Source organism: Sabethes cyaneus, chromosome 1, assembly GCF_943734655.1.
Source record: "Sabethes cyaneus chromosome 1, idSabCyanKW18_F2, whole genome shotgun sequence".
Taxonomy (NCBI): Eukaryota; Metazoa; Arthropoda; class Insecta; order Diptera; family Culicidae; genus Sabethes; species Sabethes cyaneus.
The window spans coordinates 146,312,944-146,570,523 of record NC_071353.1 but is presented as its reverse complement, the minus strand read 5'-3'; the positions used below and the strand labels follow the sequence as shown (position 1 = coordinate 146,570,523).

The 257,580-nt window shown below is 40.3% G+C and overlaps 4 protein-coding genes and 2 pseudogenes across 4 annotated transcripts; 4 read left to right on the top strand and 2 right to left on the bottom strand.

The window, feature by feature from the left end:
* Positions 1-30,201: 30,201 nt before the first annotated feature.
* On the bottom strand, positions 30,202-53,239 carry LOC128746383 (zinc finger protein 226-like). The gene is made up of 4 exons (XM_053843435.1): positions 52,786-53,239; positions 32,889-33,572; positions 32,267-32,413; positions 30,202-30,412 (listed from the first exon to the last, which is right to left on the bottom strand). The coding sequence occupies exons 1-4, from the start codon at positions 53,076-53,078 to the stop codon at positions 30,202-30,204; spliced, it is 1,335 nt and encodes a 444-aa protein (XP_053699410.1). The 5' UTR covers positions 53,079-53,239.
* A 1,439-nt stretch (positions 53,240-54,678) lies between these two features.
* LOC128746382 (probable ATP-dependent RNA helicase DHX35) lies at positions 54,679-56,120 on the top strand (annotated as a pseudogene).
* Positions 56,121-56,271: 151 nt separating this feature from the next.
* LOC128746381 (cytosolic Fe-S cluster assembly factor NUBP2 homolog) lies at positions 56,272-58,079 on the bottom strand (annotated as a pseudogene).
* A 196-nt stretch (positions 58,080-58,275) lies between these two features.
* On the top strand, positions 58,276-234,609 carry LOC128746380 (zinc finger protein 728-like). Its single transcript, XM_053843434.1, has 6 exons — positions 58,276-58,815; positions 221,897-223,186; positions 227,547-227,727; positions 231,567-231,844; positions 232,934-234,015; positions 234,482-234,609. Exons 1-6 carry the CDS (start codon positions 58,472-58,474, stop codon positions 234,607-234,609), a joined length of 3,303 nt encoding a protein of 1,100 aa, XP_053699409.1. The 5' UTR covers positions 58,276-58,471.
* A 5,277-nt stretch (positions 234,610-239,886) lies between these two features.
* LOC128746379 (gastrula zinc finger protein XlCGF57.1-like) lies at positions 239,887-244,310 on the top strand. The gene is made up of 2 exons (XM_053843433.1): positions 239,887-240,318; positions 242,472-244,310. The coding sequence occupies exons 1-2, from the start codon at positions 240,062-240,064 to the stop codon at positions 244,141-244,143; spliced, it is 1,929 nt and encodes a 642-aa protein (XP_053699408.1). The 5' UTR covers positions 239,887-240,061; the 3' UTR covers positions 244,144-244,310.
* Positions 244,311-248,376: 4,066 nt separating this feature from the next.
* Positions 248,377-252,721, top strand: LOC128746378 (zinc finger protein 728-like). The gene is made up of 2 exons (XM_053843432.1): positions 248,377-248,633; positions 251,638-252,721. Exons 1-2 carry the CDS (start codon positions 248,377-248,379, stop codon positions 252,719-252,721), a joined length of 1,341 nt encoding a protein of 446 aa, XP_053699407.1.
* Positions 252,722-257,580: the final 4,859 nt, after the last annotated feature.

Below are 257,580 nucleotides of genomic sequence, written 5' to 3'. Positions count from 1 at the left end.
AAAAATAACAGAAAAGGTAGAATTAAATAACTTTTCATGAAATATAATTCTAGCCATTCTTTGAATCTGAATTCTTGTAGTTTGAGGTCCATCTTCATTAGTTTTTAAATATCCATCCTTAGATATATCAAACGCTTTATTTTGGATTTCGACAAATTTTACCCAGTTCGAACTTTCGGATGCCACTGGATTTCAATTTTGAAATTGGATTCGAAGTCGGACTTTAAATAGGACATTAAACCAGGCTTGAATTTGGACTAATTTGGGCTTGAAGTTTTACCTTAAATTGAACTGGAAATTAGCTTCGAGGTACGATGCTGGTCTAACAAATTGCACTAGCCCCGTAATTGTCCTGTACTCTAACAGCCGGCCGCGAAGACGTGTCGATAAAGAAGGGTCAAGTCTTAGAAAGACGTTTAAGTCCAAGGCTTTGCCGTGTTTTAAACCCAATTTCAAGTCTAGTTAGTCAAATTCTATTGAAACCAATTAATTTCCATTTTTAAGTCCGATTTCAAGTTAAACTATGACGGAAAACTCCAAAGAAAAGATGCCAAATTGCCAATTCAAAAATTCATTTCTCATGAATCAAACAACCAACGTAGAGCAAACCATTTCTTATGAAAATATTAGTAAATTTACTCAGCATATTCACAGCAAACAAATGAATCACCAGCAGATCTAGAGGAAGTCCGTCTTCTGCTGCTCTTCAGAAATAGGTACAAGAAAGGAAAAATGCGATAGAAGAAGGAAAAGCGGAAAAGAGCACAGCGGAAAAACGTGTTTTCTGTATCATTGTTTCGGTTTTCTTCAATTGCTGTTCCATTTTTACTTACTTTCAGCCTTGTTGTTCCTCATGCTTTTCACTCGTTTTTTCTTGTCTGTTTTACCCTTATTTTCGTTTCCAGTATTCGGATTTTTCTGTATTTTTATTCTGTTTTTGGCTCCCTTTTACTCTTTCTCCTCTGGGTTTTCCTTTTTCTTCTGTTTTTCGTCTTTTTCTTTTCCGTTTTACCTTTTCCTTTCGTTTTTACTGTTATTCATTTCTTCTTTTTCTTTTCCATTTTCCCGTTTATTTTCCAAAATTCTTTTCTGTTCCTTTTTCTCCGTTTTTCTCGTTTCCTCTATCGGTTTTCTTTTTTCTCTCTCGTTATTCTTGTTTCCTGTTTCGTATCTTCCCTGGATAACGACACAATTCCTCTTTTTCACCCTCATTTTTTGTTCTTCCCGTTATTTCCTCCTTCACTGTTCATTTTCTCTCCTTTTGCTGTTCCGTTTTTCGCCCTTTTCCTCAGTGCGTAATTTCCTCTGTTCCATTTTCCACCTTTCTTCTTCCGTTTTCAGGCCGTTGTCCCGTTTCAACTGTTTTATTTTTTTAGTCTCGTTTTTCGTCTTTCTTAGCTTTTGAACTGCTTTTCTATCACGTTTTTCGTTCATCTGTTTCGTTTTTCTTTTTATTATGCCCAGCGTTTCTCCTTTTCTGTCGCGTGCTGATTTTATCATCCATTTTATTTTTTTGTCTTCCGTCTCAATTTTTCTCCGCTTTTTATTCTCTTGTCTACCCCGCTTTTCCTCTTTTTCTGTTCTCATTTAAAGCGTTGAGTTCTGTTTGAAGTGTTGAGTTGTTGTCTTTCAAACTTTAATTGTTGCCTTTTATTCGGTTCTTCGGCCGGTTTTCGTTAGCTTTGTCGTCATTCTGCTATTTTTCATCGTTCTTTCGTCGTCGTCTTTTTCTCTCCCTCGCTCTCGTATTTGCGCCGTGTTTTCATCGTCTTTCCGTCACTTTTTGCCACTTTTTAGTTACCGTGTTTTGGTGACATTTTCGTAGGTTTTTCGTTGTGGTCTGGTCCTGTCCTGTTTATTCGTTGTCTTTCAGTCGCTTTTCGGCGTCAGCTTTTGGTCTCTTTTTGTTGTTCTTTCACGGCCTCTCCGTCGTATTTTCGTCGCATTTTCATCGTTTTTCAGTCATTTTTTTTTTGGAGATAAATTTCGCCATGTTTGTCGCTGTTTTTGGCCTTTCTGCAACCTATTTTCGTTTACAGTTTTGTATTTTTTCCATCGTCTGCTAACATTTTTATTGGTTGTTACCATTTTTCACCTGTTTTTAATTGCATTTATATCGTTTATCAAATAACGCTAGAAAAGGCAGCAATTTTCTAGCGTTATTGGCTGCTTTTGGTGGCGTTTTTTGTCACCTTTTCTTGGCATTTCTTCTTGCTACTTTTTTATCGTTGTTCGTCATTTTTTGTTTTTGTTTTAGCTTGTTTTGGCGTTTTTTCGTCATTTTCCTGTTGTCTTTGTATCATCGTTACGTAGTATTTTTTAACTTTTTGTCATCTTTTCGTTATTTTTCGCTGTCCTACCGTCGTCTGTTTGCGCTGCCGTCATCGTTTTTTGTCTTCTTTTTGTATCTTTTCGACTCCTTTTGCCGTTTTTTATAATTTCTGCGCCGTATTTTCGGTGTATTTTCAACATACTTTTGTCTGCTTTTTGCTATTTTTTGGCAACTTTTTTGTTATTACCTTTTTCGCAGTCTTTTTTTCGCTTTTTGTCACAATTCAGTTACCGTTTCGCCGTATTTTTGGTGGTTTCTTAATTTTTGTTATCTTTTTGCTGTCCTTTCGTCGTCACCACAGACAAACAGACATTACACTCGCTGTCCCATTCTTCGAACGCTGTAATAGTCATTTCAAACTTAGTGTTGGTTGGGAATGTGTCCATATTTGTCAAAGTGGTGCTTTTCGACGAAAGAAGGGCAAAGTCCCATATAAAAGTTCGCTAGTTCGAGGGATAAACTCGTAATCGTAAAACTCGTGTCGTAATTTGATATCAGGCAATGTCGATCATAGATGATGCTAGTGATAGTGCCCACGCAAAATATCTGTGACGATAGTTTTTGTTTTTGTGCTACCGTAATTTGTCCGATTGTTTTTCCCCTTTTCTATTCCGTTTTTTTCTTTTCAAAGGTTCTTTTGTCTCATTTTTCTTCTATTATCTTCCGTTCTTTATCTTTTTCTGTCAAATCTTCTGATTTTCTCTCTTTTCCTCTTCCGTTTTCTTCTTTTCCAATTTTTTTCTTTTGTCCCAGTTTCCCTCCCAGAATGTCACGTTTTGCCTCTTTTTCTAACTTTTTGTCCAGCTTTTGTAACGTTTTCCTTCGTATTCTTTGCAGTTTTTTCTCCGTTTGTCCCATTTTTTCTTTTTTACTTATTTTTCTGGAGCGAGGGCAATAGGAAACGGATTACTTCTAGATTCATTGGTAATTCATCTGGGAATATGCTAAGAAAATTTGCTAACAATGAATTTGAATTTGATGTATTCAGGAAACCCAGCTTTGATAGGACTTTTCGGTCAGAAACAACAAAAAATATCATGAAAATTTTGTTATTAAAAGATTAGAAATTGACCAATACGAAAAAAATACTTAAAAACAATTGTATGTGACAGAAGTCGTACGAGAAAGCCAGCGCTAACAAAGACGTGTGAGCTATCTCGAAAAGAACCGGAACTACTCTCTCGGCTGTTGACTGGAAAACAACAGAATCAGCCGTCAGAAAATAAGCAGCGGTCATCGCAGAACAAGCAACCGTCGGCATGGAAGCGTAATACGTTGAATCCAAGAATTCAAGAATCTACCCATCCTCAAGGGTGAACCAAAGTTGTGGCCCATTTTCATCGGTAGCTATGAGTATTCTACACCTAGGCGTCTGGTTTCTCAAATTCAGACCATCTGAAACGGCTACAAAACAGTCACATCGTTCTAAACTGTGTCATGACGAGCCCGCCGTTGGAAGTGTTTCGGACACGGCACATGCTTCAAGGGGACAAGCAACAAAGTGGTGGACCAAATACGCAACCTAAAAAAAGGCATGTGCAGAACCCCTGACGACATCGACTCGAATGAAGTGGAACTGCTACCTCATAGCTTCACCCAACATGGGTGGCGTCTGGGAGAGACTCGTCCGTTTCATGAAGGATGTTCTGGAATCCATAGACGATGGAAAGCGACTACTTTCTCTGTGGAATCATCCCTAATGAACCGAGGCTCAACGCACCGCCCTTCGAGCCGACAAGTTTGAAACAAAAACACCTTCGTTAACATAAAATCTAATATTTTTAATTTCGTCATGATAAAGTTTGCACATTTTTTCCCCTACATAAAATCATTCAACATTCAGGCACAATCGTTTGCAAGTGGGTTCGCTTATGGCGATAGAAATTAGATCTATGCGAAAATCTTGCCTCGCATAGGTCACACTTGAAAGGTTTTGACTCAACAGATGTATGGATTACCCTATGCTTTGTAAGACTGTCATAACACTTGTACGACGAACCACAGATGTCACATTCGAACGGACGCTTATCGCTGTGACTTCCCATATGCCTGTGCATATTGGACTTTTGAGTAAATCCTCTATCGCAGATTGGACACTCGTATGGACGATCCGTGCCGTGTGTTTTTTGATGTCTGTTTAATGTTGCTTGTGTGTAAAAAGCTTTGCCACACACTTCGCAATGGTATTTCCTCCTCCGATCCGTGCTGTGTATTTTCTTGTGGGTCTTTAATGTATCTTTGATGTAAAAACCTTTGCCACACACTTCGCATTTATAATTCTTTATCCAATCCGTGTTGTGTGTTTTTTGATGACGTTTTAAATTTGAGCTAAAGCTAAACCGCCGATCACATAGTTCACATTTGTAAGGTTTTTCACATGTATGTCCCTTAAGATGTGCGCTAGAGCTTGCAGTTTTACCGCACTTCTCGCAAGAGTACTTCCGTTGGTAGTCTTCAGCACGGTTTACCTCAAATACGTCGCCGGCTCTGGAACAGGAGAAAGGCCATTGATAAAATGCGACAATGAATCGGAGTACTACTACTTTTAGTTTGGTAGTTTGGTTACCAGTCACCGAGACATGCAATAGTAAGGTGACATCACAAGGCACAAGGAAAAGTGCGTTCATCGTCTTCAAACCCATTGAAATCGTATTGTGAAAACACACCACAGAACAGAAGTGGAAGTACATGCGACACTTGTACAGATACTAGCAGTAAAGAGAGAGGATATTTTCCACGAAAACACAGGAAAAATAACAGAAAAGGTAGAATTAAATAACTTTTCATGAAATATAATTCTAGCCATTCTTTGAATCTGAATTCTTGTAGTTTGAGGTCCATCTTCATTAGTTTTTTAAATATCCATCCTTAGATATATCAAACGCTTTATTTGGGGGTTCGACAAATTTTACCCAGTCCGAACTTTCGGATGCCACTGGATTTCAATTTTGAAATTGGATTCGAAGTCGGACTTGAAATAGGGCATTAAATTAGGCTTGAAGGGTCAAGTTTTAGAAAGACGTTTAAGTCCAAAGCTTTGCCGTTTTTTAAACCCAATTTCAAGTTTAGTTAGTCAAATCCTATTGAAACCTGTTAGGTTTATGACTTACTTTATTACTTTGTTTACCCTATATTTTATAATTTGAAAATTGCGATTGCAGAAGTAGAATCCAACTCTGAACGTGGAGTGTGAATTTACCCTAATTATTGCGATAGGATCGCACTTTTTGCTACCTTCCGTTGTAGCCTATTATCAGCTAAAAGAAACGAATTACAGTTCTCTTCCAATCCAACCTTCGACCAGATCGGTCATAATTTCGGTTTGTTAATAAAAATTAAAGTAGTGAAATACAAAGTTTTTGGTTAAGCTAATCCCTACACAACGCAAGTGGTTTAATTCGGAAAATATTACATCCCATCACTTCATCACCTAAGATTTACCCCGTCGTGAAACAAAACCGATTCATTTCCATTTTTAAGTCCAATTTCAAGTTAAGTTATGATGGAAAACTCCAAAGAAAAGTCGCCAAATTGCCAATTCAAAAATTCATTTCTCATGAATCAAACAGCCACCGTAGAGCAAACAATTTCTTATGAAAATATTACTGGATTACCAGCAGATTTAGAGGTAGTCCGATTTCTGTTAGTCTTTAGAAAAAGAAACAAGACAGGAAAAATGCGATAGAAGAAGAAAAAACGAAAAAGAGCACAGAGGAAAAACGTGTTTTCTGTATCATTGTTTCGGGTTTCTTCGATCGCTGTTCCGTTTTTACTTATATTCATCCTTGTTGTTCCTCATGCTTTTCACTCGTTTTTTCTTGTCTCTTTTACCCTTATTTTCGTTTGCAGTATTCGGATTTTTCTGTGTTTTTATTCTGTTTTTGGCTCCCTTTTACTCTTTCTCCTCCGGGTTTCCTTTTTATCTCCTGATTTTCGTCTTTTTCTTTCGTTTTTACTGTTATTCATCTCTTCTTTTCCGTTCCGTTTCCGTTTTTCTCGTTTCCTCTATCGATTTTCTTTTTTCTCTCTCGTTATTCTTATTTTCTATTCTATAACGAGACGATCCCTCTTTTTCATCCTCATTTTTCGTTGTTCTTGCCGTTATTTCCTCCTTCTATGTTTATTTTCTCTTCTCTTGCTGTTCCGTTTTTCGCCCTTTTCCTTTCCTTTTTGTGCTTTGAACTCCTTTTCTGATTTTTTCCCCAATTTTATCTTGTTTGCGTTCCGTTTAATTTTTTCTTTTTTTAATTTTATTTTCTTTTTTGTTTCATGTTTTTCCTCGTTTTCTGTTCTTGTTTTTTCCATTTTCCTTCTTTTCTGTCCCGTTTGTGTCTCTTTTTTTCATTTTTTCTCTTTTTCTGTCCAGATTAACCACACTTTTATTTTCGTTTGCTTCGTTGGCTTTAGGGTTCTTCCGTCTTTTTTGTAATTTTTTTTCTTTTTACTTCATTTCTTCTTTATTTACAACCCTTCTGGTTTTCTCTTATTTACCCTCCCGCTTTGTTTTTTTTTCCATTTTTTCATGATAGTTTTTTTGCGTTCTTTTTTACTAATCGACTGGAAATGAAATCTAATTTAGGGATAAAATATGAATATTAACAAACTTCCATGACAGAAAAAGATACAAGCGACTAAACAAATCGATTTTCGACAACTCCCAGACAAACTGCAAAATCTCCGGTATCCGCTGACAATTACGAATCTTGAAATATTTTAGAAAAACTAGAAAAAAATTCCCCATCGAATGCAACTGGTTTCATCTATAAAAATGTCCAATTTTGTAGAAGTTATGCCAAATTTGTCTAGCCCCTGTATTTGCCTTCAGATTGACTAATCACATGAAAATACTGTTCGGAACGATAAGTTTAAAGAGACAAGAATACTAAAATGTAAGTGTGTAGTATTTTAAGATCGCAGAAAATTTCTAATTCAATATAATTCTAGCTTTGAAGCTAACTCCTATTCCGAACCGTTACCTAAAGGAGGAACTCGAGTTCAAATCCCCGATGGCGTGTGTGGCAAGTTGAAGAATAAATTCTGACGATCTTTCATTAAAATAATTATTATTGGTTATCAACCGGAATAAATACTTAATGTCAATACTAAATACAATACAATACAAGTGGAAATTTTCCCCAATCTTTTTAATTTTTTTAGCAGTGAACATGTGATAAACTGGAATAGTGCTAAACTTTTAAAATAAATGTACAAAAATCATCACATTTGAATGCGTGGGAGTCATTACACATACTCACAGCTGAGCGGCCACTGATGAACGAGGATGATGCTCCAATAGTATCGCCGCTCTTCGGCTTAACAAAGTTAAGTCTTTAGCTGCTCTCATGGGTAACTACTTACCCGAAACCGGTCGGTAAGAAGGTAATTTTTACACTTTGTAAGAACAAAAAGTAAAGTGTCCAAAGGTATTTAAGAGTTTTTTGAAGTTTATTGAAGTTTTTTTTTGAACTGAACAGTGTATAATCATAAGCGAACTTGAAAGTACGGCAAGTTACTTAAAAACTAAGCTGAGTAGAATTCGATTCATAATCATTTCGTTGGCTGATCATGCCAAACAATCTAAAACGGCTAACCGCCCAGTTAGCTTCGGGGTACGATGCTGGTCTAACAAGCTAGTCGTCGTATGTTTGAATCTCGGCTAGGCGGTGCTTGCTAGTTAGAGTCAATAGGATCGTTGCACTGGCCCCGTAATTTTCCTGTACTCTAACAGCCGGCTGCGAAGTCTGTCGATAAAGAAGGGTAATGTCTAAAGACGGTATAAACCCATGGCTTTGCTTCTTTTTTTTTAAACGGCTACAAAACAGTTTACAAGGAAGCGCATCCGAGGCGGTCTCTTCGCAAAACTCGAAAAGCTTCTGAAGATGCTGGCCCCCGAGAGCCAATCGCCTCTAATCCTTTATTGAGTTTGGAATCACGCTGAAGCAACTTTCTAACAATCATAAAAGGATCGTTCTAAATTGTGTCATTCATATCGGTGTTCGGTTCGCAGGGCTTACTTTCTCCATTTACCCTTTTCTGCCGCTTACTGGCGCAAGATTTGTGGAAGACCGGCTGCAATTGAGACCAGAACAACGCCGATAATGGAGTGGAGCCGGCATAGCTTTTGTGGTATTAGATGGTTATGGGCCTTCGTATTGGTGGAATACTTACTAGTACAAACCTGCCTGAGTGGTGCTGGATTCCAGCGAGTAAGAAGAGTTGATGCGGACGGCCTAGGCGGAGGCGTTTAGCGATGAACTCAAGATCCTAAGGAGGAACTCGAAGTTGCCTGTTTTCTCTTGCATACGGTGCAAGGTTGTCAAGGATCGTCCACGATGTCCACGGATGAATGCAGGAAGTCACCCCGTACCTGTGACCGTTTTGCTGTTTTTAGAACTTCAATCAGCCAATTTCACCCAACATGGGTGGAGTTTGGGAGAGACTCGTCCGTTCCACGAAGAATGTGCTAGAGTCAATAGACGATGAAAAGCGACTGACGGATGAAAGCCTAGCTACAGCGATAGCTGAAGCTGCGGAAACTGTAAATAGCCGTCCGCTAACAAACGCAGCACATGAATCGGATCATTCAGAAGCCCTCACTCTCAACTACTTTTTTGGAATCGGAATCGCCCCAAATGAACCGAGGCTCAACGCACCGCCCGTCGATCCGACAAGTTTGAAACAAAAACACCATTGTCAACATAAAATCCAATATTTTTATTTTCGTCATGACAAAGTTTGCACATTTTTTCCAAGTGGGTTCGCTTACGGCGAGTGAGATTACGCACCGCCCGAGGGATGTATGGATTACCCTATGCTTTGCTAGACTGGGATAAAACTTGTACGACAAACCACAGATGTCACAGAGGTCGTTCATCACTGTGTCTTCGCATATGCAAGCGCATATTGAATCTTCGAAGAAATCTTCTACCGCAGATTGGACACTCGTGTGGACGATCCGTGCTGTGTATTTTTTGATGACCCTTTAACGTTGATTCTGAGTAAAATTTTTTGCCACACACTTCGCAATGGTAATCCCTTTTACGATCCGTACTGTGTATTTCTTTGTGGTACTTTAATTGTGCTCTGATGTAAAAGCCTTTGCCACAAACTTTGCATTTGTAATTTTTCTGTTTGCTGTGTGTTTGTTGGTGGCACGTTAACGTTTTTTGTGCGTAAAAATTTTTGCCACACGCTTCGCACTGGTAGTCCCTTCTCCGATCCGTACTGTGAATTGCTTGGTGAGTTTTTAGTCGTGACTTAAAGGTGAACCGTCGATCGCACTCTACACATTTGTGAGGTTTCCCACATGTATGTCTTTTAAGATGTGCGCTAGAACTTGCAGTTTTACCACATTTCTCGCAAGTGTGCTTCTGCTGGTAGTCTTCAGCACGGTTTATCTCAAATACGTCGCCGGCCCTGTAACAGGAGAAAGGCCATTGGTAGATTGTGGCAATGACTGTTTGGTTACCAATTACCGAGACATGCGACAGTAAGTAGGAAGTCTTCACAAGGCACAAGGAAAAGTGTTTTTAACCTTTTCCCAAATTCCAACCCATTATAGTCGTATTGTGAAAACATACAGAACAGAAGTTAAAATCCAAACACATAACATACATGTTATACTTCCACAGATGCTAACGACCCTGGCAGTGGAAAGACTTTTTTCACGAAGACACATTAGAGCGCAGGAAAAACTAATAGAATATTTATACATATCATATTATCTAGTTGATTTGTGGTAGCCGTACCGAAACGAACGGATCTGATCCGCCATGATCTAATCTAATCTAATCTAATCTCACACTAACGCAGCCAATTCTTGAAGGCATCCTGGAAAATGACGATTACTTGAATCAATCATTTTTCTTGTCAACGGCCAGGCCAACTGCGCAGCATGTACCGCAGAGAGAATTCCAAGGAATCAAGTGGAACCAGAAAAAATTACTAATTCCATTTAACTCCTTGAAATCAAGGGGAAGGAAGAAAGCGTGGACCTCCCGTACCAAACGCTTCCCGTACACATAGATAATGATTTATTTACAATCGTTGGGAGTATCTTTGCGAATAATGGTTAAGTGATACTCCGGACCCTCAGGGATGAACTAATGGTATTTAGACCAGAAGCCAGGCTGCAATTGGCCAAGGATATAGCGCCTTATTTCGCTCTCTGAAAATAGATTAGTTTGCCAAAGATATTAGTTTAAATCATATAATACTTGAAAATAAAGTCGTGTGGTTTAATGGTTGCCTAAAACTACATTTGTAAGGTTAGGAACTGAAAACCGCACGACCCCGCACCTCCTAGCTTGGCTACTCAATTATACAAATTGAAGTATTTCCAGGTATGGCCACGTGGAGGCGCTAGGTAGGGGCTTGAACGGATCTGATCCGCCATGAGATCTGAAACTAAATTCGCAACTTGCGGTTGACATCTCCGGACTTGCGGATGCAACTGGATTTAAAATCAAAGTGAGTGAAATTAGACTAGAAATTATACTTCGGAACTGGACTGCAAATTAAAGCTGAAATTGGATTTGAAATCGGACTTGAAATAGGGCATTTAGTTAAGCTTAAATTTGGACTAATTTGGGCTTGAAGCTTTACTTTAAATTGAATTGAAAATTGAAGTTAAAATTGGTTTAAAATTAGACCTAAAATTGAGGTTGAAATTAAAATTGACGTTTTTCCATTCGTTTTACCACCCATCTGTTCCGCTTCTTTTTGTTTCCAATCCCGCTGTTCCACTGTTTGTTCCGTTTTTTCTCTTTTACTTAATTTACTTAGATTTTGCTCTCACTTTCCATCCGTTTTTTTTTTCTCTTGTTTTTTCTTTTTTTCTGTCCCGTGTTTCCTGTTACATTATTTCGTTTTTCTTCGATTCCTGTGCTATTTTCACTTATTTTCAGTCCTCGTTTTACTCATGCTTTTCACTCGCTTTTTATTATTGTTTCCCCTGTTTTCAATCTTTCCTCTTCTCTTTTTTCCTGTTTTTCGTTTCCAGTATTCAGATGTTTCGAACTTGTTTTTTAACTTCATGTGTTCGAAATCTTTTCCGTTCCGTTTTCCTCTTTTTGATGCCCCTTTTTTCGTTTTTTCTGTATTTTTGTTCCGATTTTAGTTTCTTTCATCTTTCTCTGTTCATTTTCGCCCTCTTCGCTAATTTTGAATTTTTTCTGTGCCATTTTTCGTCTTTCTTCTTCCGTTTTTCCCGTTTGCATGCCCGTTACTCTTTTTTTTTTGCTTTCTCGTTTTTTGTCATGTCCTGTTTCCACTGTTTTCTTCTGTTCTTCGGACCCGGTTTTCGTCTTTTTTCGCTTTTGAACTCCTTTTCTATCCCGTTTTTCGTTGTTGTTTTTTTTGCTCGTCTCTTACGTTCTTCTTTTCCTTCTTTTCTGTCACGTTCTGAATTGCTTTTCCATTTTATCCCATTTGATGGCTCCCGGTCCCCGGTCAAGTGGAAACTTTTCGACACTTTTATAATTGCTATTACGATTTATTACAATTTGTTACGACAATTAAGACTATTTTCTAGCAGGGATTTAAACCTACGTGTCAGGCGAAAAAGAGAAAAAGAAAAATTCCTAATCTAATATCTAACCTAGCTTGACCTAACTTATGATCTATAAAGAGACCTATTCTGAATCATCTGAAGCCTCTTCTTTCTTATAATACAATAATCGGAACGGCATATAACATTGTCGGTCGTAAAATTTTTCAGACGAGGTCTAGAATTTCTGCACGCAATCTGCATCTCATATATTTATTACATTTAGCTTGTATACTTTCAGTGTAGTCTTCAAAAGTAAGTTTTTTGTCATAAATTAGTTCCAAATATTTAAGTTGTTCAGACCAACTCAAAGCAACTCCATTCATCCTGATAATGCGATTATTCGTTGGCTTGAGGGACGAAGTTCTTGGCATATGAGGAAAAATAATTACATTTCGAGTACCCATCCCATCTTTCTACCGAAACCCCACTACGCAACGTTATTAATTGTTTACTGCTATCACCGTCGTTTTCTTCACTGAAATAATCAAACCATATATAAATAAGCTGTTCACATACACAGGGATTGACTATGGCGGACCAATCCTGGTCAAACAAGGGCGCAGCACGATAAACCGCTGGATAGTCTTATTCACTTGCCTGTCTTATTTACTTGCATTTGGAAGTTGCCTATAGTTTGTCGCCATCATCAGGAGATGCGTTGCTCGTCGAAATGTTCCTCAGTCATTCATGTCCGACTAACTTCGCCGGGGCGAGCAACGTTTTAGAAGCGCAGTTAAGGAAAGTTAGCGAAGAGTGTGCGGTGACGTTTACTAACTAACGCTCAAACTTCATGGCATTTCAACCCACCGTCTGCACCGCACATGGGCGGTTCGTGGGAGCGTCTAGTGCGGACAGCTGTTCTTCCAGCTAGACACAACAACAGTGCTCCGATGGATCAGGTGAGATCACCGCAGGTACAAGGTGTTTCGTGGGCCTTCCTATTGGTGGAATACTTACTAGTACAAACCTGTCTGAGTGGTGCTGGATTCCAGCGAGTAAGAAGAGGCGAAAATCTGATTGATGCGGACGGTCTAGGCGGAGGCGTTTAGCGATGAACTCAAGAACCTAAGGACGAACTCGAAGTTGCCTGTTTTCTCTTGCATACGGTGCAAGGTTGTCAAGTATCATCCACGATGTCCACGGATGGCTGCACTTTCGGTACAGGGAGTCACCCCGTTCCTGCGACCGTTTTGCTGTTTTTAGAACTTCAATCACCCAGTTTCACCCAACATGGGAGGAGTTTGGGAGAGACTCGTCCGTTCCACGAAGAATGTGCGCGTGTCAATAGACGATCGAAAGCAACTGATGGATGAAAGCCTAGCTACAGCGATAGCTGAAGCTGCGGAAACTGTCAATAGCCGTCCGCTAACAAACGCTGCACAGGAATCGGATCATTCAGAAGCCCTCACTCCCAACTACATTTTTTGTGGAATCACCCCAAATGAACCGACCGTCGATCCGACAAGTTTGAAACAAAAACATCATCGGTAACATAAAATCCAATATTTTTTATTTTCATCATAACAAAGTTTACACATTTTTTCCTCTACATAAAATCATTCAACATTCAGTCACAATCATTTGCAAGTTGCAAGTTCGTATAAATCGTAACCCACACAGGACTTGAAAGGTTTTGACTCAACGGATGTACGGATTACCCTATGCTGTGCTAGACTGGTATAGAACTTGTACATACGACAAAGCACAGATGTCAGAGTCGAACGGTCATTCATCGCTGTGACTTCGCATATGCCTGCGCATATGGAACCTTCGACGAAATCTTCTACCGCAGGTTGGACACTCGTATGGACGATCCGTGCTGTGTATTTTTTGATGTCCCTTTAACGTTGATTTTGAGTGAAAATTTTTGCCACACACTTCACAATGGTAATCTCTGCTACGATCCGTGAAGTGTATTTCTTTGTGGCGCTTTAATTGTGCACTGATGTAAAAGTCTTTGCCACACACTTCACAATGGTAATCCTTTTTACGGTTCATGCTGTGTATTTCTTTGTGCTGATTTAAATTTGATTTGTAGTAAAAGTCTTTGCCGCATACATCGCATTTGTAATTTTCTCTCCGATCCGTGCTGTGAGTTTTTTGGTGACGTTTTAGTCGGGAGCGGAAGACAAACCGCCGATCACACTCTGCACATTTGTGAGGTTTTCCACATGTATGTCTTTTAAGATGTGCGCTAGAGCTTGCAGTTTTACCGCATTTCTCGCAAGTGTGCTTTTGCTGGTAGTCTTCAGCACGGTTTATCTCAAATACGTCGCCGGCGCTGGAACAGGAGAAAGGCCATTGATAGAGTGCGGCAATTAATCGGAGCACTACTACTTTTAGTAGTTTGGTTACCAGTTACCAAAGCATGCGAAAGTAAAGTGACATCACAGGGCACAAGGAAAATTGCCTTCACCGTCTTTGCAACCCATTGAAAGTCGTAGTATGAAAACATACCACAGAACAGAAGTTAAAATTCAAACACATAACATACATGTTATACTTCCACAGATGCAAACGACCCTGGCAATGGAAAGACTTTTTTTTACGAAAACACATGAGAGCACAGGAAAAAACAAAAGAATATTTATACACAGAAATAAACGAAATTTTCTCCTAACTTTCTCGTTATATAATATCATAGTATCTCATAATATCATATAATCTAGTTGTTTGCTTTGGTTACTATGTGAATTTGGCAGTTCTATCTAATAAGGAAACGTAAATAATAACAAAAATATGTTTTCTATGAATAACCTGTAACTTTTTGCTTCGCTTCACTAACACTTTTTAACACTGCTCCGGCCATATTAATGGCTGGTAAATGTTATAATTCGATTAATTGTGCTTTGAGCTACAAAATTCTGATAAAACATTAGAAGTTTTGATATTTAAATCTTTTGTTTTTATCAGGAACATTATTTGTGTAAGTTCGGGGCAAAATGCACCCTCAGCAAACATGCTTTATTAACTTTGCTTCTTTGTAAAAATGACACGCACTTACGTCCGAATGTCTAATATGCTGTCAGATACTGTTAAACAACTGCAGTCAGCACTGGAGGCTGTTAAATACTGTGTTTCAAAAATTATGCTTCTCGGGTACTCGGAATTCCAAAGAAAACACACCTCCAATAATTCATCTTCCTTCCCTCGCTTAGGAACTGAAATCACAGCATTTGGTAAAAACTAGAAAAGACATTGTCATATTGACATATTACAATTATTGAATTCATTGCATATATTCCCATTAATTGATAAAAAAACATGCATGGGTGCATTTTGCCCTGGCTAGTTGTGTTTTCAGACTTTTGCTTCAGTATCAGCATGATAGCACAGACAAACAGACGAGACGCTCGCGTTAATTCCATCGTCCAATCAAAAACTGCTCATTTTTCGAAAAAGTATGTTTCACAACATGACCACACCGCGGCGCGCGAGTGTTGCGCGTCAAGTTTTCAATATAAAACCATACAATTGTTAAAAACCTTACAGCATAAAGTGAATTGGAAATTAAATTGGTTTTAAAATTAGAGCTAAAATTGAAGTAATTTGAACAGGAAGTTTTATTTGGAACTAGTCATGAAATCGGACTTTTAAAGCTTTTATTTAAAATTGCAATAGAATTAGACTTGGAATTGCACGTGAAATCAGAGTTCAAATTGAACTTTAAATTGATCCTAAAATTGGAATTAAATTAGACTTGAAATTAAACTTCAAATTTTACTTCAAACCGAGCATGGACACGAAATTGGACAGGAAATTTTGCTTGAAAATAGAATTGACATTTTTCGATTCTTTCACAAGTTTTACCACCTATCTGTTCCGCTTCTTTTTGTTTCCAGTCCCGCTGTTCCACTATTTGTTCCGTTTATTTCCCCTTTACTTAATTTACTTGGACTTTTCATCCGTTTTTTTTCTTTTTCTCTCGTTTTTTTCTGTCCCGTGTTTCCTGTTTCATTATTTCGTTTTTCTTTGATTCCTGTGCCATTTTTACTTATTTTCAGTGCCCGTTTTCCTCATGCTTTTCACTCGTTTTTTATTATTTTTTCCTTCCGTTTTTAGTCTTTTCTCTTCTCTTTTTTCCTGTTTTTCGTTTTCACTATTCGGATGTTTCGAGCTTGTTTTTTATCTTCATCTGTTCGAAATCTTGCAGTTTTCCTCTTTTTGATTCTCATTTTTTTCGTATTTTTGTTCTGATTTTGGCACTGTTCATTTTTGGTTCTTTTTCTGTTCCATTTTTCGTCCTCCTCATTAATGCTGAATATTTTTTGTCGTGTTCCGTTTCCCCTGTTTTTCTCAATAACGGTTTTCTTCTTTTTTCTCTTTCAAACTCCTTTGCTATCCCGTTTTTCGTGTTTTTTTTTTACTCGTCTGTTACGTTTTTCTTTTGATTATGTCCTGGCAATTGGCCCAATGCTTGGTGGATCTTTTTTGGAAAAGATGGATTGAGGAGTATATTCCTACGATAACTAGGCGTTCAAAGTGGTTCCTGTCGCTTATCCCAGCATCAGAATCTATATACTATATACCATCTCGGCAGCGTTACACTTCAAACAGTGCAGCCAGTCAAAGAATTTTGTTTTTTCTTTCTTTCTCGTGTTTGTATCGCGCTGTTCCCCCTGTAATGGAGAGGGACTGCGTTGCAGTTGTCGTCACATTGCTGCATAATACGGCTGGAGTTGTGAGGTAAACTTTTAATGAATTTATTTTCTTTCTGAACTAGGTGTTGAATAGTATGATGAACACTGACGAACTGACATGACACATAGAAGAAAATCCTTTAAAAACCATTGTCCTACCCATTTTGCTTGCACACTAGCACCCTCTGTTATGCATGTTGCGGAGCAGCTTGCATTTGCAGGGTTTTATGCTGTCGGATTTTGTACATTTCAATGCTTTTTTGAAAAATGAGTGGTTTTTGATTGGACGATGGAATTATCGCGAGTGTCTCGTCTGTTTTTCTGTGGTATGAATGAATGAATGTATATATGAATAATGCTATTTTGCGTTTCGCGGTGTGGTTACGCCGAGTAACTTGACATCGAATGGATTGATTCTACTAAGATTTTATCACTAAATATTAAATACTTACAAGGAAACATCACTATCGGTCACAGGCGTACAGCTCAACCAAATACACCATGGTGTAGTCCTGTCGATCCAGAACATCACTGCACTGGTCGTATAGGTGTAGCCTATGGAACTTTTTTGAGAAAACTTAACTTGAAATTTGTATGATAATTTGGCTTAATGGAGGCGCATGGTACGTTGTGAATATTCAGAACATTAGAGTAACAAAACAAAAAGAAACGTTATTTTATGAAAAAGAATGATTTGATTACGCAACAATTATTTCTAAAATATCTTTTTAATCCACCTGAACGTGTTATTAAACTTTTCTCCTACCTATGATACGTTAATTGCGGTGTAAGTTATTCATTAACGATACAGGACGGAAATTTCTCTCTATTTGACTATATACGGTGGCATCATTAAGCAAACCTTCAGCAATATTTCGAATACTTTTGCTGATAGATAACCAAATGAAGCTTTCTTTTTTACCCTTTCTTTGTTATGTGTGTATGTTTTCCAACAAACAAAGTTTATGATAATTTTTATGCGCCAAACTTTGTTTACTGTGTTGCCTTAATCATTATTATTATACATGATGACAAGGAATATGCAACACAATTATAAACTACTCAAAGTTTATCAAAGGTGTGGTCTTGCACATATAATTAAATATCGTAAATACCAAGTTTCTCCTTTAAGCGGCCATGCATCAAAAGACTTTGTGTACGCAGGACACTATTAGTTACGCAGCCATACAATATATCAAGATATAAGGATTGCTGATGTGCGACTGTATAGGTGTTGTTGCCATCGCGAAACGATTTCACTACGAGAAAAAAATCCAAATAAAAAGTATCTTGCAATGTTGTACGAGAAACTGAAAGAGTTAAAAATGAGTACGAAGGTTCCTAACGATATAACCGTTTTTGGCAAAGTAGAAAGTAAGTATATCTTCCGAATAAAACCAAAACTGTGCGTAGATTGATGGATGGAAACTTAAAATGATATGTGAAATTCCTAATCATTAGTAACTTAACAGAAATCAGTGCCACGAAAGATGTTTTATTATATTTTGAGTCGTATGTATAGCTTTAATTCCGAAACTATCCAATATAAACGGAATCTCACTTCAGTCAAATTAAAAGTGCACCGATATTTTAAATAAACATGATTCAGTTTTACAGATTTGTTGCGAAAAGAAGTGGACAAGGTACAAATGAGTCAATTCATTGGCGTTGAATGTGATTCTGACGAAGAGTTTCAAGAGGATGACTCGGATGTAGAATATTACAGTGATGATGGTTATACGCGTAGAATGGTTGATTACGACCTCGATAAAATGTTTGAAATCATTCAATGCCGCGATTTCAAAAAATGGAGCATGTCACATATTCATAACCGATTCAAATTGATTCATACAGGCGAAGCTGGTCGAAAACAGCTCTCTCGGTAAATAATGATATTATAAATTTGATTTCACGAAAATTTTCCTTATTTTTTATTCGATATGCGTCCAGTATGCGTGACTATGTTAAAAGAGGTTTAGTTAGCAATCGTGTTGAATATGATAAATTAAGAAACGAAGTATGGAATGAGGTATATTCTTTAGATAAGGAGGGGGTTGTCCTGCACGATAATGATATTCAACAAATTGCAATGGTTAAAGCAAGGAATAGAGGATTATATAACTTCAAGGTGTGTGAGCATAAAGTTTAATCTCCCTTCTTCAAAATATACCTATTCTTTGATTTTACGTGCGTAGGCGAGTGCAGGTTGGATCTATTATTTTAAGAAAAAGCACAACATTGTTGATCGTCATGTTGACAAAGTTTCCGTATCCACGCCATACGAAGATGAATTAAAATAGAGAAATTTGATAGAAAAATTCAAAGCAGATGCGTTACCGTTGATAAAAACTTACGAACTGAAAAAGGTATTACAGTACAAACAATTATAATTTATGTTTTCAGAATTACCCAATAAATTCTACATTCCGTCAGGTCTGGAACGCAGATCAAATGGGATTGTAGTTAGAAATACCACCAGGTCGCACGTTGACCATTCGTGGTACAAAAAAAAATTGTCAGAAAAGTTCAGCGTATAAATGCCACTACCCATAGCTACACCGTTCATATTCAAATAAATGCAGCTGGTAAATTAGCTCCCAAACTACCTGTCGTTTTATATGAGCCAGCAGGTTTGCCGAAAAGAGCCAGAGAGTCGATTGAAAACTATCCAAATTTGCAAATATACTCCAGCAAATCAGGTTTGATGGGTAGCAAAATAGCCAAGCAATGGATGAAGGAGGTATTTTTGGACATAGTTGAAGACGACAGCGTTTTAATAATTGATTCCTCGTCCGGTTATAAACAAATGATGGAGTTACCGCAAATCGCTCAGAAAAAATTGAAAATTATTCTACTACCGCCTGGCTCAACCTCGGTTTTGCAACCGGCAGATGTTTATTTTAATCGGCCATTTAAGGATCTCATACGAAAAGTATGCAATAAAATTCGATGGCAGCACAATGATTTTGTCTTGGGAAAGCGGGAAAACATCTTGGCAATTCTGGACATGCTTTGGTACCAATGTAATGCTTCAAGGTTTGACAGTTTTTTGAAATATTCATGGTACCGAGCCGGCTTCATCGATGAGCATCCACGTGAATTCGAAACACCAGCGCAATTTTGTCTTGGCTTCCCAGGATACGCAACATGTGAAAAAGAAACTTGTACAAATTATGCCTTTTTAAGATGTTCTCATTGTGAGTTACACTACTGCTTCATTGATGCGCTCAAACATCGGGATGTGAGTTTCCTAGTGTAATTTGCGGTGACAGCAGTATAACATAAACTCCGAATTATTAGAAATACTACAAGTTACAAATGCTTTAAGTCAGAGATAATTAAAATTAATAAAATAACACGAATTCGTATTGCATAAAATAATTGTTAAATCAATTGGTTTCCCCCTGTTTAGCATCAAAATTTTATTTGTAGTTTCAATTCAGAACATCAAACATGTGTACCGCAAATAACGAGAAGAAAAGCTTAATAACACTTCCAGATGGATTAAGAAGATATTTTAGAAATATTTGTTGCGTAATCAAATCATTCTTTTTCATACAATAACGTTTCTTTTTGTTTTGTTACTCTAATGTTCTGAATATTCACAACGTACCATGCGCCTCCATTAAGCCAAATTATCATACAAATTTCAAGTTAAGTTTTCTCAAAAAAGTTCCATAGGCTACACCTATACGACCAGTGCAGTGATGTTCTGGATCGACAGGACTATACCATGGTGTATTTGGTTGAGCTCTACGCCTGTGACCGATAGTGATGTTTCCTTGTTAGTTTAGAATCCCTTCAAAGGAACTAATGTTCCATTGGGATTTCTCTTTGTCTTTCTTGTTGTAGTTTTTTACTCCGCGTTGCGTTAATTTTTGTAAGTGTCCACTACCAGAGAGCTCTCTATATGAGCTCTTTGGTGTGGGGGTCAGTGGAGGGTTACAAAAAAACGATTCGAACCCACGACCACTCGCTTGTCAAAGCAGACTCGGTAACCTTGTGGCTACGGAGCCCCGTCTGTTCCGTTTTATCTACTTTTCTTTTTTTCGATCTCGTTTTTCGTCTTTCTTCGCTTTTGAACTCCTTTTCTATCCCGCTTTTAGTTCGTTCGTCTGTTTCGTTTTTCCTTTCACTATGTCCTGCTTCCTTCCTTTTCTGTCACGTCGTAATTTTCTTTTCCGTTTTACCTTTTTAGTCTTCCGTTTTCATTTTTTTCCGAATTTTATTCCCTTTTCCCTTTTTTTCGTCTCCATTTATTGTTTTCTTTTTATCTTCGTATGTTTGATGCCCCATTTATTAGTCTTTCCTGTCTTTGTATTTTGTTTTTGGTTCCCTTTTTTCCTTCCACTTCGATTTTCCTTTTTATCTCCCGCTTTTCCTCTTTTACTGTTTTCATTTAAAGCGCTGGATTCTGTATAAAGCGTCGAGCTATTGTCTTTATGTTTTCTTATTATCGCCTTATCTTATTATTATTATTATTTTAGCAATTTCTTAGTCCAGTTTTCGTTAGCTTTGATTTGCTATTTGTCATCGTTCTTTCATCGTCGTCTTTTTCTCTCTGTCGCTCACGTATTTTCTTCGTATTTTCATTTCAATTCATTATTTTCAACGTCTTTTCGTCACTTTTAGTTATCGTGTTTTGGTGATATTTTCGGTGGTTTTTCGTCAATTTTTTGTCATCTTTTTTGTGGACTGGTTTGTTCTGTTTTCGTTCTCTTTCGATCGCTTTTCGGTTGTCTTTTTGTCTCTTTTTGTAGCTCGTTCGCAGCCCCCTCCGTCGTACTTTCGTCAAAAATATTTTCATCGTCTTTCAGTCTTCGTTATTTTTTGAAGATAAATTTCGTCATGTTTGTCGCTGTTTTTTTTTTTGTTGTCTGCAGCCTATTTTCGTTTTTTTTTGTCTGTTAACATTTTATTGATTTTTACCCCTTTTTAGTTGTACATATTTCCATTGTTTTTTTGCTGCCTTTTTTAGTGTTATTGATTGCTTTTGGTGGCTTATCTTGTTGCTGTTTTTTTCTCAGTGTTTGTCATTTTAAATTGTTTTGGCGTTCTTTCATCATCTTCCTGATGTCTTTGTGTCTTCATTTCGTAGTATTTTTTACTTTTTTGACAAAAGTTTGCGTTTTTTGTCATCTTTTCGCTATCTTTCCTGCCGTCGCTGTCCTGCCGTCGTCTGTTTGCGATGCCGTCATCTTTTGATGACCTTTTTATCTTTTTTTGCCGTTTTTTATAATTTCTGCGCCGTATTTTCGGTGTATTTTCAACATATTTTTGTCCGTTTTTTCGCCATCTTTTCTGTTATAGCTTCTTTCACGGTCTACTTATCGTCTTTTTGTCACCCTTCAGTTACCGTTTCGTGGTACTTTTGATAGTTTTCCATCTTTTTGCTGTCCTGTCGTCATCACCACAGACAAATAAGGCATTACACTCACTGTTCATTTCAAACTTAGTGCTGGTTGGCAATGGCAATGTGTTCATATACGTCAAAGTGGCGCTTTTCAGCGAAAGGGGGCGGACGTGTCCCATATAAAATACTTGCTGGTTCGAGGAATAAACCCCTCGTAAAACTGTCGTATTTTGATATTTGGGAATTTCGATCACAGATGGTGCTAGTGACCAGGCGAAATATCTGTCACGACAATTTTTGCTTTTGTGCTCCCGTATTTTGTCCTGTTTTTTTCCTCCTGTTCTATCCCGTTTCGTTTCGTTTTTTTTCTTTTTTGTCTCGTTTTTTCAGTTTTTCTGTTCAAATTATCATCATTTTCCTCTCGTTTTCACCATTTTCTTGAAGGTTTTTCCTGATTTTCTCTCGTTTTTCTTCTATTACATTCCGTTCTTTATCTTTTTCTGTAAAATCTTCTGGTTTTCCCTCTTTTCCTCTTCAGTTTTCTTCTTCTTTTGTTATGTCCCAGTTTTCCTCCCATAATGTCACGTTTTTTTATTCGTTTTTCTTTTTTTATACCAATTTTCATACTTTTCTCTCTCTCGCGTTTTTCCTAAACACACCCGGTGGTGCTTTTCATCCCGAGACTTGCCGTGCGATCGCCAACAACATTAGGTATTGGACTACATAATATGACGGGCGGCGCTAGCTTAGTGAGTAAAACATTTGGGTTCCAACCGGAAGAGGTTGGCTGTGAGCTCCAACTGACTTTGCATAGCCCGATATATTTTTGGTCTACATATGTCGAAATTTGCCAGTTCATCCAATTATTCGTTCTTCGCATCAGACATTTCCTCCCTTTCCTAAATGATATTTGTTTTAATTTATGTTTTGGTTTTCATTTTCTTATGAAGCTTCCTGAAGTTAAAACGTTTTGTTCCCATTCTTGTTGCTGATTTCCTTTTTTGTAATTACTGTTTTTTGGTTGTCTGAATTTTTTCCTTTCCGTTTTTTTGTTTCTATTTCCTCTTTACTCTTGTTTCTATTTAAGATAGTTTAAGATGATTTTATCTTTAACAGTAAGGTTTGGTTGCTTTATTTTTTACAGCACTCTCATTTTTGGTTTTCTATTTTCTGAATTTCGAACTTGGAGAATTATGTTTCAAATAAAGATCTTCTGAATGTCGTATTTTGTAATTTTGTGTTTAAACTATCTGAGTTTTTATCGTGAACTTTTTCGTGCATTCCTATAAGACACGAAGCATTTTTTAAAAATACAATCATTTGTACAGAATAAACTTTGTTTATATGTACGAAACATTCAGGACTGATTTCGTATCTACTTCGTGGTAAAACAACAATAGACTTCGTAGAACAAACGTTCATTTAATTTTTAGTTTTTAATTAGAGCATGATTTTTTTTGCGTTTTGTTTCTGTTTTCTGTTTGTTTTACGTATTCTGTCTTCTATTTTTGATTTCAGTCTTCTGTTTCCTGTTTTGGGCTTTTTGTTTTTTATTTTTTCTGTTATTGTTCGGTTGGACTCTAATATCTGGATTCTGAACTCTAGTCAGTCTCTGATGTCTGATTTCTAATCTGTAGTCTCTGGTGCCTTATCTTTGCTTTGGTCTCTGATATCTGGTCAATAATTGTCCCTGGTCTTTAATTTCCAGCCTCTGGTTGTAGGGAGTTAGGCGAATCATGTACGACAGTCTAATTCAAAAAAATAATAAACTTCGAAGGAACACTGATTTAAGAAACGATGGAGCGCCGAATCGGGTCTTTGCCAAGGTCGCCAGAATATCACGCCACTTTGTGCTCTGGCATCAGGTCTGGAATCTGATCTAAAACCAGATTAAAAATATGGTCCAAAACAAGGTCCCCAATCTAGTCCAAATCTGTTCCAAAATCTGAAACAAAATTTGATAAAAATGTGATCCTCGATATAGTCCAGGTCCAAAATATGGTACAGGTTCAGAATCTGATCAAAGATATGATACAAAATCCAATTTGAGATTCTGATCTAAAATTTGACCCCAAATCTGATTAAAAATGTGCTTCAGAAGCTGGTCCAGGCTTAATATCTGGTTTTGGTGCAGTACGTGGTTCAAAATTTGGTCTCACATTTGAGCCAAAATCATGACCAATGTTCCAATCTATTTTCCAAAACCTGGACCAAATTTGATGAAAATGTGGTTCAAAATCTGGCCCAGAATCCAATGGAGGTCAAACATTTCGTTCATGTCCAGCATCTGGTCCAAAATTTGATCCAAAATCTAATTGAAAATCTGGTTCAGATCCTAGTTCAAATTTGTTACAAAATCTGCAAGTGAATTTGGTAAAAATGTAGTCAATCTAGTCCAGGTCCAAAATTCAGTCCAGAATCTAGTTCAAAATTTGATCCATAATCTAGCTGGTGGTTTAAAAACTTATCAAAAAACTGTGCCCGAAATCTGCTCCAGATCCAAAATCTGATCAAAAATGTGGTCCAAAATTTGGTCCAACTCTATTCCAAAATCTGACATAAAGTTTAATTTAAAAAAAGTGATCCACGATATAGTCCGGGTCCAAAATATGGTCCAGGCTCAGATTCTGGTTTAGAATCTGATCGAATAAGTGATGCAAAATCTGACAAAAAATGTGCCTCAGAACCTGGTCCTGGCTCAAAATCTGATCCCAGCTAGCATTTTCATATGTATAAAAAAGGTAATAATCAGCATTACGTACAGATATACATGCTAAATAAATCGTATTTCATGTGCAAAATTGGCATATCCGTACTATTTTGGAGGCGATATACGTGATTACGAATAATTTTGAGCGTTACGACTATATAAGTATTTATATACGATAATATCCGACTAAGCGCGAGTCGCTCCGTACTACTCTACGATTTTGAGCTGAAAATCGTATGTATGTCAGTCATTATCATTATATACGACAAAAAATCAACTTGATCCTACTTTATCCAGCTTTAGTTACGATTTCGAGTTAGTTAGGAGATATTTACGATAGTTTTCGTACATTGATATACGAGTTGGTGCTAGCTGGGATCCCACATCTGATCCAAAATCAGAACAAAAATGGTCTAATATACTATCCGAAATCTGGACCGAATTTGATAAAAATATGGTCCAAAATCTGGGCCAGAATCTGCTCCGAAATCTGACTAAAATCTAATTAAAAGTGTAGTGCTAAATCTAGTTCAAATTTGTTTAAAGATTTGTTGCAAAATTTGTAAGAAAATGTGATAAAAATGTAGTCAATCTAGTCCCGGTCCAAAATGCGGTAACGAATCTGGTTCAATACCTGCTCCAAAATTTGGTTGGCGTTCCAAAATGTGATAAAAAATGTGATTCAGATTCGAGGTAAGGCCCACAATCTGGTCCAGGTCTAGAATCTCGTCCAAAATTTGATAAAAAATGTGGTCCAAAATATTATCCCAAATCTGATAAAAATGTGGTTCAAAATGTGCAGCTCCAAGATCTTGCTCAGATCCCGAATCTGATGCAGGTCCATAATGTAGTCCATAGCAGGCCTAGAATCTGATTCCAAAATCTAATCCAAAGTCTAATTCAAAACCTGGTCAAAAGTTTGATAAAAAATGTGGTTCAAAATTTAGTCCAAAATCTAGCGCCTCCACGTGGCCATACCTGGAAATTCTTCCGTTTGTATAATTGAGTAGCCTAGCTAGGAGGTGCAGGGTCGTGCGGTTTTCAGTTCCCAACCTTACAAATGTAGTTTTAGGCAACTATTAAACCACATGACTTCATTTTCAAGTATTATACGATTTAAACTAATATTTTCGGCAAACTAATCTATTTTCAGAGAGCGAAATAAGGCGCTATATCCTCGGCCAATTGCAGCCTGGCTTCTGGTCCAAATGCCATTAGTTCATCCCTGAGGGTCCGGAGTATCACTTAACCTTTATTAGCAAATATACTCCCAACGACTGTGAATAAATCATTATCTATGTATATGGGAAGCGTTTGGTACGGGAGGTCCACGCTTTCTTCCTTCCCCTTGATTTCAAGGAGTTTAATGGAATTCTGGTTCCACTTGATTACTTGGAATTCTCTCTGCGGTACATGCTGCGCAGTTGACCTGACCGTTGTGATATGACGATATCACTATTCTTTTCTATTTCCTTTCGTAGCTTTCTTTTAGCAGATTATTAGTCAACGGTTTTTTTTGTCGTTCTAAAGCTAGCAGATGTTTCATTCTGAACATCTGTCCTTTTTAAGCGTAACGCGCTATTTGAGTAGGGGTTAACGAAGCGCACGCGCTGTTCCATTTAGGGATATAAAGCCATAAATTAAACCCATGCGCAAAAGCATAGGGGTTTAATTATAGTAACAGTAGGGGAATAATGTATATTCACCCCAATAGAATGTTTAGGCAACTAGGGTGGAACCCTAGTAGAAAACCGTTAGACCGTTAGATTAGAAATGTTACTAGGGGAGAACCCCTACAAAGAGGGCTACGAAAGGGACGCACAGTGGAAAATCAAATAAATAGACTGTCTTCCCGTCGGGACAGTGTTCAGTAATTCAAAAGTAGTCGAATTCACTACATCGTTGTAGAATATCACACGCCACACCGTTGACAAGAAAAATGATTGATTCAAGTAATCGTCAAAAACTTTTTGGCAACCCTGCGCTTGTGCTTGTTTACTGTCGCATCGTCGCTCCGTTTTTAAGTGATTTTTTAGTATAGCAACACCACATAAAACCGCTCATTCGCTCTGAAATCCAACACTAGAAGCATCTGCACCGATTAAAGCTGAATAACAAGTTCTGGATCCCAGGTAGGTCGAGCAAATACGGAAGAAAAATTACAATCGGCTAGAGTTGTGGTAGATAAAAGGCGTATAACTCCTCCGCCACCATCCCACCTCGCCGATCATTTGCATCCCAGCTAAATCAGCTTTCAATCGGAATTTGTCATCCTGCATCAGTCGCCGCTAATCGTCAAAACAATTTAATTCGAATTACTGCATATTGTTTGTAGTTTGTACCGGCTTTCGGCAATTGGTTTCAATAAAGAAGGATCCTCTGCTGCTGTTTTTATTTACACCGAACAAACCTGATCGGCTACCGGCGCATCTGTAGTTATCGTCCACGTATTGTATTCATCGCATCTCTTATTTCTCCGTTCGTCATCACACTGCCGTTCATTCATACGCACATTGTTCACCGCTACGTACGACATCCGATCACTAGCACATACTCAACGTCCGCGGCTCTACATCCAGACGGCTGATCATTTGCTGCAAGGAACAATAAGGTATCATTTAAGCTTCCCTTCAGTAATAATCTGCAAGCGTCCAGTGTTAGAGTAGTAGACAGAGCCCACTCGCATTCTTTCATTTTGCATCAGTAACGCCATCTGTATCTAAGCACCGTAAGTTGACTTACAGTAACCCTTTGCTTCCCACGTCGCATTTTTTAAACTAATCATGCCTAGTGTTTGCGAGAGTTGCGCGAATAATATTGAAGCGGGCAAAAATTCCATGAAATGCGGGGGTTTTTGTTCGGCCTTATTTTGCGCTAAATGCTGTGGACTGAATGACGAAATTTACGCTGCTGTTGTTAACAAGTCGAATCTTTTCTGGATGTGCAACACATGCAAAAATTTGATGGATAAAGCCCGCTTCCGCAATACATTGGTCTCAGTAGAAAAAGCCAATTCAGAGTTGATTGCTGCGCTAAAGGATCAAATACGCAATGATATTTTGCAAGACATCAAAGAGGAAATTCGTACAAACTTCAAAACTCTCATTGATTCCGCCCCAAAAACTCCGCTCGTGTTATCTCCGAGTCCGTTTCCTTTAAACTCCGCAAAAATAAAAAGGGATAGAGATGACAGTGAAAACTCGACCGCCAGACCAACGAAACTCCTACGTGGCACAGGTATTTGCACTTCTTCAACGTTATCGGAGCCGGCTAGTCAGGCAGATGAAAAGTTTTGGCTGTATTTATCGGGTATTTCACCTGAAGCTCCAGACGCTAGTGTAACTAACCTGGTGATTGAAAAACTCGGTACGAACGATGTAGCAGTAGTCAAATTGATTCCTCGCGGCAAAGATCCTAGGACGCTTAACCTTGTATCTTATAAGATTGGATTACCATTGGCTTTGAAAGATAAAGCCATGGATTCTGGCACATGGCCTATTGGCATTGTTTATCGCGAGTTTGAGGACAAGACTGTTAATAGGAGGGTTTTTTGGAAACCAACAAAAGCGTCCGCCGACTTGATGATAACAGATGCGATTCCTCCGGTGAACCCTTAAGCCAATACTTCGAACAGTTTTACAATCCTGATACCCTACCGCTACGTGACACCTCACCAAAAACAATGAAGACTTCGTTCAGCACAGATCAGACACGCCCTCTCACTATTTACTATCAAAACGTGCGAGGACTACGAACAAAGACGAATGCTCTTTTTCTCGCTCTCTCATCGTCGGACTATGACGTCATAGCCTTCACTGAAACATGGCTCCGTAGCGACGTATCGTCTTCCGAGCTGTCTTCAGAATACAATTTCTACAGATGCGATCGAAACAGCTCGTCTAGTAACTCGTCTCGTGGAGGTGGCGTTCTAATTGCAGTTAAGAAAAATTTCAAAAGCAGCCTCGTTTCCCTCCCTGGTGATAACCGATTGGAACAAGTCGCAGTTTGCCTAGAACTACCGATACAGTCTATTTATATTTGCTGCGTTTATATCAAGCCGGACTCCGACCCATCTATCTACGATGAACATTGCGCTTGCGTTAGAAGGCTTACTGACCTCTCCAAAATCGCTGACTCTGTAATCTTGCTTGGTGACTTCAACCTGCCGAGTCTTACCTGAAATTTTGACTCTGATATAAAAAGCTATCTACCGACAAACGTATCTTCAGAACAGGAAGCTATACTAACAGAATCACTACTGGAAAACGGACTTATGCAGATCTTCAATTTACCCAACCAAAATGGCAGATTGCTTGACTTAGCTTTTGTAAACAACGTGGATTGCTGTGAAATCATCGAGCCGCCATCATTTATTTTGAAAATTGATGTACACCATGTTCCATTTATCTTAATACTCGACGTTCGGAATACCGATAGTGAAAAATCTCCTGACATGTGGCAATATGATTTCTCTCGTTGCGACTACAATGTTATTAACGATGCCATAGCAAATATTAACTGGTACAATCCTCTCGAGCATTGCCCTACTGACGAAGCAGTCCTTCGCTTTTATAATACAATTAATCTTCTGATCAACGAGCATCAAAAGTTTTCGAGAAAATCGTGCACCATTGGTTATACTCAGCTGTTCGTAATGTAATTACTGAGTATCAACATGGTTTCGTTAGAAACAGATCGACTGTCTCAAATCTGATGAGTTTCGTAACGAATATTTCAAATCGCTTGGAAAAACGCCTACAAATAGATGCAATATATATTGATTTTTCCAAGGCTTTTGACAAGGTTCCGCACCTGCCAGCAATCGAGAAGATGAAGCGCATCGGCCTACCTGACTGGATAACAAATTGGCTACTATCATATTTGACAGGTCGTACTGCCTTTGTAAATCTTAACGGAATTGAATCGGACTATTTTGATATACCTTCTGGAGTACCTCAAGGCAGCATTCTAGGGCCACTAATTTTCGTACTTTTTGTTAATGATATTTGTGATAGCCTTGAATCAGAAAAATTACTTTACGCCGACGATCTCAAAATTTTTCGAACCATCACTAGTTCTCTTGATCGCGATACTCTTCAGCGAGATGTGAATAACCTTTTGTACTGGTGCGTTACAAACGGCATGGAGGTAAATGTATCAAAATGCAGCGTAATCACTTTCTCCCGCCTCCGTAACCCTCAGCATTTCACATATCAAATGAACGGAAATGAAAGGAAACGTTGCAGCTCTATCAAAGATCTGGGTGTTACACTTGATACCAAGTTGAAATTTGACGAGCATATCAGTATAGTGACATCGAAAGCTTATGCTGTACTTGGTTTCGTACGACGGAATGCTTCGGATTTCATAGACGTCTATGCTCTAAAAACGTTGTACTGTTCATTAGTTCGCAGTATCTTGGAATACGCAGCACCAGTGTGGGCACCGTACCAAACAGGACATATTAAAAAAAATGAAAGTATTCAACGCTCTTTCATTCGATTTGCTTTGCGTCATTTACCATGGCAGGACCCTTTGCGTCTTCCTGCCTACGAAAATCGTTGCCGACTTATCAACCTATGCACGCTTGCTGAAAGAAGACGAACTTCTCAGAGACTAATAATCTTTGACCTGTTGATGGGAATAATTGACTGCAGTAACCTGTTGGAAGAAATTAACTTGAATGTACCCCGTCGGATTCTCCGAAATCGAGTTCTCCTCTGGACCCCGGCTCATCGCACTCAATACGGCCAGAATAATCCTTTGCATTTGTGTTGTCGGCTGTTCAATGAAGTGAACCACGTGTTTGATTTCAACATTTGTAAAACTAGATTTAAGAATGAAATTTTAAAATTAAGATAAGATACGTCTGTATTGCCTTGGCCGAAGACTTATAGTAAATAAATAAATAAATAGATTAGATTTTCTCTCGCGCGTTTTTCTTCTTTTTCTAACCAGTTGTCCAGTTTTTGTAACGTTTTCCCTCGTGCTGTTTGTTTTTTCTCCGGTTTTTCTTTCTTATTTATTTTTGTAGAGGGCAGTAGGGGACGGATTACCTCTAGATTTATCGGTAATTCATCTGGGATTTAAAGCATATTCCCAGCATATTACTAACATTTTCATAAAAAACTTTTTGCTCTGCGTTGTTAGGTTCATGAGATATGAATGTATGGAATTAGTATAAATATTCAGGAAAACCGACTCTGGTAGGACTTTGCCGTCAGGCACACTCGAAAAGGATCGTACGAAACTGTGTCATGTAGAAATTCGATCCGCAGGGCTTAGCTTCTCCGTTAACCCTTTTCGGTCGCATGTTGGTGCAATATTCGTAGAAGACTGGCTACGTTTGAGACCAGGACATCGCCGGACAGGAGCTGGGATAGCTTCTGCGGTATAAGATGGCCATTTGTTGGAGATTGACCAGCTGTTCTTCCAGATGGACTCAACGATTGTGCTCCGTTGGATCAGGTCAGATCAACGCAGCTACCTTTGTATTGGTGGAATACTTACTAGTCCAAACCTGCCTGAGTGGTGCTGAATTCCAGCGAGCAAGAAGAGGCGGAAATCTGGTTGATGCGGACGGCTCAGGCGGAGGCGTTTAGTGATGAACTCAAGACCCTAAGGAGGAATTCGAAGCTGCCTGTTTTCTCTTGCATACGGTGCAAGGTTGTCAAGTATCGTCCACGGTGCCCACGGATGAATGCAGGAAGTCACCCCGTACCTGCGACCGTTTTGCTGTTTTTAGAACTTCAATCACCCAATTTCACCCAACATGGGTGGAGTTTGGGAGAGACTCGTCCGTTCCACGAAGAATGTGTTAGAGTCAATAGACGATGGAAAGCGACTGATGGATGAAAGCCTAGGTACAGCGATAGCTGAAGCTGCGGAAACTGTAAATAGCCGTCCGCTAACAAACGCAGCACCGGGATCGGATCATTCAGAAGCCCTCACTCTCAACTACTTTTTTGTGTGGAATCGCCCCAAATGAACCGACCGTCGATCCAACAGGTTTGAAACAAAAACACCATCGTTAACATAAAATCCAATATTTTTTATTTTCGTCATGACAAAGTTTGCACATTTTTTCCTCTACATAAAATCATTCAACATTCAGTCACAATCATTTGCAAGTTGCAAGTTCGTGTAAATCGTAACCCACACAGGTCACACTTGAAAGGTTTTGACTCAACGGATGTACGGATTACCCTATGCTGTGCTAGACTGGTATACAACTTGTACATACGACAAAGCACAGATGTCAGATTCGAACGGTGATTCATCTCTGTGACTTCGCATATGCGTGCGCATATTGGATCTTTGAAGAAATCTTCTACCGCAGATTGGACACTCGTGTGGACGATCCGTGCTGTGTATTTTTTGATGACCCTTTAACGTTGATTTTGAGTAAAAATCTTTGCCACACACTTCACAATGGTAATCTCTGCTACGATCCGTGAAGTGTATTTCTTTGTGGCGCTTTAATTGTGCACTGATGTAAAAGCCTTTGCCACACACTTCACAATGGTAATCCTTTTTACGGTCCATGCTGTGTATTTCTTTGTGCTGATTTAAAGTTGATTTGGAGTAAAAGTCTTTGCCGCATACATCGCATTTGTAATTTTTTCTCCGATCCGTGCTGTGAGTTTCTTGGTGAAGTTTTAGAGTTGAGCGGAAGGCAAACCGCCGATCGCACTCTACACATTTGTGAGGTTTTCCACATGTATGTCTTTTAAGATGTGCGCTAGAGCTTGCAGTTTTACCGCATTTCTCGCAAGTGTGCTTCTGCTGGTAGTCTTCAGCACGGTTTATCTCAAATACGTCGCCGGCGCTGGAACAGGAGAAAGACCATTGATAGAGTGTGGCAATGAATCGTAGCACTATTACTTTTAGTAGTTAGGTTACCAGTTACCGAGACATGCGATAGTAAGGTGACATCACAAGGGACAAGGAAAACTGTCTTCACCGTCTTTGCAACTCATTGAAGTCATATTGTGAAAAGTGAAATCATACCATAGAACACTGACATGCTACACTTCTACAGATACTAGCTATTAGGTGGAAAGACGTTTTGCACGAAAACACTGGAAAAACAAAGGAAAACATATACAAAGAATTAAATAAAATTATCTCCAAACTTTCTCGTAAAATAATTCTCTAATTTGTAAGACATTTTCTGAATCTAGATTTTTTGGTTTGCTTTATTTAACGTCGACAAAGTTTAACCGATCGCACTACATTAGGTAATTGCCGTCTAGTGTTTCTGTTTCTTCCTGTGGCGGTTCAGGCTGCTGTTTTGCACGAACCGTGCCCCACACCGGTCGCACCGGAACGGGCTCGATTCGACCGACGTGTGCAGCTTCATGTGCGTTCGCAGATTGCCGACCGACTTGTACGCCAGAACGCAGATGTCGCACTTGTACGGTCGCTCGTTGCTGTGAAAGTTCATATGGCGCACCAGGCGACACCGGAACAGGAAACCTTGGCCGCAAATCTCGCACCGGTACGGGCGATCCTTGCCGTGTACTATCGATTTATGGGCGTTAAGATTGCTGGTTGAGCTAATGGTTAAGCCGCATATGTCACATTTGAACCGCCGTTCACCGGTGTGCTTTCGCTCGTGCCTGATGAGGGAAAGTTTCAGCGTGAATCGCCTGTCGCAGACAGCACAGGCGTGCTTCCGCTCCTCCTGACCAGCAGCAGGACCGTTAGTTTCCAAAACGGACGTAAGAATATGTCTGTGATCGTCTTCTTCCAGCTCGAAGACATCTTCCAGCTTGTGGATTGTTACTTTATGCACCCGTAGGGTGCTACTTCTGGCAAAATTCCTACCGCATATATCACACACAAAGGGACGTTCACCGGTGTGCATTCTCATGTGAGCCACGAGTAAATGTTTTTTGGTGAGTTTTTTGTCGCAAATGCCGCACGCGTGCTTTCGCCGCTGATCAGTGGCATGGTTTCTGTCCAATAGGCCGGGGTCTACGCCGCTGGAACAGAAGAAAGGCGACCATTAGATTGTGGCAATAAGAGTCGATCCACTGATTCTATAATGTGAACTATGAAGTGTGAAGAATACAGCATTTTTCACACTTCACTTGGGCTTATTTTAATTTGGACAACATCGTCACTCTGTTTAAATGCACTCTGGGTTTGTTTATTTGTTTGTGACAAGCAAATATGTGGCCTTTTCCGGCTCATTAAAAAGCTGCTTCAGTTTCAGATCATATTTCATCATCGTCCTTCGAGTGAAACAATTAAAAAAAAACAAAGGTCCTTGTAAAATTTCATTTTATAGTCCATTTTGAGGTCCCATGTTGAAGGCCTCGAGTTCCATTCTTTTGGGACCATTTTTATGGTATAGTTTAAAGTTCATTAGGATCTGTTTTAAGGCCCACATTGAGACCCATTTTGAGGTCACTATAAAGATCTGTCATAGTGCTTATCTCGAGGCACGCTTAGCAGCCCATTTTGAGGTACACTATTTTGAGACCCTTTTTAAAGCCCATTTGGAGGGTCATTTTGGGAACCATTTTGATGTTCGTTATGAGATAAATTTTGGACTCCATTAACAGTTCTGTTTTGAAATCCGATTTGAGGCTCATTTAGAGGTCCATTTTAAGAGCTTTTTTGATGACTGTCTACTGTTTTGTGGTCCATTTTAGGGTCCATTTTGAACTGCGGTTTGAGACTCATTTCGTGTTGCATTATGAATCCAGTATCCAATTTAAGTTCAGTTTACATGTACACTGTTTTGAAACCAATTCCAAGGTTCATTTTTAGCTCCAAAGCTTCGAGGACGTTCATGATATGTTAAGATAATGTCCACAGTGTGACGAGTAGCACAAAGTAGTCAAATTGTTTAAAAGAGAAGTGGAGACGGAATTGCTATGTTTTGTTTCATTTATAGTGGGTATCGATCCTAGCTGCGAGCAGTGAGCACTTGACCAGCTGAAATTTCTTTAAGGCTGTGAACCATTTCGCGAAATTTTTAACTTTTTAGTTAAAATTTGACAGTTCGATGGTTATTTCTCCTCGAGTGGTTATTTTCGAACAACCATCGAACTGTCAAATTTTAACCAAAAAGTTAAAAATTTCGCGAAATGGTTCACAGCTTAAGTATACGTATAACTTCGGTGGCAACACTCCATGTCGGTAGTTTTTGTGACGGATTTCTCGCAAAATTTTCGCTATTTTATTCGGGACTACAAAGTTGCTGATATTTGTTTGGTTTTTGGGTGAGAAAAAAAGAGAAGGAAATATTTTTGCTTTTGTTTACATGCAAGTTCTAACAGTTCGCAATGGTTTTTCGTGTAAGAGCAAACAGGCCAGAGATGCCATATTTTCTAAAAAAAATGTCTGGAACTGCTCGAAAACCGAAAAAATCGAGCAGTTTTCCGGCTACTCGAGTTTTCTGGTTTGAAAATTGTTGGGAGGATTTTTCGGAGATTCCGCGAAGCAAACTCTTATTTGGATCAAGTTAACTCGAAGCTGAAATTAGTTTTACTTTAGTATTTAACAATTTTTCTTCACCTTGCATCTTACAATTTGTCTCCTATTAAGAATTTTTTCCCCTTCCAAACAAATTTTAGTTTAATTAGTATAACTGCCTGTAAACATTTTAGACTTAAGTTAGAATCTAGTTATTGGATATCAAAAAAATTTTACTGCACTTTAATTTTAATTTTGCTATACTGTCACCTTCTTTATCACTTCAGTAAATGTGCTAATTTATAAAGTTTTATTTTTTGCGAGATATTTATATTAGTGATAAGAATTTTATCTGACACTGAAATTTCATGCCTTGTCATTTGGCTCAAACCCAGGTGTCTGTCCCGGCTCCTTTTTCTGCTACATTCTTCCCCCGATGTCGCTAGAAGAGTCTTCAGCGTCATCCTCTACAGCAACATCCAATAAAGCGATTTTGACCACAGGACGTCGAACAATACCGGTCATGGTTTGTACATCTGCTTGACGCACTGCGCCATCCTTTCCTGGAAACGTACGCACGACTCTACCACGCAACCATCTGTTTCTCACGTTTTCATCAACCAACAATACTGAATCTCCCACTGTTATTGGTCGTACGTTCTCAAACCATTTTGTTCGTCTCGTGATTGTGGGCAAATATTCAGTTACCCAGCGACGCCAGATTTGATCCAAGAATTGTTCTTGTTCCAGAATGTTGAATCTTGTTCCAGCTATGTTTTAGCGCTGTACCCGTAGTTACTGCATCTTTAATCGGCTGCTTTACTCCGCTAGAGCTGAGCATGAGGAAGTCGTTCGGGGTCAAGGACCCGGCGCTAGCGGTTTCAAGTGGCACAAATGTGAGCGATCGTGAGTTAACCATGTGTTCTGTTTCAGCCAGCAATGTGGTCAAACATTCCTCATCTAACTTGCCTCCGAGTGGTATGGCATTCAGTGCAGTTTTGACAGATCGCACCATTCTCTCCCAGCAACCACCCATGTGTGATGCTGAGGGAGGATTGAATCACCAACGCGTATGGGTGTCAGTGAAGGTAATGCTCAAATTTTAGTGTATCATCCGCTTTTCGGCTTCTAACTCTTTACTAGCACCGATAAAGTTAGTTCCATTGTCGCTGTATATTTCTTGGGGAGCTCCTCTACGCGCAATCGACGAATAGCCTTTTTGCACGAGTCAGTGGATAGATTAGCAACAAGCTCGAGATGTAAGGCTCGCACAGTGAGGCACGTGAAGAGTGCCACCCAACGCTTCACTTCTTCCTACCTGCACATAGTAGGGTCCAAAATAATCTAAGCCAACAAATGTAAACGGACGCATGAACGGGGTTACGCGTGCTCGAGGCAGAACTTCTATTTTTGGTGCAACAGGAACGGCAGTAGATACACGACATTGCATACAATTCAGTTTTATTTGACGTAGAAGTGCTGTACGTGCGTGCGTAATGCGGGATATATGAAACTTCTGCTTAACTTCATTGATAATTGTCTCGTTGTTCGCATGTCTGAATCTGCGATGGTAATAATCCAATAATGGGTTAGTTATTTGAAATCCTCTGGGCAGAATAATAGGGAACTTGGTGTCATAAGCAAGATACTCTGCTGCTGCCAAACGACCATCCACTCTCAACACACCGAACTCGTCGATTAGCGGTGGCAGTTTGACTAATTGACTAGTTTTATCCAGACGTTTTAGTTTCGTTTTCTCCGCATTCGCATTGTTTTTCAGCACAGCTACATCATCTGGAAATGCATCCTCCTGAACCATTTTCCATAGGATTCGTTCTGCTGCCAGCACTGATAAGGTCACCTTTCGCAACGGTCATTTTCTTTATTTTGCACTTAAGATTTTCTGTAAACCGGACGATATATGCCACACTGCGCAGCATTCTCTCCCACTTGGAGAATCTATTGGGATTTATCAATTTTTCAACAACGTGGTGGTTACCAATAAACGCAGGTCTCAACTCATCTTTTGTTTCGTCAGCAGACAGCCTGCAATCTTTCGGCCATTCACTTTCATTGTCGTACAAAAACTCTGGCCCGTTGAACCACCTGCAATCTTTTGGAAACGACGGACCCTTACCCCACTTTGTTGCCTCGTCTGCAATATTTAATCGGGTGGGAACCCATCTCCATTCGTCCTTTGAGGATAAGCTGAGAATCTCGCTTACTCGAAAGGCTACGAACTGCTGATACCGATGAGTATCCAATTTAATCCAGCTCATGGCGGTAGTGGAATCACTCCAGAAATACGTTCGCTTAATTTCTAGAGAATGATCCTGCTCTATCGTTTTCCGCAAATGCGAACCAATCACCGCTGCCATTAGTTCCAATCTAGGGATGGAAACTGGCTCGAGTGGTGCCACTTTTGTTTTTGCTGATACCAATACACATCGTGCCACTCCATGGTCAATTATACGAAAGTACGCGGCAGCTGCATACGCTTGCTCGCTCGCGTCTACGAAAATGTGCAGTTCGAGACTTTTGTAACTTTCAGGATTATAACCGGGAAAATAACAACGCTGAATTTGAACAGATTCAAGCTTCCTCAGCATTCCCAGCCACAACTTCCATCGACCAAATATATCGACAGGTATAGGATCATCCCATCCAATTTTAGACCTCCACACTTCCTGGATTAAAATCTTTCCTTGTATAACGAAGGCGGCAACGAGGCCCAGTGGGTCGTATAAACTCATCGCTACCTTTAGTAGATCACGCTTAGTAGGAACAACATAGCCTAGAATAAGCGTTTGGACGTCATCCCGGAATTTAAGAGAATACGAAAACACATCAAGCATAGGTATCCAAACCATCCCCAACAAACGTTCGTAGCCGCTTTCCTTATTCGTCGCAAAGCCTTTCACCGTCGCTGGATTTGTTTCGCCAATCCGTTCAAGTACCACTGGATGATTTGACAACCAGTTGCGTATATGAAAACCTGCTTTCGCGTGAATCATAGCAACGTCCGACGCCCTTGTCACAGCTTCATCGACCGTATCGACGCTATCTAAATAGTCATCGATATAGTATTTCCTTTTAATAGCTGCCGCCGCTTCCGGAAATTGTCCTTCCCATTCCGTAGCATTCAAATTTTTCACGTATTGTGAATGAGTTGGGGAGCAGGTGGCACCAAATATAGCAACATCTGTAACCATTGTCTCTACTGGCGAATCAGTGGAATTCCTCCACAGGAAAAGTTGTGCGCTGCGATCTTCTGTGCGAATTCCAACTTGGTGAAACATTTCCTTAATGTCCGCTGAAATGGCCACCTCTCTTTCGCGGTATTGGAACAAAACAGCCATTAAAGGAGTTAGCAAGTCAGGTCCTTTCGTCAGCGCACTATTGAGCGACACACCCTGTACCTCAGCTGCAGCATCCCAGATGACCCTGACACGATCTGCCGTCGCACGGTGAGCATATCCCTTCGACTGAAATTCGGTTATCTGTTGTCGTACATTTTCATATAACACTGGGTTTTTCTTCAGCCGTTTCTCAAGGGACGTTAATCGCTTTTCTGCCATCTTCCTACTATTCGGAAAGCGTATTTGATCTTCCCTCCATAAAAGGCCGGTTTCAAATCGCCCACTTGCTGTACGCTTTGTTGATCGCTGTAAAATTTCACGAGCTCGTTTGTCGTCCGCACTTTCCACTATTGGTCCTGCAGCAACACCGACGTTTTCAAACGAAAAGAACTGACGTACATAATCGTGCAAATCACAGTCTGCATCTGACTTATATATATGAAACTGTCGGTGCTTAAACTGCGCAATATTATTTCGGAAGTTACCATAAACCGCCCAACCGATACGCGTTTTAGCAGCGATCGGTTCATGAGGTAATCCTTCTCGTAGCTTCAGCGTTGCTTATAGATGTACATTGCTGAGACTCGTTACCGGTAAATTTCTTAGATGGGCAAATTCTTTTGCCATTGCATCGAACTCGATCGTCTGTTCAGGTAGACCAAGGTTGTCTACAGTATACTCATTTGTAGCCTTATGTCGTCTAAGGCCATTAACTCCCGATATCTCCAACTCTACTCGTTGAGTATCCGGAATTTTTTTATCAATACCACCTGTCCACTGTATGCACAGAGATTCCGTGACTCCATGTACTCCTAGTAAATCTGCAATCGACTTTTCTACCAGGGTAACTGATGATCCGTCATCCAGAAAAGCGTCCGTTTCCACTCTACCTTTCTTGCCATAAAGTACTACTGGAAGTACGCAAAACAATGTGGAGGATGTTATTTGACGATGAATTGTTACCGTAGCATGTACGTTAGCGGTATCTTCTCTAGTAACAGCGTCTTGCGGAATTTGACATTTGTCGGAATATAACAAACGATGGTGTCGCTTTTGGCAGCCGTTTATACTGCATACCTCTCCCTTACATGGTCAACGAGCATGTTAGACATCTACGACAAAGTTTCTTTTCTTTTCTTAAAAAAAACAGTTTCGAACTGAATGCCCGCAATTATTACATACAGGACACTGCTGCTGGGGGCCTACCCCTTCGTTTGAAACCCCCGACCGCCGAATCGTGCCTGACAGCTCTTGGAAATTTTTTCTTATAATCGATTCCGCTTGCTCTGACTTTGCGTGGGCGTTGACGTAAATCTGCACACTTTTTTAGGAAGTCTGTGAAAGTTTAAAGAGCTTCGAATAAAAATCTGCACCAAAACAATAAAAATCATAAAAACTGCAAATATCTGCAAATTTATAATGATCTGCAAGACCGTTCCAAAAATCTGGAATTTGCAGACAAATCTGCAAGTCTGGTATCCCTGGAACAGGCTTAAAAATCTCTTTTACTTTCGTAGTCGCGAATACATGTTTGTTTATCGATACTCGCGCACGCAGCCAGGGATACTAAAGGCATACCTACTGGTGTACACTTAACGCGATTTAATTGTAACTTTTAAATGACCGACCGCACTGCTTGCGATCGATGCGCGAAAACGATAAAGAAGGAGGAGGACCTCTTAAAATGCATGGGTTTTTGTGACCAAGTTTGTTACACTGAGTGCGCTGGTTTGAACGCTCCTTTTGACACATTCCAGCCAGCATTACGGGACATTATGCCCACCACGTAAATCAGTTCCTTTTGAAGTTTTGAACCAAATCCCTGGCCAACAACTGAAAGTAAAGGTCCCTTTAGTCACTAGTGAAGCGACCCTCATTTCCTTCTGTAACAACGCATTTTCTTCTGGCCGAACCCGGATGAATCAACCCCGGTCGGCTCAGAACATAAATTCCACATTTTTATTCGATTACCCGCGCCGGTCAGTGACTCGATCGAGCGACGGCGCCGGTAGGGCAAAATACTTAAATGAAAACAATTGTCGCGTTGCACCATTCTAGGTTAACGAACGCGCAAGTTTCTTAACCTGCGGCAACGAACAGTTCCCAAAACAAATGCGCCGTTGCATTTTGCCGACTAAGGTAAACAACGAAGCGCAGAACTGTTCGAGTTGACAAAAACAAAGTTCCCGCGCGAAGGGCTAAAATGTATGCGCGAGAAGGAAGCTCAACGGACAGCGTGAGGTCTGCCGCTAGGCAGAATAGGACGGAACTACCTCGAGAAGGAGGAGTTTCCTTAGGGCAGAGTTTTTAGCAAGTAAGAATTAACTTTGTGGAAAAGGTTTAGGAAAATAAAAATTGATTCCGATTTGACACGCCGACCCGTCCGGTCGGTAGTGGACAAAAAATACGTTTTTACTTTTAATTATACCCTTCATCGTGGTGACAGCGGTGGGATCCAGAGGTGGTGGTGTTAGATACTCACGATTCCACGACTACGTACTTCCCCATCGTTACTCTGGTTCATGCGCGGGTTCATTTGGTCTCTCCCCTGACTATTCTACACATACATCTACATCTCTGCCGCATTTCTACACCTTGTCTTTGACCAATACTTCAAGTCTGTTAGGTTCAAGTTTATCATCTGGCCCAGGACACCCACCAACCACAACGCGATATGGAAACCCCTGACGCGCCTAGCTCAGTCGAGCCCGCCGTAGACACCGAATTGACTCGTTCCTACCGTCCGAGTAGTCTCGACTCTGAGTCGTCTAGTGCTGGTGAAGGGGTTTTCTACACACTTAATCGGTTAGGTAAAATTTTATTTAAACAGGAGAACGTTCGGTAAAATTTTTTATTGCACCAAACATTAATAATGATCTGTAAACGTCGATTGGCACCATCGAAATTTTTACCGAACGTTCAGCTGTTTAGATTTCGGTAAAATTTTACCGTATTCGGTGATTTTTGTAAAGTGTGTAAGCCGCCCTCCATGGTAAGTATCCTATCAGCAACGGTATCCATCGCTCTGACGAATTATCAATTCCCAAGACGTCAGCCATGGCAAGTATCACCGCATCCGCTACCTCGAATGTCTTGGTATACTCAAAACGTTGTGGAGGAATGAATAGCTCTCTCAGCGAGTATCAGTTAGCCTTCAACGATTGCTGTTATGACGTATACACCCTCACCGAAAACTGGTTGAATCAAAATACGACGACGAGCTAGCTGTCTAACGACTCTTACTCCCTTTACCGACAGGATCGGTCGCGTTCAAATAGTTGTAAAAGTACTGGAGGTAGTGTTTTGTTAACTGTTCGCTCAGAATTCAAAACCCCCACTCTGTTAATCCTCCAGAGTTCGGCAGTTGAACAATTATGGGTCGCGATTACCACTGTTGACGCAATACTCTATCTCTGAGTAGCTTACATCCCTCCCGATCGAGATAACGACGAAAACCTTATGGACAACCATCTTGAAGCTATCGCAATTAAAGCCTAGAGATAAAATTGTTTTTTTGGTGATTTCAACTTAAGCGCGATCCCTTGACAGCGCAATTCCCGCGCAATTCACTATTCTCGATCGCCGCTCGATCGTCCATCGGCATAGCCCCGCGAAAACTGCTTGATACATATAACACCGCTGAACTTAGACAGATGAATGGTATTGAAAACGAGAACCATCGGACCCTTGATCTGTGCTTCCTTACGGTGCGGTTACAGAAGCTCCGGTACCACTCGTAAAGATCTGCAGGCAGCATCCTCCTTTACTAACGCAATTAAAAATCAGGCCACAGCAACGCTTCCGGGATACTTCCGGTAGCCTCTCATATGACCAGAAAAACCAAATTCGCTCGCCAGAACAATCCGCAATGCCGTCTCAAGGCAAACCCAAAAAGTGTTTGGCGCAACGTGAATGAGCAACATAGACAATCTGGATTGGACACTCTACGATGTCTAATGGTCTGTTCGACAGCCGACTCCACAGCTCACGTTGCCGACTGGTTCTGTTCTCATTTCAGTAACGTTTTCACCAATGAGTATCTTGAACCAGCAGGATGTAGCCGTCGTCGCAGATATCAAGATGGCTTGACAATATAATTTTTTTTAAACTTTTATCACCAATATTTAGTGGTTAATTTGTGGCTTCGAAATTCAATTTGTGGTAATTTGTGGTTACGCACTTTCCGAGATTTTTCCAAAAAACTAAGTCAAGGCAAGTTTTCCAAAGAAAAATTAAGTCAAGCTAGCTTTGACAATATTTTTTTTTGTAAAACTTTTTCACCAATATGAACTGCTTGTTGTTGCGTTTAGAGTGTTCTATAAACTCCATCACTTCTCTAGGAGGGGCTTCTTCTGATTCTCCTGGAAAGTATGCTGAGGCCACCATTATTTCGGTTTTTCCTCGCGTCGTTGGCAGTTCTATTTGTACAGCTACTGTATCTCTTCTGATGAACTCTGTAATTGGCGTAAAGTTGATGTTAGTTCTAACCAAAATAGCAGCTCTAGGTGCTGGCTCGGAGTCATCATAAAGTAGCTTACCAGATTTTGTTGAAAGTCCTAGAACTTTAGTTTTATTTACCCATGGCTCTTGCAGCAAGGCCACGTGTATATTTTCATTGGTGAACCTGCGGCAATGGATTCCACTTGCCCCTTTGGCGTGGTACAGGTTCACTTGAATGAATTTAATTATTTTGCTCATTGTTGCTAGTTTTACTTGCAGGGGGCTTCTTTCGCTCCCCCTGATCTCGATCATTTCCACGGGTTTTGTTCGAGTCCGAATTTTTCCGAGTTTGCTGCAGTACTCGTTCGTCTCTTGGCATCTCTCGTTTCTCGCGCTCAGTACACTCAGTATTGAGCTCTCGATTCCAGGGATTTCCTGCCCTTATCTTCCGTGGATATATTTGACCAAATTTATAATTTAGTTCGTATTTCCAATCGGCGATTTTTCTAGCAGAAGCTTCGTCCACCGAAAGGATTAGATGAACGTGATTCCTGATGGGCTTTCTCTTTAAGACCCTCCAAGCGTCCGTGACAATATCGTTCTGGCTCTCTACTAGAGCCAGAATGGTTGAGTTGTCATTTGTGCTACATTTTGGAAAGAAAGCAGCCATGATTTCTGGTTTAGGGATGGATTTGCTGTCTACGACTATTAGCTCAACGGTTTCCCATGGCCTGAGGTCCGGCACAACTTTTTTCAACCACTCCGCAGTATCCTGGTCTAGGCAGTCTATTACCATGAACCCGAATTTATATCTACAGTTGGTGAATTTGGGTTTAAATACCTCTTTCCTCTGCTCTACCACCTTGGCTAAGATGGTCTCTTCAATTAGCTCCATCTTTGCCGTCGATAGCTCAGACTCAGGGTAGTTTTTGGGCAGCAGTCCGACCTTGAATTGGCTTAGGACATTGGAGTAGGTTGGAGGCGTTTTAGTTTTACTCGTCGGGCCGTTTTTGGACCCTGCAGAGCTTCTAATCACCGCCATCCTACTATTCACTGATTTCTTCTGAGGTGTAGCGGTTTTAAGGCATTCTCTCTTCCATTTTGGATTAGGTTTAGCATTGGGCGATACTGTATCTGTATCGAAAAAATCGATACTTTTGAGCCGATACATCGATATTTTGGATCGATACTGAACGTCCCGATACCGGCCAGTATCGATGCTAAAGCGACGATATTTATATCGATATGCTAGAGAAACTAAAATACTTTACTTATCCTAATGCGATGTCCATTACCCAGGTAAGCAATAAGCATTTCCAATGCAATTTAAAAGCAAGCCGATAAGCATTTAAGTTGCCTTAAATGCTACTTAAATGCTATTTTGGCAAAATATGCGGCTACTTTACGGCTAGCCCTCTTATAGTGCTGACAATGCTTATTTGCAACTAGTTACCAACAAGAAGAATTTAAATAGAATTTTGGATGCCAATTTACAACAGTTATGCAGTCAAAAAGCTGATAAACAACAACCTGCAGTATAAAACGCCAGGGATGCTAATAAACAACTGATTTACTGCTTGTTTTAATGCTTATTGGTTACCTGGGTAGGATTTCACCTGCATAACAATGTTCCGCCAACAAACTCGATCCATGGCTATCCGCCTCCAATTTCTCGAATGTCCCACACTTTCCAGGACTTGCTCCATATGGTCTAACCGTCAAGCAAGCTGCGTTCCTCTGCGCCTGGTACCAACCGAATTCGAGGCAAACATCATTTTTACGGGATTGTTTTCCAGCATTCTCACAACATGTCCCGGCCATTGTACTCTTCCAGCCTCAGCAACTTTCTGAATACTGGGTTGGCCGAAAAGCTGCGCCAGCTGGTGGTTCATGTTTTTCCTCCATAGACCGTACTCACATACACCACCAAAGATGATCCTAAGCACACGACGTCCAAAAGTGATCAGTCTCCGTCGAGCATTGTCCACGTTTCGTGCCCGTAGACTATCGGTCTTATTTGCGCTTTGTACATGGTACATTTGGTACAGGGATGAAGCTTGCCAGATTTTAGGGTCTTGTAGAATCCGTAGTAAGCACGACTTCCGGCAAGAATACCTCTGCGTATTTCTCTGCTGCAGATGTTATCCGACCACCTCGAACTCGTAGAAATTAAAATAAGAGGTGTACCTAATTAATGCGGCAGCTAATTTTTTCTCGATAAATAAACTCTGCAAAAATAGATGCATTCCCAATTCCAGTCTTAAATCAAATTTTAAGTAAAACTTCAATTTCAATTTGAAATCTAATTTAAAGTCGGATTTCTTGGGTGATGTAAAAAAATCAAATTCAATTTCAAATCCTATTTCAAGTCCAATTATAAGTCCGATTTAACTCCAATTTCTGGCAAAGTTGTAAGTATAATTTCTAGTCAATTTTTACATCCAATTCACTATTAGTTACTAGTAAAATTTTAAGTTCTTTATTATGTCCTATTTCAAGTTCAATTTCATGTCTCATTATAAGTCCTATTTCATGTGTAATTTCGAGTCCAATTTATATATTCTAGTCTGAATTGGTCCAAACTTGAGTTTAACTTCGCGTCCAATTTTAAGTGTGATTTGAAGTCCAAATTCAAGTTCCACTTCAAGTTTAATTTTAAGTTAAATTTAAAGTCTTACTTCCAGCTCAATTTAAAGTAAAGATTCAAGTTGAAATTGATTCAAACTGAAGTCCAATATCATTTGATCATCAATATCAATTTGAAGTTCAATTTTAAGTATAATGCCATGCTCAATTCTAAGTTAAATTTCAGTTCCCATTTCAAGTTCAATATCAAGTTTAATTTCAGGTTCAATTTTAAGTAAAATTTTAAGTGCAATTCCAGCTCCGATTTTAAAATTAATTTCAAATGCGATCAATTAGACAACTCACAAGTTGCTGAGTGAAGCTCTGCTTTCCTCAATGGAGGTAGCTGTCTTGGCACTCGAAGATGGATGTGGTTGGATACGCTAGACCGTCAATGAAGCCGCAACTGCGTTGTTAAGTGAAGAAACCCTGAGTGCACGAAATAACTTTTGACGGAGATGAACTGGAAGGGGTTGATGAATTCATAAATTAGGGATCTCTGGCAACCGCCGTCAATCATACGAGTAAGCAGATTCAACGACGCATTCTAGCTAAGTCAGGTCTACTTTTCCCTTGGTAAGTCATTTCGATCAAGGAGCATAAACCGTACGCAAAATATAAAAGCATTTGCTAGCGCTTGGCTGAGTGGTCGATTTCTGGTCGGCCCGGCCGGTTTTTCACTTGCAAAGCCGGTGATCGATCAATCTGGCAAAAAGTCGGTTTACCAACTTAAAAAAACGGATTTATACTTTTTGTCCGATTTTTAAAATTTATTTTTCATTTCCATCATTCCACTAGATTTTCTAATAAATTTTATAGCAATCCTGAGCAATTCGTTGTAGTTTCCGGTCAAAAGAGTTTAAAACCGCAGGCCTGACCAGTCCGACATCAGCTATTATTTCGTTCCTAACGAGATTTCGTATGAGAACGAAAGAGAATCAACAGTACTAAAAGCACACGCATATAATTTTCTTAAAAATTAAGCTAAATAATAAACAAAAGTGTGGTTTTCGTTGCACCCTGTCAGTGTATCGATACCGATATCGATACCACTGGTGGAAATCTAACCCAGTCTAACCCAGTCATTTCACTCGCTATTTCGAGAATGTCTGTCCTGGTTTCAAGATTTACAGTTCTCAATGCCGGTGCACTTTGGTCTCCGCATGTATTAATGATTGAACAGGGAAAATGTGTTCTCATCATTAACTCTAATGTTTCCTTAGTTGAGTTAGTAAAAGAGCCATCCTCTTTTTTCAAAGTACCTAACCCATTAGAATGATCTTTAGCGAGGATTTTCTGCAATCTAGCAGTTGCTGGAGTATTTTCAATGTTTTCACATGTGTGCCTCCAGTGAATCCTCGTTGATCTTCGTATTTCCCTATTATAGGCAGTGAGAGTTTGTTTATACTCCTCCCACTGTTGTGTTCTTTTTGCCCGGTTAAATAATTTCCGAGTTTTCTTTCTAAATTTCTCCAAAGTTTTGTTCCACCAAGGTACATCTCTATTCGTAGAGCGTTCCTTTGCAGGACAGCTTTCGTGATAAGCTTGTTGGATCAGGTTTGAAAGTTGTTTTGAGTTGTCCTCAAGTTCTTTACATGTCCTTGAGCAGCCTTTCAAGTTCTTGACTCCAACCTTCAGTTTCAAATTATACTGATCCCAGTTTGTTTTCCTGGGATCTCTTATAATTTCCTTAAGTTGCTGATTAGCTTCGTAATCAAACATGATTTGCTTGTGATCAGACAAAGATTCTTCATCCGATACGTGCCAATTTTTTATTTTATCAGTCATCGTTGGACTGCATAGTGTTAAGTCAAGTACTTCTTGCCTTATTGCGTTTACAAAAGTTGGCTCTTCCCCTTTATTGCATATTGTAACGTAGTGCCGAAAAAAATAAGTTTTTTTTTGTTTGATAATTAAGTTATTTAAAATATGAGATCGATAGTATTTAGCTATAAACCTAACGGTTCATGTCTTGGCTGAGCATGAGAATGCCACCCAAATGGTTTGAGTCCCGGCTACTCCTAGAGGCGGAAAATATATTCCTAGGAGTACTAAAAAATACGTTAAAATCTCGCGATTTAGATCGGTAGATTTAAGTAGCCATATTTAAATTAAAACCCGAAATTCAATTGAGAACAATTGAACGGAAAGTCGTTTAAAAGAAAGGGAGCGAGATGGAAGCGGACATTTTCGCAACGGATCTAACTGCGCAGAGACGCACATTTAAGTTCAATTTTATAGTGAATAGATTCAAAGGAATCGAACTAGTGCTATTCAAATTATTTTAAAAGTTTGGTGGTGCGTAAGCAGAATTTCGACTGGCGTCCGTATTCTTAATACGGTTTATAGCAGAATAAGCGCTCGTCCAACGGGCGTTTTATTCTGGGTTTCTACGTTCGGCCATTTCTTCGTTTGAGTTCGTGTGCTAATAAAAGGTCCGCCCTGAGGGGTAGCCAAACGGAGGCGTTGGAAAGTTCGCTCAATCCGTTGCGAAATTTTCACGGCGGTCGTCAATTGCCGCTCGTGGTTTCCGACCCAACCATTTACGTTACAACCTTTCGTGGGTCGAAGTCCGAGAGTCGGTCCTCGTTTCGTGCGTCGCCAATTGCGCACCGAGGTACCGAGTCCGAAGCAAGGGTTCATTTCATTCGCGGCGGTCGGCAGCGGAATCTTAGTACGCGAGGGCCGTCAGCGAGTACGTTCAGCCCTTGCGGAAGACTGCCCGGGAATCACGCGACAATTGCGTCGTCGTGAACACTCTCGTTGATACAAGTCGATAGCTATCTGTCCAACCACGCCACCCTCCGCAACTTTAGTTCGACCATTTAGCACACGAACAGACCACACGCCCACCGTCTCGAGCAGCGCCGACTGGCAACGTCAAACGCCACTGAAGGTTCGGTGGTCTACCCGGATCGCACCAGGCCGCCGTCGTCGACTACTACAAAACCCTGCGCGCAGGTAGGTGGAAACCCTCCCTGAATAGTGTTGCCTGTACAAGAGTAATGTGCAATTCGAACGAACAATAAAGCTAGGTTAAAGTTAACTTGAGTTGAAAGTTGTGCACACGAAAATTTGTCTTTTGCTGGTATACCGCCATAATTCCGTTTAGCGGCCATACGAACTATAAATCGCATTCGATAAGTTAACTCTAAACGATAGAATAAACTCACACACCGAAGCTACGTTTTTTAAATTCAAATATCGGTAAATCCCCTTTGTGCGTTTCCGTTCAGAAAGTCGTCCGTTGAGTCTGCAGTTGAGCCGTGCGAGTCGTCCCTGGAGAGTTCTCAAAATAACAGTCGGGCAAACACACGACCGGTGGTCTCCCCTATTCGGGAGTGGCGCAAAAGCCACCGAGTTAACCATAAAACTTTCTCCCGATCTCGTCACGGTTACAATATATCTATATCATTTGATGATATATAGTCTAAAAGGAGTTCACCTCTGTTATTGGTATCTGTGCTGGCCCAAACAGTGTGATGGGCGTTTGCATCACATCCAATTACAAGTGCTTTGTTTTGTTTCTTGCAGTAAGAAACCAAATTTACCACTTCTGGTGGAGGTACTTCACCCAAATCTCCTGGAAAATATGCAGATGCTACGCAAATTTCAGTCGTGCCATGGGTCGTTGGAACCTCCATCATTATTGCTGTGAGATCTTTTTTAATCAATTCTGTAATTGGAAAACTTTTTATGTTTTCACTTACTAAAATGGCAGCTCTTGGCGTGAGCTAACCTTCGGCGTAAATCAATTTACACGACTTTGTAGGAATTCCTTGTATCCTACCTTTATAGGTCCAGGGCTCCTGGATCAGTGCTACATCCAGGTTGCTTTCTGTGAATTTTCTACAAAGTACAGCAGTTGCTCCCTTTGCATGGTGAAGATTCACCTGGACAAATTTAACATTTTTTCTTTGTAATTTTATATGATTTGTGGTACGACCGGGCTGTTTTGGGTTTAGGCCTGCACCGTTGATACAACTGGGTCCTGGGATTTGGCTGATTATATCAGCATCGCCAGTTTCCTCTTGGGTCTTATCGATGTCAGGGTCCCTCCTGAGTGCTGATCCCCCACTTGATTTGTTATTTATATTTATATTAAAAGTTTTATTAATTGTTTCCATCTTAATGGTCTTAATTTGCTGGGAGAAAGAATCAGCTGTCCGTTACCAGCTTAGAACAGAGGGAGCAAATTACTGCACGGGGTGCCCTGGTACCATGCAGGCTCCGTTCGACCTTGGGAGACTTAATTAGACCCCCCCAAGCATTCATCCTTAGGCACGGGTCGCGTTACACCGAGGATTGGGGTCCTCCTCCTACTCAGAATGCAGCATGCTCCAATGTTGCTTGCTAGATTGGGAGCAAACGTTTTTTTACAAGATTTGCCGCGGAAGACTCGGTGCAGATCTAGATGGATCCATCACGTGTTTGTCATGGAGCCATCCAGCGCTGCACACCAAAAGACAAATCTCAACACTCCTCCTTTATCCTGGCTTGTGACAGACAGTTTGGGTCCCGATCCAATTTCCCCATCACTTGTTCACTCTTTTTATGGAGTCACACGTGCTAGTTCATCAGCGTGGTCCCTCACTGGCGGAGTTTACACCAGTTTAAAGCTTAGGAAGTGTTGCCAATCGAATCGAATTTTGAAACGATGGTTCTACAATTGATGAAGGGACGGTAGGGGAAAGAAATGAAAATTTTTTGGTGAAGGAGGGGAAGAGCGGAAAGGAAGGGGGGGGGGGGGTATTGGCCTATGCAAGCATATACCTATACAGACTGCGAGGACAGCGAGACGCTATAAATACTGTGCACTAGCTGTTTGGTCTCGTGGGTTGGAAGACGGGTGCGACTCTATGCTTTAAAGCTTCTGTCGACTACCGCGAATATCCATAATCATATTTAAAATATGACATGCCGGCCTGATTATGTTTAATGTCACTGAAATTGCCTCAAGTTCAGCAAAATGGCTTTGAATTTAGGCCACGCGTAGTAGCTACCATCAAATTTTGGCATCGGAACTTTCAACGGCTGGAACTGTACAATCATTCGATTGAGCATGTGAATTAGCGGATTAGCGAATAAAATACGATCTTCGACAATCGTAGACACACAAAGTCGTACAGTTTCTTCAAATTGTTCGGAAACTTCTTCTTCCTCTGACACTTCACCATTTTGGTTCACAATTTTGTTCACTAACTTGCTGCCTTGAACTCAGCAAACGTTTTAAAGGCACTTTTGCTTTTCTTTATGCACACGCGAACGCGAATACTTTTGAGAACAACTTTCACTTTCACGTTATTAACTTTTCGCGAACGCTGCGGTAAAACAGCAAGACACTACATTTTAAGCTACTTCGAAAAGGTCGGGTGCATTTTCCCCGTAGGTAAATGTGAATAGAAGAACGAACAATTTAGAAAAAACAGTTTTTTATTTCACATCTCACTACTGATAGACGTTTCCGCTTATTTTGATACTAATTTCGTTACAAAACATCTGTTGAAAAGGAATTTACTGATAAATTTAAGATTTTCAAGAAAACCGCTAAACACAGTGCTTTGCTAACAGTCATTTACAGTTAGGAACTCTCAGGTTGCAGTTCATCCTCTCTTAAGTGGAGGAGATTTCAGGTACACTTCGTTTATGGCAATATCACTTTGTAACAACTTCCGCTAAATTGGCGACTTTTCCTCGCATTCCGCGATTGCTTGGTCACCCTGCTCATCCAGCACCATTCGCTCGAAGTTCTCGGCAATTTGCGGGTTACCTAGCTGCCAAACATTCAACCGAGGAGGATGGATTTGACGTTTCCGGTATTCGGTTGACAGTTTTGAGCGCACATGTACCGCCACTAGGTAATGGTCTGAACCAATATCCGCACTCCGTAGGGAACGTACGTTCATGATGTCAGTCAAAAAGCGACCCTCAATGAGAACGTGGTCAATCTGGCTCGTTGTACGTTGATCAGCTGATCTCCACGTGGCTTTGTGGATATTTTTGTGTGGGAAAAAGGTGCTTCGGATCACCAAGCCTCGCCAAACTGCGAAGTTTATACACCGTAAGCCGTTATCGTTCGTGTCAGTGTGCAGACTGCAGGGTCCTATCACCGGTCTATACATCTCTTCCCTACCGATCTGGGCGTTCATATCCCCGATGACGATCTTGATGTCCCGCCACGAGCAGTTATCGTACGTGAACGCCAGCTTCGCGTAGAACGCTTCCTTCTCGTCGTCGGGTCTATCTTCGTCCGGGCAGTGCACGTTGATGATGCAGTAATGGAAGAACCGGCCTTTTATCCTCAACATGCACATCCGCTCGTCGATCGCCTTCCAATTTATCACCCGATACTGCATCGTTCTGCCCAACACTACAAAGCCCGTTCCCAGTCGGTCGGTAGTGCCACCGCTCTGGTAAAACTTGGCATTTCCGTCCGGGGACTTCCAAACCTTCACTCCGGGGCGACAGATTTCCTGCAGAGCTACGATGTCCAGGTGCCGGGGTTCCAGCTGCTCGAGCAGCACCCGGTCGGCATCTGCGAAATTTAGCGATCTGCAGTTCCAAGTGCCGAGCTTCCAGTCGTGATCCTTGTTTCGTCGCCTAAGTCGATGCCGAAAATTCCGAAAAAAACGATGCTTTAAAATTGCGTTGTATTTTGTAGCTTTTTACATAATAACTATAGACTAATGGACGGGCATTCATGCACTACATGCTTGTGGTTCTGCAAACCGCTGAATCTACGGAAGGTTCTGCTACATATTCCACATTTCAACTGTCTACAACAGCATCTGATTGATCACGATTAATGACTGTTCCCACAGAAAACTTTAACTTTTTCACTAAATTATTCGGAGAACTTGATTAATTCCGCTCGCATACTGTTTCCCTCAACCCGGAGAATTTATGAATCCCTTAAACAAATATCATAAATATTGCCCTCATTAAGTTACACGGTAAGGATATTTTACCCCTTTGCCGGCCGGTTGCCGGTAAGTTATTGTTGTGACCCATCCAATGTACGAGGCCGTGTCCGACACGAAGGGAAAAAAACCAAACGTAGATTGCTCTATTTGCTTAAGATTTGTCCCAGACTCCGTGAGAAATACGGATTTTTAATGGAGATTTTGGAAAATAATTTTAATTGGTAAATCACCAGTTTTCAAGGTTCCTCGCACAGGAATTGCGTGGAACATTTTGCAGAACAGAAGATATGCACAGTATTTTGTTTTATACCTTACAAGTTCGGAAAACAATGTGTAGAATGATATTTTACAAGAACCTATCGGCAAAATAACAATCGATAGTTTCTTGAACTGTATAGCCATATTATCAAAGTAAGAAAACTAACCTCGAACTGGAGGCTGCATGCTGTTCTCCATCGTCCGTAGGAATCTCCACACCGCAGGCACCGGTATCACCGTCACTGGTATCCAGTTCCGAAGTAGGTTCTGGCTTTATGTCACCGGCACCGGGTGGCAAAGCGGCGGCCATGTCGCTCAGCTCATCGAAGCACTCTTCGGTTTCACCGGTCGCTAAATCAGCTTCCCCTTCATGGCTTCCGGAGAATGAAGCTTCTTCCACTTTGATTTCCGCTGATTCTTCCGTTTTTATCGAATTCACTTCGGGGCCAGGGGCATCCATCACTATTGTATTGTGACACTTTTACGATAGGCAGGTAGGTAGCTAGAACACAACTCACTTAAAACAAAAGAAACTTTTGTTTTACACGGATTGGCTTTTTTCGTTTCAATTAAAGAACTATAATTATATTCACAGAAATGCTTTTCCTTTTCGATGTGGCATAACCTTTTATTCAGGCACAAAAAATACCGTCTTCAAACGTTTAAAACTTATAATTTTTTAGAAAAATCAGACAAACAGAAACAACCGAAACAACAGACTGCGGTGCGAAGCGAAAGCGAAGCGTCAAGCGTATGATGAGAATATGAGTCGTATTGACATGATTGCGAGAAGTGAAGTGAGACAAGGACGATACACGCTTCTCACTTTTCACTCAAAATAGAGCGAAAATTACTCATACCGCCAATTGTCTCAGTACCCAAAGGAAAGCGAATGAATGAATGAATGAAATCTTGCTCTACTTAGAGTGACTATATACAGAGTGGCGCCAAGTCATCCCAAATGTATGCAATGCGGTTTATCCTAGGTTTTTCTTTCTCTTTCCTGCATACGCGTTGGATAGGTTGTCTGCTCGATTGGAATGACACTGACAGATAATTATGATTCCAATTTTGACATTGTCGCCACTCTGTATATAGTCACTCTAGCTCTACTAAAGAAATTGAAGTACAGTGGACCCCCGTTCGTTTGAACGATTCCTCATGCAAACTAACGGGGTTACTTTTTAATTTGAACAACTGGTAACCCGAAATATGCTGAAACCTGTGTGAACTGGCCGCCTTGATCTTTGTTATTGTTTTGGTGGTTTGTTTTAGTTGGCAGTTACAAGTGCGAATATTGCATTTTCCGATCGGATTTCTCTCTTAATCGTTAGGAAAACGAAATGTGAAACCGATTAAACACGCTAGGTTAGTACAAACGAATCGAACAAATGATGTCATGTTGAGAATGACATTTGAACCATTTTTAATTTGCACGTCGTGCAAACCAACGGGGTTCAAATTAAAAAGTGTTCAGATTAAAAATGGTCAAACGAACGGGGGTCCACGGTACACATGTTTTAAAATCCTGCTTTGTCTGTTTCTCTAGAAACATAAGTTATCTTATCTTCGATGCCTGATTTTACATTCTCAGTTTCGTAAATGTAGCATACTTTCAACTGTTTAAACTGCTGTAGACCCGACGACGAGACGTTCGACAGTTGATCTCGATGGGGCATTAAGATCGTCATCGGGGTTATGAAGGCTTTTATTGTCTGCACACCGACGCGAACGAACACTTTGCAGCTTTGAATGATTATCGGAAGCACTTTTTTCCAAGCAAAGGTAATCACAAGCCATCCTTGGGAACAGCTGACCAACGGGTATTGAGCCTAATCCGTCTAACTCTCATCGATGGCCGATTTTTCTCAAATATCATCAATCCAGCTTTCCACGAGCGATAATGGCGGATATTGAGCACAAGTGGGCACAATCTTTTGACATTCATTGGAGGAGCGTCGTGTTCGCCCTGACGGAGTTACTATGGAAACATCCATGATTGTTTGTTGTTCGAGTGTAACAATGTAAACATTGTTTAATTTTGCAGATCGCAAGGTCGCATGCATCTCTACGAGGTGTTTTATTTGCAAGGTAAGGTTTTGTTCGTCAGGCTCAAAAAGATATAATAATTTGGACTACACTTTCAGACTACGTGAAGGGAACAGTGGAAACGGTAATGAAAATCCATCGTAGTGAGAAACCGGGAGACATTCTTGCGTTCCTGTTCCTGACGGGGCAGGAAGAAGTGTTAAAAGCACTCGATCTTTTGCGTGAGCATATAAGGAGGCTAGTGGGAAGGATGACTTGACAATATTTCCCATGTACGGGACGCTATCCAACACGGATCAGTTGAAAGTTTTTTTCAACGCCCCTAAGGGAGTTCGGAAAGTTATTTTAGCTACAAACATAGCGGAGACATCAGTGACAATTCCAGGAATTGTTTATGGTAAGCCGGCTTGTAACTTAACTGCTTGCTTGAAACTGTAAAGAAATTCTAATGTCAACTACTTTCAGTTATTGATAGCGGATTTGTAAAGTTGAACTGGTATTCAGCCGAGAGCACCACTAACAGTTTGGTAATAGTACCGACTAGCAAAGCAGCCGCAGAACAGCGAGCAGGCCGAGCCGGAAGGATTCGCAGCGGAAAAGTCTACCGTCTCTATACCGAAGAAGAGTGGGACAAACTACCCGATTATACTCCACCGGAAATGCGCCGAACCAATCTCTGCAGCACGGTTTTATTTCTAAAAGCATTGGGAATTGATAACATCTTGCGGTTCACGTTTCGTTCACCATCACCGGCTAAGAATCTGCTGGCTTCACTGGAGACTTTGTTCGCTCTGGATGCACTCGACTCCGATGGAAACATAACGTCCCCGGTTGGTTATTTCCTAGCAGAAATGCCTATAAATCCGATGTTGGCTAAAATGCTGTACAACGCCGGCGAGATGGGATGCTCAGAGGAAATTCTTATTATAATAGCCATGCTGCAAGCTCAATCAGTTTTCTCAAAACCAGTGAGCGGCCAGGCGTCCATACGAGCCCGTATTGCGAAGCGTAATTTTGAAGTTTCTGAGGGAGATCTGATCACACTTTTGAATGTGTACACAGCCTTTGTTGAAAATGATCGCACGAAAGAATTCTGTGGACGAAATTTTTTGATTTATCGTAATTTGAAACGCGCACATGAAATCAAAACACAGCTTTGCAGCATGCTGGAACGAGAATTAAACATACCACTGCTTTCTTGTGGTGACAATGTGAAAACTATATGCCGCTGCATTGTGTCGGGATTTTTTCCATACGCTGCTTATTTGCATCATTCTGGGGTTTACAAAACGGTACGAGGTGACACAGAGCTTTCGATTCATCCACTTTCGGCATTGTATACCGTAGAACAGCTACAATGGGTTGTATTTTGTGAACTTTTGCATACTACCAAATTGTTCAAAAAGGTACCGTTATTAAACAAGAGTGGCTCACAGAACTGGCAACTCACTAGTACCATAAAGTTACGGTCGTAAGAGATATTTTCTAAGCCTTAATATACTTGGAGTTTTAAAGCCAAATAATTTCTTGTATTTTAATTTGATGACCAGTTTGGATCGTGGAAGTTTCGAACGTAAAAATTTATTTCAAATTAAGCTTAAGTTTTATTGCTTTTCCACTGTTAAAACCTTAACAATATCTCTCAGCACTTGTGACGTGGTACAATCTGGTAGTTCATTCACACATGCCTTTCCCGTACACCCCAATCCACCAACACGTGGATCGATCGGTAACGTCCCCAAGTGGGGCACTTTTGCCAGTTTTGCCAACGCTAATCCACCTCCCGAAGAGAATATATTCGTACATTCGGCACAATTGGGACACACAAAGCCGCTCATATTCTCTACAATCCCAATGATCGGTATCCCAGTTTCTTACAGAAAGTTACCTCCTTTCGGACGTCTTCCAAGGCCATTTCCTGAGGCGTTGTCACAATCTGCGTTTACTCCGTTTACTCCCTTTAAGTTTTCCATGACGGTGATGTGTTCGTCCGAAGTGCCCGGAGGAGTATCGATAATGAGATAATCCAACTCATCCCAAGCGACGTCCTCTAAAAACTATTTCATCATTGCAGTCTTCTTGGGTCCTCGCCAAATAACAGCTTCGGTTCGGCTCTTCAACAGAAAACCAATCGACATAACGGCCAGTTTCTTTTCGGCACTGGTATAAACCGGTACCCATCCTTCTTCGCATTGGTGAACATCGTGATCCTCTAGTCCTAGCAAGATGGGACGCTGGGACCGCACAGATCAATGTCTAATAAGCCAACCTAAACGAAAGTGTTGATTAAAAAACATGATTATATTGTGCTTTGCAAGAAATCTTTTCATTCTCGGAAAGTTCATAGCAAGCTGTCAAAATAATTCTGTATTGAGCGAAGCTGACGAATTATCGTTAATTGAATATCGATATTTTTCACATATCGATACGTATACTCAGCTGAAAGCATAATCAGCAAAATTGCTCGCATCACGTGACGATCTGCATTTTACATTTATTTTATAACACTCCGTATAACGTGTTAACATTTACAGAGCGGTTGTATTTATTTATGCATGCCGAAATTAACTATTTCCAAAAAATCTCTATCGAGATTTCGTCCACGAATATCGATACCAGTTATATCGATACATTATCGCCCAATGCTGAGCTCGCCAAATATTGAAGGATGTGCTTTTGTCCAGAGCTGCCATACAAATAGATTAATTTCTATTGTTTAGATATTTGCATCACTTCTTAAATTTTGTTACTATTTACACCAATTTTTATACTTATGATATTCAATGAATTTATATAAAACCGATTTTTGAATGTAAGAGGCTAAAAGAAGTTTTTTTTATGGTAGTTTTAGTTGCTAAAGCATCAGTAACAATTGCACATATAAACCAAAAAATATTTGGCCACCTTTTCTTGTTCTCGTTGCGGTGATTGACGATGCGGACTACCGCCGCAACAGGATGAAAATTTATGTAAATAACCGCAATATTTTGCCAATTCAAATGACTCACCTTATAACCGGATTCCGATAAGGTTAACGCGATCTGCAAAATTGAACAATGTTTACATTTTTACATTCGAACAACAAACAATCATGAATGTATCCATAGTAACTCCGTCAGGGCGAACTCGACGCTCCTCCAATGAATGTCAAAAGATTGTGCCCACTTGTGCTCAATATCCGCCATTATCGCTCGTGGAAAGCTGGATACTTCATAAGTTTGATGGTTGAGTTATCTTTTCTGACTATAAGTTTTATTGTTTTTACTGTATTTTGTATCCTTCTGTTACCATAATTTTTATCTTCATGCTATGATTATTTTTTTCCGGGCGAAAACAATCCCCAGCAGGCTCCTCTCTCTCAGCTCTGAACTCAAAGGCAAAACCAAGGCAAAACCCTTGAAGGGTTTAACATTCCGGAGAGTGTTGTTCACAGTTGATTATGACTGTGTCAATTTTACCCCGTGAAATAACGAACATCTTTAGACGTGTACAACATGACAAGAAAGGAAAGTGAAAAACTTTTTTTATCTGGCGCCGAGTGAGCGAGCAGCGAGTGAGTGATCAGTGATGGCTTTGCTGTTTCTCTGCCTGCGTAAAATCGTTGAAAAATTCTTGCCTGCGGATAGTGACGCTCCGAAGTGAATGAAAAATTTGATGCTAGTTTTTACGTCGACACAAGTAACAAAATAGTGTTACGTGAAAATTGAAAGCTTTTTTCAGTTCCTGTGGCCTTCGGCAGTGTTTTGCTGTGTTTTTGGAAAGTATCTCAAGCCAGCAATAGTTGCTAGTTCCTGCATTACGAAAATGGAAGAACTACTCGCTTCAGTGAAAAAAGAAGAGTGCGATGATATGATGAAAGTGGAAGAGCCTGCTCGGCCTGCTGCGATAAAAGTGGAAGAGGTTATGATATCGGATGTTCTGGAGCCGGAAAGTGTAAATGATAGCCATTCCGATGATACGGCGGCGGGCACGGCCCAACCTGCTACACTTGCCGTTGCCGTTGGTCCAAGTAGTGATATTAAGCTAGAAGCTACCTCATCAGAAGCCACCATCGGCGATCAAGCGAAGACGGCTACCAGCGGGGAGAATGCGGCGCAGCCGGCGGCGGCAGCGACTAATGACGAAGTTCCAGCTGCTTCCAGTTCAAGGTAATGGTTTACTCTATTTTATCCTATAATGACAGTGAATTATTAGAATATATATAAACCTGGTTAACTTGCTAAAAACGGCAGATGCCCGATAGATAGACAAATGAATGCATTTGCATACTATACCTATGAATTCCGTCGAACGACGCATTGATTTGACAAAGTGATATTCAACCAAACATCACTTCAAACTTTTACGCCGTTGAATAGCATGATGGTACAATAATTGTCAAACTTCTAGCAATCAGACGTCTTTGGTTGGACAAATACAATCGTGGCCGTTTTTCACTAACGTTATATTGAATTTAGTGAAATAAATGTTACCTAAAATAAGGGTTAAGCAACCATTCAAATTAATTACTAACTCAGATCTGCTGGGTTTGAGAGCTGTTTTATTTCGTCTTCTGTGCTCGGTGGTTAGTACATGAAGTTTCGGAAAGAACGTCCACATCTTCGTGTTTCTCGTCGAATAGGAATCGGTACGGGATCTTGGAATGCTGCTACCTACATATTGACCAGTTGAACCAAAGTTTGATGTGCTGAAAGATGGGCATTCAAAAATCAGAAACAGGAACAAGTACACAAAATGTGGACAAAATCGGATCACTTTTTTCGTGAAGTTCCCAAATTTTTGGTTAATGTTTAAGCGCTGCTTCAAGAAAAGTTTACAAAAACGCTCTTAAATGATGGAATTTGGATAACACTAAGTCCACTTGCTGTATCCTAAATTCTTTCAGTGCCTTTTCTTCTGTTGCAGCGCTGCAGTGAATTTGGACGGTGCGATCTCGGTCAGCAGTGGTTCAGCAGCGGACACCCGCTGTGACATCTGCGGAAAGCAGTTCAATAGCCGGGGCTCACTGATCCGACATGTTTACCTGCACAAGAAGACCACCGTTTATCGGTGTGAGGTTTGCCAGAAAGAATTCATCTATAAAGGGTCGCTGAATCGACATGTACTGTGCCATAAAGGCGGTCCAAGGAAGCAATGCAATCTCTGCGAAAAATCCTATACCACGAGCTACTATCTGGCTGTACATATTGCCTCGCATAACAAACACATTTGCAAGGTTTGCGATATAGGTTTCAGCTCGAAAAGAGCATATCTTACTCACGTGGAAACGCACTCCGAGGAAAGCGGAGTCAAATGCCAAATTTGTGACAACATCTTCAGTTGAAGAGAAATTTACGGAGACACCTCCGGACGCACACCGCGGAGCGAGCGCACAAGTGTTCGACCTGCCAGAGAGGGTTCGTGTTTCGTCGACAGCTTGAAGATCACGTATCACGCAGTCACAGCGAAGAGCAACCGTTCGTGTGCGACACTTGCGGCTTGTCATTCACGACTGCGGGTGGTATGAACATTCACAAGAAACGGCACAGCTTGGAGTACAAGTGCCCGAAGTGTGGGGAAGTATTTCGATGGCGTAAGCAACTTGTGAATCACGAATGTGCCAAAAAATAGTAGAAATATAAAGTTAATTCGAAAAGACGTTGAGCCAAAGTTCAATGAAAATTAACTTGAACAACTAGTGGACGGGAGGATTACGACTAGGGCTAGTCGGATGTACCACTTAGATGTACTTAGATGTAGAATCTAAGATGATTTTAGGGCTAACCACCAAACAAAAGAAGACGAAATAAAATAGTTCTTAACCTCTATCCCTTTTTTAAAGCAAACCTGAATGAATTTCCTCTTTGCCTTGGCGTAGATTTCTACCCATCGTAAGTTTCTCGTGAAAAAGTACTATATCTGCTGCAATCATGTGCTTGTCCATACATCTGTAGGGAAAGGGCGATAACCGCGGACGCCTTGAGGTTAACATTCAATCTTAAAGTCTCTGTCACAACGTGTACCCGTTAATTTTCCCCTAAAATTAACACTTTTTTTATCACCTAAACTAAAATATACCCTAAGGAAGGTTCATTTCATAAAGGGGACACTTGATTTCCAGTGGATTAAACTTAATTACAAAAACAGTGTTCTTACAATGCTTCTTTTTGCAATACAACCGACAAAAGTCAAGAAAAGTACATTAATTACATTAATTCTGCACAAATGGTGCTCCGAGAAGCTCGATCGTTGCGTGAATCAGTGAAAATCTCAAAATGTTCAAAGTTTGCGGCGTTTAAAATCGTTAGGAAGTCTTGGAAAACCTATACCGTAGAGGATTTACCGAAAAAACCTAACACAGGAAGGGACCAGTTGTAGTGGACCGAAATAAGGGACTTAGAGTTATGCAAGCTGATTCGCATGGAAATACCTGGGTACATATTTCTGGTGGAATTTGATAAGTAAGGTGTAAATTTTTCATACATTTTCCTCGCTACTTCTGGGTTCAAATCCTCTAAAAAAAATTTAGGTTATTATCTGTTTCTCCTCGATGTAAGTCGGACTCCACCAGCGATAATCCGGCGTATTCTATTATATGTATTCTATGATTCTATTATGTCATGCACCTGAAAAGATGGAGGTAGACTAGGTGCGAGGGTATAGCCAATAAGGCTATGTCCCCGTCTAAGTTCAAAACTAAATGCAAGTTGAAGCTGAAGTCCAAACGCGAGCTCAAGGCTTGCTTGGCGATAATTATTTTTAAATGTTCAGTTTAAATTATGCAGCTAGGAGATATAAAAAAAAACAGGTAAAAATATTAGGAATAATAACAGTTCCTGTAAGTTCCCGCTTAAATACTCCGCTGGATCTCCATACTGCTGTGGTCCGCGGTCACCAGCGATCCCAAATAGGCGAACTTATCTACCACTTCTAGTTCATCGCCGTGTTTCCTTTGGGCCTCTTTCTTTCACGTATTTGGTCTTCGACGTATGTATGTTTGACTCAATCGTCCTACACTTTGCTTTCGGACTGGTTCCTGGCCGCAAAGTTCCTAGCTATCATATCAAAGTCGTCTGCAAGTTGGTTACCCTTGGTGAAAATCGTGCCTCTCGTTTCGATGCCCGCTCTTTGCATTACACGATCAAATGTAGGTAGCTCTGATCAGTTGCGCCAGTTTATCCGGAAAACCGTGTTCTTGCATTATGTGCCGTAGTTCGTCTCGATCGACTATATCGTATGCTGCTTTGAAATATAAGGAAATTTGTGCCTTGCCGCACTCTTTCATCATTTCCCTGATGGGAAGGGAAGGATAGGAATAGGTAGTAAGGATATGGGAAAAGCGCGGACTAGGAAAACGACGGCACATGCATATATCAGAAGTGTTTTTCTCTTTCGAGTCAAAAACTTCAGAGAGAATTAAAGTTCTTTCCCACATTGGTTCAAAAACATAAGAATGCCTTTTAGTTTCAACTGTCTAACAGTATGATCTTCTATATAGGGTTGTCCAAAGACCCGTAAGCGCAATTGCATTTTTGTAGGACAGACACATCAAATGATATGAAGTTCCATAATCGGACTCACAAAGACGACAAGAGTAATACTCTGCACGTTGAATAGTGACCATATGATAATTGAGTTTACAATGGCCAGTCAATGCTCTAACAAGAATCTTCAAATTTTGCTTAGAAAAGTTTAATAAATTCTTTGAAAACGCTTGGTTTGGCTCTGCCAAAAGTACTTTAGTTTGACATGTTTCAGAATTTTAAAAATGGGATCGAATGGGTATTCAGGAACGATTGTGTTTTTTTGCGTAATGCAATGACGCTCTATCCGGACAAAAGACGTATTGTCCATCTGCATGATGTTTTTGTAGAAACGGGATCAAAATTTTCTTCAAACGATCGTCTGGCATATCTTAATTGATAGCCAAACCAGAGGGCTTGTTTTTGAAGGCACGAGAAAAAGAACGATGCCCTTCTGCGTCCATAATTTGGGTTGGGCTTCCACTACCTTGGTTGCGAATAGTTGTTGGGCATCTTAGGATATGGTGAACAGTCGAAGCCGCAACCTATTCGCTTTTTAAATGTTGTACCGTATACTTTTTGCCGAGATTTCTGTGCCAGTTCGTAGAAGTGTACAACTCGCTCCCGAAATGGGTCTTGTTTCGACGTCATTTTAAGCAAAACAAGGCAAGCATAAACAAAACCAAAAATATTGACAAAAAGAGGAGAGAGAGATAGAGCTACATACCCTCCTTTCTCTCTGAGCTCGTTTGTTGTTGAGTATAGGGGCCTCAAAAAAATTCCAAAATTTTAGTTGTCACCCGTTAGGGGTGCTAAGGTGGCAGTTGTGAAAATTAAGTCAATTCTTATGCTATATTACATTATTACAGTATTTAGGATTCGGCGACGAACTCCCGTTGCAAATACTGTGCACTAGTTGTTTGATTTCGAGAGCGTGGGAGCCGGGTGCGACTCTATGGCTTAAAGCTTCTGTTGACTACCGTGAACACCCAGATCGTGCTGCACCGAATTTACTTTATAGACCTATCTTGGTCAGTGCAGTGCATAAATGCCAGGGGAATAAAAGATAAATTTGTTCCATGGGTCGAGCCCTGATAAGCTGATAACTACTGATGGTCCGAGATTTGTTTGACTATTGGTTCATTTGTGGTTGGTTGTGTTAGAAAATTGATGACGGGTGCGCAGTTGAGATGTTAGGCGAGGCTGATGAGATCTCCACTTCTTCACTATACTACATTTTACAACTCAAGTAGTACGAAATGTCGAGGATAAAGCGCATTTACATCTATCATTTTTCTCATCATCATCATTATATTTAAAATGTGACATTCCGGCCTTTGGCAGGTAAATTCTTAGAGTCAGTTCGTGGAGTCCGCGCAGCGCTGGGGGCATAGGCGTGGCGACTATGCATGGGGTTCTATCTACCTATGTTTTAGTGGGCGACATTGCCTGTCTAGTCATGTAGAACCGGTGTTTGAGTTCTCCCTGATGCTCGGATGATGACAACACAAAAGGGCCAGGCATAGAGTTTTACACGCTTTTAAGCGACCGAAAAAAAAGGACGAAAAATGGCTTAATCATCATCAAAACACTTCAAATGAAAAATATCACAAATCATTCAAAATTCAACTAACATTCATCTAGATTATTCCAAAGGAAAGCTATATCTAATGAATCTCGATCGGGCTTTTTCGACTCTGCATCCAAGTACTGCAGAACGAACTCCAAACTAGAGCTGCTGTTTCTAACACATATGGAACTAAGTTAAAGTATAAGGCGTAACACATGGCAGACGCCATTAAAAATGTTATAAATAACAATAATCCTAAATTACTGCCTTGGGGACACCTGACGGATTGTGACCCCGTTGATCCCAATCTGACGCACAGTCGTTCGATATCGATGTCATTTACAAACCAAGATGCGTGGGAGATCTTCACTCCACGTCTGCTTTTCGTATTGGGGTTAGACCAGTAATGGCCAAACTATGGCCCGCGCAATGATTTGAGGGACGGCGGGCTTATGGACCCTGTGTCATTTACAGGGGATACTCAGTTTAGTCCTAATGCCTCGTGCATGTTGTGAATCTGAATGCTTTCCGGTTGAAATCTTTCCCAAATTCCTTTCCGGTGGTGATTTCTAAATGGTTTTTGCTGCCGCATATTTTACATTTTATTATGATCAGATTTGGCCCGCACCATGCCTATGCCTGGGCACCACTGGGTTAGACGATGAATCCTCGGGCTTCAGTGCATCAAACGTCAAGAAAGCGACTGAAGTCTCACCCGCTATGCTAACGCATGGTTTTGATCCATCCAGCGTCGCAGGAATCAGCCAGTATAACTAGTTTCATCGGCACACGATTATCTGCCACAGCTCATTTCTATGGACTGAATCGAACGATGCGTTGAAGTCCATAAATAGATGATGAGTGTGCAAGTTTTACTTCCGGAACTTGTCTAGTAACTGACACAGAGTAAACAGCTGATCCGTCGTGAAGAGACTCTCACGAAAAGCAGCTTGGTACTCGTTGACGAAGGACTTCGCTAACGGTCTCAGTCTACAGAACAGGATCCGGCAGAGCACCTCATGGGCAGAATTATGCAATGTAATACCTCAATAATTTTCACCAATTTTCTTCCGCCCAGATCCTGATAATGATTCTATGGATTGCTACGTACAGCCGCAGGCTTTTTGCTTTTAAACGTTCACACGAAATAATGGAGAAGGAGTGGGTTCAAATCCGGCTGTTACCCTCCGATTACAGATTGGTTCTATCCATGGAATCGCCTAGCTTGGATAAAAGATTGCGATGCACAACTTCTTAGGCATTGCTTCACATGACCCTCATCTTCCGAGTAAGCAAGTTGTTGACTCTATCATTGCACATGGCATGAATACTTCCCTGCTGCTTTCGTATAAAATCCGTGCGTCGTTCCTAGAGAATCGCTTCTCTGCACTTCGCGTAGTGGCGCTTTTTTAGATGATAAATTCTTTCTACCGCAGTTAAAATTGAGAGATACAAACACTGTCAGCAGTTCAGTAGTCATGTTTATGGGCTGACAGATAAAAGAATACTACCAGGGGCAGGGATGATTTCACCTCAGAAGAAAAAAAGAGAAGAGAAAAATTCAAACTGTGCTCAGTCTTGAACGCGATTTATTCTTCTCAGTTTCATTTTAACTTTTCTCTTTCGTGCTGAACGCAGTTGTATGAGCAACCGCACATTGCGCTGCTCATTGAGGAGCAACAGAATGTTAATACACTTTGAATACGTTGATGCGATGCGGTGACGTATGACAACTACGGGTAGTTCTAACGTGGGTAGTGCGTTAAAAAGAACGACAGTTGAATCATGACTCTTACATTTAGTATATTCAGTTGAGTTTGGTTGCCCGTGAACGCAACTGCATCATATGGTTAGGCATGTCACAACGGCGACAGTGAGAAAAATGTTATTTAGATATGACAACATTTGAATTCCCATGTATTTGCTTCTTGACGCGTACCAACAGGAAAGTTCCATTATAAACAAAGGTAATTCTCCGCTAAGATTCAAAATTTAACGACTTTTGATTGTCTTGACGCCTCTGAGTCTATAGTAGCTGCACGCGCACCTGTTGTTTTGTTTTCACGTTTACTGCTGTAGCTACCGAGAGGACCGGGAGCAAAACCGAAAGTTGCTCATTTAAAGAGCGCATTAAGAAGTTTTTCTGCGCGTCAGTTTTTCTCACTGTGTTTAGTCTGTTTCTCATTGTGTGAACAGCAGAAGAAAGAGTTCCGGCGTTCCGGATTGTGTCTGTTACAAGGGTGTCACATCTACCGATGTTCAATCATCAACAGAGCTTTTCGCGGAGTTTTTTGAAAGTGTTTTTACTGAAGCAACGGGCAGCATCACCGAATTGTCCGTTGATAGCGACGATGTACCATCCCAATTGTCCAATTCTTGTGTCGAAAACGGTATTCGCGAGCTCGATGTCAATAAGTCTGCAGGTCCTGATATGCTAACAAATAGAATCTTAAAACAGTTTCGACTAGAATTTGTGGTGCCTCTTACACGCTTGTTCAATGTGTCATTAGCTACCGGCCATTTTCCGGGGATCTGGAAGATCTCGCACATCACTCCGATACATAAAAAAGGGGCTAAAGCTCATGTGGAAAATTACCGAGGAGTTGCTATTCAATCGGCAATTCCGAAGCTTTTTGAGTCGTTAGTTTACAGTCGCCTTTACGATAATGTGAGTAGCCGTATCTCTCCTACGCAACACGGATTCCTGAAGAAAAAATCTGTCATTACAAACTTTTGTGAATTCAATTCTACAGTTACGGATTATATTTCAAAAGGTTTTCAAGTGGATTGTATATATACAGATACTAGCTGACCCGACAAACTTCGTATTGCCACAAATTAACCTGTGTTGTACATAAATCATGAATCTCGGATGATCTTTGTCACTTCTCGAGTTTTGCAAGCCCCCCAGTGGGCGGCGCTTCCGACGGCGGGTCACCGGCAACACTCGCGACCGGCTCGTCCTGAATGATCTAGTGTTACTATAGATAGTTTGTGTGGTCTTGTTATTGATTAATGTTTTATGGAAGAGTCTCGAATTTCTCGAGTTGGATTAGTTTTTGAGTTTCGCAAAAATTTCTGTTTTATTTGTATGAGAGTCCATATCCCCCTACCACAGGGGTCTCTAACTATCATAAAATAAATTCTAGACTCAAAAATCTCCTACATGCTAAATTTGGTTCCATTTGCTTGATTAGTACTCAAATTATAAGGAAATTTGTATTTCATTTGTATGGGAGCCCACCCTCTTAAAAGGGAAAGGGGTCGTAATACACCACAGAAAAAAAATTCTGCCATCTAAAACTCTCACATGCCAAATTTGGTTCCATTTGCTTGATTAGTTCTCGAATTATGAGGAAATTTGTATTTCATTTGTGTAGAAGCCCCCCCTCTTGAAGTGTGGAAGGATCCTAATTCACCGTAGAAAATATTTTTGCCTCCAAAAACCTCCACATGCCGAATTTGGTTCTATTTGCTTGATTAGTTCTCGAGTTATGGGGAAATTTGTATTTCATTTGTATTGGAGCCCCCCCTCCTAATGTGGGAAGAGGTCCTAATTCATCACAGAAAAAATTCTTGCCTCCAAAAACACCTACACGCCAAATTTGGTTCCATTTGCTGGATTAATTCTCCAGTTATGAGGAAATTTGTATTTCGTTTGTATAGGACCCCCCCTCCTAAAGTGGGGAGGGGTCCCAATTCATCATTGAAAAAAAAATTGTCTCCAAAAACACACACTTGCCAAATTTGGTTCAATTCGCTTGATTAGTTCTCGAGTTATGAGGAAATTTGTATTTCATTTGTACAGGAGCCCCTCCTCTTAAAGTGGGGAGGGGTCCTAATTCACCATAGAAAATTTTCTTGCTCTCGAAAACCTTCACATGCCAAATTTGGTTGCATTTGCTTGATTAGTTCTCGAGTTATGAGGAAATTTGTATGGAAGTCCCCCCTCTTAAAGGGGAGAGGAGTTATAATTCCTCTTATAAAGAGGGGAGGGGTCTCAATTCACCATAGAATAAATTCTTGTCACCAAAAAAAACACCCACATGCCAAATGTTCTATTTGCTTGATTAGTTCTCGAGTTAGGAGGAAATTTGTATTTCATTTGTACAGGAGCCCCCCCTCTTAGAGTGGGGAGGGGTCCTAATTCACCGTAGAAAATTTTCTTGCCCTCGAAAACCTTCACATGCCAAAGTTGGTTCCATTTGCTTGATTAGTTCTCGAGTTATGAGGAAATTTGTATGGAAGCCCCCCCTCTTAAAGGGGAGAGGAGTTACAATTCCCCTTATAAAGAGGGAGGGGTCTCAATTTACCATAGAATAAATTCTTGTCACCGAAAACACCCACATGCCAAATTTGGTTCTATTTGCTTGATTAGTTCTCGAGTTATGAGGAAATTTGTATTTCATTTGTATAGGAGCCCCCCCTCCTAAAGTGGGGAGAGGTTCTTATTCATCATAGAAAACATTCTTGCCTCCAAAAACACCTACATGCCAAATTTGGTTCCATTTGCTGGATTAGCTCTCGAGTTATAAGGAAATGTGTATTTCGTTTGTATAGGAGCCCCCCCCCTCTTAAAGTGGGGAGGGGTCCCAATTCATCATAGAAAAAAATTTTGTCTTCAAAAACACACACATGCCAAATTTGGTTCCATTTGCTTGATTAGTTCTCGAGTTATGAGGAAATTGGTATTTCATTTGTACAGGAGCCCCCCCTCTTAAAGTGAGGAGGGGTCCTAATTCAACATAGAAAATTTTCTTGCCCTCGAAAACCTTCACATGCCAAATTTGGTTCCATTTGCTTGATTAGTTCTCGAGTTATGAGGAAATTTGTATGGAAACCCCCCCCTTAAAGGGGAGAGGAGTTATAATTCCCCTTATAAAGAGGGGAGGGGTCTCAAATTACCCTAGAATAAATTCTTGTCACCGAAAACACCCACATGCCAAATTTGGTTCTATTTGCTTGATTAGTTCTCGAGTTATGCAGAAATTTGTGTTTCATTTGTATGGGAGCCCCCCCTCTTAGTGGGGAGAGGGGTCTCTAACCATCACTAAAACCTTTCCTGGCCCCAAAAACCTCTACATGCAAATTTTCACACCGATTGGTTCAGTAGTTTTTGATTCTATAAGGAACACAGGACAGACAGACAGACAGAAATCCTTCTTTATAGGTATAGATTGACTCTTGAAGTAATGCAGACGCAAAAAATATGACATCTACACATGGCTACTGCTTATTTGGAACCTAGCAAAAGCACAAACAAAAACATATGAAAAAACTGCTGCACCCTCACCCGGTGGGAAATGCTATGCCTATAACTCACGAGCGACACCAAACTTGCACCCGTAGCAATACAGCGGTACGGGAGACCGAGTAACAGTAGGTATTTTACTTCTTGTGAAAGTAACGAATAGTCCAGCAATGCTAAGAACATATTAATATGAACTCGAAAGCGGATTGACGCGAGCAAAAATCAGTTATAGACGGGATCCTATGTTCAATTTCCAGCCATAGTTGACGAAAGTTCAACTCGAAATGTTTGTGACTCAAACGTTTACAAAGAATTGATTCAAAAAGAAAAGAAATGTTAATTTATAAAATGAAAAAAGAGGGCCCAACTGAGAACCTTGGGGAACACCGGAAATGACATTTATTAGAGACAGTCAGCTATCATTTGCCCTCATGAGAATTGATTACATCCACTGATTTAGTGTTAGAAAAAGCTTCGAAATTTGTCTCTACTCATCAAAATGATGATTTCCTCCAAATTATTTCCGTACTCCTTCTGTTCTTCTGTTGCAGCGACGCGGAGAATTTGGAGGCAGTCCAAGTCAGTGATGCTGGTAGTTCAGCAAAACATCACTGTGACATCTGCGGAAAACAGTACAATCATAGCACTTCACTTCGCCGCCATAGACTCGGTCACAAGAACACCAGCGTTCATTGGTGTGAGATTTGCCGGAAAGAATTCGCTACCAATCGAACACTGAAGCAACACATAAAGAAACTTCATGGCAGTGCGCGGAAGAAGCAATGTGACATTTGCGGAGCGTTCTATACCAAGGGTGCTTACATGGCTGCCCATATGGCTTCCCATAGCAAGCATGCTTGCAATATTTGCGACAAAAGTTTTAACTTGAAAAAGGACTTTTTTGCTCACATAAAAACACACTCTAGCGAAAACCTCGCTACGGCCTGCACTCCAGATTCTGTGATGTCCTCCAGACTCTCTGCTGTTGCTGAAGGAAGAGATGACAAAAAGTGTTCCGCAACGGAGCATCCGTATAAGTGTCCAATTTGCGCCAAAGAATTTGTATTTCGTCAACGGCTCGCACACCACATGATTAGTCACAGCGAAGAGCGACCGTTCCGATGTGACATTTGCGGTTCCTCGTACAAGTCCGCGGTTGGTTTGAACGTTCACAGGAAAACGCACAGCTTGGAGCGTCCGCACAAGTGCGCGGAGTGCGGAAAAGGATTCCTATATCGTCAACAGCTGGTAAATCACATGTCCTGTCACAGCGAAGAGCGAAAGTTCCGGTGCGACATTTGTGGCTCGTCCCATAAGTCCGGCCAGCAGTTGAATCTTCACAAAAAGAACCACGCCGTGCCTGAGGAGCGACGGACGGCGGTTGAATGTGGCATATGCGGTGGACGGTACTCTACTAACAAAACACTTGCAGTGCACCGAAAGTTGCACTCCACAGAAGGAAGCCGTAAGTTTCTTCCGCCGGAAAATTTTAAGGTGGCGGAAAACATTGATGGTGATCGACCATTCAGGTGTACGGAGTGTGCGGAAGGTTTTGTGTCCTACAAAGCTCTTCGACAACATCTGAAGAAACACGCCGTCGATTTGCATAAGTGCACGAAATGCGATGGCACCTTCAAGTGGGTAGTTGATCTGAATCGGCATCTGAAGGCGAACCTCTGCCATCATTCGGTCTAGTCTAATGTAGAATTTTTGAATTTATCTTCACATAAAATCCCACTTCAATCAAACGAAAACATTTTGAAAACTAATTTCATACCGATATTAGAGAAGGAAGTATTCACCTAACAATCTATCAGTCACTTTTCTTCTGTTCCAGCGGTCCGCTGCCGGGAGGTGTTTCGAAAACGGCTCGAAGCCGTGGTGACGGCCACCACCAGCCGGAACACATTTGCGATATTTGTGGCCGAGAATATAGGTCCAAAGATACTCTCGGGAAACACAGAAAAAAACACTCCGGCGTGCGGCCGTTCAAATGTGACGCATGTGACAAGAGTTTTATGCTGCTGTCGGAGCTAAGGGTGCACCAAGCAAGACACGGTCCGGAGCGAACGCACAAATGCGATGTTTGCGGAAAAGGATTCACAACCAAATCGCTGCGTGATCGACACACGTATCAGCATATGGATAAGAAAATGTTCAAATGCGACATCTGCGGTAAATCCTACCAAGCACCGGATACACTACGCAATCACATGAAAATTCATACGTCCTCGTTGAAGAATCCACCGAAGTGTCCGATTTGTGGAAAAACCTTCACAGTTAATGCTTTGTTAGCAGGCCACATACGTCATCACAAATATTACGAAAAATTGAAGAAACAACTGCCGGAAAAAGCCGAACAGACCTGCGATATTTGCCATAAGAGGTTGGCCCCGAACACTAATCTCGCAAAGCACAGAGCGTTACACACCGACGAGCGACATTTCGAGTGTGATCGATGTAGCAAAAGCTTCATCACCTATCGTGTACTTGCGAACCACACAGCTATTAATCATACCGGAACGAGGGACTTCAAGTGTGAACTGTGTCCCAAAACTTTTGCCCTGCAGGAACAATTAACGCAGCACAAAAAAGTGCACTTGGGGAAGCACCGGTGCACGATTTGCGGTCATGGCTTTATAGTTCGGTCTAGGCTGGTGGAACATATGCGCCGTCATAACGACGGTGATCCATCGGTCGGCGGTAAACCGTTTCTCTGTGACGTGTGCGGGGCGCAGTTTATTTCGAAAAGTAACCTGTTTCGACATAGGAAGGAACATTAGAAACAACCTGTGCAAAATCGACAGGGATTTTGTTTTGTTCACTTGGCAAGCAGAACAATGTAAATAATACCGGTTCAGTGGCAGTACCTCAATAGGAATCTGTTTGAAAATGGTAGTTTAATAGTCAAAGATAAACAATTGTAAGAAAGGCTTTTTGAATGATTTAAAAAAATGAAATTTTTTCGAGGAAAACTATGGGATTTAATCTAGTCTTCAATCTTAACTCACGAATCAGGCATAAAGTTGTGGAAACAGTTATGTTACAACTTATTTCAGATGCATTAGTAAATAAAAATCATGAAATAATTCACAATATGATTGGAAAAAACATTCGTGTTTTTTAATGAAATTCATTGTCTATTTTGTATACCGTGGAAGACCCAAATTTGACGCGGTTAAGAAATTTTCAATTTTAAACATTAATTACAAAATGACGGTTTGGCCAATAAAGTCAAGGTTTTGCACAGTAATAGTTAGACTAGCAAAGAATATGTAAAAAATAAACAAACAGTAAATATGCATTGAATTCTTTATATTTTGTCAAGTTTTTGTGAGACGCTCGGGGTTCCTAAATTGACGCATGAATTTTGCAACGTGCCTTATTTGACGCGAAATGTTCCTTATTTGACGCACTTGAAAAATTAGTATAATTTAACAAAAACGACGATGTATTTCGTATTTTAGATAACTGCGCATTATTTTAAATAGTTACACAAAGTTTTCGTTATTTGTGTGGATATATTTCACCCCAGTTTTTGCGAAAACGTTGGGAGAATTGGGACAGCCCACAGCCGATATGTTTATATTGCAAACACAACCAGGCTATTCAAAAATCTGACATAATTTGTGATTAACAATGAAAATTCTGGAAATGACTTTCCTAAAACAGTTGTACATTGTTTTGAATGACAGCTAGGAAAGTATCATGATTCAGGGTGTCGCAGGAAAAACTAAATTAGCCACTGACCGGAAACTGCAGTACGGGATTGGACCGGTCAGACAAACGAAAAAAGTGTCCTAATTTAACCTAAACCAATATTTTTGATTGCCCTACCCGTTTAGGGAACTTGATTTTACTCATAAGCAAAACAAGTCATTTACAGTTTATAGGACCTCCTCTCCAACGCTAAAACCATATGTTTGCCCTGGGAAAGTGTTTTCTGCAGCTTTTTCCGACGAACTGTGGCCTCTGTAACACCTAATGAGACGGTAAACTGTTGAACCAATATCTTTCTTGGTGACTTACGAGATATTTAGTGTCGGAATAGATGACATACTTTTTATATCTTACTCTGTAAATAATAAGGAACACTAAGAGCCTAATTTGACGCAAAACATTTTTGTCCAGAAATAAGCTAAAAAGCTTTTACAGTTCGAATAACGTGTACAATATATTAATAATACTTAAGTTTTAACAGTTTTCGAAGATATTATAACAAAAAAGCACTTTTACGCGTAAAAAATATAAAACATAGTTGAGTGTTTCTTTAGCGTTTGTGCTAAGGCAGGAAAAAAATGGCGCATTTGACAAACACCCTTTCTGTTTATTTTTTATTTACAATTATAAATGACCAATCAAAAGCTTTTTATGGCATGAATGCGTTTCATAAGTGTAAACAAAGTGTCAAAGGTACACTTTTGCGAAATATTAATAGTCAGGATAAGTTATTATAGAAAATTTCTGAAAAGTGCGTCAACTTTGGACCCGCGTCAAGTATGGTGCGTGCACGGTAGTTTGATTTCAGTTTTTTTTAATATTTTCAGCATTCAGCAAACCAAGTTTTTTAAAATTTCTATTTCATTTCATAATCGTTCAATTTTACTGGTTTCGAACCAGGATTTTGTAGCCGAAGTGGTATATGAATGCATGCGCTGTCTAGCTGTTGAAACACCGTTTTTGCGTTGGTCGTTTCGCTCTTAACGGAAACCAGCAGCAGCAGATCGGTCCACGTGGACAATTTTTTTATATATAACTAGCTGACCCGACAAACTTCGTATTGCCACAAATTAACCTGTGTTGTACATAAATCATGAATCTCGGATGATCTTTGTCACAATCTCGAGTTTTCCAAGCCCCCCAGTGGGCGGCGCTTCCGACGGCGGGTCACCGGCAACACAAATTTCCATTTTATTTGTATGAGAGTCCATATCCCCCTACCACAGGGGTGAGAGGTCTCTAACTATCGTAAAATAAATTCAAGACTCCAAAATCTCCCACATGCCAAGTTTGGTTCCATTTGGTTGATTAGTTCTCAAGTTATAAGGAAATTTGAATTTCATTTGTATGGGGCCTCCCCTCGTAAAAGGGGAAGGAGTCGTAATTCACCATAGAAAAAATTTCTGCCATCTAAAACTCCCACATGCTAAATTTGGTTCCATTTGATTGATTAGTTCTCGAGATAAGAGGAAATTTGCATTTCATTTGTATGGAAGCCCACCCTCTTAAAGGGGAGATGGGCCATAACTCGCTTTCTAAAGAAGAGAGGGGTCTCAATTCACCATAGAAAACAATCTTGCGTCCAAAACCACTTACATGTCAAATTTGGTTCCATTTGCTTGATTAGTTCTCGAGTTATGAGGAAATTTGTTTTTCATTTGTATAGGAGCCCCCCCCCCCTCTTAAAGTGGGGAAATCCATAGAAAATATTCTTGCCTGCAAAAACACCCACATGCCAAATATGGTTCAATTTGCTTGATTAGTTCTCGAATTATGAGGAAATTTGTATTTCATTTGTGTAGAAGCACCCCCTCTTAAAGTTGGAAGGGGTCCTAATTCACCATAGAAAATATTTTTACCTCCAGAAACCTCCACATGCCCAATTTGGTTCCATTTGCTTGATTAGTTCTCGAGTTATGAGGAAATTTGAATTTCATTTGTATAGGAGCCACCCCTCCTAAAGTGGGTAGGGGTCCCAATTCATCATAGAAAAAAATTTTGTCTCCAAAAACACCCACGTGCCAAATTTGGTTCCATTTGCTTGATTAGTTCTCGAGTTATGAGGAAATTTGTATTTCGTTTGTATAGGAGCCCCCCCTCTTAAAGTTGGGAGGGGTCCTAATTCACCATAGAAAATATTCATGCCCTAGAAAACTTTCACATGCCAAATTTGGTTCCATTTGCTTGATTAATTCTCGAATTATGAGGAAATTTGCATTTCATTTGTATAGGAGCCCCCCTTCCTAAAGTGGGGAGGGGTCCTAATTCATCATAGAAAGAAATTTTGTCTCCAAAAACATCCACGTGCCAAATTTTGTTCCATTTGCTTGATTAGTTCTCAAGTTATGAGGAAATTTGTATTTCATTTGTATAGGAGCCCCCCTCCTAAAGTGAGGAGGGGTCCCTGTTCATCATAGAAAAAATTTTTGTCTCCAAAAACACCCACGTGTCAAATTTGATTCCATTTGCTTAATTAGTTCTCGAGTTATGAGGAAATTTGTATTTCGTTTGTATAGGAGCCCCTCCTCTTAAAGTGGGGAGGGGTTCTAATTCACCATAGAAAATATTCATGCCCTAGAAAACTTTCACATGCCAAATTTGGTTCCATTTGCTTGATTAATTCTCGAGTTATGAGGAAATTTGCATTTCATTTGTATAGGAGCCCCCCTTCCTAAAGTGGGGAGGTGTCCTAATTCATCATAGAAAAATATTTTGTCTCCAAAAACACCCACGTGCCAAATTTTGTTCCATTTGCTTGATTAGTTCTGGAGTTATGAGGAAATTTGTATTTCGTTTGTATAGGAGCCCCCCCTCTTAAAGTGGGGAGGGGTCCTTATTCACCATAGAAAATATTGTTGCCCTCGAAAACTCACATGCCAAATTTTGTTCCATTTGCTTGATTAGCTCTTCAGTTATGAGGAAATTTGTATTTCATGTGTATAGGATTCCCCCCTCCTAAAACGGGTAGGGGTCCTAATTCATCATAGAAAAAATTTTTGTCTCCAAAAACACCCACATGCCAAATTTGGCTCCATTTGTTTAATTACTTCTCGAGTTATGAGGAAAATTGTGTTTCTTTGGTACAGGAGCCCCCCCCCTCTTAAAGTGGGGAGGGGTCCTAATTTACTATAGAAAATATTCTTGCCCTCGAAAACCTTCACATGCCAAATTTGGTTCCATTTGCTTGATTAGTTCTCGAGTTATAAGGAAATTTGTATGGAAGCTCCCCTTTTGAAGAGGAGAGGAGTTATAATTCCCCTTATAAAGAGGGGAGGGGTCTCAATTTACCATAGAATAAATTCTTGTCATCGAAAACACCCGCATGCCAAATTTTGTTCTATTTGCTTGATTAGTTGTCGAGTTATGCAGAAATTTGTGTTTCATTTGTATGGGAGCCCCCCCTCTTAGTGGGGGGAGGGGTTTCTAACCATCACTAAAACCTTTCCTGGCCCCAAAAAACCTCTACATGCATATTTTCATGCCGATTGGTTAAGTAGTTTTCGATTCTATAAGGAACATACGGACAGACAGACAGACAGAAATCCTTCTTTATAAGTATAGATTCAACATGCATTCATACATGGTCCTAGATTCTCTTTTCGGCTTGCTTCATTCAGTATTTAATGAAAAAAGTTTACAAAAATTTACCTTTTTCATAAACTTACCGTAAACCGTTTCGGCTAGATTTATCTCCTTCTATAGTGTCCCTGTCCAACCACAGTACTCAGCTTGACCGTTGAATTCAACACAACACAAGACCTCTTTCACAATGATTCATAAAATTTTCAGGTTTTTATAGTATAGCACAGTGGTGCCCAGGCATAGGCATGGTGCGGGCCAAATCAGTTTGCTCCATGAATGCCGCGGGCCGCAATTTCGTCTGGCCTTTCCTGGGCATAACAAAATTTAAAATATGCGGCAGCCAAAACCAGAAATTTTCTAGGAATCATCACAAGCTTTAAACCGAAAAGCAGTCAGATCCACAACATGTAAGCGGCATTGCGACTAAACTGAGTAACTCTTGTGTCATCAAAAAATTTGCTCAAAAGTCGTCCACTATCCCTGAAATCACTCGGCGGGCCGCACGAAACATTCCGAAGGGCTACTTGCAGCTCGCGGGCCGCGGTTTGGTCATCACTGAACATAGTTTGACCGCCCGTGAGTTGCCCGCGATTGATCTAGATCAGCTGAAATTGCACAAAGGACCATCAGAATGATGCTTGGAAGTGGCAGATCATTCTCGGTGTGCATTTTCTGGTGATCTAATTCTTTGTGATGACCAATAGCAAAGCTGGCCACGCCCATGCAGGTCAATTTGGGAGGGAAAGGAATGTTAGTTGCTGCTACTAGAGACCGAGGAATCCTCTGTATCATCCACAGGTGTCACAGGAAGGAGTTGCTGTTAGTGGAAAGGGATTGATCTGGATCCACCGAGTCAGGTGGTGCGATCACTGTCATTCGAGCTCGCCTACGGTTTGAGGACGTTTTTGGCTACGAAACAGGTAGAAGATACGACATAACTATGAGAAATCAGTTTACCGCACCGAAAGTTATGTGCTATCAACATATTCGATTCGTTCGAAATCGCGCGCGGTCAGTTTTTAAATACCGATGAACATTTGTTGCTATACACAGCTAATCCTGAGACAAACGTGTCTATTTGACAATTCATCAAAAACATTGACTGCACGAGATACCATTTGGGATACCATCCTTTGATCATAGAACTTGCTTAAAGACTCTGACTACTCTGGCTACTCCCTAAGCTTTATAAAAACTATTAAGCTTTTAATATTTGATAATCATATGATAGAAATAACGCGCGATGTTCCTAGGTAACCGATTTCACGATTAAAATAATGCACGTTTATAAGATTTCAATAAAAGTTCCAGTTTGTAAACGCACCATTGCTAAGTGTGCTCAAATGTATTTAAGATGACCTTCTAAAACAACCGCTGTGGGAAAAATGCAACGAGCGAGACTAAATAACCATACGAAACAATTCTCAATATGTAAGCACAGGTTGTATGAGACCAACCTGGATATTCAGAAATTTTCTTGTAAAGCTACAAGTCCACAACATGTGGTTTCCAAGGAAATAAACGTTATTGTGATAGATCCAAGCACTGTGTTTCAAGACAGAGCTACTCAGTGGAACATTTCTGTGGGAAAGCATGTGATGTATATTTGGATGTGCCTACGCTATTTTCAGTTATCCTTTGGCTTGAAAAGCACAGCACACGACTGTCTTTTGCTTACAGCACTGCGCCTACTAGTCACTTTAAAACATATTGTGCAATATAGCCCTTAAGTTGCTAAGCATTTACTCCGATCAACACTAATATGCAGAGATATAGCGCCCTGCACGCGTCACACCACAAAAACGACAAAAGACTGCAGAAAGACAGTTTTAGTTATCTTGGCAGCAAACAAGACGACATTAAAATTACAAAAATAGACGGAAGACAACAAAGAAACGATTTAATGATGACAAAAGACAACAAAAAAATACCAAAACAGCAACAAAAATACTGACAAAAACGCCAAATTAAGGGCCAAAGTAAAGGCCACCGGAAAATGTCAAAAATGAAGCTCGGATAAACAGACGATGGAAATAACGTGAAAATATAATGAAGACGACAAAGAAACGCCAAAACAGCGACAAAACAACAAAAAACACGATAGAAAACATTTGAAGAGCGTCAAAAACACTAACAAAACGATGCAAAAGTGCCGATTTACGGCAGAAAACCGACAGCATGACGACGAAAAAAAGCCAAAACAGTGACAAAAATAGCAAAAGCCGTCAAAAAAAGCAACAAAAACCGGAAAACACGACAAAAAACAAACCGACAAAGAATGCACAAAGGACGACGAATATAGACAAGAAAAGAACGTCGAAACGACAGTAACGGAAACAACATTTTGGTTGCTTTTTTTTATGATCGTCTTTTGTGGCAGTTTTACTTGTCTTCAAAAAGCGACTAACACACAAAGAAAATACGTTGAAATGGTGGCAAAAAGACCACGAAAAGACAACAGAAATCAGAAATGATAGATGACAAAGAAAAGATGAAGTATACGAATAGATGAAAAGAAGGAGATGACAAAAAGAATGCGAAAACGTATCGAAAAAAACAACAATAACATATTTAAATGACTATAAATAGATGTAGAGAAGTCGATAAAGAGTCAGTGAAAAGACGGTAAAACAGGGACAAAAGCAACATGACAAGAAACAATTAAAAAGCTTCGAAATGGTGACAAAACACGCAACAACGACGACGAAAAGATTGTGAATATGCAACAAGAAAAAAAACGGTGGTGAATAGTCGACAAACAAGACGACAGCTTTTTGGCATCAAACAGAATGACAATAAAATTGCAAAAATAGACGGAAAACAACAAAAGATGGCAAAGAGCCGCCGAAAAAATCAACGAAAAAGCCACAAACTAAATTTGAAAAAACACCGGATGAACAGAAAACGGAAACATGAACATATGATGAAGAAAGACGACGAAAAGACGCCAAAACAGAGACAAAAACAAAAAAGGACGATAAAAAGACGTTTAAACAACGTCAGAAACATGTAAAAAACAATGGAAATATGACGAACATTCGGCAGCATGACTTCAAAAAAGCCAAAACAGCGACAAAAAACCAACAAAAAAAGAAAACACGACGAAAAACGATAAAAAAATTATTTAGAAACCGTCAAAAAGACGACAAAGTATGCGAAATACACGACGAAAAGATGGCGGCATACGCCTACGACTTGCAGGCAGTGTTGCGAAGCCCATACTCGTGTGGTCTAATTTTCTCACACACGCGTACTCATTTTAGCCGGCATAAGCATCCCCTCAAAACTCCCGCTTTTATTTCTGCATGCACTGCAACGAGCTTTTGCGAGTGTGTGTTCAGCTAACAGCTACAGTCGTCGGTCATCGTTGCAGCCCGATCTGCTGATACCGATTACTCGCGACGGCTAGTACTGCTGCCCGTGAGTAAAATCGAGGGCGAAGATGAAGAAGAAGAAGAAAAAGTAATGCATAATTTGCATCCTAGTGCGCCACCAGCTCCAGGGGCAGCTGATTCCCCACGAGTTTTTGACTCGAGAATAAGCTGCCCAGGAAGACGATATCCGTGCGCGAGTGTGTGGGTAGCAGAATGTCTGCCCCCGGCATCGGCGGCTGTTTCTTTTATGCCTGCGAGTGCGGCATATGCGTTGCATGCTATGTTTCTCATACTCTTTCGCGTGTGACGCATGGTTAACTTCTCGCTCGATTCGCAACATTGCTTGCAGGCTTCATCAAGTTCGAAAACAATGACACTGATGAAACCTGCAAGTCGTAGGCGAAATACGTATCAGCCGCGAATAAATTATAATTGTGGAATTTATTGCGTAGATTCCACCTCATTAGTAGACCCCCACGCGAAAATTATTAGCGTGGTTATTTTCTGCGTGTCCTGCACATGTTTGCCATTTAGCAAATTGAGCCATCAGTTTCTCATTATTGCCTCCCCACTACACCCTCCTTGCTTGAAAAGTTTATGTATGTATGTATGTATGGTTCTCATTTTACCGTTTTTTGGTACCGTAAGCGTGTAGTTCCTAATTCTGCGAAATCCTCGATTTTAGTCAAGTTCCTACAAATTGTTATCTTAATTGCATCTAGCAATATTGAGCATGTTTCAATTTGTAATTGAAATATGCAGAATTAGACGCACTTACACTTTTGACAACTAGAGACAAAATACGGGGAATGCCAGGTTCGACCCGCCTTTCTATTTATTCTGTTCTATTGCATAAATGTGGTTAACCAAAAAAAACTTCTAGAAAATTCAAATCCCAAACTCGCTAACTCGTTTAGACGTTGAAGTCTGTTCTGTCGAAAACACGTTGGTCCGCAAGGAATCCACTATTTTGGGGAACTCGATGCACCACCATTTGTGACAAAGTGTGCAAGACCGTCCACAGCCTCGCTCAGCACCTGGTTGTACGAGCGGATGGATACGAATGTGACTTCTGCGGGGAAAAATTCACCGCAAAAACGACGCTTACGCTTCACCGAAGGAATCACGCCGGAGAGCGACCGTTTAAATGCGACATCTGCGGCAAAGCTTTCGACCGGACTATACTGCTCACCAATCACAACATCGTAGCACATACGTCGAAGAGAATTATTTTAACTGTAAACTATGTGGCGAGGCTTTCAGCCAGATTTGCGGGGAAATATATAGGTTAGATTATTTTATGTAAACTTTTTTAGAGAAAAAGTAAGAAAATACAATAAGAAAGACAATTACATTAACTTTCGAATTAATGGTCTCTAAGCACTACGTCAGATTGGACTAGGTTTTTCAACCCTCTATTCGCTTTTCAAATGGGTGGAACTGGGATAGTGATCTGCTAGACTAGATATTCTTTCAAATGAGACTAATAGCGCATAAATCGGTTTGGTTATCTCTGAGAAAGGTTCACCTAATTGACACCTTGAAAAAGCTCATAAGCACAAGTTTTAACCTGCTTAATTTTTAAAAATAAATTCTTCCCAAAACTTGCGGTTGCAATACCTTTCATTTGATACTAAAAGTGTTAAAATCGGTTCAGCGGTTCCGGAGAACTTTAATAATTAAATAGGGATCAGTAAGGTGAAAACACCTTTCAAATACGCTTGAAAGTGATCGTATTTATCCCACCAATCTACCACTCGCTTCTCTTCTGTTCCAGCAATCAACCGGAACACATTTGCGATATCTGCGGCAAAGAGTACAAGAAAAAATACGCCCTTGCGACGCATAGGGAACTTCACTCCGTAACGGAATCCCTCGAGTGTGACACGTGTGGTAAAGTTTGTAAGTCATCCAGAACACTGCGGGAGCATAAAATTGTGCAACACATATCGAACCGAAAATTCGAGTGTAACGTATGCGGTAATGAATACATTATGAAAGACCAGCTAACGAGGCACCTGCGGTTGCGGCACAACTTGGGAAGGCTCAATCCATACAAGTGTGACCAGTGCAGGTGCTTCTATACCACCGAGGAAAAGCTGAAGCAACACCGAGCATCCAAACATAGAACGCCAAAACCGATAAACCAGTGCGCTGTCTGTGGTAAAATCTGCAAGACCGACTATGGGCTCGCTCTGCATCTAACTGCCCACGAACGGACGAAACCAGATGAATACGGGTGCGATTTGTGCGCTAAAAAATTAACCACAAAATCGTCGCTCACGCGTCACCGAAAGACCGTTCACCGTTCAGATGCGCCATCTGTGGCAAAGCGTTCGACCGCGCCAAACTGCTCACCAATTACAGTATCGTAGTGAATGCATCGTCGGAAACGATCAGTGCAGTTGGCAAATGTTGAAAAGTCGACCTTTTTAGATCCCCCAATTGTATGTACGCCCTCAAGAGAGGTTTATGGCAGTTTTGTTAAGATAAATCCGTCTTACAGAAGAATGTCACAAAACTTTGTCGCATTTTTTGTCAGTTTTGAGGAAGCCGTGAAACGTTGTTCTGAAACGAGTGTCCTTTAAACCAGTTTTATGGGTGTTTTCTTCAAGTCTTTTTCAATTATATTTCAGAAATGTTAATCAAATAAGACTAAACTCCCTTGAGGAAAACCATTATAAAACCTGATAGACTTTGCAATGCCCTGATCAAGATCCCATTAATAAAATAAATTTCTTACCTTAGATCTTACGTGAGAAACAAAAACTTATATGTCAAAATAGGATCCACTGTCTCCAGCTGCTTCTCCAATCTATCTGGAGTCCCGCCAGGCAGTAACTTAGGCCCGCTGCTCTTTTCATTTTTCGTAAAAGATGTTACTTTTCTGCTTCCACATGGTTGTCGACTATTTTATGCTGACGATACTAAAATTTTTAAAACTATTACGTGCCTGAGTGACTGTGTGAAACTGCACGTGTACTTGCACATGTTTGTTAGCTGGTGCGGAGCGAAATTTTCCAGTTCCATCCAGTTTATCATTCTTCTCACCAAAGCTCCTTCACCTTACAAAAAAAACTTATATGAAAGTAAAAAGAAAGAAAGTCAGCTTTTCACTATAACAAAACCTTGAATAAAAAACCTTTCTTCACGATTTTGGTCCATGTACAGCAACAATATAGCGTAGATAGAAAATAATAATAAATTTTTCCTGAAAATAATCAAAACTTTTGTCTATTGTTCTTGCTCATCACAAAATCATCGTATCCTTTAGAACACATCTCAAAAACGATTAGCATTTTACCGTATTTTGATGTGGACGAGCTATTTTATTTCGTCAATGAACGAACAGTTTTGCTACCAAAACAAATCCTAAAAATAAAATGTTAGTGGCAATAATAAATTAGCCATACTGTGATGCAGTTGTGTCGTCCGTGCTTGGATAAAATAACTCCAAGGAAGATTTCAACTAAATTTTGAAAAGCGAGAGAAAGAAAAACCAATTTGCTCTTCATCAAGACGAACAAAAATGACTGCGGAAACTAAATTGAATGTCACTATCTAACGGGAACGTCTTCGGCATCTTTTCGACTGATAAGTTTCAATATGATTTATAGTTTTTGTACCGTCATCCGGGGCGAGATTGTGCCAAAAAAGCATATATTTATGTTCTTTAGCTCAGTATACACACAATTTAGGAACTAAGTTGATTTCAAACCTGTCAATATATACTAAATTGTTCAATTAACAACTACCGTAGAGATGGTTTAGTTACGATGAAACCTAATTTTACTGGAAGTGCATGAACTTTGGCACAATCTCACCCCTTCTAGGGGGTGACATTGTGCCAAAAACATAAAGTTAGGCTAAAAACCTAAACAGTGAACATTAGCATGTTTATAAACAATACACATAAATATCAGTATAAAGTAGATCATATGGGGCCGTCCATGAACTAAGTGGACTATTAGGGGCAGGGGATAGGCCAAAAACAACGCATCATACAAAAAGTATGAACGAACATAACCCGGAGAGATCTGAAATAACTAAAAACGAGTTCGTAGTCAATGGACTGCCTTTATATAGCCAGTTGCACTTTTAGGGTTAACAAGGGGGAGATATATGAAGGGGTGTATCCTAAGGGGGTATACCTATTTGATCATTTAACAAAAGTAACCATTACTTCGTTCGAGAACCCGCGGCCGAAGAATATGTGGCCTATTCCACCCCCCTCCCCCTTCTTAAAACTGGTAGTTTATGCACGGTATAATATATTCGTCTTATATTAGAGTGTTTATTCAAAGTATCTGAAATTTCCAGAGAAAAAGTAAAAATTTGTTAAAATTATTTAGCAGACCTATGATGCTGTTTGTTCCAAAATGGATGATGCAATTTAGTCTGTCGAAATATTGTGCTCAATAGTAAATAATGTGAGTGTACTGACGTATTTTTGTTGTGTATGTGAAATCCACAAAATGGATCGATCATTATGGCTTGGCACAATCTCACCCCCGTGAAGCTCGAAAAGCACAAAGTTTCGAAAAATATTATTTTCGTAATCAAAACTTATCCAACGCATAATAACTTTTCAATACATTGTAAATGATTAGTTTATTTACCTTCAAAATAGCAAGTTGATGCGATTTCTTGTTTGAGTTGGTTTATGTGGGACATTTTTTACAAGCGTTATTTCCGAGTATTTTTGATCGCGAACTTTGAAACCCTGGTTAGGCTAAAAAGTTTGCTAATATTATCTGTGTTCCATTCTAAGTTATAAATAAATATGTTATGTTCATCATCATTTTGAATTTAGGTCGCTAGTTTCTATAGATATAATAAATTTTCACAAATAAACATTTTTCGTTTTTGGCACAATCTCACCCCCGTGGCACAATCTCACCCCGGATGGCGGTACCAGAAATTATTCGTCAATTCACACAAGATTCATTTCACAGAAACGTCTTTGCGGCAATACTTCACCGAGCCGATTTAACAATTGTAATATATCTAGGATGTTTTACAAACGTCAATACAGCCAAGAAAATCATTTTAAATATTCCTATGATAAATAAAATTATTTCCACAGTTATTGTGATTGTGATGGCATTGATAAGAATAAGCAGAATGGATTTTCGTTCATAATAATCCGGTTGATTGCATATTATTCTCCGGAAAACCACTATCCAGAAGGCGGAAGCCCATTTCGTAGAATTCCATTCTCCAGAAAGCACCATTTTCCAGATCATTTCCCGAATGTACCATTTCCTCGAACGTACAATTTCCCAGAAAGACACTCCCCAGAATGAATCATTTCACCATGGGCAAAACCAACATCGTAATCCCAATTAATTGAAGCCGCTATTGTGGAATCTTACAAGATACCTATTCCTATGTAATAAAATGCAAGGAATTAACCTCAAAAATCATGGTACAAGCTAATTAAACAGTATATAAAACTTATTTGCTTTGGAAAAAGCATGTTGCAATTATCCAAAAGTAAAAGCGATAAGTCTCTAATAAACAACATAAAGAGCAGTGGCCCGTGGTTACTACCTTGTGGAACACGGCGAGATTTGTGAAATATGCGGACTGAGCAAAGGAACTGGTCACATAGATGACCTCGATTCAACAATTAGGATCGAAACCGTCATACAAGAGTAAAACTAACTGCCAGTTTTTTCCACTGAGCTAATAGGATATTGGTTGACCGTTGACCGATCAAATGCAGCTTTCAAATCAATATGAAGTGCGTCAATCCTACGCTCATGTTTTGTGAGCAAGTTGCTGTAAATTGCATAAGGTTTTTAGCGGTAGATCAATTTTCGGGTAATTTTTCAAATAGACCTATGTGACAACGAGAGATTCTCTTCGGGTCTCCTCTCTTCCGCTTTTCACGGCGATACTAATGCATTGAAACGAAAATTTTCAAAACATTTAGCTGGCTAGTGACTCCGGCAACCGATTCATGGAAAGCTGATGTGTTAAAATGCATTAAGAACGCCGTACAGAGCGGAAGAGAGTAGATACGAAGAGAATCTCTCGTTGTTACATAGGTCTATTTGAAAAATTACCCGAGAATTGAGACTTAGTGTGTTTACAGTTGAAATCTCCAGAATGGAACGGATAAGTAAAACGTATAACGAACACAAGCAAAATGGGATTTTTGCTAGCGTGTGCTTAACCCTTAAATGCGCACGCTGAAAAAATTCATTTATAAAGAAAACTTACTTATCTAAAGGCGGTAACGGTAGTTTACTCTGGGGATGTTTTTCACTATGTTGTTTTAAAGCAACATTGCGCATTTAAGGGTTCAAGGAATCTTTCGAGTCCAGTAATACGCCTAGGTCTTTTGTTACTGCGACCCGTTCAAGCGTTTCTCCAGATACCGTGTAGTCGAACAATAGTGGATGTTTCTTACTTGTAAAAAAATCACAAAACATTTAGGCACACCAATAGTCAGTAAACTACTTTTAAGCCCCGGCTATAAAAAGGTCCAGCAACCGTTGCAGCTCGATCGTACGTCGAGAAATAGTAGCAATGCATTAGCAGTAGCAGACGGCATTACAAAATCGTTAAAATAGCGACGGTCCTAGGTTACTCCCTTGAGGAGCATCAGACAAGCTAGCGACAAGCTGTTTGATTCAATGTTGCCCAATTTGACACAATTTGAAAGCAGGAGTGGATGCAGTGATCCGCGCGATCAAACGCGAAACCGTTTCGGATTTAGACAGTGTTCTGAATGTGTACTTAAAGGACCAAAACAGAATGCTGCGTTAGCGCCATGGGAAAACTTTTCTTCGATTTAGTAATTGCATGACGGTTTTGGTTTTATTGTTAGTGATCACCTGCTTACTACTTGTTAGTTCGATATTTGTCACGAAATGTGATGTCGGCGGCTAATTCGGAGATCCAAGACAAGCGGTTTAGTTGCTCCTCAAATTCGCCGCTCAATTGGAACCATTGTTTCACGTGCTGTATGTCAGGGCATGTAGTGCCGTCTTGTTCGCATCACATATCAATCGATCCAATACTTACTATCTTCCTTGTGGTCGAATAACACAATCACACAATTGATGAGAACGGCGACGCATCGACAATTCAACAATCCAAAAAAGCACGCCGCATATCGAAACAATTCGTCTATGGCTAGCCTACAAAGGAGAGGAAATTCCGATGCGAAATCTGTGCTAAAGAGTATCACTGGAAAGTACAACTAACGAAACACCGAAAAGTGCACGTCTATGGATTGTCTACACAAGTGTTTCACCTGCGGAAAAGGTTTTGTATTTACTTCCTTGCTCCATGAGCATATGCGCGCTCACAGCGATGAGCGATTGTTTAGCTGTGACCTCTGCGGGTCATCGCTCAAATCTGCTTATTATAGAAACTTTCACCGCAGGAAAGTTCACCGAAATGAGCAACCGTCAAGTCTTTGAGGTAAAGCTTATTTCGTGGCGGTTTTGGTTTTATTGTGCTCTCTTGAAGGCTTTTACGGCAAACATTGGTCATAAATTCTAAAGTTTAATAAAAAATTTAATCGGTTTAAATTCTAATCAAATAAATTCTGCTAGAAGTTAGTTCTTGGTATGAGGTTTTACTTCAATCAGTGAAGTGAAGGCCCGATTTCCCGCTTGAAAGCTCCTCTGGTTCTGCTTACTAGTGTTGTCCGTAGTCACCAACGTTCCCAAACAAACGAGCTCATATAGCAATTCTAGTTGGTCACCGTCAGCGGTTACCGTCCGTGAAAGGCGCGCATTTGTCTCCTTTGAGCCTCATCCTGTCATATATTAGGTCTTCGGCGAACTTATTTTTAACCCAATTCTCCTAGACTAAATACTAAAAGGTCGGGCGAATGTAAATTTCCTCCGCCGTTCCCAAGTTCCTGGCTACGATAATCAACGTCATCTACGAAACCTAGGGGAGTGGGCCGCTTTTACTGAAAATCACGGTTCTCGTTTCGATTCCCCCCTACTTGCTTCCTTGGGCAAGTACCAGCATAATACCAGTGCATTATGCATTTGCGAAACGTGGCCTAACTCTCGGACGATTTCCAGACAAGTCTTTGGATCCGATTACGAAGTTTTCCGTTGTGATCGGAACCCTAGCAACAGCCGCAAATCTTCTGGCGGTGATGTTCTGATAGCTGTCCGACATGGATTGGAAGCGAGAGCCATTGAGAAGGACTCATGGAACTGCGTAGAACAGGTTTGGAGGGCCATCAAGCTGAGTGATCGCTACCTTCTTTTGTGTGCCTTATACATTCCACCCGATCGTGTCCGCGACTACGATCTAATTGACGCTCACTGCCAGCCAGTTTACTCAGTTATAAGGGACGCTTCGCCGCTCGATGAGATAGTTATATTGGGCGACTTCAATTTGCCAGATATCTCTTGGAAGCCTGCCCATTACGGTTTCCTCTATCCTGATTCTAAAAACTACGATCTATGACGGTGCAATGAGCCGGTGAGCTCACAGGACAATGCCACATTCGTCTCAGCGGCTCCATGTCTGTTAATCAAGAGAGTTCCGCACCATCCCCTCTGATCGTCTGCATAGAAGATAAACTCCTTTAGGACTTCGATGAATGTCCAGCTGCTACTATCTCATATAATTTCCGTAAAGCTGATCAACAAAGCATCAATGATTTGTTGTCCAGTATTGACTGAACAAACACACTAGATTAGATTCTGACGACGTTGAAGCCGCTGCGATCGACATGTACCGAAAAGTAGGCTCCGCAGTACTTCTCATCCCTCCTGGCACACGAATGAGCTGCGCAGGCTAAAGTCATACAAAAGAGCAGCATTAAGGCGATACACGAAATTTTGTACGTTTTCACTAAAACTCCACTCCACGAGCATAAACAATTTATACAGGCATTGACGATTGACAATGCTTTTCGCGGTATCAACGCAGTATTCAACGAAGATTGAAGCATCACCCGAAGTCTTTCTGGAATTACGTAAACGAGCAACGTAAAGAGCCCGGGCTTCCTTAATCACTGGAATACGACGGTATGGGTATGGCACAACGAGCTCAAACAGATGTTTTATACACCGACCTGTCGGCAGCCTTTGACAAGATAAACCACGCCATCACAAATGCAAAACTACATAGACTGGGTGTTAGTGATCACCTTTTGCAATGGTTTCGCTCGTATCTCACCGATCGACAGCTGGTGGTTGCCGTTGGAAATTATCGATCCGATAGCTAAACCAGCTTCATCAGGTATACCTCAAGGAAGCCACCTAGGTCCTCTGATTTTTCTGCTTTATTTCAACGACGTTAATTTGCTCATTGAGGGCCCACGGCATTCGTATGCAGGTAAACTTAAAATGTACTTTCGGATCCGCTCGACTGACGACTGTCAGTTTCTTCAAAATCAACTTGAGGCCTTTGCCACTTGGTGCGACGTGAACTGCATGATAGTGAACGCGGAGAAGTGCTCAGCAATCACATTTTCCCGTAAGAAAGATCCGATCCTGTTTCGTTGTGAGCTCGAGGGCACAGCAATTGAACGTGTTTCGCATATTAAAGACTTGGGCGTTATCTTAGATTCGCAGTTAACGTATTAGCATCATATCTCGTATGTTGTCGCTAAAGCCTCAAGGTCCTTAGGTTCTATCTTTAGGATCGCGAAATCTTTCTCTGACATATGACTGTCTCAAATCGCTATACTGTTCGCTGGTGCGGTCAGTTCTGGAATACTGTTCGTCTGTTTGGAGTCCTAACTACAACAACAGCGCTGAAAGAATCGAGTCCGTTCAGCGTCGTTTTCTTAGATTCGTTTTGCAAAAAATACCATGGAGAAAACCGTTCCGTCTTCCCAGCTATGAAAGCCGCTATCAACTGAGATTGCCACCTCGTCGCACTAACTACAGCATAAACGGCGATATCGGTAGTCTGCTGCGGGCCTTTAATCAAGTATCGTCGTTATTTCGACTTTCATCTGCCACGACGGAAATTACAGGGAAGATTCGCTCGTTTTTTTTTGGGAGAGGTAAACCTCGAAGAAGATACACTAGTTTTAAGATCTGTTTGTATACGTTTGATAGCACTTAATTCGACTTGACTATTTGTATGTTAACCTGACAATCATTGGGGCCCGTTGATTAATAATAATAATAAATAAATAAATTCCCGTTCGCCGGATCATTTCCTCAATTGCGATGTCGAAAAGCATGGACGATAAGGCGTCACCTAGTATCAACACTCGTCGTATCTCGCAGGGACTGTGCAGTCGCTTCAACTTGGTCGGAAAACCGTGTTCAATGCATTATCTGCCATAGTTGGTCTCGATCAACTGTATCGTACGCTGCTTTGAAGTCAGTGAAGATGTGATTCGTGGGCACGTTGTACTCGCAAAATTTCTGTAAAAAGTAAGAACTGGTATCCCGCTGACTCTTGTCTAGTGTAATGTTATCTTTCATGGTCTGAACCATTGCTAGTTTATGCTTCAGACGAGACACGCTACACTTAAAACAGGAGTTCAGTTTAACACCATTATCACACAATCTAATTTACAGGTCCAATACAAGGGGTTAATTGCTCACCAAATTCGCCCCTCAATTGGAACCATTATTTCCTGTCCGATATGGCATGTAGCGCCGTCTTGTTGAAAGCGCATATTGATTAGCTCCAATGCTTGCAATCTTCCCTGTAGTCGAGTAACACAATCTCCTCACAGTCGTTGAGCGCGGCAACGAATCGACTCAATACTAAAAAAGCACACGCCGCATATCGAACAATACAATCGTGCCTTTTTTATTCTCTTCCAGCCGGATGGCCACTTTGGAGACGAACCGTACTGGTCGTGGTCGTGGTGGTGGCCAGCGAAAACACGTTTGCGATATTTGTGGCAAAGATTTTGCCGCAAAGTTTAATCTCAAGACGCACCGGAGAATTCATACCGGTGAACAGCCATTCGAGTGCGAAACCTGTGCCGAAGCTTTCAGTACGGAAGTCAAACTGACCCACCATCGAACGTCTCATACACAGGAAAAGAGTTTCACCTGTGAAGTATGTAGCAAACAGTTTGCACTGAAAAGACGGCTGATAATTCATCTGAAAACGCATAGTTTAGATCGTCCCTATGAATGTGCACTTTGCGGCAAAACCTTCCGAAAGAAACACGCGCTCGCAAGCCACCTACAGCGCCACACGAGTGAGCGACCATTCAAGTGCGACATCTGCGGCTCACCGCACAAGACACCGGCCGATTTACGCTCTCACAAGTTGACGGTCCACACAACCGACGAGCGAAAACCTTTCAGCTGTACAATTTGTGGTGCACAATTTCGCCAAAAAGGTGGTCTAATCGTTCATAATAGAGTTCACAGTAAGGATAGTCCAAGGGAGTGCATCGTTTGCGGAAAAAGATTTGAGCGTGCTAGTTCGTTTGCAAGTCATATGAGCGTTCACTGTGTTGAGCAATTTGAGTGCGACATTTGCGGCTTATCGTATAAGTCCAGCTACAGTTTGAAAGCGCACAGACAACTTCACACATCCGTGGACCCGAAACCGTACAAATGTAACTTGTGCGCAGCTCAGTTTGTTCGACAGACTAGTCTCGTTGTTCATAGAAAAAAACACTCACAGACAGAAGGGATCGCATGTCGTCATTGTGGAATAAAATTTTCATCCCAGAAGAGCATGAGTATGCACAAAGTAAGCGCACATAACGATCGACTACCCTTGGAATGTGATATATGTCACAAAAGTTTTAGACGTAAAACCAGTCTTGAGAAACATAAAATTAGGGAGCACGTAGTGGGGGAGAAGAAATTCCGCTGTGAAATTTGTGGTAAACATTATCACTTGGAGGACCAACTAGCGAGACACCGGAAAGTGCACAGCATGGAACGTTCACACAAATGTTCGATCTGTGGCAAAGGTTTCATATATCTTTCTAGGCTCCATGTGCATATGTCCTCTCACAGCGATCGGCGATTGTTTAGCTGCGACATCTGCGGATCATCGTTCAAATATGTTTTTAATCGAAACATCCACCGCAGGAAATATCACCCAAACGAGCAAGAGCAACCGTCGAAAATTTGCGACGATTCTAATTCGTAACATTCCAAACTCAATTGAGATCGATTTGATATTTTTCTCATTGAAGGTAGAGGAACGTCCAAGGTGAGGAAGAATGGTAGACCGGATAATATTGCGAAACTTCGATGTGAGACCAAAAATATTGTGAAGTTCAATTACTGCGTGGGACTCTAATCCACACATTTCGATTTGCGCCCAAATGTTTTGACAATTAAACTATCAGTACCCGACACCCTGTATTAGATAAACTCTTTTCTTAATCATAAAAGTTAAAAGAGGGAAAGGTACCTTGAATAAAAAACCTTTTCGATTTTGGTCCATGTACAGCAAATATTGCGTAGAAGGAAACCAAAAACAAATAAAATGTATAGAATAGAAACAATTCAAACTGTCATCTATTATTATTGCTTATCACAAAATCATGAGTTTTCATGTCCTTTTGAACACATGTCAAATATGATTAGTATTTTACCGTGTTCTAATAGACTACCCAAGTAACAATTTGGGTTTTATTACACTCTTGTGATGATATTTAAGACCCAAATTGGTCTTGAAGACCACCATAAAAGTACAATAAAACTCACATTGTTGCTTGGGTATTAGGGGTTATCCTTTAGTTAAGTCCGAACGAGCGGCAGCAAGCGAGGACAACATATACCCAACAACTGACTAGGCCGAATTAGCCAAATTAGCAGTGAACATGATTGTACTGCGCGGAAATTAACTGACGAAAGTAATTTTTTGCGATATAAGATCAATATCCGTTTAATTTTGCTTCGACATTCTAATGTATCTAAACCAAGCAAGTGGCAGCGAACGGCGGGATGCGGGGGTAAATGGTCCAGGTTCCTGAGATATCCTGCTTGTTCACCATCTCACGATTGACTGCCCGACTGATGCGCCCCAATTTACGCGGGAAGCTGTGTCAACTCACTCTGACCCTTTCCCTCTGTCCTGTTACACGCTGCTGGCAGCTAGCAAAGTAATGTGTAAACAACCCACATTACACGTTACAGGCAAACGCCATTTCAATAGCTGATCGTGAATTTTGCAGACAAAAACTATTGGCCATTTGATTCGGTGGAACGCCATAACTTCGCACTTTGTGACGCTGACAGTCAAGTTATTCACTTTGCACCAATTCACAAACGTATCTAAAAGCAATTGGAATCGACAGTATATACCGGTCTGCAGCCTCTTTTAAGAAACAAAACTGACATCGTAAATGAACAAAAGGGGTCGCAACTTACTGCCTTGCGGTACACCAGATTTATTCGTGAACGGGGACGATACTTTCGAGCCAACTTTCACATACTAGCAATACATTAGAAATTATACTAAGAATTCAATATAAAGGACAAAGTAGTCAAAAAGAAGTGATGAGGGTCAAAGTTTTCCCCCAATAAAAATGATGAACAAAATATTGCCGGATATAAAAATTGACTTTTTCACGTAAATCTGCGAATCCTGTTTGTTCCTTATACACAATCATAGCAACTTATCTTCCGTTAATTCTAACTATTTTATTCACAACACCGTGTGACAACTGTTTGCGTTTTGACGTAGGACTACGTCTTGCCGCAGGCTGTCCGTCCAAAACTTAGATTCCACCAATCTATCAGTCGCTTCTCTTCTGTTCCAGCAACTCGCACGCTGATCCTGCCGGTGGCAGTCGACCGAAACGTATTTGCGATATCTGCGGTAATGGATATACGGACAAAGCCAACCTCTCGAGGCATAGGAAAATTCACAGCGCAACGCAATCTTTCGAGTGTGACATATGTGGCAAAAAGTGTACACCGAGAACACTACAGAAGCATAAAATTGTAAAACACACGTCGGAAAAAAAATTCGCGTGTAACGTATGCGGCAATGATTTCCATTTGAGAGGACAGCTAACGAGACACCTGAAGGTGCACAGCTCGGAACGCCCGCACCGGTGTCCGGTGTGTGGAAAGGATTTTCCTGTTAGATATAGGCTCGCGCTGCATATGCTAAAACATAGCGATGAGCGAACGTTAAAATGTGACCTCTGTGATGCATCCTTTAAGTCGCCCAGTGGCCTACGGAGTCACCGGAAGAACCACACAATCGTTGATCGAAAACCCTGACGCAGGCGTGACCTCCGCAACCGGGAACAGCGGGAACACGCTTGTGATATCTGTGACTAAAAATTTGCCACCTATCTTCTCACTTGTCATTTGAGAACTTACATCGGAGAGTGACATAAGTCATGAAACTTTCGCCAGAGCCAATGTGCTGGCTTGCGGAAAGAGACGAGAGTATGTTTGCGACCTCTGCGGTGCATCATACAAGTCACCTACTGGTTTATGCATTCACAGGAAAAATCACACATCCGTTGATCCAAAACCTTACAAGTGTGACCAGTGTGATGCTCGATTCACTGAAAAGAGTAGTATCAATTTTCATAAAAAGAAACACTGTCGGTCGTCAGGGTAGGGGGGATACGTTCATAAACGCAACCTCAATGTGCACGAGAAGAAACGCTCGTAGGAAACACCCGTGATTGTTTAATTGACATGAATCAATAATTATAAATAGGTGTAAATGATAATTAAAAAATGAATAATTGCTAAGGTCAATCTTATCTAATTTTGAATAAAATGCACTATGACTATTTTCTACAACCACACATGCGTTACAGGCTTAACTCGTGATTTATATTATATACCGGTTATTGATTACCTGGCAAATCCTTGGTCCTGCAACTCTCTTGCGAAAATGCTACTTTCAGTTCAACAATGCTGTTACCCCATTTGTTTTAGTTTCATACTGCTGCGTCTATTATAGAACGGTGTTCAATCATTCAATTTTCCGCCTGTCGAACCAGTCGATTTCATACCCGAACCGATGTAAATACTATCGTTGTCTCCGAATTCGTAATCTCGTTCTTCTGTTCAAAGTTTGCTGTCGTATCACAATATGGTGGATGTTCGATTTGATTAAATCGCAGTTCTCTGTTGTACAACAATGCAGTACAATGGAAGTCCGACTTACTCCCAATAGCGGAAAAAGCCTTAAATCATCGGCATACAATAATGTCACGCATTTAAGAGCAGATGGCTTAGATCGCTGCCTTGAGGTACGCCAAATGTAACTGAAAAGGGCAGAAAGAAATAATATTTCCAATTTTGACCCTGACGAAACAGATTTATTGCTACTATTATAAAGAATATTATAGTTCAACATCGAAATTTTGAAGTAGGACTACTTCTTTGATTTCTATATTGGGGTGCACTTCAGAAAAACGAAAAGGGAACATGTAACGAAAAGTGGTTATGGTTTACACGCTTATAACTCAGTCATCCCTCAATAGATTCTAGAGATATTGGTATCAATCGATTGGAAATTTTTCAAAAAATTCATTTCTACATAGTTTATCACATGTTTCCCTAACAGACATGTAATAATTAAGAAAATATTAGACGAACATTCATTAATTCAATATTTTCATTTTTTCCCTCCCCACGTCAATGCTTCCCAAGCACAGATGACAGAAATATATACGAGATGAGCTATGGTTTAAGCTTCCTTTGATTGTAGTATTGGGCATCGAAACAAAAATAATCGATGTTTTTGAATCGATGTCAATAGTCTCAAAAACATCGGCACATCGATTAAATCGAGTGTGAGACATCGATGTTAATTGAATCGATGTTCGATGTTGGCAAATGAAGGAAACGGAATGGCCGATGCTCGTATTTATTCAGCATTATTCCGATTTTTTTGCGTGTCTACTGATATGCTGACAAATCCTTATGTTTTGGCTGATATTGAGAAAAATCCTGATTTTTTCTGACTTTAACAATGAATATATTGTTGCAAAGAATAAAACAAAGTGACGGTATGATGTTGTACCTTCTCGCCATTCTCCTTAATAGTCCGGTCTGTCGGTTCGCACATATGCAAAGTTTCGATAAAATTTAGAAAAGTATTCATACTTTTACAAAAAAAGCAGGACTTTAGCACAAAAAAAACTATAGAAATAGCAACGCAGTCAACTGCGTTAATTGCGCCAATCTGAGTTGTGCTGATTTCAACGGATAAATTTTATCGGGACATCGATTTGAATCGAAAAACTAACATCGATGTGACCGATTTTCCTGTAAGCTCACATCGAATCGAAACATCGGAAAATCGATGCTGGAACATCGATGTTTCGATTTATCGATGTGACATCGCCCATTACTATTTGATTGTATTTAGTTTACGCCTTGTAATAGAATCCGTTCGAAAATTGTTAGGCTTTAGCTGTTGCTGCTTGCTGCTTCTCCGGAATAAGGCATCGAAGACATCCAAATTCACTGAGCGAGACGCCAACAAACCGAAGAAGCCATCGACTCGTCCGCCAGCGAACGATATGGTTTTCGCTGCTATCAATGCCCTGAATAATCAACGGATCTTCGCTGCAAGCCGTCTTCAAGTAAATCGCCGCCAGCCACAATTGTGACGTTTCAAGCTTGGTCACATTCGTGAAAATGGTTTTGAAATTAGGTAGCTGTCGAAAAGGTCGAAAAGCTGGTCCAAACAAAGAGAGCAGGCGCTTCCGATTCGTTCAAGGTTGATAAAACGGACGATAACAAATTAAATTTGCTAACTGCTGTAAAGGCGGCTCCGATTAAAGCTGTACTACTGGAGTAAATATGCGGCTGCCCCCGAACAAAAATCTACTAAGCCAATGGAATCCACAGCAAAGGCGCCGAAAGCCGCCAAAAGAAGTCGTTCCAGCGGAGAAGGTGGCACGAAAAAAGCTGCTGCCCAGATGTAAATTTCCTTGATTTGCATTACTAGTATCTGGTAGAAAACAATCAGTTCTTTTAAGAACTACTGAATAAGTGTACGAAGCAGTTAAATTGATTTTTCTCACATTTTTCCTCAATTTAAAATGAACATGACAAATTGGAAGTTTATCAAGTATGAACGTACGAGCCCGCCAGTAATGTTTAAACTATATTACATGGCAAAATCCTCTGAAAACCAAACTGCGCCACTTCGTAATTCGAGACGAAGCGTTTAGTGAGAAAATCGAATTGCATCTTCATGTATATATTTGGCCCTAAAAAGGGCTAATTGTTGGATAGTTACAGAAACCTGACCAGATACATTTACTATGAGTATTTGTACTTTGGTGACTGTTTCGGTACGTTCCGAGACGGCGCGCGCATGGCAAACTCACCCGGCAGCCAGCCACACTCACTATAACTTGATATTATGCTTGACTGAGCCGTAGTCAACAAACGAAAGAAAATAGCGTAGCTCTTCTAGCGGCGTGGCTTCTTCTTCTTCCTATCGCTTTTTGCGGCCTTTCCACTGGTTGTCGGTGCCATGACATGAAGACGATGCTTGATCTACAGAAACTGGAAGCTTCAAACAACGTACAAAGTCACGCCTTATTTTCTTCTCTGCCATTCCCTTTTCTACGTGGATCAGCATTTGTTACAAATTGCTGCCGTTTGCTCTGATATATAACCAACGGTAATCCGAGGAACCACATCATTTTCGCATGGGCATCGGTACCGAGAATAACGATCCAAAGCCAAAAAAAAGTCGTTCCAAGGAGAATGCGGTCCGAAAAAAGCTGCTGCCAAGCAGTAAATTTCTTCGATTTGTATTATTAATATCTGGTAGAAAACAATCAGTTCTTTTAAGAACTACTGAATAAGTATATGAAGCAGTTGAATTGATTTTTCTCATGAATGATATTCCTCATTTAAAAATGCACATGACAAGTTGGCAGTTTATTTATCCAAGCTTTAACACGTACAGTAATTGGATGTTTAAACGGCATTACGACAAATATTGCGAACTCATGTTAAAAGCATCAGGTTATTGTAACAAATGAACAAACAGATGCAAGCATTCACAGTTTCATTTTGTTCATTTTGTTTTAATAAGTTGCCTTCTTTCCAGCAACTTTCCCACAACAGATCCATTATGGAGTCGAAAAGACCATTATAGTTTAGCCAAATTATTAAATATAAAAGTTCCACACCAATTTCCAACAGTTTCAATAAAAGCGCTCGTTAATGAGCAGAAAAAGTTATTGAATAATTGTCCTGTACTATAACATACTTACTGAATACAACTGAAACGGAAAAGCCACATTACCTGGCAAAATACTTTGAAAAGAAAACTGCGCCACTTCGTAATTCGAGGCAAAGCGTTTAGTGAGAAAATCGAATTGCATCTTCATTTATATATTAGGCCCTAAAAAGGGCTAATTGTATAGTTACAGAAGCCTGACAAGACACATTTACTATAGGCCGCTATACTTTGGTACCTTCCGAGACGGCGCGCTTGGCAAACTCACCCGGCACAACCACACACAACTGTGAGTGCACGTCTGCCATGCCCGTTGCCGTGCCATCCCTGTCGGCATTAAATGAAAGAAAATAGCGTTGCTCTCCTAGTGGCGTGGCTTCTTCTTCTTTTTCCTATCGCGCTTTGCGGCCTTTCCACTGGTTTTCGGTGGCATGAAGACGATGCTTCATATTAGGTTGCTCTGCAGAAACTGGTAGCTCTTCATTAAGGAACCACCGGACACCGGTTTTGTTCAAACAATGTACGGTTTCGTTGTACGTTGTACCGCCTTTCTTTCGTGTCTATGATTCTCTACCCTACGTTGATCCGCCTTTGTTACAACTTGCTGCCGTTTGCTCTGGTATATAATCAGAAGTAAGCCGGCGAACGGCATCATTTTCGCATTGGCATCGGTACGGTGCCGAACAGACAGCAAAGAGTTGCGATTATATCTCCCTCACTGGACTCGGCAAAGACAAACTAGTAAAACGCAGCGCAGCGGCAGCAGCAGCAGCGGATCATTGTTTGGTGTAGAGTGCGCCGAACGCGTTGGTTGCCGGAGCATCGATCTATTATCAGCTATATTAGAACCAAATAGTTGCGGGGAGCGGATGAGCTTGAATCAATGGAAAATGCTCTGTCCGGTAACCATTGTCACCTGGGAGGTGTTGTTTCAAACATTCAAGCCATTCTGCTGGCCGGATTTTCAACCACATAATTTACCACAACCCGTCCTTTTTAGGACGAACGAATTTGTTTATGAAGAGATGAAAATTTTCTGGTCCAAGCAAAGAACTGGCGCTTCCGGTTCGTTCGCCTACCAAACTTGCTAGCGAGAAGCAAGATTACTAAGTCAATGAAGACCATAGCAAAGGCATCGAAAACTTCTAAAGCCAAAAGAAGTTCTAACGGAGAATCTGGTCCGAAGAAAGCTGCTGTCAAGCAGTAAATTTCTTCGATTCGTATTATTAACAGCTGGTAGAAAACAATCAGTTCTTTTAAGAACTACTGAATAAGTATATGAAGCAGTTGAATTGATTTTGCGAACGGCATCATTTTCACGTTGTTTGGGTTACGATTTAGTGAGTGAGAGTTACGATTTTATCTCCCTGTCCGGACGCGACAAAGGTGGTAAAACTCGGCAGCAGCCGATCATTGTTTGGTGTAGAGTGCGCCGAACGCGTTGGTACCGGAGCATCGATCTATTATCTGCTATATTAGAATATTTGGTTGCGGGAGCGGAAGAGCTTGAATCAATGGAAAATGCTCTGTCCGGTAACCATTGTCACCATTGCCCTGGGAGGTGTTGTTTCAAACATTCAAGCCATTCTGCTGGCCGGATTTTCAACCACAACCCGTCCTTTTTAGGACGAACAAATTTGTTTATGAAGAGATGAAAATTTTCTGTATACTAAATTTCTTTAATTAAATTTCCAAATGTCGCTGATTCTTTAAATCATGAAGAATTTTTTCTGATTTGATCTATAAAACGTTAAATATGTGGTGACTCGCGGTCTTCTAACTCATGACGTTGCTTTAATTTTATTTTTGCTAAAAATTTTTGCCTTCCCACGCCAATGCTTCCCTAACACGGATGACAGAAATATATAGGAGAAGAGCTATGGATTAAATTCCCTTTGAATCAAAGGGATCAAAGTTTGATTGTATTTAATTTACGCTCTATAGAATCCGCTCGAAAATCGATGAGCTTCAGCTGTTGCTACTTCCCCGGAATAAGGCAACGAAGACATCCAAATTCACTAAGCGAGACGCCAGTAAACCGAAGAGTCAACGGATCTTCGTTGCAAGCCGTCTAGAAGTATATCGCCGCCAGCTACAATTGTGACGTTTCAAAGTTGGACACATTCGTGAAAAAGGCTTTGAAGTTAGTTTTCAACAAGAGAAAGCTGGTCCAAACAAAGAACTGGCGCTTCCGGTTCGTTCGCCTTCCAAACTAGCTAGCGAGAAGCAAGATTACTAAGTCAATGAAGACCATAGCAAAGGCATCGAAAACTCCAAAGCCAAAACAAGTTCTAACGGAGAATGCGGTCCGAAAAAAGCTGCTGCCAAGCAGTAAATTTCTTCGATTCGTATTACTAACAGCTGGTAAAAAACAATCAGTTCTTTTAAGAACTACTGAATAAGTATATGAAGCAGTTGAATTGATTTTGCGAACGGCATCATTTTCGCGTTGTTTGAGTTACAAATAATAATGAGAGTTACGATTTTATCTCCCTTTCTGGACACGGCAAAGGTGGTAAAACTCGGCAGCAGCCGGTTATTGTTTGGTGTGGAGTGTAAATTACGCCGACCGTGTTGGATTCGAAACATCGATCTATTATTGTCAATTGCAAGGAAAATGGTCCAATCAATAAGTGTGCAATCGCTCATAAAAGTGCTATTTTAGCTTAAATCGTTTCGGTTTCTTCGGCGCACTTATTGCTTGGAAGATAACGAAAAAGTGCGCCGAAGATACCGAAACGATTTAATGCAAAATAGCACTTTGATGAGCGATATCGCACTTTGGATGGTACAATTTTACTTGCAATTGACAATAAGCTGCTATAATAGAATATTAAATAAGCTAGAAAACCCAAATTTTGGTCGCGGAAGCAGAACGGCTTAAATTGGTGGGAAATGCTCTGTCCGGTGTTACGATTGGGAGACGAATTGCTCTACATTCGTAGTCCTACTTCAAGCCTGCGCCCGTGCCACTAGGCATGGACCCTTATACTTTTTTATATGCAAGGCCATATTGCCGTTTTCTGGCACTCTTTTTAGTCGCTCTACAGGCTTATGCCGTGCTCTGAAAATAATCTCAATTCTCAGCGTTTTACTGGCAAAGCGCAGAAGACGAATCGATCTGCTCTCTCTCTGCTCTGCATGCTCTCAAGGTCACTGCGCAAATCGTTTCAGTCCATATAATTCACAGCCCGATGTTCTCTTTGACGCACGGAACCAATAGTCATTAGCCTCTTGCGTGTGAAGAAGGCATTAGTATTCATGTACCATTCGGAGGTAGAGCAAACCGTTGAACAGAAAACAAAAGCACTTGGTTGTTGGTGGGAGAAGCACTTGTCTCTGTATCCAGATGGTTGAGACGAGCAAAGTCAAAGTTATCCATCCAATCCTAGTCAATCCTTCAAAAAAACAAACAAACTGTGAGTTGTCAGAAGTTATCAGAATGCAACTAGAATGATTTTGCTTGAAACTATGATTGACTGATCGAATATATTTATTGCGCTTTAAAAATTATTTTCCAAAAATTGCAAAATTTGTATGGCGCGTTAATTTTAGCCACTTGTCATTCCAACATGCACGTTAAAATTTAATGCGAATATGCTGTACAACTACGGAAACTGCTAAGAATTTATTATTCTTTCGGTTATTTTGTTATGGTTGCTATCAGCAGCTAGCGCTCTTGGGGCGCCAAAGTCGGGTTGAACCTCAGCGAAATGCTGGTTATCGGGAGTTGGACGAAACATGTACGACTGTCTGATTGTAAAAAATAATAAATTCCGAAGGAACACTGATTTAAGAAATGAGAGTGCGCCAAATCGTCAGAGTCACCACAATGTCACGCTACGACTCTTGAACCGGGTCTGAAATCTGGGTCTAAATTGTGATAAAAAATGTGGTCCACAACAAAATCTGATCAAAAATATGGTTCAATATCTGGTTTATAATCAATCTGACCCAGTTTAAGAATCTTTTCCAAAATCTGATAAAAAATGTGGTTCAAAGTCTGGTCCCACATGTAGTCCAAAATATTATCCAAAACCTAGCTTAAATTTGATAAATAGGTGGTTCCAAATTTGGTCCAGAATCCGATCTTAAATATGGCCAAAATCTAATCGAAAAGGTAGTCCAAAATCTTGTTTATAATCTGACCCAATTTGAGAATCTGGTCCAAAATTTGATCAAAAATCTGTACAAAAATCTGATAAAAAATATGATCCAGATTCAAAATGATTTTTGTCCAGAATGTGGTTAAAAATCTGGCCTCACATCTGATTCATAATCTAATCAAAAATATTATTCAAAATCTGGTCTAGAATTTGTTGGAGCTCCAACGTCTGGTTCAGGTCCAGAATGTGGTCCAAAATACGACCAAAATTTAATCAAAAATGTAGTCCAAAGTCTGGTCCAGAATCTAGTTAAAATCTGTTCCAATTTTTTACAAAATCTAGAAAAAATAGAAAAATGTGGTTCACGATCTAGTCCCGGTCCAAAACCTGATCCAAAATCTGCTTGGTGGTTTAAAATGTGATAAAAAAAAGCTCAACTTCTGGTTTATATTCTGATCCAGTTCCAGAATTTGCCAGTTCCAGAATCTGGAACCAAGTTTGTTTTAAAATTTTGTGTAAAATCTTATAAAAAATGTCCAGAATTAGGCCAAGGTCCACAAATTTGATCAAAAATGTGGTCCAAAGTATGCAAAATCTGGTCCAAACTTGATGAAGATGTGGTCAAAAATTTAAACTAGAATCTGATGCAGCTCCATGATCTGGTTCAGATCCAGAATGCGGTCCAGGTCCAAGATCTGATCAAAAATGAGGTCCAAAATGTGTTCAAATCTAAAATCTGGTCCAGAATGTGATGCAGGCCCAGAATGTGGTCCAGACCAGGTCCGGAATCTGGGTTCGAAATCTAATCCGAAATACGATCCAAAATCTGATCAAAAATGTGATTAAAATTTTCCGAAACTGAAACGAAAAGTGATAAAAAATGTGGTCCATGACGTACCGTCAAACGGGGTAACTTGCAACAGTTCTCAACTATGAGTGCAAGTGAAAACTTATCTGTAGTACATTTGAGGACATTTAATTAATACAAATACATGATTAGGTCTAGCATAGAACAATTTCACATATTACCCCTAAACGGGGTAACTTGCAACAAGCAATATTTTTTGGAAATTGAACGAATTCAAAGATTTGTATGAGTTTCTTTTGACTTGAATATGCAAATGATAATCCGACTTGCGATTTTTAATGCTTTTGCTATGAATATACGCATAAATGTCCTATGTCACGCTGGTGAAAAAAAATTTATGAGCCCCTTAACGGAAATTACAGAAATAACTTTTTATATTAATCATACAGTTGATATTCCTTGTCTGGATCCTTTAGAGCTGCCTTATTTAAGGACCATTCACATGTTACGTAACGCACTTAGGGAAACGGGAGTTGTGTAATAACGCATTACTCGTCGTATACCCACTATACAAAATCGCGTCATGAAGTGGAGCGGGAGAGTTAAAAAACATTGATATCTTGGTTATGTAATATATGAATGTTCATTGCGTTACGAGTGATCGTAATTAGACACAGTCTTACTGCTGGTCGATTCTCTCAGTGAGGTTATTTTCCTTTTGGCCTCTTCTATGGCCACTTTCAGTATATCCAGAGAAAAACTGACATATTTCCGACTTACCGAAAGTATCTTACACTCTTTAGGTGTGCTTTAGTATTGTTTGATGCATTAACATTAAATGATAACTTGCCTCTTGAAGCTGATGGAACACAGCTTTTTATATCTACCAGCCGTTGCAAGTTACCCCGTTTATGTACTTGTTTTACGAATAATGTGGTAACAAGTAAGATAAACAAAACTAGTCATCATAAATCGATTATTTTGTTTCCTTATTGTTCATTTTGCTATAAAAAATGTATGTTAGGCTTCTTTTATTTGAAGTGCCTGTGGGCGACACAAACGTTTTACTGACGAAAAATTGACGATGAATTTGACACCATCTCGTGGGATTTTTTAAAAATCACCAAAACAGCAGAAAATCAACATAACAGTATCTAAGGCTTCTTTGAACTGCTAACAACAAGATTCAGTGACTGATATAGATACAAAAATTGAAGTAACTGATGAAAAAGTACAGTAAATGGGATCGATATAGCGTTGTTGCATGTTACCCCGCTGTTGCAAGTTACCCCGTTTGACGGTAGTCCAGGTCCGGAATCTGGTTCAAAACCTGATCGAAAATCTGGTTGATGGTTTTTTAATAGGTCAAAAAACTGTATGTGGCCCAAATTCTGCTATAGGTTCATAATCTGGCCCAAAAAATCTGATCAAAAATGTGGTCTCAAATCTGGTTTATAAAGCCGATGAAAGCAAAAGTGGATCAAAATGTAGTTCTGGTTCAGAATTTTGTCTGGGTCCAATATCTGGTCCACAATCTGATCAAAAATGTGGTCCAAAATCTAGTCCAAATCTGTTCTGAATCTGGTTGGTGGTTTAAAATCTTATCAAAAATAGTAAATTTGAAAGGAGCACTGATTTCAGCAACGAGGGAGTCCTAAATCGTGTCTCGGCCAAGGGCACCACAATATTACGCTACGGCTCTGGTCGCGATAAATCAAATCGATCGGAATGATCTGACAGTACAACTTTAAATTTTCTGCTCACGGTTTTTTATATATTTGCTAGTTAATAAAGCTGTCTGGATGATTTGATATTTTACACAACAATCTTTATGTTTTATAGCTTTGTCGAACAAAGCGAAAAGCTTCATTAAATTATGGCGGTCACCGTCAAGCAACGAAAAGCATAATCGGTGTTATTGCTGCCTTTTAGTAGGGCGTAAAAAACCTACTTGAGATCTTATGACCTGACTCTGGAAGAGCTTAAAAGACCGTCTGAAGAACAGGTCCTTCAATCAGAAGGTTCTAGTAGAGCTCATAGTTTCATTAGTGGGTTTACGAAGTTGGACATGAAAACCTTCAGAGGAACGCAATAAAACATCAATTGCTACTTGAGAATGGACGATAGGTATGATGGACGTCAAGCTAAAGCGTTAAGATTACCCGGAAAAAAATAACCAAAACAGGGAGATAAAAATTATTGTAACAGTAGGAAACAAAATACAGTAAAAACAATAAAATCTTTCGTTAAAAAAGATAACCAAACCATCAAACTTATTGTAGTCTACCATAATTTTCATGGTTTTGAGAGATTACCATAAAAATGACCGGCTGTTAAGTATCTTAACAATAAAAAATCTAGTTTTTCGCGAACAAAAGTTTTCCTTTACAGTAAAAGTTATCGTCTTTTTACGGTAATTTTTTTAGGCAAAAATACAAAATATAATTAAAAAGGCAGTAAATTTGTGATGAAATATGGCCAATCTTATTGCTTAAAATAAGAAACAAAAATATGGATGAGACTTGAATCTTAAACACTTTCCAATAAATTTACCATAAGTTTCAATGTTTACAATAAAAACTGTTGTAGATGTTTTTTTTTAACGGGTACGTATTGAATTAAAATTCAGTAAAGTTTACAAACAACACACCATAATATATACGACGATCTTTTAATGATTGTATATTTATAAGCATGCAGCGTGCTTCATATGATTGAAGAGGAAATGTTGTCCAACCTAATTTACGAAGAGCGTATGAAAGAAATTGTTTTTATACTGATTCTATTTTCTCTACGTGCTGCAGTATGCCAGTATTGACCTCACATAGGCAACATACAGTGTTTTGATGATTTATTGATGCTGTCAGAAATGAGAAAAAATCCACACAAGGAGAAAGAGACTAAACGTAAAGAGAAAAACTGACGCGCAGAAAAACTTCTTATTGCGCTCTTTAAATGAGAAACTTTCGGTTTCGCTCTCGGTAGCTACAGAGCAATGCCAGTTCAACTAGCAAAACGATTTGACTCGACTATTTTCGATTGGAATTAAATGTGTTCCTGATGTGTTGGGTACCACGCAAGAACTCATTTTCCACTAATTTTGATTTTTTTCGTCAAGAGTAACTTTTCAAAAGAGCGTATTTAGAAATGAGATTACTTTTTTTCAAAACATATCTTGATCAATCAGAATCAGATCAAAACGACGTCAAAGGAAAAGTGGTAAGAAATTAAGTGTATTTTCAGGAAAAAACTACACTGAAAGAAAAAACTTTTCAAAACCATGTTAACAATCATAAAATGTCAATTGTCTCAAAACCATCTCCTATTTGCCTAATTTTTTTAAAGATAGCTTAAATTATGCCCTAAAATCCGGTGAAGAGCTATCGATGGACACTCTTTCGGATTTTTTTTATTTTAAAGTTAAACAAATTTTTCGAAAATATCCAAATTTTAATTTTTCGTAAAACTCAAACAAAATTAAATTGTATGCATAGCTTTGAACAAATTTTCACATATTATCTTTTTTCTAAAACCCAGCCGTTCTTAAGTTAATATTGCAAATTTAAAACTTTCCCACAGAATGAAGCGGTGATTATTTAAGAAACATTGAAATTTGCAATAATTACCGCCATATCCTTCATTTTGCCGATCATCTGCTCAGAACCCATTCGCTTCGGCAGAGACACCACCTACCGTCCCGTTGGGACGCGAGAAAATGTGGTTTAAAAATGCTCTTTACAATCGTTTTTTTGCTCAAGCGCCCAGAAACGCTCAATTAATTATTTCTTCTAGAGTAGTTGTATTCTGAATCCGTTTTGCCAGCCGCAATCCACTGAACAAAAGGGGTCGCAAGTTACTGCCTTGCGGTACACCAGATTCAATCATCAACTGGGACGATACCTTCAAACTGAAACATGGCTCAAACAATCTGTAGGGTTTAAGGTTAAGAACAAATAAGTTAAAAAAGGTGGGACCTAAAAAGGTCAAAGTTCTCCACCAACAAAAATGAGACAACACATTGCCGGATATAATTGACTTTCTCACGTCAATCTGCCAATCCTGTTTGTTCCTTGTACACAATCATGGTAACTAATCTTCCGTGATTCTAATTATTTTATTCACAACACTGTGTAACAACTGTTTGCATTTTGACGTAGGTCTACGTCTTACCGCAGGGTGTCATTCCAAAATTTAGATTCTAGTTAACGTCACAAAAATATGAAAGATTTTAAACGCTAATAGCTCTGCCGATTATGAATGAATGTTCATGATTTAGCAGCTCGTTTCACCTAAAAGTGGACGTATTTATCCCACCAATCTATCAGTCGCTTTTCTTCTGTTTCAGCAACTTGCACGCTAATCCCACTGGTGGCAGTCGGCCGCAATACATTTGCGATATCTGCGGTAATGGATATAAGAAAAAAGTCTACCTTCTGAGCCATAGGAAAACTCACAGCGCAACGCAATCTTTCGAGTGTGACATATGTGGTAAAATTCTTACCCGCAGAACGCTGCGGCATCATAAAATTGTAAAACACACATCGGAAAAAAAATTCGCGTGTAACGTATGCGGCACTGATTTCCATATAAAAGCACAGCTAACGAGACACCTGAAGGTGCACAGCTCGGAACGCCCGTACCAGTGTTCGGTGTGTGGAAAAGATTTTCCTGTTCAATATAGGCTCGCGCTGCATATGCTAAAACATGGCGATGAGCGACCGTTCAAATGTGACCTCTGCGACGCATCCTATAAGTCAGATAGTGGCTTACGGCGTCACCGGAAGCACCATACAACCGTTGATCGAAAACCCCGACGCAGACGTGACCTCCGCAACCGCGAACACACTTGTGGGCTTAAGAACCATAACGTCCAAATCCACACGCAGGAAAAGAATCTGAGGATGCATAACTCAGATCGTTCACACGAGTGTCGGGCCTGCGGAAAGGGGCGAGAGTATGTTTGCGACACCTGCGGTGCATCATACCAGACATCTGCTGGTTTATGGCTTCACAGGAAAATTCACACATCCGTTGATCCAAAACCTTACAAATGTGACCAGTGTAATGCTGGATTCACTCAAAAGGGTAGTCTCAATTTTCACAAAAAGAAAAACTGTCCGTCAGGTTCCCATCCTCGGATGCACAAGCACAAATCCGACGAGCCGCTGTTCAAGTGTGAAGTTTGTGGTAAAAACTACCATGTAAAGGAGCAGTTGGAGAAACATTTGAAATCACACAGCACAGCGTGTCCGCATAAATGCGACAAACAATAAGGATCATGAGGAAGATTTATTCAATAATAAACTGTATATTGTAAAAATAGAACAATCTCACCAGCAATCCGTCGCGTGAAATACACTTGCGTCATTTGAATTTCCAACAATGCATCTAATATCCAATAATTAATTTAATTTCTTCCATATCCATGATATCCATGTGTATTATTTAAACTTGTTATTGCCAAAGTTTTAATTGTACAGTAGAAGGACCTTGATGAGCGAAAACCAGTGAAGGCCGGACGGCTCAGCCGTCTGCGCAAAATCTCAGTTTTGAGGTCTGGCATCTGGCCACGCAGCATCGCACATCCCCTAGCTTGGCTACTCAATAGAGTATTACCGGGTATGGCCGCGTAGAGGCGCTAGGTAGGAGCTTGGGCTGATAAAAGCTATATTGGTCGCTTTCTCGTTAATGGCCTTCCCCATTTCATACCCACTCACTCAGACAGTGAAGTGTTTTCTACCGAAAACTCGTTGGTCTCCAACGAATCCCCTGTTTCGAAGACGAACGTTCGCCATTCCGAACCGGTGAAGTAGGCAGGTTCGGGCAATGATGATGAAGTAATAAAAATTTCTTGCTACAATGTACGTGATTGGAAACATATAGGTTAGATTATTTTATGTAAACTTAAAGGTAAAGAAAGTACAATGAAAAATACAATTCTGTTAAATTTTGAATGAATGTTTTTTAAGTTTTAGTATCAAATCGCAAGTGCAAAAAGCACTAGGTCGGATTGAACTAGGTCTTTGCAATCCAACAATTTCCAGCTTTCCTCCTGCTGGATAGTGTTATTTACTATCTTGAAGCCTACCTACGCAATCAAAAAAATAGCTGTAAAGTTGAGTGCTTCTCAATCTGGTTGTTCCTGTGACAATTTTGGGGTCCCTCAAGGTGGTATAGTAGGACCGTTACTGTTTTCGCCATGTGTACACTTCAAGGCGGTACGCGGTACGTTCATAAACGCAACCTCAGTGTGCACGAGAAGAAACGCTTGTAGGAAACAACCGTGATTGTTTAATTGGCATGAATATCTTATCTAATTTTGAATAAAATGCACTATGGCTATTTTCTACAGCCACACATGCGTTACAGGGGGACTCGTGATTTATATTATATACCGGATATTGATAACCTGGCAAATCCTTGGTCCTCCAACTCCCTTGCGAAAATGCTACTTTCAGTTCAACAATGCTGTTACCCCATTTGTTTTAGTTTCATACTGCTGCGTTTATTATAGAACAGTGTTCAATCATTCAATTTTCCGCCTGTCGAACCAGTCGATTTCGTAGCCGAACCGATGTGAATACTATCGTTGTCTCCGAATTCGTGATCTCGTTCTTCTGTTCAAAGTTTGCTGTCATATCACAATGTGGTGGATGTTCGATTTGATTAAATCGCCGTTCTCTGTTGTACAACAATGCAGTACAATGGAACGACTTATTCCCATTAACGGACAAAGCCTTAAATCATCGGCATGACATGCCGATAATGTCATGCATTTAAGAGCAGATGGCTTAGATCGCTGCCTTGAGGTACGCCAAATGTAACTGAAAGGGGCAGAAAGAAATAATATTTACAATTTTGACCCTGACGAAACAGATTTATTGCTACTATTATAAAGAAGATTATAGTTCAACAGCGAAATATTTTTTTTATGCAAGGCTATATTGCCGTTTTCTGGCATTCTTTTTAGTCGCCCTACAGACTTCTGCCGTGTTCTGAAAATAATCTCAATTCTCAGCGTTTTACTGGCAAAGCGCACAAGACGAATCGATCTGCTCTCTCTGTGTTGGATGTTACCTTCTCTGATATTGTCAGAAAAGATAACCAAACCATCAAACTTATTGTTGTCCACCATAACTATCATGGTTTTGAGAGATTACCATAAAAATGACCGGCTGTTAAGTATCTTACCAATAAAAAAATAAATTTTTTCGTGAACAAACACTTTCATTTACAGTAAAAGTTATCGTCCTTTTATGGCAATTCTTTGAGGCGAAAGAAGGAAAATATAATTAAAAAGGCAGTAAATTTGTGATGAAATACGGCCAATTCTATTTCATAAAATAAGAAACAAAAATAAGAATAAAATTTGAATTAGAGGCACTTTCACAATAAATTTACCATAAGTTCCAATGTCCACGATAAAAACTGTTGTAGATGCATTGTTTCTACTACAAAATGTAACGTAAATTTTTTTCGGGTTAACTTTGCTTAAGTTGTGCTCTTTCTGAGCAAAATGAACGGCGGTAAAAAAACAGTATTTATCTATCATTCGGAGGTAGAATAGAAAACAAAAGCACTTAGTTATTGGTGGGAGAAGCACATGTCTCTGTCTCTTTATGGTTAAGATGAGCAAAGTCAAAGTTGTGGTCGCCAAAAAACAATTCATCAAAACCAACTGTGAGTTGCCAGAAGTTGTCAGAATGCCACTAGAATGATTTAGCTAGAAACTAAGATTGACTGATCGAATATGTCGAATTGCGTTTTAAAAATTTGTTTTCAAAAATGGCAAAAATTTGATGGAGCGGTAATTTTACCTATTTCTCATTTCAATATGCACGTTAAAATTTAATGCGGATATGCTGCACAACTACGGAAACTGCTGAAAATTTATTATGTATTCTTTCGGATATTTTATTATGGTCGCTATAAATTAAACCGATCAGGATGATCTGACAGTAAAACTTTAACCTTTCTGCTCACGCCTCTATATATTTTCTAGTTGATAAAGCTGCCTGGGTGATTTGACATTTTACGCAGCAAGCTTTATGCTTTATAGCTATGTCGAACGAAGCGAAAAGCTTCATTAATATGGCGGTCACCGTCAAGCAGTGAAAAGCATAATCGGTTTTATTGCTACCTTTAGCAAAGCGTAATAAACCTACTTAAGGTCTTTTGACCTGACTTTTGAAGAGGTTATAAAGACCTTCTGAAGAATGGCGTGCTTAGTCGGAAGGCAGTTTTAAGACGTTTATCATAAGGTTCTAATGATAAATGAGGATTAAAAAGTGTACTTATTCTTTTACGTATAATTACGCATTACGATTAGGTATTGAATTAAAGTTCAGTAAAGTTATTGAACTAAGTTCAGTTTTGATAAAAGTGTTGCTGAGTGAATACGATGCGAAACGATATCGTTCACAAACAACACACCATACCATATCTTTTAATGATTGTATATTTATAAGCATACAGCGTGCTTCATAAGATGGAAGAGGAAATGTTGTCCAACCTAATTTACCAAGAGCGTATAAAAGAAATAGTTTTTGTACTGATTATACTCTATCTTCGTGCGTGATTGAAAAAGGTGACCATACAATGCTGCAGTATTCCAGTATTGACCTCACATAGGCAATATATAGTGTTTTGAGGGTTTATTGATCCACAAAATTGGAGCTAAAGCATTTAATAAAATCTGGCATGTTATTAGCCTTGTGTATTATTGCGTCGATAAAAGTTAGTTTGGAGTCTAAGGGAATTTCTAAATCCCTTACTTTTTCACAATTTTTTCTACTTGTTTTCCTAATCTGATCAGATTTCTGATGCAATTGTTTCTCTGCTAAGTGATATTACATTGCATTTTTTACATTACAACTTAATAATCTTTTTTTTACACCATGTGTAGAATATGTGTACACTTAAGACGCTTTTTACGCGAAGGGTCCGTAAGAAAAAACTGCGTAAATTCCAAAATTCGCATAAAAAAATCAGAGGGGTTGTGTACAAGACACGACCGCATATATAGGTGACGCAGGACTACGTAAGTCTCTTTGTAGTGATAGTGGCATGTATTCATGCTTGTAATCATTCGATTCTTCATGTATACATGCTATATGCAACATATATACATGCTATATGCGTTGTATGTAACATTTATCAAAGTAGTAACATTGCATACGTCCAATTCTCAAAAGATTGTGCATTTGAAAACAATTTAACAAAATAAAGAACACAAACTATTGCTTTCCTGCTACCTTACTGAAATTAAAGATTGTTTTTATTATCCATGGTTTCCCACATTGAAGGGATTTTACCAATTCAATCCTATTTTATCAACAGCACATCTTTTCACTACACTTCTAATGAAACGGCGAGCATGCGTATTCATACAGAGTCGTATTAAAACCGAACAGTACAGCTGTAGCACATTTTTCCAACACAGATATCAAGTTCATCGAGGAATCGTCTCGCAGTAAAGAATTTGCGATTTGTTGGGACAACGAACTTGTGTCATTTTTTTTGGCACACTTCCCTAACACAGACATCAAATTGGACTAGGTTTAATCGCGTTCGTAAGAAATCTGTTGGCACGAGGGTGCATCGTTACTCTCTCTGGCGTACTTCCCAAGCAAGGACATCAAAATGGTCTAGGTTGAACCGCGGTGTTAAGAAATCTTGTTGAAATGAGGAAAGTTGGTCACTTATTTTGGCTTACTTCCCAAGCACAGATATCAAATTGGTATAGGTTTAAATCGTCGTAAAGAATTTTCCAACCAATCACGAAGCAAGAATTCTGGTAAAACATAGGTTCATTATTTTCAATTTTTCAATAGTTCAGCATTTAGAATCCATACTTTTCTTCATTTCGGTCAATTCTTAGAAGATTTTCCGATCGATTGGTGTAAGAATATTGAAAATCGATCGGAAAACCGCTGAGCTATTGGCGCTCAAAACCTTTCATTTTTCGTGACGCTCGCATTTTTCGATTTTTTGGAATGACACCCTATCTCAAAACCTGCCGTAAGACGTAGTCCTACGTCAAAACTTTATGGATTTCAACATTACGCGAAAAAAATATACTATTTGAGCACATCCCCGTAAATTCCTAAAATTGCGTAAAAAACCGTGAAAATTCCGAAATTCGCGTAAAAAACAAACCACGTAAAAAGCGACTTCAGAGTATTTCATTTTGGAATACATTGATGTCTTCTTTATTGCTTATTTCCAAAAAGAGCTTCCTGTCGTCGGCATATATTAGCACTTTAAGTTCCTTGAGAATGAAGAAAATGTCGTTTACATACATAAAAAGAAGGGGTCCCGAATGAGAACCTTGCGGAACCCCAGAAGTAGCTGGAATTGTATTCGAGTTCTTTCCGTTAAATTTAATTATTTGTTGGCGTTTAGTTAAATACGATTATACGCCAACAAATACCTTTAATTAAAGCCATTTCAGGAGCCCCGGTCCAATTTCAATTTTTAATCTATGAATTTCAGTAAATTTGTCGTAGTCAAGAAGAAACCGTGTTACATTTCTGTAATTCTTGTTTTTAATTTGAAGGAAAAATTTTGGAATGCAAGAGGTTTTGGCAATACCACGATAACCACGCACGCCCGATTTCCGGCCCGATTTAAAAATAGGCTGGAAATGAGTTTTTCCCATATTTTTGGAAAGATTCAGAATTCCAGTAGCAAGTTATAAAGCCAAAACAAAGGAGCTGTAAACTCCATTGGAAGGTTTTTTTATGAAAACCGGAGGGCCTTTTGAGGCATCTAATTTTTTTAAAACCTGCAAAATGTCCTATATCCATTGAAAATTCTGTCCGGATAAAATGCAAAATAGTCGTGATCGCGAACTTCTTCAGAAAATGCTGTATAGATTTCTTGAAAAAAAATTCCAACGAGATTACAAATCATTTCTGAGCTATCCCCAACACTTTCATCAAGATGCATTATAGATTGAAAATTGTAAGATTCTAGTTTGGTTTTCACGTAATTAAAGAAGTTTTTAGGACTGGACTAGAATTGTACTCTTCAAAGGCATTGCTGATTGCCAAATTTACCTGGTTGAACACGTCCAAATATCCAGCTAAATTATCACTACTGGTGTGTGTTTTTTTAAAATAAATTTTATGGGTTTTTTGTTTGTGATTTTTTAACTTCTTAAAATATGTCCACATCAGCGTCGACATTTTCTTCATTCTTAAGAATAAGTTAGCTCTTTTCGTATTCAAAAATTTCTTCGAATCCACAGTCGTTGGATCTTTGCTATTTGTGTATAAATAAAGAATATTCAATTACTGTGTAAAATGCCTCATTTTTCCACAGTGGGTTTATAACGATTCAGTCACACAGAAGTCTTTCTGAATGTTCGTAAGCGAAAAATCTAGATTTGCAATTAAATCGCATGCTTGTCAATTTTACATTTCAACTAATCAGTAAATGAACAATGGTCGCGTTTAAATCTGAAAATTTAAGAAGGATTCGGAGTGAAAATTACCAAATGTGATTCTTGCGTTGTTCAGAAAGTGCCTTCAATCTAAGCGAGAATAGGGTCAGTACCGGGATCTCTGACAACTATCAGTTCTTAATTGATCGGACTGTTGAATATCCTTAATTCTCATAAAAATCTGCTAAAAATCCTTTATATGAGCAAAATCACCAAAAACCGGTTGGATATCGAAGCTTATATTTTACGTAATTCATTCCAATGAATTTAGGTCAAGTAAGGTTTCTGCTAATGTTGACCGAACTGCTCTAGAATGTATAAAGTCATCTAGTTAAGCAAAGGCAGAAGCAAAATATTAAAAATTTAAGCTGAATTTTTTTCAAATTCAGGATGGAGAAAAAAACGTTTCGAGGTCTTAACGTTGACATGATTGGTCACTTGACCGTATTACGCAGTTGCAAACTTATATCTGCGCAGGCTGCAGGGACAGTTTAGCGACGGGTTCTCGTTATAATGGCAGGCGGGTGCGACTCTATGCTTTAACGTTTCTGTCGACTACCGCGAACGCCAGCGACATGGTGCGTTCAATTTACTTCGTAGACCTATCGTGGAACAGTGAACAAATGCCAGGGGGATGAAAGATGAAGATTGTTCCATGGATCGAGCCCGGAACTTTCCATTCTCCAACAAAAAAAAATCGCCAACATGAACCGATTGACAATTTTCTTTATTAGGATTGCAAGCAAAAATCAATGATCGTCAAGCAATAGTCGCTAGTTATTTTCACTTGAAAGTGAACACATTTCTCGCACCAATCTATCAGTCGCTTCTCTTCTGTTTCAGCTATGCTGATCCTACTGGTGGCAGTCGGCTGAAATACATCTGCGATATCTGCGGTAATGGATATAAGGACAAAAACTACCTCGTGCAGCACAGGAAAATTCACACCGCAACGCAATCTTTCGAATGTGACATATGTGGCAAAATTTGTACATCCAGAACACTGCAGCAGCATAAAATTGTAAAACACACATCGGAAAAAAAATTCGTGTGTAACGTATGCGGTAAAGATTTCCAGACGAAACAACAGCAAACGAAGCACCTGAGACTGCACAGCTCGGAACGGCCGCACCGGTGTCCGGTTTGTGGAAAAGATTTTGTGTTTCGATATCAGCTTGCAGAGCATATGGAGAGTTACAACGATATGCGATCGTATAAATGTGACCTCTGCGACGCATCCTATAAGTCACGCAGTGGCCTACGGAATCACCGGAAGAGCCACACAAACAGGGAACACGCTTGTGATTTCTGTGACCGAAAATTTTCCACCCATTATCTTCTCACTTGTCATTTGCGAACTCACACCGGGCTGCGACCGTTCCAGTGTGACATATGTCATAAAACGTTCGCCAGATCCGATGTGCTTAAGAACCATAAAATCCAAAAGCACACACAGGAAAAGAATTTCAAATGTCCAGAATGTGGTAAAAATTTTCATTTGAAAAAACAATTGACACGCCATCTGAGGACGCATGATCCGGATCGCTCACACGGATTTCCGGCTTGCGAAAAAGTTTGTGAGAATAACTCTACGTTCGTTGAGCAAGTGCACGCCCACACAGGTGGGCGAGCATATATTTGCGACATCTGCAGTGCATCATACAAGACACGTGCCGGTTTATACTTTCACAGGAAAATCCACACAACCGTTGATCAAAAACCTTACCAATGTGACCTCTGTAGTACTCGATTCACTCGAAAGAGTAGTCTCAGTTTGCACAAAAAGAAACGCTGTCCGTCCAGTTCCAATTGTGGAATGCAGATGGAAAGTTTGGAACACAGCAGTGAGCAGCATCCGGAGGAGCCCGAAAAGTAGGATATAAACCATGCTGAAGTTGTTCCCAGTGAAAAGAGAACTTACTCCGATAGTGAAGTTCGAGTTCCATCAGTATTGGCGCGACATTAGTGGAATAGCAAACATATAGATTAGGTTTGGTTTCGAATGAATACTGTCCAAGTTTAGTATCAAATGCTATCATCATCTGTCACTAACACTTGTGTAAAAGGAGAAGAAAATACAAATTCTATGGTAATCTAATAAACGCTGCCGCCAGTAGATAGTGCTGATGGCATACTTTTTACTCATGTATGAAGAAATCAAAGACTGACATGTCTAATTGTTTAATTTAGTTTAATCTTTATCATTCGCGACTTGAGACAAGTCTTATAATGTCACATTGTGTTGAATGGTAGAATAAGCGTCACGTAATTTTATAATAAATTCAAATATTCGTTAAAAATTTACTGATTTAAGTGCTCATTTAAAACTATTGGTTGAAGTGCTCAATACATGCCCAGAATTTGAACCCAAATTTAGACCATAATCTGGACCAAACTCTGACGAGGTGAATCTGAACCAGAACTTGACGAGAGTTCGGACCAAAAGACGGACCAGAACCAGCAGAATCTGGACCAAAATTTGGACCGGGACTTGTATCAGAAACTGACCAGAAGAAGGACCAAAATCTGACCAGAATTTTAGCAGGATATGGACCAGACAATGGACCATGATCTGGACTTGAATCTGACCAGAATCTAGAGCAGAATTTGGACTAGGGTTTGGAAATCTGAACACGAATCTAGATCATAATCTGGAGCAGGATCTGACCAGAATGTTCACCAAAATCTAGACCTGAATCTGGTGTGAATTTTAAGCAGAATTTTGACCAGAAATTGGGCTCGATTCTGACCAAATCTTAGACCAGAATCTGATCAGGATTTGTACCAGAAACTGAACCAAAATCTGAACAAAATTTGGATCAGATTCTTACCAAAATCTGGATCAAAATCTGACCAGAAACTGGACCGGAATCTGGTCCAAAATCTAACCAGAATTTGGACCAGGATTTGCCCAGAATTTGAACCCACATTCAGAATCTGAACTAAACTCCAACGAGAATCTAAACCAGAACTTGACGAGAATTTTGACCAAAAGATGGAATCCACATTTAGACCAAAAGATGAAAAGAGCAGAATCTGGACCAAAATTTGGACCGGGACTTGTATCAGAAACTGACCAAAATCTGACCAGAATCTAGATCAGAATTTGACCAGGGTTTGGACCATGATCTGGACCTGAATCTGACCAGAATCTAGAGCAGAATTTAGACTAGGGTTTGAAGCCGAAGCTGGACCAGAATTTGACCAAAATCTAACCGCCATCGGAACAGGAATTTAAACCAAAATCTGAAAAGGAATTCGGACCAGAATCTGGCCAGGATTTTTACCAGAAGATGGAACAGAATCTGGACCATGGTCTGGATCTGAATCCGACCAGAATTTATAGCAGAACTTGGACTAGGGTTAGGGTAGCAGGGCTTGGAAATCTAAACAGGAATATAGATCATAATCTGGAGCAGGATCTGACTAGAATGTTCGCCAAAATCTAGACCTGAATCTGGTGAGAATTTTAAACAGAATTTTGACCAGAAGCTGGGCTCGAATCTGACCAAATATTACACCAGAAGCTGGACCAGGATTTGATCAAAATCAGACCAACATCTGGACAAAAATTTAGACTAGAATCTGATCAGGATTTGTACCAGAATCTGACCAAAATTTGGATCAGATTCTTAGCAAAATCTGAATCAAAATCTGGAAACTGGACCGAAAATCTAACCCGAATTTGGACCAGGATTCGCCCAGAATTTGAACCCACATTTAGACCAGAATCTGGACCAGAACTTGACGAGAATTGGCACCAAAAGATAGATCAGAATCAACAGAATCTAGACCAGAATCTGACTAAAATTTGGACCAGGACTTGGACTTGAATCAGATCAGAACTAGGACCAAAATCTGTCAGAATCTAGACCAGAATTTGTACCAAAAAATGGAACAGAATCTGGACCATGATGTGAATTTGAACCCAACCAGAATAGCAGAATTTGGACCAGGGTTTGGAAGTCTGAACAGGAATCTAGATCATAATCTGGAGCAGGATCTGACCAGGATGCTTGCCAAAATCTGGACCTAAATCTGGTGAGAATTCAAAGCAGAATTTGGACCAGAAGCTGGGCTCGATTCAGACCAAATCTTAGATCAGAAGCTGAATTTGATCAAAATCAGACCAACATCTGGCCAAGAATGTAGAACGGAATCTGATCAGGATTTGTACCAGAAACTGCACCAGAATCTGGATCATAATTTGACCAGAATCAGATCATGATTTGGACCAGAATCTGGATCAGAATCTGAACCAAAATCTTAACTTAAATTTAGACCAGCATCTAGGCAAAAACCTGACTTGAATCTGCTCACAAGATGACTAAAATCGGCACCAGATTCTGTCCTGAATTAGACTAGAATGTGGCCCAAAATTTGTCCAAATCAGAATTTGGGCCTTCATTTGATCCGAATGTGGACCAGAATCTGATGTCAATCTGGACTAGAATCTGACCCGAATCAGGCTCAAAATCTGCCCAGAATTTGGACCTGAATCTGGACCAGATTCCAATCTAAAGATGATTCGCATCTAGACCAGAATTTGGACCAAAATGTGACCGGAGTGTGGCAAGAACTAATCTGAACCTGACCAGAATTCATCTGGGTTCAATCTAAGACCATTTAAGGTTCAGTTTGGATTCAATTTGGGTTCGATTCAGGTTAGTGGGTTCAATCCGATTTCAAATCGGGTTCGATCCGGGTTTAATCTAGGTTCCACCCAGGTTCCATCCGAGTACGATTCAGGCTTAGTTCGGGATCAATTTGGGTTCCATCCGGTCTAGCCCAGAGATCATTCCGGACTCCAATTGACTCCGAATCCAACTCAAATCGTACTTAGATCGGCCCCGATCCGAGATCCGACTGGAACCGGCACCAAACCGACCACAATCCGGCCCCAAAACTAGCTCAAATCCATCCGAAATCTAATCCCAATCGGCCCAAAAATCAACTCAAATCGGTCTCAAGTCCGGCCCAAAATTCGACACTAATCGACATAGAAATCCGACGCAAACCATGTTCAAGTTGGTTCTCAATCCGACTGGAATCCGTACCGATTATGCGTCCGACCATTTTCGATCCGACTTAAATCAGACCTATATCCAACTAAAATTGGCGCCAAATCCGGCTGGAATCGCTACCGACTTTGAAGTCGGATTAAGGTCCGACCAAAATCGATCCTAAATCGACCCCACATGCAACTCATATCGGTTCTAAATGCAACTTAAATTGGCCGCCAATACGACCTAATCCATGCCCAGATTGGTCCCAAGCCCGACTAAAATCCGACGGCTTTATAGTCACATTAAAATCCAACCGAAATCAGCCGCCAATCCGGTCCAACACCAAACTGACTTAGACTGTGCTCAAAATACGACTGAAATCGCCACAGAATTTGAAATCGGATTAAAATCCGACTTATATCTGGCTCTCAAATAGGTCCCCAATTCGGCTCAAATCGACCTGAGAAGCGTCGACTTTAAAGGTGCATACCGGTCGAAATCGGTTTCAAATCCGACTCAAGTCGGTCTAAAACTCGACCTAATACGACACCAAATCTGACTACAATTACCACCGACCTTGGGGACCGATTAAAACCATGATCTGGCTAGAATCTGTGCCACTATCTGCAACAGAATCTTACCAGAATGCTACCAGAATCTGACTAGAGTATGGCCAGAATCAATCTAGGTTCAATCCGATTTCATTTCTGGTTCAACCTGAGATAAATTCGGGTGCGATCCAAATTCGATTTGGGTTCAATCCGAGTTTTCTTCGGGTTCAAACCGGGCTCAGTGAGGGTATTTCTGTGTTTAATCAGGGTTGAATCCAGGTTAAATTTAAGTTCAATCTGGGCTCAAGTTGAATTCAATCCGGACTTGAATCGGTCCCAAATCCTATTGGTTTAATTGGCCCTAAAGCAAACCGTTTTGAGTCGAATTTGAAGCCGATCCATCAAACTCGACTCAAATCGGTTTAAATTCGGACCAAAATTGAACTTAAATTTTTCACAAATCAGACTGAAATCTGCGAAAAATCCAACTGAAATCACCAACGGTTTTAAAGATGAATCCGACTAAAGTCGGCGTCAAATCGGTCCCAAATCTGCTCCAGATTCAACTGAACTCAGTTCCAAATGGGGCTGAAGACCACCGAAATCGGCCACAAGTCTGATTCAAACCGGTTCCGATTCTGCTGGAATTGTTCCAAAATCCGACTTTGGAGTCGGATTAAAGTCCGATTAAATTCGGACCCAAATCCGACTCTAATCGGACCAAAATTCGACAGGAATTGGCACGTACTTTGAAGTCGGATTAAAGTCAGGCTCAAATTCGTCTAACTCAAATTTTTGCCGACTTTCAAGTCTGACTAAAATTGGTTCCTAATCCAGTCCAATTTGGTTCTAAATTTGGGAAAATTCGACTCAAATCGGGAAAAATGAGACTCGAATTGGTAACAAATCTGATTTAGATTAGACTTGAATCGGTTCCAAATCCAATTGAAATCGGCATCGACTTTTAATCCACTCAACAATCTCTGAACAAAATCTGACTCAAATTGGCCAATTCCAGCTCAAATGGTCAACGACATTAAAGTAGGATTAAAGTAGTCCAGAATTTGACAAAAATTGGACAGAAATGAAACTCCAATTGAAACTCAAATCGGCCCCAAATCCGAGCAAAATCGCCGCCGCCTTTAAAGTCGGATTAAAGTCCGACCCAAATCCGACTTAAAGTACCCTACATCCTACTCTAATCGGTTCCAAATCTAGCTCGAATCCGACTGACATTGTCGACGACTTTAAACTAGGAATAAAGTCCGACTCAAGTTGGCTCCAAATCCGATTGAAGTCCCAATCGGATCAGTCCTAAATTCGACTCAAATTGGTCTCAAAATTTGACTCAAAATGAATTTCTGTCAAACTCAAATCAGATCCGAATCGACTCAATCAAAGACACATCAGACAACAATTGAGCTCAAATTAGATTCAAAGCAGACGTAAAACTAACTTAATTCATACTAAAATACAATTCAAATCAAGCTTAATTCAATATTGAACTTTAGTCGGCCTAAAATCTATTTCAAATCAAACTTAAATCCTACTCGAATCAGGTTTAAATCAGACTCGAATAAAACTTCAATCGGCCTTAAACCAGATTCAAATCGAACTCAAAACTTAAATCAGATGCTAATACGACTATCATCAGACTCTAATCAGAACTAATACAATTGATTATCATAAATACCTGAAGTAGCGGCACAGCTTAATTACCATTAAATTATAACAAATTACAACGGGTTCAATCCGAGCCCCGGGGGATTAAATTTCGTCGACCAAAAACGGTCTCAAATCTGACTCGAATTGGCCCCAAATCCGGTTGAAACCGCCACCAACTGTAAAGCCAGATTAACGTCGAACCATAATCAGTCCCAAAACGGCTCCATATCCGACTCAAATCGGTGCCAAATTTGTCTGGAATGAAATCGGCAAAGATCGGGTCTCAAATCAGATTGAAAATAACCCCAAATCAGACTCTTAAATCGACTCCAATAATAGAACTCTGAAATCAGTCTGGCCAAAATCGGATTTAAATCCAACTCAATACGGTCTCAAATCTGATTTAAACTCAACTCAAATTGGTCCTCAATCCGACTTAAATCATTTCTAAATTCGACCCACAGTTGCGACTGAAATCGCCGCCAATTTTGAAGTCGGATTGAAGTCCGTCCAAAGTCGCTCCCTAATACGACGCTAGCCGGTTCCAAATACGACTCAAATCGTCACCAACCTGTCCAGTATTTAGGTCCTATCAAAATCGGGTTCAAATCCGACTAAAATCGGTGGCGACTAGAAATTCAGATTAAATTTCTTCAAAAATTGCGTTCAAATCCTGCCCAAATCATCACTATACAATCGGATTAAAATCCGACTCAAATCGCCACCGTTCTGTTCCTTGCCGGCACCCGCGATCTACAGCAACAGCAGTATCATCTACCGACCTACAACCTTAAGCATGACAGTTTTCGTACTATGTTTGGTACGATAATCCGATAATGTGGTAGCAGTTTTGAAGCAGTTTTTCGGAATTACTTTCGAATTTTTCCAACCACTTGGAAAATTTCCTGCGTTAATAATGCAATTGATTTACCTTTCAAACAGTTTTGGCAGTTGGTTTAGTCACTTGGTTTAGTTGCTTAATCTAAGCTTCGAAGTATGATGCTGGTCTAACCAGCCAGTCTTCGTATGTTCGATTCTCGGCAAGGTGGTGCCTGCTGGAAGTTAGTAGGATTGTTGCACTAGCCTCGTAATTGTCCTGTACTCTAACAGCCGGCTGTAAAATCTGTCGATAAAGAAGGGTCAAATCTTAGAAAGACGTTTAAGCCCCAAGTTTTGCTCGTAGAAAGGCAAATGCGTAGAATTAGGAGTTAGGAAAAATGAATGATCGATTAGCAATAATCATCAGTTTGTTTCACTTAAAAGAGGACTTAGTTATCCCACCAATCTATCAGTCACTTCTCTTTTATTTCAGCAACTTGCACGCTGATCCTACTGGTGGCGGTCAGCGGAAACACATTTGCGATATCTGCGGTAATGGATATAACCAGAAATACATTCTTGCGAAGCATAGAAAAATTCACACGCATACTTTCGAGTGTGACATATGTGATAAAATTTGTAAGACAAACCAAACACTATGGCGACATAAAATTATAAAACACACGGAAAAAAAATGCTTGTGCAACATATGTGGTAAAGATTTCCACATGAAAGACCAGCTAACGAAGCACCTGAAGGTGCACAGCTCGGACTCGCGCCGGTTCAAATGTGAAATCTGCGACGCATCCTATAAGGCACTCAGTAGCCTACAGATTCACCGGAAAAGTCACAGAACCGTCGATGGTTACCTCCACAACCCGGAACAACGCGAATACGCTTGTAATATCTGTGACCGAAAACTCACTAGTAAACATAATCTCACTTGTCATTTGAGAACTCACACCGGAGAGCGACCGTTCGAGTGTGACATCTGTCATAAAAGCTTCATCAGACGCAAACAACTTGAGGATCATCAAATCATAAACCATACACAGGAAAGAAATTTTGAATGTCACAAATGTGGTAAAAAATTTTACTTGAAAGACCAATTAGCAAGCCATCTGCAAACACATAATCCCAAGAATAACCTGGATCGCTCATACAAGTGTCCGACATGCGGAATAGTCGTTAAAAAAAAATCTAGGCTCGTTGAGCACATGAATCGACACACGGGCGGTGGACGAGTGTATACTTGCGACATCTGCGGTGCATCATACAAGTCAAATTCTGGTTTATACATGCACAAGAAAACTCACAGATCCGTCGAGTCAAAACCATACAAATGTGACCAGTGTAGTTGTCGTTTCGTTCAAAAGTGTGCGCTCAATAAGCACAAAAAGAAACACTTGCCGTCAGGTTCCAATGCTGAAATGCAGAAGGAAAGCTTGGACGGGAACAAATCCGACGAACCGCTGTTCAAGTGTGAGATATGCAGTATAACCTTTAAGTCGTCTCGAGGACAGAAGTATCATCGCACTTTAAAGCACACGACGAAAGTAAAGACGGAAAAGAGTTTCACCTGTGAATGTTGCGATAAAGCCTACCAATTGAAGGAACAGTTGGAGAAGCACCGGAAATTACACAGCGCGGAGCGTCCGCATAAATGCGAAATCTGCGGTGCAGCGTATTGCGGGCCGAGCGGTTTAGCGTATCACATCAAGAACGTTCACATCCCTTCGATGGATCCGAAACCGTACAAATGTGACCTTTGCGGTTCACAGTTCGTTCAGAAAGGGAGTCTCAGAGTGCACATGGAGAAACACTTAAACGAAGGGATGGAAAAGTAACTCCATTAAATTTTGAATAATACTGTTTGAGGGCACAGAACACGACAAACTTGTTTGAAAGAATCAGAAATTTTTAATTTCCGATTTCGATTCTACTGACTTTTCCGCTTATTGTTATACTAATGAAGTGGATGAAAAATAATAAACGTATTGGAACAAACTTTTTCTGTTTTATGTTTTTACTACTTTTCAACCAATCTCGCTCTCATGAGCCAAGAGCCCCTCACATGGGTGACATACAGATGGCGCAATAATGAGACAGAAATTATCTATACCTATAAAGAAGGATTTCTGTCTGTCTGTCTGTCTGTCTGTCTGTCTGTCTGTCTGTCTGTCTGTCTGTCTGTCGGTCTGTATTTTGTTCCTTATAGAATCGAAAACTACTGAACCAATCGGCGTGAAAATTTGCATGTAGAGGTTTTTGGGGCCAGGGAAGGTTTTAGTGATGGTTAGAGACCCCTCCCCCCACTAAGAGGGGGGGCTCCCATACAAATGAAACACAAATTTCTGCATAACTCGAGAACTAATCAAGCAAATAGAACCAAATTTGGCATGTGGGTGTTTTCGGTGACAAGAATTTATTCTAGGGTAATTTGAGACCCCTCCCCTCTTTATAAGGGGAATTATAAAGCCTCTCCCCTTTAAGAGGGGGGGCTTCCATACAAATTTCCTCATAACTCGAGAACTAATCAAGCAAATGGAACCAAATTTGGCATGTGTGTGTTTTTGGAGACCAAAATTTTTTCTATGATGAATTGGGACCCCTCCCCACTTTAGGAGGGGGGGCTCCTATACAAGCGAAATACAAATTTCCTCATAACTCGAGAACTAATCAAGCAAATGGAACCAAATTTGGCATGTGAAGGTTTTCGAAGGCAAGAATATTTTCTATGATGAATTGGGACCCCTCCCTACTTTAGGAGGGGGGGCTCATATACAAGCGAAATACAAATTTCATCATAACTCGAGAACTAATCAAGCAAATGGAACCAAATTTGGCATGTGAAGGTTTTCGAAGGCAAGAATATTTTCTATGATGAATTAGGCCCCTCCCCACTTTAAGAGGGGGGGCTCCTGTACAAATGAAATACAAATTTCCTCATAACTCGAGAACTAATCAAGCAAATGGAACCAAATTTGGCATGTGTGTGTTTTTGGAGACCAAAATTTTTTCTATGACGAATTGGGACCCCTCCCCACTTTAGGAGGGGGGGCTCCTATACAAACGAAATACAAATTTCCTCATAACTCGAGAACTAATCAAGCAAAGAGAACCAAATTTGGCATGTGTGTGTTTTTGGAGACCAAAATTTTTTCTATGACGAATTGGGACCCCTCCCTACTTTAGGAGGGGGGGCTCCTATACAAGCGAAATACAAATTTCCTCATAACTCGAGAACTAATCAAGCAAATGGAACCAAATTTGGCATGTGAAGGTTTTCGAAGACAAGAATATTTTTTATGATGAATTGGGACACCTCCCCACTTTAGGAGGGGGAAGCTCCTATATAAGCTAAATATAAATTTCCTCATAACTCGAGAACTAATCAAGCAAATGGAACAAACTTTGGCATGTAGGTGTTTTTGGAGGCAAGATTTTTTTCTATGATGAATTAGGACCTCTCCTCACTTTAGTAGGGGGGGCTCCTATACAAATGAAATACAAATTTCCTCATAACTCGAGAACTAATCAAGCAAATAGAACCAAATTTGGCATGTGGAGGTTTTTGGAGGCAAAAACATTTTCTATGGTGAATTAGGACCCTTCCACACTTTAACAGAGGGGGCTTCTACACCAATGAAATACAAATCTATACCTATAAAGAAGGATTTCTGTCTGTCTGTCTGTCTGTCTGTCTGTCTGTCTGTCTGTCTGTCCTGTGTTCCTTATAGAATCAAAAACTACTGAACCAATCGGCGTGAAAATTTACATGTAGAGGTTTTTGGGGCCAGGAAAGGTTTTAGTGATGGTTAGAGACCCCTCCCCCCACTAAGAGGGGGGGCTCCCATACAAATGAAACACAAATTTCTGCATAACTCGAGAACTAATCAAGCAAATAGAACCAAATTTGGCATGTGGGTGTTTTCGGTGACAAGAATTTATTCTAGGGTAATTTGAGACCCCTCCCCTCTTTATAAGGGGAATTATAACTCCTCTCCCCTTTAAGAGGGGGGGTTTCCATACAAATTTCCTCATAACTCGAGAACTAATCAAGCAAATGGAACCAAATTTGGCATGTGAAAGTTTTCGAGGGCAAGAAAATTTTCTATGTTGAATTAGGACCCCTCCTCACTTTAAGAGGGGGGGATCCTGTACAAATGAAATACCAATTTCCTCATAACTCGAGAACTAATCAAGCAAATGGAACCAAATTTGGCATGTGTGTGTTTTTGGAGACAAAATTTTTTTCTATGATGAATTGGGACCCCTCCCCACTTTAAGTGGGGGGGGCTCCTATACAAACGAAATACAAATTTCCTTATAACTCGAGAGCTAATCCAGCAAATGGAACCAAATTTGGCATGTAGGTGTTTTTGGAGGCAAGAATTTTTTCTATGATGAATAAGAACCTCTCCCCACTTTAGGAGGGGGGGCTCCTATACAAATGAAATACAAATTTCCTCATAACTCGAGAACTAATCAAGCAAATAGAACCAAATTTGGCATGTGGGTGTTTTCGGTGACAAGAATTTATTCTATGGTAAATTGAGACCCCTCCCTCTTTATAAGGGGAATTGTAACTCCTCTCCCCTTTAAGAGGGGGGGGCTTCCATACAAATTTCCTCATAATTCGAGAACTAATCAAGCAAATGGAACCATATTTGGCATGTGGGTGTTTTTGGAGGCAACCATTTTTCCCATTATGAATTAGGACTTCTTACCTTTTTAGGAGGGGGGGGGGCTCCCATTCAAACGAAATACAAATTTGCTCATAACTTTAGAACTAATCAAGCAAATGGAACCAAATTTGGCATGTGAGAGTTTTAGATGGCAGAATTTTTTTTCTGTGGTGTATTACGACCCCTTTCCCTTTTAAGAGGGTGGGCTCCCATACAAATGAAATACAAATTTCCTTATAATTTGAGTACTAATCAAGCAAATGGAACCAAATTTAGCATGTAGGAGATTTTTCAGTCTTGAATTTATTTTATGATAGTTAGAGACCGACCTCTCACCCCTGTGGTAGGGAGATATGGACTCTCATACAAATAAAACAGAAATTTTTGCGAAACTCAAAAACTAATCCAACTCGAGAAATTCGAGACTCTTCCATAAAACATTAATCAATAACAAGACCACAAAAACTATCTATAGTAACACTAGATCATTCAGGACGAGCCGGTCGCGAGTGTTGCCGGTGACCCGCCGTCGGAAGCGCCGCCCACTGGGGGGCTTGCAAAACTCGAGATAGTGACAAAGATCATCCGAGATTCATGATTTATGTACAACACAGGTTAATTTGTGGCAATACGAAGTTTGTCGGGTCAGCTAGTCACTAAATAAATGGTATAAGAATGAGGCAAAAATTTTACGTATGTTCGAATCTCAGCTGGGAGATTTCAACTCATTTTCATTTCAACTCTTCAGATAACTTAAATTGTGGATCTCAAAAGGTCCGTTTGTTAATCTTGAATTCTCAGAATTCTGACTCGTAACGTCCATTGTCAACTCTCGTCCTTTAGATGGGTTATTGGCGTGCGGATTCACACTATATTGGGAATATTGTTTACCGGACAAACGCTACTGGTAGGATCAGTAATCGGGATAGACTTTTGATAGCACATAACACTCGTTTTCCATTCTTCGTACCGATTAAACCGTCATTTCAAATTTGTTCTTAGTTGGGAATGTCTCCGTTTTGGTCAAAGTGGCGCTTTTTGACGAAAGAAGGGGAATTCCCCATAAAAAATACTTGCTACTTCGAGGAATACCCTTGTTGCTATCTGATGTTTGGGAATGTCGTTCATAGATGTTCAGGCTAAATGTGAGGTACGATAATTTTTGTTGATTTTTCTTCCAAGAGTTATATCTGTTTGTTTGTGACAATACACCGAACGTCCTATCGCACTAAAGACCGAATCAGAACCACGTTTACCTTTATCACCCTAATGGAGGCGCACCATCGTTGTGTTTATCGAACTGAACGAATAATTTTTACCCATTAAACCGGCCAAAATGCCTTTCTAGTTTTCCCGACTATACTTTCGTTTATTCACTCTAAATTTTTCGAAACGATCAAAGCGGCCAAAACCGACAATTTAAATTTGTGCAAATTCTGTCTTACTTTCTCGTTTGGCGCCACTTCTTTCGTTCTTCTGAGCTCAATGCGCTTACTTGCTTTCGTGGACGGAATCACAGGGGTCCAACGGTGGTCGAGATCTCTCCACGTGGTTTTTTAGAAAACAACTGATGCTGAAATGATAACCTAAATCTGTTCCAAAATCTTAAATAAAAGTTGAAAACAGTTGATAATACTAATAGTTGGTGATTTAAAAACGTATCAAAAAACTAAGGCCGAAAAAAACCTGACCAATGTTTGGTTCAAAATCTGGTTTATAACTTGGTCCAGCTCCAGAATCTGGACCGAAATCTGTGGAAAAATGTGGTCGATGATGGGGTCTAGAATTTGGTCCAATATCTGGTCCAAAATTTGATAAAAAATCCAGTCCAAAATATGATTTATAATCTGGTCTAAAATCTGCTACAAAATGTAGTCCTGAATTTAGTCCAAGTTCAAAATCTAGTCCTACATCTTATCCAAATTCTGTTCATAAATGTAGTCCAAAATATGCAAAACCTGGTCGGACCTTGTGAAACCTGGTGGAGGTTCAACATCTGACTCGGTCCAAAATATGGACGAAATCTAATGAAAATGTAATCCAAAATCTGGTCCAGAATCTAGTTCAAAACTTTTCCTAAATTTGTAACAAAATTTGATTTAAAATGTAGATCGCAATCTAATCCCGGTCCAGAATCTCGTTCAAACCCTGATCCGTAATATCCGAATGGTGGTTTAAAGTTTGATGAAAAATGTGGCCCAAAATCTGTTTTATATTCTGGTCCAATTTCAAAATCTGGACCTGAATTTGATTTAAAATCTGGTCCAAAATTTGGTAAAAAATGTGGTCCAAAATATGATGTAACATCTTGTCAAATCTGCTAAAAATGTGGTCCAAAACCTGATCTAGAATCTGATGCAGCTCCAGGATTGCTTCAGGTCCTCCTAAATGTGGTCCAGAATCGGGACAAGGTCCACAATCTGGTTCAGGTCCAGAATCTGGTCCAAAAACTTATCCAAAATGTGGACCAAAATTTGGTGCAAGTTTATAATCTGGTTCCTTGGAAGGAACACTGATTTAAGAAACGAGGCAGTGCTAAATTGGGTCTTTGTAAAGGGCGCCACAACCTCACGCTACGGCTCTGTGTATTGCGCACTGAAACAAGGAGTTCAATCTGGCCATATTCCGTGCTTCGGAAGACCGGTCGAAGAAATTGCCTATTTCTTAGGACGCGTGGGATAGCAACGATGCTGATTTGAACTAGGATCGCTGGGAAAATCCAATTCGCCTACTAGATCCTTCCTGATGAAGAAAATCCACTTATCGAATGAATTTGCGTAGGATGGCTTCCAATCTGGACGACCAAATAGTCGTATAAGATCTCTACACCACAGCTGCGTATTCTTAATTGATCGCACGAGAGAGTAGTAAAGAGTGCACTGCACAAGCAATATGGATCCCGAAATTCTTTGGTGACTCGAAAGATAAATCCCAATATGTACGAGTAATGCTCACGGAACGAGAGCTTCTGGTGCAGATGTAAACCGAGGTCTTTGATAACGAGAACTCTATCCAGTGACTTGCCATCGATATTCTAGTTCCATTGCATCGAGCTTCTTTTGCGAGTATTTACGCACGCTGATGAGGAGCACATTCGTTTTGCACCTGCCGACGAAGATTTTGAGAGGTCTTTGAAGCTCGCGACAATCTTCAATAAACTTTACACTGAGAAAGAGTTTCAAATCATCTGCATACAGAAGTTTGCATCTTCGAAAAAAACAAAGGTCCAGTGTTACTCCCTTGCGGGACACCAGATCCATCAGCAAATTGATTCGAATGTGCGCTGCCCAGTCTTACAGAAAGACGCCGGTTAACCAGACAGACCCTTAGCCAGTCCGCAAAGGTCGGTACCGCACCTATTCGCTTTACTTCGACCAAAAGCAAATCATGGTCCACAGGCGGTCAAAGACCGCCTTCAGGTCTGTGTCGATAGTATCTACTTGAGTACTGTTTCCAGTATTTGCTCCTTAAAACGATCGATCGTAATTCTACAAAACTGCGACAAAACAGCCATAAAACCCTTATATTACAAGGGAGATTTACAATAAAGAAGGTTCTCAGGAATATTTCCAAAGGTCCTTTTAAAACTTGTAATTTTTATCGGCATCCATACACTTTTCTTTATTTGAGTCAATTCCTAGGAGATTTTGCGATCGATTGGTGGAAGAATATTGAACTAAGCTAGTAGCGTTCAAAACCTGACCACTTTTCGAGAAAGATTTTTTGGAATTACACCCTATCCCAAACCTTGCCGTAAGACGTAGTCCTCGAGACGCTTCCCACAATTTGCAGATTTTTCTGATCGATAGTCTTATTTATTTATTTACTAGCTGACCTGACAAACTTCGTATTGCCACAAATTAAGCTGTGTCGTACATAAATCGTGAATCTCGCATGTCCTTTCTCACAATCTTGAGCTTTGCAAGTTTCTGGGGAGTTCATGGGTGTTTTAATATATAAATTTTCCTCACAGTAAAGTAGAAAATCACTCCCCCCATTGCTTAGCTTGATAAAATAAAGCGGATAGCATTTAAATATTCGCCATCATTACAAACCATTTCGCCGAATACCATTTTGCGGAACACCAATTCTCGGTTGACCATAACGCGGAATATAGAATTTCGCAGAATACCATTTCGCGAAAAACCTTACGCGGGATGTACCATTTCGCGGAAAATCTTTTCGTAGAAAGTACCATTTCGCAGGGGTTACTCAACTGAAGGAAAGTAATAGAGGTCAATAGATCTAGGAAAATAAATAAACCTAGATAGAGGTGATCTCTACAGGGGGCTGCCCCCCGCAGTGGCCGGCGCTTCCGACGACAGGTCACCGGCAACACTCGCGGCCTGTGGCCGTCTCACGCTAAATTATCTAATGTTACTATTGATAGTTTTTGGTGGTCTTGTTATTGATTAATGTTTTATGAAAAAGTCTAAAATTTCTCGAGTTCGATTAGTTTTTGAGTTACACATAAATTTCTGTTTTATTTGTATGATAGTCCTTATCCCCCTACCACAGGGTGGGGTGACCCCCACATGCCAAATTTTGTTCTATTTGCTTGATTAGTTCTCGAGTTATGCAGAAATTTGTGTTTCATTTGTATGGGAGCCCCCCCTCCTAAAATGGTAAGGGGTCCTAATTGAATGATGTCGACGATCTCGCTAGTTTATTTAGTGAGATACTGCACTAGTGGTTAAGAGCAAACCTACCGCTTGTAAGGAAGCCTGCTTCTCCTCCGTGGACTACCCCTCGCCTACAGGCATTAAAACGAGTACGTAATGTCTGGCAGCGTGAGCACCGAAATTTGCGTACAGATGAGACAAAATGCAATTTCAAACGAACGGCTACTGACTATCGACGGCTAAATGCTAGTTTGTACAAAAATTATGTTATGCGGGTGCAAACTGACCTCCGGCGAAACCCTAAGCTATTTTGGAACTTCGTGAATTCTAAGCGCAAAAACTCTACTATTCCATCGAATATTTGCCTCGATGCCATTGAAGCAACGTCTACGTTGGATTCGTGTGGATTGTTTGCAAAGTTTTTTGCTTCAGTTTTCGCCAATAGCACTGCTACTGAATTAGACGCCGAGGCAGCTACCGAGTCGGTACCGCTTGATCTGATTGACTTGACCACCTTCGAAATTACTTCCGAAATGATTATGCAGGCCGCTAAAAAACTGAAAGCTTCTTTTTCTGCGGGTCCGGATGGGATTCCTGCCATTGTTTATACCCTGTGTGCGAACGTTCTGGCTGAACCTTTATGCCGTGTTTTTAACCGATCGTTTGAGCAAAGAAAATTTCCGGCAATTTGGAAGCAGTCCTACATGTTTCCGGTTTTCTAAAGCGGCGATCGACATAATATAAGGAATTACCGTGGCATAACTAGTCTCTCAGCGTCATGCAAGCTATTCGAAATAATTGTAAGCTCTGTTATTCTCTCTCATACGAAAAGTTATATCTCGGTCGATCAACATGGATTTATGCCAGGACGATCCGTTTGCACTAACCTTATGGATTTTACGTCGACTTGTATCTCGCACATGGAACAGAAGACCCAAATCGATGTAGTGTACACCGATTTAAAGGCAGCGTTTGACCGTATTGACCATCGAATACTTTTACGAAAACTTTCTCGACTTGGTGCATCACAAAACTTTACTGAGTGGTTGAGTTCCTACTTATGCGGACGAACTCTACGTGTACAGCTCAATTCCTGTTTATCCACCCCATTTTCAAATAAATCGGGTGTACTACAAGGCAGCAATATGGGCCCATTGCTTTTCTCGCTGTACTTCAATGACATCGCTTTGCTTCTGGGTGACGGTTGTAAGTTAGTGTACGCAGACGATCTGAAATTGTATCTTGTTGTACGGTCAATTGAAGATTGTCGTAATTTGCAAAAGCTGCTGGATACTTTCGTGAATTGGTGTTGCAAGAACTGGCTGATCGTTAGTATTTCAAAATGTCAGGTTATGACTTTCCATCGCATTGCTAACCCTGTTATTTTCGAATACAACATTGATGGTCAAGCACTTGAAAGGGTTGAACATGTCAATGATCTTGGCGTTATTCTCGATGCAAAACTTAACTTCAATCTAAATCGCTCGGCTATTATCTCCATAGCAACTCGGCAGCTCGGCTTTATTTCGAAAATTGGACGAGATTTTAAGGAACCATACTGCTTGAAGGCTTTGTACTGTTCCCTGGTGAGACCTCTATTGGAAAATGCGAAATCCTATCTGGACTCCATATCAACTAACCTGGAATTTACGAATTGAACGAGTGCAGAAGAGGTTCATTCGTTTTGCGTTACGTAATCTTTCCTGGCAAGATCCCGTGAACCTGCCTCCGTATCCTGATCGCTGTCGCCTTATTGGGCTTGACACCTTAGAACGCCGTAGGAAAATTCAGCAAACCATGTTTATTGCCAAAATATTGAATGGAGAAATTGATTCAACGAACATTCTTTCAACGTTGAACTTCCGTGCTCCTCAGCGTTCTCTCCGCTCTGTTGGACTGCTACAACCTCTATCGCACCGTACAACTTTCGGATTCAATGAACCTATGTCAGCGTGTATTCGAACGTTTTCTTTAGTGGAGCACATGTATGAATTCGGAGAACCATCGCACAAATTCTTCCACAAGATTTCTAATACTAGTATTTTATAAGTGACCATGATTTTTTGTATTTAGTTTAAGTTAGTTACTCACTTGACAATTAATGTTTATTTATTACTAGCTGACCCGACAAACTTCGTATTGCCACAAATTAACCTGTGTTGTACATAAATCATGAATCTCGGATGATCTTTGTCACAATCTCGAATTTTGCAAGCCCCCCAGTGGGCGGCGCTTCCGACGGCGGGTCACCGGCAACACTCGCGACCGTCTCGTCCTGAATGATCTAGTGTTACTATAGATAATTTTTGTGGTCTTGTATTGACTAATGTTTTATGGAAGAGTCTCGAACTTCTCGAGTTCGATTAGTTTTTGAGTTTCGCAAAAATTTCTGTTTTATTTATATGAGAGTCCATATCCCCCTACCACAGGGGTGAGAGGTCTCTAACTATCGTAAAATAAATTCAAGACTCCAAAATCTCCCACATGCCAAATTTGGTTCCATTTGCTTGATTAGTTCTCAAGTTATAAGGAAATTTGAATTTCATTTGTATGGGAGCTCCCCTCTTAAAAGAGGAAGGGGTCGTAATTCACCATAGAAAAAATTTCTGCCATCTAAAACTCCCACATGCCAAATTTGGTTCCATTTGATTGATTAGTTCTCGAGTTATGAGGAAATTTGTTTTTTATTTGTATAGGAGCCCCCCCTCTTAAAGTGGGGAATCCATAGAAAATATACCATAGAAAATATTCTTGCCTACAAAAACACCCACATGATAAATTTGGTTCCATTTGCTTGATTAGTTCTAGAGTTATGAGGAAATTTGTATTTCGTTTGTATGAGAGCCCCCCCTCTTAAAAAGGTAAGGGGTCCTAATTCATCATAGAAAAAATGGTTGCCTCCAAAAACACCCACATGCCAAATATGGTTCCATTTGCTTGATTAGTTCTCGAATTATGAGGAAATTTGTATTTCATTTGTGTAGAAGCATCCCCTCATAAAGTTGGGAGGGGTCCTAATTCACCATAGGAAATATTTTTGCCTCCAGAAACCTCCACATGCCAAATTTGGTTCTATTTGCTTGATTAGTTCTCGAGTTGAGGAAATTTGAATTTCATTTGTATAGGAGCCCCCCCTTCTAAAGTGGGTAGGGGTCCCAATTCATCATAGAAAAAATTTTTGTCTCCAAAAACACCCACGTGCCAAATTTGGTTCCATTTGCTTGATTAGTTCTCGAGTTATGAGGAAATTTGTATTTCGTTTGTATAGGAGCCCCCCCTCTTAAAGTTGGGAGGGGTCCTTATTTACCATAGAAAATATTCTTGCCCTCGAAAACCTTCACATGCCAAATTTTGTTCCATTTGCTTGATTAGTTCTTCAGTTATGAGGAAATTTGTATTTCATGTGTATAGGATCCCCCCTCCTAAAACGGGGAGGGGTCCCAATTCATCATAGAAAAAATTTTTGTCTCCAAAAACACCCACATACCAAATTTGGTTCCATTTGCTTAATTACTTCTCGAGTTATGAGGAAAATTGTGTTTCTTTGGTACAGGAGCCCCCCCTCTTAAAGTGGGGAGGGGTCCTAATTTACTATAGAAAATATTCTTGCCCTCGAAAACCTTCACATGCCAAATTTGGTTCCATTTGCTTGATTAGTTCTCGAGTTATGAGGAAATTTGTATGGAAGCCCCCCCTTTTAAAGAGGAGAGGAGTTATAATTCCCCTTATAAAGAAGGGAGGGGTCTCAATTTACCATAGAATAAATTCTTGTCACCGAAAACACCCACATGCCAAATTTTGTTCTATTTGCTTGATTAGTTCTCGAGTTATGCAGAAATTTGTGTTTCATTTGTATGGGAGCCCCCCCTCTTAGTGGGGGGAGTGGTTTCTAACCATCACTAAAACCTTTCCTGGCCCCAAAAAACCTCTACATGCATATTTTCATGCCGATTGGTTCAGTAGTTTTCGATTCTATAAGGAACATACGGACAGACAGACAGAAATCCTTCTTTATAGGTATAGATATTTAACTGAAAAAAATCTGAGACTACATTTCATTTCGTGCTTTGTCATTTCTAAATTCATTATATCACGATGAGTGTTCATTCTGTACATTGGTCCATTTCTAGCATAATTTTGCACTCTGTTTGTTAAGTGAAAAGGTCTTAGTTTGTCGTTGCTGCTAATGACGATGGCTTGTGCCGTAAATAATACTTTCAGTTTTAGTTTATATTAATTCGTCATCAAATATTTTGGTACTCCTGTATTATGAATAATGACGTAATATTCAAATTCAATAGAGGTTTACAAAAAAATGCGCAGAATTAGGAAAAATTAATGATCGACAAGCAATAGCCATCCGCCTGCTTCACTTAAAAGTGGACATATTTATCCCACCAATCTATCAGTCGCTTTTCTTCTGTTCCAGCAACCGCTCGCACGCGGATCCTACTGGTTGCCGTCAGCCGAAACACATTTGCGACATCTGTGGTGCATCGTACAAGTCACAAGCTGCTTTATGCCGGCACAAGAAAAGCCACCGGCAGCTGGAATTGCCCAGCTCGGAGCGGCCGTATAAATGCGATATCTGCGGCAAAGGATATAAGTGGAAAACAACTCTTGTGGTGCATAAGAAAATTCACAGCACAACGCAACCTTTCGAATGTGACACATGTGGTAAACTTTGTAAAACACTCCAAACATTGCAGCAGCATAAAATTGTAAAACACAACTTTGAAAAAAAATTCGCGTGTAACGTATGCGGTAATGATTTCCATATGAAAAAACAGCTAATGAAGCACCTGAAGCTGCACAGCCCGGGGAACCGGTGCCCGGTATGTGGAAAAGATTTCCGACGTCAAGGTGACCTTACGGTGCATATGCTGTCTCACAGCGATGAGCGAAAGTTCAAATGTGAAATCTGCGACGCATCCTATAAGTCACGCGATAGCCTACGGGTTCACCGGAAAAAGCATATAACCGTCGATGGGCAACCTCACAATAACTATTCTCTCACGTGTCATTTGAGGACTCACACCTTGGAGCGACCGTTCGAGTGTGACATATGTCATAAAGCTTTCGTTACCCGTCATAACCTAAAGTACCATATAATTAGAAAACACACACAGGAAAGGAATTTTAAATGTCTAGAATGTGGTAAAAGTTTTCACTTGAAGGTACAATTAACCGACCATCTGAAAATACATAACCCCAACCATAACTCAGGCCGCTCACACAAGTGTCTACTATGCGAAAAAGTCTATAAGAGAAAGCTGACGCTCATTGAGCATATGGATCTACACCATCGACACGCAGTGTACAGTTGCGACATCTGCGGTGCATCATACAAGTCACGTAGTGGTTTAGTCACTCACAGAAAAATCCACATCACATCCGTCGAGCCAAAACCTTACAAGTGGCGGTGCGACATCTGCGGTGCAGCGTATAAATCGCGGGGCGAATTAAGGTATCACAAGAAGATTCATACTTCGGCCGATCCCTATCCGTACAAATGTGATCTTTGCAGTGCGCAGTACGTTCATAACTGCAATCTCAATAAGCACAGGAAGAAACACGCAAAGGAACTAATTAAGTGACATTGCCCCAATAGCAATCTGATCGTTTAATCGGCATGGATCAATAATTATAAATTAGTATTAACAATGGTTTACAAGTAAAAAATTGCCAAGGAAAACGACCTAATCTGATCTTGCATTAAATACACTACGGCTTTTTTCTCCAGCCACACAAACATTTCTGGTTTCACGCTGTCGACGATTGTCATCGGTTGCAGGATTTACTAGATGCCTTTGTGAACTGGAGCAAGTTAAACTACTTGATTGTGAGTATAGCCAAATGTGCGGTAATCACGTTCCATCGCATTCACAGCCCGATTGGGTTTGACTACCACATTGACGGAAGTATCCTCCGGAGGGTTGATCAGGTCGACTCTAAACTTACGTGCACTGCTCACCGCTCTAATTTCATTTCCAAAGCATCCCGGCAGCTCGGATTCATTGCTAAAATTGCAATTAGTCCGTCCAGTACTTGAACAATCAAGTGTAATTTGGCTACCCCATCAGCTGACGTGGACGCTAAGAATCGAACGACGCATCCAGAGAAGGTTCATTCGTATGGCTCTCAGGGATTTGCCTTGGCGAGATCCTGGCAATCTTCCACCGTATCCTGCACGTTGTCGTTTACTGGGCCTGGACACTCTGAAGCGGCGCGCCGCATAGTTCAGCAACGACATCGCTTCACCGACGTTACTTACAAAGGTCAATTTCCGTGCTTCGCAAAGACCTTTACGCACTACATCGTGGTAGGAATGCCATTTTACCATCGTACCACATTTGGATTCCACGAGCCGTTGACTGCATGTGTCCGGACTTTCACTCGGGTTGAAGAACTCTGAGTTTGGAGAGCCAACTGGAAAATTCACGCAGCGACTATGGAGGACAGATCTAATATAATTTTTATTTGGGGACCTATACATTCATTAAGACTTTTTCAGATGGATTTATTAAATAAATAAAAAAAAATAATAATAACTCTTTAAGAAAGTAAGCACAGACAAACAGACGAGACACTCGCGTTAACTCCATCGTCCAATCAAAAATCACTCATTTTTCAAAAAAGCATGTTTCGCAACATGGGCACACCGCGGCGCGCGAGTGTTGCTTCGAGTTTTCAGTATAAAACCATACAAATGTAAAAACCCTACAGCATAAAACCCTGCAAATGCAAGCTCCTCCGCAACATGCATAACAGAGGGTGCTAGTGTGCAAGCAAAATGTGTAGGACGATGGTTTTTAAAGGATTTTCTTCTATGCGTCATGTCAGTTCGTCAGTGGTATAAGATTATAGCAATTGTAGCAGTTTATTTCAGATGTATTTGCAAATAAAAATTATGAAACCATTCACACAGTATGATGGGACAATAAAACCTTTTAGTTTTAGCTTTTTTATTCATACCTGATATTGAGTGGCATTTTTGTTTGTTTGCATTTTAAAAATCAGCACATGGATTGATCACCTGGAAGTTCCTTTCCAATCAAGTTCTTTAAATTTTCAATTCTAAATCCTCCCATTATCCTTCCTTGCGAAATTGCCACTCTCAGCTCAGCAATGCTGTTACTCCATTGGACTTAGTTTCGTACTGCTGCCTCTATGGAATAACGTACGTTCGATCAAAGAACCATAAATCTCTATCACAACGGGATCTTTTCTTTTGTCTGGAGGACGTAAACTAAGCTGCGACAAGGCAGGGACTCCTCCCAAACTGCGCTTGAGGAACGATCGCAGCGAAAAACGTTGAAGTTTTCGCCAAACAGCGGCATTGAATTTATAGTATCGTTGAGTCGAGTTTCCATTAGAATGATAGCATTAAGACTGCAGTCGCGGCAAGCTAAATAAATTTCATCCACTTTTGTTCTCAATACTCTGGTATTTTGGTAGTAAGAGATAGATATCGTTGTAATGTATGCCACAGTGCTATAACGTAAGAGAGAAACTGTACACAACGCGGAAATTAGTAGTATTCAATAGATTCTCGCCTTAGGTGTAGTATTAAAAGTATTCAATAGATAGATAGACAGACAGACAAGACTGTTCGATGGACAATACCGTCCGATGGATAAGACAGACCAATGAACACATCCGTCCGCTGGAGAAGACCGTTCGAAGAACAAGATTGTCCGGTGGACTGAACAGTTCGATGGACGGAGCAGTCCGATGAACAGAACATCCGAAGGGCAGAACAGTCCAATGAGCAAGACAGACCAATAGGTAAGATCGTTCGATAGATAAAATCGTTCAATGGACATTACAGTCCTTTGGACAAAAGAGTCCAATGGATAAAACCAGTGTTGCGAAGCCCACACTCGTGTGACCTAATTTTCTCACACACGCGTACTCATTCTAATGACCACACCAGCATAAGCATTCCTTTGAATCTCCCGCTGTTATTTCTTCATGCACTGCAATGCATTTTTTGCGAGTGTCTGTTTAGCTAACAGATACAGTCGTCGCTCGTCGTTCCTCGTTGTAACTCGATCTACTGAAATCCGATTACTCACGATGGCTCGTACTCCCGCCCGTGAGTAGAATCGAGGGCAATGAAGAAAAAGAAGAAGAAAAGCTAATGCAAAATTTGTATCCCAGTACGCCACCAGGCTCACGGGCAGCTGATTCCCCGCGAGTTTTCTGACTCGGGAAAATCTATGCAGGAAGACGAGGTGAGGATATGCGTGCGCGAGTGTGTGAGTAGCAGAATGTCTGCACACAGCACCGGCGGGTGTTTCTTTTACGGCTGCGTTGAATGCTGTGTTTCTCATATTCTTTCGCGTGCGAGTAGGCATGGTTACCTTCTCGCTCGATTCGCAACATTGGACGAAACTGTCCGACGGACAGAACAGTCCATCTGATGAACAAGACAGGTCAACGGATAAGACTGTTTGATGGACAAAATTGTCCAATGGATAAGACCATCCGATAGACAAAATCGTCCGATAGTCAAGTTCATTCGATAAACAAGACCGTCTGGTGATCAAGACTGTCCGATGAACAGGTCCGTCCGGTGAACAGGATCATCCGATGGACATGATCATCCGATAAACGTGTCCATTCGATGGACACGATCGTGCGACGGACAGAACCTTCTTATGGACAAGATCGTCTGGTGAACAAGGCAGACCGATGGACAAAATAGTCCGATGGATAAGTCTATTCGGTGGATAGAATCGTCCGATGGACAAGACCGTGCGAGGGATAAAACTATTGGATGGACAAGACCGTGCGAGGGATAAAACTATTGGATGGACAAAACCGTCCGATGGACAAAATCGTCCAATGGACAAAACCGTTGGATGGACAAATCCATTCGATATTCGATAACGCCCGACGAACAGGACCATACGATGGACACGACCGTTCGATGGACAAAATCGTCCGATAAACATGTCCATTCGATGGACAATAACAACCGATGAACAGAACCGTCCGTTGGATCGACAAGACCGCCCGATGGACAAGACCATTGGATGGACAATACCGTTCGATGGACAAAACCGTCCTACAGACAAGACCGTCCAATGGATAAAACCGTTGGATGGACAAGACCGTCCAATGGACAAAATCGTCCGATAGATCAGTTCATTCGATGAACAATACTGTCGAATGGATAAAATCGGCCGATAAATAAGTCCATTCGATGACAATATCGACCGATGGACAGAACCGTTCGATGCATAGGACCGTCCGATGGACAAGACCGTCTAAGGGACAAAACTGTCCAATGGACAAGAACGTCGAATGCGCAAGACAGATCGGTAAATACGACTGCCTGATGGACAATAGTGTCTGATTGTCAAGACAGACCAATGAATAAGACAGACTGACACGCTAATCTTCCGCTGAGTGAAACAACCTTATTATCTATTCATAGTTTCTAAAAACAAATCAACTCGATGTTGGTGCAGCTGCACTGCAGTCTGCTTTATATGCAAATAGAAAACCCCAACACCGTTCGTTTACCAATTGTTTTCTCAATCGATAAGGAAAATAGCGGAATTAAAAATTATTACCTCAAAAAGTTATTTCAAGGTAATTTTAGATAAATGCACAATCATCAACTTTCCATCACAACCCTCGTGCAGTTATAATAATAAAAATAAACACATTACTACGGTAGCCAGCGGAGCCAGCCTTTCGACTGATGTAAAACATCATTGTACGGTGCATGTATCCCAAGATCAATTTCAATTCAATTCATTTCAATTATCAATTATCAGAAACCGTCCTTTTGAAGACCGACGAACACATGCTTATATGAAGATAGGAATAAAAACGTTTCAGAGACGCGTAGTCTTACATGAAGAGCTTGGCCTATAGGCTAATCGAGCCCTCTTTGCTCTGGCACAAACTTTTCCAGCTCCACTAGCTCTTTACCGTGTTGTCTAATACGAATCTAATGTTTTCTATTGTGTCACATATGTCGGCCAGCAAACCTATTTTTGCCAGCCGTAAAGACTGATTTAGATTAGTTTCTAATGGCAAGCCAAATTGTTCACTTTTCTGTGTACGGTAAAACGTTTTGTTGCCGCTATTTTTGAGGGATCGAAAGTAACTTACTTTTCTTTTGTTAGAATCTCGAGAAAACTATTGGTGATGGTCCCCAACAAACACCGAAGCTGAATTAAAATGCTTCTGATTTGGTTACAGCTGATTTAACTCTGAATACAGGTGACAGATGCTGAAAAAATTTAACCAAGACCTTTGATTCTATAATTGTTTAAGCAGCCAACGAATGCGCTGTAAATCAGCTGCTTATACAACCTATTTAGGTTTGAGGCAGTAAAAACACTTGTTGAGCAATTATATTGCCCTTTATATAACCTCTGTGCGCCTTGTTTTGTTTATTTAAAAACGCGCAAAAGCCTCTATTAAGCTCCATTACAGCTTCGAAAGCAGCTATTAGCAAGCTCGAAGCTTGATAAAATCATCAAATTTAGATGTTTAAGAGCTGAAAAAAGGTTTTTATTTCTAAAATTAAACCATAGTTCAGCCACAGGTTAAATAAATTCAGCTATAAAAGCGTTTGATCAGCCTGAAATTGTTACTCGGGTAGCTGCTTTCAAAGCTGCAATGGAGCTTAATAGAGGCTTTTGCGTGTTTTTAAATTACGAACGAGAACGAGAAATAGTTTTGCAGTGCTTATTCAATCGTTTAATCAACGTCTCATCAATCTTTATGCAGCCAAAAAATAAACTATTTTTAAATTCAAAAAAATAGAAAGCGTCATATTTATTTTGCTATGACGGCCTATGCTATATTTTAAATTTCGAATAAACTTGAATTCGTATATGCAAGCTAATTAAAAATGCATGTCGTCATCATTCGGGAATTGAACCGCCATCTTCAAGACTCTACCGCATGTTTTACGTAGGACTACGTAAAGTAGATGCAATGAAATGCTGGGTGCAGATCACAAAAAGCCTGCGGTACTGTTCATCCGTTGTGATTCCTCAATAATCTTCAGGCCAATCAGCAGCTTTTTGATAATTGCCTAGCTTATAATAAGTACTAGTTGAGCCGGAATCTTACGATCCGGAAAATATAAATGTCTGTTCAGAATTCCGCAAACTGCGGGTACATTCCATTACCCAGTGTTTGCAAAGATGTTTAATCTTTGTATTAGTTCTTTGATTTCTTATATTGCATAATATAGCTCCAAGATGTTATACATAAAAGAGTCATAGCCGGAAACTGAAATAAATACAGTAATGTTCCGATTTTGTGACCTCCCGCTTATGTCTACCCCCGATTTTATCAGCTTTTTATCCCGGTTTTGTCAGCCTTTTAATTTTATTTAAGTTTTGTGCTTTTAAACACGATTTATGAAACTTTTCAGCCAGCTTGAAACTGTTCTGATTCTTTGGGGACAGTTTTTGAATAAAATAATGCCTTCTTGCGAGTAATTCGTGGTCAAAATTAGGGTATTTTTGTAGTAAAAGTTCTATAATTCCCAAACAAGCAAAGGGAGAGGAATACTATATTCAGCCATGTTGTGTATTTTTACTATTTGTACAACTTTGTAAAACATGGAAATGTTATACAACAACAACAAAAACATCCAAAATAGAAAACCTGACTTTAACGACTTTTCATTTATGAGAAATAGGATTTTTCTATCTTTGCTGAAGAGATAGAAGGTTACTGTCTTCAGCAAAATTTCTTGTAATAATATGCTGTAAAACTTTAAAATTTTTGAATTCCGCTGGGCGATAGAACTTTTAATTTTAAGAAACTTCCAAAGGTTCCATAAACCTAAAACCAAGTTTTCCCGCTCAAAGCTAATGCGCACCAAAAAAGGCTCTAGACCAGTGTGCTGTGCCCGGTTCATTGAGTTTTCGGTTACCAATAGAGGGTTAAAATTTAATTTTTAGTAGAAGTCTTCGATGTTGCAAGGTCTTAAGTCTTGAATTTTGAAAAAAAAAAAAATCGAAACCCCCATTTTGTCAGCCCAAAATTCAACATGGGGCTGACATAATCGGAACATTACTGCAGTTTTCATGGTCGTATTAGATTTTATTTAACTGAATAAAAACGTCTGGCTGTTTGCAACATTTATGTAGTCTTATTAGAGTAATATTCTTGATCGTTTGCTATCATTATAATTCATTTTTAAAATTTTGCGACTTGGTCCGGTCTGATTTACAAACGCGACAAACAATCGAGTTGAGCAGGCGAGTCGAGCAGTCGAATCGAGTCAAGCAGTTGGGTCGAGTAGTCGAGGTCGAACAGTCAAGTCGAGCAGTTAAATCAAGCTGTTCAGTCAAGCAGTCTAGTCGAGCAGTCGAATCGAATGGTTTAGTCAAGCAGTCGGGTCGAACTGTTCAGTCGGGCAGTCTAGTCGAGCAGATAAATCATACTGTCCAGTCGAGCAGTTCAATCGTGCAGTTAAGTCGAGCAGTCAAGCAAATGTGTCAATCAGTCGAATCGAGTAGTTAAGTCGAGTAGTCCACTCGAGCTGTTCAGTCAAGCAGTCAAGTCGATCTGTTCAATCAAGCAGTTGATTCGAGCAGTCAAATCGAACAGTTCAGTCGAGCAGTTTAGTTAATCAGTCCAGTCGAGCAATCAAATCGACCAGTCTAGTCGAGCAATCTAGTAAACCAGTTGAGAAATCGAGCAGTCCAGCAGTGGACCAGTGAGGTGGCTGAGAATACAACCCACTGCTACGAAAGCATGACGTCCTGTCAGGAACCTGTTTTTAGTTACCTCATAAGCCTCTTATGACGTCCTGTCAAAGAACTGGTTTTCGGTACAGACATAAGCCTCTTATATAAATAGATTATATAAATAGATAGTTGTAACCCGCGTGCGTCGCCTCGCGTCTAATGGATCATTGTAGGTAGCTTTTGTTCATGCTTACCGCTAGATGGAGACTAAAGCCCCACGTGGCATATTTAGAGTAAACTTTAAGGCTGATACAGATTACACGTCATAATTTCTTGCCGTTCCGTTGTTGTTGACGATTGATAACGGTTAATCTGAACCGGTCTTTTTAGGTGGACCAATCAGATTGCAAGGCAGCTTTTTTTAGCTTTTTCAATGCCATTGAGAGCCAGGGGTGTGCAATTGTCAAAATTTTGCGGACTAAACATCCATGGACGGCGACAACTTGGAACCAGCCAGTGTACCGAAAATAACAGCTAATATTAATTAAATCATAGCTAAAAGGCTGTATTTAATTGCTTTCTAATTAGTTTCAGTAATCTTAAAATGAATAAACCTTTAAGTAGGCACCAGAACCAAAAGTACCAAAACCAATGAGTGGGACATGGGCAATATATGTGGTTTGACAGCCACACCACCCCGCTGTTGAGAGCAAATTGGAGGTACGCTATGTAACGCTAACGCTATGTAACTCTATGAGGTCCAACTACATTACTTTTGCTCGTCTTGAATGTAATCTTATATGATTGGTTTGAGTCTTTGCTTAATGTGGGCGATTATTACCACGAAAATCATATCGCGGCCCTCGTTTTGGCGACAGACATAAGCCTCTTATATAAATAGATTATATAAATAGATATTCTATCCTATTTGACGATAGCAAGTGATTGACCGACGACTTTCAGTACAGAATTGTATAGCATAATAAAACTAATCTCTTTTTGTCTGATCTTATCGCAGACAAAGACTTATAAAGCTGAATTGTTAACGTATATTTTGTAGTACGTATATGGCCTCCAAAGTAGTACGCAAATGCAAGTTTTGTGCATCAGATACGATTTTCCAGGGTTTATATAGGTACATATAACTCATTTATTGCTCTGATATGCATATGAAAATGTTTACTGGGGAGAAGCGTGGGGACTACCTAAATTCGGCCCAGATTCGATGGCATGTGTCGATATGTCTTTAAACGCTAAAAGTTCACCAAAAGTCCGATTTTAGCTATTACCGTTAACTAAAGCCGTGATCCCGCCTTCCTCATGTGACTGTCCAGGGGGCATTGGAATATTGTCATCATATTTTGGCTCATTTTAAATATTTTCTTCCCGATAGGGTGAATGACGGATTGATTTTGGTTTTCTACATTTTTTTCCGTATTGGCTTCTTATCACCTGGATCACAACAGTAATGATCTATTGTAATATTGACCGGGTGCATATCGTATTCTGCACTGCATTTCTGTGCTTTATCGTTATTATGTAAGCAGTAAGCTAACGTTTTATTTATCTTTTTATACCGTCCCTCCGTGCTGAGTCTGTTTTGAGAGCCTATGCGTTGAAACTAGCTCGAATACGTTTATGGTAATAAGCAAACATTCTTATATGTACGGTGACCAGTCACGAGAAATGTCGCAGCATAGCTACGACAGGCATTCGCCGCCTTTTGCTTTTACAGTCCTAGCTGAAATAGTGTGGACAAGCGAAAGAGAATTAGATGTAGGTAATTATTGATGCGTTTTTCACCTAAAATTTATGTAATGAAAATTGTTGCATTTTTGCACAATTTTGTGGTTAATCACTACTTTTAAGGTAATCTGGTAATAATAGGTGCAGTAGAGTTCGTTCTCAATTTTGGGAACGTTCTTCCCTAAAAAAAACTGTAGGCATACGAATGAAGCATCAAACGAGAATACCAAAAACCATTACACCTTTGGTCATGTCATAGTGTTGGAATGTTGAACTAGCTAGTGCTGGTGTTTACTAGCAATTTGCCACATGACTTATCACAAGAAATAATGTCAAGTGTCTTCAGATTTTGGTTACTAATCAGTACATTTAACGTTGTGTTCCAGTCATTTAGGTGAGATTGTATATACTTTCGCGATTTTCTTTTAACATTCATTAATAAATATTCGGCGCATAAGTTGGAATATAAACAAACAATCAGTTCCACAACCTGCGCAATACCGGATTGCCTTTTTCTAAGCAAAGCACTTAATGTACTCACTCTGTTTTGTGCTAAACATGAGTGAAACTAATTATACTTTCTAATTAAAATCAATGATCGATAAGCCATAGTCATCCGCTTGCTTCCTGCAAAAGTGGACTTATTAATCCCACCAATCTATCAGTCGCTTCTCTTCTGTTCCAGCAACTGCTCGCACGCGGATCATACTGGTGGGAGTCAGCCGAAACACATTTGCGACATCTGTGGTGCATCATTCGAGTCACAGGATGGTTTACGCCTGCACAGGAAAAGTCACAGGCACATGAAGCTGCACAGCTCGGAGCATTTGTATAAATGCGATATCTGCGACAATGGATATAAGTGGAAGCCAAGTCTTGTGATGCATATGAAAATTCACACCACAAGGCAGCATAAAATTGTACAGCAAAAGTCGAAAAAAAACAAGCTGCACAGCTCGGACCCGCACCGGTGTCCGGTTTGTAGAAAAGACTTTCATGCTCGAGCTAACCTTGCGGAGCATATGCTGTCTCACAGCGATGAGCAACCATTCGAATGCGGCTTGTGCGACGCATCCTATAAGTCACGCAGTGACCTACGAATTCACCGGAAAAATCACGTAACCGTCGATGGAATATCCCACAACCGGAAACAGCGCGAGCTCGCTTGTGGCATCTGTGACCGAAAATTCACCACCAACTATACTCTTACTTGTCATTTGAGAATTCACACCGGAAAGCGACCGTTCGAGTGTGACATATGTCATAAAACATTCATCAGAGGCGATATGCTGAAGTACCATAAAATCAAAAACCACACACAGGAAAAGAATTTTAAGTGTCCAGAATGTGGTAAAAATTATCACTTAAAAACACAATTAACAAGACATCTGAAAACACATAACCTCAAGTACAACCCAGATCGCTCACACAAGTGTCTGATATGCGAAAAAGTCTACGAGAATAAATCGACGCTCGTTGAGCATATGTATCGACACACGGGTGAACGGGTGTACATTTGCGACATCTGTGGTGCATCTTTCAAATCACCTAGTGGTTTAAACTATCACAAGAAAATGCACACATCCGTTGATCCTAAACCTTACCAATGTGATCAGTGTAATACTCGATTCACTCAAAAGTGCAGTCTCAATGTTCACAAAAAGAACATGCACTTACCGGCAAGTTCCAATTGTGAAATGCAGAACTCCGACGAACCGCTGTTCAAGTGTGAGATATGCAGTATAACTTTCAAGTCTCGTCGAGCACAGAAGTTTCACCGTACTAAAAACCATACGAAGGAAAAGAGTTTTAAATGCGAATATTGCGGTAAAGGTTACCGAATAAAGGACCAGTTGGAAAAGCACCTGAAATCGCACAGCGCGGAGCGCCCGCATAAATGCGAAATCTGCGATTTATCGTTCAGAACTAGAGCTGGAATGAGTCGTCACAGAAGAAAACACCGGCAGATGGAAAGCTTGAAGATTCCCGAAAAAGTTGACACGCCTATTTTGGATATAAAGGATGCAGCAGTTGTTTTGGGCAAAGTGAGAACTCACTCAGACAGTGAAGTCTCTTCTACCAAAAACTCGTCGGCTCCCAACGAATCCTCTATTTTGAAGACGGAAGACCGCTGGCGCTGCGCCGAACCGCCGGAAGAGGATAAGTTCAGTCAACAAAAGTACAAGTGCGACATCTGCGGTGCAGCGTATAAATCGCGGAGCGGTTTAGCGGCACACAAAAACATTCACAATTCGATCGATCCCAAACCGTATAAATGTGATCTGTGCAGTTTGCAGTACGTTCAGAAAAGCAGTCTCAATAAGCACAGAAAGAAACACTTTAAAGAGAGGATAAACAAGTAACGATAATTTCATGCACTGGAAACATATAAGTTAAGTTATTTTATGTAGACTTTCAAAGGAAAGCAAATACACAGCTCCATTAAACTCGAGTGCTAAGAAGACCGAATTCACTGGTAAAAGCTGTTATTTGTTGTTTAATTATTTTCTCGAATGCAGGGAGCATGAAATACTAATTGGCCGCAAGTCGTCCATCCTGGAGATTCGTGTTTTTTTTCTAATTGGTACAATTTTAGTAGTTTTCCAGACGCGTGGGAATTTACCGCTGGAAATTTTTAAGTTGAAAATATATGTAATCGTTTCTACAATAAAATTCTACATAAAATCCATTTAATAAACTTTATTGCTACCCCGCCTGGTCCTATGGTATTCGTTGTGATGGAACTAATAGCAATGATGACCTCTGCAGAGTTAGCGAAATATAAATCCATCTGAATTCTGTGGAGCAACTGGGGCACTGGGGGACACTCTGGTAAAATTGTTGGAAAAGAAATAAATGATTTCATCGCTCGTATTATCTAAAGGTACATTGTTATCCAGGCTTTTTTGAGTATTAATTTGTTGAAGCCTTTTCCAAAGTACACTGTTAGCATTAACATGGTTCATTGTAGCAGCATTTATTAGATTAGTTACACGATTGCGTAAGCGTTCATACTGATTATGGTGTAATTTAGTTTTTGTATTAGCCCACAGTCTGTACGTAACATTTTTTCGGTCGTTGCTTTCGAAATATTGAACTATGGATTACTATTTTTCGGTTTACCCGAGTAATTTGGAACGAGTTGTTCATACAGTTCAATCATATGTGCATTTAAACATCTAAGGCAACCCCGAAAAAAATAACCATAACACGAAGATAAAAATTATTGTAACAGTGGAAAAAAATACAGTACAGCTTGCTGCATTTAGAATTCGAACAAAACTTTTGCTCATATTTCGCCGCTCTTGGTGGACGGATTTGGAAGTTTTTGGCGCCCAGGTGGCGAAAATTTTATTTGCTTCACCTATGCAATTTTGACATTCCGCAAAATGACTGTATTTTATAAACAAACAACATGGAAGCCGAAATAAAGCAAAAAATTCCCAACATACACCGAAGCTGAATTAAAATACTACTGATTTGGTTACAGCTGATTTAACTCTGAATACAGGTGGTAGACGCTGAATAAATTTAAGCAAGGGCCTGTGTATTCCATTAGTGCTTAAGAAGCAAACGAATGCGCTGTAAATCAGCTACTTCACATAATAGTGTCACAAGCGGATTAGGCGCATCTTCAACCTCTCCACAACCCGTCAATACTCTCAATAGTTGTGCTATACTAGCTGTATAAACGATTTGTCATCTTAATAAACAGCCCTTCCACGAAACATTTATGCGCTGATTAAACATTTTAGCAGCCATTATTATTCAGCCATAACTGAATATACATCGAATAAAATGTATGTAAACAATTCTACAATACTTATTCAGCCGAAATTGGCGAACTTATACAACCTATTTTGTTTGAGGCAGAAAAAACACTTGTTAAGCGATTATCTCGCCCTTTACATAACCTCTGTTCGCCTTGTTTCCAGCTTTGCGCAAAATGGTTATTTAAAAACGCGCAAATGCCTCTATTAAGCTTCATTGCTGCTTCGAAAGCAGCTATTAGCAAGCCCGAAGCTTGATAAAATCACCAAATTTACATGTTTAAGAGCTGAAAAAAGGTTTTTATTACTAAACCTAAACCATAGTTCAGCCACAGGTTGAATAAATTCAGCTATAATAGCATTTGATCAGCCTGAAATTGTTACTTGGGTAGCTGCTTTCAAAGTTGTAATGCAGCTTAATAGAGGCTTTTGCGTGTTTTTAAATATCCAATTTGCGCAAGGCCGTCAGTTCTATTTTTAGAACGAGAAATAGTTTTGCAATGCTTTTTCAGTCGCCTAATCAACGTCTCATCGACCTTTATGCAGCCAAAAAATAATCTATTTTTAAATTCAAAAAAATGGAGCGCGTCATATTTATTTTGCTAACGCGTCGTATGTTGTATTTTTAATTTCGGCTTTTGACGTAGGACTACGTCTTACGGCAAGTTTTGAGATAGGGTGTCATTCCAAAAAATCGAAAAATGCGAGCGTCACGAAAAATGAAAGGTTTTGAGCGCTAATAGCTCAGCGGTTTTCCGATCGATTTTCAATATTCTTACACCAATCGATCGGAAAATCTTCTAAGAATTGACCCAAATGAAGAAAAGTATGGATTCTTGATGTTGAACTATTGAAAAATTGAAAATAATGAACCTATGTTTTACCAGAATTTTCGCTTTGTGATTGGTTGGCAGATTCTTTACGATGATCTAAACCTATATCAATTTGATATCTGTGCTTGAGAAGTAAGCCAAAACAAGTGACAAAGTTTCCTCATTTCAACAAAATTTCTTAACTCCGCGATTGAACCTAGACCATTTTGATGTCCTTGCTTGGGAAGTATGCCAGAAAGAGTGACAAAGCCCCCTCGTACCAACAAATTTCTTGCGAACGCGATTAAACCTAGTCCAATTTGATGTCTGTGTTAGGGAAGTGTGCCAGAAAAAATGACACAAGTTCATTGTCCCAACAGATCGCAAATTCTTTACTGCGAGACGATTAAACCTCGGCGAACTTGATATCTGTGTTGGAAAAATGTACTACAGCTGTTGTAGTGTTCGGTCATAATACGACTCTGTATGCATACGCATGCTTGCCGTTCCATTAGAAGTGTAGTGAAAAGATGTGCTGTTGATAAAATAGGATTAAATTGGTAAAATCCTTTCAAAGTGGGGAACCATGGGTAATAAAAACAATCTTTAATTTCAGTAAGGTAGCAGGAAAGCAATAGTTTGTGTTCTTGATTTTGTTAAATTGTTTTCAAATGTACTATCTTTTGAGAATTGAACGTATGCAATGTTACTACTTTGATAAATGTTACATACAACGCATGTAGCATGTATATATGTTGCATTTAGCATGTATACATGAAAAATCGAATGATTACAAGCATGAATACATGCTACTATCACTACAAACGGAGGAACGTGCTGCTCGAGCCAAAGATGCTGATACTATCACTACAAATACACTTACGTAGTCCTGCGTCACCTATATATGCGGTCGTGTCTTGTACACAACCCCACTGATTTTTTTATTTTTAATTAGGGCTGCCTCAAGGTGTTAAAGTGGCTTTATAAACCAGTATAGGCTTTCATTATGCTCACAGCTTTCAAACTTCTTTAAAGCAGCTTAAGGGTGTTAAAGTAGCTTTACAAACTAATACCAAGCATTTTAAGAGGGGGGGCTCCTGTACCAAAGAAACACAATTTTCCTCATAACTCGAGAACTAATCAAGCAAATGGAACCAAATTTGACACATGGGTGTTTTTGGAGACAAACATTTTTTCTATGATAAACTGGGACCCCTCCTCACTTTAGGAGGGGGGGCTCCTATGCAAATGAAATACAAATTTCCTCATAACTCGAGAGCTAATCTAGCAAATGAAACCAAATTTGGCATGTGAAAGTTTTCGAGGGCAAGAACATTTTCTATGGTGAATTAGGACCCCTCCCCACTTTAAGAGGGGGGGCTCCTATACAAACGAAATACAAATTTCCTCATAACTCGAGAACTAATTAAGCAAATGGAACCAAATTTGACACGTGGGTGTTTTTATAGACAAAAATGTTTTCTATGATGAACTGGGACCCCTCCTCACTTTAGGAGGGGGGGCTCCTGTACAAATGAAATACAAATTTCCTCATAACTCGAGAGCTAATCAAGCAAATGAAACCAAATTTGGCATGTGAAAGTTTTCGAGGGCAAGAATATTTTCTATGGTGAATTAGGACCCCTCCCAACTTTAAGAGGGGGGGCTCCTATACAAATGAAATACAAATTTCCTCATAACTCGAGAGCTAATCAAGCAAATGAAACCAAATTTGGCATGTGAAAGTTTTCGAGGGCAAGAATATTTTCTATGGTGAATTAGGACCCCTCCCAACTTTAAGAGGGGGGGCTCCCATACAAACGAAATACAAATTTCCTCATAACTCGAGAACTAATTAAGCAAATGGAACCAAATATGGCACATTGGTGTTTTTGGAGACAAAATTTTTTTCTATGATGAATTGGGACCCCTACCCACTTTAGGAGGGGGGGCTCCTATACAAATGAAATTCAAATTTCCTCATAACTCGAGAACTAATCAAGCAAATGGAACCAAATTTGGCATGTGGAGGTTTCTGGAGGCAAAAATATTTTCTATGGTGAATTATGACCCCTCCCAACTTTAAGAGGGGGTGCTTCTACACAAATAAAATACAAATTTCCCCAATTCGAGAACTAATCAAGCAAATGGAACCATATTTGGCATGTGGGTGTTTTTGGATGCAACCATTTTTTCTATGATGAATTAGGACCCCTTACCTTTTTAAGAGGGGGGGCTCTCATACAAACGAAATACAAATTTCCTCATAACTCTAGAACTTATCAAGCAAATGGAAGCAAATTTATCATGTGGGTGTTTTTGTAGACAAGAATATTTTCTATGGTATATTTTCTATGGATTTCCCCACTTTAAGAGGGGGTGGGCTCCTATACAAATGAAAAACAAATTTCCTCATAACTCGAGAACTAATCAACCAAATGGAATCAAATTTGACATGTAAGTGGTTTTGGACGCAAGATTTTTTTCTATGGTGAATTGAGACCCCTCTCTTCTTTAGAAAGCGAGTTATGGCCCATCTCCCCTTTAAGAGGGTGGGCTTCCATTCAAATGAAATGCAAATTTCCTCTTATCTCGAGAACTAATCAATCAAATGGAACCAAATTTAGCATGTGGGAGTTTTAGATGGCAGAAATTTCTTCTATGGTGAATTACGACCCCTTCCCCTTTTAAGAGGGGAGCTCCCATACAAATGAAATTCAAATTTCCTTATAACTTGAGAACTAATCAAGCAAATGGAACCAAATTTGGCATGTGGGAGATTTTGGAGTCTTGAATTCATTTTACGATAGTTAGAGACCTCTCACCCCTGTGGTAGGGGGATATGGACTTTCATACAAATAAAACAGAAATTTTTGCGAAACTCAAAAACTAATCGAACTCGAGAAATTCGAGACTCTTCCATAAAACATTAGTCAATAACAAGACCACAAAAGCTATCTATAGTAACACTAGATCATTCAGGACGAGACGGTCGCGAGTGTTGCCGGTGACCCGCCGTCGGAAGCGCCGCCTACTGGGGGGCTTGCAAAATTCGAGATTGTGACAAAGATCATCCGAGATTCATGATTTATGTACAACACAGGTTAATTTGTGACAATACGAAGTTTGTCGGGTCAGCTAGTAGCAAAATAAATATGTCGCGTTGCATTTTTTTTAATTTAAAAATAGGTTCTTTTTTGGCTGTATAAAGGTTGATGAGACGTTGATTAAGCGACTGAAAAACTATTGCAAAACTATTTCTCGTTCTAAAAATAGAATTGACAGCCTTGCGTAAATTGGTTATTTAAAGACGCGCAAAAGCCTCTATTAAGTTCCATTGCAGCTTTGAAAGAAGCTACCCAAGTTACAATTTCAGGCTGATCAAACGCTTTTATAGCTTTATTTATTCAACCTGTGGCTGAACTATGGTTTAGTTTTAGAAATAAAAACCTTTTTTCCGCTCTTAAATATCTAAATCTGGTGATTTTATCAAGTTTCGGGCTTGCTAATAGCTCCTTTCGAAGCTGCAATGCAGTATTAATAGAGGCTTTTGCGCGTTTTTAAATAACCAATTTGCGCAAAGCTCTAAACAAGGCGCACAGAGGTTATATAAAGGGCGATATAGTAGCTTAACAAGTGTTTTTTCTGCCACAAACGAAATAGGTTGTATATGTTCTCCAATTTCGGCTGACTAAGTATTGTGGAATTGTTTACATAAATTTTATTCAATGCATATTCAGCTATGGCTGAATAATAATGGCTGCTAAAATGTTTAATTAGCGCATAAATGTTTCTTGGGACGTTGATTAAACAAGCAGATGAAATCTTCAAGCTATACCATTTGCGAATAGTGGGATTGATAATCTGGTTATCTGTGAACGATGGTGAAGAGGAGGACGCTATGCGAGAGTGTTCCGGTTTGGGTCTGAAGGAAACTTTCGTGAAGTGACTGTAGGAGACCGGGACATTCATTATGCTGGTGAAGCTACAATAGTGTGATTTTTGAAAAAAAAGCGAGTTTCCCTACTTGAAATTTGAAGGAAAATGTAAGGAAAATTGCTCATACACTTGGAGCAGTTCGTCAGATTTCGACGAAAGCGGAAGTTTTTTCACGAAAGTTGGCAAGAGAATCCGTTTTAGCAATTGAGAGAAATTGCTAACCGTATTATATCTGCAATCTGCATCAAGATCTACTTTGCCAGGCAGCTAGCTCTTAAGGAAAAGCACAAACCGATGGAGGAGGAATTGGAAGCAGAAATGATGCTGAAGCAAATGGAGAGAAAAATTATGCTTGCAATGGTGAAAAAGGAGGATTGAAATGGAAAGGCAAATGCAAGCGGAAGTAGAAGAAGAAAGGAGATTGATGTGGGAAACAGTTCTCAAAGAAAAGAGCGAGCAAGTAAGGCGAATGGAAGCTGTTCAATTGACATTTGAGAAGCATGTAGTGGAGCTGGGCCGAAAGTTAAGCGAACTGAAGAATGTGTCAGGTAAATCATCACCGTATGAATGAAAACTATCGTAAATATCTCCTAACAAACTCAAAATCGTAACTAAAGCTAAATAAAGTGGGATCAAGTTGATTTTCTGTTGTGATAATGACTGACATACATACGATTTTCAGCACAAAACGTAGAGTAGTACGGAGCAACTCGCGCTTAATCGGATATTATCGTATATAAATACTTATATAGTCGTAACGCTCAGAATTATTCGTAATCACGTATATCGCCTCCAAAATAGTATGGATATGCCAATGTTGCGCATGATATACGATTTATTTAGCATGTATATCTGTACGTAATGCTGATTTTTACCTTTTTTATACATATGAAAATGCTAGCTGGGTCGTGCGTGAACAGATTGAAGTTGAAAAGCTGAGGCAAACCGAATAAAGTATGTTTGGAGGTAACTCTGAAGATGAGTTCAACGACTACGAGTGAGACTCGGTGGATGAACCTATGGGCGTTAGGCGTTGGAGTGGACGCGAATAACGAATTGCTATTGCACAGTGTTCGGACTGTACAGAAACTGATGCGGATGCGGCTGTGTCAAAAATTGGTTTCGAGCGAGCCAGCCACACGTTACGAACACATGCGAAAGCTGCCGATTGAGTCGTATGACGGACAATCGAAACTGCTGATCGGACTCAACAACATTCACGCCTTCCGGCTCCTTAGAAATGAAGGCTGCTGACGGTGAGGTACAGAGACTATAGATTAAATTATGAAACAAAACGGAGAGTACCATCATAAATAAAGGTAACTCTCCGATTTCGTTCAAAATTTAGCGGTTTTTGAGTGTCTCGGCGCCTCTGTAATCTATAGTCTCTGTACGCTGAGGAGCCAATCGCAGTGCGATGCAAGCTAGGATGGACGGTGTACGGGCCAAAATGCTCCACGTTAGCCGATACAGACAGCTATATTGGTTCCCAGAAAAGTAGCAAAGAGGACTTCCATGATTTGCCTAAAAACCGCTACGCTCTTGAGGAATCGATGGTAGCAGTCCACCATACCAAGAATCTATCGATCAATTAAAGAAACAACTTACAAGGCATCTGAAAATACATAACCTTAATAAGCATGTCCCTGGGCATAACCCGGAAAGTCTGTGAGAATAACATATGTTTCGACATATGGGTGAACGAGTGTATATTTGCGACATCTGCGGTGCATCGCACAAGGCACCTAGTGGTTTAAACATGCACAGGAGAATTCACACATCCCTTGATCCAAAACCTTACGAATGTGATCAGTGTTATACACGATTCACTCAAAAGTGTGGTCTCAATTTTCACAAAAAGAAGAAATCGAATTGTTTGCTGGTAAAACACTAAGTTGGATTGAATTATGTTTGACCCAATTATCGGAGAATAATTACTTTTTATGAAAATGAAAATTTGAATTCACTTCCGAAGAAGCATCTTTCATTGCAGCTTTGACCGAACAAACTAACCGTTCCCACGCACCACCCATGTGCGTAAGGTAATTGGTAAATGCTGCCAAGAGTCTCACGTTTCATTGTTCTTTGAACCGCAACCTCAACCGATTGGCAATTTTCGACAAGCTTTACTTGCTTCACTTAAAAGTGGACCTATTTATCCTACCAATCTATCAGTCGCTTCTTTTCTGTTTCAGCATCTCGCACGCTGATCCTACTGGTGGCAGTCAGCCGGAACACGTTTGCGATATCTGCGGTCATGGATATAAGGAAAGGAAATACCTCCTGAAGCATAGGAAAACTCACACCGCAACGCAATCTTTCCAGTGTGACATATGTGGTAAAATTCTTACCCATTTACCCACCCTGCTGCAGCATAAAATTGTAAAACACACGTCGGAAAAAAAATTCGCGTGTAACATATGCGGTAATGATTTCCATACGGAAGCACAGCTGACGAGGCATTTGAGGCTGCACAGCTCGGAACGCCCGCACCGGTGTTCGGTCTGTGGAAAAGCTTTTCAAGTTTCATATAGGCTCACGCAGCATATGCTGAAACACACCGGTGAGCGACCGTACGAATGCGGCCTCTGCGGAGCATCTTATAAGTCACACAGTAGCCTACGGGTTCACCGGAAAACGCACACAACCGTCGATCAACACCGTCGGGAACAGCGCGCACACGCTTGTGATATTTGTGACCGCAAATTCAACACCATCTACACTCTCACGTATCACTTGAGAACTCACACCGGAGAGCAACCGTTCCAGTGTGACATATGTCATAAAACTTTCGCCAGAGCCGATGTACTTAAGAACCATAAAATCCAAAACCACACACAGGAAAAGAACTTTAATTGTCCGCAATGTGGTAAAAATTTTTACTTGAAACATCAATTAGCAAAGCATCTGAAGATACATAATCCGGATCGCTCACACCAGTGTCTGACGTGCGGAAAAGCCTACACGAATAAAACTACACTCATTGAGCATATGCATCAACACACCACAGGTGGGCGAACGTATAGTTGCGACATCTGCAGTGCATCGTACAAGTCACGTGTTGGCTTATACATGCACAGGAAAATCCATCACACAACCGGTGTGCCGAAACCTTACAAATGTGACCAGTGTGATACTCGATTCACTCAAAAGAGTAGTCTCGATGTTCACAAAAAGAAACGCTGTCCGTCCAGTTCCAATTCCGGAATGCAGGCGGAAAGCAGCTTGGTTAGGAACAGACCCGACGAACCGCTGTTCAAGCATGCAACGGAAAAGAGTTTCATCTGCGAATGTTGCGGTAAAGATTACCACCTAAAGGAGAAGTTGGAGGAGCACCTGAAGTCACACAGCCCTAAAATCAATATGGTGGATCTTGTTACGAAAACAATAAACTAGTATAGTAAACAAGCAATGCTAATAGAACCAGTTTATTGGTGTTATCTCGTAATCTGTTCGAAGATGACTGTTTGATCGGCATAGATCAACAATAAATAAATAAATCTGATCTACTTTTCTATCAATAACTCTAATCAAAATGTGCTATTGATCTTTCGGGAAGATGCGTTGAGTTTAACGGCAAGAAATCAGATTTATCCATCATAACCAGTGGTGTCCCGCAGAGGTCAGTTTTGGGACCGCTTTTGTTCACTATGTTCATAAATACCTGTATGCTGATGATTTTCAAATATATCTTTTCGGAAATACTAAGGAAACATGTGACGTAATGAATATTCTAAATGTAAATTAATGGCATTCTTTCAAATACGGTAAAAACTCAAACGATCGTTTATAAAACGAAGAGAATGGTTCTTGATGAAGTTACCAATATTACGTTTGGAGACAAAAGGATTACCGATTTTGCAGTGGTCAAAAACTTGGGCATTCTCATGGACAGTTATATGAAATAGGATGGCCAAGTCTCAAAAATTTTACGGGCCTAAGTTATTTCACTCCTCCAGCAATTCGGTTGCAATCAGCAAGGATCTTTATAGTTCCGTTATTTGATTATATAAATATCTTGTACGCGCATGGCACATGTCTAAAACGAGAACTTTGAAAGACTCAAATTTTCCCTTAATTTAGTTGCCCGATATGTCCTCAATACGCACATCGAACAGCAGTGCTGAGGTCTGCACTGCTGCCATGACATTTACGCATTTACAGAGACCTGGCTCAACGAAAACACTGTCTCTAGTCAATTGTTCGACGACTTTTTTGTCTTGAACAGACAGCACCGGTCCCTGGCCAACAGCGACAAGTGCTCAGGAGGTGGTGTTTTACTAGCCATCCACTCTAGAGTCAACTCGTGTCAAATCGATCCGCTAGATTATTCAGTTATCGAACAATTCTGGAAGCTGCGCTGTTCGGAGCGAACACATTCATCGGTGTCATCTATCTTCCTTCGGATCGTGATAACAATATTGATGTCTTCGAAAAGCTTATTAAATCGCTTGAGTGGATTGCATCTCAGCTGCACGCATCTGAATGCTGCATAGTATCTGAAAACTGCAATTTATGCATCACGCATAGCACGCTAGATCACCGCTTTTCTGATCACCGGCTTCCTAATGTAGGTAAGTGGACACAAATCCAGAAGTGTTCGTTTCGTTACACAATGATTTCCCAAGAAACATTTATCCGCTGAATAAACATTTTAGCAGCCACAATTATTCAGCCATAGCTGAATATCCAACGAATAAAATTTATATAAACAACTGTACAATACTTATTCAGCTGAAATTGGAGAACTTATACAACCTTTTTTATTCGACTCGGAAAAACCCTTGTTAAGCAGTTATATCGCCTTTGTGCGCCTTGTTTCCAGCTTTGCGCAAATTGGTTATTTAAAAACGCGCAAAAGCCTCTATTAAGCTACATTACAGCTTCAAAGCAGCTATTAGCAAGCCCGAAGCTTGACTTAGATGTTTAAGAGCTGAAAAAAGGTTTTTATTTTTAATACTAAACCATAGTTCAGCCACAGGTTAAATAAATTCAGCTAAAAAACGTTTGATCAGCCTGGAATTGTTACTTGGATAGCTGCTTTCAAAGCTGCAATGGAGCTTAAGAGGGGCTTTTGCGTGTATTTAAATAACCAATTTGCGCAATTCTGTCAATTCTATTTTTAGAACGAGAAATAGTTTTGCACTGATTTTTCAGTCGCTTAATCAACGTCTTATCAACCTTTATGCAGCCAACAAATAATCTATTTTTAAATTTAAAAAATAATAGAACGCGTCATATTTATGTTGCTTTGACGTCGTATGCTATGTTTTAAATTTTGAATAACTTGAATTCGTATATGCAAGCTAATTAAAATTGCATGTCGTCATCTTTCGGGAATTGAACCGCCATATTCTGATCCATAAGCACTCATCGTACGATCCGCCCCGTCTGCATCTGCAGAACAGCCAGTGAAAATATCTTTACACTTGAAGCAGTCGATAATGTCGATAACTGTCAAATATTTTTGCTGCCAGTCGAATTGCGAAACTCTATGATCTGATAGTATGTGTGCTGTGAACCGAATGAAAGCTTGGTATTAGTTTGTAAAGCCACTTTAACACCCTTAAGCAGCTTTAAAGCAGTTTGAAAGCTGTGAGCCTAATGAAAGCGTCTACTGGTTTATAAAGCCACTTTAACACCTTTAAGCAACCGTAAAACGGCTCTATGTTTACGGCTGCTTAGAATCGGATTGTTTAGCAGAAAAATCCGCTATTAAGCTTGTTTATCAGCTTTGGAGAAAAGCTCGTTTTGAAAAACTTAAAGTAGCTTAAACTTCGCTTGGTCGAACACCATTTGAGTGCTTACTTTGTGCAGCTTGGATCGCCTTAAACCAACTCGCAAACAGCAATTGCTCATGCTGTTCCCGCAAGATGACGACATGCATTTTTAATTAGCTTGCAAATACGAATTCAAGTTATTCGAAATTTAAAATATAGCTGCTTATGACGCCACAGCAAAATAAATATGACGCGTTCCATTTTTGAAATTTAAAAATAGATCATTTTTGGCTGCCTAAAGGTTGATGAGACGTTGATTAAGCGACTGAAAGAGCATTGCAAAACTATTTCTCGTTCTAACAATAGAATTGACAGAATTGCGCAAATTGGTTATTTAAAAACACGCAAAAGCCTCTATTAAGCTCCATTGCAGCTTTGAAAGCAGCTACCCAAGTAACAATTTCAGGCTGATCAAACGCTTTTATAGCTGAATTTATCTACCTGTGGCTGAACTATGGTTTAGTTTTAGAAATAAAAATCTTTTTGCAGCTCTTAAACATGTAAATTTGGGGATTTTATCAAGCTTCGGGCTTGCTAATAGCTGTTTTCGAAGCTGCAATGGAGCTTAATAGAGGCTTTTGCGCGTTTTAAATAACCAATTTACGCAAAGCTGGAAACAAGGCGCACAGAGGTTATATAAAGGGCGATATAATTGCTTAACAAGTGTTTTTTCTACCTCAAGCGAAATAGGTTGTATAAATTCTCCAATTTGGGCTGAATAAGTATAGTAGAATTGTTTACATAAATTTAATTCGATTCAGCTATGGCTGAATAATAATGGATGCTAAAATACTTAATCAGCGCATAAATGTTTCGTGGGAGGGCTGTTTATTAAGATGACAAATCGTTTATTCAGCTAGTATAGCACAATTATGGAGAATATTGACGGGTTGTGGCGAGGTTGAAGATGCGCCTAATCTACTTGTGACACTATTATGTGAAGCAGCTGATTTACAGCGCATTCGTTGGTTGCTTAATCACGTATACAATACAGAGGTCTTTGCTTAAATTTATTCAGCGTCTACCACCTGTATTCAGAGTTAAATCAGCTGTGACCAAATCAGTAGCATTTTAATTCGGCTTCGGTGTTTGTTGGGTTTAATTCAGGTTCATATCATTCTGGAGGTGTGGAGCATGCTGAACCGATTTAAACAAATCGAACATAGTCCGGCCGGAGCAATGCTTACTATTCGATGGGAAGAGGAGCAATGTTAACGATTGGGGGACGAAATAATCCTTCTGTTGTTTTTAATTCAACAACTCGTACGGCACTATCGGGTCTAGGGAGTGTCTTGGTGATTCGAGCTAATTGGCAGCATGCTAGAGCCATATTTTCTTCTTTTAATAGTTTCCTTCACTTACATTGGGTGCCTAAGCAACTGAAGATGCTTCCAGTGAGACAATAATCTATGGCTATCATCACATACATGCTCGCGTAATGCCACCAATTCTTTGCCGATTAAAAAATGAGCAGGCGTGAGGACAGAGAAGACTCAGTTGAGTCACTGCTAGGAGCCAAACAATGGCCGTATATTTAGAACTGCCTCCAATTGTGTAGAAATTGTGCTGTATTCTTCAAAACCCAAATGGATTTTCCCTAGAATTCGTTTCAAGTGCGTTTTAACACTTTTAACAGCCGCTTCCCACTGTCCACCAAAATGAGAAGCTCGTGGAGGGATAAAATTCCGATTGAACTGAAATCTGAATCTGAACAAACCTCTGAAATTTGGTTTAACACTTTCTGGTTTTTGATTGGTTGTTTTAATTTTCGAAGATCCTTATGAACAACAATGAAGGCTTCGGAGGTTAAATCTGATACTAACTGGCCATACACCGCTATGTATGCTTTCACCACCATATTTTACAAAAACCAGCCCTGCACAGTCTACTCTAGTTCGAGCAAAAAGTGCTGAAAGAACAACTTGACCTTCGGGTAAATCTACCATTTGCTAATTGATTTGCATGAGTTTTGCTTTAAAAAGCATTTTGCACATTTACGGGTGATTTTACGCACCGACGGTTTTCCCTTTCATCTCCAACATTTTTGCTGATTGATGGCTAATAGAGATAATGTTCACATATTTGTTTACAGAATTGTATGTACTTACAGGGTTTGTCCACAGATTGTCCACTAATAAAACTATGAGGTCCACTAGAACCACCTGTTGATCGCTACAAGACTGTCTTCCGACCAAGTGGCCCACTCCACAGAGGGTTTTTATAACCTAATAATGTTTTTCGCTGCTTGACAGTCACCACCATAATTTAATGGAGCGTTTCGCTACAAAGCTATAAAGTAAAAGTTAAAGTTAAAGTATAGTTAAAGTTTTACTGTCAGATCATCCTAATCGATTTGGTTTATAGTGATCATAATAAAATATCTCATAGAATCTATTCATATAAAAGGCTTATGTCTGTACCGAAAACCAGGTCTCTGACAGGACGTCATAAGAGGCTTATCGGTAACTAACGCTTTCGTAGCAATGGGTTATATTCTCAGTCACCTCACCGCACCGGTCGACTGCTGGACTGCTCGATTGCTCAACTGGTTGACTAGACTGCTCGACTGGACTGGTCGATTAGACTGCTCGATTTGCTTGCTTGACTGGACAACATGATTCACCTGCTCCACTAGACTGCTCGACTCAACTGTTCCATTCGACGCTCGACTCAACTACTCGATTCAACTGCTTAATTCCACGGCTCGACTGGACTACTCGGCTCGATTGCTCGAATGAATTGCTTGACCCAACTACTCGATTGGACTATTCGAATCGGCTGCTGGACTCAACTGCTCAACCCGATTGCTCGATTCAGCTGCTCAACTAGACTACTCGATTTGATTGCTCAACTCGACTGACAGCTTGATTCAACAGCTCGACTAGACTGCTCGACTTAGCCACTCAACCCGACTACTCGACTCAATTGCTTGACTTAACTGTTCGATTCGACAGCTCGACTGAACCGCTTGACCCGACTGCTCGACTAGACTGCTTGACTAAACTGTTCGATTCGAGTGCTCGACTAGACTACTCGATTCAACTGCTCGACTGGAATGCTCGACTTAACTGCTCGACTGGACTGCTTGATTAAACTGCTCGACTCGACTACTCGGTTCAACTGCTCGGCTGGACTGTTCGACTTAACTGCTCGAATAAACTGTTCGACTGGATTACTTGACTCAACTGCTCGACTCGACTGCTCGACTCAACTGTTCGACTTAACCGCTTGACCCAACTGCTTAACAGGACTGCTCAATTGAACTGCTTGACTCTATCCTCGATTCAACTGCTCGACCGGACTGCTTGCTGAACAGCTTGATTTAACTGCTTGACTAGCCTGCTCGATTTGACTGCTCGACTTAGCTGTTCGGCTCGGCTGCTCGACCCAACTGCTTGATTCGTTTGCTTGATTCGACTGCTCGACTCGCCTGCTCAACTCGATTGCTTGTCGCGATATCATATGGTCGGTGTTAAATCAGATCGGACCAAGTCACAAAATTTTAAAAAATGAGTTAATGATAGCAAACGATCAAGAATTTTCTAAGCAACATTTTATTCTAATCAGACTACATAAATATTGCAAACAGCCAGAAGTTTTTATTCAGTTAAATAAAATCCAATACGACCATAAAAATTATTTGTTTCAGTTTCCGGCTATGACTCTTTTATGTACATCTTAGAGCTATAGGAACTCAAAGAACTAATACAAAGATTAAACATCTTCGCAAACACTGGCCAATGGAAGGTATCCGCAGTTTTCGAAATTCTGAACAAACATTTATATTTTCCGGATCGTAAGATTCTGGCTCAACTAGTAAATAATAAATTTTCAGCAATCTCCGTAGTTGTGCAGCATATGCCCATTAAATTTTATCGCGCATGATAGCTCGATAAAACCATTAGAATTTTGCAATTTTTGAAAACTAATTTTAATAAAATAAATATATTCAGTTAGTCAATCTCAATTCCAAGCAAAATTATTTTTGCTCAGGTGTCATCAGCTTACTTCACCTACAAGTGGACTTGTTTATCCCACCAATCTATCAGTCGCTTCTCTTCTGTTCCAGCAACTGCTCGCACGCTGATCCTACTGGTGGCAGTCGACCGAAACACATTTGCGATATCTGTGGTAAAGGATATAAGGAAAAAGAGTACCTTGCGAAGCATAGGAAAAAGCACATCGCAACGCAATCTTTCGAGTGTGACATATGTGACGAAATTTGTAAGACACCCAAGGAACTACGTCGGCACAAAATGATAAAACACACGATGGAAAAAAAATTCGCGTGTAACATTTGTGGTGGTGCTTTCCATATGAAACATTTGCTGACGAGGCACCAGAAAATGCACAGCTCGGAACTCCTGCACCGGTGTCCGTTTTGTGGAGAAGATTTCCAAGTTCGATACACGCTTGCGCTGCATATGAAGAATCATCACAGCGTTGAGCGACCGTACCAGTGCGACATCTGCAGCGCATCCTATAAATCACGCACTGGTCTGCAGTGTCATCGGGACAAACAACACACATCCATCAATCGAAACCCCCACAACTGGAAACACGCTTGTGATATCTGTGATCGAAAATTTGCCACCAATTATATTCTCACATGTCACTTGAAAACTCACACCGGAGAGCGACCGTTCGAGTGTGACATTTGTCACAAAACTTTCATCAAACGCGGAGAACTTAAAAATCATCAAATCACAACCCACTCGCAGGAAAAGAATTTTAAATGTCCAGAATGTGGTAAAAATTTTCACTTGAAAAAATACTTAACACTGCATCTAAAAATACATAACCCTGAGCGTAGTCAGGATCGCTCACACAACTGTCTGATATGCGGAAAAGTCTATACGAGAAAATATTCGCTCGATCTGCACATGCATCGACACACTGGTGAGGGAGCACGTATTTGCGACATCTGTGGTGCATCGTTCGAATCACATGCTAGTTTACGTCAGCACAAGCAAATCCACACATCCACATCCGTTGAACCGAAACCTTACAAATGTGACCAGTGCAGTTCTGCATTCATTCACAAGGGTAGTCTCAGTTATCACAAAAAGAAACGCTGTCCGTCAAGTTCCGAATCGCATCAATCCGACAAATCGCTGTTCAATTGTGACGTATGCAGTAAAACTTTCATGTCAAATCATGCACTGAAGGTTCACCGTATTACAAAACATACGACGGAGAAGAATTTCAAGTGCGACATTTGCGCTAAAGAGTTCCACATGATAGACCAATTGGAGAGGCACCTGAAGGTGCACAGTTCAGTGCGTTCGCATAGATGCGATATTTGCGGAAAAGACTTCACCACCCGTTATGCGCGTATGAAACATATGCGCGTTCATAGCGATGAACGGTGGTATAAGTGCGAAATGTGTGATTCATCGTTCAGAACGCTCAGTGGAATGAAACATCACCGGAGCAAAAAACACCTACGACGCACGGAGAATTCAGAGGTGTCCGAACAGCAAACAAGTGGCACAAAAATTGATGCATCTATTTTAGAGTCAAACTGTGCTGCGGTTGGGTCAAGTCAAGGGAGAATTCACTCGGACTCACAGTGAACTCATTGATCCCTAGGGTTAGGAGCATCGGAACCGGTAGCTTCGGTTCCTGGCGTTGCATTAGAAATAAAACGGATTCTTAATCCCTGACAACTTTGTAAACACAAAGAAATTCTATGTCATTAGTATTCATCTTAGTCAATTAGCTTTCCATAAAGTTTTTTTTTTTGTAAAACTCATTTTGATGACCGAAACCGATCATTAACAAACAGGAAAACAGTAATCACTAGATTGAGTTCAACAGTTTAAGACAGTTTCAGCTTCAACGAATTCGATTATCTTTAGATTAAAAGATTAGTTTTTACTGTTGCTTTCTTTTATGATATCGCCACTGTGTAAAACTGCATTGTAGGATGCAACTAATAAAGGTCCTAACACGTTTCCCTGAAGAACTTCAAAGTCAATTTCTTTGAATTCAGATATCACAAATTTGTATCGTAGCCGTCCACTCCAATGATCTAAATATTACCAAAACCATTTTAATACTGTGTCAGCTATGCCGTATTTACTGAGCAGTTTTAAAAAATTTCGACGTAAAATAGTCGCCCGAATTGTGAGTTTTTTTTGTCTAAGGCTGCTTACCATTTCTCGAGGATCAAGTTTAAGATTCAAGTCCGTCCGTGATTTCTGAGATTTCACCAACAGTTGATATGCTCAATAGCAATGTTCTGTAGTCCGTAGTCTCCCCACTTTCGCCAGGTGTACGATGCTCCTTGATTGAAGCGTCTTATGAAGGAAATCCCAGATATACCAACTCATCAAACACTTCCAGTTCATCGCCGTCAATAGGCACTGCCCGTGAGAGGCAAACGTTGTTGTCTCTGGAGCCTCTTCCTACCATATATTTGGTTTCCGTCGCATTGATTTGTAACCCAATGCTCGTTGACTCCATTTTTAGTCTGGCGTAGATTGCCTCTGCCAGTCCGAGGTTTCTAGTAACGATCTAATCGAGGTCGTTTGCGATGGCTAGGAGTTCAGCTACTTTCGCCGAAGGTCGTTCCTCCTTCATACCTTCAATTAATGGTGCGAATCGAACCAGAGAAGAGAAACATAGCATTCAACGCTTACGCTGCACACGTAAAAGAAACAGCCGCCGGTGCTGTGTGCAGACATTCTGCTACCTACACACTCGCGCACGCACATCCTCACATCGTCTTCTTGCATGGCTTTTTCCCGAGTCAAAAAATTCGTGGAGAATCAGCTGCCCGTGAGGCTGATGGCGCACTGGGATGCAAATTTAGCATTACTTTTTCTTCTTCTTCGCCCTCGATTTTACTCACGGGTGGGGGTACGAGCCGTCGTAAGTAATCGGTATCAGCAGATCGGGCTGTAGCGAAACTGTAGCTGTTAAAAAATGCGTTGCAGTGCATGAAAGAATAAGAGCGGGAGTTTTAAAGCGATGCTTATGCCGTCCGGCGTGTTCGTTAGAATGATTACGCGTGTGTGAGAAAATTAGACCACACGAGTGTGGGCTTCGCAGCACTGCCTTCAATAGTGATGTTGAATAACATACAGGACAGTCCATTGCCTTGCCGCAACCCTCAGCTCAACTCGAAAGGACTCGAGAGTGTCCCCGAATCACTTGCTCCAGAGTAGCTTTGATCAGTCGCGACAGTTTGTCCGGAAACCCATACTCGTGTGTTATCTGCCTTAGCTGTTCGCGCTCGACTGTATCGTACGCTGCCCTGAAATACACGAAAACATGATGCGTGGGCACGTTGTATTTCCAACATTTCTGCAGAATTTGTCGGAGAAAAAAAATTTGATTCGAGCTAGCACGGGCCCCCAGAAAGCCCGCCTGATACTGCCATACGAATTCTCTGGCTATTATGGATAGACGACGCAACAAAGTCTGAGAGAGCACCTCGTAGGCGGCATTGATCAACGTAATGCCGTGGTATTTACAGCAATCTAACCGGTCGCCCTTTTTGTAGATGGGACATACTACACCTTCCCGTCACTCCTCCGGTAGTTTCTCCTCCTCTCAAATCCTTGGAGTAAAATAAATAAATAAATAAACCGCCAAAGCTCATTTCGTTTTACTGAACCGTACGCCGACTTGAAGTCTATAAACAAATGGTGAGTCTGCAAGTTGACTTTTCGGAATTTATCGAGGATCTGTCGCAAGGTGAACATTTGGTCCGTCGTGGAGCGTTCCTCTCGTAAACCGCACTGGTATTCGCCAACAAAGGTTTCCTGCAACAGCCTCAGTCAGAGAAACAGGATGCGAGAGAGAATTTTTTTTGCAGAATTGAGGAGAGTAATGCCTCGGTTATTGCTGCATCCGAGTTGATGGTCCTTGTCCATGGATTGCACAATACAGCCGCTCGCTTGCGATTTTCACAAGTTCCGCGAGGACGCCGTTCTTTCCAGCTGTTTTGCGGTTTTCAGCTCTCTCGCTGCTTTTCTAACCCGTCCAAAGTTAGTGGATCCACAGCTTTTCCTTTATCCTCAATCATTATCCTATTTCTGTTGCCTGTTCCATTTTGTTCACCATTCAACAATGCATAGAAATGTTGTTTCCAACGCCTAACCACCTCCTTTATCCATCAATTTCGCTCCCCATCAAACCAGAGTTGTATAGAGCATGTTTGCAAATTGGGATAATTTTCAATAGGACACCGCCTCTAGTTTCTGATAATAAATAACAGAAGTTGGCGCTAGTGCGCTAGTGCGAGTATGATTGAAACTATCAATTATTTCCTGTTGAATACAACAGATGTCGTTACTTCGTAACGCATATTGTACATTTCGGAAACAGCTGAATTTTGCGCGACAATAAATTTACTCAGCACAGCAGCCTTACTCTCTCATGCATCTCAGTTTCTTTTGTGTTTATCGCTAACCGCAATGTAACGTTCGACACCTGAACCAATAAATAGTTGGTAAACATTGTTTTTATTTATTGCGTTCATGTTGCGAAATTTAATTTTTTCGAATTGAAATGTCGCAAACATATTCAGCTCCTGGCTCTCGTACGGTATCCAATCACTTTTCCGGGCTCTCGGATGACTGGTAGTAAGATACTATGCAGAGGTATGGGAAATGTTTGGTTTTTTTATCAAAATTAGGCAGAAGTCATAAAAATTAAGTATAACAGATTAACTGTACCACAAATAAAATATGTTTAGTGATTGTTTTTCAGGTAGGTAAACATAGATAAGTGAGAAATTTCGACTACCACTAAAAAAGCGCCATCTCTTGAAAAGCAACGGTTCGCATGGTGTCCTATTGCTGTTTTATATATGACTAGCTGACCCGACAAACTTCGTATTGCCACAAATTAACCTGTGTTGTACATAAATCATGAATCTCGGATGATCTTTGTCACAATCTCGAGTTTTGCAAGCCCCCCAGTGGGCGACGCTTCCGACGGCGGGTCACCGGCAACACTCGCGACCGTCTCGTCCTGAATGATCTAGTGTTACTATAGATAGTTTTTGTGGTCTTGTATTGACTAATGTTTTATGGAAGAGTCTCGAATTTCTCGAGTTCGATTAGTTTTTGAGTTTCGCAAAAATTTCTGTTTTATTTGTATGAGAATCCATATCCCTCTACCACAGGGGTGAGAGGTCTCTAACTATCGTAAAATAAATTCAAGACTCCAAAATCTCCCACATGCCAAATTTGGTTCCATTTGATTGATTAGTTCTCGAGATAAGAGGAAATTTGCATTTCATTTGTATGGAAGCCCACCCTCTTAAAGGGGAGATGGGCCATAACTCGCTTTCTAAAGAAGAGAGGGGTCTCAATTCACCATTGAAAAAAATCTTGCGTCCAAAACCACTTACATGTCAAATTTGGTTCCATTTGCTTGATTAGTTCTAGAGTTATTTGGAAATTTGTATTTCGTTTGTATGAGAGCCCCCCCTCTTAAAAAGGTAAGGGGTCCTAATTCATCATAGAAAAAATGTTGCCTCCGAAAACACTTACATGCCAAATATGGTTCCATTTGCTTGATTAGTTCTCGAATTATGAGGAAATTTGAATTTCATTTGTATAGGAGCCCCCCCTCCTAAAGTGGATAGGGGTCCCAAATCATCATAGAAAAAATTTTTGTCTCCAAAAACACCCACGTGCCAAATTTGGTTCCATTTGCTTGATTAGTTCTCGAGTTATGAGGAAATTTGTGTTTCGTTTGTATAGGAACCCCCCCTCTTAAAGTTGGGAGGGGTTCTAATTTACCATAGAAAATATTCATGCCCTAGAAAACTTTCACATGCCAAATTTGGTTCCATTTACTTGATTAATTCTCGAGTTATGAGGAAATTTGCATTTCATTTGTATAGGAGCCCCCCTTCCTAAAGTGGGGAGGGGTCCCAATTCATCATAGAAAAAAATTTTGTCTCCAAAAACACCCACGTGCCAAATTTTGTTCCATTTGCTTGATTAGTTCTCGAGTTATGAGGAAATTTGTATTTCGTTTGTATAGGAGCCCCCCCTCTTAAAGTGGGGAGGGGTCCTTATTTACCATAGAAAATATTCTTGCCCTCGAAAACTTGCACATGCCAAATTTTGTTCCATTTGCTTGATTGGTTCTTCAGTTATGAGGAAATTTGTATTTCATGTGTATAGGATCCCCCCCTTCTAAAACGGGGAGGGGTCCCAATTCATCATAGAAAAAATTTTTGTCTCCAAAAACACCCACATGCCAAATTTGGTTCCACTTGCTTAATTACTTCTCGAGTTATGAGGAAAATTGTGTTTCTTTGGTACAGGAGTCCCCCCTCTTAAAGTGGGGAGGGGTCCTAATTTACTATAGAAAATATTCTTGCCCTCGAAAATCTTCACATGCCAAATTTGGTTCCATTTGCTTGATTAGTTCTCGAGTTATGAGGAAATTTGTATGGAAGCCCCCCCTTTTAAAGAGGAGATGAGTTATAATTCCCCTTATAAAGAGGGGAGGGGTCTCAATTTACCATAGAATAAATTCTTGTCACCGAAAACACCCACATGCCAAATTTTGTTCTATTTGCTTGATTAGTTGTCGAGTTATGCAGAAATTTGTGTTTCATTTGTATGGGAGCCCCCCCTCTTAGTTGGGGGAGGGGTTTCTAACCATAATTAAAACCTTTCCTGGCCCCAAAAAACCTCTACATGCATATTTTCATGCCGATTGGTTCAGTAGTTTTCGATTCTATAAGGAACATACGGACAGACAGACAGAAATCCTTCTTTATAGGTATAGATACGTAACAAATGTTACTTTTAAATCGTTAACTAGTTAATGGTTAACTTGGTAATTTGTCCAGTGCTGCTCAGTGGTGGTGTGGTGAGCCTTATTGGGATATTAACCACTTTCCGTATTAATTTTATTAGCTACTTTCCGTAATACATAGTTTATACATAGTTATAGCACTGACGAACTGACATGACACATAGAAGAAAATCCTTTAAAAACCATCGTCCTACACGTTTTGCTTGCACACTAGCACCCTCTGTTATGCATGTTGCGGAGTAGCTTGCATTTGCAGGGTTTTATGCTGTAGGGTTTATACATTTGTATGGGGTATGAAATGGGGAAGGCAACTAGGAAGAAGCGCCCAACATAGCTCTAGCCATCCCAAGCCCCTACCTAGCGCCTCCACGTGGCCATACCTGGAAATACTTCAATTTGTATAATTGAGTAGCCAAGCTAGGAGGTGCGGGGTCGTGCGGTTTTCAGTTCCTAACCTTACAAATGTAGTTTTAGGCAACCATTAAACCACACGACTTTAATTTCAAGTATTATATGATTTATACTAATTTTTTGGTAAACTAATCTATTTTCAGAGAGCGAAATAAGGCGCTATATCCTTGGCCAATTGCAGCCTGGCTTCTGGTCTAAATGCCATTAGTTCATCCCTGAGGGTCCGGAGTATCACTTAACCCTTATTAGCAAAGATACTCCCAACGACTGTAAATAAATCATTATCTATGTATATGGGAAGCGTTTGGTACGGGAGGTCCACGCTTTCTTCCTTCCCTTGATTTCAAGGAGTTTGATGGAATTAGGTATTTTTTCTAGTTCCACTTGATTCCTTGGAATTCTCTCTGCGGTACATGCTGCGCAGTTGGCCTGGCCGTTGACAAGAAAAATGATTGATTCAAGTAATCGTCATTTTCCAGGATGCCTTCCAGAATTGGCTGCGTTAGTGTGAGATTAGATTAGATTAGATTAGTAGGGTTTATACATTTGTATGGTTTTATAAACTGAAAACTCGAAGCAACACTCGCGCGCCGCGGTGTGGCCATGTTGCGAAACATGCTTTTTTAAAAAATGAGTGGTTTTTGATTGGACGATGGAATTAACGCGAGTGTCTCGTCTGTTTGTCTGTGCTTATATTATCTTTTCGATATCTGTTTGTTATTTTGTTTGTTGTTTTCGACGCGTATTCGCCGCATTTTTGTCTATCTCTCTGTTGTACGTATTTCTATCGTCTTTACACTGCCTTTTCGCTATCTTTACATTCTCGTCGTCTGTTCGTCATTTGTTGACCGCCGTTTTTGCATTTTTTGTCGACTTTTTTCAACGGTTTTTTGCCGTTTTGTCGTTTTTCTGTTGTCATTTTGTCGATTTTTCTTTTGCAGTTTTTTTGCATCGTTTTATGCTGTCGTTTCGCCTTTCTTGTTAGGCTGATTGTTGTCAAGATAAATAAAACCGCCACAAAAGATAATCATTAAGACTGTGACACAGTGACATTCTAGCCCAATGCCCTTCTGCTGTATAAAAATGACAACCAAAATGTGGTTTTTTACTATCGGTTCGTCGTTTTTTCAGTACCGTATTCGATGTCTTTTATTGCATATTTTACCGCTTTTGTTGACAACTTTTTGCCATTTTGACGCTGTTTTGGCCTCTTTTCGTCGTCTTCTTCGTATTTTTATGTTATTTCCGTCGCCTGCTCGTTGGTCTTCAAGTTGCGACATTTTTCGTCGCTTTTTCTGTCCATTTTTTGGACATTTTTGGCGTCGTTTTTTTTTGCTGCATTGGCATCTTTTCGTTTTCAATTTATCGACTTTTTTTTCATTATCTTTTTGTCACCTTTTGTCATCTTTTTACGTCGTTTTGTAAATTTACAAGACATCGAAAATGTTGTCTTTTTATTTCCTTTTCATCGTTCTTTCGTTGTTTTTCTGTATATTCTCAGTTCGCATGTTTTGTTACCTTCCCAAAAAACATTTTTGTTTAAGAACAGCTTATTCAATTACGGTATAGTTAGAACCAATGGAACAAGCACTTGATAAACTGCTAAACAACAAAAATGTTCCCTGGGTTTTGACGCTTTTCAAACGCCTTTCAAACGCTATTTCTGTTTTTGTTTTCGCTTTTGGGTCTTTTCGTTATTTTGTTTTTGCAACGTTTTTCGCCGTGTTTTGTAATTTTTTTGCTGTATTTACTTCGAAATCGTTGTTTTTTTTGTGATCTTTCTGTTGTATTTTTGTTGCCTTTTTGCCATCTTTCATTATCGGTTCATTTTTTTGCCATCTGTTTTTGGCAATTTTTGTTGCCGTTTTTGTCGTCTTTTTTGTTGCTGTTGCTTTTCGGCGGTATCGTGTAGTATTTTTGGTCATTGTCTTTTTTGCATGTTTTGTCTAGTTTTTATGCTGTTGTTCTGTCACTTTTTTGGCATATTTTCGACGGTCTGTTTATTGTGCAGATAAAAAAACTGTTTCTTTTTTGCATTTTTATAGACATGTTTTTATAGACGAATCGTTTCTATTTGTTTTTTTTTGTTCTGTATATGTTTGTTACACCTCTGGTGTTTTTTCTGAGTCTTTTCATTGTATTTTTGCCGTCTTTCATCGTCGTTTCACCTACTCATCGTCACTTTTTTGTCATTTTTACATCGCCGGTTCGGCGCCTCTTCGTCAGCTTAGTGCGGCCGTTTCGATACTTTTTAACCGTCTTTTTGTCATCTCTTTGTTTTCTTCTCTTCGTATGTCGTCTTTTTGTTATCTCTCTGCCATATTTCCTGCCGTCTTTTCAGGGTCTTTTTGCCCTGAAATATTTCGACGCGTTTTCGTCCTCCGTTCGGCATTTTCGTCGTTTGCTTTTGGCATTTTTGTCTGCCGTTTTATCCTTTCTTTTGTTTTGACGACTTTTTGACGCTTTCAAACGTTTTTTGCCATATTTTGATTTTCATTATCGTTTTAGTCATATTTTGTCGCTGGTTTGGCTTCTTTCTTGTTTTCTTTTCAACGCCTTTTCGTCGTCTTTTGAATATCTTTCTGTAGTATTTATCATTTTTTGTCGTGTTTTTAGTTATTTGTGTTGTCGCTGTTTTGGTTTCTTTTCGTCATCTTATGGTTATCTTTCCGCCGTCTTTTTGACATCTTTCTGTAGTATTTGTCATTTATTGCTGTGTTTTTTTGTTATCTTAATGTTGCTGTTTTGGAATCTTTTCAGCGTATCTTCGCCATCTTTATGTAGTTTCTCTGTGCGTTTTCAGCGATTTATTGCCATTATTTATCGTCTTTTATTGCGTTTCCAATGGTCTTTTCGCCAGGTTGTCATCAACTTGCTGTTTTTGGTCACCTCTTCGTCGTCTTTTTGGTCGCCAATTTGCTGTCTTTTTATCGTTCTTTCGTCGTCATATTACTGTTGTTTTTTCCTGGTATTCGTCGTCTAGCTGTCATCTCTTTGTCGTGTTTTTGTTATACACTAGAATCTCTTTTTACGTCCATTTATTGTACGAGATTTTGTTTTACGTCCACTTTTTTACGTCGTCGTCAAAAATCATTAGGTGGTTTTAGAATATTCGAAATAACGTCTTTTTAGTTGGCGTTCAAAATTCGAACTACCGTCCACTTGATACCTCATACCTCGAAGCCAACTGGGAGGGTCCCCCCAATAGTGGACGTAAAACGAGATTTGAGTGTATTTATTTTCATCGAATTTCAGTCATTTGTTCATTTTTTGCGTCTGTTTTTTGTTTGTTACTTTCATGGTGGCTTTTGCCGTTTTTGACGTCTTTTTTTGATTGTTTTGACACATTTTTTCGTCTTCGTCAGTTATTTTCCTTATTTTTTCGTCGTTCTATTTGCTGTCTATAAAACAAAAATGTTGTCTTTTTGCTGCCGTTTTGTCGATCTTTTGTCATCTTGCTGCACTATGGGCCAGAAATTGAAATTTCGGGACAAATATATTTGCGGTTATAAACGGCGTGTCTCAGCTCAATGTAGTCTTCGGCAACTTTTTGAATGAAAAAATGATGCATCTTTTGAAGGGGTCGTCCAATATTTACGTGTTACTTTTACAACAATTTAAGTAATAACTTTTTGAGTAAATTTTTTTCACCTTTTTGATTCCAGAATATTAAAGATAAACCAATTTCAAGTATTTTTTCTGAAGATATCAAACTGCTACCTTTTACCCATTTTCAGCAATAGACCTTTGTTTATAAACGACCCCTCAAATCACATTTCTTCTTGTAACATGTTTATTTCAACACACAGCTCAATGTGATGTTCTAGACAACATTTTGCACATAAAAGAGGAATATTTTTGCTGGAGACTGTTTTGCTTTTTCTGCATTAATTAATAAGATGTAACTGTTTTTAGGCTAAAAACCGTTTGATGAAAAATGTGTATTTTTCCAAGGGTAAGTAAAGTAAGGGTAAGGGTAAGGGAAGTAAAATAATAAAATATAGCGCATCTTCCGGCACTATTAGGGTGACCATGAATTCACATATTAGGGTGATACAAACTTTTGTTTTCTTAAAAAATTAAAAAAAAAGTTTTTTTCTCCAAAAGTTGCAGAAAATACTAAATAAGCAACTTTGCTGAATAAAGTAACTATCTATCTCTTACCGGTTACGAAATATAATGATGTGTTTAAGAGCATTTAAAAATCAATTAAACTCAATAACTTTGCACACGATTATTTTATTGCTTTCAAATGTTCTACAAAGTTATTTAGTATGTTGAAATACATATTTTCTGTGAAGACTGTTTGATGCTAGGACGCATATTTATTAAGTTATAAAATGTATGAAAAAAAATCTGCACTATTCCCAGGTATTCCCAGCCATGGTATTCTCAGGTATTCTCTGATATATACATTTGGGCAGAAAGTTTTAATAATTCCCTACAAATTGGTATGCAAACTAATTGCAGATACTTGCAGATGGCTCAGATATTCGGATTTTTCAACAGACGGTTTTTAACCTAAAATCAGTTATATCTTATTAATTAATGCATATAAAGCAAAACAGTCTTCAGCAAAAATATTCCTCTTTCATGTGCAAAATATTTTCTAGAACATCACATTGAGCTGTCTGTTGAAATAAACATGTTACAAGAAGAAATGTGATTTGAGGGGTCGTTTATAAACAAAGGTCTATTGCTGAAACTGGGTGAAAGGTAGAATTTTCATATCTTCACAAAAATTACTTGAAATTGGTTTATCTTTAATATTTTGAAACCAAAAAGGTAAAAAAAAGTTTACTCAAAAAGTTATTACTTAAATTGTTGTTTAAGTAACACTTAAATATTGGACGACCCCTTCAAAATATGCATCAATTTTTTATTCAAAAAGTTGCCGAAGACCACATTGAACTGAGACATGCTGTTTAACCGCAAATATTTTTGTCCCGAAATTTTAATTTCTGGCCCATAGTGTGTTGTAGAGTCATTTGTTCGTCGTTTTTTTGCATATTTTGTCGCTGTTTTGGCGCCTTTTTATCGTATTTTCGTGTTATTTACGATCCATTGTCATCGTCTTTCACCGTATTTCCGTTAACATTTTAACGTATTTGCAATATGCTTTCATCACTGTTTCGTCATTTTTTCACCGCACTTTGCAGTTGTTTTTTCTTCAATTTTACACATCTTTTTATCGTCTTTACTTCCCCACCTTCTACCGATGGGATGGGCACATAAAATACAACGAATAATAAAATGTAAAAAAGGAAACGGGAGAGAAAGGGCAAAACGTGATAAAAAACGATGAGGCTGGACAGAAAAAGATGTAGAACAGAAAAGAAAAATAAGTGAGAAGAGGGAAAAAGGATACAGAAAACGACGAAAGCGAGAAAAAATGAGGACAAACTAGACAGAAAAGGACAAACTAGACAGAAAAACAAAACAAAAAAGAAAAATAACGGAATAGAAAAGGAAAGAAAGAAAATGAAAAAATACTGTAGCGAGAAAATTGAGAAACGATAACAGAAAAACAGGAAAATAGAAAAAAATAAAACGGAAAACATGCGGAATAATTCCGAAAAACAGCACCAATAAAGAAGGAAAAGCAGCACACTATCCGAGGGAGAACGGAAGAGATAAAAAATTTAGAAAAAGATAGAACAACATAAAACTCGACTGGATGAGAGGAAAAACGCACCTGACAATGCAAGAAAAGAGATGAAAAACGAAACTGAAAAGAAAAAAAAAACAGGAAAATCTGAGGAACGGGTGAAAAATGGGACAAGAAAAGAAGAGAAACAGAAAAACGGAAAAATGAGACAGAAAAGGGAAAAAAGAAGATGGCACAGAAAAAGAAAAATATTATGTAACTGAAAAGGTAGTAATACGAGAAAGCAAAACGTACAAGAGAGAGAGAGAAGAAAAGAAAAACAGAAAAAACGCACCACAACGAAAAGAAAAAGAAAAAGACGAAAGATAAAAACGGATTGCCGGGAAGCAAAACGGGATAAGCGTGAGAGAAAAGAAGAAAAACCGGACATTTAAAAGAGGAAAAACGGAACAGACGAAGACAAAAATCGAGAAGGAGAAGAGTTCGGAAAAAACGTAGACTGGAAACGAAAAAAAGGACAGAGGAAAGAGAAAAGACGGAACACTGGAAGGAAAATGAATGTGAAATAAGAGGAAAAACAGGGCTGAAAATAAAAAAAGGGGAAAGCAAATGAAGAAAAGCGAAACAATGAAACAGAAAACAAGGGACAGAAAAAAGAAAAACGAGCGAAGGAGATGAAAAACGAATGGAAGAAGAAGAGAGATGGATGCAAAAATCAAGAAAAAATTCAGAAAAGATCGAAATTCGGAATATGAAGCCGAAAAACGGGACTGGAAAAGAGAAAAACCATACTTAGACTTGATTTCAAGTTCCATTTCTAGTAAAATTTGGATTCCAATTTCAAGTCTAACTCTATGTCTAAGCCTCAATTTCAAGTCCAATTTAAATCCAATTTACGTTCAATTTTAATTCCAACTTTAAGTACAATTTCGAGTATAATTTAAGTCTAATTTCTAGTCCTAGTGTGTCTAGTGTGAACTAATTTACTCTTCATCAAGCAATGCCACGTTGTTTTGCAGCGGCACTGACAAATGCACGATGTGCCGGAAAGTCCTAATTGCTCCAATTGCTAACGGACAAAAATAAAGAAGGAAGGGAAAGAAGAAAGCGTGGACCTCCCATACCAATCGAATCGCTTGGTTTCTTATAAAAAATTGCCAATATCAACCGATTGGCAATTTTCTTTATTAGGCTTGCAACCAAAAATTAATGATCGACTATTGCTTAGTCGTAAGCTTGTTTCACTTAAATCTATCAGTCGCTTTTCTTTTGTTCCAGCAACTGCTCGCACGCTGATCCTACTGGTGGCAGTCGGCCGGAACACGTTTGCGATATCTGCGGCAATGGATATAAGAACAAATACATTCTTGCAAGCCATAGGAAACTCCACACTGCAACGCAATCTTTCGAGTGTGACATTTGTGGTCAAATCTGTAAGACACCCACAACACTGCGGCAGCATAAAGTTAAAAAACACACGTCGGATAAAAAATTCGCGTGTAACGCATGCGATAAAAAGTTTCACATGAAAGCACAGTTAACGAGGCACCTGAAACAGCACAGCTCGGAACGCCCGCACCGGTGTCCGGTTTGTGGAAAAGATTTTCGAGTTGGATATCGGCTCGCGCGGCATATGCAGAATCACAACGATGAGCGAACGTTCGAATGTGACGTGTGCACCGCCTCCTTCCAGTCATATAATGGCTTTTATAATCACAAGAAAATCCACACATCCGTTGAACCAAAACCTTACAAGTGTGACCAGTGTAACGCCCGATTTACTCAAAAGAGAAATTGCAATATTCACAAAAAGAAGCACTTATTGCCAAGTTCCAATGCTGGAATGCAGAGGGAAAGCTTGGCTGAGCAGTTTAAAACAACTGCTGGAATGACTCTTCACCGGAGAAAACATCTGCAGAGGAAGAGTTTGAAAGTTGGTACACCCATCTTGGATACAAACTGTCCTAAGGGTGTCCAAGAAAGTTTGGAGAGAACTCACTCAGCCAGTGAAGCCTGTTCTACCGAAAACTCATTGGTTCTCAACGAATCCTCTATTTTGGAGACGAACAATTGCTCCGAACCGCCGGTGCAAGACGATAAGTCCGACCACAGAAGCTCCCTTGCTAACCATCTGGCTGCCCACGAACGACAACACGATATCTGCGATAAAAAATTCCTCTCAAAATCATCACTCACAACTCACCGAAGAATTCACACCGGCGAACGACCGTTTAAATGTGGCACCTGCGGCAAAGGCTTCAACCGAACCAAACAGCTCACCAATCACAACATCCTTGCGCATAGCGCATCATCAGAAAAGAAATTCAACTGCGAACTATGTGGCAAAGCTTTCAGCATCAAAGAACAGTTAACGACACACATCAGGACAAGACACAATACGAAACGGTCGCACAAGTGCGACATTTGTGGAAAAGCGTTCCGTATCCGATCCATACTGGCCGATCATAAGCGCGCTCACAGCACGGAGCGAGCGTTCAGCTGCGACATCTGCGGTGCAGCGTATAAGTCACGGGGCGGTTTATCGCTTCATAAGAAAATTCACACTTCGGTCGAGCAGAAACCGTACAAATGTGACCAGTGCGGTTTGCAGTTCGTTCGGAAGTGCAGTCTCAATAGGCACATCGGGAAGAAACACTTGTAGGAGGGATAGGGAATGGGTGCTATGCAAAAATTAGCAACACATTCCGGCTAATCTGATCGATCTTGATACTTTTACTATCATTGAAGATATGTTAATGAAAGCTACACGAAAATTAAAGCTTTCCTATCCACCAGAGCCAGCTGGAGTGCCTTCACAGCAATTCTAAAAACTTGTATGTCTTTGGTCAAACTTCCTTTGTTACGAATTTACAACCTTTCAATGGAGCAGGTGAAGTTTGCTTCTGAATGGAGAAAGTCAGTCATATTTCCTGTTTTCAAAAACGGACCGAAACAGTTGGTTGAAAACTTCCGTGGAATTGCATCACTCTGTTTCGTATCTAAACTTTTGGAGAAGATTGTCTGCGGCGTCATGTATGTTGATCTGCCGTAGTCGTTCAGTGAACACTAATTTAATGCAGTTTACTACTCACTGCGGTGAAGCGATCGATACGGACCTAAAAGCTGCTTTTGATCGCATTGATCATGGCATTGTCATTAAAAATCTTAGACGTTTAGGTTTCTCCTGGCAGCTTTGTGCATGGCTGGAATTCTAGCCTAAAAATAGAACCCTACAAGTCAAAGTTGGTACTGCCTCATCGCATGAATTTTCTAACTGCTCCGGAGTTCCACAAGGCAGCAACCATGGACCTATCTTGTTTACCTTGCACTTCAACGTTGCAGCGAATTTATATAACGGCAAATGTAAGCTAGTTTACACTGACTGTCACGTTCGTAGAAGCTCGTTTGCATCCTTTGGCTGAATGGTCCTTAGGATGACCCTCCTTAGCGTAGAGAAGTGCGTCGTTATATCTTTTCATCGCAAAAGAAGCCGGGTAGTATACAACTTTGACTATTCAATTGGAAATCATACCTTGAAGCGGACAGAAGTAGTAAAAGATTTAGGAGTGAACCTAGACTCGAAGCTTACGTTCAGACAGCAACAAGCATCAGTGGTTGACAAAGCTAATCTTCCGCTATCATTTGGTCCTCGTATCATATGAATTGGATCCGTCGCATCGAAAATATTCAGCGGAAGTTTGTATGGTACGCCGTACGCCCTTAGAAACCTACGCTGGATCAACCCTCGCCACTTGCCGCCGTATGAATCCCGCTGTGGTGTTACTTCACTCAAGAATAGAAGGAAAATCGCTAAAGCTGTTTTTGCTGCTAAAATTATTTCGTCCGAAATTGATTGTCCAAATTTTTTGGAACTACTTAGTGCTGAGGTCCAGCCTTAAAGATATTTAAGAGCACGTGATGGCTTCTTGAACCTTCCTTTCGCTAGATCCGAGGTTCTACGTAATTTTCCGTTTTATTCTATGTGAGTATTTAATGAATTTTTTTCACCTTTTTGAATTCGGAGTTAGCAACGCTAGTTTACATCGTAGACTATTAATTGCTTAATTGTTAGTTGTTAAGTTAATTGCAACCACAAAGAAGGGGTTTTCATGCCTTCCCGGCTTTTTCCCCAAATTAATTAAGAGTAAGTTGTATTACATCCTCTGCGTTCTCTGATACTGAACAGCGGAGGAGAGAAAAAAAACTAGTTGACACCGATGATTCCGACGCGAGGACGCACCGATTATAGTCTCCGAGAATAATCGAGTGAGCACTACGGTCTAAGCCTAATAGATCGCGGTGTCGTTCAATACAACAACGTCGTAGTCACATTCGGTGGCTCTCAAAAACAGTCATCGTCAGTTTTAGTCCGAAGTCCACGAACGTTTCGGTCGTAGATCCGAAGTCCAGCAAGCTGCTTTGCGCGATAGAGACTGATAATGGATTATCAACTTGCGTAGAGTAGTAGAAGCACGGTGTATCATTCTCCTGATTTTTGCTCTTACTTTACTTCCTCTTTTGCTCCCGTTTTCTTTTTTTCGGTTCCGTGTTTCCCATTTCAGTGTTCCGTTTTTCTTCGTTTTCTGTCCCATTGTTTCTCATTTTTAATTCAGTTCTTTCTCGTGTTTTCATTCAGTTATCGTTGTTTTTCGTTTCGTTCATTTTTCTCGTTTTTCGACTTTTCTCTTCTCTCTTTCCTTTTTTCCAGTTTCGGTTTTCTTCTTTTTCTAACTGTTTTTGCTTTCTTTTCCTCTCGTTTTTCGTCTTAATCTGTCTCTCTTTGATGCCCCGTTTTTCTGTCTTTTCTGTCACTGTTTCTTGCTATCATTTTTCCCCTTCATCTCCGGATTGCTGGCCAACTGGGAGGTGGCCTCGAGGTATGATACTGCCCAAATAAGCCAGTCGTCATATGTTCGAATCCCGACTGGGAGAGGCTGTTAGAGTCAATAGGATCGTAGGAACTGGCCCTGCAATTGTCCTGCACTCTAACAGTTGGCTGCGAAGTCTGTCGTATAAAAAAACAGAAGGTCAAGTTTCGATAACGGAATGTAGCACCTAGGCTTTCCTTTGATTTGCTCCGGATTGCTTATTTGTCTTTTAAGTTTTGCTTTTTTCTTTTATTCTTTTTCTGTCCTATCTTTCTCCTTTTATATCACTTTTGACTCTTTTTTCTTCTTTTTTCTCCCGCACTATTATTCTTTCCCCTTTTTGTTTCTTTTGTTTCAGTTCTGTATTCCCTTTTTTGTCTCTTTTCCCCTGTTTTGCTCTCTTGTTTTTCTTTTCATTTTTATGCCCGCTATTTCCTCTATCTCCTCTTTTCCTGTTCAGTTTTTCGCGATTTTCCTAAATCCTGATTTGCCTCTGTTCCGTTTTTCGTATTTTTTCATCCATTTTTCTCGTTTTCAGGCCCGTTTTCCCCATTCGCTGTCTCATGTTTTGTCATTTTCTGTCCCGTTTTGATTATTTTTTTTCAGTACCAATTCGTTTTTTTCGCTTTTTGACTCATTTTCAAACCCGTTTTTTGTCTTCGTCTGTTTCGTTCGTACTTTCATAATGTCCACCTTTTCCTCTTTCATTTTTTTTCTTCATTTCTCTTTTTCAGTTTTCGATTCTTCATTTTTTATATTCCCGTATTTACTCATTTTCTTATCCAGTTTATGCATATTCTTTTTCTCCTTTTTCGTCCCGTCCCGTCATTTTTTCCTCATGCTTTTACTCGTTTTTCGTTGTTTACTTTTTTGTTTCTCGTTTTTTCACTTATTTTTTTCTTTTTTACAGTTCCAGTTTTCGCCGTTATCCAACTCCTTATTCTCTTTCATTCTCGTTTTTCGTCCCCATCTGTTCTATTTTGCCTCCGTTTAATGCCCTGTTTTTTCGTCTTTTTTGTCGCTGTTTTTGTTTCCCTTTTCTCTCCAGTTGTCCCTTTTTATCTCTGGTTTTTCGTCGTTTGCTCTTTCGTTTTGCCTTTTTCTTTAATTCGTTTTTACAGCTTTTATTTTATTTTTCTGTACCATTTTTTGTCTTATCTTTCTCCTTTTTGACCGCTTTTCTCATTTTCTTTCATTTTCTATCGTTTTTTGCTCTATCGCTGTTTTTCCTTTCCCTTTTGTCTCTTGTTTACTGTGTTTCCCTTTCTTGTCTCGTTTTGCCTCTTTTTCTCCCTCGCTTTTTTTTCTTTTTCCCTTTCTGCTGTTTTCCCTTCCTCAGGTTCCATTTTCTCTTCGTTTCCTGTCCTATTTTTCGCACTTTTTCTGAGTTCTGATTTTTACTGTTATTTTTTCTTGCGTTTTTCCTCGTTTTCCAGCCCGTTCTCCCTTTTTCCTGTCGTGCTTTGTCATTTTTTGTTTCGTTTTAATTTTGTTTACTTTTTGTTCAGTCCCCGTTTTCCACTTATAGTTTCCTGCTTTTCTCCCTTTTCTGTCACGTTCTTTACCATTTTATCTCCTCTGGTCTTCCGTTTTCATTTGTTTTCGCTACGGTTTTTCGTTTTACACTTTTTCTGATCTCGTTTCTCCATTTTCCTGGGTTCCAGGGTTCCAGCTTTTCTATCCCGTTTTTTCGTCTGTTTTGTCCAATTTTTCCTCATGTTCTGTTTTTCTTTATGTTTTTTTATTCTCCTTTCTATATCTTTTGCTATCTTGTCTTCTCGTTTTTACCCCGTTTTTTCTCTTTTTCTCTCTAGATTTCTCTTTTCTATCTCTTTTTTTTCTATTTTTATGCCACGTTTTCCTTCCCATTCTATCAGTTTTTTTCGTTGTTCTTTTTTATGCCAATTTTTATTGTTTTTCTCTCTCGGGTTTTTTCCCTCTTCACTATAAGGGGAAATCCACCAGTACCGGCGACCTGAGGATTTTGACATATAAAAAATCAACACCTAGCATAACTTCAGTTTTTATTCGCTGGAAAAATAATTTAGAAGACTATTTAAAAAAAAATAGGTTACACGTACTTGCATCACTAATGAACCATTTTAGAAGCCAAATGAGAAATCGATAAAAATCATTACTTAAAAATTTTGTCTCCCAGTATCGGACACTTAATAGAAATCATAAAATAAACCAATTCAGGGCTTATAGTTTTTAAAAATTCATGCCGAAATGTTTAAAATTTCTTATTGCTTGCATACTCGTTGACTAAAGATGTTTGAAAAATTGCTTTACATAAATGTTAACAGTTTTTTATGCACTACATCGAATCCCTTCTGTTTTCTTCAAAAAGTTGATCATCAACTGGTTTCTTTGTTTTTTTTTTGACGTAGGACTACGGCTTTGTTTACTATACTGGGACTGGGTAGCACTTTGTAAAAACGAAAAGTAGAAGTGTAACGTTTGAATGAAATATTTCAAACGCTAATAGCTACTATACGACTGAACGAAACATAACAGTTAATATGCTCATTCAGCGTCGGATAATCATTTGAGCAGCAGCAGCAGTCGATCTGGTTTCCACCAACACTAGCTTACAAGTAGCAGCGGCAGTGCCAGTGACTATAAAATAGCACACTTGGTTCGCCGTCTGCTCATTTATCGCACGATTGCGGACGGACGGTCAGTATTTACCGTCGACGGCTATTGGTGGGACAACACCAGTAATTGGCGGCAACGCCGATGGCAAATGAAGGCAAAAACGATGGAATTTCGGCGGAAACACCGGCAATTGGAGGCAGACCAAGGGCTTGGGATGGCAATTGGTGGCAAGACCAAGGACATTTCGCGGCAACACCGGTTGTTAGTGATAACATTAATGGCAATTGGAGGCAAAGCCGATGGCATTTTGGTGGCAACTTCGATCGCAATTATCGTAAACCAACACTAATGGCAAACGGAAACCGAACGACTGACTGGCAGTAAATTCAGCAGCAGGCCGTTGTGGTCTTAAACAGTTCTTATAAGAGCTATAGTAATTGAAGAATGGAAAGATTTTTCTACACTTTCGAAATGGTTAGCGTTCCATTCGGATAATTATTTGAGCAGCAGCAGCAGCCGATCTGGTTTCTCCCACACCTACACTAGCTTACAAGTAGCAACGGCAGTGACTATAAAATAGCACACTAGGTTCGCCGTCTGCTCATTTATCGCACGATCGCACTGACGGACGGTCAGTATTTTGATAAAACTAATCCATTTCTACTTTACAGTGATTTGGTATTTCCTATCACTCCTGTATTAGCGGGCAACCATCATCCTAGAGTCTAAAGGACCGAATAGCGACATCCATCTATATATTGGCAACAGTAATTATAGTACTGATTTTTAAGAAGTGCTATCAGCTCAAACATAGTTCTTTTCAGGGCCACCAAACAATTTCAAACGGTTTTTTTTAAAACCACCATTACTCAAATATGCATGTGCCATAAATGTAGTTTGCATTAGTCTTTCATCTAATGATCAGACATAAAGTTATACTTCATCGATTGAAACATGTTATCAATGTAATGAGTATTATATGACACAGTCCTACGTCACCCTTTCGTACAACCCTTAGGGCTGTTTACCTTGTAGTTTTTCTATTTGCTTTTTGCTCTCGCACTATTCTTCTTTTCCCTTTTTGTTTCTCTTGTTTTCTGTTCTGTATTCCCTTTTTTGTCTCTTTTCTCGTCTTTTTTTTCTTTTTTCTGCCCGCTATTTGCTCTATCTCCTCTTTTTCTGTCCCGGTTTTCGCGATTTTCCTAAGTCCTGATTTTCCTCTGTTCCGTTTTTTGTATTTTTTCATCCATTTTTCCTCGTTTTCCTCTTTTGATGTCTCGTGTTTTGTCATTTTCTGTCCCGTTTTGATTATTTAGTTTTTTCGCTTTTTAACTCCTTTTCTAACCCATTTTTTGTTTTCGTCTGTTTCGTTCCTGCTATCATTATTCCTTGCTTTACCTCCTTCTCCGGGATTAATGCCGTCGTAGTGGTTATCATTCACGCCTCTCACGCCGAGGACCCGGGTTCAAATCCCAACCCCGCAGAAGCCACGAATGCCCTAAGCTGTTAAAGTGGCTATAATAAAAAAAAACCTCCTCCGTTACATTCTGTTTTTCTTTTCCGTTTTATCCCTTTTGTTTTCCGTTTTCATTTCTTCACGTTCCTATATTTCCGTATTTATTTCTCTTCTTATGCTGTTTTCCTTCTGTTTCGTCCCCTTTCTCGTTGTTTTCTTTTTCGTTTCCCGTCTTTTCTCTCTTTCCCTTTTACAGATCCAGTTTTCGTCTGTATCTAGCTCTATTCCATCTTTTCTGGCACTGTTTTTGGCTTCGTTTCCACTGAGTTGGTTTCGTTTCGTTTTATCTCTGGGTTTACATCGTATGCCCTTTCTTTTTGCCTTTTTCTTTAGTCGGTTTCTCCAGTTTCCCTATTATGTTTCTGTACCATTTTTATTCTTATCTTTCTCCCTTTTAGGCCGTTTTTATCATTTCCTTTCGTTTTCTATCGGCTCTATCGCTGTTTTTCCTTTTCATTTTGGCTCTTGTTTACTGTTCCGTATTCCCTTTCTTGTCTCGTTTTCCACCTTTTTCCCACTCGTTTTTTTACAGAGATGATTGACGGGAAATTAGCAGTCATTAACTTTTAATCGAAGAGCTCAATTTCGGAAGCAGTTTTTGGGCCCAAAAGCGGGGTTCAGTTTGTAAAAATATAAATACTGCATTTTTCTTGCCAATCTGAACACAGCGAATATATTTTCATGAACAGAATTTTTGTTACAAACAAAAAGTACAAGGGTCCATGCCTAGTGGCACGGGCGCAGGCTTGACATAGGACTACGAACGTAGAGCAATTCGTCTGCCAATGCTAAAACCGGTGATTTTTGTTCGAATTTCATATATAGATGCCCAACATGCGCATTAAAGGATTGTGCTCTTACATGTGAGAAATTCATAATTTCAACTCTTCAGCTAATTTAAATGGTAGACCTGAAAAGGTCCATTTGTTAATCTCGAATTCTCAAATTTCTGACTCGTAGGGTGTCCATTGTCTACTTTCGTCCATCAGATAGGTTATTGGTGGGAATACTGTTTACCGAACAAACGCTACTGATAGGATCTGTAATCAAGTTAGACTTTTATGTTTATGATGTTATGTTATAATGAAGTTATGTGTCGCAAGCTAGCTGCTTGCCAATGTGTCGCCAAACAAAGCCGCTGCACATAGGAGTATTTGAGCCGAAAACTTGGCCAAAAGTATTGTTAATCATTATTTGAGTAAACAAGCGGTAATGAGTGCAAAATGGTATCATTAGATCTATGAAGTATTTTTTATAGAATTAAGTTTGTATCTACCTAGTAGTGTAGCACAACTTTTCCGCTATTGCTTTTACTGATAGTTGAAGAATGGAAACTTTTATAAAAATTGGGTGAATAAAGGGAGAGAGATATGAGAGAGAGGTAAGATAGAGAGGTGAGAGAGAGAGGTCACTTTCCTTCGTTTCCCTACGCATGCTTCTCTCGGTCCATTATGGAACCCTTTCGGTGGGCTTCGATCACAGGAAAACCTAATCCAGATCCAGCATGTACAATCAGTCCACAATCATGGGTCACACACAATTATGGGTCATTTTAACTTTTACTGCCGATTAATTCATGATTGTTTTACTAATTGATTGATTTGTTACTCACAAATAGCACTAATAATTTCAACTATTATGTGATATTTAAGCGGAAATTAGCAGCTAGAGCTAAAATAGAGGTGTCTCACAATCAGGGCTTGAAAAGGGATCGCAAGTTGAATGTGACTGCCGTGAATGCGAACTTTCCGCATTCAAACTCCGCTTTTTGAACGATCATTTGACTGTTTTTCTTACCCAGTCAATATGCCGCTTGCGCTGCTGCCGTCTTACAATTCATGCGGCATCTCAGCTAAGGCAAACAGTCAATCTCCCGTTTTGCTTTGCGCTTTGAGAATATAAACTGCAAACTGACTGGAAGCATACGGTGACGTATTTTTTCGTTTCTCTTTTTGTCTCCAAACCGGCTGCTCACAGTAATAGTTTGTCACCCGGACGTCGGTCCGACGCAAGCAAAATATTCGTTTGTATTGGACGGAGTCCGACCGACTTCTTCCATGCACATGTAGTGGTTGTTTTTTTGTAGTATTGAATCATACGATTGTGCGGTTGCTTTTCGTTAGCGTGGTGATTGCCAGTCATTTGACTGTTTTGCAGTCATTCGCTGCTCCAAACGGTAAAGGCAACTTGATCGAAACGAAAATGTCAAAAAGCATTAGAACGCATTCATACTGTTGCGTGCATTCGGCGTTTGACTGAGCAAACTGCCAGTTGTGTTATGCATAGCGTTCGTATTCCACCTCTAAACGGACGGTGTGAACTTGAATGCGCGTTGGTGTGACTGCGGTAGAAAAAAAGGATCGGTCGAAGCCCTGCTCACAATCACTATGGCATAAAATTTATCTTTTACATGCTTGAAATTTCATGATAGTATAATTTATCCTAAGAAAAATGCTGCGAAATTGAATATTTCATCATTTAGTAAAAACTTTTGACGTAGGACTACGTCTTTGTTTACTATACTGGCACTGGGTAGCACTTTGTGAAAACGAAAATAGAAGTGTAACGTTTGAATGAAAGATTTCAAATGCTGATAACTACTAAACTACTTAACGAAACTGAACAATTTATATGTCGTTGGATAGATAAAATGTCCAGCAATTTTATGGGCGGTTAGAGACTAATTTTAAGGTGGGCGTAAGAGGGAGGGCTCCCATACAAATGAAAGACAAATTTCTTCAAAACTCAAGGACTAATCAAGCAAATGGAACCAAATTTGGCATGTGGTGGTTTCAGAAGGCAGGATTTTTTTCTATGGCGTACTGAGACCCTTTCCCTTTTTAAGAGTGGGGGGGGGCTCTCATCTAAGTGAAACACAAATTTCCTCATAACTCTAGAACTAATCAAGCAAATGGAACCAATTTTGGCATGTAGGAGTTATTGGAGGCATGAATTTATTTTATGATGGTTTGAGGATACAAATAAAACAGAAATTTTTGCGTGTGAGCCATATTTTTTGCTATGTAACAAGCGGTAAGCTGTGAAAGTAAACTAGTAAAATCTTCTCGGAGCAAAAGACAGTGAATCGATGCCACTAACTTACGTGCCTGTTGCCATTCATGTCACAAGAGAAGGACATTCGAATGGTACGTCATATTTGCGATGAACGTGCTTGGGTTTTAATGTTATTTGAAACCAATGGCCCTTTTAAAGGCCACAAGCGAATTAAAGTAAGATTATTGAAACATGTCAATCTACGCATAATCCTATTTAATACAAAAATCTGTGGGCTGGTCATTCATTACTGTTTCAACCAGGGACCGAAACGGTTACACTTTTTCTATTACATTTACCAGCATGCAATGCCATGTCAAACTCTTAACCAATACCATCGCTCTGTACTGTTTCTGTACCGGCAGTGCCTATCTTATAAGTGTCGAGACTAGTCAGAATATGTACATGATAATAAGCAAACATTTTCATACGTTAGCCGACCATTCACGCAAAATGTCGTGTAGAAATGACATGCATTAGCCGCTTTATGCTTACAGTTATAGTTGAAATAGTATAGAGAAGTAATTGAGAATAAGATGTATTGGGAACCTTCTTATGTAAAACCGTGTTGTTTGGGGGAAAGCTGTATGTTTGGCTTACGGACGCAAAGCAGCAAAAGAGAATACAAAAAAGTGTCTCCAAGACTGGTGACACTTTTTCCCGCATATCGAAGAGTGTCTGACATGTAGAACAAGAGATATTTTCGGTGTTCGTGCATTTCTTTCTGGTGCTTGTGTACTAGTAACATGTCGCAAGACTGATAGCAAGATAAAATGGTAAAAGTCTTCAAATTTTTATCACCAACCAGTACATTTAACGTCCCTGGTTTCAACCTTTATGATGCACACATGTAATTTTTAAAAGAAATCTATATGTTTCATTGGTTGCAGGCCTCGTACTTATGAACCCCGTCCACGTATTTTCAAAACGATCATTGCATTCAATTAAGAATTGAATTTGAATATTTCGCTCTTGTCTTTTGAAAATTCAATTAAACAATGGCACTAACAGATTCTTTTAAGTATGCATATGCCAGAAATACAGTTTACATTAGTCCTTGATCTAATGATCTGATATAGTCCTACGTCACCCTTTCGTACAACCTTTTGGGCTGTATACTTTGTAGTTTTTATTTGATAAAATTGCAAAAAGTTGCAAAAATTTCACTCACAACCTTCTTCCTGGGCCTCAAAGATTGTGATGAGAAAAGGTGAGAATATAAACAAATATTAGTTTAAAGTAGCATCATAATTGCGCTATTTTGCTATAATAAATAGTGGTCGCTGGTCATCATTATATTCGTTGAAATCTAATATCTATATCAACAAATAAATCTTTGAATTTAAAAGGCCTTTTTACAGCTGGTCGATAGGACATGTATAGTCTTAGAAATGTGAAAGGTAACATCGGTAACAAAGGCTTAAAATCTCTTTTAGTATCGTAGTTGCGAATGGATAGATAACGCGCATTGATGTTCCATAAAACATCTGTGTAACAATTGGTTGCATATAGGCTCCGCCTCTTGCGTTTTTTCAGTCACAACAGTTCAATGAGGGTAACTGATGCGAATTTTTACCATATTTGAATGTTTCAATTATAGTTGCGTAACCAATCATGCAACAAATGGTACTGCTTGGGTGATGACTGAGTTATAAGCGTGCAAACTATTACCACTTTTCGTTACATGTTCCGTCTTCATTTTTCTAAAGGGCACCCTCATATAGATAGAATAGAAATCAAAGACGTCAAAAAACTGCTTTTGGCAGAATCGATGACGATTAATTTCCCCTTAACGGAGGTTGATGGCTCAAGCAACAATGTGAGTTTTATTGTACTCTTATGGCGGTTTTCATGGCCAATTTTGGTCTTAAATGCCATCATTAGAGTGTAATAAAAACCCAGATTGCTACTTGGGGGGGTACGTCCATAACTAATGGCAGTGGAGCTGTTGAGTCGAATGATGCGGCATCTTGACTAGAGAAGAAACAGAGGTCCAGGAAGCGGTCAAACTTGTTATGTTAACATACACTCGGACCTTTTACTCTAGTCTAACCTATACAACTAAATATAGTCTGAATCTGAAACATTTATTTCATGCAAAATTTCCTGAAATCAAAAGGCTGCCAATCAAACATTGATGAATTGAAAGTGAACATATTTGTCCCACCAATCTATCAGTCGCTTCTCTTCTGTTCTGTTCCAGCAACTGGCACGCTTTACCGATGGATCCCACTGATGGCAGTCAGCCGAAGCACATTTGCGATATCTGCGGCAATGGATATAAGGAAAAGAAATACCTTGCGAAGCATAGGAAAATTCACACCACAACGCAATCCTACCAGTGTGACGTATGTGGCAAAATTTGTAAATCCAATACACTGCGGCAGCATAAAATTACAAAACACACGTCGGAAACGTGTCCGGTTTGCGGAAAAGATTTCCAAGTTCGGTATAAACTTGAGTTGCACATGAAGATTCACACCGTTGAGCGACCGTTCGAATGCGACGTCTGCGAAGCATCCTATCAGTCAAAAAGTGGTTTTTACGCTCACCGGAAAATTCACACATCCGTTGAGCCAAGACCTTACCAATGTGACCAGTGTAATATTCGGTTCACTCGAAAAAGTAGTCTTAATGTTCACAAAAAGAAACTCTGTCCGTCAAGTTCCAATTCTGGAGCGCAGAACCAAATGCTGAACCAGTGCACCATCTGCGGAAAAATCTGCAAGACCGACTACGCCTTTGCTCTGCACTTGGCTGCCCACGAACGAAAACCGGATGAATACAAGTGCGAGTTTTGCGATAAAAAATTCACCGCAACGACTTCGCTCACGCTTCACCGGAGGATTCACACCGGAGAGCGACCGTTCAAATGCGACATCTGCGGCAAAGCCTTCCGCAGAGCACATTTGCTCACCAATCACAACATCATCGAGCATACGTCGGAGAAGAATTTCAGCTGCGAACTGTGCGGCAAGGCCTTCGGCACCAAAGAACAACTATCGAAACACCGGAAGCTGCACACCATGGAACGGGCGCACAAGTGCGACATTTGCGGAAAGGCGTTTCGAGTCCGGCTCGGACTCGCCGAGCACATGCACACTCACAGTTCGGAGCGAACGTTTGGCTGCGACATCTGTGGTGCGGCCTATAAGTCACGGGGTGGTTTGGCGTTTCACCGGAAGATTCACACCTCGGTCGATCCGAAACCGTACAAGTGTAACCTGTGCAATGCGCAGTACACCCACAAAAGCAATCTCAATTATCACAGCAAGAAACATTTGTAGAAAGGAATAACTAAGTAAGCACAAGAAGTAAGGCCTTTACAAATATTTAAAACAGTTTTTGTCCCTCCGGTGTTGGGCCGGGCGAAAAAAAACAAATAGAATTTTTTAATCGAGCAAAAAAATATGGATTTTAGGCATTTTTACTTAAAGTTTAAACACAGACAAACAGGCATAACACTCGTTTTCCATTCATCGTACCGATAAAACCGTCATTTCAAATTTGGGCTTTGTTGGGAATGTCTCCGTTTTGGTCAAAGTGGCGCTTTTTGACGAAAGAAGGGGAATTCCCCATAAAAAATACTTGCTACTTCGAGGGACACCCATATTGCTATTTGATATTTGGGAATGTCGCTCAAAGATGGTGCTAGTGTTCAGGCTAAATACCTCACGATAATTTTTGTTGATTTTTCTTCCAAGAGTTATGTCTGTTTGTCTGTGGTTTAAACGTGAAATCCAAATCTATTCTTGCTTTTAATAAATACGTTGTTATTTTTCATGCAAAAATCTACGAACAAAAAGACCAAAACAAACGAAAGTTTAGAAGGCGAAACTTTGAAAATGATTTGCAATGGCCTAAGGATAATTTCTTGCTAAATGTATGAGTATGATTGGAAACATATAGGTTAGGTTATTGAAAGTAATCCAATGAAAAGGACAGTTCTATCAAATTTCGAATGAATGCTTCCTAAGCTTTAAAATCCTACGAACTGTATTCTTAAAAACTGGTAAATTCGCTAATAACTTTGATAGTTTTTGAATTTCGTTTGGTTGTAGCATAGTTTGAGGGATACATCAAATAGTTTCGATTTACTCAGCCTTCCTCCGATTTCTCATTTTGATACACCTCAATAATATTTCAAAACTTACAATACTCTTCTCTTTTGCTAGTCTATTGAATTACTGACACATTATCCGTAGAGATAACTCGAGCGCTTTCGTCTTCACTTCATGCAAAAGAGTTGATTGAGGGAACAAAATAGTAGGTACATCGTATGTTTGGATGTTTCCGGAATTAAACTTTTTAAGTAGCTCGATTTTCGATTGTAAACAACCAGAAATTGAAATTATTTATTTAGTTATCTTCACTTTGACTTAATATAAACTAATAATTGAGTGTACCCACATGAGTAGTTCACGCTGTTTGGCCCGAAATTTTCTATTCTCCACTTAACCTCACTTAATTGACTGTTAAAGTTAAGTGTTGAAAAGCTTAAAAATTCCTAGAATTCCGGCACAAAAAAGATCCACTCCCAGTATAAAAGAAATTTTCTACAAACTTGTGTTTTTTCTAACATACCATGATTTCAATTTAAGGAACATAAAAGCACCGACGAACTGACATGACACGTAGAAGAAAATGCTTTAAAAACCATTGTCCTACACATTTTGCTTGCACACTAGCACCCTTGTTATGCATGTTGCGGAGGAGCTTGCATTTGCAGGGTCTTATGCTGTAGGGTTTTTACATTTGTATGGTTTTATACTGAAAACTCGAAGCTACACTGGCGCGCCGCGATGTGACCATGTTGCGAAACATGCCTTTTTTTTTAAAAAAAAAGAGTGGTTTTTGATTAGACGATGAAATTAACGCGAGTGTCTCGTCTGTTTGTCTGTGATAATAGTTAACCTCCAAGCTTCATTTTGCTATAGAAACATCAATGATTTTTATTAAAAAAAATATTTGAGTAAAATTTTCATTTATTGGTTAGTTTTTACCTTTGTTATAGGTACTATAACAAAGGTTTAAAAATTGGTCGAAAAACACGAAATTGATCCGTGGCCCGGAGGGCCAAGTCACATATACCAATCGATAGGGTTCGACGATTTGAGCAATGTATGTGTGTGTGTATGTATCTAATGATTTTTTCTATCGCCTGTTTCTCAGAGATGGCTGAACTGAATGGTTCGCTATTACTTTTGTTTGAAAGGTGTTATTGTCTAGTAGATCACTATTGAGTTGTTTCGTGATACGACGTTTCGTTTAAAAGTTATAAGCAAAAATGTGAAAAATACGTGACACGGTGGAAAATACGTGATACGTGGTGGAATTTAAATTTTGATTAATCCCCCTAAAAGTGAAATAAAAAAATTATTTTTCTTCAGTGTCAATATAACACATTGATGTGTCCTGCAAAGTTATAGAGCATATTATTACAAGAAATGTTGCTAAAGACAGTAACCTTCTATCTCTGCAGCGAAGATAGAAATATCTTATTTATTGTATACGAATTTGTAAAATCAGTTTTTCTATTTTTGCTCTTTTTGTAATTGTTGTATGACTTTTTCATGTACTACAAAATTGTACAAATAGTAAAAATACACAACTTTGCTGAAAATACTATACCTCTATGTTTGCTTGTTTAGGATCTGTGGAACTTTGATTATAAAAAATACCCTAATTTTGACTCCGCATTACTCGACTACCAGCAGACGGGTACATTTTAAACATTTTACATTTGCTGATAGTTTTGCTACATAAATTTTCCCAACAATTTAAATTATTAATGCATTGAATAATTATGATATTTTGCTCACAATAAGTTTGTTGAAGAATATACGTTAGTTAAACAACGATTTGTAACTTTATAACAATATGGCGTTGAAAAACCTACACGTGTTGTATAACATACAACAGCGTGAGTAACCGAAGGTTAATCAAAATTGATGAAAATTATTCAAGAAAACTCTATTCATGTGAGTCAAATAGAATGGTATTACAGGAAACTATGCATAGTTCAAAAACCTATAAACTAGACCTTTACTAGACAACGTATATGCTAAAGGATAAGATTTCCACTTACAACTTACTTTTATTTGCACTTACTCAGATTAATAACAACTTACTTATCCTTACTCGGCAATTTCATGAACAAAGGATCTATCAAAATTTAAAAGTGTTCCTATTTTGTTCAAATTTTATAAACTTATTCAATTTTCAAAAATTTTATGTAAATCAACGCACTACGCAACGATAACCAATAGATGAATTATGTTCCGAAGACGTGTCGATTTCTATCTCAAATAGCAAGTAAGACCGTATAACAAAGGTTCCTTTCACCACTAGGTGGAATAAATCGGTTTTTTTTTAAGTATGACAGAAAAAAAGATCCACCATCGTAAATTTTTTTCAGTGTAGTTTTTTGACACTTCATTGTTTTTTTTTTGTCTAAAACATTTATTGTAGAACTCGTAAGTCGTAAGGCAACTGCAAGTGGTAAAAAAGATTGGTTTTAGAGCTGTAGAAGCTGTGGGACTATGATCGGTGGCAAAATTTCAATGCAGGTCCGAAACCTTATTGTGCGTGTTGCTAAGCGTAACGAATCTCAACGAAAAATTGCGAAGAAGTATGGAGTGAGCCGTGGAGCAATGCAAAAAATCATACTGAAACATCAAGAGCTCGGAAATGTCACAGATCGACCGGGAAGAGGAGCAAAATGTAGTGCGCGAACCGACGGTCTAATTATCCGGGAGATCACGAAAGATCCACGCACAATCGTGCATGCGGTTAGCGATAACTTGAAGTTGACCATTTCTGATCGCACCATTTTACGACGCATTGCAGAGCGGGGTTTGAAGAGCTTTTTTGCAAGAAAGCGACCGATGGCCAGCGAAGTCAACAAAAAAAAAACGGCTCCTTTTTACCAGAAACCACACCAACAAGCCCATGGACTTCTGGAAGCATGTTATCTGGTCCGATTAGTAAAAATTTGAGCTCTTCAACAAGAAACGACCACTAAGAGTTAGACCGGAGAGCGATGAGGGGCTCCAGAATAGACATCTACAGCCAACAATGAAGCACGACCGTGGAAACATTATGACTTGAGGCTGTTTCTCATGGTTAGGCATAGGAAATTTGGCCCAAATCAACGGCATTATGACGGCAGAAGTGTATATCGACATTTGGTGTGTGAACTTAGAGCAGTCGATGCTTTTAAAATGGGACTGAAGGGTAGCTATATTTTCCAGTAAGACAACGATGCCAAGGACACAGTGAAGAAAACACAAGCATTACTTTCGGTCAACCCGCATCAAATCAATGAATTGGCCACTCCAAATCCCCGATTTGAACCCTATTGAAAATCTCTGGGATATACTTGACAAAAAGGTGGATGAAACATATGTGTCAAACAAACAACAGTATTTTGCAGCCCTGTAAAAGGCTTGGGACGATTTGGACCAACAGCAGCTCCGAAACCTCATCGAAAGCATGCCAAAAAGCGTCTTCAGTTGGTGATTAAAGCCAAAGGATACACTGGGAGTGGACCTTTTTTGGTCACTGATATTTACAATCGTAAAGTTAATTTACCTGGTTTAAGCATAAATTCTCTTTTGTTTTCTCTTTTTTCGTTTACATATATCGGTCGATTATAGTTTGGAGGGGTGGTTCTTTACACATAAGCGGTCCACGACAATCTTCTAACTCTCACATTCCACATGAAAAAAATCGACGACGACGACGATTGGATAAACTCGGAGTCGAAGGCCCATTGCTACGATGGTTTATATCATGCCTCCGATTGCCATCTAGAAGAAAACATTGGCGGTTTTATCTCAAGATCTTTTACTGCTTGTTTTGGAATCCCACAAGGTAGCCATCTTGGACCTTTGGTCTTCTCCGATATCTATTTCCTGCTCAAATGTCGGCGACTCTCGTTTGCTGACGATCATAAGCTGTATGCAAAAGTAGAAAACCGTCCGATACCTTTGTCCTGCAGGAGCATAGATAACCGGATGCTGCTGTACTCCGACAAATGTATAGTTATTACAATCTCCAAGAAATTTAACCGCCACGACCCTTTCCAGCTGCCTTGCCATGATCATCGATCTATGCAGATTCCTCGTTCTTGATCCCTTGAATAGTCCTCGCAATGGGCTCAGCCCAATAGCTCTTGCCGATATGCTGATGCTGACCTCAAGAGTAGATTGCCATTCTCGCTAACCTCGAGGACATACACGCTCAAAGTCATAGTCTTCGCAATGGTCCTTTTCTGCGCGCATCGCGTCGACGAACCAACTACAGTATAGATTTAGTTTGGTCTGCAACGCCACCTTAATCGCTTTAAATCGGGCTTGGACTTCAACGCTAGCCGCGAGGTACTTAAAACGCGATTCCTGATTTTATCAGAAAATCGAGTTTTTCGTCATGAGCGCACTAATCGATTCGTATTTCAAGATTTCCAATTGGGACCTTGAAATTTAAATCGGCTGGTGCGTTAAAACCATACTCTATTTTCTGATGAAATTCCAAATTACGATCAAGTCCGAGATGGCCACTCACCGACCTTGGTTTTCATCGGGGTTGGTAACCCGATCTCCATTAAGGCTGCTCGTATCGCCGCGGCTGGTATCACGAGGAAGTAGGGTTGCTGGAGGCTATGGACCACAGTGCCAGTGAGGTCTATTTTATGCCCAGTGCACAAGGCACCGTTGGTTCGCGTTATCCAGTCGTTTACCAACCAAATTATGTTGAATAACTTCGCCCGCGGTTTTTTTTTACTTTCAAATTTTCTCTGAAGACTTTTTATCGGTATCTGAAGACTATTTTCCGCAATATGTAATCAAAAATGACACACTTTTCAATTGATTTTTTCCGAGGTAGCTTCGGAGATTTCTCGATGGATTTTTTTTTGTTTATTGTAGATTTATAGAGTTTAAGCCGTTCTCCTTGGTTGTATTAGACACACTTGAAAATGAACACGTATTTGTCCCACCAATCTATCAGTCGCTTCTCTTCTGTTCCAGCAACTGGTACGTCCTGGCGGCGGATCCTACTGATGACAGTCAGCCGGAGCACATTTGCGATATCTGCGGCAATGGATATAAGGAAAAACACTACCTTGCGAAGCATAGAAAAATTCACACCGCAACGCAATCTTTCGAGTGTGACATATGTGACAAAATTTGTAAGACACCAAGTGCACTACGGCGGCATAAAACTATAAAACACACCTCGGAAAAGAAATTTGCGTGTAACGCATGCGGTAATGCTTTCCATATGAAAGATCAGCTAACGCGGCACCTGAAGCTGCATATGCAGAACCACAACAGCGCCCGGGAACAGCATCACGAATACGCGTGTGATTTCTGTTACCGAAAATTTTACTTGCAAGAACACTTAACAAAGCATCTGAAGGTTCATAGCCAGGAACCCTTACACAAGTGTCTGACTTGCGGAAAAGCCTATAAGAGGAACACGACGCTCGTTGAGCACATGTATCGGCACACAGGTGGTGAGCGAACATATATTTGCGACATCTGCGGGGCAGCATACAAGTCACATGCTGGTTTACGCATTCACAGGAAAATCCATGCATACGTTGAGCCAAAACCTTACAAATGTGACCAGTGTAATGGCCGATTCAGTCGAGCAGGTAGTCTCAACTTTCACAAAAAGAAGCACTGTCCGTCAAGATTCAATTCTGGAATGCAGACGGAAAACTTGGATAGGAGCAAATCCGACGAACCGCTGCTCGAAGATGCAGAGATATCCGGTAAAACTTTAGAGTCATCTCGAGCACAGAAGCTCCCTCACCGTCGATTCGCGGTGCGTCCGCATAAATGCGACATTTGCGGAAAGGATTTCACATTCCGCTCTTCGCTTGTGAAACATTGGCGCGACCACAGCACTGAGCAGCACAACGAAGTTTGTTCTACCGAAGACACTTTGGTCACCAACGAATCCTCTATTTTGGGAACGGCCACCGGTGAAAGAGGAACGAAAACCTCATAAATATAAGAGCGATTGTTGTGACAAAAAGGGACTGACACCGGCGAACGACCGTTTAAATGTGGCATCTGCGGCTGGCAAAGCTTTCGACAGAGCTAAACAACTCACCAATTATGCAGAGTTCACCGCAATAAAAAAGCATCAATAATTTCCTGCTATGCATGGGCATGATTGGAATCATATAGGTTAGGTTATATTCCGTTTCCGGGAATAATTGTTCCGAGCAGCTCGATCATTAACAGCTGTAAAATAATTATCTTCACTTTGCCATAATATTTAATAACCAATAATTAAGTGTATCCACGTGAGCAGTTCACGTTCTATTTGATCCGAATCTTTCTGCTCTCCACGTCCTCACTTAATTTGATTCGCTCACCGTTGGGGAACACTTCTGTCGTCCGGTAGAATATTAATACTAAAATCAGACTTACGAGGCACCGCCAATTTAGGCTACCGGAGCTTGACCGATACATAACTGGAACAATCCTGTCTCTCAATGCTTGCGTTGCGTTCATCGCTGATGATGCTTTTTTCGCTGACCGAACCAGCCGCTCCCAGGCACCACCCATACCGTGGGAACCGCTGGGGAGCTGAAATTCCATTTAGTTCTCCTGCAACCGAAAATACTTCGCTACAGCTCATGCCGATGTTCTTCATCACCTCCTTACTCGCTGCTACAAAATTTGTTTCATTACTGTCTGTGAAGCACTGGCGTGCCCTGGATCTAAACAGAAGGTGGGGCAGCGACCTTTCAAAAGCAAGTTGTGGACAGAAAATTAGTTTACCGAGTAATCGTAGGATAGCGATTAATTTATTTATCGCAAATCCGGCTCGATTTAGTCCCAAGTCTGATTTAAATCGCCACAGACCTTAAAGTTGGATTAAATTCCAACTTAAAACGACCTCAAATCAATTCCAAAAACTACTAAAATTGTCACTGATTTTAAAATCGTGTTAAAATCCGATCAAAATTGACCCCCAATCCATTTGAAATGCACCGACTTTCGCAAATCACAAACAAAATCGGCTCAAAATCTGACTCAAATCATTCGCCGCCGGGTTTAGACTGGCTAAAATCGGTCTCAACTACAGCTCAAACCGAAAAACAAAAACAAATAGAACTCAAATGTGTTACGAGACTGGTTCAGATCGGACTTAAATCGATCCTAAGTCCGATTGAAAAATCGATTTGACTACAAATCAGCCTCGCCTAGAAGCCAGAAACCAGAAACTGGCCAGCATCTGATCTGTCAGAACCTGACCGTAATCAATCCGGGTTCAATCTGGGTTCAATTAAGATTTTCTTACCGGTGTTCCACCGAAACCATATCCGACTGAAAGTGGCACCGGCATTGAAGTCCATTTCCGACTTAAATCGTACACAAATTGGTTCCAAATCCGAAACAAATCGGCCATGAATTTGGCTAAAATTCGTATCTGTTTTAAAGCTGAATTAAAATCTGTCACTCAAATCCGCCTTAAATCTGATCCAAATGGGCCCAATCCTGATTCAAATGTGCCCCAAATCCAACTCAAATCGTCGTTGATTTATTTTTAAGTTGGATTAAAGCCGACAAAAATTAGGCCTCAAATTCGACTCAAATCGGTTCCAAACCCGATTCGAATCGGCCCTAAAGCAGACTTAAATCGACTCGAAATCAAATCAAATCGATCATCATCTGGCCCCACAATTCCGTCTCAAATCGGCAACGGCTTTAAAGCCGGATTGAAGTAGATCAAAATTCGTCTCTAAGCGGTCCCGATTCAAATCGGACACAAGTTGGCCTCAAATTCGTGTAAAATCGGCTCTGACTTTGAAGTCGGATTATAAACCGATCAAAATCGGTCCTAGATTCGACTGTAATCGCCTCCAACTCCGCCTCTAAACGGTTTCAAATCCAGCTCAAATCCGATTGGTATCACCACCGACTTTGAAGTCCAATTCAAATCGGTTCTAATTCCAACTTAAATCTGACTAAAATTGTTCCTAAATACGATACAAATCGGCTATGAATTCGTATTTATTTATACGAAATAAAGTCCGGTCGAAATCAATCGTTCACAATCCGGCCCAAAATCTAGCTCAAATTAGCCTTAAATATAATCAAAATTGGTCCAATCTTGATTCAAATTTCCAATTCAAATCGTCGTTGATTTTTAAGTTGGATTAAAGCCGATTAAAATAGGCCTCAAATTCGACTCCGATACAAATTGCCACCGACTATAAAATTGTATAACACGACAAGGTCTTCAGAGTCCATTTATGATGGCAGTCAGCATGGCACCGAATATCACCCTTCCCTTCCCTTCTTCAGTGTACCAACGTGCTCCCATAGGCTCGAGAAACCATCACAAAAATATAAAATTCATTTCAACTAACCTGCTAGCCGTAATAAGATCTTGCAACTCGAAGCACTAAACATTGCATTCTATTACTTTTTCGGTCATTAATTACACTAAATACTGAGTTTAGTGACCAATTATTATTCATCACTATATTTTCACTTTTTCGCCGTCGGTTTTTCATTAATTTTTTTCCAGCCGTTTCAGTCATCAAATCACTCGCGAAACTTAACTTGAGCAGGCACGAAAAACTTTAATTAACCACCCGAACAGTTATTTAGAGAGATATTATAAACATTTTGCTCAAATTGTTCACTTGAATTGATAGGAAAAACTTCACTTCGTTTCGATTGCAATTCCGAATCCACGACCGTCGTGGTTGTACGTTGTCAAGGGAACGGACGTTTACATGGAGTGATGCCAACGTAAACATTTGAGCATGAAATTGAACAATTATTAAATTAAAGGTCATAGAGTGTCGATAATGTACTTCGAAAATTCACCGTAAACAACATTTTATATGATAGAATTACTGTCGTATCTAGTTTAACAGCAAAAATAGATACGCGATTCTACGTTTCATAATTGTTCATAACAGATTATTACCTACTACTAGCAACTCTATTCTCAACAAAACGATAGTGGCAACAAGTACTGAAATCAGTAAAAAAGCAACTGGACTCTGACGACCTTCACCTTAAAGTCCAATCAAAATTATGGCCCAAATCCGGCTAAAATCGACAGTGACTTAAAAATCAGATTGAAATTCGGCCAAAATCTATCCTTAAACCTACTGAAGTCCCCACCGACTTTATAGTCGGCAAAATGCAACCAAAATCAGCAGCAAACCTGACTTGAACCGGCCCAAATCAAACTCAAATCGTCGTAGACTTTAAAGTCTGGTTAAAGTCCGACCAAAAATGGTCCCAATTCTAGTCCAAATTCGATTCAATTCAGCCTAAAATTCGATTCGAATCGGCCATAAATCTGATTTAGATTGGACTTAGGACGACCCCAAATTCGATTGAAATTGATACCGACTTTTGATCCAGTTTAAAGTCTAACCTAAATCGTCCCCGATAACTTTTTGATTTCCGATGATTCAGTCCATGGATGTGGACGCCATATTTTTGAAGCGTTCCAGGAGATTAACTATAGCAGCTATTTCAAACATTCTTTTGACGCAAAACTACGTCTTACCGCAGGGTGTCAATCCAAAATTTGAATTCAACCCAGCGCCACTCTTCTACTAACCATAGCTCATAGTTATAGCTCTACTAATTATGAATGTATTTTCATGGTTTAGATACCGATCGACTCATAAAAGATGTAGCAATTATGTGATTTCTACTGTAACATTCGTTTTCAGTCACTAATTAGTAAAAATTGCCAAATAGTTTCAAGGTCAAATTATCCCATACATTTTCTTTGTGGTCGCCTTGCTCCTTTGGCAGGGATGACAATTAAATACACCATCTGTTTACTGTGATTTGGATTACTTTATATTTAGAAAAAAAAGCAACAAAAAACCCCCTCATCCTAATAGCTCGAAAATTCTTTCGACGTTTAGACTTATACTAATTTGATATCTGTACTTGGGAAATATGCCAGAAAGAGCGATAAAGTCCTCTCGTCCCAACAAGATTTCTTAGGACTGCGACAAACCTAGTCCAGTTTGATGTCCTGAAAGTAAACAATTTTGTTAAAGCAAAAAACCACCCCTTCCTTTCAACCTTGTTCATTTTTAAACGTTGAATCTAGTCCAAATTGATGTCCTGAAGGTGAAACGTCACAGAAAAGTGAGCAGCAATCCTTTCCTTTTGCCAGATTCTATCCACATTCGCGAGTACGAAATTGCTAATATTTATTCGGTTTTTGCCTGAGAAAAAACTGAAGGAAGTATTTTTTGCTTTTGTTTTCACGTAAGTTTTGACAACGGGGTTTCGTGTTACGTGTGAACAGGATTAAAAGTCTCTTTAGCTTTCGCAGTCGCGAATAGGTACTGCAAGATTTTTTTTCGGAACTGTTATCTTACAAGGAAACACGGCTGAAGGGATATTTGTGCATGTGAAGTAACGCAGCAATTCTCAAAGTGAAGAAAATCAGCGACTCTTTTATCCGAGAATAGTTTCAATTGCTGCAGTTAGTTGCCTGCAATTCTTTACTATTCAATAGTCAAGCGGTCAATAGTTAATTTCTTTCGAAAATGATGGAGAAGACAAGGCAAAAGGGATCCGTAGTGGTTCTAATGTTTATTTGACCGTCAACAGCACAGTCAAGGCATTTTAACATAACAATTTTTTGATATCTTCAAAATACATATGAATGTGAATAGTGTTTGATATCAACGAGAGAATTTTGTTAATAGCTGGGTGCGTGAGGGAGATACGGTTCGTTAATTGGGTGTTCGTTAGTTGGGCCATGCTCCAACTTGAATGTCAAAATTGTATTGAACTTTTGAGTTTAAAAATTTCAAACAACTGTCCGACGGCCAATTAGCGAATCAGCGGAAGTGCAATCGTGAACCAATTAACGGATTCAGGCTGTACTCCGATTCTGGCACTGGTAAAAATATTTGTTTTTAGCATCACAAATTACACAAAATACATACCAAAAATACGATACAATCATTTAGCACTATTATTTACTTAACGCTATTTTACGCCACACATATGTCAAAAAGACAAGTCAAGGTTTCTTCGCAAAAACCCGCCTAACGTAGTTCTACGCCAGCTACGCGGTTGTGTCTGTAATACAACCTTTCGGATTTTTTACCCAATTGCTAATGTCCGCGTTTTTTCAAAATTTGACCACTGTGCAATGTATGGAATTATGGATGTTACACATATAACAAATTTGTTGATTCAACCCGAAATGAAATGAGATAAATTTTATCTATCAAATAGGTGCAAATGAACACCAAAAATTCATTCAATTCCAACCTGGACTGAATAAATAAATTTGCTATTACAGAAACATATCCTCATCGTCACCTTATATATGCCCTGAATTCTATTTACTTACGGGACTTCACATCTTTTGATCCGATTGCTATAATGGGGTGTCTCGTGTCTACTCAGTTACGAAAAAAGAACTTCCCGAGTTACTGATGGAGGTTAGAGGTTACTGGAGGTGGTTACTAACTCCTCCCACCTCTTCTGTGCGACGACGGCTGCATTTTCCAAGCCCACCAAACTGTAATTGAATTTTGCATATTTACCAACTGATAGCCGTACTCCTCGTATAAATGAGGGTTTGCCTTTGCCCAACGAACGCTTTCTCAGGGGGGAAAAAGTTTCCCACTTGTCTAAAACTGTAGTCCATGGGCTGTGGTTCAAGTCGAGCCAATTTTTTGCAGCTTGCACATCGTCTGAGAAAGCAGGATCGTCTGTCTTTCCCCCTGAGGTTTCCTTAATATGATCTTTCTCGATTTTGAGCTTTTTGCGATCAGATTGTTTAATATAGTTTATCCGGCTGTAAAGCTTTCCTCCCGGATTTTCTTTGTCTCTCTGTATATAATATGTGTTCTACAGTATCAAACTTTCAAGTAAATTAGTGACGAAATTTCTTTTTCTCCTTCGGAAATACGCTTAAAACTGTATCGGCATAACCAGATACGGTATCGAAATTTGTTTTGCGTTTTCTGTTGACATGGAGCTGCGATACTATGTTCACCACAAGCTTCTGACCAGAAGAAGCGGATAACGGTTTCTCCGTGGCTTGGCTGAGGACAGATTTACCCAACATCGTTTGCTGAAGTTCATGCCGTAAACTCTGCGGCCTAGATTAGTGTAGACTTCAACGTCGTTTACGGAACAACTTTGTATCCCGGTCGGAGTATAAGAGATGATTCGGATTATTTAAGATAACAGATTATTTAAGACAATGGCGTTAAAGAAATAGCCTTCACTTTCGATGGCACTGCTTTAGTAGCATATGACATATGAAACGTATGAAATACTCGATGCGAAAAAAAATGAAAAGTGTCAAAGTCAAAACAGCGGTCGCACAGAAGTTAAGTTTCGTTTATGAGTTCGATATAATTGATCAATATTTAGATCAATTATATCGAACTCATAAACGAAACTTAACTTCTGTGCGACCGCTGTTTTGACTTTGACACTTTTCATTTTTTTCGCATCGAGTATTTCATACGTTTCATATGTCATATGCTACTAAAGCAGTGCCATCGAAAGTGAAGGCTATTTCTTTAACGCCATGGAGTGTTATTAGGATTGTATTTATTATGCTTTTCTTTTCTTGTGCAGTCATACCATTTATTAGAAAGTATGCCACCGGTATCTTCCAAGACTCTTGGATGCCCGTGACCATAAACACAAGCGCCTCTTTTGCATGCGTTGTCTGTTCTGTACGGGTTTTGCTGTGCTGGATCCGCGGATCGAATCCAGGCGTGCTGCCGTATGGCCATTTCATCCAAAAGCAAGCAACACAGCAAAGGTTTTCCCTTTGCCTTCATATCCACTACTTTAACTTTCAATACGTCCAAAGTTTCCATAGTTATACCAGGCTCACCATTAATGCTCTGGTACCCTCTTATTATTGTCCGAGGATGGGGTAGCATATTATTAAAGACATTGCGAACATGCCAATAGGCTCTTGGCGAATAAAAATGAAGTGTGGTTGCGAAACTATGTAATGCATCACTGCACACCTGTTTATTCGTACGGGATCGTAATTCTTCGAATAAAGCCTGATTGGATAGATTGTTCTACGGGAATTGATACAGATATTATTTTTATTACCTTAAATATGGTACCGCTAGTATCAGGTGGGAAGCGCTTTGATGCGACGTTGTTTAAAAGCTCCTGCATACTCGCCCGGAAAAAATAACCATAACACGAAGATGAAAATTATTGTAACAGTAGGATACAAAATACAGTAAAAACAATAAAATTTAGCGTCAGAAAATATAACCAGACCATCAAACTTATTGCTGTCCACCATAACTTTCATGGTTTTTAGAGATTCTACCAAAAAATGACGGGTTGTTAAGTATCTTAACAATAAAAAAAAATCTAGTTTTTCGCGAACAAAAATTTCCATTTACAGTAAAAGTTATCGTCGTTTTATGGTGTTTTATGGTCGTTTTTTTGGCGAAAAAAACAAAATACAGCAAAGTTTCGTTAATTGGTGGTTCGTTAATTGGGCGGTTCGTTAATTGGGTGTTCGCTAATTGGGCTATATGACAACTTGAATGTCAAAATTGTATGGAATTTTCGAGTTTAGAAATTTCTAACAACTGTCAGTCGGCCCAATTAGCGAATCAGCTGGAGTGCAATCGTGGCCCAATTAACGAATTCAGGCTGTATAATTAAAAAAGGCAGTAATTTTATGCTGAAATATGGCCAATTCTATAGCATGAAATAAGAAGCAAAAATATTACTAAAATTTGATTTTGAGGCACTTTTGCAATAAATTTGCCATAAGTTTCAATGTTCACAATAAAAACTGTTTTAGATGCATTGTTTCTTCTAGAAAATTTAATGTAAATTTTTTTTCGGCGGTTATTAGAAGATTTCCAACGATTAATAGTTATAAACCATACAGAGCAGCAAACTTTGTACGCGTTTTTCTCGAAATCACGATTTTGTCACTTGGTTCGGTCTGACTTAACACCGACTCAACATTTGTGCATTAAATCTAGACGAAGTTGATGTCCTGAAAGTAAACAGTTGAAGAAAAGATCGCAATCGCACCTTCCGTTCCACTTCAACCGATTATATCGATATACTACAAAAGTATGCAAATGCAAATGATTTAAATGTCAATGTCATTTGAATGAAACTATCATTTTTACTTTATGATCAGCAACTCGATTCATCGGTCAAATCAAAAGTTACAAACCACACGAGGTAGAAATTAGTGTTGGAATTACTTTTCAAACTAACAACATAAGTGGAGCGCGAATTGATGTCCATTGTTAAAGGATGAAAACTGTAGCTTCGTAGAATTGTTAGGTAAGTGAATTCTCGTGTTAATTGCTAGTTTTTGACGTAGGACTACGTCTTTCAGGAAGGTAGCTGGTATAAGGGATAATTCCAAAAAATCTATCTCGAAAAGTGGTCAGGTTTTGAACGCTAATAGCTTAGTGGTTTCCCGATCGATTTTCAATATTCTTACATCAATCGATTGGAAAATCTTCTAAGAATTGGCCCAAATGAAGAAAAGTATGGATTCTTGATGTTGAACTATTGAAAATAATGAACCTATGTTTTACCAAAATTCTCGCTTCGTGGTTGGTTGTTGGAAATGACGTCAAAATACATTTCCACTTTGGTTTATAAGTTAGTCAATTTTCAATAGATTTCCAAGATATTTACACCAATTGATCGGAATTCGAAAATAGGAAAATAGTGAAAATATAGAAAACTATTGACGTTCAATGCGCGTCATTGAAAAATTGAATTATTTTCATTTTTTTGCCTTCCCACGTCTATATACGATATGAGCTATGGGTTAAGCTTCCTTATGATTGTATTTAATTTACACCCTATAGAATCCGTTCGAAAATTGTTGAGCTTCAGCTGTTGCTGCTTCCCCGGATAAGGCAACGAAGACATCCAAATTCACCAAGCGAGACGCCAACAAACCGAAGAATCCATCGACTCATCCGCCAGTGAACGATATGGTTTTGGCTGCTATGCCTTTTACTGCGCGTCGTCAGTCGGTCAGCGACTTTCGTGGGCGACACATCGGCAAGCAGCTTTCGAGTCAAATCCGTGGCATAATTTTAAAGGTTGTATTTGAAACATTGTTTGCCTTATTGCACATCGTCGTTGGTCGTATTCATCGGCTGCTGAGGTAAGGAAAGTATGCTGAGCGTGTTGGAGCTGGAGCACTCGTCTCGCTGCCGTGATGGAATATCTGGCTGCTGAAGTTCAGAAATTGGCAAAAAAACCCCCTAGGAGGGATTTAGCCCCCCTAGAAAAATAGACCTGGCCGACCAAATAAAATTGTCGGCTTTAGCCCCCCCCCTAGAAATGAGCGCTAGTGCCGCCAATGGTGAAAACCAGTATTTTATGACGGATAAGAATTCAGAGATACACAGGGCTAGGTGCCTCAACAGGCGAATTTTGTCATTCATTAACCCAAGCAGCACCATTTGTTGCATGAAGGGTTACGCAACTATAATTGAAACATTCAAATATGGTTAAAGTTCGCATCAGTTACCTTTATCGAACTGTTATGTGATTGAAAAAGCGCAAGAGGTGGAGCCTATATGCAACCAATTGTTACACAGATGTTTTATGGAACATCAATGCGCGTTATCTATCCATTCGCGACTACGATACTAAAAGAGATTTTAAGCCTGTTCGCACTCCCACGAAATCCTATGCCGCGTTGTCTAAACTTGCGTGAAAACATAAACAAAAATACTTCCTTCTCTTTTTTTCTCGCACAAAAACCAATGCGCGTTATCTAAATACAAGCAGGTATTCGCGACTACGATACTAAAAGAGATTTTATGCCTGTTCGCACTCACACGAAATCCTATGTCGCGTTGTCAAAACTTGCGACAACGACACTAAAAGAGATTTTAAGCCTGTTCGCACTCCCACGAAATCCTATGCCGCATTGTCAAAACTTGCGTGAAAACAAAAACAAAAATACTTTCTTCTCTTTTTTCCTCGCACAAAAACCAAACAATTATGAGCAACTTCATCACGAATTATGTTTAGCGGGAACCGGGATTTCCTCTCTGGGCCCCAAGACAAAAATTATTTACATTAATATCCTTAATTCGTTTTTTGGGCATATTATGAGCTAATCTCCATGCCATTCAAAATTTATCGTGCAAAATATAATTTTGCTTTGTATTATTTGATGCGCCTTGTGAAAGTTATTAATTTATTAATTTTCAAGTTTAAACAATTAACCCAGCCAGATTAAGAATTCGTTTACGATGGAAAAAAGCGGTGTAAAATCGAACTAGATACTGTAATCAAATAATATTTTAGTAAATGCCATGGATTCCTGATGAATGTTCGTGTAATTGTTGTTAAAATAAAAACATTCCTTCGTTGAAAAATATTTTTTCATAAAAATATGGCGGAATATGATGTTACATTGGTTGCATTTGTTTGGTTACATTTTATTTAACAATATACCATAATCAACATGATGCAACATCATGTGACATTATTGCAGCGGGGTGCTATCCGTATCTTAACGAACGGTGTTTGACAGTCCACTTAACGAAGGGCGCTATTTCAAAAATGCAAGAAATAGCGCCCGTCTGACAGGTAGATTTGCTGCCAACCTTTGTCGAGATGTGCTGAGATGTTGGCAACAAAAACATGGCACCCATCGCAAGCCCCTGCATTATTGTTTAGCAATGGTATTATAATAACACGATGTTGCGATGAAGTTTCATGTTACTAGATATAGACTAATATATTTGTGACAGCCAGTATAAGTATTAGATAACCTGAATCCACCATATTAATAACATGAAGTTGCTTATTTGTTGCGTGTTTCAATACTGTAACCGGTGAAGTTTTTTGCAATTTAAACAAGACTTAATAGCCACATGGAAGATGTTGCAAGTGCTGCTTGGGAAGTCACATGATAGCCTGCCGCAGTTTCAGCATGCATGCTAAAATGGACAATGAACTTCAGTTCATCTCAAAAGAGCTGATTGCACCAAATTGTCCCCGGGTTCGTCTAGTATTGAGATATTAGGGGATATGAAACGAAAGCTGAAGATGAAGAGAACAGTCACCACGTCACCAGCGACATTGGTCAGACGAAGAACTCGAGGTGCCGACTGCGCGGGCCGTGACTGGAGAGGGTGTGCACCGGCTGATGATCGGTGTCAGCAGTAGGTTTTTTCATGTAATGTAACATAATTTTCTGTTTCATCTTTAGAAACTTTTTCAATTAAAAAAATAATCAATGCGGAACATTTTCCGGAACACTTAGCAATCCGGGACAAGCCATCCAAATCCGGGATGATAATCAAACAATCGGTTCTTTTAAGGGCCACACAACGGTTGAAGAGTTTATTATATTTCCTTGCCCAGTTAATATTGTGCATTTACTTGATCGATGGATTCCGAGGGGAGTTCAGGTACTGTTTCAAACGTTCCAAAGGTAAAAAAATGACTAAATTGGCAACACAGTTCGTAATGTTTTATCGCCATAATTGGCAACACAGGCTCATTGCGTTTCTGTCGCAACCTTAATCGTGACTTCGTGTTAATCATACAAAAGCATTAAACAAATTGTTTTTGAATACGAACGTTATTGCTTTGTTATTGCTTGTTTGGATAATGAAGGATAAACTACGCTTTATTCACTATGAAATTTCAGCAAACCGGCGTTGAAAATACATATTCATTTCATGCTGAATTTCATTCCGTTTCTTCTGATAGAACGGTAATTCCTAGGTTTATTTACTTTGCTCGATTGGTTCCAATAACGAAACAGCGATGATGACACAATTTGACATTTTATCTGTCAAAAGCTAAAAACGACCCTTTTTACGACCGTTCAGAAACACGACTGTTTCAACCGTCGTGTCCAGTAAGGGAATGCGCGCACAATACCATAATAACACAGGCAACGAGGGAAAAGTTGAACTTTTCGCCGTTGCGGACGACCAACAAATGGCGGGAATAAGTTTTCTGGTCACTGGTCTGGTATGATGGTCTGCAACTTGTAAAGGCTTTATTATCAGTGTTCTTCCTTTGTAAACTGCAGGAAAGTTTGGCGCAAATTTTTCAGCTTTTTGAAAACTCGCGCGTGCCGTCTACCGATTACCAGAGGAAAAGCACTATTCAACGTTGAAACAGATCATGAAAATTTATTTACTGTTTGGTTTAGTGTGACTTCGATTCGTTTTGATAAAATAGATTCAATCAATTCATGGATATAACTCCAAAATCGGTTGAGGATTGAACGAATACAATGTTACTACTTTGATAAACGTTGCGTATGTAGGTTGTATACATGAAGAATCGTATTATTGCATACATGGATACATCCTACTAACGCTACAAAGAGACTTACATAGTCCTACGTCACCTGTGCGGTCGTATCTTGTGCACAACCCCTCAAATTTTTTTCATTTGCAAGCTGATTCAAATTGGAGAAAATAGAGGTGGACACATTGGATACAACTTTTGAGGTAACTTAAAAATAAATTAAAATTGTTAAGCTTATTGCGAGGCCTATTGATTGTATTATTGATTAATTCCTGTCCCTAATTTTCCCTAATTTTCTATTTATTCATTTCTTTCAAAAATCTTTTCGTTTGGTGTTGTGCCGATATTACAGCAATATCGCGAAATTACTGGAAAAACAGCTAAATTGTATCTTCAGTAAACGTTTGCTGATTGCTCAGTAAATAAAAGTCCGGTTTGCAGAAAATACAGTTAAACTGGTCGACATTTTGTTTTGCTGGTAAACCAGCCAGTTTTCGTTTGCTGGATGGAATCTGCAGGAAAAAAACTATTTGCAGCTTTCACTTTGATTGAGCGAGTCAGAGCGAGCGTATTTTTTTCGGTGTTCGAACCATAATTCACAGTTGATTTTACCTGTAAGAGTGTAAGCTGAGATTATTATTGTTGCTATTGGTTGAATCTCGTTTGGCGTGTAAATCATGTTTTTGTGTGCCAAAAACACCAAAACGACCAAAACAGCTGGTTTTGTCGGTTTTATCGGTTTAAAAGCAAGTTTTTCGCGTTTTTCGATGTTAGCAGTATAATCAGAAGTTTAGTGATTATCTTTTTTATTTTCACCGTTAATGATTGTGTTTTAAGAAGTGCACTGCTCTAGTGATGGCGAGAATGCGAAACGAAATGGAAGATTCCACTCCAATAAAGTTAGAAGAATCCACTACGATAAAGGTTGAAGAGTTTATTATAACCGACGTTTTAGATGTGAAGAGTGAATCAATCGAAAACAACGGATATTCCGGTGAAACTCTGCCGGCAACCGCTGAAGATGATCCACCGGTTGTGAAACAAGCCTCTGCTTTAATAGACATCATTGATGAAGTAACAGAAACGACTCCTACTGCAGCAGCTGACGAAGATGATAAAGCTGATAGTTTCAGGTAATTTTACACTTTTCGGAATATAACATTCTGGGTAAAAGCGTCCGTAGAGTTCTTGACTCCAGAATTGATTATCGATGCAATGAGAATATCGTTAAACTGGCAATCTTATACGCTTGCGTGAGTGGCGTAAGCGTTGAAGAGGCATCGTTGGCTTCTCGCTCGATTTGCAACATTGAATGAAACTTATCCAGATTAAAAATGAAATGAGTAATTTCAAGGAAGTATCGTTTATTAAAAGATAGTTGCACACATTCATAAGTATCCCTTGATTTCAATCATAATTTTTCAAGTTCCATGAACCAATATGAACCAATGATTGAATATACTCGTGCTGCTTATCGTAATATAGGGTAAACAAAACAAGATCTATCGTAATTAAGTAACAATCACGAAGATAAATATAGATCATTGGATTTGGAAATTCTAACAAAACCGAATTCTAATGGCATGAACACCTTCGTAGCAAAGACAAAGGATTCACATCAAATCGCGGTTAGGTACCCTTCCCTACCAACGCAATTCCTATCCTGTGACTGCGGTTTTAGTAGCAGAGCAGCTCCAAGTAGCATTCCAATAGTAGATTGGTCTTAATCATTTCCTAATAGTAATTTTATCAGAGCATTGCCGAACTTGTCAGCTTTCATAATGGGTTTCCTCAAGTGAATTTTGTCTTCTTTGATTAACAGTTCGGAAGTATGTTCTATTGTGTTGCTCTATTGTTCGATCAACGTTGGAATTTTCAAGCATCGTTTGGAACCCGCACGAGTCTATCTGGGTCGTTAGAATTTGCTCGTAATGCGCTTCGTCATCTTCCCTGAAGGGAGTTGTTTTGTTAATCATTTTAATTTTAACGAACCATCTCGTACCTACCGCCAACGAATTCTTGCACTTAAGAATATAAATGTTTCTAATAAAGTAATTTTTAGGTTCATTTAGACTCAAGGTAGACGTATTCATCCTACCAATGTATCAATCGTTTCTCTTCTGTTGCAGCAACCCGCACGCTTTGGAGGTGGACCCTCCTACAGGCAATGGCAGTAGAACAAACTACATTTGCGACATCTGTGGAGCATCATGCAAGTTCCGTTCTAGCTTAAATCGTCACAAAAAAATTCACACATCCATATTCGTTGAGCCGGTTGAGCCAAGACCTTACAAGTGTGATCAGTGTTGTTCACGCTTCTCTCATGAACGTAGTCTCATTTCGCACAAAAAGCAAAAGCACTTACCGTCCAGTTCCAATTCTGACGTGGGTAAGAACAAATCCAACAAACCGCGGTTCAAATGTGAGATATGCAGCAGAACTCTCATGTCAAGTCGAGCCCTAAGGGAACACCGTGTAATAAAACATACGTCGGAAAGGAATTTCAAATGCAATATTTGCGGTAAAGAGTACCACATGATGAAGCAGTTGGAGACGCACCTGAAACTGCATAGCTCGGAGCGTTCGTTTAAATGCGATATCTGCGGCAATGCATATAGGAGTAAAGGATGTCTTGCGACACATATGAAAGTTCATGCCACGAATCCTTCGCAATCTTTCGAATGTAACATATGTGGCAAATTTTATAAGACGCCCGAGATACTTCGGTGCCATAAAATTATAAAACACACGTCGGAGAAAAAATTTGCGTGTGAGGTATGCGGTAAAGATTTCCATATGAAGCATTTGCTTACGTGGCACCTGAAGACGCACAGCTCGGAACTCCTGCACCGGTGTCCGGTTTGTGAAAGAGATTTTCTTGCACGAAGTACGCTTAAGCGGCACCTTCTTACTCACAGCGACGAGCGACCGTTCGAATGCGACCTCTGCAACGCATCGTTTAAAACACGCGATGGTTGGCGGAATCACCGGGTAATACACGTACCCGTCGATGGAAAACCGCACAATTGGAAACACGTTTGTGATATTTGTGGCAAAATATTTGCCAACAACCATCATCTTACGGATCACCTGAGAACGCACACCGGAGAGCGACCGTTCGAGTGTGACATATGTCTGAAAACTTTCATCAGTCGCGGACATTTTAATAAGCATAAAATCAAAAAACACACGCAGGAAAAGAATTTTGAATGTGTGGAATGTGGTAAAAATTTTCACTTGAAAGAACAATTAGCGAAGCATCGGAAAACACATAATGCGGATCGCAGTGTTTGACTTGTGGAAAAGCCTATAAGAAGAAAACGACGCTCGTTGAGCATATGTATCGACACACAGGTGAGCGAGCATATATGTGACATCTGCGGAACTTCATACAAGTCACGTGGTGGTTTATACTATCGCAGAAAATTTCATACATCCACATTATAGCATGAGGCATGACGCGGGTCAAATCAGATCTCATTAGATCCGCGGGCCGGAATGACTTCTGATAGTAATAAATTTAACCTATATTTTCCGTTGTATCAAGTGGTCTAATACTTAAATTTGTTGTTATTCTCTCGATTCGGGTGCCGGTAGTTTAGTCAGTAAAACCGTTGAGTGACAATCGAAAGATCGTAGGTGCGAACTCGATATATCTTTGGTCTATATCGAACTTTTCCAGTTCACTTAATCATTCTTCGCATCAGACATTCTTTCGTTCCCCCTTCCCAGAGTTTACGTTCATGATCGAGTATATTGTCATATACAAGTAAATAAATAATATAAAAAAATGTATTGTTGGTTTTCCTTGATAATTTTTTCCAAAATTTATCCATTCAAAATGTAATAGTTGAAGCAACCAACAAATGTACCTCACAATACAATGCTGACGTTTTGTAAATATTATTTCAGTGAATTAGCATTAAATCGGTGTCCCAACAATACGGTATCAATCGATAGGAAATTTTTCCTATCGAATCCATTCCATTATAGAATCCATTATAACACAGTAGATTGCATGTTTCGCTAACAAACTATCAAAAAACTGAAAAATGTTAGGCATTGTCTAACTAAAAATCCACGCTCTGTGATTGGTCGGAATCAGGGGTGTGAAATTGTCAAAATTTTGCGGACTAAACATCAATGGAAGGCGACAACTTGAAACCAGCCAGTGTGCCGAAAATAACAGCTAATATTCGTTAAATTATAGCTAAAAGGCTGTGTTTAACTGCTTTCCAATTAGTTTCAGTAGTCTTGAAATGAATAAACCTTTAAGTAGGCACCAGAACCAAAAGTACCAAAACCAATGAGTGGGACATGGACAATGTATGTAGTTTGACAGCCACACCACCCCGTTGGTCGGAATAAGTAGTGCTGATTTTGTGGGAGTAACCAATAACCACCTACTGCCTAATACGCTTTCAGCGTGTGCTCTTCACCGATGTTGTCCAGAGCTGCCACAAATACAGATATTTGTGATTGATATCCATCAATTATTTCACTTGCTGTGATTTCTGGCTCTGCTAATGTTCCTGAATTTTAAAGTACTCCATAAACCATTTATGTTATTTAAAAGATTAGATCGAGAAAATAAAATACTCCGGAGAAAACGGTAGGGTCCCAAATTTATGCATGCACAAATATCTGTATTTATGGCAGCTCTGATGTTGTCAGTTGTCACCAGAGATGCCAGAAGTGAAGACATGTCTTCACTTTGAAGACATTTTTGTTACAAAGAAGACTTTTATTTTGAAATGTCTTCACTTGAAGACATGTCTTCACCATGCAATTCAAAAGGGTAAAAAAATCTGGAAAGCGTGGATATTTTTTCGTGAATTTTTTTCTTCCACGCGGTTGAATCCGATACAAAATGGCGGACGTTGCGAAGGTGCACTTCCCAAAGTTGAATCAACAAAACTGGGCGTCGTGGAAACAGCGAATGGAGTGGTTGTTGGAAAAGGACGACTTGTGGGAGGTGGTGAACGACGCGGCGCCGGAACCTGTAACGGATGAGTGGCAGAAAAAGGATTGGAAAGCTCGGGCACAAATATCGGACTATTCCTGGAAGACAGCCAGTTCAAACTGATCAAGAGTTCCACCACCGACAAGGGAATGTGGAATGCACTCAAGGAAAGTCACGAGAAAGCAACGTTCGATAAGTTAGCAGCTGCCGGTCAGAATTTGCTGTCTTCGCGACTGTGTTTCGCGAGATCTGAAGGCGATGAAAAAGGACGCAAGTGGTGAACGGAAAGAAAAACTGTGCTTCTGCAAACAACCGGGACATTTTAAACAGGACTAAAAAGTGGTTGTCTGCAAAGATTGACACGAACAAAGACCGGAGCTCGAAGGACAAAAGTGCAAAGAACAAACAGGTACATGTTGCTGGGAGTGCGGTTTGTTTCATGGCGGAAGGTGCACTGTCAGGATGGATACTCGACAGCGGCGCGATTTGCCATATGACCAGCGACCGGTCATTTTTTGCGGTCCTGGAGGCGTGTGCGGTTTCGAGCGTAACACTCGCAGGTGGGAAGAAAACCACTGTTAGTGATGCAGGTTTTGGCGTCGTGTTCGGTGCTGACCGTGAAGGTGATCGAGTTCCAGAACTTGATGGCGGGCTGCTGTCGGTTAGTCGGCTGGCGGCGAAGAAATTCGTCGTGGCATTCAACGAACGAAACTGCGAAGTGAAGAACCAAGCTGGTAAAACAGTCGTCGTAGGTGATAAAGTCGGCATTCTCTACCGGCTTCGGACGGAACATGGTGCCGGAATGATCGGAAACAGTCACGGGAATTGCCAGCACCTGTGGCACAGGAGGATCGGTCACCGCGACCCCAATGTCTTGCGCATCATGGAGAAGGAAATGTCGGTAAGTGGGTTTAATGATTGCGGTAATAGAATAACTTGAGTGTTGCCTGAAAGGCAAGTTCGCTAAGAAGCCGTTCCCAGCCAAACCGAAGCGAACCAACTCACGTCCACTGGAGTCACTCCTTCCGACACAGACAGTCACTCCTTCCGGTAACCGCTACATGACTCTCATTGACGACTACAGTCGATATGTGGTGGTATTTCTGCTGCGAAAGAAAAGCGACGCTGCTTCAAAGATAAAAGAGTATGTCCGCTGTGTGGAGAACGTTTTCGGCAGGAAGCCGCTCCTCATTCGTTCTGACGGAAGCGGTGAATATGTAAGCCGGGAACTGCAGCAATTCTACGAAAGCGAAGGGATAAAAGCACAGTACACCACCCCGTACTAAGGATGGGAACTATCATTAAAAATCGTTACTGATTGCTATCAGTAGTTTCCAGTACGTTACTGATAACTATCAGTAAATATCAGTAATTTTACCCATCGCGGCATTAAAGCAAAAAACAAGGTAATTGTAATATTATTACTGCGTTATTCATTGCAAGTTTACTTTGAAATTTACCAAGCTGGTTTCAGGGGGGCTCGCGGAACTGCAGACCACATTTTTTCGGCAGAAATGAGGGGAGTACAACGTGCCCACGCATCACATTTTGATTTCAAAGCAGCATACGATACAGTCGATCAAAACCAACTATGACACATAATGCACGAACACGGCTTCCCTGATAAACTGACGCGTCTGTTCAGAGCTACATTGAATCGAGTGATGTGTTCCGTCGCGTCTCGAGGACACACTCGGGTCTCTTCGAGACGCGGCAAGGGTTCAAACGAGGTGACAAAATGACTATGATATCATAGCCGAGAACCTTGCAACGGAGGAGGCAATCTACACCAGAGTGGTGCGGAGTCTAGGAGGATCGAGTGAAAAACAAATGCGTTGAAGATCAGATACATGAAAGAAAGAATACATGAAAGGAAACAAACGCGTGCTTCTCACGAATAGTAACCGTTGACTACGATAAGTTCGCGTATTTGGAACCGCTGGTGAGCGCGGATAACAACACTAGTAAGGAGATCCAGCGGCGCTGAATGCTTGAATAGCGGGAAATCGGGCTTGCTTTACCCTTTGTAAATCGCTACGATCAAGAAGCATACGCCGCCTATGAAGCTGATAATGTACAAAGCTCTTATTAGGCCACTGGTTCTTTATGGACTTGAAGTCGTGAGGCTGCTCACGGAGCATATACGCGCCCTTACCGTGTTCGAGCGGAAAATACTGCCGACGATATTACGCGGAGTACAATCTGAAAGCGGAGAGTGGCGCAGACATAGGAATCACGAGCTACAAGCATTGTTTGAAGAGATTCCCATCGTACACCCGGCGAGAGGCAATAAGCTACTGTAGGCTAGACACGTCGTAAGGATGCCTGATGCCAGTGCGACGAAAACAGCTGTCTTGAACAATCCCACCGGCAGAAACAGGGAACGACTGGAAACAGTACGAGCCGTCTCGGCTCTAGGCTGCTGACGATGATGACGATATATTGTGTCATCCTCATCTATTGTGCACAACTACCGACCAATAAGTTTAATCTAACCGATTTTTCTAACGGGACGACGTAACTGTATCAGTAAATATCAATAACAGCGAAACCGTACTGATAATTAGTGATATTCTTTCTTACTGATAACTATCAGTAGTTAATGATAGTTTTCCCATCTCTACCCCGTACTCGCCCCAGCAGAACGGGATCGCCGAGCGGAAAAATAGATCGCTGCAGGAGATGGTGATTTGTATGCTAGCGGATGCGGATATGACCAAGTTGTACTGGGGCGAGGCAGTAACACAGAGAACAGACATCCAAGCGAAAGGTCCCCACTTGGATAAAACTTATGTCAAATTAGTTGGGAAACTATAGTGATGATGTCGCTGAAGGCGCATAAAATTCTACACTAAACTCACAACAGCTAGCTTCTGGCGCTAGCATAACGCTTTTAGTCCATATATACTAGCGCCAGAGGAGCCAAAGGTTGTCAGTGTGCAAATCAAAAGAATCATTTAGTTGGGAAACTATAGTGGTGGTGACGCTAGCATATTAGGTGATTTTAATTTGAAATTTTATCCAAGAATTCCCGAAAAATTTGTTCCTGAATGGATGTCTGTTCTCTGTGGCAGTAATGACGGCTGCGTACCTTCAGAATCAGTTGCCTTCTCGAGTGGTTCGAGGAACACCATTCGAGTTGTGGACGGGATGTAAGCCGGTCATCGGGCACTTCCGGATCTTCGGCTGTGAAGCATACGTCCACATACCAGAGGCGAAGCGGTCGAAGTTGGACCATAAAGCAGTGAAGATGCGTTTTGTCGGGTACAGTGAAGATCATAAGGACTACCGGTTTCTCGATCAAACTACAAATCGGGTAACTATAAGCCGAGACGCCAGATTCCTTGAGGACGGTGATGGTTTGGAACAGCAGCAGAAAGATGCAGTCCAAGAGCAATCAGAACAGGAGATTGAAATCCCGTGAAAGCCTCTGGAACCGGAAGAAGACGAAGATCTGGAGAACGACAGTAGCTTCGACGGTTTCGACAGTGCGGTAGACCGGAGGAGGAAGAGCAGGAAGGCGAGGAAGAAAACGTTGAGGAGGAGCAGCAATTACAGCGCGCAGATTGAAGAACGCGTGGATTACGTTTGAAGCTACCAACCTAGGACCAATGCGCCAGTTCCTTGGACTAGAAGTATTGCGCGCTGACGGGTACTATAGCATTCGTTTGACTAGCTATATTGAGACGCTGATGAGCAAGTTCGGGATGACTGTAACGTGTTTAAAACTCCTATGGAAGCAGGATATTTGAGCGTATGTGTTAGCGATCATCTTACGGATGTAACTAGATACCGCAGTCTAGTTGCTGGCCTGCTGTATATCGCGGTAAATGCCAGGCCGGAATAGCAGCTAGTGTCTCGATCCTCGGAAGATGTGTGAGTCGACCAACAGAAAATGACTGCAAAGCAGCCGAACGCGTCGTTAGGTATCTGAAAGGTACCAAGCAGCTCCAACTCAAGTTCAGCCCTGCAAATGAATGGAAACTGGTTGGCCACTCCGACACTGACTGGGCCGGAGACCAGAATAGCAGACGTTCGACTACTGGATTTATCTTCTTCGGTTCCGGGCCTGTTGCCTGGGTAAGTCGACGCCAAACATGTGTAAGCTTATCGTCAATGGAGGCTGAATATGTGGCGTTGAGCGAGGCGTCCCAGGAGCTGGTCTGGTTGCGCAGACTGTTTAACGAGATCGGCGAGGATACGACAGAGGCGACGACAATTTACGAGGACAATCAGTCTTGCCTCAGCTTTGTCAAGGCGGAGCGAATCAGCAAGAGATGGAAACATATTGATACCAGAAAGCACTTTGTGAAGAACCTCCGCGATCAAGGAGACTTAAAGCTGGTCTATTGTCCATCGGAGGAAATGACCGCGGGCATACTTACTAAGCCTTTGGGTGTTGTTCGTTTTCGAGAAATGCTGGAGCGCCTGGGCCTCGGCCAGTGACAGTCGGTGCTCATTGAGGAGGAGTGTGGGAGTAACCAATAACCACCTACTGCCTAACACGCTTTCAGAGTATACTCTTCACCGATGTTGTTAGTTGTCACCATCACTAGCGCGATAATGATGTCCGAAATTTTTAATAATGAAGTATTCCACCACGCACACATATTAAGATTTTTTGACATTAGCTGGGGCCCACGCTGAGGCTGTTTGCAGTAAGAATAATATCAAAAACATCAAATATGAAACTCCCGGATCCTCTCCTCCACTCTTCGCTCCCCTCTCACTCCTACATAAACGTTCCGCAGCTAATGTCATTCTCGTTAGCGACGAAACCGCAAATTACTTCATTCGATTACCGATTAATTGGTTAGCGTTGTATGCACTGATCGATTAGTTCAGTATTCGTACTAGTAGTATTTGACGGGCGCTTAGTATGTTCCTTCGATTAGGATATTTTAACTGTCATAATTTTTACCTGCAGTTCATATGTTCATAGTTGAAAGGCAATAAATCAACCTATCGGAATAAATGGTTAGCAGTTTAGCACCATAACAACTACAACATATCTTCAAAAAAATTGACGAAAGTGAACCAGTGGTACATGATAACCTAGCCTAGATTATTTATTTATTGTTTCCATTCAATCATAAGTTGTGCGTCCAATGACAAATATTTTATGATTTGAGCAAGATTCTTAAGCCAGTTAACATTCGTTTCAAACCAGTTAGCTAAAGTTGGCTAGTGCTACAAGTCACACAAAAATGTTCAAAATGCAATATCGTCGCCAATCCCCAGAAGTGTGATTGTGTCCTGATGAAACTCCTAGGCTGTGAACCATTGCGGTTACTTCAGTCCGAATTTCCTTATTCTTTGTTACGAGCTTTAGTTTTTTTCGTGATGGCGGCTTTCAAAGCCTGCTACACCAACCCCCTTTTTCGCTCGAAAAAGCCCTCTTTCCCTGTTGGCTAACCACTATAATTTTGAAGAACCATCTCGTACCTACCGCCAACGAATTTTTGCACTTGACAACGTAAATGTTAGTAATTAAGTAATTTTTAGATTCATAGTGGACGTATTCATCCCACCAATTTATCAATCGCTTCTCTTCTGTTGCAGCAACTCGCACGCTTTGGAAGTGGACCCTCCTACTGGCAACGGCAGTCAACCGAAGCACACTTGCGACATCTGCGGCGCATCATACAAGTACCGGGCCAGTTTATACACTCACAAAAAAATCCACACATCCATTTCCGTTGAACCAAGAGCTTACAAATGTGATCAGTGTTGTTTACGCTTCTGTCAAGAGCGTAGTCTCATTTCTCACAAACAGAAAAAGCACTTACCGTCCAGTTCCAATTCTGGATTGGGTAAGACCAAATCCAACAAACCGCGGTTCAAATGTGAGATATGCAGTAGAACTCTTATGTCAAGTCGAGGACTGAAGGAACACCGGATTATGAAACATACGACGGAAAAGAATTTTAAATGCGATATTTGCGGTGAAGAGTACCGCATGTGGAAACAGGTGGAGACACACCTGAAACTGCACAGCTCGGAGCATTCGCGATTTGAATGCGATATCTGCGGCAATATATATAAGAGTAAAGCATATCTTATAGAACATATGAAAATTCATACCACAGGGCAAATTACACAATCTTTCGAATGTGACATATGTGGCGAAATTTTTAAGACACTCGACATACTTCGGCACCATACAATTGTAAAACACACGTCGGAGAAAAAGTTTGCGTGTGAGGTATGCGGTAAAGATTTCCATATGAAGCATTTGCTTACGTGGCACCTGAAATTGCACAGCTCGGAACTCCTGCACCGGTGTCCGATTTGTGAAAGAGATTTTCTATCTAGAAGTACGCTTAAGCAGCATATTCTTAGTCACAGCGACGAGCGACCGTTCGAATGCGACCTCTGCGACGCATCATTTAAGACACGCGATGGTTGGCAGAATCACCGCGTAATACACCGGGTAGTACATCGCGTAATATCCGTCTATCGAAAACCTCGCGACTTGAAATACGCTTGTGATATTTGTGACCGAAAATTTCCCAGCAACTATAAACTTACGGTGCACCTGAGAAAACACACCGGAGAGCGACCGTTCGAGTGCGACATATGTCACAAAACTTTCACCAGAACCATCATGCTTAAGCACCATAAAATCAAACACCACACGCAGGAAAAGAAATTTAAGTGCCCGGAATGTGGTAAAAATTTTCATTTGAAGGGACAATTAGCGTTGCATCTGAAAACACATAACCCGGATCGCTCACACAAGTGTCTGACTTGCGGAAAAGTCTATAAGAAAAAATACACGCTCGAAGAGCATATGTATCAACACACTGGTGGGCGAACATTTTCTTGTGACATCTGCGGCGCATCATACAAGTCACGTGGTGGTTTACGCATTCACAGAAAAATCCATATAACCACATTATAGATTCTATAATATATGTAATATGGAGCAAATGACATCACTTCTTTACACTACAAATCACATTTATATTGTCCTGTTATATTCCAAGCCTACTACAACATTTCATTCTTATAGGATAGCACATCTCCTTTTTCCTCTTCTTTTTTTTAAATTATCTATTCATATTGCATTTATAAGTTTCTCACACTGTCTTCATCATCAAATCCGCGAAAATCTTCTTCATTTTCTATACTAACATCATTACTGCAATTGTTTGTTTGTTTAGTACCTTCTGTATCATTGGAGTCTTCTGCATCTTCTTGCGTGATTGAATCACTACCGTTTCCTATCCTCATTTACTTTTCCTTTTGGTTTTTGTCCCGATAATTTGACACAGGTGGAGCAGTTTCGGTGCTATAATTATATGCTTGACCGCATTTCATGTTCAAGACTAAAACACTAGGGTTTGGTCTATTTTATAGGAACGGAGCCTTTCCCCGAAAATCCGCGCTGAGAATCGCGGCTAACACGCTGACAGACGAACAGCGTCACGCGCAGTAGGTACCTTGTAAGTTGTAAGGACCTGCGTAGTGTGGTCGTCTTGACAGTGAAAACAAGTTAGATTACAATTTCTCGATCGATGGTTTATACAGTAGAGGAAGAGGCACAATTTGTGTCCTTTCCAGTTTCCTTTTGTACAGAGCCTCTGCGGTTCAAAGGTACATGGGCATCAACGAGCCACATGCCCTGGCGGGTGTTGTGGGTTTCGAATCAGGTTATAATCTCAGATTCTAGCTTGGTTCGACCCATGCACCTTCCAGCATTGGACAAAAGGTAGGGTCACAACGACTACTTGTTAAGCGTAGCTACCAATAACCCCCCGCTCACCTTTCCGCTCTTTCCCCTCCATTCCCAAAAAAATCCTTCATTACTTTCTCTTACCGCCCCTTCATCAATTGTAGAACCATCGTTTCAAAATAATAATACTCTATTGAGTAGCTAAGCTAGGAGGTGCGATACCGCGTGGTTTCCAGATGCCTGATCACAAAACTGAGATTTTGGGCAGACGGCTGAACCACAAGGACTTGGTAGCAGGTAAGCCTAATATGTTATTTTAATTATTTGTTTCGTTTTAGCTCATCCTACTGTACAATGAAAACTTTGTTCGTAACAAGTTTAAATAAGGCACATGGATATCTTCTTGTTGGTAACTAGCTGCAAATAAGCATTGTCAGCACTATAAGAGGGCTAGCAGTAAAGTAGCCGCATATTTTGCCAAAATAGCATTTAAGGCAACTTAAATGCTTATTGGCTTGCTTTTAAATTGCATTGGAAATGCTTATTGGTTACCTGGGTAAGGTAAGAACCAATTGGCTTCTAAAGCGTTTTCTAAAATAAAATTAAAATTTTAGGGATTATTGATCGACGTGCGTTAACATCTTGGTTAACATGAAAAAACCGAAAATGTTAGCTATATGACTCCAGGCAAATCAAAAAGTATTTAGTTAGTCAGCCCAAAACGTTACATGTGACTAAAGGACAAGAAATTAACTCAAATAAAAAATAATTAGAACGAGGTAAGATACAAATAGGTTATATTTATAATTTTAGGGATATTCGACCAACGTGCGCTTAACATGAAAACACATTTCCGAAAACCTTGGTTCTCTGTGAGTAAAGTAATCAAAGGTAACTTTTTTCGAAGGTGCGTATAGTAATCTGCAGTTAGAAACCCCTTGCCTTTGGTCTTTTTATTTTCGGTTTTCGAAAAGTTCGAAATCCCTGAGTTGATTTCCGTTTTTCAAAATCAAATCAACCACGAAATCGTTACCACGTTAAAGTCTTGAGCATTGAAAATCGTTTGATTTTTTTTTTCAAAAAAAGAATTTTAAGGTAAGTCGTGTATCATATAGCATTAAAAAAATATTTAAATATATTTGTAGAATAAAATGTAGAATATTTTTTTTATTTTTGACAAATTTTTTTGCAGATGGAAAACGGATATTGGTACTGGCGGGGCAGCTGGCCGCGGAACCAATTAAGACCCCGTCCCCGGGAAGCAGCGTCTGAAGACTTTGGTTTCACACTTCAACAGTTGCAATATTGGCAGCTGGAGCTAGCCCAGAAACAACAGCAGATGCTGGAAATACTGGCCCGAATTGAGGTTACACTAGACCGACCGTAGCCGCATCCTTCGGGTATCCAGCATCCGCTAGCTCCAGCTGCCGGAATCCGGCAGCCGGTTCCAGTTGCCGGCATACAGCAGCCAGTTGCAGGGATGCAGCAGCCGGTTCCAGTTGTCGGCAACCGGTTCCTGTTGGCAACAGACAAGTTGAGGGTGCACCACGTGTGGTTTATTCTGAACCGTGAATAAACGAAAACTGAAGAAAAGTTAAAAGATTGATTTTTTATTAGTTTTTAAATTATTGAACCAAACCATTTTTAATGACCAAACTCGTGTTTTTAGTTTTTGACCTTGAAATGCGGTCAGGCATTAATATTAATATTTTTTAAAACGATGGTTCTACAACAATTGATGGAGGAACGGTAAGGGAAAGTAATGAAAATTTTGGGAATGGAGGGGAAAGAGCGGAAAGGAAGGGGATGGGGGGGGGGGTTATTGTTAGCTTCACACCAATCACATGTTCCAAAATTTCACAATCTTATAATTTTTTACTTACGGCAAGTTTTGAGATAGGGTGTGATTCAAAAAAATCGAAAAATGCGAGCGTCACGAAAAATGAAAGGTTTTGGCGCTAATAGCTCAGCGGTTTTCCGATCGATTTTCAATATTCTTACACCAATCTATCGGAAAATCTTCTAAGAATTGACCCAACTGAAGAAAAGTATGGATTCTTGATGTTGAACTATTGAAAAATTGAAAATAATGAACCTATGTTCTCCCAGAATTCTCGCTTCGTGATTGGTTTGAAGATTCTTTACGATGATCTAAACCTATACCAATTTGATATCTGTGCTTGGGAAGTAAGCCAAAACTAGTGACAAAGCTTCATTTCAACAAGATTTCTTAACACCGCGGTTAAACCTAGACCATTTTGATGTCCTTGCTTGGGAAGTACGCCAGAAAGAGTGACAAAACCCCTCGTGCCAACAGATTTGTTACGAACGCGAATAAACCTAGTCCAATTTGATGTCTGTGTTAGGGAAGTGATGTTTACATTTTTACAGTCGAACAACAAACAATCATGGATGTTTCCATAGTAACTCCGTCAGGGTGAACTCGACGCTCCTCCAATGAATGACAAAATATTGTGCCCACTTGTGCTCAATCACCGCCATTATCGCTCGTGGAAAGCTGGATAGATTGTGCATTTGAAAACAATTTAACAAAATCAAGAACACAAACTATTGCTTTCCTGCTACCTTACTGAAATTAAAGATTGTTTTTATCATTCATGGTTTCCCACGTTGAAGGGATTTTACCAATTCAATCCTATTTTATCAACAGCACATCTTTACTACACCTCTAATGAAACGGCAAGCATGGGTATTCATACAGAGTCGTATTATAACGAAACACTACAGCTGTAGCACATTTTTCCAACACAGATATCAAATTCGCCGAGTTTTAATCGTCTCGCAGACGCAGTAAAGAATTTGCGATCTGTTGGGACAACGAACTTGTCATTTTTTCTGGCACACTTCCCTAACACAGACATCAAATTGGACTAGGTTTAATCGCGTTCGTAAGAAATTTGTTGGCATGAGGGGGCTTTGTCACTTTTTCTGGCATACTTCCCAAGCAAGGACATCAAAATGGTCTAGGTTTGACCGCGGTGTTAAGAAATTTTGTTGAAATGAGGAAACTTTGTCACTTGTTTTGGCTCACTTCCCAAGCACAGATATCAAACTGGTATAGGTTTAGATCATCGTAAAGAATCTTCCAACCAATCACGAAGCGAGAATTCTGTTATGATAAAACATAGGTTCATTACTTTCAATTTTTGAATAGTTCAACATCAAGAGTCCATACTTTTCTTCATTTGGGTCAATTCTTAGAAGATATTCCCATCGATTGGTGTAAGAATATTGAAAATCGATGGGAAAACTGCTGAGCTATTAGTGCTCAAAACCTTTCATTTTTCGTGACGCTCTCATTTTTCGATTTATTGGAATAACACCCTAGCTCAAAACTTGCCGTAAGACGTAGTCCTACATCAAAAATATTAATATTAATGCCTGATCGCATTTCAAGGTCAAAGACTAAAAACACGAGTTTGGTCATTAAAAATGGTTGGGTTCAATAATTTAAAAACTAATAAAAAATCAATCTTTTAACTTTTCTTTAGTTTTCGTTTATTCACGGTTTAGGCGTAATGCTTTGAATAAATCACATGTGGTGCACCCTCAACTTGTTGTCTGTTGCCAACAGGAACCGGTTGCTGCATACCGACGACTGGAACCGGCTGCTGCATCTCTGCAACTGGAACCGGCTGCCGCATTTCGGCAGCTGGAGCTAGCGGATGCTGGATACCCGAAAGACGCGGCTGCGGTCGGTCCAGTGCAGCTGCTGTTGTTTCTGGGCTAGCTCCAGCTGCCAATATTGCAACTGTTGAAGTGTGAAACCAAAGTCTTCCGACGCTGCTTCCCGGGGACGGGGTCTTAATTGGTTCCGCGGCCAGCGGCCCCGTCCACGGCGGCTGCCCCGCCAGTATCAATATCCGTTTTCCATCTGCAAAAAAATTTGTCAAAAATAAAAAAATATTCTACATTTTCATTCTACAAATGTAATATTTAAATATTTTCTTAATGCTATATGATACACGAGTTACCTTAAAATTCTTTTTTTGAAAAAAAACCAAACGATTTTCACTGCTCAAGACTTTAACGTGGTAACGATTTCGTGGTTGATTTGATTTTAAAAAACGGAAATCAACTCAGGGATTTCGAACTTTTCGAAAACCGAAAATAAAAGGACCAAAGTCAAGGGGTTTCTAACTGCAGATTACTATACGCACCTTCGAAAAAAGTTACCTTTATTGATTACTTTACTCACAGAGAACCAAGGGGTTTCCAGTAAGGCGTAAAAGTGCGTAGTAATCAGAGATTACTTTTGTAATCACTTACGAACTAATCAGGTAATCAATGGCAATCATTAGAGTAATCAATGATAATCTAAGTAATCATTGGTAATCATGATTAATTTATATAGTAATCACCTATAGGACGTGACATGACATGTGACTTCTTATTCTATGGCTAGGTTTTCCGAAATATGTGTTTTCATATTAAGCGCACGTTGGTCGAATATCCCTAAAATTATAAATATAACCTATTTGTATCTTCTCATTCTAATTATTTTGACGTAGGACTACGTCTTACGGCAAGTTTTGAGATAGGGTGTCATTCCAAAAAATCGAAAAATGCGAGCGTCACGAAAAATGAAAGGTTTTGAGCGCTAATAGCTCAGCGGTTTTCCAATCGATTTTCAATATTCTTACACCAATCGATTTTAAAATCTAAGAATTGACCCAAATAAAGTGTGGATTCTTGATGTTGAACTATTGAAAAATTGAAAATAATGAACCTATGTTGCACCAGAATTCTCGCTTCGTGATTGGTTGTTGGAAATGACATCATCAAAGTAGAAACGCGTTTTCACGCTTCGGCTTATAATTTAGTCAATTTTCAATAGATTTCCAAGATATTTACACCAATTGATCGGGAAATCGATTGAAAATATAGAAAACTATTGATTTTGTTTTTGAAATTGAATTTGAAAAATTGTTTTGAATTGATTTTGAAAATTTGAATTATTTTCATGTTTTTGCCTTCCCTCGTCAGTGCTTCCCTAGCACGGATGACAGAAATATATACGATATAAGCTATGGGTTAAGCTTCCTTATGATTGTATTTAATTTACGCCCTATAGAATCCGATCGAAAATTGTTGAGCTTCAGCTGTTGCTGCTTCCCACGGATAAGGCAACGAAGACATGCAAATTCACCAAGCGAGGAGTTGGAGCTGGAGCACTCAATGATCGCTGCCGTGATGGAATATCTGGCAACAGGAGTTCTGGAATTGGGAGGACAAATGCTGCTCGCGACAACGAAACGATCAGAATTATCGTCACTTGCAGCTGGCCATCCGCAACAACGAAGAGTTGAACAAATTGCTGTCCCGTGTCACCGCTGCTATGAGAAGTGTCTTTTCGAACAGTCAAACTGTTTTGTTGCTGCCCAAGAAGACGGAAAAGAAGGTTTAAATTTCCAGCATATCACGTTGAAAAACCGTTCTTTTAAGAACGAAACATTTGTTCATGAAGATTTGAGGAATTTTCACTTACAGATTTAAATTCTATTTAACTTAGATTGATCTGATTATTCGCTTGTTGCTGCTGGACGCTGGTTGCAGCCAACAAATATATTAGCTGCAAGTAAATGTGTTCGGTCAAGCGTCAAAATAAATGAAATTGGATTTAATCAAATGAAAGAGTTTTAGTAACATCTTTTACATCGTAGCAACACAATTTTATCCATACAGTAATAATACGTAACGTAATTTTTTCTTTGGCAGCAAAAGGCGAACGGCTCACTGGTAACTTTGCTCTTTTGTTCAGACTGAAATTGAAATGCTCTATTTTTTATTTCACGTAGATGATAGAATGAAGAACCAAGAAAAATGGGTGTGGTCGTTTCTTGTCGCTTGCTCTGGTACATAATACGTGGTAAGCCGGCGAACAGCATTATTCAAACGCTAGCTGAGCTAGTGCCAACATCGTTTGCCAGGCAAACGGAAGTCACGTACGACTCGTGCACGTGTTCATTGGCGGCTGACCGTGTGACCGTGTGTTGGAGCTGAAGCACTCATTTCGCTGCCGTGATGGAGGACTATCTGGCGACAGGAGTTCTAGAATTGGGAGGACATATGCTGTTCGCGACAACGAAACGATCAGAAGCATCCTACGTCACTTGCAGTTGGCCACTTGGAGTGCTATTTCATCGTGATTCAGGACCATACACGAACGGTTTCGTTTATCGCATAGCTGCTGAGGCTTTCCGGTTGGTCCGTTGCAACAAGCCGTGCCTGGTTAGCGGTTATCGGTACTCCAATTTACCGAACAGAGAATTACGTTAACTGCGTTAGTGCAAGTTTATTGCGAGCAGGAGTTATGATAATCAAACAATCGGTTCTTTTAAAGGCCACACAACGATTGAAGAGTTTATTATATTTTCTTGCCCAGTTAATACCATAATTAACACAGTCAACGAGGGAAAAGTTGAATTTTTCGCCATTCCGGACGACCAACCAATGACGGTAATAAGTTTTCTGGTCACAGGCGACATTTTCTGCGACTAGTGATGTCTGAAATTTTCAATTATTCGATTACTGATTTTTTATTTGAGTTAATTTCTTGTCCTTTAGTCACATATAACGTTTTGGGCTGACTAACTAAATACTTTTTGATTTGCCTGGAGTCATATAGCTAACATTTTCGATTTTTTCATGTTAACCAAGATGTTAACACACGTCGTTCAATAATCCCTAAAATTATAATTTTATTTTAGAAAACGCTTTAGAAGTCAATTAGTTCTTACCTTATTCTTCTTATTTTATAAATTTTTCTGTGTTGATTTTGTTTGATTTGATAATTCGGAATCCGCTGTCTGTTCTGTCTGGAGCAAACACAGTTATTTTATTTTTGATTTGGTGGGTGCCTTCACAGTGTAAGTTCTAATGCTAGCCGTTCTGGGCGCTAGCTTTTATGTGTGCCGCTGTGCAAAAATTTTTAGTTTTCGTGGTTGATTCATGGTGGGTGAATTCCTTTTCGCGCGCCTAATGGCGGCTAGTGGGTACACTTCTCGACAACGTTTATTTGCTTTAGGGAACCCCGCTCACGTACGCTTGAAAGTTCTGCAAACAACAATCAATGCTGGAAATATCAACTTTACGTGAATAAAGTTGCCAAAGCCATGCTAACGTTTTCCAAAAGCTGTACCCTCTAACCGCCATTACGCACGCGAAAAGGTCGATTATAAACGCGGATTTCGCCCACCATGGTTTACTGCCCTCCAAAATGAAAGATTTCAAGTTTGAAATTGAAACCTTTCGGATGAGATTCTTGGTGGGCGAATTCACAGAAGTGCTTGGGTTTTTTGGTTTATTTCTATTGTTGGCTGAATCTCGTTTGGCGTGTACGTAATGTTTTTGTTTTTGCTGAGAATGTTTTTATCTGACCTCTGACGAGATGTTCACGCGGCTTTAACTCCGGTTAAATGAAAATTTGGAAAGCTTAGATTACGATACGATTGTAAAAGCAAGCTTTTTACCGCTAGCGAGCCCAGAAGTGTCTTTCTTTTTCATTCTCACTATTAAAGATTGTGTTTTTAGAAGTGCATTGTTATAGTGGTCGCGAGAATGCGAAACGAACTGGAAAATTCAACTGCAATAAAGTTGGAAGCATCGACTACGATAAAGGTTGAAGAGTTTATTATAACCGATGTCTCAGGTGTAAAGGATGAATCAATTGAAATTAACGGACATTCCGGTAAAACTCTGCCGACCACCTCTGGAGATAATCGACCGGTTGTGAAACAAGCAACTGCTGAAAAAGACATCATCGATGAAGTAACGGAAACGGCTGCTGCTGCAGCGGCTGATAGTTTCATGTAATTTTACACTTTTCGCAATATTATAACATTTCGTGCATATTACGGCGCTAATTCTAACATGAAGTTCATCGCGATACAGTTAAGTTACTCGAGAGCTCTACTAACGACTTTACCCAGAATTGACTATGAACATTTTTGATTTTCTTAAACGCATCAGTCAAGTGTTAAGTATGCCCTTTGCAAACCACTGAGAGCAATGTTGTTGCAAAACTACCTTGCAAGATACAGTGAGAAAAGACCGCTAAACTGCCAGTCGACAGTCCATTAACTGGATTAACTATGCTTCTCATACTTGCTCGTGTGGGAATAGGCATCGTTGGCTTCTCGCTCGATTTGCAACATTGCATGAAACTTATCCAGATTAAAAATGAAATGAGTAATTTCAAAAAAGTTTTCAAATTAGGGTAAACAAAACAAGACCTATCGTAATTAAGTAACAATCACGAAGATAAATATAGATGCTAGCATCACGGAATAATCATTAGATATCCAAAATCCACTTGATTTTTGGAAATTGTAACAAAACTGAATTCTAATGGCATGAACACATTCGTAGCAAATACAAAGGATTTACAACAAATCGCGGTTAGGTACCCTTCCCTACTAACGCAATTCCTATCCTGTGACTGCAGTTTTTAGTAGCAGAGCAGCCCCAAGTAGCATTCCAATAGTGGAGTGGTCTTAATAATTTCTTATAGTAATTTTATCAGAGCATTGCCGAACTTGTCAGCTTTTATAATGGGTTTCCTCAAGTAAATTTTGTCTTCTTTGATTAACAGTTCTGAAGTATGTACTATTGTGTTTCTCTATTGTTCGATCAACGCTGGAGTTTTCAACCATCGTTTGGAACCCGCACGAATCTATCTGGGTCATTTACAGGAAAATTGCTATTCAACGCATCTCATCGCTTGCATGATACAATTCAACTATTTTGCTAATCACTTTAATTTTAACGAACCATTTCGTACCTACCGCCAACGAACTCCTGCACTTGACAATGTAAATGTTTGTAATAAAGTAATTTTAGGTTCATTTAGAGTCAAGGTGGACGTATTCATCCTACCTACCGTTTCTCTTCTGTTGCAGCAATTCGCACGCTTTGGAAACGGACCCTCCTACTGGCAACGGCAGTCAACCGAAACACATTTGCGACATCTGCGGCGCATCATACAAGTACCGGGCTGGTTTACATACTCACAAAAAAATCCACACAACGATATTCGTTGAACCAAGACCTTACAAATGTGATCAGTGTTGTTCGGGTTTCTCTCATGAGCGAAGTCTCATTTCGCACAGAAAGAAAAAGCACTTACCGTCCAGTTCCAATTCTGGCTTGGATAAGAACAAATCCAACATACCGCGGTTCAAATGTGAGATATGCAGTAGAACTCTCATGACAAGTCGAGCACTGAAGGAACACCGGATTATAAAACATACGACGGAAAAGAATTTCAAATGCGACATTTGCGGTAAAGAGTACCACATGTGGAAGCAGTTGGAGACGCACCTGAAACTGCACAGCTCGGGGCATTTGCGATTGAAATGCGATATCTGCGGCAATACGTATAAAAATAAAGCATATCTTGCACAACATATGAAAATTCATACCACAACACAATCTTTCGAATGTGACATATGTGGCAAATCTTATAAGACGCTCGATATACTTCGGCACCATAAAATTGTAAAACACACGTCGGAGAAGAAATTTGCGTGTGAGGTATGCGGTAAAGGTTTCCATATGAAACATTTGCTTACGTGGCACCTGAAATTGCACAACTCGGAACTCCTGCACCGGTGTCCGGTTTGTGAAAGAGATTTTCTATCTCGAAGTACGCTTAAGCGGCACATTCTTATTCACAGCGACGAGCGACCGTTCGAATGCGACCTCTGCGACGCATCATTTAAGACACGCGATGGTTGGCGGAACCACCGGGTAATACACATACCTGTCGATGGAGAACCACACGATCAGAAACACGTCTGTGATATCTGTGACCGAACATTTCCCAACAACCATAATCTTACGGAGCACCTGAGAACTCACACCGGAGAGCGACCGTTCGAGTGTGACATATGTCACATGTCTTTCGTCGCACGCAGAAAACTTAAGTACCATAAAATCAAAAACCACACGCAGGAAAAGAATTTTAAATGTCCGGAATGTGGTAAACATTTTCACTTGAGAGAACAATTAACGAAGCATCGGAAAACACATAACCCGGATTGTTCACACAAGTGTTTGACTTGCGGAAAAGCCTATAAGAAGAAAACGACGCTCGTTGAGCATATGCATCGACACACAGCTGGGCATGCATAATTAGCAGCATATAATGGTAGAATAAACAGAGTGTCTCGTCTATCTATAATCCACATCCGTTGGGCCAAAACCTTCCGAATGTGATAAACTTAGTCTCAATTTTCACAAAAAAAACGCCTACCGCTGTTCAAATATGACTTATGCAGTAAAACTCGTGCGTCAAATCAAATTTGCTGTAAAGTGTTCCATATAATGATCTAATTGAAGAGGCACCTGAAATTTCACATTGTGATCTCCGATGTTTTTTGTTGTTTATCGAATTAGAGACCACTGCGACCAACATTTAGATCTATTGTTGTATGCTCAATCCACAGATTATCTGTTCTTAATCTATGTGGCACTGTTTGACATACCACCAGAAATTCAAGTGGTTGCACGCAAATGTCTAAAGGTTCCAATGTTCCTTTGCCGAGGAGTTAGTAGATGCTTGCTAATGTATTAGACACATTCCGCCATGACGTTACGTTTTGACATTTCTTTGCACAGTATTTGTGTTTCAGCTGGGCAAATCGTTAAGAAACCCCCAAATATTATTATATATTTGGAAAGAGCATAAAATTTCCTATTAAAAATGAACAAATTAATAGCATTTGCCTTACCTAGTTTGTTTTAGAAAGCAAATATGTAGCGTGACGTTACAACGCGCCAGAAATTCGTCTGTTGGTTCTTCTGTTCAAAAACATGAAAATTCTGCTCTCTTTCAAATTTTATCTAAAAACTTTCTTCTATGATTTGATAAGAGATGAATACTGAACAACTTGCCATGTACAGAATTCCAATAATCAGTGAAGTTAATTTTTAACGAGCTTTTACTTTTCGTGACGTTAGCTTTACACAGAGAGGGTCGTAGCTCCATTGTAACGAATGACAAGTCACGAAAAATCTGTTCAGTTAATATTCGTTAATTATCGCTGTTGCTGCCTTCTGTACATAAGGGATAATCCAAAAACGTGTTGTTAATTTGTCTTTTACTATTTTGCACGTAATTGTGGGGTTGTGCACAAATTTTGCCGCGCAGTGGGAGGGATTCTAAGAAAGTGAGACATAAGTAAGGGGGCATCCATAAAGTACGTCACGCATATAGGGGGGAGGGGGGGTTGACCTAATCGTGACGATTTGTGACGTAGGGGGGAGGGGGGGTATGAAGTTATGTGACGTCACATGAAAAAAAAATCAAATGGAAAATTTATTCGGGAAATTATAATTTAGCCTTCATTTGAAGATACAACTACTGAAGGCTTCTATAAAATTAACGTACTGATAGATTTTAAAACAATTAGTTAATTTTTTTGAATGAACACTTTTTTGAACATATATGTGTGAACAGGACTCATTTATTCTATGTAGTATGAACTCTCCATTAAGGCCTTACAGAATATGCAGTACACCGCTGAAGAGCTGCTTGAGTACCGTCCTGCCTAAAAGATTTTTGCAACCGCAAATAGCAGTCGCACAAACTCCTGAAGGGTCACGGGATGCTACCAGAGACCCACGGCAATGTTTTCCCTTGATATTCGTGCTGAACTCAATCGATGAACAAAAACTCATACCGAAGTTCCACGGCTGCTTTTAAGGTTTTTCGGTATAATTTATACTGCCCCTCACTCAAAAGCTCTCTGAAGGATAGGGTTTAAGCCACTTGCGGATTAAATTTCGTATCTAAGGTAGTGTTGAATGATTACACGATTGAAGAAATACACAAAATGACAAAGTCCCTCAGAAAAGTTCTTCCAAGGCGTGTTGCTGCAAGACGTCAGCTGGAAGTCCTGATTCTTTCAACTAGATCAGACGAATTTGAGTGGATGAATGTAAAGGGCGTAGATATGCGCTAAACATTAATCGACGGCACATCAGCGACTTCTGAAGCATATCCGATTGCAGCAATTGAAGATCATCTTCAAAATCCGTGAATCGATGACTCGAAGCTCGAAAATGTTCCTTTTTTTATTTGCTGAAATTCATTTGATAGCTTTAAATAAAAAGGTTGGAATGAATATTTAATTTTTTTGTTGTGAAGGGGGGGGGGGATTGCCGTGACGTGACGTACTTTCTCAGGGGGGGTCACGAATGTGTGACGAAATGTGACAAGGGGGGGAGGGGGGTTTGATTTTGGTCAAAATTTGCGTGACGTACTAAATGGATGTCGCCTAATAGCGTCGAAACCTTAAAACATAACATAATAGTTACTTCAGAAAAGTTTCTTCATTTAAAAGCCACTTTCTAGTGGTGAAAAAATATTCGGACATTAGAGTGTCCTGAAGCAGGTACAAAAAAATATTTTCTCTATTTTAAGTCACAAATGGTTGCTGTCTACAGAAAATTTGTAGAAAAAGTAAATTTAAGAAACTTTTTTGAATGCTGAAGATTTATATTTCTTACAGGAAAAAAGTTATAGAGCCAAACTTTTAGGGACACCCTTAAAAATATTTTTTTTATCTAGCTCTTTAATAACGCTTTGTATGGCTTGCAAATGTTTTAAGAAATTGGTAATCTAATTAAATTGCATGTTTTTGTCGAAAATAGTAGAGCACTATCTTTTTCCCTTTAGAAACTATCACTGGCTTTTTTATTTTTATATGTACTCTTTAAGGGGGTGTATATCGGGGGAAAGCAGCTAATCTCACTTGTTTTTTGTTAGTTAATTTATGCTGTACAACTTAGGGTAGAACACTGTGGAAAATCTAAACAAAAATATAATGAAGACAACTGTAGGTGAACATGTATAAATAAAAGAAACAAGGGATAGCTCCTAAAGGAAAAAAGATTGATCTCTACTATCTTCGACGAAAATGTGCAATTTAATTCGATTACCAATTTCTTAGAACATTTAAAAGGCGTAGGGTAATCAACCTATTTTGGACCCCATCAGCAGCTGTACATAATTTGGACACTTGCATTTGATTTTGCTGTAAGTGTCCAAATTATGTACAGCTGCTGAGGGGGTCCAAAATACGTTGGTTACCCTACGAAGCGTTATTAAAGAACTAGATCGAAGAAAAAATATTTTTAAGGGTGTCCCTAAGAGTTTGGCTCTATAACTTTTTTCATGTAAGAAATATAAATCATCAGTGTTCAACGAAGTTTCTTCAAATTAGTTTTCCTACAAATTTTCTGTAGACAGCGAACATTTCTGATTTCAAATAGAGAAAATATTTTTTGTATCTGCTTAGGAACACCCTAATGTCCAAATGTTTGTTCATCACTAGAAAGTGTTTTTTAAATGAACAAACTTTTCTGAAGCAACTATTATGCTAAGTCTTAAGGTTTCGATGTTATTACTTATGTCTCACTTGTTTTGAATCCGTCCGGCTGTTCGCCGTGACGTTACAACGCGGGCTTCAATCAGTTGTAACCAGGCTTCAGTTTTAGTTTTTTGCTCAGTAGATGCTCATTTGACTGCAGCGGTATCAGGTATCAGCATCTTTGGCTCGAGCAGCACGTTCCTCACAATCATGTGGAAGATTTGTGCCTTGCCCATCTTGCCCGTGTCATCATTTACCTGATAAGGACGGGAAGGAAAACAGGAGGAATAGGAAGGGGTGGATGAGGAATTTGGACAAACACAAACATATATATACCGAGAGATTTTTGTACCCCCGAGGGGATACTGCAATCCTTGGTAGTTAACTTATCAAAAGTACACCCCCTGGTGGGTATACTCATGATAAATAAGAGCTTATAGCTCAATACCGCTTTCGGTAAGGAACACCAAAATGTCTCGTAATTTTAGTTTCCTAAAATCCGATTCATTTAAGACGTAGGATCCAAAGATCCTATGACGCAATTGTGCTACTGCAGGACAGTTGCAAATTACGTGATATGGTGTACCGTAGTCGGATTCACATAAATTACAATGAAACGGTGCAGCTCGCTGAATCGTAGCCATATGATAATTTAGTCTGCAGTGACCAGTCAGTGATCTGACAAGAATACTGCAATTTACCTTTGAGTGTTGCAAAAGAAATTTCGCAACCTTCTCACAAGGCTTAACAATGAAACTTTTCGTTTGACGACAAGTTTCAAGATTTTCCCAATATCGTACATGTTCAGATGAAAACCAAGATCGAATCTTTTGTTTTATCCAACATGCCGCAATTGGTAAAGCAGGTTCCGGTCCGAAAACCGACTTTTCTGCTCCAGATCTTGCTAGTTCATCAGCCCATTCATTTCCGGTTATACCAGAATGGCCAGGAACCCAAACCAGATGAACGGCATTTAGAATGCTTAGTTCTTCTAATTGGGTGTGGCAGGCGATGACTGTTTTAGATTTAGAATTAGCCGCACAAAGGGCTTTTATAGCGGCTTGACTGTCAGAACAGAAGTAGATAATCTTGCCTATCAGTTCTTTCTGAAGTGCAAACTGAGCTCCGCACATAATTGCAAAGATTTCAGCTTGAAAAACGGTGCAGTAACTACCCAACGAATAGGATTCCTCCAATTCCAGCTCACGGCAGTAAAGACCAGCACCCGCGCGACCTTCGTACAAGGAACCGGCTGTTCGCCGTGACGTTACAACGCGGGCTTCAATCAGTTGTAAGTTGTAACTTAGGTTTTACTTAACTTATCATCATTCTTTAGGCACCGTTTCAAACTGAAGTTTTTGGAGCGTCTTAGTAGAATACGAAACCTAAAATTAAAAAAGAAGAAAACTTATCCAATTTAATTCTACTATGTGTATTTTATTCACGACAGATACGTATTTCGCCTACGACTTGCAGGCTTCCTCAGTGTCTGTTTTCGAACTTCGAGTATAATAGTAGAATTAAATTGGATAAGTTTTCTTCTTTTTTTACCGTTTTAAAGGTATTTATGAGTACAAAGAGAATACGGATCATTAGATTATTCGAATTTGTACTTTTCTGCGAAAGCGACGTCACAACGCAAAAAATGGCCCTATTTCATCCACTTGAAATACAAAATAACTGTAAAATTACATCCAAACTATTTTTGGAAAGCATATATTCCTTTGTAAGTTGGTGGAAATCAAATGCTATTATGAAATGTTTTAGTAGCAGCATTTTTAAAAACATCGCAAAAAATCATTTATTTCTTGTAAATTTCATTTATTTTCGATGTACGCTTTATATAACTTCCGAAATGCTAGAATATCAGTCATGGCAGTTTGGAAAGGTTCAAACATTGCCCAATCATGAAAAAATATTCAACAATGCTAAAAGCAACTTTTATAAAATGTCTGGTGGGTATACCAGTCCGCGGAATGTGTCATTATAGTTTTCTTCTGCTCCGCAGGGTCCTGGGACACGGTTCAATTTTATTTGGTTCATTTCAAGCTATTACCTAGATTTCAAGGTAAATGTCGAAGAGATCACGACAGGATACATTGGATACATTCCCACACTAATTTGGATAAAGACATGTGGGTGAAGGGTGTCGCTTATTTTTACTCATCCTGTTTTAATTTAGAATTTACGGAATTCACAGTTCTAGATAGAATTAACAAAAGGGCGAATGTCGCAAATGTAAACAAAACGAGTGAGAGTTAATTTTTGCTGTGCCAGCATAGGAAAATCAACTCTCACTCGGTTTGTTTACGCTTGCGACATTCGCCCTTTTGTGAGTTCTATCTTCAGTTGATTTTACCTGAGCTGAGATTATTATTCCCTTGTTGGGTGAATCTCGTTTGGCGTGTACGTCGTGTTTTCGTTGTAGCCCCGCGAATGTTTTTATTCTCAGGTTTTTATCATCTGATGAGATATTTACGCGGCTTTAACTTCGGTTAAAATAAAAATTTAGAAAAATTAGATTACGTACGATTGTAAAGCAAGTTTTTCACTATTAGCGAGACCAGAAGTGTTGTTCATTTTCCCCATTATTGATTGTGTTTTAAGAAGTGCATTGCTATACTTGGTGGTCGCGAGAATATGTGAAACGAAATGAAAAATTCAACTCCAATAAAGTTGGAAGAATCCACTGCGATAAAGGTTGAAGAGTCTATTATAATCGATGTCCTAGATGTAAAGGCTGAATCGATCGAAATTAACGGATGCTTCCGTGATACTCTGCCGACGACCTCCGGAGATGATCGACCGGTTGTGAAACAAGCAACTGCTACAATAAACAGCGCTAATAAAGCTACAGAAACGGCTCCTGCTGCAGGAGCTGATGAAGATGATAAAGTCGATAGTTCCAGGTAATTTTACACGTTTCGGAATTTAACATTTTCCTACAATTAAACTGGTAGGGCTCTTGAACTAGGTAATCAGTAAATGAACAGCGGTAACGTTTTCTGAATGTGGGCATATATTAGACTACTTTTTTATGTTCAAGAGGGATTCGAAAATAACCAAATGTGACTGTTGCGTTGTGCAGAAAGTGTCTTCATTCTGAATGAGAAAAAAGTCAGTACGGGGATCCGGTTGGATACCCTAAGCGTCCAATAGACAAATGTGTATTTTAATTTTTTGACTAACAACAAACACCAAATTTGAACGAAACAGGAGCACTTTTGCTCGTTTTTCTATCAATACATACGAAGATTTCAGTACAAGTTGCAGGGTAAAACAAGGCAAAACATTCCCTTACACTACATTTTAGTAAAAAACTTGACCGTCGTTTGCTTTAACGAAAGTTTGGTGCCATTTTCATTGATGTATCGAAAAGTCGTTGCTGCAACCGCATATCGCCCATTAATTCCCTTCTAACGTTAATAAACTGCTACGTTAATAAACCGTTCGTTACTTTAAGATGTTTAGCATATTTGTCCAGTCGAAGATCCATTGAGTCCTCTTATCGAGAGATCACGCACAGTTTTGATAATGTCAGATTCTCGATACATAATAACGGGATTAAAGTTGATTCTGCAGGCCTTATAGAACCATAGCAATTGGACCGAATGTCGACCAAGCTTTGAAATTCGTTGCATTGAGCCCAGAGCAATTCACAGGCAGCAGTTTGTTACAAATTCCACTGTAGAGGACGTATTTCTCGTTGCCTTGAACAGGCTCGGCACAAACTTTGCATGCATTCATGATTGCTGCTTCTCTGAGTTCAACGCAAAAGTGAACTTAAAACAAACGCACACTGAGCTTGTCCAATAAGAAGTTGAAATTGCTATCGCTTATCACCTTAACCGACCGTTTTTTGTTGATTAGGATGATGTTTATAAATCTCTTACTCTTACCTATTTCTGCGATTGCCAAAGCCAGTGACTAGCACCGAAGCCAGGTGCACTTCCCAGACCGCGGAAGTCTGCATCCCACACAGCTCTATCTAGAACCGGCACCACTTATCGAAAGTTGATGAAGTAATGCTTTATCGAGTCAAAACTGTTATCAATACAAATATTTTATAACATAGTCTTACTATTGGATATTCGGAAGGAACGAGGACCTGATATGAATTGGTTGGCAGTTGACTAAAGAGAAGCCTAATTGTATTTCTCCTCTCAATATAAATTAAAAATTTATTCACAGATTGCTTCGATTCGAAAATCTAAAACCTACGTCACCCTTTTGTACAATCCTTATGATTGTATACCTTATAGTTTTTACTCAAAATCTAAGTTTGTACATTTTAGGGACATTTTGAGTAGTTTTAACTAAGTTTAAGCTAGATCCATCCTATTTACAGGTAAACTCATTTAACTTTGGCTGTTAATTAAACACACTAGTCAACAAAATTTAATGTCCTATCACAAGCAGCATTGCCAGAACATGTGAATTAAAACAATTTTTGTACAAGACGAAGACAGTAGACAGCCCAACGTAATCCTACTTTAATCTTCTCGGTACAGGGATGCAAAAAATCAATTTTAGCGATCAAGATCATAGGAGCGATCAGATTCAGATTCGTTGACATCACTACTTGAAGCGACAAACACTTTGTCGCGATCTGTACAGAATATGACAAACGTCATGTCAGGTTAGATCATGTTCATTGCATGATTGCTTTGAAAAATATAACACTTACAGACGATTGGTTGTGTGCATCGTATGAATCCCAATAGGTACATTACAAACAACATTTGTAACCTTTTTTCTCGAAGCTAGGTAAGATGTAACACTGTGATCGACTGCTGAGATTGTTTAGAGAACAAAATCTTGTGATTAACGCTAAAGATGTTTGTCATGATCTGTACGGATCGTGATCTGTACGTGTGGTGATAACTCACAGCACAGCTTTGATCAAAATCACTGATTTTCCATCCTTGTCTCGGAAACAACCTCTACGACTTTCTTTTTCTATAATATAATCAAAATTCAATGATCGATAGGCTAGGCTCATTTATAAATAACTGGACCAATTTATCCCACCAATCTATCAATCGCTTCTCTTCTGTTGCAGCAATTCGCACGCTTTGGAAGTGCACCCTCTTACTGACAACGGCAGTCAAACGAAACACATTTGCGAAATCTGTGGAGCATCATACATATACCGTGCTGGTTTATATCGTCACAAGAAAATCCACAGGCACCTGAAATTACACTCGGAGCGTTCGTATAAATGCGATATCTGTGGCAATGTATATAAGTGGAAAACAACCCTCGTTAAACATATGAAAATTCACACCGCAACGCAATCTTTCGAATGTGACATTTGTGGCAAAATTCTTACCCCCGGCACACTACAGCAGCATAAAATTGTGAAACACACGTCGGATAAAAAATTCGCGTGTAACGTATGCGGTAAAAATTTCCATCTGAAACAACAGCTAACGAAGCACCTGAAGAGGCACAGCCCGGAACGCCCGCACCGGTGTACGGTTTGTGGAAAAGCTTTTCTATGTCGAAGTGACCTTGCGCAGCACATGCCTGTTCACAGCGGTAAACGACCACCCATCGACCGGCAATACGCTTGTGATGTCTGTGACCGAAAATTCACCACCAACCGTACTCTCACGTGTCACTTGAGAACTCACACCGGAGAGCGACCGTTCGAGTGTGACATATGTCACAAAACTTTCATTAGTCGTAGAGGACTTAATTATCATAAAATCCAAAACCACGCGCAGGAAGAGAATTTTAATTGTCCAGATTGCGGTAAAAAATTTTACTTGAAAACACAATTAACACAGCATCTGAAAATGCACAGCCAAGAGCGTCCACACAAGTGTCTGACATGCGGAAAAGTCTATAAGCACAAAGACTCGCTCGTTGAGCATATGCATCGACACACAGGCGGGCGAGCATATATTTGCAACGTCTGCGGTGCATCTTACAACTCACGTGCTGGTTTAAACTATCACAAAACAATCCACACATCCGCTGAGCCAAAACCTTACAAATGTGACCAGTGTAGTTCTCAATTCGCCCATAAACGTTATCTCAACTTTCACAAAAAGAAGCACCAACTATCAAGTTCCAATTCCGAAAAACCGCTGTTCAAATGTGACTTATGCAGCAAAACTTTTGCGTCGAATCAAACGCTGAAGGCTCACTGCATTATAAAACATACGACGGAAAAGGGTTTCAAATGCGACATTTGCGGTAAAGAGTACCACATAATGGCACAGTTGAACAGGCACCGGAGTTTTCACACCAGTACGCAATCTTTCGAATGTGACACATGTGGAAATTTTTTTAAGACACCCAATACTTTACGGCTGCACAAAATTATAAAACACACGTCGGAAAAAGCATTCGCCTGTAACGTGTGCGGTAAAGATTTCCATATGAAGGAACAGCTAACGAGGCACCTGAGGGCGCACAGCGCGGGCCGTTCGCATAGATGCGATATTTGCGGAAAGGGCTTTCGATTCCAATCCGTACTCGCCTTTCATATGCGCGCTCACAGTTCGGAGCGAGTGTTCAAGTGCGCCATCTGCGGTGCAGCGTATAAATCGTGCAGCAGTTTAGATCGACACAAGCTGATTCACTCGGGCGATCCGACACCGTACAAATGTGACCGGTGCAGTGCGCAGTACGTTCAGAAACGCAGTCTCGATAAGCACATCATAAGGGAACACTCAAAGGAAAGCGATGGGTGTCGGGCAGAGGTTCGCGATGAAATAGTATAACAGTGATTTCTCATTACCTTCACGTGGCTGGGAACGTATATGTAAGTTGGTCAAAAAGACAATTCCATTAAATTGCGAATGAAAAGTTCTCCAAGCCAAAGTTTAGTATTTGATCGGCTGGTGCAAATAGTCTTACAAACTAGTAGATTCAGTGTACATAGTCTTGATTTTCGATAGTGAAATGTTGTTTTGACAGATGCAACGAATAGTCAAAGTAACCCATGAAAAACGTATGTTGATTTAATACCGAACAGGCCACATTGATTACTTACTTACTTTACTTTACTTTACTTTACTTTACTTTAGTGGCAACGGTCCGTTACCGATCCTGCGCCGAACGAATTATGGTCCTCCAGTATCGTCGGTCCTGGGCTGCCGTTCTCCAATCCCCACGAACACCAGCTGAACGTGCATCGTTTTCGACAGCACACACCCACCGGGTGCGGGGTCTGCCTCGAAGTGTACGGCCTCTTCCTGGTTCTTTGCTGAAAATAGTTTTGGCTACTCTTTCATCGGGCATTCTGGCCACGTGTCCAGCCCACCGCAGCCTGCCACATTGCACTACCTTCACTATATCAGCATCTTTGTATACTCGGTACAGCTCGTGATTCATGCGTCTGCGCCACACTCCATTTTCCATTTTGCCACCAAGTATAGATCGCAGAATTTTACGCTCAAAAACCCCAAGCACTCGCAGATCAGCTTCCTTTTAGCGTCTATGATTCGTGTCCGTAAAGGGCCACCGGGAGGATTAGTGTTCTGTTGAGCGCCAGTTTTGTGCGAATTTGCAAACCACGGGACTTCAGCTGGCTACGTAATCCGTAGAAAACCCGACTCGCGGCTGTAACTCGTCGTTTCCCTTCGCGACTTACATCGTCACGAGTGTACCAAGGTATATAAATTCCTCCACTACTTCATATCGTTCCCCATCTAACTCCACCTCGGCACCAACACCACAGGGGCTCCCACGGTCCCTACCAGCAACCATGTACTTCGTTTTGGCGGTGTCAATGGTAAGTCCCAATCTCGCCGCTTCCCTTTTAAAGAGCCTGAAGGCCTCTTCTACTGCTCTACGGTTGATTCTGACGATATCAACCATTCCTTTCCACGTTTGCCCTTCGTAATGCACCTTCCAAGGCAATGTTGAATCGCAGGTTAGAGAGTGCATCCCCTTGCTTCAGTCCATCCAACGTCACGAAAGCAGCTGAGCTGAGGTCTCACCCGCTGTTCTAACGCATGATTTGGATCCGTCTAGCGTCGCACGAATCAGCGTAACTAGTTTCGTCGGAAAACCATGTTCTAGCATTATCTGCCACAGCTCATTTCGTTTAACTGAATCATCGAAGGGCTCCGCTAACGGTCTCAGTCTGTAGAACAGGATAGGGGAAAGCACCTTGTAGGCAGAATTGAGCAATGTAATTCCTCGATAATTTTTGCACTCCAGTCGATGTCCCTTTTTGAAAATTGGGCAAATGAGGCCATCCAACAACTCTTCCGGCATTTGTTCTTCCTCCCAGATTCTGACAATGATCCGGTGCATTGCTTCGTCTTTCCGCTCGCTTCCCGCTTTTAGAAGTTCAGCCGGGATACCGTCCTTCCCAGCAGCCGTACCGTTTTTCAGCTCACTGATGGCCTTTTTAATCTCCTCCGGTGTTGGTGGCTCCACAGCTTGACCATCGCTTAAAATTCATATCTTGTTCCTGCTGATCTTCGCATTTACCTCTCCATTCAACAGTCACCTAACTGCTACCGCCGTTTTGTCGGTAAGCAGGTTGCCAGCACTATCATTGCACATCACAGGCATGGCAAAATTCCTGCATCTCACCGTTTTATAGAAACTCCGTGTGTCGTTGCTGGCGTATCGCTCCCTCCTCTGCGCCGGCGAGCACGTGCTCCTCGTACTCGCGTTTGTTTAGACGATGGATTCTTTTTTCCGCAGCTCTAGTCTCTGTTTTGGCACGTTGCCGCAGTGAGCATGCGACTCCTGGCCTGGTTCTTTTCATTTGTCATTCTCTGGCATTCGGCATCAAACCAGCTGTTACGCTGTTTTCCACGCGTCGTGCCTTCCACCTCTCTCGCAGCTGTTTCAATGGCGCCATGGATGTTCCTCCACAGCCCATTTATCTTCTCCTTCTACCTGCTGTTCTGCGATTCGTTGATCAAGCTTCCTGGCGTACTCCAATGCTACGCCGTCTGCCGTTAACCGCTGGATGTTGAAACGCAGCGTCCTCTCAGTGTGAGCTTTCGCCATGTTCGACAGCCTTGCACGAATCTTACTCACTACGAGATAGTGGTCAGAGTCGATGTTTGGTTCCCGAAAAGACCGTTCATCGATAACATCTGAAAAGTGTCGACCTTCAATCAAGACATAATCGATCTAAGAGCTAGAGTCTCCATTTGGATGCCTCCAGGTGTGTCTCCGAATATTCAAACGTGGAAAGTAGATGCTACAGAGGGCCATCCCTCTGGCCGTAGCAAAATTTATGAGCCTCAGACCGTTGTCATTAGTCGACAGATGACAGAACGGAAGAATTCCTCCTTCCCGATCTGCGCATTTGCATCTCCGATGATGATTTTCACGTCGTGTTTTGGGCACTCTCCCTAGGTCCTCTCAAGCCGGTCGTAAAACTCGTCCTTAGCATCATCGGATTTATCATTTGTCGTTGCGTATAAGTTGACTATGCTGTAGTTGAAGAATTTGCCCTTAATCCTCAACACGCATATACGATCATCTACGGGCCTCGTCCCCTCGACGGCCGAAATCGACTCCATGTTCTGCTTTTTTGCCGCCACTGTAGTAGATGTGGTACTGGAAAGAAGTGCCTGCAATAGGGTCTACTGCACGGAACTCTCTTTCTCCGGAATTTGGCCACCGTACTTCCTGAATAGCAGAGTTGATGCAGCTCTCGAGCAAGTAAGCCAGCCCGTGCCGATTCATGGAGAGTTCGGACATTCCAGGTTTCCAATCGTTATCCCTTAATCGTTTCCTTGTCCCTTGCCGTGACCTATACCAATTGTTCCGTCCTGAATTTTTTCGTTGTTCGTGGTAATTGAGTTTTTGGGACACTACCTCACCGGGGTCCGCTGATGGGTCTGCCATCTTAGGTACAGCTTGCGGGATACAGCATTTCATATTCAGCCGCCCGTTACGAGACAGACGCTGTGTGAGCCGCCCCTCACCTGGAGAACAGACGCTCTAGCTCGCACCTCCTAGCTTAGCTGCTCCAGTAAGTACATGAAGCATTTCCGGGTAAGGCCATCGACCGTCATCCTTTGACATGGATCTGCGTGGAGGCGCTAGGTGGGAGCTTGAGAGATCAAGAGCTATATTTGACGCTCCTTCCAGGTAACTCTCTCCATTTCATACCCACATACTGATTTCTTTTTCCATGTGTGGACTCATCACTGCGACCAGTAGTTGATCTATTGTAATATCACCCGGCTGTTTGCTGTATGACCTGCACTGCATTTCTTTTTGCGATAATCGCTATTGAATGAGCGATATGCTTATTAAATTTTATGCGTGCTTGTGTGTATTGCGGTTTACCCTTCCTTCAAAGCTTGATCTACTTTACCCACTTATTCCTCGCTGCCAGTACTATCCCATATTATAGCAGTCCCTGGCGAGGACTCATTCGTACCTCTGACCAGTACACTTAACTATAGGAGGAATATTTGCACTGACAAGAGGCTTCAGAGGGTAAATATAGAATTCAGCACGAAGGAAGGGTAAATGGAGGGGCCTCAGAATAAACCCATGCTAAAGTCATTTGACATCGAATGGCTTTATTCTACTAAGATTCGAACCCACGACCACTCGCTAGTCAAAGCAGACTCGATTACCTTGCGGCTACGGAGCCCCCCACATACTGATTACTGATACTAAAAATACTCAGAGTATTTTTACTTTTTACTGACTGATACCGCCCATACCGCCTTTCGTTGGTTTTTCGTTCAACTTAGAATTCACAGTTGATTTTACCTAAGCTGAGGTTATTTCCATTGTTGGTTGAATCTCGTTTGGCGTGTAAGCATGGTTTTGTTTTTGCTGAGTAAATCTTTACCTGATAGTCCTGGTGTTTACCTTTCAACCTTTCAACACCGGTTTTATAACATTTATTAGAATACAAACGAACGTAAAAGCAAGTTTTCCGTTGTTAGCGATATCAGAAGTGTTTTCCTCTTTCATTAAATATTGTGTTTTTGCAAGTGATCGCGAGAATGCAATGCGAAATGGAAAATATAACTTCAGTAAAGTTGGAAGAATCCACTGCGATAAAGGTGGAAGAGCTTATTATAACCGATGTCTTAGAGGTAAAGGATGAACCATTCGAAAATAACGGATATTCCTGTGAAACACTGACGACTACCTCCGGAGATGACGGACCGGTTGTGAAACAAGGATCTGCTGTAATAAACATTATTGATGAAGCAACAGAAACGGCTTCTGCTGCAGCAGCTGATGAAGAGAAAACAACTGATGGTTTGGGGTAAGTTTAAACTATTTCGAAACATAACATTTTGTGCACATTATGGCACTAATCTTAATATGTAGCTCATCGCGATACAACTTAGTAAGAAGAGCTTTACTGACGCTTTTACTCAGAATTGATTATGAACATTTCATTTACTTAAGGGTATCAGTATTGATAAATATTTGCAAACCTCCGATAGCATTATTGTCGCAAAATGAACTTGCAAGATGCAGTGAGAAAATTGCTAAATTGGCAGTCGGCAGTCCAATAACTGGATCGTCTGTTAATTAAAAGGCTTCTGTTATTGATCCTACTATTTTGTGTTGGTGCTTTCAAACCTTCCCAAACGTAAAATTTCCTTAAGCAGGATGTGATGATCAATTCGGAATGCAGCATTAAGGTATGTTTTTTTTCCTTGTTGGGGACCTTGGACCAGTTCTTTGATCTATTGTGGTGTGTCCTCTTTTGCTGTATGCCTTTACTTATGAACAGCTACTATGTTGTTTAGTAATTGTTATTTTAATTGAAGGCATCATCCCAACACGGTAATATGTTGAGAATAAATTGTATTATTTTCTGAGGAGAACTAGCCCATATTTCCGAAGGCTCCAACAGTCCTTTATCAAGAAATTTGCGCCTTTTATTGAATAATGCCGTGCATTCGCACAGTATATGATGAGCACTTTCACACTCTAGATTGCAGAAACGACATCTATCATCATTAAGCTTTCTTATTACCTTCAGATGATATTTGCTTGGACAATGACCAGTAACCACTCCGCTAAAAGTACTCAAATCTTTTTTTGAAAGATTCAATAGCTTTTGCGTGATTGAGGCATTTGGCTTAATAAACCGTTTTGCATGACGAGCTGATAGAGTATTATTCCAGTTCAATTTGACCTGATTCTCTTCCCATTTTTTCAGTTCCATCTTGCACGTACTATTGGATACCCCACAGAAAGGTTCCGGACCTATAAATTCCATTGCAGATCCAGATCTGGCTATCTCGTCTGCTCTTTCATTACCTTCTATACCACAGTGCCCGGGAACCCAAAAGAGGTTTACCCTGTTGCGTGTAGATAGCTGTTGAAGCAGTTTTACACAGTCCCAGACTAATTTGGAAGTGCAAGCAACGGATTTTAGAGCTCTCAGAGCTGCTTGACTGTCTGAGAAAATACAAATATTTGCATACCTATATTTTCTCTTCAAGCAGATCGAAGTACATTCTAGAATAGCATATATTTCGGCTTGAAAGACCGTTGGCCATTTGCCCATTGCCACTGACCTATTCAGTCCAGGACCAGTAATGCCAGCCAGTCAATTTCGAACCATCAGTGTAAAAAGTTATTGAACCATCTCTGACATAGGGGCCCCCTCGTTCCCATTCACTACGATCTGGTTCATGGATGCTAAATAAATGGTCAAAATCGAATTTTTTTCCATTAGATCTTCAGCTTGAAAAATAAGAGGATTAATTTCAAATTCCTTTAGGATACTTAGGTGGACTTTTAGATCACCACTGAAAAGATTTTTGGTTCGTCTGAGTCTTATCGCGTTTTAACGGCATCTAGTTGAATAACCTGAGATAATAGAGCATCTAGGGCTTTAGACGGAGTAGTACCCATTGCTCCTGTTATAGAGATAGTAGCGAGCCTTTGCAGCTTCCCAAGTTTAATTTGAATCGTTTTTTGTTTCGTTTTCGGCCACCAAACTAATGCTGCGTATGTGATTCTAGGTTTCACTATAGCCGAGTAAATCCAATGTATCATTTTTGACCTTAGACCCCATTTTTTACCGAACATTCTTTTACATGCCCAAAAAGCACTAGTAGCTTTGTTGATCACTTGTTCGATATGTGTATTCCAGTTGAGTTTTTTATCTAGAGTAATTCCAAGACACTTAGTTTCTGTAGAAAACGGTAGAGGAGTTTGGTCTAAGTGCAAAGTTATGAAATTAGTTTTATTTCTTTTTGTAAATGGTACAATTGTGGTCTTACTAGGATTTATATTCAGTCCTTCTTTTTTGCACCATGAATGGGTGAAACTTAATGCCGTTTGCATTCGTTCTGAGACTGTTGTATCAAATGTACCACGGACTATAATGACGACGTCGTCCGCAAAACCAATCACTTCGAAGCCTAGCAATTCCAGGTTTTTCAAAAGGTCATCTACCACCAACGACCAAAGCAGTGGAGATAAAACTCCCCCTTGTGGACAACCTTTAACAGCTATAACTTTTAATGAAGATTCTCCACGATTGGAAAGTATCTCTCGATTTGACAGCATTTCAACAATCCACTCAACCAAGCAGTTTGCAAAACCATGTCTTTTCATTGCATTTTCCATTGAGATATAGTTAGCATTATCAAATGCTCCTTCTATATCCAGAAATGCTGCTAGTGAGACTTCTTTGGCTTCAAAAGTTTTTTCTATTTTATTAGAGCAGTAACTGTTGACATGCCACTTCGATACGCGAATTGATGAATTGGTATGTTTAGAACACATCAACTTGCGCTTTACGTTCAATATTTCCAGTGCAGTTTGTCTTGAAATCTGTAAGGTTCGTTAAGCAAATAGTGCGCATGTAATTTTCAGCTCACGCGTCTCAAATGTGATTCCGGAATGAACAGCATATCAAGTCAACCACCAGCAAAGGAGCATCACACGGATCGATCATAACTGAAGATGATAAGCATCATCACAATGGTTCCAAGTTTTACAAAAATCTTGGGTGGATAAAAAACGTTCGATGCTGTTTAGATGACTACAGTGGATCACATCGAAAATCATTAAACTCATTGCCGAACAGCTGAAAGTTGCTTCGTCGAATAAATCTGAATTAGACATTGTACATTCCCATCGCGCAAAACTTGCTCATGCAAACCGGAAAATAGGTTAAACACTGCCGCTGTAGTCTGCTATAAATTATAGCTGTACAGTGGTCATACTTCATACTAGTTTCACTTGAAAGTGGACGTATTTATTCCACCAGTCTATCCATTGCTTCTCTTCTGTTGCAGCAACTCGCACGCTTTGGAAGCGGACCCTCCTACTGGCAGTGGCAGTCAACCGAAACACTTCCATACATCCGGATCCGTTGAGCCAAAACCTTACAAATGTGACCACTGTAGTTCTCGCTTCTCACATAAGCGTAGTCGCAATGTTCACATCAAAAAGAAACATCCATTGTCTGGAATACCAAAACTGCAGAAGGAAAGCTTAAAGCGAAACAAATCCGACAAACCACTGTTCAAATGTGATTTATGCAGTAAAGCTTTCACGTCAAATCAAGCACTAAAGGATCACCGTATTAGAGAGCATACGACGGAAAAGAAATTCAAATGCGACACTTGCGGTAAAGAGTATCACATGATGAAACAGTTGGAGAGGCACGTGAAATATCACAACCCAGAGCGTCCGTATAAATGCGATATCTGCGGCAATGGCTATAAGACCAAAGAGCATCTCGTAAGGCATGTGAAAATGCACACCGCAACGCAATTTTTCGAGTGTGACGTGTGTGGTAAAATTTGTAAGACGCCCAGAACACTGCAGGAGCATAAAATTATAAAACACACATCGGCAAAGAAATTCGCATGTAAAGTGTGCGGCAATGATTTCCATATGAAACATCAGCTAACGACCCACCTGAAGCTGCACAGCTCGGAATGCCGGCACCGGTGTCCGATTTGTGGAAAAAATTGTCTATTTCCAAGTCGGCTTGCACGGCATATGCCTCTTCACGGCGACGAACGACCGTTCGAATGTGACATCTGCGACGCATCCTTTAAGACACCTGTTGGCTTGCAGCAGCACCGGAAATTCCACATATCCGACAATCGAACGTACGCTTGCGATATCTGTGACCGAAAATTTGCCAACAACTATGACCTTACGTGTCACTTGAGAACTCACACCGGCGAGCGACCGTTCGAGTGTGACATATGTCACAAAACTTTCATCAGACGCGTAGACCTCAGTCGGCATAAAATCCAAAACCACACACAGGAAAAACACTTCGGATGTCCAGAATGTGGTAAAAAATTTGCCTTGAAAGCACGATTGACGAAGCATCTGAAAATACATAATTCGGATTGCTCATAACAAGTGTAATGTATAATAGCGAATTCACGGTTCAGGTTAATTGTATGAATTCGTTAATAGTCTCAATTTTCATACACGCGGTCGTGTCTTGTACACAATCCTGATTTTTTACTTTTTATACATTTGACTACTAGTTTTAAGAAGTTAATGCATCATTGGGATCGTGTAGCTCTGTTGACGTAATAAATAAGTAAGAAATAAAAAGTGCCTCATGAAACCCATCCATTCAAGTTGCGGCATTTTTTCATCAAGATATTTTTTGAGTGAGAACTTGGCAAATTGACTAACATGTAATAATTTAAACAAGAACTCTCCAGCCTCTTTAGAGCCATCGACTTCAGACGTCTGGTTGGTGAAATTCAGACGATACCGGCGTGCATCGAGTACAGTATCATGGAAGCCCTTAACCCCTTCGTCGCAGTCGTTCCGGTCCTGCGCGGCAAGTATATCACGCTGAACCGCTATTTCTCTGCTGATGCAGTTTACGTTTGCAGTTCTTCAACAACCGGCTCATCGAACCTCGAAGTTCGGCCAACTGATTTCTGCCGGTTCGACGCTTCTGCCAGTTTTAGTCCACCACTCAATTCAACTCACCTCCCTGCCGCAGTCGAGTCATTCCAGCCAGCAATCGTCCGGGTCCTGCGCGCGGGAGCAGCGTACCACCACACAGAACTCCAACATATTCACTGTTTCTACCAAAACGTGGGTGGCATGAACACGAGTGCTGTCGACTATCCGCTCGCATGCGCCGACAGTCCGTACGAGATAATCGTATTGACCGAAACTTGGCTTGACAATCGTACGTGCTCTCGGCAGATATTTGGGTCTAATTATGAGTGTTTCGCTGCGACCGCAGCATACACAATAGCCGCAAAAGTACAGGAGGTGGCGTCTCGATAGCAGTCCATCATCAGTTCAAAGTGTCTATCGTCGAAAATAACAATTGGTTACGGTAAAGCTTGCAGAGCGGAGGTTGTTCTTGTGTGCACTGTATTTGCCTCCCCATCGCATCCGCGAACCCGTTATCTTGAATGTTCATTTGAACTCAGTTAATGCAATAGCTTCAATGGCGTCTCCAGTAGACGAGATAATCGCTATGGGTAATTTCAACCTGCCTGGGTTAAACTGGCGCGGGCGAGGCAGTGGTTTCATGTTCGTTGACTCTAGCTCGTCGCCTCTATCTCCAATCACTGACGAGTTGCTCGACTGCTACAGCACTGCCACCATGCAACAAGTCAACAACATTGCTAACGAAAACGGTCGCTTTGCTAGTGCGCAAGTTCAGGCTCCCGAAATACCGATGGCTCCTTCTCCGCTTTTTAAGAATGTTCTGCATAATCCAGTAACTAGCATCAATTGGGATGCAGTTTTGGACAAGGAAGATGTTAATTCTGCCGCAAAGACATTCTCTAATATCCTGAACTATACACTATCGATCTACATGTCCCAAAAAGAACCATGTCCGCTCTGAAGTAGATACCCTGGGTAAACGCTACGTTACGACGCCTGAAATCCGAGAGAAAGACCGCTCTTAAGAAATTCTCAAAATATAGAACGTTGCCACTCCGTAACGATTGAGTCGCGCCTGCTTCCGGAGCTACCTGAGTAACATCGAACGCAGACTGAAAAGGAATCCAATAAATCCTTTTGGAAGCACGTCAACAAACAGCGGAAGGACAACGGGCTTCCTTCGGTAATGTTCCTGGGTAGTGAAACTGCCAGCAACATAGCACAGATTTCGCAATTATTCGCGCGGCAATTCTCCAGTGTATTTGCTGACTAAAGGTTGACAAGAGAAGAAATGGTCATATCAGCCGCCCGAAGCTAAAATCCTTTCGTTCTTCTGGACCGGATGGTATTCCGTCTGTTCTGCTGAAACAGTATCAACGCTTTGTCTGCCCCGATGAGCCCATCCGTTCAGTTTATCAACCAGCACAGGTGTCTTCCCAACAATATGGAAATCGGCTTACATGTTTCCTGTTCCTAAAAATGGGAATAGAAGAAATGTGAATAACTATCGCGGCATCTTTGCACTAAACTCAATATCAAAACTGTTCGAGCTTGTCGTGTATGCACCTATATTCGCATTCTTTAAGCAGTATGTCGTAGACTTTGACGACCGATCGCAGACGGATTCGGAGGCTCGTTGGTACGATGGTTTAATGCATACCTCTCCGACCGCCACCTAGAAGTTAGCATCGACGGTTTTACCTCCAAACCTTTCACTGCTAACTCTGGAATTCCACAAGGTAGCCATCTCGGACCTTTGGTCTTCCTCGTCTACTTTAATGAAGTCGACTTCCTGCTGCATGCTAAAGTCGATAGCCCGTCCGACGCCGCGTTCCTACAAGAGCAGCTACTGATTTTTGCGAAATGGTGCACAGATAACCGCATGCTGCTAAACTTCGACAAATGTGAAATAATAGACGTGCCTACACGCCACAGAAACTGTGTCAAGGACTTGGGAATACTGGTTGACTCAAACAGCACAGTCCGATCTTGAGTACTGCGCTTATCAGTCCTTATAACCAGAATGGAGTTGACCGAATCGAGTCTGTGCAGCGCAGTTTCATACGTTTCGCTCTTCGGAGATTGCCCTGGAACGACCCCTTTCGGCTGCCCTGCTATGAACAACGCTGCAGACTCATCGATCTCAACCTTTTGAACACTCGTTGCGATGTGATCAGAGCATGAGCTGTCGCCGATATGCTGACCTCGAGAGTGGATTGCTCTTGTCTACTCGCAAACCTCAACATATAGGCTCAAAGTCGCGTCCTACGTAATGGTCCATTTATACGTGTACCGCGTCGGCGAACCAACTACAGCACCTTCAACACTATCACCTCCGGTCTGCTACGCCATTTCGATCGCTTTATACCTAGCTTCGACTTAAACGTTAGTTGCGAGGTACTGAAAACTTGATTCCTGGCACTAGCTCGTAGATTCTAGGTTAAGTGTATTTTTTTTACGATTAGGGAAATCTGCTCAGCACCTTAGAAGATTCGATACAATCAGACACCTGAGAAGACAACTCGGGGCGTGGGATTAGGTTTCCCCGACCCCCCTAATGGGGCGTAAGGATCCAGACGCACTAAAACCCTACTCGAGTCGCCAGCCTCAATGTTGCCCCATGTCGAATTGACCGCTACCCAGACGTCCGAGCTAGCACGCATCCTTTGGACTAAGTTTTCTGGAGTAGTGTCCTGTCCGCTCACTGCCATCATGTTGCTTCTAGCGCCCGCGAAACGAGGGCATATGAACAGAGCATGTTCTGCAGTTTCCTCTACATCCACGCATTCCGGACACGCGGGGGACTCCGCATGCCCAAACTTGTGCAGATATACTGTCTAAAACAACCATGCCCTGACAGAATCTGTGTCAGGTGGAAGTTGACTTCTGTTGACCCACCCGGATAGTTGCGGGATAAGTCGATGTGTCCACCGGCCTTTTGTGGAATTAGACCATGCCCGCTGCCATGTGGTCATCGAGGCCGATTTTGTGGTACTCCGTATGCCTCTAGTTCCACGTTGGTTGAAGCACTCTACGTCCTCGCTGATGATGATGTCAATAGGCATCATACCCGCTAAGGCGCAGATTGCGTCATGCGAAACTGTGCGATACGCACTCGCCACTCTCAAGCACATGAGACGATAGGTGCTTTCCAGCTTGGCTAGATAGCTTTTGGTACCTAACGCCGATGACCACACCGGCCCACCATACCTGAGTATGGACTGGACCACGTTGGCTAATAGCCTTCGCTTGCTGCCATATAATACCGAAGCCGACCATCTTGGGCTATGGTCTGAGATACTGGAACGTCGGCCGTGGGACGATTCAGCGGTTCGTGGGTAGGGCCTTGGCTCGTGGCGAGGAAAGAGGCCCTCGATGATCCGAGGACTAGCTTGTTAGACCAGCATCGTACCTCGAAGCTAACTGGGCGGTCCGAACGAGCTCTTTGCAGAATTCTCGCACGAAGTCACGCTCCGCGGAGTTCCGCAATTTCATCTTGCCACCAGTAAGCCGATGACCTCCCATACCTAGGTTGACCTTTCCTAGGCATGGTGGCAGCACACGCTCGCGACAGTACCTCAACCAAGTTGAGTTATGCCGGGCACCTTGGACCTCGCGTTACGTGTTTTGCGTCCCGTTTACCGGTACAGATCAAGCTCTTGGGCGGCTCCACACAATCCCTTGCTTTATGGCCAGCACTGCCACATCTCCTGCACAATTGACTCCCATCTGGCCCCTTGCAGTTCCAGGCATTATGCCCGTGCTCGAAGCACCGGAAGCAAGCCTCCGACTGCTTGAGCACACTCAGGGCATAACGACCACCTCGCTTCTAGCCTAGCAGCTTTCAGGGCTTCGTTTTCGTCCGCCAGTGAGAGTCGTATGGTGGCTACCTGGCTCCCGACAGGACCCCTACGCAGGTGAACCGCCTCGGTTGCCACCACCACTCCACTTCGCTCTTTGAGAGCCTGTACGACCTCGCACATATCGGTGATCTCATCCAGATTTTTAAGCTGGAGAGTCATTTCTGGAGTGAGAGCACGTACCTGCACTCCCTCTCTGAGCACTCCTTTCGCAACTGACTTTTATGCGGAACTCCTCTTGTTGGTGGCGTCCTTCTTTAACTCGAGGATCATTTCGTCAGTGCGTGAGCGGCGCCAACCCGGTCGTCTGGGGGCTTTTACCGATCAGGCGTTTTTTTGGTCCCTTAGGGGTGCCATTCCCCGGGGACTGTCTCCTACGCTTGGCGGACGCCTTACCGCTGTTGGTAGTGCTCTCCGTCGCTTTCTCAACCGTGTTGCGACACCCTGTCAACGGGCAGGCATCCGCTGTACTGACTTCGACGCCTTCAC

What these genes read in the sequence shown, in the direction of transcription:
- LOC128746378 (XM_053843432.1), top strand. Translation starts at nt 248,377, where the DNA reads ATGGAAAATATAACTTCAGTAAAGTTGGAAGAATCCACTGCGATAAAG. An exon ending in AAAACAACTGATGGTTTGGG is followed by an intron (nt 248,634 to 251,637) that starts GTAAGTTTAAAC and finishes CTTCTGTTGCAG; the next exon opens with CAACTCGCACGCTTTGGAAG.
- LOC128746383 (XM_053843435.1), bottom strand. Translation starts at nt 53,078, where the DNA reads ATGGATGCCCCTGGCCCCGAAGTGAATTCGATAAAAACGGAAGAATCA. An exon ending in CATGCAGCCTCCAGTTCGAG is followed by an intron (nt 33,573 to 52,785) that starts GTTAGTTTTCTT and finishes CTTCTGTTCCAG; the next exon opens with CGGCGTAGACCCCGGCCTAT. An exon ending in TGCGACCGGTGTGGGGCACG is followed by an intron (nt 32,414 to 32,888) that starts GTTCGTGCAAAA and finishes CTCCTGTTCCAG; the next exon opens with CGCCGGCGACGTATTTGAGA.
- LOC128746379 (XM_053843433.1), top strand. Translation starts at nt 240,062, where the DNA reads ATGAAAAATTCAACTCCAATAAAGTTGGAAGAATCCACTGCGATAAAG. An exon ending in GATAAAGTCGATAGTTCCAG is followed by an intron (nt 240,319 to 242,471) that starts GTAATTTTACAC and finishes CTTCTGTTGCAG; the next exon opens with CAATTCGCACGCTTTGGAAG.
- LOC128746380 (XM_053843434.1), top strand. Translation starts at nt 58,472, where the DNA reads ATGGAAGAACTACTCGCTTCAGTGAAAAAAGAAGAGTGCGATGATATG. An exon ending in ATCTGCGGCGCATCATACAA is followed by an intron (nt 223,187 to 227,546) that starts GTCACGTGGTGG and finishes TTCACGGTTTAG; the next exon opens with GCGTAATGCTTTGAATAAAT. An exon ending in ACCCGAAAGACGCGGCTGCG is followed by an intron (nt 227,728 to 231,566) that starts GTCGGTCCAGTG and finishes TTGTGTTTTTAG; the next exon opens with AAGTGCATTGTTATAGTGGT.